This window comes from Martes martes, assembly GCF_963455335.1.
Source record: "Martes martes genome assembly, chromosome: 13".
Lineage (NCBI taxonomy): Eukaryota > Metazoa > Chordata > Mammalia > Carnivora > Mustelidae > Martes > Martes martes.
This window is the reverse complement of record NC_137901.1, coordinates 82,723,370-82,998,746: the sequence shown is the minus strand read 5'-3', so window position 1 is coordinate 82,998,746 and position 275,377 is coordinate 82,723,370. Positions and strand designations below refer to the sequence as shown.

The 275,377-nt window shown below is 53.3% G+C and overlaps 10 protein-coding genes across 18 annotated transcripts; 5 read left to right on the top strand and 5 right to left on the bottom strand.

Annotated features, from left to right (window-relative positions):
- Positions 1 to 8,546: 8,546 nt before the first annotated feature.
- On the top strand, positions 8,547 to 14,732 carry CFAP73 (cilia and flagella associated protein 73; the record flags this gene model as incomplete). The annotated part of the gene is made up of 7 exons (XM_080821593.1): positions 8,547 to 8,602; positions 9,986 to 10,091; positions 10,845 to 10,949; positions 11,737 to 11,937; positions 12,427 to 12,648; positions 12,957 to 13,115; positions 14,651 to 14,732. 7 exons carry the CDS (start codon positions 8,547 to 8,549, stop codon positions 14,723 to 14,725), a joined length of 924 nt encoding a protein of 307 aa, XP_080677719.1. The 3' UTR covers positions 14,726 to 14,732.
- Positions 14,733 to 15,440: 708 nt separating this feature from the next.
- Positions 15,441 to 33,828, bottom strand: DDX54 (DEAD-box helicase 54). The gene is made up of 20 exons (XM_080821514.1): positions 33,632 to 33,828; positions 31,114 to 31,243; positions 29,687 to 29,757; positions 28,937 to 29,125; positions 28,770 to 28,819; positions 27,685 to 27,726; positions 27,471 to 27,566; positions 26,642 to 26,763; positions 26,469 to 26,530; positions 26,261 to 26,392; positions 24,754 to 24,964; positions 22,196 to 22,330; positions 20,639 to 20,869; positions 20,473 to 20,546; positions 19,695 to 19,904; positions 18,847 to 18,989; positions 18,647 to 18,760; positions 17,919 to 18,023; positions 17,556 to 17,668; positions 15,441 to 16,053 (listed from the first exon to the last, which is right to left on the bottom strand). Exons 1-20 carry the CDS (start codon positions 33,803 to 33,805, stop codon positions 15,821 to 15,823), a joined length of 2,637 nt encoding a protein of 878 aa, XP_080677640.1. The 5' UTR covers positions 33,806 to 33,828; the 3' UTR covers positions 15,441 to 15,820.
- Positions 33,829 to 34,577: 749 nt separating this feature from the next.
- Positions 34,578 to 39,272, top strand: RITA1 (RBPJ interacting and tubulin associated 1). 3 transcript variants are annotated; one of them, XR_013967840.1, is made up of 4 exons: positions 34,578 to 34,703; positions 35,077 to 35,439; positions 38,184 to 38,775; positions 39,105 to 39,271. XR_013967840.1 is itself a non-coding variant. In XM_080821239.1 (3 exons), the coding sequence occupies exons 2-3, from the start codon at positions 35,132 to 35,134 to the stop codon at positions 38,689 to 38,691; spliced, it is 816 nt and encodes a 271-aa protein (XP_080677365.1). In that variant the 5' UTR covers positions 34,578 to 34,703; positions 35,077 to 35,131; the 3' UTR covers positions 38,692 to 39,272. The 3 variants fall into 3 exon arrangements, 2 of the variants coding, with proteins under 2 accessions (XP_080677365.1, XP_080677366.1); XM_080821239.1 differs by having other exon boundaries at positions 38,184 to 39,272; XM_080821240.1 differs by having other exon boundaries at positions 34,687 to 34,703; positions 35,047 to 35,439; positions 38,184 to 39,271.
- A 1,263-nt stretch (positions 39,273 to 40,535) lies between these two features.
- DRC10 (dynein regulatory complex subunit 10) lies at positions 40,536 to 47,938 on the bottom strand. The gene is made up of 4 exons (XM_080821003.1): positions 47,124 to 47,938; positions 44,332 to 44,565; positions 42,742 to 42,813; positions 40,536 to 41,013 (listed from the first exon to the last, which is right to left on the bottom strand). The coding sequence occupies exons 1-4, from the start codon at positions 47,850 to 47,852 to the stop codon at positions 40,711 to 40,713; spliced, it is 1,338 nt and encodes a 445-aa protein (XP_080677129.1). The 5' UTR covers positions 47,853 to 47,938; the 3' UTR covers positions 40,536 to 40,710.
- Positions 47,939 to 66,649: 18,711 nt separating this feature from the next.
- Positions 66,650 to 123,681, top strand: TPCN1 (two pore segment channel 1). Of its 3 annotated transcripts, XM_080821333.1 has the most exons (27): positions 66,650 to 66,807; positions 93,690 to 93,805; positions 99,389 to 99,565; positions 99,942 to 100,055; positions 100,845 to 100,975; positions 101,805 to 101,893; positions 103,495 to 103,529; positions 104,194 to 104,252; positions 104,486 to 104,585; positions 107,143 to 107,259; positions 107,491 to 107,615; positions 108,522 to 108,570; positions 109,106 to 109,169; positions 110,028 to 110,072; positions 112,051 to 112,107; positions 112,196 to 112,249; positions 112,398 to 112,470; positions 113,470 to 113,577; positions 114,515 to 114,586; positions 115,117 to 115,206; positions 116,474 to 116,589; positions 117,286 to 117,332; positions 117,924 to 117,992; positions 118,171 to 118,255; positions 119,116 to 119,255; positions 119,357 to 119,437; positions 121,153 to 123,681. In XM_080821333.1, exons 1-27 carry the CDS (start codon positions 66,696 to 66,698, stop codon positions 121,273 to 121,275), a joined length of 2,448 nt encoding a protein of 815 aa, XP_080677459.1. In that variant the 5' UTR covers positions 66,650 to 66,695; the 3' UTR covers positions 121,276 to 123,681. The 3 variants fall into 3 exon arrangements, with proteins under 3 accessions (XP_080677459.1, XP_080677460.1, XP_080677461.1); XM_080821334.1 differs by lacking the exons at positions 116,474 to 116,589; positions 117,286 to 117,332; positions 117,924 to 117,992; ... (2 more) ...; positions 119,357 to 119,437; positions 121,153 to 123,681 and adding an exon at positions 116,204 to 116,267; XM_080821335.1 differs by lacking the exons at positions 116,474 to 116,589; positions 117,286 to 117,332; positions 117,924 to 117,992; ... (2 more) ...; positions 119,357 to 119,437; positions 121,153 to 123,681 and adding an exon at positions 114,844 to 114,875 and having other exon boundaries at positions 115,117 to 115,195.
- A 181-nt stretch (positions 123,682 to 123,862) lies between these two features.
- Positions 123,863 to 145,272, bottom strand: SLC8B1 (solute carrier family 8 member B1). The gene is made up of 15 exons (XM_080821405.1): positions 145,066 to 145,272; positions 139,528 to 139,680; positions 139,365 to 139,417; positions 139,176 to 139,233; positions 138,923 to 139,028; positions 138,664 to 138,831; positions 137,646 to 137,753; positions 136,465 to 136,518; positions 136,079 to 136,209; positions 134,121 to 134,262; positions 131,243 to 131,364; positions 129,503 to 129,656; positions 128,645 to 128,725; positions 127,120 to 127,187; positions 123,863 to 124,995 (listed from the first exon to the last, which is right to left on the bottom strand). The coding sequence occupies exons 1-15, from the start codon at positions 145,234 to 145,236 to the stop codon at positions 124,798 to 124,800; spliced, it is 1,767 nt and encodes a 588-aa protein (XP_080677531.1). The 5' UTR covers positions 145,237 to 145,272; the 3' UTR covers positions 123,863 to 124,797.
- Positions 145,273 to 157,566: 12,294 nt separating this feature from the next.
- Positions 157,567 to 179,944, top strand: PLBD2 (phospholipase B domain containing 2). The gene is made up of 12 exons (XM_080821272.1): positions 157,567 to 157,900; positions 163,915 to 164,008; positions 166,885 to 167,043; positions 168,851 to 168,951; positions 169,171 to 169,385; positions 173,056 to 173,153; positions 175,311 to 175,471; positions 176,089 to 176,184; positions 176,445 to 176,516; positions 177,154 to 177,306; positions 177,834 to 177,996; positions 178,221 to 179,944. Exons 1-12 carry the CDS (start codon positions 157,611 to 157,613, stop codon positions 178,386 to 178,388), a joined length of 1,770 nt encoding a protein of 589 aa, XP_080677398.1. The 5' UTR covers positions 157,567 to 157,610; the 3' UTR covers positions 178,389 to 179,944.
- Positions 179,945 to 180,661: 717 nt separating this feature from the next.
- Positions 180,662 to 189,242, bottom strand: SDS (serine dehydratase). The gene is made up of 8 exons (XM_080820956.1): positions 189,090 to 189,242; positions 185,899 to 186,053; positions 185,461 to 185,500; positions 185,070 to 185,209; positions 184,879 to 184,970; positions 183,913 to 184,140; positions 182,150 to 182,274; positions 180,662 to 181,396 (listed from the first exon to the last, which is right to left on the bottom strand). Exons 2-8 carry the CDS (start codon positions 186,049 to 186,051, stop codon positions 181,188 to 181,190), a joined length of 987 nt encoding a protein of 328 aa, XP_080677082.1. The 5' UTR covers positions 186,052 to 186,053; positions 189,090 to 189,242; the 3' UTR covers positions 180,662 to 181,187.
- Positions 189,243 to 199,636: 10,394 nt separating this feature from the next.
- On the top strand, positions 199,637 to 224,063 carry SDSL (serine dehydratase like). 5 transcript variants are annotated; one of them, XM_080822097.1, is made up of 10 exons: positions 211,246 to 211,291; positions 212,274 to 212,345; positions 212,471 to 212,594; positions 212,702 to 212,895; positions 213,127 to 213,166; positions 213,833 to 213,972; positions 216,818 to 216,906; positions 217,587 to 217,814; positions 222,011 to 222,135; positions 223,200 to 224,063. In XM_080822097.1, the coding sequence occupies exons 4-10, from the start codon at positions 212,722 to 212,724 to the stop codon at positions 223,391 to 223,393; spliced, it is 990 nt and encodes a 329-aa protein (XP_080678223.1). In that variant the 5' UTR covers positions 211,246 to 211,291; positions 212,274 to 212,345; positions 212,471 to 212,594; positions 212,702 to 212,721; the 3' UTR covers positions 223,394 to 224,063. The 5 variants fall into 5 exon arrangements, 4 of the variants coding, with proteins under 4 accessions (XP_080678221.1, XP_080678224.1, XP_080678222.1 ...); XM_080822095.1 differs by lacking the exons at positions 211,246 to 211,291; positions 212,274 to 212,345; positions 212,471 to 212,594 and adding exons at positions 199,637 to 199,737; positions 207,989 to 208,170; XR_013967878.1 differs by lacking the exons at positions 211,246 to 211,291; positions 212,274 to 212,345; positions 212,471 to 212,594 and adding exons at positions 199,640 to 199,737; positions 207,989 to 208,170 and having other exon boundaries at positions 220,777 to 222,135; positions 223,200 to 223,573.
- A 16,564-nt stretch (positions 224,064 to 240,627) lies between these two features.
- Positions 240,628 to 249,102, bottom strand: LHX5 (LIM homeobox 5; the record flags this gene model as incomplete). The annotated part of the gene is made up of 5 exons (XM_080821002.1): positions 240,628 to 240,995; positions 244,736 to 244,901; positions 245,589 to 245,866; positions 246,587 to 246,810; positions 248,930 to 249,102. The coding sequence occupies 5 exons, from the start codon at positions 249,100 to 249,102 to the stop codon at positions 240,628 to 240,630; spliced, it is 1,209 nt and encodes a 402-aa protein (XP_080677128.1).
- Positions 249,103 to 275,377: the final 26,275 nt, after the last annotated feature.

Below are 275,377 nucleotides of genomic sequence, written 5' to 3'. Positions count from 1 at the left end.
ATAACTCAAACATCACATCACCTCTCCTAAGAAGGCTTCCAAGACACCCTTCCACCCCAGACAGAGGTTTCCTTCTCTTTTTTTCTGCTTCTCAGTTCCACGTTTGTCCATTTCTCAAGTGTCAAAACTTGGAGTTTGAAAAACACATCTGAAACAATGCAACAGGAAAAGCCTGTCCCAGGACAGATACTTACACATTTCTCCCCATGAATTTGTTGTTTACCCGCCTCAGAGTTCTTGGAAGAGCTGGCACCAAGCCTGACTCACTTCGGTCAGCCCAGGGTTGGGCACCAATGGGAAGGCCCCAGCTGAATGATTGCTGCAGCCGACGCCCAGACTGGAGGGACCAGGAGGGTCTGGAACGGCCCTGGGAGTAGCTAGTGATCTGCCACCCAAGCTCCCCCCTTGACTTCCCACCCAACACTCCAGCCAAGCTCGTAAGGGATTCCGATCCCTGAGTTCTCCCCCCAGCTGGCCGCTGTCTGCTGAGTCCCCAACTTCCAAAGACTGGGCCTCAGTTACCCCATCTGGGACATGGGTCTAGCAGGGCCGGCCCCAAGGCTTAGAAGTATTGCAGGGTACGAGAGGTGATCCAGAGTCGAATCCAGAACCTCGGTAGCCCCAAGGGAGTGTTAACCACCCACCTCCTCTGTGCGCCTTACTAGTCACCCCAGAGCCTTATCAGAGGAAAATGGTACTTGCTGTGCGCGTGCTGCTTCAAGACAGGCGCCCTGTCCCTTTCCCACCCCCACCTAGGTGAGAGCTTTTGCCTAACCCTTTTTCTTCTGAGCTCCTGCAGAGATCTCAGATAGGCTCTCTGACCCCTAGGGACCCCTGATGGAACCTGAGGGGCCCAGTCCTGGGGCCACCTGGGTTGCCAGCCAAACTGCCATCAGCCAAATCGGCCAGTCTTCCGGAGCTGAGCAAAACGTCGCATTCCCAGATGCCCCTCCCCAGGCCCCCAGGGAGGTTATGAAGTCTATGGAATGTGCAGGCCAGGCCTCCAGGGAGCCAGCTCTGTCACCTGTCCAATAACCAGCACTGGAGCCTGAAATGCGCCCGGGACTGTGGCCTCAGTCCTCAAACTTTCCGAATGGCTTGGCCACTTCCTGTTGTTCTGAGAAGTTTTGACTTGAAACTGGCAGAGGGTTTGAGGTCTCCTGGGGCAGCTCCCGTCAAGGGACCGAAGGGTGAAGGGGGCAGAGAGAAGGAGTGTCACCTGCTGGGGGCTACCTAGCTCAGAGAGTAGAGAGTGGGCTCGGGAAGCACCCAAGCCTGCGCTGTCACGTGGGAAAGCTCTCATCGTTCTCACGGGTTGTTGTGCAAGTTGATCCACGGGCAGTGTGAGGCAGCTGTCATCATTCCTGGCACCTAGTAGGTGCTCAAGAAATGCTTAGCCTCCTCCCTTTCCACTTCCTCTAAGCCCTTCAAGACAAACCCATGATCATCTTCCGGCCAGCTCTCTCCGTGGCCTAGCGCCCCCGGGATGCACACGAGTGCTGCCCTCAGTGGCAGGAGACACTGAGCTCGTGGGATAAGAGCAGAAGTTCCAGCATCCAGCCAACCCAACCTGGGACTGAATTGTGGCACCTACGCTATGAGCTGGGTGTTCTTGGGCACCTTCTGCGGGCTTCGGTTTCTTTATCTGTACATTGGGCATAATAACAGCACCCACCTCATCATCTGGGCGTGAGGATGGCATGAAGAAAAAGTCAGATGTTTAGCACAGCCTGGCATATAGCAAGGGCTCAGTAAGAGTCATGGCCATAGGAGGACATCCTGAACCCATGACTGTGCCTGACACCGAGCTCCCCCTAAGCGGAACACCAGGCCCCACCCTGAATTCCAGGGAGTGATGGAGCAACCACGCTTCAATAGCCAGTACAGCTCCAGGCTGCTGAGAAGGAAGAAGCTGGGGCTTTGCATCTCAGCAGAGAATCTGATCGATAGACTCCAAGATCAGGGATGGCTGTGCCCATGGATTTCCCACTTGATGTTCAGCAACGCCACAGTGGGAACGTGAAACCACCTGTGGCAGGAAAATTGACCCCCATGGAAACTGGCAAATGCTACAATGCGGGGGTTTGGGGGGTCAGTTCAACAGCACACCACTGGGCGCCAGATTCCTCGGCCACATAGCCTTCTAGGCACTGCTGAACTCAACACTCTTAAGATTTTGCTCCTATCCCCTCTCCCCTCACCCACAGTGCCTTCGCCCTACCGTACCTTCCGTCAGGAAAGCCCCTCCCCTCCTTTTCCTGTTCCCTTGCGGATCTCCCACCCAGACAACTGGATAAAAATGAGGAGGGGTGGGGCTAGCAAAGTAGAGACAATGTCGTGTCAATATCATGGACTATGACATGGTTGTTGAGAAAGATATGCTCATGGGGCGCCTGGGTGGCTCAGTGGGTTAAAGCCTCTGTCTTTGGCTCAGGTCATGATCCCAGGCTCCTGGGAACGAGGCCCCGCATCGGGTTCTCTGCTCAGCAGGGATCCTGCTTCCCTTCCTCTCTCTCTGCCTGCCTCCCTGACTATTTGTGATCTGTCTCTCAAATAAATAAATAAAATCTTTAAAAAAAATAAAAAAAGAAGGATATGCTCAAAGACTTGGAATGACAGGAAAAAAATGCTAAAAGAGAAACCAGAAGTCGTGGGGGAAACACAACTATCTCCACACCACCATCCTGATGCCACAAACGATTATATGTATATTCTTTGTATGAATATTCCTTTCATTCAGCAGATCTGCGTCGAGTGCCTACTGTGTCCCAGGCAGTGGGGATACAGCGAGGTTTAGGACCGCCCAGCCCTGCTCCCCTGGGGCTCTCAGGAGCGTGGGGAGCTGACAAAAGTCGCTTGCCACTGAAGAAGACACTCTCAGTAGGAAGTAGGAAGTGATACGCAGACGAGAAAGCAGACAAGGGAATCGGGCAGCAGCAGAGGGCTTCCCCAGACATAAAGACATGAGCTTCTTTTTATTCTCAGAAAATACGCCGTGCTGCCTCCTGTTCCTGAAATCTCGGCTGCCCCAGCTTTGTGGATGGCCTGCAGCCTCCAGGAAGGCGGCCACGACCCCTCCCCACCCCCCTCACCCCTGCCTGTTGGCAACATTCTGCGACCTTGGTCTCTCGTTCTCTTGTTTTGTGGTATTTTACACGCTCGTCTTATCTCTTAAATGTCAGGGACAATGTCTGATTCATGCCGTGCCTCCCACACCGCTTGGCACGTAAGAAAGACTCAAAACACACTCGCCGGGTTAAACAGAATTCTGTTCCCCTCCGGGTCTGGAATCTGGCCTCTCTTGTGGCGATAATAGTCGTATTATTTCTTACTTCCTTTCTGCCCACAGTGCCTAGGACAGCAGCTTCATCTCTGCCAACATACCGTCCCTCTGCTCCATGCCCACCCCCAAGCCAGGGGCAGACCCCTCCTCTGGCTCCACAGACCTGCCTGTCTCTAGACCTCAGTTCCCCCCCCTGGGAAGTGGCCCCATCCCTTCCAAAGCCAAGGTTGGGGCAAGGAAGACAAGCCCTGGCCCAGGTTGGGGGTAAGGAGCGTGTTCTTTGTCTCAGGAACACAAAGCGCCATTTGTGATCGCTGGGCACGATTCTGGGCCGGGAGCCACGTAGGACAGGAGGCTGCGGTGGGAGGAGTGGGCAGGATTTCCACAAACCCCTCCCGTGGGCTGGCTGCCGAGGAAGCAGTCAGTCCCGTCCTCCCACAGCCTGAAACAAGGTATCCGTCTGTCTGTCCGACCCCCCTGCTTCCTCCTTCCCCAGCCCTACTCCCCAAGGTGCACCCCTCCCCGCCCCCTGCCTTGGAATGGAGAAATAGGAAGGGGGAAACCACCCAAGCATGATACTTGGGGGTGGGGAGAGTGGCTATTTCCAGAGCTGTGTGCTGTGGCCAAGGGCAAGGCCAGCTGAGAAATTGTGTCCCGCTGTCACTCAGCAGTCCCACTCACCCTCTCTCCCAGGATGTGGGGACAGACACAGGTGGGGATTTGAGACCTCTGCCTTAGCGGCATGAGAGGGGAGCCCCAAGAGAGGCTGAAAGCAACACCTTATTTATTTTTTTAAAAAGATTTTATTTATTTATTTGATACAGAGAGAGAGATCACAAGTAGGCAGGCAGAGAGAGAGATGGGGAAGTAGGCTCCCTGCTGAGCAGAGAGCCCACCGCTGGGCTCGATCCCAGGACTGAAATCATGACCTGAGCCGAAGGCAGAGGCCCAACCCACTGAGCCACCCAGGTGCCTCGACACCTTGTTTAAAACAGAAATGCCGAGGCCTGGGTCATGTACCCACAGCCGCAGCCTTCTGAAGACGGGCTGCTTGTGTAGGGACCTTTTTCCTCTCCTTGAAGCTATGAGCAGTTTCAAGGTAGGGTTGGGTTATCTCTAAAAACAAAACCAAGGCCCATCACTTCTCAGCCTCTTGTCCTCAGACGGTCACTTAACTCCCCTGGGCCTCAGGTCCCTCATCTGTTATTGGTCACAGGTCTGGCCCCTCCTTGGCCCTCTCCAGTCAGTACCTATCCCATCATCCTTGAATTCTGCACACCAACCTACAGACCTTTGCTCTCTTTGTGAAGGGGGGGGGAGGGGGCACGTCCTCCTGCCTCAGGGCCTTTGCACATGCTGTTCCCCCGTACTTGGAATACTTTTCCTTTCTTCTTCTTACCCCCCCCACCCCATCCTTGAGGTCTCAGTTCACACATTACTGCCTCAAAAAAGCTTCCCTCCCTGCTCCTTACACCCTAGACTTCTCTCCCTAGTCAGAGTGGCTGTACCACTTGGAATTCCCACCAACAGCATAAGAATGATCCAGATTTTCTGCCTCCTCACGGTCATGACCGTGTTTGCCTTAGCCAGTCCGATAGGTGCACCATCAGCCTGTATGCCCCATGAGGGCAGTTTCTGCCTTATCCACTGCTGTATCTCCACACACTCTCTGGTACCGAGTAGGTGCTCAATAAACATTTGCCCGCCAAAAAACACCTCTAAAAGAACAGAAATTCAAAAGGGAGGATGCATACTAGCTTCACGACGATGACATCCTCTGAAGAGACAAGGAAGGGAATGAACCTGTAGAGGGAAAGATCCAAGGTGGGGCTCAACTATATCCAGACCATTGTGGTTAAGAGGGTGGGCTCCACACCCAGGTGGCCCGAGTTCAAATCCCACCTTAGACCTGACACGATCCATGAAGGAAAAAGTGGCAAATCAGGTCATCAAACTTTAAAACCTTGCTCTGCAAAAGACCATGCGAAGAGAATGAAAAGATCAGCTCTGCCTGGGAGAAAATATCCAAAAAAGGATTATCTGGAACATTGAGACCTGTATCTAGAATATATAAAGGCGTTCTCAAAACTCAACAGCTAAGAACAATTCATCAGAACACAGGCAACAGATATGAACAGATATTTTGCTGAAGGGGATGACAAAGAAGCACACAAAAAGATGTTCATCGTCATCACGGCCAGGAAAACCACAGTGAGACCTCACGGCACACCTACCGGACTGGCTAAGGCAAACACAGTAATGACCATGAGGAGGCAGAAAATCTGGATCACTGTTCGCTGTTGGTGGGAATTCCAAGTGGTACAGCCACTCTGGAAAAGACTCGAGCAGCTTCCTTAACAATTGTGTTCACAGGCATCTATTCTGGAGGGAGGAAAACTGACGCTCACACAAAAACCAGGACATGAATCTTCACAGTGGCTTTCTTCATGAGAGCCCCAAACGGCATCTAACCCAAACATCCTTCCACCCAAATGGTTCACCAAGCACGGCACATCCACCCCGTGGCATGCTACTCAGTGATCAGAAAGCGTAAACACTGATGCGTGTAGCTAGTAGGGTGGATCTCAAGAGAATGAAGCTGAGTGCAAAAGACAGTCTCACAGGTTGCATACTGTGCAATTCCACTTATAGAACATTCTTGAGGTAACAGAACTGTAGAGATGGAGAACAGATACATAGTTGCCAGGAGGCAACTATGAGGCAGGAGGGAGGGAGGCGGTCCTAGCTATCCGTAGCATGAAGGATCTCTGTGAGGAACGTTCTGTAGGTAGCTTGATTGTGGCGGTTATAGGAGTCTATGTGTGATAACCTTTTTTTTTTTTTTAAGATTTTCTTTGACAGGGGCGCCTGGGTGGCTCAGTGGGTTAAAAGCCTCTGCCTTCAGCTCAGGTCGTGATCCCAGGGTCCTGGGTTTGAGCCCCACATCGGGTTCTCTGCTCGGCGGAGAGCCTGCTTCCTCCCTCTCTCTCTGCCTGCCTCTCTGCCTACTTGTGATCTCTGTCTGTCAAATAAATAAATAAAATCTTAAGAAAAAAAAGATTTTATTTGACAGACAGTGATCACAAGTAGGCAGAGAGGCAGGCAGAGAGAGAGGGGGAAGCAAGCTCCCTGCTGAGCAGAGAGCCCGATGCGGGGCTCGATTCCAGGACCCTGGGATCATGACCTGAGCCGAAGGCAGAGGCTTTAACCTACTGAGCCATCCAGGCGCCCCCACGTGTGTTAACTTTGCACTGAACTAAATACACATGCGCACGCGCACACACACACACACACACACACACAGGAGCGCATGTAAAACCATGAGATCTGAATAAGGTTGGCGGATTGTCTCGATGCTAATTTCTTGCTGGTGATTGTGTCCTGCAGGTGCCCAGGGGGGAACAGGGTAAAGGGAAATGGGATCTTGCTGTGTTGCTTCTTCAACAGCGTGTGAATCGACAAGGGTCTCTAAATAAAAAAGTCTTCCAGGAGCTACTCGTCTATTAGAATGACGTTCAAGAAACCCACCAGTACCAACTGCTGGCAAGGCTACGGAGCGGCGATGAGACCGCTCATGCTTTGCTGGCGTGAATATAAAAATGGTACAGCCACTTGGAAAAAGTTTGCCGTTTTTTATACAATTAGACACAGACTTACCATATGACTCAGCAAGCTTACTCCTGTGTACTTACATGGAGCAGAATGAAAGCTTACGTTCACACAAAAAACTGTGCATGAACACAGGCTATATTTGTAATCGCCCAGAAGGAGAGATGACCCAGCAGGGGGCTGAGTAATGAAACCATGATGTAAAATCAAATACTACTCTGCAACGGAAAGGAATGAAATACGGGTACACATGTGGACGTGAATGAATCTCAGATGAACGCTTCTGGGTTACAGAAGTCAGACTCCAGCGGCCACAAGGCAGAGAATTCCATTTCTGATATTCTGGGAAAGGCACACCCACTGGGACAGAGAACGGGTCAGTGAGTGGTTGCCCGGGGCTGGGGTGGGAATGAGGGTTGATTATGGAGCATGGGGACGGCAGGGGGTGAGGGAAGCATTTTGTGTCTTGGCCGTGGTGGTGGTTACACGACTGCGCATTTATTAAACTCACAGAACCGTATGTGAAAGAAAATAGGAAGTTTATGGTATGTAAATTATACCTCAATGTTTTTAAGTAAGAAAATATTAGGTCATGTATCTTATAACTTCACATCGATTTATGTAGAAGGATGTATTTGCAATTTAATGCAATGTCCTCAAAGGGAAAATGTATATTATTTTAGCTCCTTTCTAAAAATATGCTCTAACAAAATGCTTAGGAGTTGTTTTAGCGATTTAGGGATTATAAGTATAGGTGTATTTTTTTTGCTAATAGTGTTCTTTTACAATAAGAAAATGTAATTCTTTACATGAAAAAATTATTTAAAACAGGAAACTAAAACGATAGAAAGCAAAGACGAGAAGATGCTAGCGTGTGTTATTTCTGGGTGGACGACCCAGGGGTATTACTCTGGGCATATTTCCCTAATACCGTTCCCTGGAGTGCTGTTTTAAGAATTAAATTGATATTCTATAGAGAGCGCTTAGTAACTGTTGTTGCCCAAAGTATGTCAGCTCCTCCCTCCCGTATCCTCCAGATCTGGATCATGGGTCCCTTCCAAGCCCGTCTCCGCTGGGTGGTGCTGAGCTCTCCCTAATCGATCAGGCTAGGGGGTTCCCTGAGACTTGGCCAGGGTAGTCCCATCCCCAGCAAAGGGAGTTGACCCTCAAAGAGCTGCAACATAGTAGGCCCTCAGCACCCTGCCCGGGACCTGGCAAACAGTAAGTACCCAATAATTATTCTTTTGAACAGACAACTGAGCACGCAGCCACGATAGAGGTGTCCTATCCCACCCAGCCAGGAAGAGGCTTGACCAGACACGGCACATTGAGGGACCCACCTCCTTCTCACTGCACCCCAGTTTAGATTGGGAGTTAAAGACCTCTCTGGAATGGGCAGAGCACGCTCCCTTCCCAGCTGCCCCCGCACCTCCCCCCCTCCCTCCCAGGATGGATGCCCCTGGCCTCGAGCAGGCAACAGAATGTTGTGTGGTTGGTTGCCCCAGCAACCAGGGCCTGCTAGGTGGCTGCCTTCTTGGAGTACAGAGCTCACGGCCACGGCCACGCTGCCCTCAACCCGAAACCCCCAGGGCCTTCTGAGCTAGCGCAAGACTCCTGCCTCGTGGAAAGGAAGCCCGGGACAATTGCAGGGAGAATGGCCGTGCCCTGGGAGGAATATTTCCAACTGGCCTTGCAAGAGAAAGTACCCGAGTGAGTGCTTCAGAATGGAACTGCGGGGGAAGGGTGGAAGGGGGGCAGAAGCAGGTGGGATGACCCATGCCTTCCCCTTGCCTGTAGCATGCAGCTTCCTTGGGGGGTTCCTGGTGGCGTATTACTGTCCCCGCTTCACAGTGGAAGCAACTGAGGCTCAGAGGAAAGTGGTCTCCGGGCCAGTTAGGGCAGAGCTAGCCGCCCAGGCCTCTCCTCTGTTCCTGATCCCCACCCCTGGCTGACATCCAGCTGAGATTAAATAGTTTGGACGGGGTGGGGGCAGGGGGAGGAATTCTGTGAACTCTTGCTCTGCTCTCTCTGTGAACTCTGCATTTACAAGGAGCGGAGGAAGCTTGTGAGGTACCTGCTTTGCGTTCCATAGCGGCTGAGAGTCCCAAGCTCAGGGCCAGAGTCAGGACCGGTGCCGGGACTGCCCTGCTGAACAGAATGTTCAAGCATCCCTTCCGCTGTCTACACAGCCACCGTGCAGGGACGTGCGCGACCCCTCCCATCGCCCAACACACACACCCCAGCAAGACTCCAGATCCCAGCCACCTCCTGGAGCCCTCGCAGGGAGGTCTAGGGGAGGTCTCACAGCCTTCCGGCCACAGCTAGGCCACAGCAAGGAGCTGATCTCCCCTGCACCCCACTCAGCCTTCCACCAACCCCTCCTTCCAGTTCACCTGGAATTCCCCTTTCTCTCCTTTCTCAGCCCCTTCCCGTCCCCCGTCACTGCATCAACTCTGCTCTCAAACTGAGCGTGACCGCCCTCCTCTCCTCTCCCCTACGACCACCTGACCAGACCCACACTGTCTCTGTGTTATCCCAGAACCCCTTCACCATCTCCTACAGCTGCCCTGCCTCTCCTATGGTTCTCGGCCCCCACAGCAGCCTCGAGAGCCTTGTACAATCCAAAGTCCTTCTCTTGAGGCCTTGGCATTGGCCGTTCCCTGCAGGTATCCACGTGTTGTCTTCGTCTTGCCCCACAGGTCTCTGCCCAGGTGACTTCAGGGTCTCCTCGGAGAGACTTTTTCGCCTCCCCATTGAAAGACTTCTTTTTGCCTGCTTAATATTTCATCTGAGCACCTGCCATGTCCTGGCCTTATTTATTATCTATTAGCTTTATTTCCTGTGCCCCCACCCCAGCAGAATGCCAGCTTCTGGAAGGTGGGGATTTTGTCTGCTTTGCTCACACCTGCACCGCCCCCCACCAGTGCCTAGAAAGGTGTCCGGCAGAGTAGTTGCTCTGTACGATATGTTGAATGAATGAACATCTCCACAACTAGTACATGGCTCATGGGGGCATTTCAAGCACTAGAGGGGAGTTTGGGGGCCCTGACTCTTGCCTCCTCCATCCCCACCTCCCCCTTGGAGCCCCTCCAGGAAGATCCCAGAGCACAATGTGGACCACCCCCCGCCGGTGCTGCGCCTCCTGGAGAAGAGGCAAGAGCTGATGGATGTGGACCGGGACCTGCAGGCCCAGAAGGAGGTGAGCCTCCACTGCAGTCCCTGAGACTTTTTTGGACCCTGGGCAAAAAAAAAAAAAGAAAAGAAAAAGGTTGTGAGCAGGGGTTGGGAAATAATACAGCCAACTTACTAGCTACAGGGTCTGAGACGGATCCTTCCACCACTCTGAGCTTGGGTTTCCTATCAATGATCAAGTGAGATCAGCTGATGCACATAAGTGCTCACTGAGCACCTACTGTGTGCACGATACGGCACTGGGATCTAGAAGTCTCACCACGGTCCCCTTCCGTGGGATTCACAGTCTAAAGGAGACACATGTCCAGGTGGGGACGCACTGACAAGGTTGTGGGAACCCAGAGGAAGACCCTATCTCCACCAAGGGTGGTCAGGGAGGGCTTCCTGAAGGAAGTAATGTCTAGGGATGGGCAAATGGCAAGTCAGCTAATCCCGCAGAAGGGGGGTTTGGATGAGGAGGGAGAAGCCGGCAGAGGGAAGGGCGCATACAAAGATTGGAAGACAAGGACAAAACACAGGAGGACAAGTGTCTAGAAGACAGTGTCAGAAGAATGGGGTAAAATGAGACCAGAAGGAAGGACAAGGACAGTGGCATGCAGGGGCGTTCAGGCTTCATCATGCATGGTAGGAGCATTAGGTGGATTTGAGCAGGGGTGTAGGGACTAGATCAGGGACTACAGATGACAGAAGTAGGAACCCAAAGGTGCTGTATAACTTGAACCCCCCCCCCCACAGAAACCCACCCCTCACCTCTCCCCAGGTGTTCCAGGCTATGACGGCAGCCCAGAAACAGCGCCGGGAACAGTTGGAACAGAAGGAGCGGGAGCTGAAGGCATCTTTTGTCCACTTTGACAAGTTCTTGCAGGTGGGTGAATATGGCTGGGGGAGGGGAGGCAGTTCATCGGGTCACAAAGTCACCATCCTGTCGGGGCCGGACCTGCATATGAATTTTTAAAGTGGGCTTACTGGGGGCCCCTGAGCAGCTCAGTTGGTTAAGTGTCTGCTCATGACCTGAGCCCAGGGTCCTGGGATCCAGCCCCACCTTGAGCCCCCACATCTGGCTCTCTGCTCAGCAGGGAGTCTGCTTCTCTCTCTCTCCCCCTGCCCCTCTCCCAACTCATGCTCTCTTTGACTCGCTTACTCTCTCTTAAATTAATAAACAATTTTTAAAAAAGTGGGCTTATTGGGGCGCCTCGGTGGCTCAGTGAGTTAAAGCCTCTGCCTCTGGCTCAGGTCATGATCCCAGGGCCCTGGGATCAAGCCCCACATCAGGCTCTCTGCTTGGCGGGGAGTATGCTTCCCCCCTCCCCTCTCTCTGCCTGCCTCTCTGCCTACTTGTGATTTCTGTCAAATAAATAAATAAAATCTTAAAAAAAAAAGCATCTTTTAAAAATAAATAAATAAAAAGTGGGCTTACTAATACAAGAGGGAGTAGTAGGAAATACGCACGCACTGCCGGAGGCATTTGAGTTTTTTAAAAAACATAGGGGTAAGTGAGGGACCAAAATCAGAGATCCTGGCTGAGTCTGCCCACGGGCCATCTGTGTGCTACCTCCCGCGCGGCGTGCGGGTGTTGGGGCGGGTAGAAGCGGTGAGCCCCGCGGGCTCCCCAGTCCTGAGGGCAGTCGCCTCCCTTCTGTCCGCCTCCCCAGGACATGGAGGCCCGGCGCAGCCGTGCGCTGCAGAGGGCCGCAGAGGAGCGGCTGCAGGCGAAACGCCAGGAGGCCGAGGCACAACGGCTTCGGGTCCAGCTGGAGGAGCTGCAGCGGGAGCGCGCGCGGTTGCAGCGCCGGCTGGAGCGCCTGGAGCCCTGCGCGCGCCTGCTGGGCCAAGTGTTGGAGCAGCTGCCGGAGGTGAGCGCCCTGCGGGAGGTTTTGGAGCTCGGCGCCACCGCGCAGCGTCGCGTAGCCTCTGGGACGGCTTTCCGGGTGTGCACTACTGGAGTGCTGACTCTATGCCAGGAATCACCACTTATTGAGCACTGGCTGTATGCCTGGGGACAAAGTTTGTTCTTGAATTCTCCCCAACGCCCGGTGAAGTGAGTCCTGCTCTTGTCTACCGCATTTTATAAATGGGGAAACCGAGGCTCACAATGGTAACTTGCACTCAGGGACACACAGGCGAAGGGGGAGGGGGTGTATCCAGGCACTCAATACCAGTTGAACCGAACAATCACGGGAGTGAGGCTGGGCTAGGCTTAATGCTGGAGTGAGGAGGGGTGGGACGAGCCCTCATTTCTGGGGTAGACGCTGTGTGATGCCCTCCTTCAGCACATGGGCTAACCGAGGAGGAAGCGCCGGAGGGCCAGGTGGCGTGGGGACCCCAACTTGACCCCACCCCAGTTCCAGGACGTCCCCGAGCTGGTGGCGCGCTTCGACGGCCTGGCCGATATGCAGGCAGCGCTGAGGCTCACGGAGCGCCAGCAGCAGGCGGAGCTGGAGGAGGCCCGCGCGCGGCTGCAGAGGCTGCGGGACGCGGGGCAGGACGAGCTGCTGGGGCAGAGCCAACGGCGAGCGCAGCTGCTGGAGCGTCTGGAGGCTGCGAGGGAGCGAACGCTGCGCGGGGTACGGCCCTGCGGGGAGGAGGCGCGTACCCGGGACCCCAGGCGCCCATCGCCCGAGACGAGTGCCAGGGTTCCTAAGATCAGAGGGACCGATGCTTACCCCGGACGGGCAGCGGCGCTAACGGGCAGGTGCAAGCATCAGAAAGCGCTTTAGGGCACCCGGGGCCTGGCCCAGCAGATCCTGACGCCCGCCCGGTCCCTGCGTTCCTCTCCTGGAGGCGCCCATGCGCCCCTGGAGGGAAGCGGACAGGCCCTGCCCTCCTCAGCAGACTCCAACCCTGATCTGGAAGGGGGCGGGGTGTTCTTCAGGAATCCAAGTGGATTCAGATCCAGAACACAGCTGCCGAGAAGACTCTTGTCCTGGGCCGCAGCAGAATGGCAGCGCTGAACCTGTTCCAGCTGGTGTGCCAGCACAAGGCGCAGCCCCCCGCCCTGGCCATCGAGGACACTGAGGGGCAGCTGGAGCAGGTGCGCTCCCTCTTCTGTCCCCTCCCACCCCCATACCCTCAGGAACCTCACCCACGCTGGACTAAGCAGGACCCTCTGTGAGCCGAGCTGCCGGTACTCCACAGGTGGGCTCGGTCGCCTCCTGGGACCCCTGCCTAGGAGGCCTGGGTTGGGTTTTGGCTCCGAAGGGCATCTGCTCTGTGGCCACAAGGAAGTCATGCTCCTCTCTGGGTCTCAGTGCTCTCACCTGTGCGCAGGGCTGGGGGTGTGTACTGACCACGCACAGGTTCATGACAAGAGTCTGTACTTTGTCCCAGGGTCAAACAGCACAAACAAGTGACAACATTGATGAGAAACCAGGTGGAGATTCACCTTTAATTAACCCCTGACCCTCTTGCTCCCTGCACGGACGGGCATCAGCTTCCCTAGGGAGGGAGAGGATGAGGCTGGGTCCTTGTCCTTCTTTCTGCAGAAGCACTTCACAAATGTCACCGTGCACCAGGTCATTCAGGTTTGCAAGGCTGCAGAACGTGTGACATGGTTTACAACGGCAAGGGGGTGGGGTGGTTCTGCCTTCAGATGCCTCCGTGGCTTCTAATGGGGCTCCAAAGCATGGTCCCTTTCAATGGAAGAAATATGAAAGGCACAGCTGCCCCTGCCGCTCCTGTCCTGCACCCCACACCCCGGATCCCAACCAGACACGGAGAACTCGGCCCTGGGAGCCTACCTTTGTGCCACGGGCCGAGTGGGACAGGTCTGTGGACACCACTGTTCTCTCAAGCGTGGCCTGGCTCCCTGAGCTACACGAGACGACTCCAGGAGGGACAGAGGCTCAGGAGGACGGAGCGGGCAAAAGCCTGTCCCTTTTCAACTGACCCTGATCCTACCAAGGAGAAAGGCTCAGCGTGGGGCGAGTGAGTGTGCCTTTAACCCCTGCAGGGCTCCCTGGGCCCGGGCCTCACGCCCCCTCCAGGCAACAGCGGAGTGCAAGTGTCAGCTGGGTTTCTTGTGCCTTGTGTTTTTCCACTGCCCCTCCGCTTGTGACAAGGGGTAACTTGATTCTGTTTTTGTTAGAAATGTTTTCCTTTTCAGGTGTGACAAAGGGGAAGGGAGAGCCCAAGGGTAAGCTGGCCTCCAGTTCCGGCTCTTGGCAGTGAACATTAAATTCATTATCAATAAATAAGTGACTTAAAAGGAAATATGGGAGTGTTGACCCATCGAGATGAGAGCAGGTCAAACACCAATGAATATGACTGATCCGATTCAAAGGGGGAAAAATGAATTAAGGAAGTGAAAATACTCGTTTAATTATAATGCAGGTGATAACCAGTAGGAAAACAGAGTGTCTGCTCACAGGCCATTCAGGAGGCTTGGACAGAGGCCCAAAGGACCCAGAACAGTCTAGGGCAGGTTGGCTGGCCCCTGGGAACCACTGCCATCACTTTTAATAGGGGTCTCCACCCCCAACCCGTGCTCTGCAGCATCCTGTGTTGGGGACATGGCGGAACTGGACACTCAGGGGCTGGGATGTGACTGGCTGTGTTGGGGACCCACAGGTGAAGCTGTTCATCCTGGACCTCTCCGCCATGCTGGCCAGTCTTCGTCAGGCCGAGCCCACACCTGCCTCATAGCTCTGACCCAGGTAAGCAGAGGGACAGGGTAGCCCCCCACCCTGAAAGGAGGTGCACATTTCCTGCGGGGTGTGTGCTAAGAGGTCCTCACCTGAGAGATGGGAGGGGGCTGTGTCCACTCAGACTGCTGTGGGGAGTACAGGACGGGCATACAGCAAGTACTAAATAAATGTGGGCCACGTGGGGGGCACCAATCTGTCATCCACCACATGGCCTGGGACCAGATCCTCCCTCCCAGGGCAATCAGGGCATTAAACAAGCTGATGTGTGTCAGGGGTTTGGAATGAAGCCTGATGCAAATTCTAGTAAATTCTAGATGAGTGTTTGGTAAGTAAAGTAAAATAGGACCAGCAAGGGGGCCACACAGCAAGCGCCCGCAAGTGGGGCGCCTGTCACAAGGCCTCCTCTGCTGTGGATCGGTGGCCTGAGAATCCAACTGCTGGAGGCTGTCCTTGACCTTCCCAGGACCCCACACTGGGGCTGGAGAGCACAGGGCTCAGAGGGTGGAGGCCAGGACAGGTTCTGACCTGTGGGTGTGGTGGGGGCCATGTTGAGCCCCTGCACAGCCAGAAGAGGAGCCGCTAAGCCCTGTGCCCCACACCCCACCTCCCACCCTGAGCCACTACTCTCTTGACTGGGCGGCCACACTAGCTGGGGCTTTCATAGCTGGGTCCGCCCCTTCCGGCTCCTTGGGTAATCTGCACTCCCAGTCCGCTCGAGATGCTTAATAAAGGTTTATTACATTAAAAATACATCACCGGGCCTTAGGCACTCAGGGCTTGGCCCCATGTGGCCACCACCTCTGGGCTCGTGAACCACCCAGAACACACGGACGCAGCAGCAGCTGAGCGGCCAACTTGGGTTTTGGCCACCCCGACCTGGCTGGCAATCCCCCGTGCATCCTTGAAGACCTGGCATGAATGGCTCTACCTCGGGCAGAGGTGGCCGCGGCCCCGGGTGGCCGGACAGCACCCCTCCCCTGCAGGGAGCTCCGCCAGCGGCCGGCCCAGGGCCAGGCACACGGTGGCACTCGGGAACATCTGCTGACGTCCACCCCTGCGGCACGCGAGGAGCCACGGGGCAGGGTCACCTGCCTTACATCCTCTTCCTCATCTTGCCCTTCTTGGTGTGGGTGCCCCGGCCGAAGGCGCCCCTCTGCAGCTCCTGGGCTCGGCGCCGGTTGCGGGCGGACAGCTGCTTCAGGCCCCCTCGCTGCAGGAAGCGCAACTTCTCCGCCCGGCGCCGCTGCTTCAGGATCTGCTGCTTGGTCTTGAGTTCTGAGCGCACACGGCCTGCAGGGGCGCCCGGGCTGCGGGGCTGGGACGCACCTGCCAGGAATTCAGGGAGCTCAGCCTTCCGGTCCATTCCCAGGGCCTCCTCTTCCCGGAAGCCTCCAGAACAGCCCCCCCCCCCCCGTTCTGGGTTCACTGCTGTGGCCCCAGGGTCTGGCTGGCTCATCGCAGATGCTCAATAATGTGTCCACAGTCTGCTGCCGCGGTCAACAGCATGGACCCTCGAGCCCACACCACCGGGGTCCACATCCCAGCCGTGACCTCTCAGACCCTGAGCAAGTCACTTAAGTTCTCTGAGCCTCCATTCCCCGCTGTGAATTATGGGACTCATGGGTCCCAACGAGGAGTCGGTTGAGGAGGAGGTGTGTACGGTGCTGGGAACGAGAGCCAGCCCACAGTAAGGGCCTCCCAAGTGCACTCTCATGATTACAGACCACTCGATGGAGATTTACTGAGCATGAGCCCTATGCTGGGCACCAGGGACCCAGCACTGACTGAGACAGACTCCAATCCCTATTTCCACAGACCGCATGCTCTCGGCCGTTAGCTTAACTTCCTTGGGCAGGAGAGAGGACAGGGAGGGGAAAGGCTGGGCCCAAGGTCACACAGCGGCAGCAGCAGACGTCATGGCCCCACCTCAGCCTGCTCTCCCAGGGATCCAGAAGGGCAACTCCCCCCACTCCCGCCTCCCTGGCTCCCCACTAAACCCTAGGCTCCCCTCCTCTACCATGTTCCCCCTCCCTGCCTGGCTCCTCCCCACCCGTAAGAGTGGCCTTTTCAGGGCTTCCACACAGATGATCATTATGGCGGCCCCAGATGTCTCCACGGGGGCCAGGGTGCCTGACAGGGACCCATCACCCCCAAGGAGGACAAAGCACAGAGGGAGAACGGCTGTTCCTTCCTGAAGCCCACAGGCAGACCCAGAGCAGTGGCTAACACCGGGAGCTGAGCCGTGAGGGGTGAGGGGTGAGAGGCCCAGGGGAGGCAGGGGCACGTCCACAGAGGCATAGAGAGATGGAGACAGACAGAGACACCAAGAGGGAAAAGAGAGGACAGAGAGACAGGGAAGGAGAGACCAAAGACAGAGATACATGTGTAAAGAGAGGGAGAGATATGATGACGGAGAGAGATGAAGACAGAAAGGGGAGAGAAAGACCAAGACAGAGGAAGAAAGGAAACAAAAATGACGAGGGAGACAGATGGAGACAGAAAGTCTGAGAGATGGGAAGAGAAGGAAACAAAGACAGAATGAGGAGAAAGCGGCCGAGAGGAGCAGGGACAGGGACGCACAATCAGAGAGAGGAAGAGAGGAACGGGGACCCAGCGAGGGAGCGCCTAGGGAGTGACTGGGAGGAAGCTTCTGAGAAAACTGGAGACAGAGACAGACGGAGGAAGAAATGTGAGAGACCTAACCAGAGAGGAGAGACGCTGAGGGGAGCGGACAGAGCCCGTTCACATCCCGCTGCAGCCTGACAGAGGGAACCAAGGCCGGGATGATCCAGTGGACACTTGCCAACCTGCTCTGAGGACCAGCCTACCTTGGCCTCTTCCGCGCTTCCCACCTCTTCGCTCTGGACCTCGCTGCTGGGACGTTCCTTCATCTTCTGAGTCCCGATCGTCGATTTTCTGTTTCTGTTTCCACTTCTGGTAGCTGGGGAGCTGAGTTAAGGAGGCTGCGTGCGGGACCATGATGCCCTAGATAGCCCTGGGCGGGGAGTAGGTCCAGCACCCCCTCAGGCAGATACAGGGACCACCTCTGGGGGCGGGGCAACAGGAGCTGCTCAGCCCCGCCCCCGCATCCAGAGTACCCAGTGAGAGAGGCTGCCCTGTCCCCTCCCCTCAACCCGTGCCCGCCTCTAGGGGCTGTTCGCCCCGCCCTCCGGCCCCGCCCCTCCGGATACAGGTCCCGTTTATAGGAGCTGCTGATATAGCGGCCGCTCTCCGTCTTGATCTTTTTCTTGTCCTCCTGTCCTGACTGTCCCACAAAGCGCTTCTTCTTCCGGTCCCTGCAGGAGATGGAGTTGGGAGGGTTGATGTGGAAGGAGGTGGCCTGGGGCAGCCCACTTTCCTTCGGCGCCTGTTTCTTCCCCACCCTCACAAGGGAGGCAGCTGGCCCATGTCCAGCATACAGCAAGTGCTCAATTAAGGCCCATTCCCTGCCCCTCCTCGCCTCCTCCTAGCAGCCCAGGTGTGGGGGTCACTGGGAATTGGGGGCCCTGGATCAGGGTTAGGGGCCCAGTGAGGGTACCAATCCTACTCTGCCACCTCCTGGTGTGGTGACCCTGGGTCGAGTCACGCCATTTCTTTCAAACCAGAGTCCAAATGGGAGAGATGGGTCATGAGCTCAGTCGAGAAAGACGAGCCAGCAGGAAGGACAGATGGATCCAGATCCCTGTTGTGTACGATCAAATCATGGGGACAGGCTGTGGTGGTGGTGGGGGGGTGATGGGGTCAGTGTCCTTGCTGTGGGCGATCACATGGGACGACACAGAAGGGCTCACAGTCCACGCTGCACATAATTGAATGTGCAGGGGTGATATTTCCTGCTCTAGGGGAGCAAATGGGAGTCAGGACAGACAGGGCCCACCTGCCTCCTGTGTGGGACCACAGGGAGCGTGTGCTCACTCACCACTTCAGCTGCTGCCGGCCTCTGGTCAGGTTCTGGGCTTCGTCCCCCATCAGGTCCAGGACAGCGCCAGCCACCTGCTGCTCGAATGCGCCCCCGTCTCCACCAATGCTCAGGCTGCAGGCAAAGGATGGGGACATGCCACAGGGTCAGTGGGGGGCCCATCCAGCCCCATCTGCCTGACCCCAGGACCAGCCACTCACCCCCGCTCACTATCGAAGTCCTTGGGCCGGTAGGGGATGTAGAACTCCTGGTCCCGATGCCGGGCCTCCTCCCTCCGCCTCTTGGCTCCCTGCTCAGGTACCGGCTGTGGCCGCTTCTGGCCCACGACCTCTGTGAAGACATCCTGGCAGATGGACACCCAGTGTCACACCTGCAGCCCCCCAGGGAAGCCACTGGCCTCGTTGCCCACCAGTCCGGCTAGAGTTAAGGGCCAGCGGCTTCCAGGACTTTAAAACTTTGATACTTCTGGGTGCCTGGGTGGCTCCGTCATTAAGCATCTGCCTTAGGCTTGGGTCGTGATCCCGGGTTCCTGGGATCTGAGCCCCCCATCCGGCTCCCTGCTCAGTGGGAAGCCTGCTTCTCCCTTTCCCTCTCCCACTCCCCCTGGTTGTGTTCCCTCTCTTGCTATGTCTCTCTGTCAAATAAATAAATAAAATCTTTAAAAGAAAACAAATAAATAAAAATAAAAGTTTGGTACTTCTATCTGTGCCCTCTGTTTCCTCGTCCGCACTGTGGGACGACCTCGGTACCAGAAGAGCCGGCCGGGTGCAAGAGGAGGAAGCCGGGGCCAACTGGGGCAGGACCCCTTTCCAGCTCCAGGCTGGTCCCTCAGGCTGTGTGACCAAGGCAAGGCCCTGCCCCTCTCTGGGCCTGGCCTTGCTCTGTACACTATGGACTAGTCCAGGAAGTTTCAACCTGTACTTTTTGGCTACTGAGCCCTCGGTGCAAATCAAATATGAGAGGAACATCCTGGTAGACCTTAGAGACTGGGCCTGGGGGTAGAGGCTGGGCCGGGGGCAGGGGGCGGTCACAGGTGGGGGGGCAGTACCTCCACACTCTCTCCTGTTGCCTCTTCCTCCTCCTCCTCCGGCTTCTCTTCCTGGGGTGCCGGGCAGCTAGGGGCTGGGCCAGCTGTGTCCTCCTGCCGCCCCTGCCGCCCCTGCTGGAAGCTGGCAATGGCCTTGCGGTCCTTTTGCCGCTTGGCACGCATCACCTGGCTGCTCGGGTCCCGGCTAGAGGCGTTGATCTCAAAGATGGTCTGCAGAGGGAACACACCGGTCCTTCCCCAACTGGCCTCTTTCCCAGCCCTGCCCTCAGCAGCCTGGTGGGCTCTCTGCGGCATTCCTCCCCAGGTCCTTCCAACTCTGTGAGGTTGGTACTCTGGTTACCTGCATTTCCCCGTTAGAAAGGAGGCCCAGAGAGGGCAAGTCACCAACCCGAGGTCACGCAGCTGGGACAAGTGAGAGTGGCATTTTGATCCTGGTTTACCTGGCACCCCGGTGGGGTGCCCAGTGCGAGTCAAGAGGGCATGAAAGGTGACTAAAAGCCAGCTCGAGGCCACTGACAGGCCCAACACATGTCATTACCCCTCTGGAAGTGGCAGCAAATGGCTACCACACAGGGTACCCGCTGCAGACTAGCAGGGACAGTTCCAGAACAAGGGGCACGTCTAGAGATGCTGAGGGGGCAGAGCCGCAAGCTCAGAGGAGAGAGGCTCAGACCCCCAGTGGGGGTCCTGCTTGGGGTCAGGAGCTCGGCCACAGTCCTGGCTCCACAGTAGCCTCCGGGACCCTGGCCCCTGCGGGCCCTCCCACCCCCTTACTCACGGCCCGTGAGCGGTAGTTCTTGATGCTGTCCACCAGCTTCAGCCGCTGCAGCTCCCTCTCCTCGAAGCGCGAGCCTGGTGGGGACGGGCAGGAGGCGTGAGGCTGGGGAGGCTCTGTGGGGCCCACCCGCAGCGCACTGTTCCAAACCCCCCACGCAGGGACTCACTGAATAGGGGGTGCAGGCCCAGCCCCGCGAGGTCCAGCTCCTTCGCCCTCTTGATGGACTCGGGTGAGGCCGCGGGCCGGGAGCGCACGTACTGCTGCTGGGCGTTGTCGGCCACCCGGCCCAGGCCCCACAGCTCCAGCGACGCCTCCAGGGTGCCCTGCAGGCCGCTCTCCTCATCGTCCACCACGCTCTGCGGCACCCGGCCCAGCACGCCGTCCACACTGCCCGCGCCTGCCAGCCACACACGGAGCCCGTTGGAGGCCTTGTGGCCTGGCCCCCCGCCTGCAGCCGTCCCTCCCTGCCCTGACCCCGAATCACAACATCGTCCCCAGGGACGGAGCCGAGGCTCTGGCCAGCCACCTGACAGAGCTCAACCACGTGCCCACAGTGACAGCCTGAGGGCCGCTGCCTGTTTTCGGGAAGAACCCCTCTAGCCGTGTTCTGTCTTTGTCGGACTCTGAGGAGCTGCTGTAGGTCGTACGACCTGCAGAACCCAAGCCATTCACCCGCTCGTTCTCCCACGAGACCGCTGGACAACCCCACGCTACAGAAGAGGACACGAGGCTCAGCAGAGGTTTAGTCCTGCCCAGTAGCGTGCCGCAGGGTGCTGTCCGGACTCGGCCCCCGCACTGGCTCAAGAGCCGGGCCACCCACCCTGGCTAGCTCTGGGGCAGGTGCAGGATGGCCGCCCCCAACAGATGACGACCCCGTGCCCGGCTTCTGCTGGGACACTGTTGTGGGGGCTCCTTCCCTCTCTCTGCCCCTCGCACCCCCACTGCTTGGTGTCGACCCAGGAGGTCTGCCAAGGGCTCCAGAATCTGCATTTGGACAAAGGGCTGAGCTGCAGGTGCTCCTGGCGCTCTGGAACCCGGACGCGGCACATGGGGTGCTCAGGGAAGGTGCAGGGTGCCCCATGCACGGGCTCCATTTATACCCGGCTTGCTGAATCTGGGCTCCCACCTCCCTGCAGAGTAACAAGCAACGTGGGACTAGTGGCTTGGCCTCACCTATAAAGCAACCCTCCTGTGTTCTCAGATAGACACAGGAGACAAGGTGCACCAAGGGCCTGACACACAGTAGGACCGCAGGAGGAGGCTACCATGATCGCCGTCGCCCGCCCCATGCAGTCCCACCCCAGAGAGTATGGGAAAGTTCTGGGAACTTCAGTCTCCCTCTGCCTGCCTGAGCTGTCCCGGAAACACAGTCAAGGGCAGGGTCTCAACCAGATGCCCACAGGGGCCAGGCAGACGAGGAGCAAGGGAGGTGGGCGTGTAGCGAGCCTGGGGGCCCTTCTATCCGGGGTGCACAGCCCAAATGGCCCGTACAACAACCTCAGGGAAAGGTAGACTCGGCAGTCAGACCCAGCTGCTTTCCAAGAGACATCAGAAATCTGGATTTTTATTTGAAATTCTGAGTTTAAAATATAGGGCTCTCGCCCTGGGGTCCAATCCAGGCCCGCCTCCTCCCAGAGCCAGGACAGCCTCTTCCCGCCTGCACCGTGGGCTCTGCAGCGGACCCCCAGGGACCTCCTGCCCCAATTCCCTGGCCTCCGCTCACCTGAGGACCCCTCGTGGGGGCGGGCAGGGGTAAGGGCGCGGCCGAGGAACAGGTGCAGGTCCAGCAGGTAGGGGACCTCGTCTGGGGCCACCAAGGAGTAGGCCGTGCCGCTTCGGCCAGCCCGGGCCACGCGGCCTGTGGGGGAAAAAAGGTCACGCTGAAGCAAAGACAAAGGGCCCTACAGCCCAGCATGAGTCCCGCTGGCCCAACTCCAAGGGCACGGGCCAGGCCAAGGCCACACCTCACTGAGCTGCTGTCCTCGACTGTGAGAAGGGGCAGCAATGGTCACCAGGGTTCCCTGCACATGCGTGTGAGCCCACACAGTGCTCTGGGAAGTCGGCAGAAATAAAGATGGGGCCACCCATGCTCATTATCAATATCAAAAGTCTTCGGCATCCCTGTTTTGGGATATTTTCCCCAAGGAAATAACCAAGGATATAACCAAGGATCCAAAGATGCGCATTCAAGAATGTTTACGGCAGCTCTGCCCGCAACAAGCCCAAGTTGGAAACCACTTCAAGACTTGACAGAGGGGTGCCTGGGTGGCTCAGGTGTTAAGCATCTGCCTTTGGCTCGGGTTGTGATCCCGGGGTCCTGGGATCGAGCCCCACATTGGGTTTCCTGCTCGCGGAAAGCCTGCTTCTCCTTCTCCTACTCCCCCTGCTTGTGTTCCCTCTCTCGCTGTGTCTCTATCAAATAAATAAATACAATCTTAAAAAAAAAAAAAAGACTTGACAGAGGCCGGGCTAAATGGCTTAGCTGATGATCACATGGTGCGAATTACACAGGTGAGGAAACAGGCCGGCAAACTGTGGCCAGTGACCAGAGCTGGCCCCCAACCTGTCTGTGTCAATAAAGTTTATAGGCACTCAGCCATGCTCCTTCATTTACATATTTTCTAAGACTGCTTTCAAGCTACAATGGCAGAGATCAGGGGGATTATATGCCTTTGAAGCTTAAAGCATTTACTGTTTGGCCCTTTACAAACAGATCTGCCAGCCCGTCAAAGAGTGATGTTTCATGGTGAACAGAAAACACGCATGACATACACTGACACAAGAAAAAAAATGACAGGAAAGAATGTCCGGCGTGATTCTAATTCTGTGTTAAGTGAATCCAAGTGTAATGTTGCCTTTGGCTTGTTTCTGCATCTCGCAAAAACAAAATGTCACCACGTTTGCAAGATTCATTTGGGGTGGTCTGACTTAACACTGCGGGTCACAGACCACATGAGAAACTCCCTTTGTGGGGGTTCTGTGCCCCTCAAGGAACCTGCAAGCCAGCTCTTCCCAGAGCCATGGACACAGCGAGGAGCAACCAACAGGGAGCCAAGGCCTCCAGACCTGCAGTCCGGGGCCCAGATGGAGGCCTCCCACATGCCCCGACTGAAGGTGGGAGCAATTCCCCCGGGGCCCAGCATGGGGAGCCCGAATTTACTTATTCAACGATGTTCAATCATACGGAAGCTGCCCGCCAGATTCTTTTCTCACGGACAGTGCATTTAACTTATTTGTGTTTACAAATGAAGCACACACAGTTCTGAGTTAAAAGAAAGCAAAGAGAATAGAATGGTGGTTCCCTGGGGCTGGGGAAGGGAGGACAGAGTATTAGTGTTAATGAGAACAGAGTTTCAGTTTGGAAAGACGAGAAGGTTCTGGAGGCGGTTAACGGTTGCACAACCGTATGAATGTACTTAATGTCTCTGAACGTACACCTGAGAATGATTAAAATGGTAACTGTGTGTTACGTATACTTTACCACGATGTTTCAAAAGGCAGCAGTGACAAGAGACGCACTAGAATGACAGCCGTGCCAGCTGTCAAGGAGGCAAGGAGGGACAATGGTGAAGACGGGGGGTTCCAACCCCAGCTGCCCCACTTTGCTATCTGTATGACCCCTGGCCAGTTATGAACCTCTCTGGCCTCAGTTTCTTCATCTGTAAAATGGGGCTGATGCTGCTGGCACCTGCTATCTAGGATGGTTGTGAAGATGGAAAGAGCCAGTAAAATGCTCACACCCTGGCCCGACAGGTGCGCTGGGCGGGCACCAATCTCTGTCACATCACCAGGGACAGGCATGTGGCTTACTGCCTTCTATGTGCTTTGCTTCATTTCCCACTTTTCCTCCTATGTGGTGGCCTTACTTTTATCCCCGAAAAATTATAGAGTACTTGGTCTGTGAGGGCAGAGAGGAAGGTGGGCCCCACGTGCTGACTCGAGAAAGTCAGGAGCTCCCTGCCATCTGCCCGGGTGAACAGGAGGCAGAGTTCAGCCTTGCAAAGGTTTAAAGGAGAGGAACTAAAATGACAGGGTTTCCGGGAGAGGACTGTGAGGAGGAGGGGGGCTGAGCGGCATGCCATCGGGCCCCAGGACAGGACAGGGAGAAAGAGCCCAGAATGGGGCCTCCAGAGCTGCTCCGAGCTGTGGGAATGCCTGGGCCACATCCCCGAGCCGCGAACTTAGGGGGCCCTTCCCCAGGCCTCCATGTCTCTGCCCGGAGCGCCAGGCCCTGCACGCTCAGCTCCCACCCTGGGCCAGGCCCAGCCCCGGGCTCCTCACCCACGCGGTGCAGGAAGAGCTTGCCCTTGGCAGGGAAGCTGTAGTTGATGACGTTGTCCAGCAGCGGGATGTCCAGGCCGCGGGCCGCCAGGTCCGTCACAATGAGGGTGGAGCACTTGCCGTGGGTGAACTTGGCCAGGTTGATCTTGCGGGCCGTCGGGTCCAGGGCGCTGTAGATGTGGGCGCAGCTCAGCCCCTGCGTCGTCAGCAGCTGCTCAGAGTGAAGACAAGAGGGAGGGAAACGGGTGAGAGGGCTTGCAGGAGGTGGGCGAGGGAGCTAAGCCCCGGCGGGGGTACGACGATGGGATGGGAAGACCGTGGGTTCCGGGGGACAGGAACCTCTGGTCGGAATCCCAGCTCTGAGGGACAGCTGCAGACACGGGCAGAGGTCTCCCGGAGGGAAGTGCCAGCCCAGGACACCAACCTCATCCCGCCTCCACCACTAACAAGCTGTATGACCTTGAGCAAGTTCCCTAACTTCTCCGTGCCTTCGCTTTCCTCATCTGTAGAATGGGGGAGACCAACAGTTCCTTCTTTGTGGCTTTGTGACAGAGATTAAATGAGTTAACACCCATACAGGGGCCGAGCACAGGACCTGGGACATAAGTACCGTGACAGTGTCAACTGCTCATTAAAAACTACTATTTTGGTTTTATTCATTAGTGATACCAGCAGCTGCACAAAGAAAGCACCGTTAAATGCACAACCACCATGTGAAACCCAGTGAACCGTGTCCTCAGATAACAGACCCAGGGGTGGCCGCCCCGGGGGAGTGGCAACGACTGGCAAGGGGCCCAGGCATCCTCTGGGGCACCCGGACTGCCCCATGCCAAGGGTCCCAGGTGCACAGATATGGAAAAACTCCACCATGCTGCTCCCAGAAGCTCAGGACACTTTACCCAGCTTCCAGTTTGCAGGGGACGCTTCCGTTTCAGAACGTCAACTACACAGGACACTGAAAATCTACAGAAAAAGGCAGGACTGGGGCGGGGAAGAGTCTTCAAAGTAACTTGGATGTAGGAGAGTGTCAGAGGAATCAAGACGAGGCATGAGTCGATCACTGAGTACTTGGGAGTTCGTGATGCTATTTGCTGAGGTTTATATGTGTTTGGAATTCTTTTTTTTTTTAAGGATTTTATTATTTATTTGAGAGGGAGAGAGTGCATACAAGAGAGAGTCAGACAGAGAGCAAGGGGACAGTCAGAGGGAGAGGGAGAAGCAGGCTCCTCGCTGAGCAGGGAGCCCACTGTGAGGCTCGAACCCAGGACCCTGGCATCATGACCTGAGCCAAAGGCAGATGCATAGCTGACTGAGCCACCCAGGCGCCCATGGAATTCTTTATGATAAAAAGTTAAAGAATAAAAGAGGACCAGCCCTGGCCAGGCCTGTGTCCTGCTCTGGTGCTGCCCTCTGGTGGCCTCACATGGAACTGCAGCTCCAAGCTGGCCACGGAGGAGGTGGTGGTCCCCAGGAGGGTGGCCCAGTGTTAGCTTCCCCAACCCCTTACCTCGCTGAGGTACTCGGCGTGGTGCTTCGTGGCCACAAACACCACCGTCTGGTCCTGGGGCCGCACCACGGTGCGCAGCAGGTGGAGCAGCACGGCAGCCTTGGTGTCCTCACGCACAAGGAAGAAGGAGGTCTGCGGGGAGAGGGGCCGAGGTGGGCTCACAGGGTCTGGGCTGCAGGCTCTGGAAGGGGCCTGGGTGGAGCCTCACCTTAAGCTGCTCGTTGAGTTTGGTGTCCACATCGAGCCGGATGAGCACGGGCTCCGTGAGGCCTGCGGGTGGCACAGGGAAGGTGTTAGGGGTGGGGGGGTGGGTAGTGACGGGAGGACGAGCCCCCAGGCCCCTGAGCAGTGGAGGCCCCAGCCCCACCCCGGCTCACTCACCCGCCCGGGCGAACTCCACCAGCAGTTTGGGCAGCGTGGCAGAGAACAGAACGGTCTGGTGGCCCCCGGGGAGGCGGCCGATGATTTCCTGCAGCTGCTCGGCAAAGCCCATCTCAAAGAGCCTGGGGGACAGAGGGCAGGGGTTGGGAGAGGGGCTCCCATTCCAGCGAGTTCCAAACCCGTCGCCCTTGCCCCCGGCGCTCTCTCTGCCACGAGCACTGGTGTGTGCCCCATATGACTCTTTACCTCACTTTCTAGCTCACGTTCTCTCTGCGTGACCACCTGTGACCACCTCATCCCTGGCAGTGACGACCTAAAAACCTTGTCTGTTCTCAGTTATGTGGCTCCAGAGTCACGCCGAGGCCAATGCTAGTGGCCCTCCCTCTGTGCCAGGCGCGGTTTGAACGCTTTCCAAGCTCGGACTCTCCTGGCACCTGCCAGTGTGGGCTGGTGGATCCCCTGTCCGGAGCCCACTGAGAGGCACCGACCCTCAGATCTGCCCAAGTTCAGAGCTGGGTTATGATCCCACTGTCTGGCTCTAGCCTGCTCCCAGTTCTGTGCTACTTTTTATTTCTGTGAAATCATGTGTTTGTTGTTTTACTGTTTGTTTCCTCCCGTAGGCCTAAAAGGAAATACAACATACAAACACAAAATAAAAATTTTGGGTGCAGGCAGCCGTCAGCCCCTGTGGTTCCTCGGGTCTGTGGCCCACGTTGGGGAGAAACACTGCTTTGAGCGCGGCCACGCCGGTCTCTTCTGGCCAAGCCCTTCCCCCGGGCCTCAGGGCCAACCCTGGCGCACATGTGTGGGGCAGTGCATGTGGCCTTACCTGTCTGCCTCATCGAACACCACATACTCTACGCTCTGCAGCTTCAAGTTCATCTCCACAGCCACGTGTACCAAGCGCCCTGGGGTAGCAATGATTCTGGAAGGGGGTGTGCAGGCCAGGTCAGCCGGGGCTCCCAGCAGACCCCTCCTCACACTCCCCAGAAGCTGGCTGTCAGGGAAGAGACCCCAGACCACCGTCCTCAACCCAAACTCACATGTCAGGATTTTCGTGCAGGGCGGCAAACTGGTCTTCCATCCTGGGGTAGGGGGGTGGGGAGAGGAGGTGTCAGTTTGACACAACGGCTGCTTTAAATCCCTCTCCCTCTCCAGGTGGCCATGGGAGGCCCACACCCGGCCCCAGGCTCTGAGGTAGGACAAGGCTATCACGGAGGTCCTGGGCAAAGGCGCCGACAAGACATGAGTTCAAACACACAGGACTGATACCATGAAGTTTCCCGAGGAGATGGGCTCTGCCCAGGTACTCCCTGCACCCCCTCTCTGGACCACCACAATCCTGCTTCTGCCTCCAGCGCCACGTACCAGCTGGCCCCGGAACCACCAGCTCCCCAAGATTCCAGGCGGCCTGGACCCCTGTCCTTGTTCACCCCCGGGTTCGCGGCCCTAACTCTGGCCCTTCTCTGGAACACTCGGGACACCCGAAGGAGCCAGAATTTTGAGTCTGGCCTCATCTAGGGAGGTATCTCGGATCATCGCGAGCTCCCCAGATAACTAAATACAATGCAGGCAAAGGAACACTTAAAAACCAAACATTCTTCTCAGAATCCAAAGTGACTGGTCACAGTGACATTCCCAGAGAAGAACAAGGAAGGGGCCGCCCTGTGAGGGAAACGCTGTGAGGCAGGGCAGGAGGCTAGTTCCGGGGCTCCGGGCCCATGACGTGCTGTCTGCTCATCTGGAGGACAGGTATGGCGTCTGCCACCCGCAAACACAGGACCAGCACATCAGGAAACCCTACGGTTCTCAAATCTGAGCGACTGCAAACACTCCCTGATTTCTGTGCAACAGCTCACTGTTAGGCGTATGTGTGAAAGTTGGTACAACTGAGCTGCCCGAGGGCAGACCCTGTGCACTGGCAGCTCCCCTGGGAACACCAAACCCCCGCCAGGAGTTGCGTGGGAAATTCTTGTGCTATTTTACTGCACGTTTCCCCTTCCTTTTGGGGTACGCAGAGAAGCTGCCATTGTTCCTAAGCCGCCCAGGCTCAGGGGATCGGGCACCCTGGAGACCCGGGCTACGCTTGCCGGCTGGGGCCCACCGCACGGGGCAAGGGGGCTCTTACTTGTCCCCGCCCAGGATCAGGGCGGTCCTGAGGCCTGTGAACTTGCCGAGCTATGGGGGGGGGAGGGGGAGAGAGAGAGAGAGAGAGAGAGAGAGAGAGATGAGACGGCCTGCGCCGGCCTCCCCAACCAGCCCCAGCTCAGCCCAGCGGCCTGGGCCCTAGCACACCTCTTTGGTGAACTTCATGGTCTGCAGGGCCAGCTCCCGGGTAGGCGAGAGAACGAGGGCGCGGGCCCCAGTCTGGGCGCTGTGGGTCTTGAGCCGCTCGAACATGGGGATGAGGAAACAGGCCGTCTTGCCACTGCCAGTCCGGGCCATGGCGACCACGTCCTTGCCATCCAGGATCACGGGGATGGTCTGGAGGGAAGCAGGTAGGGGGGTGGGGGCAGGGTCAGCTCCAGACCCCTGCACCAGATGATCCAGAGCACTGAGCCCCCAGGGAGTGGGCAAACTCGGGTCTGCTGCCCAGCCCTGAGCCCATTCCTGCCAAGCCTTCTGTGTATACTTCCAGGGACGAGCAGCTCACTACTCCCAACTCTTTCTACTGCTGGAATACACCCTTCTTTAGGTAAAGCCAGACTCTACCTCCCTGTCTTATCCTCTTCAGGACCCCAGAGAATCACTGTCCACCTCTTGGCTAAATGTCTGAGAGCAATGCTCATGACCCAGGAGTGATAATGGGGCACCTGCAAGCTGCCTCGCCATGGGCTCAGCAGCAGGCAACCTTGTGGAGACGCAAAGGGCAAAGATGCCAACTTTCTCTGCCTGGGAAATGGACTGGCTGTGTGGGGCTTCGGGCAGAGTCAGAAGGGACATAGACGTGACAGCCAGATAGGGGGTGGGTGTCGAGAGCCTGGACAGGAGGGCCAAGTCGGTCATCCCCTCCTCCCAAACCCCATCAACCGTCCCGTCTCGTACCTTCCTCTGGATGGGTGTTGGCACTTTGTAGCCCTTCTTCATGATGCCCTTGAACACCGGGTAGCTCAAGCCTGGGAGAGAGACAGGGATGGTCAGGGGGAGGGCAGCCCCTGCAGCGCACGACAGAAAGCCAACCAGGGCAGATGACCATGTCATCAACATCAACAGCAAGAAGAAAAGAAAGGCGACAGAACAAAACTCAGGACACACACCTACCCCCTGGGGGGGTGGTGCTCCTCAGTCGGATTCTGACTTGAACACACACTCAGCACCGTGAGACCACTGGGGTCTCGGCCATGCTGAGGATCTGTGCCTGCTGCAGGCATGGTAAGGTCACGTGGGAAGTATTCAGGGATACCAAGAGGGCATGTCTGCCATTCTCGTCAGGTTCCTCCAGCATGCTGGGGACAAGCGGGGAGGTGTGGAGGAAACAGGACAGACGATACTGGCGATGGACATGGGGAGACTCACTGTTTTCTATTTTTTTAATACGTTTGAAATTTTTTTTATAGCTAAGAGAGAAGAGTGGGAAGTGGCCAGGGCCTGTGATGGGCGTGGGTGTGGGTGCTGACCAATGAGGCACGTGGCCCCCCCTGGGGGAGGAGGTGGCCTTTTGAGACTGTCCCTGACTCAGCTTTGTGACAATGGGAGGGCAACGGGAGGCCTAGGGACGGGAAGCACTGTGACTGTAGCTGGTTTTTGGTCAACACTTCATCTTTATCATCCAGGAAGGCAAAAAGTAGCCACGTGTGGACGTTTCTATTTGCTTTTTCTCTAATCGTGGATAAAAGTTTAGCAGTTTTAATACATTAATTAGCCAACCAAATTCCTTTTGTGAGTTGACTGTTCATTTTCTTCACCCAATTTTCTATCAGGGTAGCTTTTTCTTATTGATTTGTAAAAGCTCCTTGTATATTAGAGATGTTAATCCTGTATCCATCCCCAAGGATGCAAGTATGTCCCGGATAGAGCATGTAATTTAACCTCGTTTGCAGCGGTTTTTTTGGCGAACATACATCTAACCGAAAAAAAGTCACATCAGACAATGTTCAGATCATACTTAGAAAGGGCTTCTTTTTAAAATCATAAAAACATTCACCTTGATATTTAAATCTTTGCACCATTTGTAAAGAGGAAGAAAGAGGGTTCGGCGTTATTTGCCGCTAGCCAGGTGCCCCGATACCACGTGCTGCTCCCCCTTTCCTCCCTTTCCCGTTCTGCAGTCAAACCCTGAACGGCCTCACCTGTTCTGGGGCCAGCGCTGCTCTGAGTCTGCGTTATCTGCTCTCTCACTGGGCCCGACCTCAGTCTACCCAACGCCTACCGCAGTGCTGCGCCGACATCAGTATCAGAGACCAGAGCACAGAGGGCAGCAGTGAGCCCCTGCTGCAACTCCCCCAAAGTCCCCGGACGCCTGGCTCACCCACCCATGGACTGGAAGCCTCCGGACTTCTTCTTCTTCTTGTTCTGGGCGCGTACCATCTCCCGCGTGTCCGGCTCCACGTCTGAGGCACATTCCGAGGTGGGGAAGGTGGGCAGGGGTCTGCCAGGTCCCAGCTGGGAGGGAGGATCAAAGAGGCAGCATCACGCCAGGCACAAGCAGACCACTGGGGGCAGGGAGAGGGGCTGTCTGGCTGTGGACACCCCTCCACTCAAGCTGAAGAGGCCTCTGCTGGATCACGTGACCTCTCTGCTAAAGGGGCTCCCCGATGACCGGGCCAGGGCAGGGCAGGCGGCAGAGAGTGGGCTGTGCAAACTGACTGCCTAGGTTTCAATCCCAACTCTGTCTCTCTGTCACTTACCCGTTGCGAGACCTTAGGGGAGACACTAAATCTCCCCGAGTCTGTTTCTGTATCTGGGAAACGGGGATGACAGACAAGAGCATGGGTCTCATGGGGCGTGTTAAGACTACACGGACAAGTGGAAGGCCTAAAACAGCGCCCAGCATATAAAAGGTGGTATCATCCTCACCCTCATCCTGATCTGTCATCCAAAGCCCTCAAAATTTAAACTCTAGAGGGCCAAGCAAAGCACGTACCACGTATGGGACTACACTCCTCCACGCTGCTGTGTCTCCCTCTCCTGAGCCCCCTTCTGACCCATCAGCCCTCCCAGCTCTGCTCTCTCCTGTGCAGGCCTCCTTCCTGCCTAGACAGGACCCACCTATCCTAGCACAGCCATATCCAACCCCGACCCCTCCCCTGGGGAGCCTTCTCAGACCACAGAGCTGTTCCCCCTTCCTCTCAGAAATAACATTTATGGAGCACTAATTCATACTAAGGTTAAAACTTCCGTGGCATTCACTCTAAGCCCGGTGACACTCTGAGCATGCGTATAAATTAGCCCACTTTTAATCCTCACGGCAACCCTGTGAAGTGAGCACTATTAATCTGTCCATTTTACGGAGAAGGAAACTGAGGCACAGGGCAATGAAGTGACTGCCCATGCTCACACAGCCAGCAGGGATTTGAACCCTGACTTCAGAGTCTATGTTCTTTCCTCTGTGACCCTCTGCGGGCCCCTACAACTGTCTGGGTCAGAGTTACAGCGTGTCTAATATGGTCTGTGAGCTAAAAATGGATTTCATACATTTAAAAGATTGTGAAAATATCAAACAAAGAAGACAATGACCTTATATGGCCCCATAAAGCCTAAAATATTTACCACCTGGTCCTTAACAGGAAAGTTTGCCAACTTCTGTTCTAGACACCTGAAAACGAAGTGCCTGGAACCCACTGGTGCCCCAGCAATATTTACTGAATAAGTAGAACGAGTGAACACTGTAATTTAATCCTTTCATGAGTCTTTGAGGCACATATAATCCTCTGTCTTGTACGCACGTGGAAACTTCTGCTTTCTGCAGATGTCGCACAGAGAGGTTAGGCAACCTCTCCAAAGTCCCACAGCGAGTACAAGGTCGGGCCACATTTGAACACAGGGCTGCACCAGGACAAAGCTCTTTGTCTGGACCACATCGGTGGGCTCTTCTTTGGCACCAACTACCTTGCCCTCCTGTGCTTTAGCAATTTCTCCACATTTCTAGAGCACTTACTGTATGCCCAGCACTGGTTCCACTGGGGGGGGAAACGTAGTAAGATCCAGTCTGGTCCCTGACCTAGAGGAACGTAGATCCCTCTCTTCATCTAAACACCCACTCTTTCATCTACTTACCCGAACCCCACTCTGTGCCACGCACGGGATGGGCACAGGGCTGTGGGAAATAATGTCCCCTTGGTGCTCACACCCGCCTTTTGCATATAGTTGGCACTCAGTAGTGGAAAAAGCACGGCCCCCCGGAACCAGGGGTTTGAATGCCGGCTCTTCCGCTCACAAGCTGTGTAGACTTGGTCAAGTTCCTTAACCTCTCTAGGCCTTAGGGTCCTCCTCTGGGAAACGGGGATGGCAGCACTTAGCTCCCGGAGCTGGTATGAGGATTAAATGATAAGGCTTGGAAAGTTCTTAGTGTGGAGCCTGGCACATACCAAGCGGTCAGCAAACGCGAATTTAATTTACTATTAGTTACCCAGGGGCTTAGGGGCGTCACTGAATCAGGCCACCGGGCCCGGCCTCCGCTCAATTCAACCTGGCAAGAATCCCCCAAACTCTTGAAGTCAGTGCCGCGGCACCCGCACTTTTCATTGGACCAAAGGGCGCTAGGACCCGCCCCATGGGCAGGAGGTAGCCAATGAGCGGCCGCGACCAAAAGCCGGCCAGGAAGGCCCGAAGGCCCGAGCCCCTGAACGCAGAGACTCTAAAGTCGGGAGCCGGGGCGTGACCCGCAAGGAGACACGTGCTCAGGCTGGCGGTCCTGTCCCCGACCCCCGGCAGCCGACCTCTCCCCACCCTCAGCCGTGCTCACTCCCCAGCTGGGGAAACTGAGGCCGCGGGGCGATGCGCGGAGCCGGGGCCCGGACTCCAAAGTGTACCCTGGCTCCGCGCTCCTACCTTCTGGGTCCGGGCATCATCTTCCGCCTGGATCTCAAACTCGCCGTCCTCCGAGTCGCTGCTGCGGGCCTGGGAGGCCGCGCCTCGGCGCTTCCGCAGCCCCTTCTTTTTCCTCCACTGGGCCATGGCAGTGCGGGACCGAGGTCCGGCCGCCGGGAGCCTGCCGGCCGCCATGCGGGCCCTGGTGCAGGGAACAGGGGAGGGGGCGGGGCCTGCGGGGACGTACCAACGGTGCGGCCGGGCGGGGGGGCACCGCGTCTATGCGGCCCCCCCACCCCGCCCACTGCCTCACCTGTAGACCCAGGAGGACTGGCGCGCATGCCCGGACACATCCATGACTGGCCTGAGCGGGCCCCCTCCGAGGCTTCGGGGAAACGCCGGGGGCGTCCGGAACGGGGTGCCCTCCCCCAGGTGCTGATGGTTGCGGCCGCGCCTCCCCGCCCCTCGCTGGTTGCCGTGTGCTGCGCGCGCGGAGCACACGTCTCTAAGACCTGGCCTGCGGCGTGAGTCCGGCCCTGCGGTTCCCGGGGCTGGGGCTGGGGCTGGGGCTGGGGCTGGGGCTGGGGCTGGGGTGAGGGGTGGGGCTGGGGTGAGGGGTGGGGGACGGCTCGAGGTGCCTGGGCTCCAGGGCTCCCGGACTCCGGGGTTTGGGCTGCAGATAAACTGGGATCTCGGAGACATCTGCCGAGGAGTCCAGACCTGGTGAGGAGGGGGCGCTGAGGTTGCTGCCGGCATCCTGGAGCGGAGACGCTCGGGTAGGAAGATAACTCAAGAATGTAGGGACCTCGGATATCAACCGGGCATTGACTTGGGCAGCGGGGAATACGGGGCAGTTGGAGGGATGGGTGTGACCCGCCAGTAGTAGAATGGTTAAGTGCATAAACTCTGCTCTCCTCTGTCAGGTTCTGATTTCTCTTCTACTGTTTTAGCTTTATTAGGTGCGACTTACAGGTATGACTTAGGCTTCTGAAGCCTCAGTTTTGTCATCTGTAGAATGGACATTACCGAAGCTACTTCAAAGGACTGTTTCGAGGATTAAATGAAACAATGCTTGTAAAGCTTTTTGCACAAGGTAGGCATGAGATAATGCTGGTTGTTCACCCCATAAACATATACAGGATATAAGGACCTGCCCTGTCTCCCCCATCCCACCATGCTGTTTTCTCGTTTGTGCCAAAATAGGTACAGGCCCCATCTCTTCATCCCCCTAGCGTTCAACATTGAGCACTGTATGCTAGGAGTGCATATATATTCATTAAATATTTGCCAGTAGTACCCCCTCTTCCTCTTGTTCTGACAGCCAAAAGACAGGTGAACACATTTCTGAAGTGTCCCCTGGGACTGGCAGCTCCCCTTTTGTCCTTGGGTTGGGAACTTAAGAGACAGCCTAATCTTCCTCTGCTGGGACTGACAAGGACGGGTGCCACTCTGACCCCCTTTCACAGGGAGCCCTGGAGACAGGACCTGGCAGGCAAAGCATGCCTGCTATCATGCAGAACCATGGGCAGCATGAAGACCCCCGTGGAGCTGGCTGTCAGTGGGATGCAGACCCTCCATCTTCAGCAGCGTTGCCGGGGCAGCCACCGGGTCAAGGCCAGGGCGTCATATGTGGATGAGTCTTTGTTTGGCAGCCCTGCGTTTACCCGGCCCACACCACCAGACTTTGACCCACCCTGGGTGGAGAAGACTAACAGAACCAGTGGAGTGGGCACAGGGACATCACGGGCCTCAGGGACCAATGGGAGCTGTGAGACCTCCTCCAGGGGCAGCACCCCAACCCTCACACCAAGGAAGAAGAACAAATACAGGTAACAGGATAGGGTGATACCCTCCTGTACCCATGAAGTCACCTGGGTTCCTATTAGAGCCTTGCTGTTGATATGCTGTGTGACTTTGGGCAAGTACCTTGACCTCTCTGAGCTGCAGTTTCCTGATGTGGAAAATGGGACCTAGTGGGATTATTGAGAGTAAATGAAGTGAGGTGTGTAGAGGGTTTGGCATAGTACCCTGACAGGAAGCTCTCAGTAAGTGATAATAACGATGGTTGAACATCCATTTCCAGATGCCACAGACCAAGCCAGTGAGGCCCACGTTGCGGGGGGGGGGGGGGGGTGTCAGGTGATCACAGAGCAAGATCACAAAGCAATTTGTGTAAGAAAACTAATATGGGGACGCCTGGGTGGCTCAGGTGGTTAAACAGCTGCCTTCAGTTCAGGTCATGATCCCAGCGTCCTGGGATCGAGTCCCACATCGGGCTCCTTGCTCAGCGGGGAGCCTGCTTCTCCCTCAGCCTCTGTCTGCCTGTGTTCTGCGTTCTCTCTCTCTCTGACAAATAAATAAAATCTTTAAAAAAAAAAAAAAAAAAAAAAAAAAAAAAAGAAAACTAATATGGTTGATCCATGAAATGACATAGACGTGGTGGGTCCCAGTCTCAGCAAGCTGTTTCGGAAATGGTTTTTGCCGCCTTTTCATGAACAAGCTAGAAAAACAAGAGTTGATGCTGATAGTTATTATTGTAAGTTAATGAATTAGGTTATTTGGATTATTTCAGGTTGATATCAGCCTGGAGGGATGTGCCTAGTGGTGGGCCACAGGGCTCTTTCTTGTTTATTTTTCTCAGTGGTTTGGACAAAACAGTGAAGATTAGAATATTAGTCATTTATAGCCGCCATAATAAAATACCATAGACTGAGGAGCTTAAACAATGGGAATTTGTTTTCTCACAGTTCTGGGAGCTAGAAGTCCAAGTTCAAGGTACTAGAAGGCTGAAGCCTCTCCTTGGCTTACAGAGTGTCACTTCCTCGCCCTGTTCTCATATGACCTTTTCTCTGTGAGCATGTACATCCCTGGTGTCTTCTCCCCTTCTTACAAGGACACCAGCCCTGTTGCTTTACAGCCAACCTATAGGACCTCGTTTAAGCCTAATTACATCTTTCAAATTCAGTGTGAATTTTGTGAGGACATAGTTCAGTCCGTAATAACTAGCCAATCCTATTTAAGGTCCATTCCAAGTCAGGAGGGACATGGATTGGCGGAACGAAGTACAATAGGAATGGTCCCTATTTAAGAAGATAAAATTCAGTGAGAGAAAAGCAAGACTCTATTATTATTATGCCAGCTTGAGTGCCATGCATTTGATGTAGGGGCTGTAAGGTAGGGTCAGGTTGATGTTAGCAGCACTGGCACCTGTAACGTAGCTGAAAACGCTGATGTAAGTGTGGGCCACATTAACAGAGGTATGGTGTCCACGACAAGGGAGGTCAACTCCATACTCTCCTGGAAGATGGAATTTTGTGCAGGATGCTGACAGGTAGAGAGTGTCAAGTGAGAAGGTGCGTAAGAGAGAGAGAGATGCTATTGAGTAAAACCTTTGGCGCTGGACAGACATAGGCAACAAGCTACTATGGTTTGAGGAATTAAATCAAGGGGCAAAAAGTAGACTTTTCAAAGACTTGCGATTTGAACACAGAAGCACTTTCAGCCCTGGCCAGAAGACATGGAGCTGACACCTCATTTGGTGTGCCGTGAATATTTGTGAGATTAATGGGAAAAAAATATTGCTGAGTGGATCTAATTAAAGGTGAAAAGCTTAGAAGTCCCTTATATCTGATTGACTGATCCCAGAGCTTGGGCCCTGGAGCCAGGCTGGATTTGAATCTTGTCTCCACCCTCCTTGCTGATGGAAAGGGGAGCTTCCCCTCCCTACACCTCCTTTTTCTGTTTGTAAGATGGGATTATCATATCTCCCTCCTGAGGACGTTTGTGAGAGATAATGAGATGATGCACGTGACATGCTGAGTTCTGGGTCTGCTCTTGAAGAGCCCTCAATAAATACTCAAAAATTTCCGAAAAGCTTCTCTAGTGATGAGGCAAGGTCAGCATTGTAACACAAGTTCCAAGTGAGCGCCCTCTCAAGGCCAGGCACCACCCTGTGTCATTTCAAATACAGTGACCACAGGGCTGCAGAGAGCTTGGCTGACAAGGCCACTAGGGAGAAGGAGAATTGGAGGTTAAAAAAAAAAAAAAAAATTAAGACTGTATAGATTGGGGTTATATTAACTGGGTCTCTGAGATACAAGTGACAGAAAACTTGCCCAAACTGGCTTCAGCAGAGAAAGGATGTTTCAGGCTTGTTTGTCAAGGGCTCAAATTGTTGTTGGAGGAGGCCGGCTTATCAGGGCCAGTTGGCAGACAAACATCTTTCTTAGTAGTTTCAACAAGGGTCCTAAGGCAGGCGCTCATTGGACAGGATGAGTCCTGTGGCCTTTCCCAAGCCAATCAGTGTGGCCAGGAAGATGGAATATGCAAATTAGCCAGGCCTGGACAGGCATGAGGGAAAGGGGGAGGTCAGGGTGCAGGAGACGGGCTCCTTGGCAGGGGAAAAACAACAGACATGGGGCTGTGGCCTCGCTGTGGATGCCAGGCTAGGAGACAGGGACTTTGGGATCTCTAGGCAGCCCTTTCTACTACTGCAGATGGCAGGGATGGGGGCTTAAGGTTTTTAGGGTTTGCTCACTCCCCCAGCTCACTGCATTTCTTTTCCCTTTGCCAGACTGATCAGCCACACTCCTTCTTACTGTGATGAGTCGCTGTTTGGCTCCCGACCGGAGGGCACCACCTGGGAAGGCCCGTGGATGACAAAGGGGGGTGCTGCCAAACTCCATGCCCTCTTCTGGACCCCCCCAGCCACCCCTAGGGGCAGCCACTCGCCCCGCCCCAGGGAGACTCCACTGCGAGCCATTCACCCAGCTGGTCCCTTGAAGACAGAGCCCACGGTGGCGGCAGACTCCCGGAAGCTGTGCAGGGATGGGTTAGACTCTCCACAGCCTCGGAGGCGGGAACGTTCTCATTCCCTCACACACCTGAATGTCCCCAGCACTGGTCGCCCACCCGCCGGTGCCCCCCACACCAGCGGACCTCGGGATCCCAGGCCTTCCCCGTCGGGGGTGACCTTCCAGAGCCCCCTAGTGACGCCCAGGGCTCGCTCGGTTCGTGTTTCAGTGCCAGCCGCCCCTCAGCAAGGTGGGGCCGCCCAGAAGCCAAAGCCCCCTTGGAAATGAGTTTCTTGGTCCTCTCATCAGGTTTGCCTGCGGGGTTACTGTGAGGGGCCCAGTTTCAGAGGAGGGCAGACCAGAGTCTCCTAGGTAACCATGAGGCACTGGAGATGTGCTCGAGGGCGGGGGGTGGGGGATGGGGGGCAGACATAGCGAGAGTGGGCAGTGCCTCCCTTTATGCTGACAACCGCCAGTTTCTTCCTATCTTTTACCCCCCCATGGGGATTCATGGCTGCCCCTTGAGATGTCTGTTCCACTCTTGCTAGAGCTACTGGCCGTATGAGTGCCAATCTAGGGTGCCCCTGGGAGGGGCCCACCACTCCCCCATCACTCCCCCATCACTCCCGCAACATCATCTTGCTGCCACGTGTGGGTAAGAGGCACGATCACCAACCTGGTGGGTCCCTTCTTCCTTCCAGCCAAGCTTCCTGCTCAAGATGCGTCTCCAGCTGAATCTGGAATTTTCCCAGGCACAGTGAATGGACCGTGGGGAACAGAGGATCTGGGTGACACGTGGGTGGACGTGTTTTTATTTTAATAATCATGTATTTATTTTCACATATTAAAAATGTATCAGTAGCTCATCAAAGACATGCCTTTACTAATGTTATTTTCCTTGGGGTAAAGGCCAATATAGGCCTGGGTTGAATTAAATAACAAAGTTAAAAAATACAATGAAGTGGCAGAAACTGTCACTGTGGTCAGTTGACATCTGAGGTTTGAGAACATGGGCCTCCTGCATTTCCCACATTTTCCAAAAAAACAGAGTGATGAGGACTCTGCCAAGTGGAGAAGTCTGAGAAGGCTGGAAAGTTACACATGGGATGTGGAGAGCACCCAGGACGGAGAGGCGTCAGCAGTCCGGGAGCGCCCTGCTCTCGGCTCTGGTGCTTGCTATCCGCACCACCCGGGGTCAGATTGCTTACTCCGCTCTGAGTTGCACCCAGAATCCCAGGATCCTGCTGGATTTGGGTGGGGGCTAGGCTTTGGCCTGTGTCCCCATTACCCTGCATTGCACCTCCAGGAAGCACTGGGATTCTAGAGAGCCCAGTTGCAAGCCACATCATTGGCTCATCACCTCCAAGGGGACGAGCAGACATGTGGAGGAGCAGTCTGGAAGGGACCGACAGTGGCCAGGACCAGGATCACATGCAGACACCTGCAGGGGTCAGGCGGGCTGTGAGCAAAGCAAACCAGCCACACTCTTGGCACACTTTGCAAACACGTAGGATGTTTGAACTCCTAGAATTTTCAGAGAATTAGTTTCCTCCTTGGTTTCACCGGAGACATCCAGCTCTCCAGCCTCTATTTCCTTGCTCTGTGTTAAGGTAGACAAACCAGACATGTCTCTCCGCCCAAGTACACTGAAGAGGGCGACAGCCCAAGTGCGATGAGACTGGGGCAACTGACAGAGGCCATGTGTGTGTGGAAGGCAGCTGGGAATGGTGGGGACTGGTGCAACCTGCGGTGTCTGCCATCTAAAAGGGGCTGCTGCTCGGCTCCAGGAGACAGGCGGACACCAGGGTATATGGATGAGATGTTTCCAGAAAAAACAGAAAGCTGGATTTATCTAGGACAGTCCCTGACCTGAGAACCTCATCCGCCTGGAGTTCCCTGGCCCCTACCCCTTACCCTCAACCTCCTGCAGGCAGCTGAGACCACAGCCCACTGCCCTGGTGGCTGGTACGTCCATTGCGGCCATGGCCCAGAGTTGGGCCAGAAAGGCTGCAGCCCAGGGTCTGGCTTCCCACTGAGGCTAAGGGAAGGAATAGCTCGGTGCTGATATTCTGGCCTCTGTGCTTTCCCCAGGGGAAGGGCATCAACATGAATGGACACACACACAGCCAACAGCCCTGGCAAAGTGAGGTTTATTTATAGAGGATGTGGTTTAAAATGGCTTTTAACTTCGGAAAACCGTTCAAGCCAGGAATGGCAAGCTTCCCCCCTCCTTGTGGCCTCTTGGCCTGCTCTCCGGGAAGTGAGCAGCGCGGTGGCACAGGCCGGGGGCGGGGCCCCAGGGGAGACTCATTTCTTGCCCTTGCCCTTGCCTTTCCCCTTCTTGACCCTCCCTTTGCTCTTGCTCCGCTTCTTCTTCCTGGACTTGAGCATGGAGCGGACCAGGTAGCCCTTCCACAAAGCCTGGATGAGCGTGGCGGCCCGCACCATGCGCAGCATCTCCTGCTCGGCCTCGATTCTCTTCTTGGCATTGACCTCCTGCTCGGCCCGGATCTGGGAGAACTCCTCCACGAGGACATTGTGCTTCTGCTTCAGCTCCTCCAGCTGGACCTTCTCCTCCTTGTGGATGATGTCAAGCTCCTCGTACTCTTCCTGGGATGAGGGTCAGGGGGTGGGGGTCACCAAGCATAGGGCGCTACCTGCCACCCTCCCCCGCAGGTATCCCCGCCCATCTGGAAGGGGCTTCTGCCCCAACAGCGCCACCTGCACTAAGCCTTTCTGCATCCAAGGCCCGGATGAGACCAGGAGAGGTGGTGGGGTCCATCCCCACTGTGGGGGGGGGGGGACCTGGCTGAAATCATCTCTGGAGAAAAGGAAGAACACAGCTGGTGGCGGGGGAGCAGACTGGTTTTCACATTCCAGCCTGGCTATGCCTTGTTGGGGCTTCATGTTGGAGCTTCATTTGTCCCCTGCAACACGGGGACAATTCCAAACCCAGGAAATGGGTGGGAGCTTTCTGCAGGATTAAAAGGTGGGGTGGACACCATATACCAATATGGTGCCAGGCACACAGTAGGGACATAAAAATGCAATTTCTGGGGCACCAGCATGGCTCAGTTGGTTAAGCATCCGACTTGATTTCAGCTCAGGTCATGATCTCAGGGTCATGAGATTGAGCCCCGCATCAGGCTCTGCGCTCAGTGGGGAGTCTGCTTGGGATTCTCTCTCTCCCTCTCCCTCTGCCCCTCCCCTCACTCATGTTCCCGCTCTTTCTCAAAAAATAATTTTTTTTTTTTAAAGCTACTCCTGCCACTAAAGCTGTGTTTCTCACAAAGATACCCAGAGTGGAACTTTCGCAGGTGACTGAGCCCCACAGTTCTTCCTTACGTCCAACCATTGCCTCCTGCTGCAATTTACATCTATCCTCACTCCCTTCCACTCACACTTACCAAGCATCTGCCAGAAGCAAAGAGCTGAGTACACTCGGTCTCTGCCGACAAGGAACCCAACGCCCTCACGGGGACCAGAGCACAGCCTCTGAGCTCCCTCCTCCCTGGAGCACTTGTGATCAGAGAGAGCAAGGAGAGCAAGGCCCTGACTTGCCCTTCTCCTGACTTGGGACCACTCAGAGACTGATGTCATCTCCAGTGCTTGCCAAACCTTCCTGACCCTGAAGCTGGGCCCATGGCCCCCAATGTTAGCACAAAGCTGTGGGGAGGGGTGTGATGGGTTTAAGGGCACCCTGTTTTCCACGCCACCATTCCCTAAGCACTTCCAGATCCCGTGCTGGGTACAAGCAATTGTGACGATGGTGCCTCACTGCTTTGCCATCCTGGTCCCAGCGTGGTCCTTACTGTCTCTGGTGATCACAGGCAGATCAGGCTCGGAAAGGTCAAGCCCCTTGCTTCAGGTCACCCCGCCGGTAAGTGGCACTAGAGTAGAGCCTCCAAGCTTAATGGGGACATTAAGTGCATCTTCCCTGCACTATCCCAGCAGGTGGCACATCTCAGGCCCACGGCGGAAACTTGCTGGGTGACCGAGTGATGTAGGGGAGGCAAGCTCATGCCTGAGTCGGCCGGGAAGGAGCCCCAGCTGCGAGGCTGCTGGCAGAAGCTGAGCGCAGAAGGGACAGAGAGTATGGGATGCGGACACTAGATGGAGCCAAGATCGTTGGGCCTAGTGACAAGCACTTAGTAGCAAGCAGCTTCTGGCTCTTTCTTTTCCATCTCTCGCCTCGCTGCCCCAGGCCAGACAAACCTCAGGCCTAAGCAAGGGGGCAGGGAAGACTGTCTGGGGAGGCCCAGAGCTTGGTACAGACAATGCACCGTTCCTACAGGATCATGGGCAATGCACTTGAGAAACTGATGGCAGCACAAATACCTGCTTTTCACCCATCTCCATATCATACTTCTGGATCCAGTTTTCGATTTCCGTCTCCACTTTATATTTCTTCTAAAAAAACACAACGAGTCAGTATTTGATGGATTGATATGAGTAGTAAACTGCACCGAGCTCGCTCTTCACCAGGATTAATGCCTTGCCCAGTGAATCTATTCAACATGGTAGTTTCTCCTCCATTGCTCAGATGACAAAACTGGGGATCCGATGTGCTGACTCACTTGCCCAAGATCACAGCGCTAACCAGTGGTAGAGCCTGGAACTGGAAGCCAGAGGTCAGGCTCCAGAACATTCTAGGCAAGGCAGTAGCAAGTGCAAAGGCACTGAGGTAAGAACAGGCTTATGGTTTTAAGAATAGACTTTGAGCCAGTGTGGCCTGAATGGAGTGACTAAGGAGGAGTGGGGTCCCAGGGAGGTCAGAGTGAGAAGCCGTGGAAGGAAGTGTCAGCAGGGAAAGGAGTTTAGATTCTAGTGTAACGGAGAGGGGAAGCAAGCTGGGTGTGTGTGCGCTGGGGCTCAGGGGAGATGATGGAGAGACAAAAGAAGAGATGACATTAACTAAACACTTACTATTGAATCTCATTCAATCCTCCTACCAACCCGTTAGCCTAAACTGATCACTTTTGCTTTCAAGATGGCAAAACTGACTTATTTCATTCAGCATAATCACCTCTAGTTCCATCCATGTCCATGCAAATGGTGGGTATTCATCCTTCTGATGGCTGAGTAATGTTCCACTATATATATAAACCACATCTTCTTTATTCCTGTCTGTTGAAGGACATCTGGGCTCCTTCTACAGTTTGGCTATTGTGGGCATTGCTGCTATGAACATTGGGGTGCACGTGCCCCTTCTTTTCATTACATCTGTATCTTTGGGGTAAATACCCCATAGTGCGATTGCTGGGTCGTAGGGTAGCTCTATTTTTAACTTTTTGAGGAACCTCCATACTGTTTTCCAAACCCCAGGAAACAAACTGAGGGTTTAAGAGGGGAGGGGTGTGGGGTGATGGGGGAGCTGCGTGACGGTATTAGGGAGGGCACGTGTTGTCATGAACACTGAGTGTTATAAGCAACTAATGAATCATTGAACATCGCCTCAAAAACTAATGATGTACTGTATGGTGGCTAACTGAACATCAATAAATAAATAACAAACAAACAAATAAATACATAAATAAGGCAAAACTGAGGCTAGAGGGGCTTACAAAATTTGTCTGAGGTGTCTGAGCTTCACGTCCTTTGCTCAAGGTGGGTATTATCAACCCCGGGGGGGGGGGGCTCAAAGTAGTTAAAGAACTTTCCCAAGGTCACACAGCTGGCCTGCTGCGGGACAGACCAGTCTCCCTGTCCCAGTCCCCAGGGCCTGTGTGCAGCACCCTCCCGCTCCCAGGGGACGCTGGCTCAGCCCTGGGCTTCCCCTGCCCCCCTGCCTTCCTCCTCAGGGGAGCTGTTCCTTGGGTGCCTGGAGCAGCCCTGCCTTGCCCTGCCCTCCCTCTGCCTCTCCTCGTGCCCTGCCCCCCTCCGTCTCCCTTGTCACCATGCCCCCCGCCCCTTGCTGTCCCCGGGCACCTTCCGCAGCGCCTGCTCTGCCTCCCGGTTTTCCGCCACCAGGTTGTGGTATTGGGACCTCAGGGTCAGTAACTCCTGCTGGATCTTGGCTACCCTGGCCTGCGAGGCCCGGAAGTCCGCCTTCTGCTGCTTCTCAGCCTCCTGCTTGGTGCGAAGGAGGCTGTTCTCCGAGAGCCTGAGCACCTGGTGCAGGTGGTTTTTCAGTTCTTGGATCACAAAGTTCTCTTTCTCCACCTGGGCGGGGAAGACCAGAGGCTCCATTACTCCCTCCCGGATGCCCAATAATCCCAGGAGAACCAGCATGACGGCTTGCTCCTGGCGGGCGGAACAGGCCACCTGCCTTACTACCTTGCAGATTCCTACCCCTCACGCCCCGGCGGGACAGAGACGGCCTGCTTACAGACAAGGAAGGGGGCCGGGTCATCTGTCTGGGGCTTACAGCTGAGCAGGGACTCGAGGCCAGGTCTGTCTGGTTCAGGGCCCATGTTCTTGGCCGCCCCCCCCCCCCACTTCCTGGCAGGAGTGATGGGCACAGGTGAGCCGGAGAGAGGCTGCCAGGCAGGTCGGGGCCAGTCACAGTGCTCCTGCCTGGGGCACAGAACCGGGAGTGCTCAGTCGGCAGAGACACTTGGTGTCATTCAGGAAAGTAGGCAGTACACATACTGTGGGTATTGCCACCTGCTGAAGCCTGAGGGCCTGACTTGTCCCCTGCCCTCAGCTGGTTCGAAAACAGGAATGGGGGTCAAGGATAGGGCCGTTTTGCAAATAAGCTCCACAGGCTGGTCCCAAGCCCCAGAGTCTCCCTCAGAGCACATCAGTGCTGTGGCAGGCTCAAGTCAGCCGCCTTGGGCTGGGCCCAGGGGTTCTGAGCTCGCTTCCTGCTCGCAGGGAGCCCCGAGGCAGGAGGGGCCTTTGGGGCAAGCCTAGCCTACGCAGAAGGCTTCCGGGTCTAGCTGGTGGGTTCTAGAGCAGGCGGTATTATCAGCAGTCAGAGCTTTTCCTGATTGGTGTCACTCCCTTATTTTACACTGAGATCCAAGGGACACGATAAGATTTGCCCACCTGGATAAATGAAATTTGACCCCAGATCTGTCCAACTTGGACGCCTGAGCTGTTTCCACCACTTGAACGGGACCCATAAAACCACCTGGGGCCCCCTCCCTGTCCGTCTCTGGCACCCTTTAACCTGCGAGTGAGCTCCCCTGACTGAGCACCCAAGAGCCTGTCATCTCTCCACTCAGAAAATAGTTTCCAGGGCGCCTGGGTGCCTCAGCCAGTGAAACGCTTGCCTTTGGCTCGGGTCATGATCCCGGGGTCCTGGGATTGAGCCCCGCATCGGGCTCCTGCTCAGCAGGGAGTCTGCTCTGCTCTCAATCTCTCTCTTGAATAAATAAACAAAATCTTAAAAAAAAAAAAAAAAGGAGAAAGAAAATTGTTTCCATGCCCTTCTTTTGTGCCAGGCTCACTGGGGACATGACAGTGGGCCAAAAGAGATAAGGTCCCTGTCCTTTTATGGGGATGTCAGACCCATACCAAATCATCAAAGAATCACATAAACATTTATCAACAAACACCAATGAATGCCTTAAAGGGCAAAAATCAGTGAGAACATAAGGTGGGGGAATGGCCTGAGCCAGCATGTCGGGGAGGGAGGGTGGCACGAGGTTCCGAGGGCCTCGAGCTCCGTGCATCACGGGTGATGAAGGGGCAAGTGTGCACAGCAGCACTGGTGGGCTGCCCCTCGGGACCCATTCTCCCTGGAAAGGCTGTGGAGCAGAACGTGCCCCCAGGGACAGTCCAGCTTTCCCAGCGTCGCTAGCCACTGGGTGTGGGTAAGAACTGTGCCACGCTACTTCCAGGTTGTATCCCTAACTGGCAAGGATCAGAGGGCCCTCCTCCCCTTTCTCCCACCTGCTGGCTGGACCAGTGACATGTGACATGATTGGGGGGGTGCTTCTGGGTCCACAGTTAGAAGTCCTGTGTGGGGCACAGCAGAAAGGCCAGACGGAAGGAGTTTGAACGCCTGACAATTTCATGAGGCAGAGTTTCCGTGTCTGCTCCAGCTCATTCACTAGAGAGAAACACATTTTTATCTTGACTAAACCATGTGATTTGGGGTCTCTGTTTCGGCAGCCAAACCTGTTCTCAGACACCACCTCACAGGGACTTTGTAAGGCTTTAGTGAGAAAACGTACATAAAACATAATACATAGTTATGTGTCCCAAGTGGTTCATGTTATCATTTCCCTTCTTAAAAAAGTCTTCTAGAGCTTCCACCTGTCCCATCTGGCCCTCGTCCTCAGGACAGAGATCCCATTCTTTGATCAGGCCTCAAAGGCACAATGTGACCTCCTGGCAAGGCCCAAAGTATTTACTTATCCAGCCCTTCGTAGGAAAAGTTTGCCTGCTGCCAGCCCGGCAGGTTCCTGCCTACCTCTCTTGCCTGCTACTCTCCCTTTCATTCTTCCTGGGTTGGCTTTGACGTCTCTGACACTTTGGGTCTAAGCTCAGTTCTCTTCTAACACCGTCTTCTAGCGCTCTATGCTTACCCTTCATTGTACTTCTCAAAACTGTAATTAAATCAGGTCTTTAAGATCCACCTCCCCGGAACTGCATGAGGCAGGGGCCATGTGGACTTAGGTATAAGACCTGGTACTTGGCAAGTGCTCACAATGACATTTGTCGAGTGAATGAATGATAGCAGGTGTTTCAGGGAAAAAACCCAGCTGCCCAAAGGTCTGGCTCCTCTTTGCGGCTCCTTCCATAACCTCACCAATACCACGGAGCCATACCTCTGCTTCCCTGTTCTGCATGATTGCCCCCAACTCATCTTCAAGAGTGTTGATGATTTCTTGGTTCCTCTTGTTCCGTCTGTCAATGTCCTGTATGAACTGACTTTTGTCTCTAGCTTCCACGGGGCTAGTGAGTAGCTTCTCGAACAGGAAACCCCGCAGTTCCATCAGGCAATCAATGAAATTCTGCGCTTCGACGCTTCTGCTCAGGATGTGCGTCTGCGAGAGCCTCGCAGCCTGTGGGTTATTGAGCAAGAGTCTCAGGATGTCCTTGGTGGATTCTTTGATCCGGTGCATCAAGGGCAGGAGGTGGGATTTCTGCAGCTCTATGGAGAAGAGGCGGTCTCTGAACCACCCTTCCTCCTCAGACTCTTCTTCCTCCTGCAGTCGCCTTTCTTTATCCTGCAGGTAAATGACACTGTCCAGGAGGCTGTGGCAGAGATCCTCGTGCTCTCTCACGGCCTTTATGATGTCCCCCCCAAGCATCCTCTCCAGAGTCTCATAATTGGTCCCCACATAGGACAGCAGGGTCACCAACTCCACCTTGTGGATGGTCTCATCCAGGACGGACATGATCCTCTTGGTCTCAATGGTGGTGAGTTTGGACTTAGAGGGGACCAAGGGTTTTAGCAGGGAGGCTGGATTCTGGGATGGCTCTGCCGTCAGCCTCATTCTGTTGATGTCAGGGCCCTGGTAGAGAGGGGCCACGCCGACGATATCTAGAGCCATTTTCTGAGCCGTCGCCTTGCCTCTGTGCGCCCCGGGAGATCGAGATGTTGCTAGGCTGCACGGGTCTCGGGCTGTTATTATCTCCAGCGACCCTGCGAAGGAAGGAGTGGGCGGTTAGTGGAGCTAGGCTGCTGGTGTGGCCGTGGCAGCCACACACAGTTGACACATGAGTTCGTCCCGGGTCCCCCACAGCAAGGACACAGAACCTCTCACCGAAAGCAGATTCTAGCTTTGTGACGGCATCGGGCTGCAAGGGTGAGGGGACCGAGTGGAGAGGTGTCAGGCAGGGAACACCATTCGGTTGAAGCGACTTAACTATGGAGAATATTAGATCCTTAACTATGGAGGATGAAATAGATTTGTTCAGCCATTTATAGTAATGAGCATTTAAATGCGACAGATAGCATTTCGGGTGACTTGACATGAATGAATAAAAGTCAGCACTAGTGGACTTTTTTTTTTTTTTTAAGTATCTAAATACAGAAAACGAGTTACACGGGTGATGGAAAGAGTTGTGAGGCTAACCAGGGAAGGGGAAAAGCCACCCAGCCAATGACAATGGCAGGAGGCCACCACAGAAGGAGGTGGTGGTGAGCTTGGGGACAAGGGCCCCCCGGGGGAAGCTGGAACCACAGCCATTTCCTGTCCAGGAGGAGCTATAGCCCCCAAGGAGCTGGGGCCACTGCTGGCAAGGCAGCCCAAAGCAGAGAGAGGAGGAAACACCAAGGTTTCTTCCTCCTCCCGCCCTCCAAGCCAACGCCAGTGCCTCCTAGTGGCCAAACCCAGCCGGGAAACCAGATGACAAGGGAGCGTGGGCACTACAGCCTGCAGGTGTCAGTGGCCTGAGACAGAGCAGCACAGGGACAGAGCAAACAATACAGCCAAGAGCAAAAGGGACTAGGAACAGCGCAGCACTTCCACACTGGTTTTTAAGTGTGGATTGCAAACATCAGGGTGGGGATGAACAATGGCTTTGAAACACAATTTTTTCTTAAAGATTTTATTTATTTATTTGACAGAGAAAGATCACAAGTAGGCAGAGAGGCAGAGAGGCAGGTAGAGAGAGAGGGGGAAGCAGGCTCCCCGCCAAGCAGAGAGCCCGATGTGGGGCTCGATCCCAGGACCCTGAGATCATGACCTGAGCTGAAGGCAGTGGCTTAACCCACTGAGTCACCCAGGCACCCTGAAATACAATTTTTAAAACTTGTTTCACTAAAGGCAATGTTGTGTCCTGGACTGGATCCTAGGGTGAAAAATGGACCCTAGGAGGGGAACGTAAAATCCAAACCAAGCTGATAGTGTAGTTGGCAGCATTGAACCAATGCTAATTTCTTGCTTTTGACAGACACCTCTGGCTATTTAAGATGTTAACGTTGTGGGAGCTGAATGAAGAGCTTTGGGAATCCTGAACTATCTTCGTGACTTTAATCTACAGGGTTTTTTTTTTAAGGTTTTATTTATTTATTTGCCAAAGAGAGAGAGAGAGAGAGCAAGAGAGTCAGCACAAGGAGGGAGAGCAGCAGGCAGAGGCAGAAGCAGGCTCTCTGCTGAGCAAGGAGCCCGATGTGGGACTTGATCCTAGGACCTGGGATCATGACGTGAGCAGAAGGCAGATGCTTAACTGACTGAGCCACCTGGGCATCCCTCAATCTACAATTATTAAAACATAAAAGATTTGTTTAAAATTAAAGATGCTCAGAAAAATGTATGGCAGCAATCAGAGACCAATAAAGTTGTATTCACAGAACAGGCTGAGGTCATGACCAGCCTTCAACCGCAGAGGGGGGACTTTGGAGTTGACCCTGTAGGAAATTGGGATCCATTTTGATTTCAGGAAACAAGTAACAGGATGAAGTCAGATTTTGGAAAAAGACTGGTCATAATGGATGATTTACAGGGAAAGGGTTGGTTATATATAGGGAAAAGGCAGGTGGGTTAAGTTGGGATATTTATAAACCTTCTACCTCAAGGCCTTTGCACATGCTGCTTTTTCTTCTTGAGATACTCTTCCCCCTCTCCTCCTTGCTAAGTTAATTCTTTGTACTTAGAGCTCAGTTCAGGTGTCCCTTCCTCACAGAAGCCATCCCTGGACTTCCAGATGGGGTCAAATTCTTGTAGTAGGTTCTTATAAGGCCACACTCCTTTTTTGCAGGCACCATCCCCATTCCAATCTCCTTCCCTCTAGCTCGTGCATACTGGAGTGGCTGGAAATATTCGATTCTCAACTTCTCAACCTCATTTTCAGTTAAGAGTGGCTATAGACACAGAGCCAATAAAATCGAGACGTTTCCTAGGGGCTTCTGGGAGACCTTATTCCTTCCCAATGCAAAAGAAAGACATTGTTGGTTTTACCTCCATTTCCTGAACTTGGGCTTTAATGCTGGAGCAACAGCAGCCACTTTGTGAATGAGAAGGAAAGGTTAAGAGAATTACAGGAATGCTGTCCCTCATGTCATTGAGCCACTGGACCTTCCGAGGGTCCATCTTCTCTTACCCAGATGACTGTGATAGCCTCTTCACCAGTCACTCTGCTTCTGTGCCCCTGCCCCTGTCTTGTCTCAGCATCACAGCCAGAGGGAGACTTTTAAAATGTCAGATCCTTCCACTCCTCTGCTCGAAATCCAGCTCCCCGGAGCTGATTGTTAAAATTTCAGGGTATTTGTGAGCTGGTTGTGAAGCCATGGGTAGCTTGAAGTCAGCCATGGTGGAAGTATTATACCAAGGAAATTGACAAATACTACAAATCAGCACCCCTTCCCTCCACTCGAACAGCTCCCCATCTCACTCAGGATAAAAGCCAAAGTCCTTACAGTCCCCAGGAAGGCCTTCCAACATCTGGACGCTATGACCACTTGCTCTTCTGTCCTCATACTGATCTTTTTGCTACTCCTTGAACATGTCAAATGTGCTCCAACCTCCGACAGGGCCTTTGCGCTTGCTGTCTGCACACCACTACGCCCAGCCGCCCAGCCCCAGGTCTGGAACATTCCTCTAAATAGCTATAAAGCTTGTTCCCTCACTCACTTCCTTCTCTACTCAACTCTCAGCGTAGTAGTGAGTGCTTTCCTGATTTTCTTCCTAAAATGTAAAACCTCACCTTCTCTCTGGCTTTATCCCCTTATCCTTTGGTAAAGGGTTTTTCCCAGTTAAGTATCAGTAAACGTGATGTTTCCAAATGGGCTGGTGTGTTTATTGTCTGTCTTCCCCTCCCCTAAAAAGTAAGCTCCAATGAAGGTAGGGGCTTCATCTCTTTTCATCACTGCTGCATACCCAGCCCTGAAAGGAACACCTCAGCCTCGTCTTGGGGAGAGGTGTGGGTCTGGCAAGGACAGGTATGTGTCGTTCTCACTGTCACACTCTGTGGAGGCAAGAAATCTTTTTTTTTTTTTTAAGATTTTATTTATTTGACAGAGATCACAAGTAGGCAGAGAGGCAGGCAGAGAGAGAGGGGGAAGCAGGCTCCCTGCTGAGCAGAGAGCCTGATGCGGGGCTCGATCCCAGGACCCTGAGATCATGACCTGAGCTGAAGGCAGAGGCTTTAACCCACTGAGCCACCCAGGCGCCCCAAGAAATCTTTTGAAGAAGGAGTCATCTGGACTTGATGAGTGAGACCGTTTGCATTTGGGGGCCTGGGAGAGAAAGATGGGGCCCTTGAGAAACAAGGAAAATTGGGGACAGAGGTTTGGAAGGGAGGACAAAGAGCTTGGTTTTAAAGTCATTTAGTTCTCGTGCCTGTCACTGGTGTAGACAGTGGACAAGAGTGTCTCCGCCTCCCCGTGACCCATGTCCTCTCTGTCAGGTGATAGTGCCCCGGTTTTCCATCGGGGAGTTGGTCCTCTCTCCCACTGTATGCAGTCCTGGTGGGACTGCCAATCAGCGAAGGCTGGGAACCCTGAAGAATCACACGTGGATGGTAGACGGTGGGAGCTGGGTCATGCCAAGTGGGGGGTTCCTAAAGATCCTGCACCAGGACTCCCAGAAACCTCCTTGGCTGCTGTCCTTTCTGGGACCCCTTATTCAGCTTTTCCTTCACCATGTGGCCTTAGCCACAGTGTCTGTGCCTTGCAATCCAAGAACCCTAGCTGAGAATACGCCAGGCATCTGACAATGAACGATCCAGATCCTGGGGGCTCCAGGGAGGCCTTGGGGATGGAGACATAAATGCAAGCGAAAAAGTTGCTGATATCTGAAGCCACAAGAGATGTTCAGTTCTCTAAACCAGAGTCAAAGGAGAGAAGAGCGGGAATCCGAGGAACATCTCAAGTGACTATGAGCCAGGAAGAAAGGCGGTCAGAGCAGATGCTAAGGATGCTTCTTGGTTCCTTGGCCAGGCAAAATGGGTCCCAAAGCCAGAAGCCTGTGGGAGCCGACAACTGAGTCAAGGGGGGTCATTATCTTGCATGTCTTTGTTTCCCGCCCACTTTCTGCTCCCTAGACAATCTTGTGAATTCTCTTAAGGTTTATCCCGAAGATAACCTTTGGGGACAGCCGGGAGCTTCCTCAGCTCCTCTCAGGGAGGACGAAGGATCTTCGCCCCGTGACCACAGGATGAACTTGAACAAAGTGTTTCACGAACGCACTTCTCCCCATTGTCCCCCAAAGCTCTCAGGCATAAATCAAAACGCCTGAATCCTTCAGAGATTGCGGCTGGAAGTGCAACGTTATATGAAATGTTTCCAATTTGCTTTCAGCCAAATTACCTCTTTTGCTTTAAAGGGCAAACTTGTTTTCTTTGATTATGATGACGCCCATCAGTTTTTGACAGCTCATTTGGGTGAACACGAAAAAGCCGTTGGAACGAGGATCGGGGGAAATGCATCTGACTCTGATGACAAAAATCACTGGAGAATCTCTTTTCCTTGAATCCTAATATGATCGTTTCATGTCCTTTTTAATGCCACCAACCTTAATATTTAAATCATTTCCAACTTAAGCCTCTCCTTTTAAAATCCCTGCCCTGAGAGTGAAGCAAGATTGTTAATGGATGGGGAACCTTAATTGGATCTTCCCTTTATTTGTCATTAATTCTGCTGATGAACTTTATAAATGGAAATATATCTTTATCATGCAAATTATACCTCAGCTTCATTCAAATGGGCTTGTTGGATATTTTATGACTTTCACTCTCAGAACATTTTGAAAAAAAAAAAAAAAGGTTTGAGCGAAATTATAATTTTTTTCCCTTGGGAGAAAAAGAAGAAGAAAACCCAACCCTCGAAAATACCACACAAATCCAACAATGGTCCGTGGAAAAGTCAGAGGGGGTTAAACAAAACCGGAGTGTGTGAGTGTTTGGGGGGGAACATCTCATTTTATTTCATTTTATTTTGGGGGGGGTGGAAATCTCATTTTAAAGAATGCCATTTTAATATTAGCTAACTCTTGAGAACTGCATACCAAATACTGTTTTAAATGCTTTGCGGGAATTAACTCCTTCATTCCTTACGGCAACCTTATAAGGTGGGTGTTTCCATTAGCTCTTTTATAGACAATGAAATGGCGCCGGGGGAGGTTAGATGCATTCGTGAGTTTGCAGCTCCTAAGGGGTTGAGATGGGGTCTCAGCCCAGGCAGCCTTTCTCGGGGGCCTGCCCCTTATATACTGATGTTCTGTCTGGTCTCACCATTTTTGGGTCAACTTCTATAGCAGACCAGGCACAGTGATTCTTTGCTGGTCCAGTTTCAATAAATTCTGTCAAGCAGAGACCCAGAGGACAGACGTGTTCAGGATTGAGTTCCTATGGCATTCAAACTACGTGGCGACCACAAATATGAATTCTCATTTTATATATATGCATACCTCCACCGGTAGTATTCCTGCTGGTGTCGTGCTTCTGCTGGGTAGACCTGGGATTAGACACAGTTTGCAACAAAAGAGCTGTCACCCCATCCCTCTCACCTAGCTCAAGAGAGCTTATCAGAATGCAAGTGAGTGAGTGGCTGAATTATTTTAGGGAGAGCCTTGAATCATCTCTCATTGACTTTTATGTTTTTGAGCCAATCATTTACATACTTTGGAGACTATTACAAACTAATTACCGAGACACACCTCATAACTGATCACGACACAGGGATCGTTGGGCACCATGAGGCTGCCATGTATGAGGCAGAACATGGGTTCCGGGTCAGGAAAGAAGCCTTCATGAGCATTAGGTCTAATTCAGGGTTGTCCAAATCTCTTTCACTAACATGCCACCTTTGGGATTTCTGCCAAGTCTATAGACCAAGCTATTCTATTATCAACTCTTTTTTTTTCCCTGAAGTATATGTTCATTCTTAAGGACTTTTTGTTAAAAAATATCTCCATTATAACCGGAAAAATCTATATCATTTTCCTTATATAGAAGGTAATAATGTCTACAGCCTGATAATTTACTCTAGGCCGGATGCTATTGCCCAGGGATGATGAGTGTGAGCCCAGATCGCTATTGTTGAAAAGCAAGATGAGTAAGTGGTAGAGAGACGTTATAGACATACTAACAAAAAGGGAGAAGAGATAAATGGCTAATGTCAAGAAAGAAAGAGGGGCCATCACTATTGAGCCCATGGATGTTAAAATGATAATAAAGGAATATAATGAACTACACTATGGCCATAAATTTGATAACTTGGATGAAATAGACCAATCCTTTGAAGATACAATCTACCAAAACTCTCACAAGGAGAAATAGATAATCTCAATGGGCCTTTATATATTAAAGAAATTGATTAATAATTAATAACTTCCCCAAACAGTAAACACCAGGTCTAGAAGATTTCACTGGTGAATTCTACTGGACATTTGAGGAAGAAATTATACCAATTTTCTAATATTTCTTCCAGAAAGTAGAGGCATAAGGAATATTTCCTAACATTACTCTAATACCAAAATAGGCAAGTACACTATAAGAAAGGAAAGCTACAGACCAATATTTCTCATAAACATAGATGCAAAAATCCTTGACATAATATTCACAAATTGAATCCAACAAGGTGTAAAAAGAATTACATCCCATGACCAAGTGGGATTTCTTCCATGTCTGCAAGGCTGGTTCAACATTCAAAAATCAATTAGTGTAATCCATCACATCAACAAAAAGAAAAATCATATCAACAGATGCAAAGAAGCATTTCACAAACTCCAACACTGTTCATGACTTAAACAACAACAACAAAAACAAACTTCTCAGCAAACGAGAAATAGAGTGAAATTACCTCAACTTGATAAAGAACATCTACAAAAACCCTACAGCTAGGATCATCCTTAATTGTGAGAAACTAGAAGTTTATTCCCTAAGATCAGGAACAAGACAAGAACGTACCCTCTTTCCTTCCTGTTCAACATCATATTGGAAGTCCTAGCTCACGCAACAAGACAAGAAAAGGAAGTAAAATGCAATACAGATTAGGAAGGGAGAGATAAAACTATCTTTATTCACAGATGACGTGATTGTTTATATAGAAAATCCCAAAGAATCAATATACACACTTCTGGAATTACATAATTATAGCAAAGTTGCAGGACGTAAGGCTAATATACGAAAGACCTATAAACACCAAACTGAGACTTTCTCACTGGCATAATTAGAATTCAAAGAGACCTGAAAGGGGACTTCGGCACAGGCTTCTCACCAGGAATCAGTGTAAATATCATGAGTGCCATGTGTGTATCTCTCTTCCTAAACCAGGTATTGTTGAAATAAAAAAGTGAACCAAACACATCCTCTCTGATACCAGCCTTCGTAGTACATGGATTCCTCGTCAAGTTCATAGTACAAGTTCGTAGTACATGGATTCCTAGTCAAGTTCATAGTACAAGTTCGTAGTACTGGATTCCTAGACAACTAACTATTTCCTCAGTGACTCTTAGCTTCAGTGGAGGTTTTTGTTTTTTGCCTTCCTAGCCCCAGTCTTGGTACTTCCCACGACTAGATTAAAAAAAGGCTGCTTGAAGCTTAGCTGTGAGAGAGCTAAGAAAGAGTGGGTTAGGGTGGGAACTATGGCTGGAGGTCGAGATGACAAAGAGAAGTTTTCAAAAGAGACGGAGTTCATGGTCTTTGTTTTTATTTTCTACCCTAGTGGAAAATTTGTAACTCTGGCATGATTGCAGATTGAATAACACCGTGTTGTGGGTTCCACAATTTGCATAACTGTTTCACGTACTTTGTCTGAGATATACAATTCCCACCCACCCCAGACCCTCTGGTCCTATCACTAACACAAACCTAACCTAACACTCCCTGCTTCACTCCCTGAGGTCCTGCTTAGGACTCGAGGAAGTCTTTGATGGCTAAGGGATTCCTGGTCACTTCGTTCTGACTTTACCACCTACCTGCTGGGTTATAGGCAGAGGTTTTGCCTTTGAAGTAGGAGGAATTTTCCTTTGAGCCTCGGAAGATCGCACTGGTCTGGGAACCATGCAACAGCTTTCTTCAGAACTCTGTATGCTTTATCAGAGGTTTCTAAGTCTAGAGTGGAGAGAGTGAGGGGTGGAAAAGGGTAGAAAATCCATGGCGGTGACTGTTACCCAAAAGCAGGATGGCATCAGAGAATCACTGTTGAATAAATGAAGAGATAGCAAATCCAGCTCTAACAATAGACCCATTTCCTCACACGAAGATGTTGGCCTAATAGGATAATGTTATCTCACAAAATACATTACGTCCTGAATTAGAACCTGAAAATAGTGTCATGTTTTAATAATGAAAATGATGCGCCAAGATTTGACCTATGATGGTTTCCCATCTCTGTACTCAGGGCTTGGAATTTTTAAACAAAAAGACTTAAATCTAATTTGTTTTTCTCTTTCATAGTCCCCCCCTCCCCCATTGCCACTTTTGATCTATTACCCAATCCTCTCTTGTCCTGTTTGAGAACCTGTGTTTTGTGGATGATATTTGGTTTGCAAAAGATTCCCAGGCGGGAGCTGTAGCATTGAACGCTAGAGGTATTAAGAGAAGGGATCTCATCTGTGGTGATGATTCCACGGCTGTGGGCTCCAGCGTGATCCTGTGCTTTGGAGATAGAGGACACTGAATAGTGACAGAGCCTGGGAGGGAATGTGCTCCTGGTTCTAACGAACACTCTCTGCCGGACACTGGTCATAGCTATAGCCCTGGGCAAATTCTCTTGACTTTCTGGGCCTTCATCGCCTCATCTCTGAAGCAGAAAAGAAAAACACAAGCCTACTGCAGCGTGATTAAGTTTGTGGCTTCTAGTGGCAGGCAAATGTGAAGTTTAATCTTTGCTGTGTGGCTTTAGGGAAGTCAATCAACCTCTCTAAGATCTGGCTTCCTTATCTATAAAATGGGGACAGGGATGGAGCCCATGCTCAAGAGAACTGTCATATGAAATAAAATTCTGGCTCAGAGATGCCTGGGTGGCTCAGTGGGTTAAGCCTCTGCCTTCGGCTCAGCTCATGATCTCAGGGTCCTGGGATCGAGCCCCTCATCGGGTTCTCTGCTCAGCAGGGAGCCTGTTTCCTCTTCTCTCTCTGCCTGCCTCTCTGCCTACTTGCTATCTCTGTCTGTCAAATAAATAAGTAAATAAAATCTTTAGAAAAAAAAATCCTGGGGGCACCTGAGTGGCTCAGTGGGTTGGGCCTCTGCTTTCGGCACAGGTCATGATCCCAGGGTCCTGGGATCAAGCCCCACATCGGGCTCTCTGCTCAGCGGGGAGCCTGCTTCCCCTCTTCTCTCTCTGCTTGCTGCTGCCTGCTTGTGATCTCTGTCTATCAGATAAATAAATTAAATCTTAAAAAAAAAAATCCTGGCTCAGTAATGTTTAACCTTTTTGACTTGTTATAACATCAAAAATAATATAATTTAGTATTAACATATGAACATTTACTTTTTAAAATAGAAGATGTATTTTTCCTCAATATATATGTGTGTATTTTTTGTGCAGAAGGGTTTATAAAGAGCCAAAATGGAACCACTTCGACTCTTTTTTAACTATTTGTTTTTAATTTGACTGCTTCGTACATTATTCTCATTTTTCTGCTGGTGATGGAGGAGACCTGGAGCCCCTTAAGTGTCTCTTTTCGGGCCTCCTCCTCCTCCTTACAAATTAAGTCACCATGATTTTTAATTCCTCCTTTGCTTACAATGTAGCTTTAGGAGTGTTTATGTCTGGTTATATCCAACTGTGGGTAGTATCCCTGTGGTTGTTTGAGACCGAAGGAAGAATTTCCTGGTGGTGCATTTACCGTCTTCTAAAATAAACTTCCCCCACTTAAGAAAAATATTTAAATCATTATCTTATCAAATGCAAAACACTGGCTTTTCCTGACTGCTTGATTACATTGAAGAAATGTCTTTTTTTAAACCAAGGACCGTGACCCTTTAGTGAATGGTGAAATCAATTTGCCTGTTGGGACTGGCATTCAAAATAAATGAAATACAATAGAAAATATTAGAGCGCATTGCATGTAGTAAGGAGTCAGGTGTAATTAAACACACGTGTGCTGGGTCGAGAAGGAAAATGTATTTCTTTGTCTGGTTTGCTGTTAAAAAAAAAAAAAAAGTCTGTGTTTGAAAGCCCCCACATTAAAGGCCATTTGATTGGTCATAGAGTATAAACTGGGGCTATGATTTGAAAGCTAAGGTCAAAAAGATACTTCTCCCCGACGCTCTGTGTTTCAAATGATCTTGATTTGCAATCACATTTGCTTTCAGCTCCATGAACTGGGGCCTGAAGGGAAAGGTAGGTGTGTGGGTGTGTGGGTGCGTGTGTGTGTGCACGTATTTTGCCTTGTATGAAAATATCAGTCCAGGGAGTCCTCGCCGGCTCCGTAGGAGGAGGACGCAACTCTTGATCTCAGGGTTGTGAGTTTGAGCCCCACGTTGGGTTAGAGATTACTTAAATAAATAAAACTTTAAAAAAAAGGGAGAAAAAGAAAATATCAGTCAGGACAGGGTTTCTCAAGCTCCACACTTCTGACATGTTAGGTCACATGATTCTTTGTCGTGGGGGCCCTAGGAGCATCCCTGGCTTCTACCCATTCGAAGGCAGTAGCGCATTTCTCCCAGCACCAGTTCTGACCGGTTGGAGACTAAACGTCCCCAGAGATGGGCAAGTGTTCCTGTGGGGTGGGGGTGGAGGGTTGGGGGATGCCCTTGGTGGAGAGTCACTGGTTTGGACCACAGTGGCCTTGGTCTTAAAACTCCTGCCTTCCCCACCCTAAGGCCAGTGCTCTATCCAGGTTCAAAGGAAGGCTTGTGCCTGGCTAGCTCAGCTCTGTCTGACAAGCTGAGCTCTGTGCGGTCTGAAGCGGCCATCAGTTACAGAGTCAAGATCAGGTTCACAAGCTGGGTGTTAGGAGACCCAGGGGCATGACTTTCCCCTGCTGGGGCTCTTGGAATAAGTCTGGGCAAGCCCCTTATCTCTCTGGTGTCTGGGGGATACGACACCTGTCCCAGCCACATCAAAATGTAGCTGGGTGGAGGAGGGTTGATTCACTAGATGGGAAAGCCCTTTTGCGAGTTAAAAGCCCTCTTCAAAGGGGAGTGATAATTATTATATGTGGAGGCATAAATCAGGTGGTGCCTCATTGTCCTGAGTGCTTGTCTCCCGGGGAAAAAGTGTGGGGGTGAATTTGGCCCTTAAGCAGAGAAGACTCCCCTTTCATTGAATTTTTCACCATAAACGGAGTGAAAATCCAAGCTAAAGCCATGGCATTCATGTCTGACCACGTATGCCTAGAATGTTCCTGAGGGATGCTTTGCTCAGGGCTGGGGCAGAGTTCTGTCTGGGATGCCCTGGGCAGCCTGTCGGGCCTAGAGGCAGGGAGGTTGATGCTAGAACTTTGTTGCCTCTGTTATCACTGCTTCCAATCTAAGGCTGTTTGGGGCTTTCTGGGTGGAGGGTGGAGTTTGGGAAAGGGAATGGTGGGGTGGATTCTTGCCTTCTAGGAACTGCTTGTGTATATTGAGGCGAGACATGAACAGTGACCTCAGACCTCACCCCTTCTCGTGCTTGCCCTTCCGGCCATTGTCACTACTTTGCCTTTTGTCCTGGCCTGGCCTGGCTATCTGGTTCTGATTCTATTCTCACTTCCTCTTGACCACATTACAGGGGGCTCAGGGAATAAGGAAGTCATCCTGATTTGATTGGTTAGGACATTCAGCCATGGGGCTCCTGGGTGGCTCAGTCAGTTAAGCGTCCAACTCTTGGTTTTAGTTTTACTCTTGAGGCTGTGATCTCAGGGTTGGGAGATCAAGCCCCGCTTTGGGCTCAGTGATTGTCCCGGAGTCGGCTTGAGATTCTTTCTCCCTCTCCTTCTGCCCCTCCTGCTCATACTCTCTTTCTCACAAACAAACAAACAAATCTGGCCTCGACAGCTTCCCTCATTGCTCAAGAGGAGGGATCAAAAGCTCGGGAGGGGCGTGGCGGGAGTTTTCAACAGGGAGTGACCGAGAAGACCAGACCTACAGCCTGGGAAATTGTGGTAGAAGGGCTGGCAGGTGCAACATGATGAGAGGATCAGGTTTGGAAGGCTGTCGCAGCGAACGGGGAACAGATAGGGGTGGCCTCAAGGACAGACAAAGCAGTGGCTCCAGAAACATCCAGACGACAGAATCAATGGGATTAGGGGAAGGACTGGACACGGGGGATGGGGGAGAAGGAAATGAGGGATGATGTCTAGTGTGCTGGTTTGGGTGTCTGGATGGATTGTTTTGGTGTTTAAGAGAAGCAGGGGTTGAGGAGTTGTGGTGTTTATTGCTATCTATGTGCCAAGCCTTGAAAACTGTGGGGCTATGTGGGCCGGGAAGGAGAACCTCTTCCTAATTCACACCAAGGCACTATGTATGGATAGACTAGCAGCCACCGGAGTGGGACATCTAGGAGATGTGCAGGAGTGGTTGGGTATCAGGAGTAGATTTCAAGAAAGATCCAGAAATGGGACAGCTGTCACTGCACAGATGGTGACTAAAGCCATGGTGGGGGTAGGGGACACAGAGAATGAGAAGGATGAAGCCCTTTCACTCTTTTGATGACATTCCTTCTCGTTGGCTTCAGCCTACCTGACCTTCTGCCCTCATTCTCTGTGCTGCAGCTGTACTGGTCTCTGAAGTGTTCGAAGCACCAGGATCTTCACCCACCATGTTCCTTTTGCCAGAAACCAATTGCCAAGCCCGGATTAGCTAATTCTCAATCTCCGAGTCTCAGCTCAATGGCAGCCTCTCCCCAGACAGGAAAAGAAAGTGTACCATAATCTCTGGAAACCCTTTCCACCTTTTCTGCATGGTACTGATCACAGGTGTAATTTTTCTTTTCTTTTTTTTTTTTTACAGCTCTATTGAGGTATAATTTACACACCATAAAATTTTCCCATCGTAACTGTACAACTCAAGGACTTTTTTGATAAACGCTCCAAGTTATGCCCCATGACCACAAAATTTCTGTCACTCCCCCAAATTCCCGTGAGTGGATTGGCAAACAATTTCCATTCCCAACTTTAATTTTTCTGGGTATATCATATAAATAAAATCATATAAATGGAATCATATCGTATGTAATCTTTTGCATCTGACTTTGTGCTTAGCACAGGAGTTTTTAAGCAGGGGTGACTCTGGCCACAAGAGACATTTGACAATAATTTGGAGATGTATTTGGTTGTCACAACTGGGAGGGGGTGTTACTGGTAGGTAGTGGGTAGAGGCTGGGGTTACAGTAAACATTTTGCTCTGAACAGCACGTTCCCCTACAACAAAGAATTATCCAATCCAAAAGGTGCCAAGGTTGAGAAACCCTGATTTAGCCTAGTATTTCTTTTCTTTTTCTTTTTTTTTAAAGATTTTATTTATTTATTTGACAGAGAGAGAGAGATCACAAGTAGGCAGAGAGGTAGGCAGAGAGAGAGGAAGGGAAGCAGTCTCCCCGCTGAGCGTAGAGCCTGATGAGGGGCTCGATCCCAGGACCCTGAGGTCATGACCTGAGCCGAAGGCAGAGTCTTTAATCCACTGAGCCACCCAGGTACCATTAGCCTAGTATTTCTGAGGTTCATCCATATTATAATGCGTATTGTCATTTTGTTTCATTATCCTACTTTCTGTCCCCATGAATTTGGCTATTCTAGATATCTTACATACGTGGAATCCTGCCTATTTGCCCTTTTGTGATTGGCTCACATTCACCTAGCATTATGTCTTTGTGGTCCATTCTTGTAGCATTTATCAGAATTTCATTCCTTTTAAAGGCTGAATCTAATTCCGTTGTGTGTAGACCACATTTTGTTTATCCATTTATCCACTGACGGACTCGAGTTGCTTTTTGGGAAAAGGGTTTGTTGACCTTCCTGCTGCATCATTCTGGAAATGGATCTCCGCAGGTGTAATTATACATGTATCCGTATTTTACTAGATTAATGACTATCTCCCACATTAGACAAGCTCCAAGAGTGGAAAAATGAGGGTTTTGTTGTTGTTGATCGCTTTACCCCAGCATCTGGTAGTAGCCACTCAGAGAACACTTGTTGAATATATGAATATTTAAGGTATGGAATGAGAAGACTTCCCCGATCCATTTTTTTTTTTTTTTTTTTTTTTTTTTTTTTTTTTTTTAAAGATTTTATTTATTTGACAGAGATCACAAGTAGGCAGAGAGGCAGACAGAGAGAGAGAGAGAGGGAAGCAGGCTCCCCGCTGAGCAGAGAGCCCGATGTGGGACTCGATCCCAGGACCCTGAGATCATGACCCGAGCCGAAGGCAGCGGCTTAACCCACTGAGCCACCCAGGCGCCCCATTCCCCGATCCATTTTAAGCAGGAAGAGTCAAGGACAAATGTGCTTTAGGAAGAAAAAAAAAAAAAAACATTGCTAATATTTACTGAGCTCAGCTCCCATGCCAAGATTTCCGTCACCCCATTTCATCCTTACAACAAAACTTTTGAATGTACAATGAAATCACATTTTTAAGGCCAAGAATGGGAGTTAGGTCTAAAGTTGCTAGCACAAAAGGCAAAAATTGGTACGATCAAAATGACCTAATCTGAACACTCACTCAAGCAAGATGCCTTTTGTTGCATGCCCACTTTGGAATGAATAGCGTTCGGTGGAATGGAAAGGAACTTATATCCCCATCACCTATGATTGACTTGAAATCACCTAACCCGGATGTGACTCCACTTGACTAGTTCCATCCACGCTTTAAGGACGAAGAAGCGGGGATGCGAAGTGGTAAGCAGAGGGGCAGAGTAAAGGCAGGGGCAGAGAAGGTGTCCAGGAGTCCCGGCAGGCAGTAGAGAGGGAGGTCTGGACTGAGGCAGGGGCTGGAGAGCACTGTTCTGAAGCAGGGACGGGACCGCGGTGAGGGCTGCTGATTCCTCGGGCAGCCAAAGGATAGCGGGCTGGACGCCATTCCACAACTCCCGCTCATTCCCCGCCCTTCCCCACCAGGTCAACTCACCTGCTCCGAGGGCCCCAGGTTTCTCTGCGTAGTTCCCTCCGCTGTGCCTGCGTTGCTAGGTTACCCGCCAATCACTGAAGGAGGGACTCGGCACCTGACTGACTTTCCTTTTCACCATTCAATTTCTTGTTCCGCTCAGTTCGCCCCACCTCCTGAGACCTGACCAATCAGAAGCACCGCCTCTCTGACCCTCCACCAATTGAAAGACCCGGGTCTCTCTCTGGGTTGGGCTGAACAAGTAAGGCGGGGAGGGTAGGCGGGGAAAGGGGCAGAGCTTATTTGTCCCGCCCCTTCCCAAGGAGGTGGGCAGGGAGTCCGGCATCAGCAGCGGGAGAGAACTGGGGAAGGACGTGAGGCTTGGCCAGTCAAGGCTCATCATGCAGCCTAGGTAGCCAATAGGTCGCGGCAAAGGGGAAATGGGGCGGGGCCGGCAGGGTTGAAGGGACGGTAGGCGGTGGATGGGAGAGCTGGCGCAGCTGCTGTGGTGGCAGCAGCTGAAGTGGCGGCGCTTGCGGTGGCTGCAACAGCTCCAGGCTCGGGGCTTTGGTGGCGGCGGCGCCCGCGGGCTGGGCTTCGCGGTGCGGACCCCGGCGCGCGGTCCGGGTTGCTGGGGCGGCGCGTGTAAGAATCCGAGGGGTGCGAGTGACGGCCTGACGGAGAGGGCAGGGGTCAGGGGTCAGAGGGCGCGGAGTGAGGGGTTGCGTTGTGCACTGGGCTGTGGGAGGCGGGCAGGGCGGTCCCAGACCCGCTGCGGGGAAGTCATCGCGGCGCTTTTCCTCCCTCCAGCCCGGGCCGGGGCTTGGCGCCCGCTCTCCTGCCTCCCGGCTTCCTGGGGCGACCCCCACGCGGGGGCCGGACCAGGGCTGCGAGCACGTGGAGCTGGAGCCCGCATTCCTTGTCCCCCACCCCACCCCGCCATCTGCTCAGCTCCCCCGCGTCCTGAGGCGCCCCACCCACAGAGACTCGTGCCCGGGTCAGGCATGGCTGCTGGCCCGCTTTCCTGGGACCTGTCCCCGCGGGTGACCCGTCCCTTCTGGGTCCTCCATAGAGGGAGAGGAAAAGTCCGGCGAAGGAGCCCTGGGCTAGGACTCAGGAGTCCTGCACTGGGTGACCTTGGGCAGGTCCCCTGTCCCCTCTGGGCCTCACTCTTTCCTTCTCTGCAAAATGATGGGCTTGACTTAAAACTGGGGGCCTGGTTCTGCCAGGAGGTAGAGGGAAATGGTTAAGTGGGCATTCAGACTGAGTTCAGACTGCCCTGGTGAGATCTGGGCTCTCAAGTTTCCTGCTTGTAAAAGGCGGATTAAGTTAACCCTTCTAAGCCCCAGTTTTCCTCATCTGTGAAGTGGGGATATTAGCTAAATAGTATTTCTCAACAGCAGTGCTGTTGACATTTGAGCCACATATTTCTGCATTGTGGTAGGTCTCGCCTGTGCCTTGTAGGATGGATGTTTAGGGGCATCCCTGCCCTCTGCCTAAGAGCACCCCTGCCCCCTAGTTATGATAATCAAAAATGTCTCTGTGTGTTGCTGGTGTCCCCTGGTGGGGGGCATAGTCACCCAAGTTGAGGTCCACAGAGCTAAGATACTGCATGCATTGCAAGCAAACAGTCGTGAATAAAACAGTAAAAGGAAAAACCTCTAGCCCTTACGATAACCACGATAAAAATTTAGAACCTTCTTCTTGATTAGATGAGAAGGTTGATTGACTCTCTCACCTGTAAAATAAAGACGGGTCTTGTTAATTGTCAAAGCTGAGTGTTGGATACAAGGAAGTTCCTTTACATATTCTGTTTTTGAGTGTTTGAAAATACCTGCGGTAAAAAGTTAAACAAAACAAATAAAACACATAGTTCTTAAGACAGCCGAATGGTAGCGTTTCATTTGGGATTTCCTCTTTTGTCTCTCCATTATTGGGATTGCAGAGTAAAATGAATCCTCAGACCTGGGGGAAACTTAAAAGAAGTCTTAACAGGAAGTTGGCTGGGCAGAGAGCAACGGGCTTAGCAAACAGAATGGGGCTCACTTTTGCTGTCTAGTTTTAAAAAGATATTGACGCACAGGAACTTAACTCTGATGATGTGTGAAAGATGCAAATTGCCAGGTTGCCATTTAGTGGGTGAGTTTGGAGGCAGACTTGACTGAGCCCAGAAGCCCTCAGCTTGAGGAAGGAACCTGCTGCTCGTTTCAAGTTCAAAGGTCTGCTGTCAGATCTGCTGAGTCTTTACTTTGCATTTGGTCCTACTCAGCGGAAATGGGAATGTGTATAAATAGGAACTGTAATAGGCTAGTTCTGAGTGCTTTAAACTTGGGAGTCCAGGATGAGCACTTTTGCTGTATGACTCTGGACGTCATTTTAAAAAATACTCTTCTTTTTCCTCCTAAAACACCAAAACCTAGGAGAATAATACCTATATAAGAATGAGCTGGGCACGTATAGGTGATCTGGCATGCTTAACTCTACAAATCATTGGAGTTAGGTGCTATGTAAATACCAAGGCTGGGTCTTGGAGAAATTATAGAGTGGTGGATGGGATAACAGATCTGGAACCAGACTGTGTCGTTCAAAGTTGGACTTTCTAACTGTGGGTTTTTGGGCAAGTTTCTTAAATCTCTCTGAGCCTAGAGTCTCCCACTCTGTAATGGGGGCTAGTAATCCTGTTTATTCTTACAAAGTTTCAATTAAGTTTACTTAAAATTGCTAGGAGAACCCCCAGGACATAGGAAGTGCTCATGGAGTATGAACTACTATTATTTTAATGGTTGTATTTTTTTTTAATCCTTAAAATCCTCACAAAACACATAAACAAGGGCAAAGAGGGATGGAGGTAGAACATACTAGCCATAATCTCATCTCCAGACATAATTACATGTAAATTTTCAGTATTTGTTTTTACAGAGTCTCCTCCCATATTTATTTATTTATTTATTTGACAGAGAGAGAGATCACAATAAGGCATAGAGGCAGGCGGCGGGGGGGGAGGGGGTGGGAGTGGGGTGGGGTGGGGAAGCAGGCTCCCCGCAGAGCAGAGAGCCCAATGCGGGGCTCGATCCCAGGACCCTGGGATCATGACCTGAGCCAAAGGCAGAGGCTTTAACCCACTGAGCCACCCAGGTGCTCCTCCTCCCATATTTTAATGCTGTTACTATAATACTCTTCATTAAGATATAATTCACATACCATAAAGAATCCACCATTTTAAAGGGTACAATTCAGTAGTTTTTGGTACATTTGCATGGTTATGCAACCGTTGCTACTCTCTAATTCCAGAACTTTGTCGTCTGTAGTGGTTGTATTTTGGTAATTGTTTTTCTCTTTTTATCTCCCAACCCCTAGAAGATGCCTCTGATGGAGGAGTTTCTGAAGAGCACCTCTGGGCCAGTGGCTTTGAAAGGAAGCTCAAAGCAGAGACTATTTAAAGCTCTGGACATTGCATCCTGAGGGCTGCCCGAGAGGAGAGCATGGCCGTGAGTTTAGATGACGACGTTCCCCTCATCTTGACCTTGGACGAGGGTGGCAGTGCCCCACTAGCTCCCTCCAACGGCCTGGGCCAAGAAGAGCTGCCTAGCAGAAGTAAGCCTGGGGGGTGCGCTGGGGACGGGGCACAGCTTTTCTGTTTCAGGGGGTGAGTTGTGGGCTTGGTGGTCTGGTAGTAGATGCGTGTATGCTAATGCCTGACCCCATGTCTGACCCCTGAGTTCTGACACACACTACTGGGAGACCATGGAGTCCTAATCTTGCATCCCTAGCTTAGGGATGCTTCCAGACACTGCGTAGGCTACCCTTCCCGGGGCTCTTGCCTCCCTCAGGGCCTTACCTCCCTTGTACTTGAAGTACCCTGGCTTTGTGGATGCTTGGTGGGGACCTCAGGCAAATCTGCTCTTTGGCTAGCTTCCCTGCCCCATTCCATGTTAAAAAAAGAAACAGATTTCAACACCAGCCTCCTCTGTCCAACCTGAAACTGTTGGCAGGAAAGCAGAGATGACTGCTTCTCCACGCTGAGCTCAGTCCCTGCATTGCCCAGGACAGGGCGGGAGGGGGGCAAGCATTGGTTGTGAGGCATTGATTTGAGGGTTTGGGGTTTTGCTTTGTCTTCCTCTTAAACCAGAGCCGAGCACAAAGTGACCCCGAGAGAGGTGAGCTTTAAATTTTTTACATTTTAATTGTGTTTCTGGCAGAATGAGAGACCTTAAAAAGCTTTCTGGTCCTTGTCCCGGAGCTACTGGGTCCAGGAGAGCTTAAAATAACTTTCATTTTGTGGAGGGTCCTAAGATGTCAGGGACTCACGCTTTAGGATCTTCTCACCAAATGGATGTTCCATCTGCTGGCGGTGCTCCTGAGCCAGCACAGAGGGGTACTGCTGTCCTCCAGTCCGCGAGCCTGGCTCTCCCGTCTCCTTTGTCCGGAGAGAACACTGCTGAGTCGCAGGGAACTCTGCAGCCTTCCCTTGGAAGTGTTGAAGAACAGCAGTGTTCCTGGGGGTGGGTGGTGTGCCGGCTCCCTATAAACTGGCCTCTCCTTGTTTCAGCATGTTCACCCCACTTAGAGTGGTCGAGCTGGGTGGTCCAGGGAGATTGGAATAGAAATCAGATTCTTCCCTAAGCGCCATTCAGGGCCGAGAAATCAGTGGCTCTGATTTCGGGCTCACGTCTTAAATGTCCTAGAGCTGGCAGGCTAAGTATGAGGCTCTTTCCTATCTGTTATCTTAACTAAGATCCTTTTACAGGGTAGGCAGTATTATCCCTGTTTGACAGAGGAGGAAACCATGAGTCAGAGAGGTAAAATGACATGCCCAAGGTCACACAGCCAAGCACATAGTTGAGCATCAATTTTGAACCCAGGACTGTTTGACACCCCTCCCCCTCCTCCCTTTTTTGCTCTCCTGCTCCTCCTCCTTGTTCCAGCAGGAGCCCTTAATAAATGCAAGCACTAGCCCTTAGCATTTATATATATCAATCTTGTCACAGAACCTCAAGATAAAATTACTGTTATTTCCCATATCACAGAGGAAGGAGCAGCCTCAGAAAGGTTGGGTAACATGTCCAAGGTCACACAGCTAGTAAGCAATAATGCCCCTCTGCCGTCCACCCCCACATCACTATGTAAGGTGCTTTGAAGAAAGTGATGTAAATGAATGTGACCTAGCCTTAGCTGCTGCTGCTGCTTCTTTTTTTTTTATGTTTTATGTTATCAGTTGGACGCTCAACCGACTGGGGCACCCAGGTTCTCCCCCCAACCCCGCCCAGTCTCAGCTTCAAAGTAGGATACTCCCTAGTGTGGAGGGTGGCCAGGTCCATGGCCAACAAAGGAATGGACTGCAGGGGTGGGCGGTTGACATACTAAGGGTGTGGGTCATTCTGGAAGTAGTCGGGCTCAAGATTCTAAATTGGAATCCTGGTCATTGTCTGGGTGCCTCTTTTAAGTCCTTCTACAGCACCAGAGCTGATGGCCCGGGTGTCTGGCTGTCCTGTGGATCAGAGTGGGAAGAGCAACCTAGTTCTGTGTCAAGATCAGATTTTGAACCACTGATGGTGCTTGAGTGGGAATTAGGCCAAGTAGACAATAAAACCGACCTTGGATGGGCCTCTAGTGAGGCTATTCTTATCTTGGTGAAGTTGGTGGCTTCTTTGGCTGTTAAAAACAACGAAAGGGGTGTCTGTGTCTCAGTTGGTTAAGGGACTGCCTTGGGCTGAGGTCATGATCCTGGAGTCCCAGGATCAAGTCCCACATCAGGCTCCCTGGTCAGCAGGGAGTCTGCTTCTCCCTTTGACCCTCCCCGTCTCATGCTCTCTCTCTCTCTCAAAAAAAAAAAAAAAAAAAAAAAAGGAAAGAAAAAAAGGACAAAAAGAACAATGACATATAAAACCGTCAAGGTCCGAAGAAACTGTGCTTTCTGCACGGTATGTTGGTGCCTCAGTTTCCCTTCTCACCCTCTTACTAGGTCATTTGCTCAGACCTCTGGGAACTAATGGTATAATCCACCAAGGCTTGTTGGCAAAACGGTGGGGCCTTTCTGAGGACAGTTTTGGCCTGTGTTATTTTGTGCTTGGATTTGGCATTGACCTTCTACCCAACATCCCCCAACCCTGCTGTCTGAGCAGCACGTCTAAAACACAAATTGGACCCAGTACTCTCCCCAGCTTGCAGCTCCCCAGGACCTCAATGTCCCCTGTGGGAAACAGGCCAAGCTCTTTAGCTGGTGTTCAAGGCCTTGCGTGTTCTGGCATCTTCTTGCCGGAGCAGTCTCATTTCCAGCCTTAGCCCCCAGTGTCATACTGCCTCCAGTTCTGCGAAACTACCGTGCCTTCTTAAACCTCTCTGCGTTGCGGGCGACTGTGTCTGGAAGGTCTTTCCCAGCCTCCTGTTTAGTGTTGTTGCTGGTTTCCAGTTCCATCTTGGGAATCCTGCTGATAATCCCATCTCTTTGAAGGCATCACCGAACCTCCCCTTCCTGACACCGCTAATTACTCACTGCCCTTTTCTGCTTCGGTATCTAGATGAGGCTTCCACGGTTACAAGTCGCTGACTGTGTGGTAATGACTTGTTTAACCATCTGATTACCTCCTGTGCCCCAAGTTCCATTCATTTTGGTATCCCCCAGCTCTGTGCCTACTGTATATTGGTCCTCAACAAATCATGGTGGAAATAAACCTCGTTGGGTTTCTGGAGCCTTGTAGCTGGCTCGTGCGTGTGGCTGTCAGGGCCCTGGTCAGAAGTGGGCGACATCTCCCCCTTTGTTTTCTCCTAACCAGTGCTTGGAGTCTCATTGCTCAAGGCCGGTTGCCCTGGAGGCTGCCCCTGTCGCCTCCAGGCTGTGGCTAACATGAATCCTTGCAGTATCAAGGAGTTGGCTGAATTCACACAGCAGAATTGGCAGCTACGTGGGCATGAGCCACTGAGACCCAAGCCAGCTTTCTAAGAGCGTGAGCCTTGCTCGAGCTTGGGCCCCTGCCCAACCCTGCAGCTGTCACGGAGGCCTTCTGGCGTCTCTGTACCTGTGTCCTCCTTTGTGGAGGACATGGCAGCTGGAGTGACCATGACAAATAGCAGAGTGGGGACTTAAGCCACCGAAGTTCATTTTCTCACAGTTTTGGAAGCTGGAAGTCCAAGCTCAGGGTATCAGCAGGCTTAGTTTTCTTTTCTGAGACCTCCCTGCTTTCCCTGAAGACAGCCGCCTTCCCACTGTGTCCTCACATGCTCGTCCCTTAGTCTGGGTGTCTGGGTCCTCATCCATTCTTACAAGGACACCAGTCAGATTGGATGAGGGCCCAGCCACAGGACCTCATTTTACCTTAATTACCTCTTTAAAATACAGCCACATTCTGAGGTCCTGGGGTTAGAACTTCAACATGGGAAGTTTAGGGGACACAGTTCAGCCTGTAACCTTCCTTGCCCCCTCCTCACATGCATGTGCGCAGGAACCTGGCAGTGCTGCCTATGACCTTTGACCCCACGCGGCGGCAGGAGGGGGGGGGTCCGTGCTGGGGTGTTATCTCCGCAGGACACTGGAGGGTTGGGATCATTTTTTCTTTTTTCCCTTTGTGGGCAAGAATGGATTTTATCCAAGACTCAGATGTCCCTGGGCTCTAAGAGCGGCTGCTGAAATGCTAATGAGTGACTCATCGGCAGAAGATGTCGACTTGATAAAGGAGGCAGGTAGAAGCAGAGGTATTTAAAGCCTGGAAATTAGGAATAACCTTGAAAACGGGCAGTGGAGCTGGCATTTGACAGCGTGGTTTCAAAATAGCTCACGGTGTGCACTGCGTACCCAGCAGTGGTCTAGACGGCTGCTACGCCACAGCGTCTGAGCGCTGGGGGCAGTACAAAGGATTTTCCAAGAGAGTTCTGGACACACTCACCTTTTGCCTTCTCATTGCCTTTTGGCCCAACAGTTGCCTAAGATAGGCCTGCGTTCTGTGCTTTTTCTGCGTATAAAAAGGATTGGGGTCGAGGGGAGTAGCTGAGATACTTCATATCATGGGGCTACTTTGGTGCCAGTGGTCCCTGGTTTCCAGGTGACAAGCCATGCAGGGATAATGCCTAAGGTAACAGGGGAGAGGAGTCCCCTCTTCCTCCTTCACCCTGATGCCTGGTATGCCGTTGGGAGTTACCTCACTCATTCCGCTATCTAGCAATGTAGAGGGCCACTGCCCCCTTGTAAGGGGCCAACATGTGATTCCTTTTCCAGAGTTTTCATGCAGCCAGAGCCAGTTGGCACCAGGCTCAGTCAAGGTGGGCCAGAGCTGTTGGCCTTGGGGCAGGTATAGCCAGGATGATCTGGGAAAGAGCATGGGGGCCGTCCACCCAACGACTAACCCCACAGGTGAACTCTCCATCACAGAAATCTGGGGCTGTAGTTCTTGCCCAATGTCCTTGCCAAAGAGTGAACTTTGCCCAAGGGACTCATGTAGCTTTTGTTCCTTGTGATAGCCTGGGTGGTGGACTGGTTCAACATGTGGGCTCTAGAGTCAAGCTCCAGGGTGCCAGTCCTAGCTACATAGGGATCTTTGCCTCTGTAAGCCTCAGCCTCCTCATCTGTAGAGTGGGGTCATGCTAGCATCTCCCAGGAGGGTTGTTGGGATGTAGTGAGATCATGTGCGTGGTCTCCCCATGAGACGTGCTCAGCCAGTCATGGGTGGTGTCGTCATGGCTGGAGACTGGGCTGCTGCTTTGGAACATCATGATACATGAGCAGGCCAGGATCTGAATCCTGTCTGCCTCACTCCTGGCCCACGGGTGGCCACAGGCGAGCCAGGAAGCAGCAGTAGCACGGCAGCTGGAAACCAAACAGCAATTAGATTTTCACAGCCTCCCAGGGAGCCTGGCATTTGGCTCCACAGAGTCATTCCCCAGGCTTGCTTTGGGCCTCACCAAGGCAGAACGCCGGGTGTCACCAGGCCCGCGGAGGCACCCATTAAAATGAGCAAGCACGTGGCCTGCTGGGCTCCAGCCTCCTAACCCAGACTTGAAGCCTTTCGCTTCCTCAGCCCTCCACATCTTCACAGAGGATACTGTCTGTTGCCTCGGGCCCCCCTGCCACGAAATGCCATTTCTCCCCTCCGCATGCAGAAAGTCGCCAAGGCGAAATGGCAGTCGTGGCAGCTGGGTGCGGGCTGGAGCGCCGGCTGCGCTGCTCTCTCCCCATTGCCTCGCATTTGCTCCGGAGTGCTCCAGGAACTAGAGCAGCCGGCTTCTCAGCTTCCAAGTCAGGGACGGAACCTGGGAGGGCTTTGATGGCTCATAGCAGTGTGTCTCTTGGGGCTCCTGATGGCCGCGTCTTCCCCGAGGCTGCCTCGAAGGGTGGCCCAGGAGAGAAACCCAGGCTCTTGAGGGGAAGCCCCAAGGCGGATGGTGGTCCCCAGACTGGTTGCATCCCACCTTGGTGTTCGGGAAGCCCGAGGGGTGGCTCTCTGTTCTTATCCCTTTGCTGGGGCAAATTCCCTGATTTGGACATTTCTTCACTCCTTCCCTTCTCTCCTGGTCAGTCCAAGCCGAGTAAGGTCTTACACGATAAAGATCACAGCTCTCAGGTGCGATGCCCCTACTGTGTGCCCAGCAGTGTTCAGAGGCTCTTTGCTCGTGCTGGCTCTCTCATTGGAAGCTCCCAGTGGATGTGTGTTGCTGGCACCTTCAGGATCCCTGTCCAACAGGCGAGGAAACTGATGCTCTGGGATGTTGGAAACTTCCCCAAGGTCACACAGCCAGGAAGTGCCATGGCATCGACTTATATCTTCTAACCCCAGACTCAGGCCCTTACCTCAAGTTCTACATGCCAAGAGATAAACTCTGTGGAAGAGGGAGAATTTTAGGCTCAATTTTCTTTTCTAAAAGGAAGTCGGTTTCCCTCTCTCTGTGTCTTTTTTTTTAACTTTTATTTCCTACGAGGCACATTATTCTAAATTGGAGTTCCATACCTAGAGCTCCTTTTCATAGTGTAAAAATATCCAAGCCGATGGGGTGTCATTGTACAAACTGTTGGATCCTCACAGAGGAACCAGGAGACATGGGCAAGTGAAAAACCAGAACACAAAGGACACCCGCGACTCCCCTCAGTAGAAAACTCCAGCTCTCTCCACCACACAAGCTCTTCCTCACCTCTTCCTTCACACAGGCATTGGGCTTAACTTTCCATCATGGTGGTGAGGCTGAAAATGAGAACTTGGAGGAGTCCAGATTGGGGAATAGAAAAGGACAAAGGAATACCGGCTTGGGAGTGTGGCATGAGGCTCAAAAGGCTGGCTGGGAGGGCGCCTGGGTGGCTCAGTGGGTTGGGCCTCTGCCTTCAGCTCAGGTCGTGATCTCAGGGTCCTGGGATCGAGCCCAGCGTTGGGCTCTCTGCTCGGCAGGGAGCCTGCTTCCTCTCTCTCTGCCTGCCTCTCTGCCTACTATGATCTCTGTCTGTCAAATAAATAAATAAAATCTTAAAAAAAAAAAAAAAAGAAGGCTGGCTGGGGTCCTGAGGAGGGTGACCCCCTGAGGTCAGTGGTTCCTGGGATAGGTGACCCCCACATCCAGGCCTTCCTGGAGGATGTCCTTGGACTGGATAATTGAGTCAGATTGTGGGTGTTTGGGCTGCCTTGGGCACTGAGGACCCCTTTGCCTTGTTTGTTCTTTGTGGGAGGGACTTATTTCGCTGGAAACATATGCACCTCCCTCTCTTCGAACCCCTTGAGAAGATCTGGTTCAGTAGAATTGAACCTGTAGCAGAGGTGCTGGGGCCTGGCGGGCCTGGGCCTTTGCTTCCTGGTGCTGCCCCTCCTGCTGCCCCTTCCTTCACTCTGGCACCTGCTGCTGTGTAGGCCCACAGGCTGGTTGTTACCAGATTTTCCACAGCATCAGGAGAAGTCAAAACCTACACTTTTAGGGACACTTGGGTGGCTCAGTGGGTTAAGCCACTGCTTTCGGCTCAGGTCATGATCCCAGGGTTCGGGAATCAACTCCCGCATCAGGCTCCTTGCTCAGTGGGGAGCCTGCTTCTCTCTCTGCCTCTGCCTGTTATTCTGCCTGCTTGTGCTCTCTCTCTGACAAATAAAGAAATAAATAAATTCTTAAAAAAAAAAACCTATACTTTTAATCAGAAGTCATCTGACTTTTAAGTATCGGTAACAGTTCTCGTTTCTTAAACACAGCCGGCCAGATAAAATCTGGTCAGTGGGCTGCTGCTTTATGACCGCTGAGCGAGAGCCCACCAAGTCAGCCTCGGCTTTCTGTTCAGAACCAGCCACCTCAAAATCAGAAAACAGTATACAACCGACCAACGAACTGTGGCCCATAAGATGTTCCTGACCTTTGGGTGGCATTCAGTGGGACTTGGAACTGGCCGGGAGGTTTTTCTCTCTGCTTCCACATGATTTGCCTAGAGGAAAACCAGATTTCATCCATCTGTGGACTGGAGGCCGGAGCTGGGGGGTAGGAGTGCCGTGGGCACGGAAGGGTGAGAGGACGCAACAGGCGGGCACATCTCCCACAAACGCCTTTGTCTTCCTTTTCTGTTTATCCTTTCCTCCCCCTGGGTTGCGATTCATGTGACTGCCGGAGGACCGATTTCCCATTCTTCTCATCTGCATTCTGTCCAACGTAAAGATTCTCCTCTTTGTTCTTAGCTATTTGAACCAAGCTGGCTGGGACTTTTTTTTTTTTTTTTTGGCTTTTACTTTGAGATGTAGAACATTCAAGCAGGTGTTAGAAATCAAAAAAGTAATTGTCTAATAGCTAGTATCCATTTCCTAATTCTTCTTATTTGAACAGTTACTGCCTTCTTGTCAACTGAAAAATGAAGCAGAGCTTTTCAGCTGGTGGGTGCCTTATTTCTAAAGAACTTAGAACAGCCACTATGGAGGTCAGAAGGAAAGAGTCAGATGTAGTTATGGCTTGTGAAGGACCGATGGTCTGGTTGGCCGCAAGGCAAATGAGTAGGAAGCGCGTTCCTTTTGCGGCATGTATGATAACTGTGGAAGCTATTTGGAGGTCGGGAGAAGAAGGAAGGCAGGGGAGGTGGGATACGGGGCAGGAGGAGTCGGGCTTTCTGATTCAGGGCTGGAGCAGCAGCAGCAGCAGCTCTAGAGAGACTGTGTTTGAGCGGGCGGAGTCTTTCAGGAGATGCGCAGGGAGTGAAGACTGTCCCAGAGGAAGGGATGGGGGCGGGGCAGAGGCCTGGAGGTGTCGAGTGGGTGGGTGTGGGGGGTGCTTGGGTTGGAGGATGGGGAGGAGAGACTGGCTCCTGATCTTGGAGGTTCCGTCGCCCTCTACCCTTGGGGCCAGGCCAAGGAGCTGGGACTTCATTCCGGGTGACGGTGAAGCCCGAAAGGGTGCTCTCAGCAGGAGAGTGACACGGTCATGTTTCCCGGGAGTGTCTGAGAATTCACGCAGGCCGCCCTGCGAGGAGTGTTTGGAGCTGGGTGTGGTGGCCCCGGGGACCTGGTGGACCTGTTTCGTTCGGCCCGAACAGTGTTTTCAGAAGCGGCTTCACTGAGCAGGCCCGACGCTTGATCACGGGATGAGCACGTAGCACCCGTGGTCTCACACACCCCAGCTTCCCCTGGTTCTTACCCGCTGGGGGCCCGTGGGCATTTGAGTTTGTTCCCTTTGGAGTAAATTCTGGTGGGGACAGTGCTGGCGGGGAATGGCACTGGCAGAGACGGTGCTGCTGGGACGGTACTGGGGGGATGGCGCTAGTGGGGACAGTGCTGGCAGGAATAGCACCGGGGTGGTTAAGAGTACGCGCTCGTGGGTCCAACCAGCTGAGTGCGAATCTGCTCTGCCATTTACTGTCGTGGGTTAAACAAGGTGGCATACCGCAGACCATCCGTACGGTGCCTGGTTTACACCAGAAGGAGCCCTTGGTGGATGCGAGCCATTATTAGGGACAGAGCAGGCAGACCTATTTTCTGGAGAGCCTAGAATGCCAATAGCAGGAGTTTGAACTTGGTCGAGGAGGGCATGGGAACTTCTGTGTCTGTTTGGGCCAGAAAGTGACGTGATGACAGAGCAGCATCTCTCCCAGGACCCCTGCCCACTCTGGCTGCCTTCCCCAGCCACCATGATGCTCTTCCTTAGAAACCCTGAGGTGGGCGAGCCCTGAATAGGAATGGCTTTTCGCCCTGGGCGTTGGGAGGTGGGTGGAGAGGAAACTCCTAGAGTGTCCTGTGGTGGCAGGAGCCAGGTTTGCTGTTTTTCTGTCTTTCCCGACCAGGCTCTGGCCCTCCCCAGGGCCAGGTCCTGCGCACAGCCTCGGAGCTCAGCTCCCCACCTGCCTTGTGCTGGGCCTTCAGGAAGCATCTGGGCCATACAGAACTGAGGAGTACTCGCACAGGCTCACCTGGCCTGGGGAGTAGGGGAGTGCCTCCTAGACACATCAGGGACTGCGTCCAACACGGGGAAAGGAGTCAGGAAAAGAAGAGCGAGGTTGGGATGAGTCTGTTCCGCTGTGCCCGGGCCCACCATGCCTTTCCTAGTCCCACCTCGCCAAGCCCTTCGGATCAGAAAGGACCTACTCTCCTGATTTAAAAAAGCATGGCCTCCGACTGCATCCGGCAGATAAGTTTCTGCTTTGTTCCTGCGCGCTGACACAGCGCCTGAACAATCCATTGTAATCGAGGGTTGATCAGGAAGTTCTCAGTCGGCTCAGCCGGGAAGCTAGATCTAACTTTGTCTGTCGTCCCAAACGATAAAGCTTTCGCGGGGTGCATTTCCCCTCTATGGGGAAAAGAGGAGTTGGAGTCTATCCTTGTAGCCGCCCTTCATGTACTGAGGAAGTGAATACAGCTGGGGTATTTGGATTGCATATTTGAAAAATAAATATATTTTAATATATTTATATTTGTTTAAATATATTTAAAGTATAATTAAAAAAATATACATATATCTGTTTGAGCTGTAAAAGCAAGCACAAAGCATAATATTGCAGCCCTAGTGTCTTTTCATTTTTATTTTAGTAGGCGTGATTTAGGGGTTTTGTATTTCCACGAAAGCCTCAGTTATGTTTGGGGATTCTCCTTGGTGAAGGCGCAGTGACTTCTGGGCTGACACATGCAGACACCTCCACGAGTGCTCTGTGGGCTCCACCCCTACTCCCAGGTCCGGCAGTGAATCCAGTAGCTGCCAATCAGTGCCCTTTATGCTGCCTTGAAGTCTGTCTTCCCCTGAGCTGCTGTCCTTACTCTCCTGTTAGCGGCGGCAAGCACTGTGATACTGGACTGCAGAAGGAAAAGCTGTGTGCAGTCATGTTTCAGTTGGTTTATGCTGGTGGGCCTTGTGCAGTAACAATGTGCATGCCCATTTTGCAGATGGGCAGTTGGAGGCGTGGAGAGTGAAGCTGAGTGGGGCCCGTTCGTTCTGTCCCTGATGGTGGGCGCTCAGGCAGGCTGGTGTGTGGCGAGCCCTAGTCCCAGACCCCGCCACCTCTGCTCTCAAGCCTTGCCTGGCAGGAGTGTATCTCTGCTCAGGCTCCAGCGACCTTGAAAGTTTCACTAACCTCAGAGTGTAGACAAGGAAACCATAAACTTCCACCCACTCCCATGGTGAAGATTAGGCCAAGTTCTCAGATCAAGTGTAAGATGAAGCCCTTTGAAACCAAGTACTCTGACCCACCTTCCCTGCCTTGCTCTGAGGCCCTGGCAGGGGTCCCAGCACTTTGCAGGCCATGAGAAATTTCTTCTCAGTTACACTCCGTGCTGACTGGCCTCCCTTCTTTTATTCCACCCCAGAAATCAGAATCCATAATCAGAAGTCTTAAAACGTGGCACCACTCACATAATCTCATTTGTTTTCTCATTTATTTTTTTAAGATTTTATTTATTTATTAAAATTTTATTTATTTATTTGACAGAGAGAGAAAGAGAGCACAAGTAGGCAGAGAGGCAGGCAGAGGGAGAGGGGGAAGCAGGTCCCCTGCTGAGCAGAGAGCCCAATGCAGGGCTCGATCCCAGGACCCTGAAACCATGACCTGAGCCGAAGGCAGAGGCTTTAACCCACTGAGCCACCCAGGCACCTCGAGATTTTATTTATTTATTTGAGGGAGAGAAAGGGTAAGAGAAAGCATGAGAGGGGAGAAGGTCAGAGGGACAAGCAGACTCCCCGTGGAGCTGGGAGCCTGATGTAGGACTCAATCCTGGGACTCTGGGATCATGACCTGAGCTGAAGGCAGTCGTTTAACCAACTGAGCCACCCAGGCGCCCTTGTTTTCTCATTTAAACCACTTTTCAGTACCAGTGTGGGCTTGGGCTGCTGTCACCTGCTTTTGATCTAGCCCTACTCCAACTTTCTCCAGCTAAAGACCTTTGTCCTTTTCTTCTACCCAGCCTTCCCCAGGCCTCCCAAACCAGTTAGGGTAGTGGCTACCCGTCCACACCCTCGCATTCTCTACTCTGTCTGTGCCTCCTTCTCTGCTCTCCAGTCACAGAGGCCCCTCCCCTCTCTAGTACCTGCGTGCAATAGATTTGATTGATGTCTTATGCACTGGATTGAGGTTTGCTTTGCACCGTGGTGGATTTCTAAAGGTTGTAAGAAAATGGAATTTTGGTGAGTTAGATAATTTAAAATACGAGCAAGAGGGCTGAGTTTGGCAAAGCATCTTCACAGTATGATTAATATGCCTGAGTTCATCTGGTGTCGAGTTGGGTTTTATAAACCAAGTTCCTTTCAATAAGGGTTCAACCTGTTTGTGGATGTTTTTCTAGTGTCTCTGTGATGCCCGTTCAGGGCGGCTGGGTTGGACAGGGCAGGAAGGCGCTGTGCCCCCCTCGGTGTAATGTCTGGGTAGGGTAGGCGCTGTTGTTTTGGGTGTTGATATGGGGGCACGGATGTACCTCTTTCTGGTGGTACAAGTTTTGCAAAGGCAGAGACCGTGACTTTTCTACTCATAGCTGGAGCACTTCATAAATAGATGAGAAGTAATGTGTCTGGGAGTGACTCACCGGGTTCACAGAATATCCGAGGCCCCAAGTGACTCTGTGGGTCACAGCGTAGCCAGCTCCAGCAGCCATCTGGGGTGACAAGAAGACTCATACACATGTGATGGGTCAGAAATAGTCCAGGCAGGGCCTGGTCCTTGCTGCCCCTGGGAAGAGCTGACTTTTTGGATGGTTCTAGCACTTTGCACTTCTCCGGGAGCCCACACGTGTCCCATAATTGCTGTGGCGGCCTGGGGTTCTCGGCTCCCACCTTCCCACCCCTCACCCTACCACCCTGCCATTGGTAGGCTGCCTTTTTTCTCCTGCTGTAATCTCTCTTTTTGTTGGATTGGGTATTTATTTTTAATTTTTTTTTTTTAATTCCTTTAGCTCTTGCTGAAAATCAGCTTGGGCAGAGCGGTGGTGCTCAGTGCTGGCTAATGGCTTGGAGCCCCTCCAAGCTGCCGGATGTGTTGGCTCTCAGTTGTGGGTGGTCGTCGACAAGCGTGATGTCTCCTCTCTGTGACTCCCGAGGGTGCCCTCTTCTTGCCAGTTCGGCTGTTCACACTTGGCTGGCTGGCCTTGTCGTCGGCAATCGCAGTTTTTACGGCGCACCCCGGGGCTGGTCTGGTTGCCTTGACAGGGCCCAGATTTGTTCAGTACGAGAGCCCATTCGGCCTCCGGGCCCTTTGGCCCGTGTGGTTATGTTGCAGGTTATTTTGTGCTGTTTTTGATGTGGAGCTCAGATGCCGGCCCAGTGTGCCTAGAGACTCCACATCTGGAGACTGGTGGCTTGGGAGAACCAGGTCGTTAGAGATGTGGGTGTGTGTTGTGTGGGTGATGTCGTCTGCTGGTTGTGTGGGTGATGTCGTCTGCTGGCACTCTCCAACATTCTGTCGCTTCTTCAAAGACTGTTAATCTACAGAGAAGGACGGGGTTGAAATTCCGGGGTCATTGGCTGGTAGCTGCATAAGCTCAGGTGAGGAGCTGAGCCTCAGTTTCTACATCTGTAAAATGGGGATAAGAATACCTCCATTCAGGGTTGACATAAAGATTAAGTGGGAAATTCCATATAACATGGCCTAGGACCAACTCAGTAAATAGTAACAAAGTGTCAGGGTTTCATTTTCAACAAAGTGGCGATGTTTCCCCTTCCTAAACCCCTAGTAGGCCATTTAAGGACTCTGGATAGAGGGCTTGAACATGCTCTTCCTCTTACTAAATTCCCTGACTTCCTCTTAAGGAATTGTTAGCTGGTTTTGATATTGTCTTAAATGGTAAATGGAAGAATAACACGTTCACTCCCTTGACCACCGTCCCGGGCGCACTACAGGGAGCATTTACTTCAAGCAGCTCTGTGTCTCCCCCACTTGTTAGGTTGGCTTCTTGGTTTCCATTGTGTTTGTCTCTATCCACGATGCCTCTTTTTGGCTGCCTGCCTCACTTGACAGGAAGGGAAACTGAGGAAAAAGGAAGGGGAGGCTGAGGGCAGTGCCTGGCCACTGACTGCACAGGCTGTCGACCCCGTTGGCTCCTGTAGAAGCAGCAGGTCTCGGACAAGGGGCATGCGTCAGCCCTCCAGCTCTCTGCAGGATGTCAGCCTCTGACCACTGTCACTTCCCCAAGAGGCCCTGGGCCTCCGGCCACCGCACTCCTTATTGCTGCTCCTCGGGCAGGGCTGCCAGCAGCCACGGAAGGTCCAGATGCTGGGGTGCGGCCAGTGTCTGTGCGAGCCCCGTGGAGGCAGCCCAGCAGGTGCTCCCAGGCAGGGGCTGGTGCGGACGCAGATCCATGCTGACGCCTCAGCTGACACCTCAGGGGCATTGTGGAGAATGAGTCTCATGGCCAGAAGTGTCTTCCAAATGCCACTTGTCTGCTGTGCTCTCATGGGGGCTCTGGAAGTGCCCACGTGTGGTGAAAAATGTCTCCTCTCCCAGGTCACCCTTCCACAGCTCCCGTCCCTGTCCCTGTGTGGTTCACAATTAGCATTTCTGATGCTTCCAAGTGAACACAGGACAGATGTTCGCACAGGTGCTGCACTCCTCACTGGGTAAACAGAGTGGGGCTTGCAGCCTGTGTGTGTGTGTGTGTGTGTGTGAGAAGCAGTTGAGGGGGTGGCTTCTGATGGGTGTGCAGACCTCACAAATGTCTTTTCAAGGCACCCAAAGCGTTTTGCACATGGTAGCTGCTCAGTAAATCCTTGGTGATGAGTGATCAGTCCCAGTTAAAGCCCTTTGTTTCCATAAACCCAGTGACGCAGGGGCAGGAAGCAGAATTGCAAGCCGAGTCTTGACTATCACGGATGAAGGAGGGAGAGATGCCATCCTGCCTGCGGGCATCCAGCAGCCGCTTGCTCCCTCTCCGCCCTGGCAGAAGGGGTGGGGGTCTGTGGGGGCACACAGTCATGGCCGGTGGCGAGTGGTGAGGAGGCTTAGGTAGCAGAGGTGAGCGTGGTGGCTCCCGGCGGGGCACCTGCCCTGCACAGGTGCACTCACGGTGCTGTCCTGGGAGACCGAACTTGAGGTTTTGCTGCATGCAGTGTCTGTAGATGGGGTTGTGAGGTTCACCAAGAGAGGCCACCTTGTCAGGTGCTTTCGATTGGCACACTTGCTCGGATTGCTTCTCTTTGGACCCAGTGGCTCAGGCCCTGTCTCCTTCAGCCGGTCTGCTCCTCCTGCCTTGTCTCTGCCTGGGTCAGCTTCAGGATCACTGAACCTTCTCTAGCTTCCCAGAAATGCCCTGCTGTTTGCTTCTTTGAGCTTTATGCATGACCTTCCCTGTTTCTGGAATGTTCTCCTCCCCTTCGCCTCCCCCCCCCGCCCCGCCCCAGTGCACTTGTGAATCGTCTTCATCCTTCATCCTTCATCCTTCAGAAGTGGCCCAGACATCACTCCTGAGTCTCCCTGCGCCTGCCCACGCACCCCCAGGGAGGGCAGTTCTCATACCCTTTTCTAGGCTGTTGTAACTAAGAAGTGACTTTAATGCACCAGAATCACATTCCTTCTCATGACTCCTGATGGTGAGCCCCATGAGGACAAAGTACATGGTTTGACTTTTTTCAAATCCAACACCTGGCACATGCCTGGTATTCAGTAGGTGCTTAATAAATGTCTTTAAATTAAACCGTATTTGTTTGTATCAGGAAGGCCAGCCTTGAAAAATTCCACCCTCCCTTGTTCTCCCCCAGATTACTGCATGATTTATGAAGCCTGCCCAGTGGCTCTCAAGGTCATGTTTGCAACCTTAGGGAGCAAGTGCTCTGAGTAGCCAGTTGGGGGTGGGCTTCTGGGGCAGTAACCACTACCCTTAATTACAAAGAAGCATGTCCCCAGCCCCTCCCAAGAGCCTCTGTTTACAGCTACTGCTCTCAACCGTCTAGCCATTTCCCTAACAGTTCAAGGCCCTTCTGTGGCTGACCTCGTGTACCTACAGAGAATCCCTCTGGATTTGGCCAGAAACGAAGTTGAGGGTGGCACAGGGCATTATCCTGGCTACTTCCAAACCAGGCTCCTCCTTCTAGAACAGTGGTTGACCCATAGTACTGGCCTAGTTGAGCCTTTTGTTTTTCCTTTCCTCCTCTGGCCTGAGCCTTTGGCAGAACGAGTTTTGGGCTTGAGGCCAGCGATTCAGCTATGTTGGCTCTGTGCCAGCCCTCCCCTTCCTGGAGGTCAGTATATCTGCCCAGGGCTCTGTCCGTGTTTGCTGTCTTTCCTAGCATGCACTGATAACATGGCCCTATGTCCTGTGCCATCTCGCAACCAGTCATCAGAAAGAGAGGCCTGAGCAGGAGGAAATGTGTGCCCTGCTTTCTTGCCTCAGAGTGTCTTTTGCCCGGTTTTTATCTGGGGGCCTTTGAAGAGCCAGCCAACAGCAGAAGCGGTGCCCGGAAAACTCATCAGTGTCACTCTGGTTTATTTTCCTCTGCTCTCGGAGTTTTTTTCCCATGGAGTGGGGCTCTCAGTGACAACTGGCGAACGGTTGGGCGGTGGCTCGTTGTCATTCTGGCGGGCACTGGTTTCCGGGGGGCTCCGGGTGCTTCGTGGGCATTCACATTTGTTTCTGTGCCGCCCGGAGCACAGCTGGCCCCAGTCTCAGTTAACGGGTGGAGAAACTGAGGCTCTGGGGATTCTGACGGCGAACCAGCGGGAGTGAAGGGGCCCAGTTGGGAGGGAGCCTTGAAGAGGATGTGCAGTGTGTGTGTGTTTGAGAATGGGTGAGGTCGTGCACATGTAAGAGGAGGAGAAGGAAGACTGGCAAGGATGGAATGGGACCAGAGAGCTCCAAATAGACCTGCCCAGCAGCAGTCCCGGTCTAGCATGCTTCCCCATCCGGGAGCTCATAGGCCTTTTATCCACAGCAGCCTCTGGTCCTAGGCCCCCGAGGAAGGTCTCAGTGGCTTCCCCAGCCCACGCAGACCCTGCCCTTGCTGGGTCTGGGGGTTGGATCCCAGAAGCCCTCCCCTCCTGCCCGTTCTTTCCGTTCTTTCCGGCTCCTCCCTAGTGCAGCTTTATGGCGGCATATGGAAACTGTTTCTATTTACCCAGCGCCACCAGGATGCTGCTGTGTGCTGTGCTCCAGCGAACGGAAACCTTGGATTCCCCGCAGGGTCATTTCAGAGGCTGCATGCAAAGCAGCCAGCTGTTTTGCAGGGAGCGTCTGGGCCCTGTTACATCAGCGCGGAGAAAGCGTTACCATCTGTGCAAACAGGTCATCCTGGTTTGGCGGCCTGGCGGCCTGTCGTCTGCATGGAGAACTTCTCTCCTACTTGGAGTCAGTTTTTTGTTACTGTTGTTTTGTATTCGAAGGCCTGCCCCCTTGGTCTTTCCTTTCAACTCCTTCCCCTCCTCCTGCGGGTGATTTTATGTTCACCTCCCTGGGCTGGCTGCCAGGATCCGGGGAGGGTAGTTAAGGAGTAGGTGTTGCGTAAATCTTTAGTGGCTGAGGTCTGCGGGCAGAGGAGGCCGAAGCCTGGTTTCCACTGGAGAGCTCTCTGCCCGGGGCAGCAGAGGAGCAAAACAAACTGTTTCTCTTTGGGAACTTTCCCCGGAGGCACAGAATGGGATCTTCTTGGTTGCCAAGAATGTTCCTGGTCCGCTTCCTCCGGCCCTTTTAAAACCTCCTGCGAGTGAGAGCCAGTGGAGAAGCTGGCTTGCTGGGAGGGCCTGGAAGCCTGCTCCTCCCACCCTCCTGTACCCGCTGTGTCTTTTTCCTTCTTCCCTCCTGCTCCCAGGCTGGCCGCCTCCCAGGAACACGGACATGCAGAGGCCAGGGCCGGCAGCCGTTTTCCTTCTGGAGGAGGTAGTGGAGGGCCAGCTCCCCAACAGCCCAGTGACGAGGTCATCCCGTCTCCACCAGATGGGCCCTTGCGGTATGCCTTGACCATGCCTTTCCAGCTCACCTGGAAGAGCCCCCCCCCCCCCCCGGCTCTGGGTGAGGACAGTGCCAAAGTCTGAGGTTGCCGTGTTGATTCTCATGAGGTCTCTAACAATCCCCGGTTGGGCCAGACCTGGAGAGCTGTGGTGAGAGCCCTCCTGACTGCTTCGTTGTCCAGGACTCTCCCCGCACAAGGAGCACCCATCATTCACCTGGAGACCTGGGGGCCGGTATTTCCCCCAGGAAGGGCAGAGTTAGCCAGGGTGGGCGGAGTAGGTGGGCAGGGCAGTTGGGAAGGGGGCTGCTTGCAACCCCCCCGGGGTCTGAGGCTCCCCAGACAGACAATCTGGAGCAGACCCAGTGGGCACAGGGCGTGGGCTGTCCCCAGGACATGGGGAACTTCATGCCCAGTAGTGACCAGTCAGGGGGCCTAGGAGTCCCAGCACCGCCTCTCACATCCTGCCTTGAGGGGGTCTTTGCTAAGGAAGCCCATTGGGATCTGTTCCCTGGCAGGCAGGGCCTTGTGCCCCCAGGCACCCCACCGTCTGAACCACGGGCCCACCGTCTGTGTCTTCCAGCTCGGCTGCCCACTTGACCCCCGGGCCCCTGACTTGCTCCCTGCTTCCCTGCCTTTCTCTTTTACGGGCTGTAATTGTCCTGTCCCTTTTGGGAGCTGCTGAGCCTTTGAACATGCCTTATACCACAGCAATAAAGCACTTGGGATTTGGAGCATTTCCATCACCTCTGTGGCCACTTTTCCAGCCTCGGAAGTGGGAAGCAGTGTTGGGGGCAGGGAATTAGGAGCCACGTGGTGCCCCAGGCGCCCCCATTTGCGGTGCACTGAAAGTGCTTCTGGACTTGGCTGCAGGGCTGCCCCCTCTGCGTGAGGGCTGCCTATAAAAGGAGCAGGGCAAGCCAGGGGCTCCCTGCCTTCCATTTGCGCCCTTTGTATAATCCCTAAATGTGCCTCCCAGCCGCTGGAGCCAGGTGTGAAGGGGGCTCTGTGTAGTCTCCCATGGCTTTCCTGAAAAGCCCTGCAGCCTTCCCACCGCTCCCTCCCACCCCTGGGCCTTTGAGCCCTCCCCAAATATAAGAGCCACAAACAAGCTATGGGGCTTTGCCTTCGGGGACCTAGTAAGCAAGCCAAGTTCTGTGTTCTGAGCAAGCATCAGGTTGAATGGTTCGAACAAAGTCTGCCCTGGAGGGGAGACTCCTCCATTCTTTCCTCTTGGCTCTGCCAGTCACATTTTTCCTTTTCTTTTTAAGGTTCTGCCCTGAGTTACCCTTATACAAAACAGTGCCTCTCCAGCAAATCCTTAAAAGAATGATCTTTTAGAAAGCACAGAGATCATGTCACAGCCCCTTAACACCCTCTGGCACTCCCACTGCGGTCCCAAGGGAGCCTACCTGCCTGGCTCTGTGCATAGTTCCTGGTCCCTGCCCTCCGGTCACTGGCCCAGGAGTGTGCTTCTGGAATCTTTGGGGAAGAGCTTCATTTCACTTCATTTCAGATGTTTGTGGAGCATTTGCCCATCATGCCCAGCGCTGTTCTGGGTCCTGGGGACTCCATAACAAGATGAAAGTCCCTGACCTCACAGAGCTGGCATTCTAGGTGGGGGAATGCACGAAACAGGCTGACAAGTGAATCAGTGCCCTTCTAGGTGGTGACATGACCCCAGGGAGAAGCACAGAGCAGCCCGAGGAGGACAGGGCGTGCCAGTGACTTCCAGAGATGGGAGAGATCGGGGGAGGGCAGAGGGAACACAAAGTGCACAGGGCCTGAGGCAGAACCTTCCAGGCCTGTCCCAGGACAGTGAGGAGGCCAGCATGTCTGGATCGAGAAGGTGGGTGGGACGAGACATCTCAGTCTCACAGGCCATTTTAATCCAGGGGAGGACTTGAGGGTTTTCCTGAGAGCGGGAGGCTGCAATCTGTTTGGAGCGGAGGAGTGATATCATCTGGCTTAGGTTTTTAAAGGATTATTGTTATACTGAATTACTAAGTTTACTTAAAACATGTACACACACACACACACACACACACACGCACGCAATAAAGGACTTCTCTGACTGGCCTAGAGACTAGACAGGCAGGGCGAGGTGCGGGGAGCCCAGTTGGCAGAAGGGGTTGTGCTTCCCCGGGGGAGAGGTGGGTTGGGCCACGGCACAGGGTCGGAGCGGGTAAGCCATAGGATCTTACCGGCTGGGCGCAGCCACTATCTGGGCATCATTCAGCATAGTGAATGAAGGGCATACCAGGGGCTGAGTCTCCTGACTCCCGAGGAACCCTCCTGCTCTGGGATTCCTATGGGTGTGGCTACTCTGCTCAACATTTTAGGTCGAGGGAAATATTTTCTCATAATACCTGCTCACCCCCCAGCTCCATACCTGCTGAGCACACGGGGTAGCCCTCCTCTGCGATTCAGCACGGTGCTTCTGAACACAGACCTGGTTCACTTTCTAAATGTGTGAGACCTGGGGCAAGTTCACACATTGCTCTGCTCTGCCATTGGCTCATTCGCAAAATGGGGACAGTCTCGGTCAGTTGGGAGGATGAAGTTCATGTGCATATGGAATGTGTAGGAAGTGCCTGGCACCGGGGATATGCGCCGTGTGTGCGGAAGTCCGTTATTTGGGCAGAAGCTGAGTTGCTGAGCTCTGGACTGCGTAGATCTGTGGGGCTGCGGTTAATCAAGGGAGGGAGAGGAATGAGTGTGCTAAGAGGTACCCTCACCCTCTCCGTGCAGCCAGGCGGTGTTTGTGGAAGGCTGTTGATAACTAGCAAGGTCTAGGCAGCTGGACCCTGCCCCAAGGAAGATCATGAATTTGAGTTGTTTTTAAGGCCATCTGCCCCAACCTGCCTGTCCCCTTGGAGTCTCTGTGTACCTGTAAATACAGAGATGCTGGGGATTGCAAGGGCAGCTGGTCCAACTCCCCACTCGCGGGGTGAACCTCCGTTCTGTTGAAACACCCCCATGGATGGCTGTGGAAACTCTTCTTGAGGCCCCGTGGTGATGGCGCCCTTGCTGTCTCCGCAGACACGTGCCCCTGCAGGGCCGGGGATGCTCTCCAGGTACCTCCAGTCCCTGCCCTGGGCACTGCCCTCCGCCCCTTGGACGCCCACCAAACAAATGAGTACACGAACAAGGCAATTGTTGGCTTAAAGCAATTTTGTTAATAATTACTTCCAATGTACAGATCATATTTAGAATAAAATAACAACTGTGTACCCAGCTGTAACAGGGCCTAGCATTTACTAACTTACTTTAGCAAAGCAAACACGACAGCTAAAGCCCCTTCTGCCCAGGGCGTTGTTGGTCAGCCCTGCAGCACGTCTGCTTTCGCATGCCAGCCAGCCCTGTGTGATCTGTGGCTTTGGAGCTCACGTTTTATCTCTGCGGTGCTCACTGTCATGTGGGGCCCCCCATGTCCTCAGCGCACCTTAGGAACCGGCTGCCCTCCGGAGCCCAGCCCATGAGCGCCAGGCCGACGAGCCACCCGTCTGTTAGAGCTTGGGAAGGACTGCGATTCTAAAGACACCTGCTTGCCAGGATGCATATAGCTCCTTGTAGGACGAAGTCTGAGTTTTTCCTGAGGGCAAGCCATTATGAGATTTTAAGCAACAGAGCACCTGAGGGCAAGCCATTATGAGATTTTAAGCAACAGAGCACGTTCCCTGTTGATGCTTTGCCGACCTCATCCTCCAACAAGATGCCTGGGGTCAGGAGGCCGGGAGAGGCTGGGGCAGCGAGAGCCGGTCTGGGGGCTGTTGCTGTCTTATAGGTGAAAGGCAGGGACCAGCGAAGGTGGGGAGTGGATTTGGGTCTCAGAGAGGAGACGCTGCCAGAGCTGGGGCCTCACTGGCCATGGAGAGAAAGGCGATGTCAAAGTTTTCCATCAAAGCCTGGAAGCCCGGTCCTGCTCCCCATCCCAGTGGTCCCTGTGGATTTCAGAAATGGAGGGAGCTGTTGTTTGTGGCTTAGAGGGGAAGATGCCATGGGGCACCTGGTCCTAGGCAAAACCCGCTGGTGTGAGTGTGAGCGAGGTGCGCGGGTGGCAAGGAGCGGCCTGCACTGGGCGATGCGATAGCCGCCCCCCACCGCCAACCCCATCACAGTGGTGTGCGCCGGAAGTGGTGAAGGCCAGAGGGGAGAAACCAGGAGGGCTGAGGGAGCTCCTGGGTGTGAGGAAGAAGCCAGATCCATCTGCTGAGAGCCCTGAGAGGAAGGAAGGGCCAAGAAAGTTCGCACAGAGGGTCTCCGAGGCAGAGGCTCACACAGATGCCAGCGTCCAGCACCGGCTGGGAGAGTGGCAGTAATGTCCGCTGCCATCTGTGCCAGCTCATCGCCGGCTACCCCACACCGGCCCCGTTATTTCTTCCACCTAGGACTGCTGCGGCGCAGGCGCAGGCTCCTGCCGTGGAGCGGGAAGGTCGTGGAGGACGGGCGCAGGCACGCGAGGGCACAGCGCCGTCCAGCTGCCTGCCGGCGGCTTCTCCTACCGGGGAGGCACGTTTTGGCTCCTGCTTCCCTGGTCCACAGCAGCATATCCGGGAAGGCGGTTCGACCTTCTGTCTGTGCCTAGGGCTTACTTCTTCCAGAAATGGAAACCGGGAGCGGAGTCGGGGAGCGTCGGCCTCGGGTAGAGAAGGACCGGAATGGTTGACAGCGAGCTGCAGCCAGATGGGCCACCTCCTGCTTGTAACTTCTTTGAGGGATGGAACTGCTGCTGTGTTTCATTCTTTTGGCACCACCCCGACACCCTTTCCAGGCTTCCATTTCCCGAGAAGAAACGGAAGAGGCATGTAGCCTGCTGATGAGGAACTAATCACCCAGTTAGGTATCCCAGCCCCGCTTCCTGCCCGCCGCTTGGCTTCAGGAAGGCACCTGGCCTTTCTGCGGGGTTGCCGGGAGCGTTACATAGGTCAGTGGGTATAAAGCACTTAGATGGGAGTCAGTTATCTATCGCTCTAGAGCAGAGCATCCGAAAACATAGTGCCTGAAGATAGCAGATGTTGCCTTGAGACATTTTGTGCAAAAGCCTACAGTTTGGGCAGGGCCCGGTGGAGGGGCTTATCTCCGTGCCACGCTGTGTCAGTTTGGACACTTGTCTGGGGTACAGGATCTGGTTTTGAGATGGTTCGTTCACCGGACTGGCAGGTTGCAGGCTGTTGGCTGGGGGCTCAGCTGATCTGTGGATGGGGGGCCTTGCTTCTTCTCCACAGGCCTCTCCGCCGCACAGCATGGTGGCTAGGTTGTAGGAGCAAGGTTCCCAGTAGAAAATGGGTGGGAGCGTTCTTATGACTTAGGCTCAGAAGTCATTAGCATTATGTCCTCCATCCTGCGTTGGTCAAGATAGGCACAGTCTCACCTGGTTTCAAGAGGGAGACACCCAGGCTCCACCCGTTTGTGGGGAAGTGGCAAGGTTCTAGAAGAGCACGTAGGATGAAAGATTGTGCCGTGGCTGAATTTGCAAAATACAGTCTGCCGCAGCCTAGGTTTTGGCATGTGGTAAGCCTCAATAAGTGTTTGTTACCATGGCTTTAAAGGCATCATCCGCTGTCCTTCTTTGCAGACTCCTCTCTCTTAGAGTTGGTCATGGAGCATAGGAGTTAAATGCATCTGTCCTGGAGCCAGGCTTCCCAGGGTCAAATCCTGGCTTGGCCCCTTAGAGCTGTGTGACCTTGGCTGAATTGCTTAACGTCCTTGTACAGTAGCGTTTATGACCGTACATACAGCTTGGGATTGTGAGCACAAAGCACAGAGCCCACGAGTAGTGTTAACTCTTTCCTGTTCTTATGTGCTTCGGCTGGTGCAGTGCCTTCTAGGAAGATTCTTGTGGTTAGACATCCTCGCAATGGAGATGAGGCATGTTCCGGGTTAGGTCTGTGAACTGGAAATCCCTGCGTTTCCAGAAGCCTGAAGTTTGGGAGGGGAGAGAGGGAAGTGTACCGTTAAACGGGTAAGGTTCTTATCCTATACATGAGGTGACACAGTATCGCTTGACCATAGACTGTGGTAAATTAAAAATGTGTACCATAAACCCTAAAGCAACCTCCAAAAAAGCATTGTAGCTGAGCCAGCAAAGGAGATAAAATGGAATCATAATAAATATTCAGTGACCCAGAAGAAGGCAGAAGAAGAGAACAAAGAACAGATGGGACAACCATAAAAAGATAGCAAGACGATATATTTAAACCTAACCCTGTCAATAATTACATTAAATGTGAGTAATCTAAAAACACCAATTAAAAGGCAGAGATTTTTCAGACTGGGGGAAGGCAGCAAAATCAAACTATATGTTGCCCCCAAGAAACACTGTTTATTTATTTATTTTTTAAAGATTTTATTTATTTATTTGACAGAGAGAGAGAGATCACAAGCAGGCAGAGAGGCAGGCAGAGAGAGAGGAAGAAGCAGGCTCCCTGCTGAGCAGAGAGCCCAATGCAGGGCTCGATCCCAGGACCCTGAGACCATGACCTGAGCCGAAGGCAGAGGCTTAACCCACTGAGCCACCCAGGCGCCCCAAGAAACACTGTTTAAATATAAAGACACTAAGAGATTACAAGTAAAAGAATGGAAAATGCCACACTAATCCCTAATTGAAAGAAATAATCAAAAGCTGAAATAAAGACTTCAGATAGATAAAGACTTGGGTCTATTTAGAGAATGCATATATGTATATGTATATGTATATGTATGTATGTATGTGTATATATAAATATATATTCAAAAATAAGAAAATTAACCCTAAAAAAGAAACAAGTAAAAGATTTGAAGATGCTTCAACTAAAACATACAAATGGCAAATAGGCCTGTGGAAAGGCCCTCAAGATTATTAGCCCAAATACATATTAAAAGCTTTAGAACAAGATTAAGAGTATGGAGCGTGTTTGGTATGGGTGAGAGTGTGGAGGAACTGGGTCTCCCCTGCCCTGCAGGTCATTTGGAAAACAGTCTGGCAGTTTCTTAAGTTAAGCGTATGATCTAGCAATTTCACCCGTAGGTATTTACTGGAAAGAATTGAAAGCACATGTCCATACAAAGCCACGTGCATGCGTGTTCATAGCAGCTTCGTCTGAAACAGCCCCAAATTGGGTGCAATCACCTGGGTGTCCACCAGGTGAGCGGATGAACTGTGGTATGTCCATGTACTATGGAATACTGCTCAGCCAAAACACCGGAATGAGCTCCCGATACACCGAACAGCGTGGATGAATTTCAGAGTAGTTACGCTGAGGGAACAAAGTCAAACCAGGAAAGCATACGTACTCCGTGATCCCGTCTGTGTAAAATTCTGAGATGCAGATTCATCTAATAGTGACAGAGAGCACAGAGCAGTAATTGCCTGGGCATGGAGGGCAGGGGTGGGCATGAAGGGGTGATGGATGTGTGATCTTGATCGTAGTGATGGTTTCACAAGCGTGTGCATATATCAGAACGTACCAGATTGTGCGTTTTACTGTGTGTCAGATACACCTACATGAACTTGTTTTTAGAAGTGGGTGGAGAAGAGCTTTGCAGGACCCGGCTGCCCTTGGCTGGCCGTTCAAGCTTAGAAGGACCAGGTAGGACTCTGCAGCCATAGGACCCTTGCCAGTTTCCTCCCCTTTCCTGTCGGGTGGTGAGCTTTACACATTTGCTTCCTGCCACCTCTGTGCATATCTCCTTATCCAAACATAACTTCATTCTTTATTTTTCTGGAGGAGGATCAATTTGAGTGTGAATTTTGGGCAGCTCGAGTCTCATTCAAGATGATGACAAAACTTCCCAATAAATTAACAAGTTTAAAGTCATCTCTTAGCGCCTTTGCTTACCATGTATCAGTGGACACACGTGAGGGTTGTGACAAACCCAATTCAGACAGGCTTAACTATAAAAGGATCTTTATAGGCTCAGATTTTGGAAATGCTAGGAGGTCCATATCGGGCACATCTCAGTCCCAGGGTGGAACTAATGTTATCTCTGTGATTCTTATGTTCCCCTTCTCAGGCAGGATTCCCTCACATGGCGGTGGCAGAGGCAGCCACCTGCCCCAACAGGGAGAGAGCCCCTCCTTCCTGAGTGCTCCAGGAAAAGGTCCAAGTTCAGGGGCGCCTGGGTGGCTCAGTGGGTTAAAGCCTCTGCCTTCGGCTCAGGTCATGATCCCAGGGTCCTGGGATCGAGCCCCGCATCGGGCTCTCTGCTCGGCAGGGAGCCTGCTTCCCTCTCTCTCTCTCCGCCTGCTTCTCTGCCTACTTGTTGTTTCTGTCAAATAAATAAATAAAATCTTAAAAAGGTCCAAGTTCAGTCCTCATTAGCTGGGTGGAGATAGAATACCACGCCCCCCAGCCTGAATCATTGCCTGTGCAGGGAAATGAAGTGCTTTTGTTGCACCTGCCAGGAGCCAGGGATGGAGTCGGCTGGAGACAAAGCATGGGTGCAGAGTAGGGAGGGAGAGGATGTTCTCCAAAGGCAGATGGGTTCAGTGTTACTGAAAGTAAAGAGGCCTGGGTATCAGCAGGGAAAAACAAAAACAAAAACAGATGACCCTGCACCAGGAAACAAATCCAGTTATTTTTGTTTTAACCATGTAGAATATTAACATGCTTCCAAAAGTAAAAAATGTACAAAAAAGGGGCGCCTGGGTGGCTCAGTTGGTTAAGCGCCTGACTCTTGATTTCAGCTCAGGTCATGATCTCAGGGTCGTGAGATTGAGGCCCACATCTGGCTCTGCACTCACTGTGGAGTCTGCTTGAGATCCTCTCTCTCTTCCTCTCCCTCTCCTGATCACTCATTTGCTCTCTCTAAAATAAATAAATAAATCTTTAAAAAAAAGTGTTCAGAAGGATCACTCCCTTCGAGTGATACTTCTATGCTGCCCCCCACACCCCTTGTAAGTAAATGTATCCTTGTTTCTTTTTGTAAAGATTGATATCTGTATGTTTTCTTGTTTCCTCTCCGCCTTTTTTTTTTTTACACAAAAGATAGCATTTTATATGTGTTCTTTTGCACTCGCTTCTTTCATTTAACGAGAGAATGAGAAGCATTTTTAATTAGCCGTGCTAATCCTTGCTATTATTCCAGGGATTCGAGCACTGACTTGTAGATAATGGGATATATGTGTGAGCAGACGAGCCTTTCCTTCTGGTGAATAGTGTCTTTATTCTCTTGAGCCTGGGTTGTAAGTGAATCCCTCTCCCCTTCCTATGCAGATGGAGGCAGCTATGCCGTCCACGACTCCCGGACCCCCAGTCTAGGCTCAGGGGGTGAGAGTCCCACCGGACACAACTGGGAGATCAATTATCAAGAGGCCGCAATCTACCTCCAGGTGAGTCTCTCCGATCGGGATGTCTGTTTCCGGTGCCTATTGGCCGAATCGTGCAGCCAGGGCTCTTTTACGGCTCCAGAGCTCTGGCTTTGGTTCTTGTCCCGGCTCCATGTGTGAGCTTCTCATCTGTAAGGTGGGGAGAGCCTACGCGATCATGCTCAGACAAGCAGGGCAATGTGTGCGGACTTTGTGACCCCCAGCATGTGGCCCTGCCTGCCCCCGAGTCTCCCTGAGTCTATCCACTTGGCCTTGGGGCACACTGGCAGCCAGTTCCCGAGGGGGGAGTTTCTTTCTTTCTTTCTTTCTTTTTTATTTATTTATTTTTTTAAGATTTTTATTTCTTTATTTGACAGACATAGATCACAAGTGGGCAGAGAGGCAGGCAGAGAGAGAGCGGGGAGGAAGCAGGCTCCCCGCTGAGCAGAGAGCCCAATGCGGGGCTCGATCCCAGGACCCTGGGATCATGACCTGAGCCAAAGGCAGAGGCTTTAACCCACTGAGCCACCCAGGTGCCCCGGGGGAGTTTCTTTAAATATGTTACACTGTAGCAGGGGTTTGTTGCCCATTATGGGAACTTACAGACCTTTATTCCTTTCCTGTTAATTTGCTGTTGCTTTCAGGTTTGCTGTTTCTTGCTTGGTACTGGTAGTTGTTGTTTTTTTTTCTCTTTCAAAAAAAAAAATACTTTCTTTGTAGAAATAACACACGCTCATTGTGGTAAGTTTAGGCACAAAGGGGCTGTGGAAAATACATCCACCTAAGTCACTGTCAGCATTATTGAAGATTAATACATAGGTTTTATGTGTTTTGTAAAGTTAATTTTAAAGTCATAGTTGTATAGTCTTTTTTTTCCCCATAGCGTATAACAGAAGCTTTTTACTTTTTTTTAAAAGATTTTATTTATTTATTTGACAGAGATCACAAGAAGGCGGAGCGGCAGGCAGAGAGAGAGGGGGAAGCAGGCTCCCCGCCAAGCAGAGAGCCTGATATGGGACTCGATTCCAGGACCCTGGGATCATGACCCGAGCTGAAGGCAGAGGCTTTAACCCACTGAGCCACCTAGGCACTCCTGGAAGCTTTTTTCTTCTGTTATTATAACTCCTATAACAAATTTTAATGACTTTTATAATTATATCTGGTAAATGTATCCTAATTTACCTAAACTATCCTGATAAGGCTGGGTATTTTCCCTTTTTATGGTTCCCTTATTATATATTACGCATTTCCCTATTACAAATTATAATCCGAGGACCATCTACACAAAGACCTGTTTCCCTCTTTAATGTCCAGGATCGTTTTATTAGGAAAGCCTCTAGGAAGTGGAATTACCAGACGGGAAGCATCAACATTTTTAGGGCCCTTGATGTACAGTTATCGAGTGTTCTCCAAAAGGGGTATTGCCTCTTAACTGCCCGTCTCACTGTCTGCGCCATTGCCATTTTCATCTTGCCATTCTTGTCACTGTGAGATCTCTGTTTCTTGTGTGCATGGAGTAAGAATCTAGGTGAGGAAATGGAATCTTTCTGAAATTCATTTTAATAATAATTTCCCCTAATCTTTTCTCTTTGAAGCAGCTCTCACACTGCAAGTATGTGTTTGGTTACTTCTTTTGGAAGATTGCATTACGTTTGGATATTTGTTTGGTGATCGTTCAGTTGTCTTTATGCTTCTCATGTCTTTTTTTTTTTTTAAGATTTTATTTACTTATTTGACAGAGAGATCACAAGTAGGCAGAGAGTCAGGCAGAGAGAGAGAGAGAGAGAGAGGAGGAAGCAGGCTTCCCGCTGAGCAGAGAGCCCAACGTGGGCCTCGATTCCAGGACCCTGGGATCATGACCTGAGCCCAAGGCAGAGGCTTTAACCCACCAAGCCACCCAGGCACCCCTGCTGCTCATGTCTTATGTGGGGTCACACGAGTCGTACCCCTCAGCTGGTGCATTCTGACCCAAGTTGAAGCAATAGTAATGTTTCAGAGACGTTTTGGCGAGCTCAGGCACACCTGTTGATGATCTCGCAGAGTCCCCCAGGGTCACCCGTGCACTGTCACCTTCTCCGAGGTTGACTAGATGCTGGAGAAGAGCATGGGGTGGGTCAAAACACAGAGGTAGGATGGCCTGGGGGACTTCAGAAATCTGGTAATTCCTTCTCTCCTTAAGCGGCTGAGAACATTAGTGATAAAAATATCTATTTTTACGTGAGCCCCATTCTAACAATTGCCCCCCAAAGTGCTTTGATCGTCTTCCATTTACAGACTAGCAGCTGACACTGAGGGGAGCTAAAGGAGTCCAAGGCCTTCCAGCTAGTAGGTTACGAGCGTGGATTTAAACCTTGTCCAGCTCACCTCCAAACGACGCTCTTTATTCTCCACATTGTTCCTCCAGTTCTATAACTGACCACGTGTAACCATTTAAAAGTGGGCCATGTGAAAAAGAGGCCATAGAACGGCAGGTAGAGTGTGATAATTTTTGTGTAATATTTATACACACATACACACACACACTTAGGTTCATACACATATATAGCAACATACACCTGTGTGTGCACACACACATGTGCACACGGATTCCCCCATTCACATCTGGAAAGTTGTTCATCTAAATATTAAAGGTGATTATCTTTGGCTGACGGAATTTTTACTGCCTTATAATCCTGTGCGTTATTTGAATTATCTTACCAACAATGCATCATTTTTTAAAAATAATAAAAATAAAAACCATACCTGGATGCCTGGGAACATTAGTCGCGGCCATTTCTGGGGGTGGGTGGGCGTAGCCGGTGTCAGATGGTCTTTCTCCTGCTCTTCGGCTGAGTGGGCAGTCGGTGTGCTTGAGTAATTGGCCCCTTGCCGCCTGGAGGGTACCTGGGGCCTGTTGACTCCCTCATCTTCAGGAACCATGTGCTCTGCTCTGCTCCGCAATCCTTGGGCCTCTGAGACAGGACTGGTTTCCTGGGTGGAATTTTTGCCCCAGGGAGCAAAGAGCAAAGCCAGAAGTCATACACAACTGGCCTGTCTTATTTCTCCTAATCTAATTCGTGATCAGTGGCAAGGAAACAAGGCCAGTGTTCTCATCGCTCTATCCTTGGTGCTGGAGATCTTATATTCTGTCTCTGCTGGCAATTCTCTCGCCCTAGAGGTGAAACCCAAGCCCCCCTGTCAGTGGTTTCTGCTAGCCAGACCTTCATTCCTGGCTATTTACTGGAAGACATTACCCGAGAACTGCATTTCCTGGTAATCCAAGCCAGAAGCTTCCCAGGCCCCTCTCCGTGTCCCCCCAGCCACAGCGGTGCTGGTACAAACCACAGCTCTGCACAGATCACAGGACCAAGAGCCAGGCTTGCCCAGCATGCCCGCTGTTTGACTGTTGGGATGTTTGTTCCCTTTGTCTGGCCTGCCCCTGTCGGGAATGTGGTTTGTCTTTAGTTTTTGGTGATGAGGGCAGTGATGTGTCTGGCTTCGGGGAAGTGACTCGCTCCAGGCTACCTCACAAACCACAGCCGAGGGCAGAGCTCCCCTTCCCGCAGCCACTGGGCAGTTCCCCAGCCGGGCTACGGCCTGGAGAAGTGATCTCTGGCGGGAGTGGTTCATCCTATCAAACAGCCATGAAACACCTACTGTGTGTCGCAGGCACCATGCTGGGTGAGACCTGACAACATCCCTTGACTGGCCAGACGGCTTTCCACGGCACAGTGGGCCCCTCTGGGCCCAGAGCCCTCCTTCTGCTAGCCTGCGGCTTCGGCAGGAATCGCTGTGGTGTGTGTTCGTCTCTCCTCCCTGGGATAAGGGTTGTGGGCATGTGGAGGGTAACCTTTATCTCAGAAGAGCCAAATAGCTGGAAGAGTTGAAGGTCTGACTCATTCCAGGACAGCTGGATTGCTGCCAGAGGGCTCTGGGTCAGGGGACCTGGGTGTCCTTTCTGGTTCCGCCACTTCCCTCTCCAGGAAATGAAGCTGTTGGGAAGAGTCTAGCGGAGAATTGGTGCTGGAAGTGATGAGCCAGGTGCACTCGTGACGTTTGCGGCTGGATAACTCGTCCCCCGCCCTGTGCATTTGAGGGTGTTGGGTGGCATCCCTGGGATTGGCACACTAGTTGCCAGCGGCACCCCAGGGGTGAGGAGCGGATGTCTCCAGGCTGGGCTGGGTGAGGGGGCCTGGGGGGGGGCAGCGTTGCCCCTAGTTCAGAAGTGCTAAAGCTAGGCGATGCATGCAGAGCTTTACCAAGTAATTTCCACTCCGCACTGGCTGCTGGCTGGGGTGCAGATGCGACGGGGCGGGTGGGGCGGGGCGACCCTCCTCCCTGCGACCACTAGTTCCAGGGAGACAGTGAAGACCTCCCCCCACCACCAACCACCACCACCAGAAGGCTGACCCGAACGGGGAGGTGGCCCTGGAATGTCATCTGCTCGTAGTCACAGGTGGACCACTCCTGAGGCTCTGTCACTTAGTCCCCGTGTCAGCAGCTGGAGGCTAATCACGGAGCCCGAGCGTAGGACCCAGACGGCCTGGCTCCAGAAGCTCAGGCGCTACTGAAGCTTCTGTGCCTCGATTTTCTCATCTGTCAGATGGGGTAATAAGAGCACCCACCTGAGAGGGCCATGGTCAGGAGTGAAGGAGGATCTAGGGCTCAGGCAAGGGGCTGAGCACGGTGCCTGGTCTGGTGGGCACTCAGTTGGGGTCGGCCCCTGTCCCATTATCACTGGAGCACAAGGCCTGTCATTGTGCGGAGGTTAGGAAAGGAGGTGAAATAGTCAAGAAAGTACGAAGCAGAACATAAATATTTTGTGTGTGTGTGTGTGTGTGTGTGTGTCTGTGTGTGTGTGTACCTAATATATGATATAAGGTATTTTCAGGCTCCGTTTCTTCTCAGTGTTAGCATCATAATCATAATAACAGGCGACATCTGCCGGGAGCCTGCCATACCTCACACCCCGTCCTAAGTGTCTTGGGGGAGCCTAATGCGTAAGTACACGTGTTAGCCCCTTGGCAGTTGAAGTAGGGGAAGGAACTTTCTGAGTGTTCTCCAGGGAGGAGTGGGGAAGCAGGACTCTGCCGTGGTTGCTCACCCCAACCTCCAGTTTGTTACGTTCCACGGACACTTCTGAGCGCGGAGGCTGGCCGCTGAGGGGCTCACGTGTGTCGCCACTGTCCGTTCTCTTGGGGACTGTTCTTTGATTCTTTCAGGTGGTTTTTGGGAAGGAGCCCCATCAGCAGACTTGACAGGGGTGCAGTTTGGTGAAAATAATGCTTTTTTTTTTAAAAAAAAAAACTTTTTGTATTTGAAAGAGCAAGAGTGCAAGCAGAGGGAGAGGCAGGCAGAGGGAGAGGGAGAAGCAGGCTCCCCACGGAGCAAGGAGCCCGACGTGGGACTCAATCCCAGGACCCTGCGATTGTGACCTGAGCCTAGGGCAGACGCTTACCGACTGAGCCACCCAAGTGCCCTAAAGATAACACTTTTGATCTCCCATCATCTTCCATTTCTGGCCCGACTCTGCTTGTCCGCCGGTGGCCTCCTTCTCCTCTCCGCCCATGGCACCCCGAGGTGTCTTATCCCGAGGTCCATTCGCCCACCCTGCTCTTGTTTCCTCAGGAAGGCGAGAATAATGACAAGTTCTTCACCCACCCCAAGAACGCCAAAGCGCTGGCGGCCTACCTCTTCGCACACAACCACCTCTTCTACCTGATGGAGCTGTCCGCGGCCCTGCTACTGCTGCTGCTCTCCCTGTGCGAGGCCCCCGCCGTCCCCGCGCTCCGGCTCGGCATTTACGTGAGTGTCCGTCTCCGTGGCATACCTGACAGGGAACGTTCTGGAAGGGCACATACTAGGAGCGGATGTAAAAGAGAGCGGCCCGGTGGGTGGGGAGGGGAGGTCATAGAGGCCTCAGGAGCCACAGTGGATCACCAGTCTTGCCTGGGGTCCCTGCTAAAATGAATGCACCCCCACCCCCGTGATTTGGTTCACTGGTAAATTCCAGGGAGGGGTGCCATCTGATTGCCTCACTTAGGACCATGGGCCACACCTTGGTTCCCAGTGAGCACTGCACCTGATGAGCCCTGCCACACACCATCTCCAGCCTCGGGCAGGGGAGAGGGAGCCAGGGGGGCTGGTGATGCGCCATCTCCCCCACACCCTTTGGTTGCAGGTCCACGCGACCCTGGAGCTGTTCGCCCTGATGGTGGTTGTGTTTGAACTCTGCATGAAGTTGCGGTGGCTGGGCCTCCACACCTTCATCCGGCATAGACGGACCATGGTCAAGGTGATGGGTCCATCTCTGTATGGCATTGTCTTCCACGTCCCCGTCTAGCCTGTGTCTCCAGTTCAGTTCCACACCTCCCACGGGCTGAGCCCTGCCCTCAGAAGTGTGGTCCCCGGGCCCGTCCTCGCCTTATGGAGCCTTGCTCTGGAGGTCATGGTGCTGCTAACAGGAGCCACTGGGATTTGGCATCTAGTGTGTGCCAGGCCCTGGCACGACAGCCTCTGCGGGAGACGTGTTACTCTTCCTAGTTCACACCTTGCCACCCAGATGAGAATGGGACCTAAACCCCAGAGGCTTGGGATTCAAACCCAGGTCTGTCTGGCCTCCAAGCCCACTCTGAGCAGGCCAGTAACCTACGGCTCTGTCTGTGCAGTGAGTGGGAACACGGCAGAGTGCGCTTTGCTGCGTAAAAAGCACGCACACTTGTCCAGGAGAATGTGCCCAAGGAACGCCAGATCAGGAAGCCCTGCAGGCCCCAGTGGTGTGGGGCGAGCTGAAGGCAGAGGGTGGGCAGACGTGGTTGGGCAGAGTGGCAGCCACTCTGCCCGTCAAGCTGCTGGGAGCTCTGCCTGTGGCTTCCTTCTCCTAGGGCCACATGTCTGTGTCAGCAGCCACCGGGCTTGTCTCCAGGGGCTGCTTGAAGTCGGGGGAGACCCAAGAGAGCTGAAGAGAAGGGAAGGGCCTCTCAGGGCCAGAGTTGGCAGGACCTGGCCGGCCCTCTGTTCTGGGTATTTGGGAGGGAGGCTGGGTCGGAGGGGCTGATGGTGCTCTGTGCCTGTCCACCCCCAGACCTCCGTGCTAGTGGTGCAGTTCGTCGAGGCCATCGTGGTGTTGGTACGGCAGACGTCCCACGTGCGTGTGACCCGGGCGCTGCGCTGCATTTTCCTGGTGGACTGTCGGTACTGCGGGGGCGTCCGGCGGTAAGGCCTGGGGAACGAGGCGGTTGCTATCCTGGCCTGGCCTGGACCCTCTGGGCATGTGGAGCGGGACCCAGTGAGTCAAGTAGTGATGAGATGAGTCCTGCACACTGGGAGAACATAGCATGCGCACTTTCCTCAGCTGCACAACCCACATGGGGCAGAAGGCGGGAATCTGCTCACATTTTGGTTTCCTGGCACTGGGTCTGGGGCTTTCCCCGGCTTACCTGCCGCCTCCTGGGGCTGGCTTCTCTCTCTGAGCACATCAGTTGCTTAAACACAGCAGCGGCGGCAGCCCAACTCCAACTTGGCAGGCTGACACCCCCACTGAGCCTGGGGGGCTGGACTCAGCCTGCCCACCAGCCTGGAGATAAGCATAGTTCTGAAGGATCCATCTGGAAAATCTCTTGGCTGGGACACCGTTGATGAGAGCAGACTAGCAGTTCATTCTTCAGGCCCATCCTCAAAGCTGGAAGCCAGTGTCCCAGGAGCAGGTGGCCCCGAAATGTCTCTGTGCATCCCACTTCCCGCTCAGGGAAGCTTTGTGGCCGAGGCCGTGCACTTGGCCTTCTGGCCTTCCCTCCATCCCTCACAGGGCATTGTCTTCTGGGGCTCCACGAGCAGGGGGTGGGGCTGCGTGTGCCGTACCTGCCCCGGTCTTCCCTGTCACCTCCCGAGTGCAAGTCCTTCGGGAAAACATGAAGCGTGATGTCACAGACCAGGGTGCAGTGGGACTTAGTGTGTGAATCAGGAGCCCCAGGTCCCCATCTCGCCCCTGGAATCCCAGACAGCACTCCCCGCTTCACCCCTTCCTGCCCCGCTCTCTCCGCAGCAACCTGCGCCAGATCTTCCAGTCCCTGCCGCCCTTCATGGACATCCTCCTGCTGCTCCTCTTCTTCATGGTCATTTTTGCCATCCTTGGTGAGTCCCCACACCCCAGGGCCCGGGCGGCCCCTGAACATCGAGTCCACGGTCGAAGGAGCATTGACTTTGACATTGTTAGAAGTCCAGAAAGGAAAAAACAAAACAAAACAAGAAGTCCAGAAAGGTCTCACAAGTGCTTCAACTTAGGAGATCCACTCTTAGGAATAAAACGGGAGCCACGCTGTATTTTTCCGCGAGGTCAGTTCCCTTTCCCGTCAGAGCTCCCGCCTGACCTAGGCTACCATCGCACCCATGTATCTCTATAGTTACACTTCCTGTTTCCTTAAACCACAAGTAAGTGCGATTGCTTTGCATACTGAAGCATCTTCCATAAGTGATCACGTAACGTGCGTGTGCGCTTCTGCGAAGTTTCTTCCGTTCTCACTATTACACATCACACTGCTGGGAATGCTCGCACATCTGTGAGAGTTTGTCTAGGACGTGTGCCTGGGGCGGGAGCATGTGCACATTTCAGCCTCCCCAGGTTCAAAAGCAAGATCATGGCCTTTCTAACCCTGAGGAAGCCTTGTCTCTTCAGATAAGGCCAAGTATTAATGTGACAGCCACATCCAGACACAGGGCTTAGACAGTGGAGACCTTGGGACATGGCTGGGAAGCCTGGAGTCTCTTCTCTGGTTCTGGGATGGTGAAGACAGGGGAACCAGAGAGCCCTGCCTCTAAGGCCCGTGCCTCAGGCCCTTCTGATTGCTGTGTCCTGAGCCATTTGGCTCCCGCGTCTCCTCCTGCCCTCCCCCCTACAAACCCCCGGTCTCTACAGAATTCCCTTTCTGCTCCAAGGGGGCTACTTCTCCTGAGGTCAGAGCTTCTCCCCTTTCCCCACTCAGAACTTCGAGGACTCAGGGAATAGCCTATTCCAAGAGGGAGGCTACTGGTGGTCCCACCCCGGAACCCTGGGCCATAGGAGAACAAGGGGATCCCTTCGGAATTGTTACTTGGCTGTCCTGTTCCCCAGACCAAAATGCAAACGGGCAGTCTGGTTTCCAAATCCAGCCTTGGTCTGAAGATGTTAAGCTAACATTTAAAAATTAGATTTCTTGCCTGAAAATATAGATTTCCAGCCTTGAGAATTTTTTTGATCTTTTTTTTAAATTAACAAATTGGAGATGGGATCGACATATAACATCATATTAGTTTTGGAGGCACAACATAACGACTTGATACTTGTGTATATCATGATCCCCACAGTAAGTCTTGTTAACAGCCGTCCCCATACAGTTACAATTTTTTTTCTTGTGATGAGAACTTTCAAACAGATGATATATGATCAACTCTCTGAGCAACTTCCAAATATATGATAGTGTTGTTAACTAGCCATCGTGCTGTACGTGTGGACTTTTCAAACAGTAGACTCAGTGGTTCTTGGGCCACATTTCCAAAGGGCAACATTTCTGCCATGTCCAAGCACACCTGCTCCTTTAGACAGAGCACGGAGTGTTTTCCAGAATGCCCCAGTCCCTACCACTCCCTGATGCTCTCCCTTTGTCCCCCTGCACTCATTTACATTTGTGCAATCCTTTGATGTCTGGGTTGGGGGTCCTCTGCTCTAACCTTTTTTTATGTTTTCTGCCACCTTCTAGGTTTCTACTTGTTCTCCCCTAATCCTTCAGACCCTGTAAGTAATCTCTGTATTTGTCTTTCTTTTTTTGTTGTTATTCTTTGTGTTTTTTAAAATTTTTTGTTTGATGTTATTTGTTTGTTTGCTTGTTTTTAGAGAGAGAGAGCACATGCATGCGTGGGAGGGGGGCAGAGGGAGAGAGAGAATCTTAAGCAGTTTCCACGCCAATGTGGGGCTTGATCCCACGACCCTGAGATCATGACCTGAGCTGAAATCAAGAGTCAGTTGCTTAACCGATCAAGCCATCCAGGCATCCCTATCTGTTTCCTTTTTTTATGTGGGGTCTTTCCCCTCAGGGGAATGTTTGACCATGGCCACATTAGGAAGGTCTCTCAGCATAATTTATGGTGCTGGAAAGCTCCTGTCACCCATGCTTGAGCTGCTCCCTTCTTTAAGCGCCAAGGGAATCCCCCTTCCTGCCCTTGAGACACGTTTCCAGGATCATAGTCCCAGTCAGTTGTCTGCTGCCAGAAGCACAGAGTTCAGGAAGGCAGAGGCGGCTGGACTCCACATTTGCTCCTTCCTCTGTCCTCCTCAGGATTCCTTGGGAGGAGGCAGAGTTGGTGGGGTGGGGAGGGGAGGAGCAGGCCAGGGCGCTCCAGGTGGCCCATGGCGGCCTGTTTCTGGTGCCAGTGCATTCTTCTGCCTTCTTTCCCTACAGTACTTCAGCACGCTGGAGAACAGCATTGTCAGTCTGTTTGTCCTTCTGACCACAGCCAAGTGAGTGTGGGCTCTGCTTGGGCCTGGGCCCTCTGCCGGTGCCCCAGGGTCTTCTTTTTTCAGCCAAGAATGTTCCACACCTGAGCGCAGACAGGTGCCCGGGGATGGGGGTGGCCCGATGAGCTCGAAGCCATGGACTGAGAGGAGGGAAGGCAGAAAAGAGAGATGTCCTCTGGGAGGATGGAGACAGGGAGAAACATGTGGGGCCCTGCGGTAATGCTCTGCATATCCAGTTTCCCAGACGTGATGATGCCCTCCTATTCCCGAAACCCCTGGTCCTGTGTCTTCTTCATCGTCTACCTCTCCATCGAGCTGTACTTCATCATGAACCTGGTGAGTGAGCACACGTCTCGCCCCCTCGGAGCTGCCATCCCAGCCGGCACAGCACTGGGCACCGAGGGGATGAAGTAGAGACCGCTCGTGGCCTCCTTTGGGGAGGGGTCCCAGGCCATGGTCAAGTGTGGCGTGGCGGCAGACGCCCTGTCGGGACCTGAGTTCCACTGCTTACAGGGGTGTGGCCTCCCCAGGGTGGTGCTGCTGAGCCGTTAGCCTGGAGCCAGCCCACTAGGTCAGGCCACCTGGGGCTCTTTGTTCTCTGGCAAACACGTGTCAGAATAACTATAAAAGCTGGTTGGGGCGCCTGGTGGCCCAGTCGGTTGAGTGACCACCTCTTGATTTCAGCTCAGGTCATGATCTAAGGGTTGTGAGATCCGCCCCCCCTTTCTCCCCTTCCTGCACACACATGTGTTCTCGCTCTCTTCCTCTAAATAAATAAACAAATAAAAGAACTATGAAAGCCGTGGCCAGGCACTGGGCAAAGTGCTTTATATATGAGGATTAAATGATTTATCACAAAACCCCCGGAGCTACTATTATGATTCTCAGCATACCGACGTGGAAACTGGGGGCCAGAGCAGCACAGTGACTTGCCCGCAGCTGCACAGCGCAGGGCGGCCCGGTGAGCTGGTCAGACCACAGAGCCCCGCTGCACCCATGTGTCTGTTTCCCCCCCATCCCCCACCGACCGGGAGCCATCAGAAAAGCCAACACAGGGCACCGTCTGCTCAGAAGAACATGATGCCCTGCGCACACTGGGAACTTTGGAGATGTTTGCCGAGGCCCACCTGGCCACCAGGAAGGTTCCTGCCATCAGCAGGTTGCCCCGAAGAGGAGGCCACCTGCTCAGGCCCACGTTGAGAGCACACGTCAGTGCCAGAATGATCGGAGAAGCTTTATCAAGTCTTGCGTTAATTTTTAAATTATTTTTAGTTTTTTTAAAGATTTTATTTATTTATTTGTCAGAGAGAGAGCTCCCGCCTGACCTAGGCTACCATCGCACACATGTATCTCTATAGTTACACTTCCTGTTTACACTTCCTGTTACACTTCCTGTTTCCTTAAACCACAAGTAAGTGCGATCGGGGAGTGGCAGGCAGAGGGAGAAGGGGACCTCCCCACTGAGCAGGGAGCCCGATACGGAACTCCATCCCAGGACCTTGAGATCATGACCCGAGCCGAAGGCAGATGCCTAACGGATTGAATCGCCCAGGCGGCCCCTGGGTTTATATTTTATTATTGTTTTTAAGATTTTATTTTTAAATAATCTGTACACCCGGTGTGGTGCTGGAACTCACAACCCTGAGATCAAGAATCATATGCTCTCCCAGCTGAGGCAGCCAGGTGGCCCAAGTCTTGTGATTATTTTTATACTTTCAAGAGCGTCCTTACCCTGCCTCCCACAGTCAGGCCCAGGGTAGAAATGGAAAGCACTTGCCCTGGGGTAGACTTGTGAAATGTCCTAAAAACTGGAAGTCTTAAAAAGGAAAATATTTTCCTTTTTTTAATTCTTTAAAACCAAAATGTTGGCTATCTATATACGTGTTATACTTCTTATGTACTGTTGTCAGTTTAGAATCATAAAAATATATTCTGTGTGACTGATTTGCTTCAATTTGTAACATATTTAGAGCTGCGAAAATCTAGGGCATGGGTCAGCAAACTACAGCCTCCTGGCCAAAGCCAACCCGCCGCCTGTTTCTATAAATAAAGTTTTATTGGCCCACCGCCATGTCCATTTGTTTATGCATCATCTGTGGCTGATTCCATGCTACAGCTGCAAGGTCGAGTAGTTTTAACAGGCACCATCTGGCCTTCAGAGCCTGAAATATTTGCTGTCTGTCCTGCTACAGAAAAAGTTTGCTGACCCTCCCTTGATCTAAAGGGGAATAATGGTGGGCCAGTTCAAAGGGATGGAAGAGACAAGAGAGTTTCCCTCAAAATATTTTCGAGAGAAAAAGAAAGTGTTTCCAAAAAAGCCTTCTTTCAATTCTGCCCCTGCCCTCCCGGTGCCCTTTGATAATGCAGACTGTATCATTAATATGCCAGCTCTGGAATTAGGCAGCCCGGGAATGTTGTGCCCTGGAGGGCAGACTGCCCCACTGCCCTGATTTCTGGGGCCATGCATGGAGCCGTGACTCACAGGGGACAAGGGGGGCTGGCGGGAAGAAGCGTCCTGTGCCACTGTGCTCCTTCCTGTTTGGAGGTTGGGATGGACACAGGCTCTCTGGCCATGATACTGGGCTGAACTGGGTGTAGAACCCAGTGTGTTCCTCTCGCCGCTTCCCCTTAGAACACTGCCCAGCCTGTCAGGAGCTTGGGCGGAGAGAAGCACTTGGGGGAAAGTAGAATAATGACTTCATGTATCCGAAGAGAAAAAACTTAGAAATAGCAGTGGATGGCCTTCCCCTGCTGATGCTTAGAGACAAACTTTCTATATAAGGGGCAGGTGGGAGGGTCTTCTCAAGCCCCCCCTTCTGGGGGGGCTGGAACTGCCCAACCCCTTGAGGCCCCACCCAGCAGGGGAGCCAGGTCCTGTGTTCTTTGCTCATAGCTTCTGGCCGTGGTGTTCGACACCTTCAACGACATTGAGAAACGCAAGTTCAAGTCCCTGCTGCTGCACAAGCGAACCGCCATCCAGCACGCCTACCGCCTGCTCATCAGCCAGCAGGTAGGGACGGCTGGGGTGGGCCTGGCAGGGGAGTGGTCCCTCCTGCCCCTCACTTGCCCTGAGCAGCCCCCGAAGCACGGCAGGGCCAGCAGCCAGGAGTTGTGGCCCTGGGAGAACAGGGAAGAGCCAGGTGCCCTGGGATCCCTTGTCCTTGGGCATCCCCCCAGGGAAGGGGCAGTCTGGGCTCTGCATCTTCCTGCGTTCACACGGCCATCTGCCCTGTCCCTGCAGAGGCCCGCCGGCATCTCCTACAGGCAGTTTGAAGGCCTGATGCGCTTCTACAGGCCCCGGATGAGTGCCAGGGAGCGTTACCTGACTTTCAAGGCCCTGAATCAGAGCAACACACCTCTGCTCAGGTAGGACTGGACCAGGTGAGGCGGGGTGGCCAAAGGCGCTCGTGAGGGGGAGCTGGAGCCGGCAAAGGCCCCAGCAGGTGGGGGGCAAAGACGCTTGTAGAGACGAGTTTTCCCCACAGAGATTCTTGTACGTGTAGATGGTATCGTGCATCAGGTTTCTTTTCACAAGTAACAGAAGTCCAGCCCAAACCCAGTTTAAGCTGGCTTGACAAAAAAGGAATGCATGGGCTCGTAAAATGGACTGGCCCCGCCACTCACTCTCAGCCCTGAGCGAGGTGGGGTAATGCCCTGCGAGCAGAGCCCCAGGGCCAGGTGGGCACACACGCACACGTGCACACACGCACACACATGCTCTCAGCCTTGAGCAAGGTGGGGTAATGCCGTGCGACAGAGCCCTGGGGCCCGGGTGGGCACACACACACACACACATGTGCACACACACACTCTCAGCCCTGGCAGAGCTGCCAGAACCAGCCCTGAGATCTGCATGGGCAGTCTTGGTGTTCCAGACTGCTGACGATCGGAACCCTTCTTTCTGGGCAAGGAAGCAGGCCAGCTTTAGAAACAGGAGTAGCCGAGCTCTGGGCTGAACTCAGTGCCCGGTGTTCCACGAAGTCCTCTGCTAGCAGAGGCTCTGTCTCTGTCCGTCTAAGAGTTACGGCCATCCGGCGGGGGATGAACGCTGTCTATGGTCAGTGTAGACGAAGTAGATTCAGTATGCATGACACCTGGAGGGAGGAGATGAAATGCCCCCAGGTAAGGGTCCCTGGGGCCCCAAGGTGCTGAAACTCGCAGATGTCCCCTCCTCCACGGAAAGGACCACAGGTGGACAAGGGAGACCTGAAGCTCAGTGGGAACAGGTTCTGATTTTTTTTTTTTTTAACCTTTTCATGTTGCTTACAACAGCCTAAAGGATTTTTATGACATCTATGAAGTCGCAGCCTTGAAGTGGAAGGTGAGCGCTCGTGCGTGCGGGACCAAAGACCAGAGAGCCAGAGAGGGAGGGGGGCCGGCTGCTGGGGGGTGGGGGGATGAGGCCCACGGCCCCGGAGGCCCAGCTCCTTCCCCGCCGGAGCAGCTCTCGGCTTGGCGCCCCACACTGCAGGATTATAGGAGGCCCCCCACATGCCCTGACAGTTGCCCTGTAGCTTCCTCGTTAGGAGCACTGAATCTTGGGTAGACCCCATTAGTCACGGACATTGGGCAAGTTACCGAACCTTCCCAAGGCTCGTCTGACCCGGGAAATGGCAGAACAATGATCCCTACGTACAGTTACGTTCAGGATTACATAAAAAGAAGGCATGTGCGTGGCTCCACTTATAGGCTCCGTGGACAGTGGCATCATGGTCCTTATTTCCATCCCTGAGTGTTTTCATCGTTCCCCAAGTTAGCCAGGGGCTCAGGGCAGGAAAGCAGCAGCCTGACCCCAGGGGCAAGGTTCTGCTCACCATACCTCACACCCCCTCTCCATGGCCCTGTCTTCTGGCCAGGCCAAGAGAAATCGAGAACACTGGTTTGATGAGCTTCCCAGAACAGCATTCCTCATCTTCAAAGGTAAGGTTGACCTGAGTATGACACCTGGGCAGCTGGGGACAGATGGAGGCTTCCAGAGACCATAGACAAGCATTCGAAGAGCCTGCTCCCAGGGTGTGTGTGTGTACACGTGTGTCTGAATGTGTGCGTACCAGAGGCAGACAGTGTGCTCACCCCAGCAGGCAGGTAAGTGCAGTTTTTAAAAGGTAATAGGACCGCATTATCGATTCTCTTCTCAAACCTGCTTTTGGGCCCAATAACAGATTCCAACCATCCTCCTGTGGCAGGATATATAGCGAGTGTAGACGGTCCCTGACATCATGCTTTCCCAGCATAAAATTCAAAGTTCTCAAATCCAAGTGTTGCCCTTTAATTGAATGCCAGTTCTGAAGTTATGTGGCAGGGCGTGGTTAGCTCGCAGGGGATTTTGCGTGCAAAAAGCCTGGAAGCCTGGGTGCGGGCCGTTGGGAACAAGAGTCAGGACGGTGTAGCCTATTCTGTGATTTCTTCCGCAGCTAGGGCTTTGGGCACTACTGTTAGCCTATAGTCTTTAGAGGGTTTTCCATTCCATGGAGTGATAGTTATTCAAGTGGATGAACGTCATCCCGGGTTGAGGCCAGCAACAAGTTAAGGTTAGCGGCGGCCAGCAAAGCTTCGCTCTGCTCCATTCTGGCCCCGAGCTGCCCGGGCTCTCCCCAGAGCAGCTGTTGGCTCTGTGCTCTTGCCCGAGCACAAGCCTGGGGTCGCTCTCAGAGCACGTCCTCCTTCCTCACCCCTGGGCATAAACACCCCGAATGCTCATGTGTGCAAGGTGTGTGGTAGGGGAAAGTGTCCTTGCAAATGGAGATTTCGATGTTAACATGTCTTCTCTTCAAATAGGAATTAATATCCTTGTGAAGTCCAAGGCTTTCCAGTATTTCATGTGTAAGTGTGAAATACCGCAGCTCCAGGCCCCATCCCGCCTGAGTCTTTCACATTCAGCATGTGTAAAAGTGGGGAGAGGATAATGAGCACCCGCATACCCATCACCCAGCTTCAGCGGCTGTCACCCCACGGCCGGTCTTTCTGTCTGTCTGTATCCACCTCGCTGGGGCTCATCATCCCCTCTCTAGACCTAGAGATTTTGGAAGCAGATTTCAGACCCACAAGAAGTGTTTGGTTGCTCTGTCACTTGAGTCGGTTTCAATCTGTAGGTTTCTCTTCCCTCCCTTTTCTCCATCTGGTGACACTGAGTTGAAGAAACGGGACTGTTGTACTTCAGTCTTGTTTTTGCATGTTCCTCCGTTATGTGTTCCCTGTCATTCCCATCACCCAGTGGTTACATCTAGAGCTGTGTTTTCCAGTGTGGTAGCAATTTGCCAGGTGTGGCTATTTAAATTTAAGCAACTAAAATGAAAAAAGTCACAGTAACTACATTTCAAGTGCTCAGTCACTGCATACAGCTAATGTCTACCAGTTGGGCAGCCCAGAGGAGGCAATTTCCGTTGTCAGAGGAAGTCCTTTTGGACAGTACTGATGGAGCATCCTGATAGCGTTCAGTCTTTCTAAGGAACTCTGGTTCCATTTAGTGGGAAATGGTGTTTAGACACCACAGTTTGAAATGCTAAAGGTGCTCATGGCTTGGAGTTGGTTATTATTTCTAGGCCTTTCCATGGACAGAGGTGGGATTTTGTTTTTAAAGATAAACCATATCAGGAGTTGATCCTGACTTTTCTAATTCAAATCCAGGACTATTGTGTTTTTACTGAACTTCCTCACTCTTTCATATCCAGATCCCACCCCTAGCCCCCCTCTGTCTTAAAATCCTGGTTCCCAATACCACTCACACTGTTACTCATTCGCTGTACCCCACAGTAGACTCATAACCACCTCCAGATGACGATCCCAACACAGTCCCAGCAACACAGCCACTAGAACACCCCTCCAGGGATATATGTTCATGTGACACATGTTAAGGTCACCTGTAGTAGTCCTTTCTCCACGTGGTGGTGTCACCACCTGGACACACATTTAGGTTTCTTTATTTCATTTTATTTTTGATTTTCAGGGATTGCTTTTTTTACATCTTTGTTTTATACTTATGTAAATTATCTACGTGGTTCCAAGTCAGATCTACAAAACAAATATATTTAAGGATATCTCATTTACATCCTGTCAAACTTCCTCCAATGGATAACTTTTATTTTGGTTTCTTCTTCCATTATTTAAAAACTATAAGTAGATGTATATAAATATTCCTATCCCCATGTCTTAACTCAACAATGGCATACTTCATATACACTCTTTCCCACTTTGCTTTTTTTCACTTAACTGCATATCCCAGAGACCACTCCCTCATTTCTTTTTAGAGTTGATACTTCATCATTTCACGAATGTGTCATAGTTGATCCAACCAGTCCATTGCTGATCATTTAGGGCACTTCTAGATTTTTGCTCTCACGAACAGTTCTCCAGCAAATGGCTTGCAGGACACGTTGTTTTGTGTTTTGCTGTTATCTCATGGGGGTGGATCACTAAGAAGTGGGGTTGGTATGTAAAAGGCCAAATGAATATGTCATTCTGCTAACTAGTTCATGCAGTCGTCTTAAAATCACCTGTCCCTAGGGAAGGGCAACCATTTTAATGTGCAAACGTCTTTTACACTGACGTAGAACGGCCTGTAGGATTTACTGAGATAGCTGGTATCCCTACGGTGACGTAGAGCATGCTTCCGGAAACCTGTGGCCGTTTTCTGAGTGAAACCACTGGTTGATGTAGCTCCTGTGAAAGCACTGATCTATCCCATGGGTGTGCGGAACATCTCCCAGGGGCTGCTGGGAAAGTCGCCGGGGGGCTATAGTGCTGAGCTCTAGGTTCATACATCTATCCGTGTTTTCTCTCTTACGGGCCTGTCTGTTTGCAGACCTGGTGGTGGCGGTCAACGGGGTCTGGATCCTCGTGGAGACCTTCATGCTGAAAGGTGAGCCCTGGCCGGGGGACCGGCCGGTCCTGTGGGCACACCTGCCGCCCCCCTTGCCCCGCCTGACTTCCTGCCTCTTGTCTCACAGGGGGGAACTTCTTCTCCAAGCACGTGCCCTGGAGTTACGTCATCTTTCTGACTAGTAGGTTTCTGAACGTGGCTTTGCTGAACTGCTTGTCTGAAACCCTAGCCTGGGTGGGGAAGCCTCAGAAGGGCCTCGGTTCCCGAGCAGGCCGGATGTGGGAGGGGCTGGGCTCGGGCCGCTACTAACTGCCTCCTCCTGCTCCCAGTCTACGGCGTGGAGCTGTTCCTGAAGGTGGCTGGCCTTGGCCCCGTGCAATACCTGTCCTCCGGGTGGAATCTGTGAGTGGACTGCGTGTTTCTTAACCATGGCCGAGACCGCGAGGGCTGCAGGTCGGCTCCCTACACACCCACAGCATGTGCGGTGGTCTGCAGTGGCAGGAGGAGGGAGCGAGGACAGAACAAGGCCTTTGTCTCCAGGAAGAGTTCTGCCTGTGGCTCTGGGACTTGCCAGCATCAGGCCCTTGTCCTACTCTCTCGGGCCCTCCTTGCGCATTCCTCCTAGACATGGCCTCTTGAGGGGCCTTAGGCTGGCTGGCTCTAACTAGTCATTTAGTCCCTGCGCCCGTCGCTGACAACTAAGCTCTTTGCTCCTCCGTAAAAACCGTGATTCCATCAGAAGGAAGCTCCCCCACCCGCTTCTGTCAGCCGCTAGCTGGGAGTGGTGAAGAGACCCGAGCAGCTCTCGTCCCCGTTCCACGGAGACCTCTGAGGCCACTTACCGTCCACTTAAGTGAACTCACCCACAAAATCGGGCTATACTCACGAGGCCTGGGTCTTGACAGATAGAGAAGAATCCAGGAAGAGCAGTGGGGGGCTGAGCACCGTGCTGCCTTTGGGGTCTGCGCGCATGTCTGCAGGGAGGGAAGGCCCCCTGTTTTGAGCAGGGCTGGCTGGCTGGCCTTGGGGGGAATCCAGCTGCCCATCCTGCCCCTTCCCTCAGGGACCTCATCGGGGTCAGAGGTCACCCATATAACACAACATCTGCCGTTAGACCAGTGCAAGACCTTCGGGCTTTGGAGGGGGTGGTATTTCCTGGGCATTTCTGATCCCCGCTGTATATGCTGTGCCTGGGGGTCCAGCCAAGCCGGCCTCGGAAACCCCAAGGCAGTAGGAAGCTGCTTCCTGAGCTGTGCAGCTGCAGGCTCTCGCTCTTAACTGGGGTCAGCACGTGGGTTCCCTGGAAGGGAGCACTGAGAACAGGGCTGGGGAGCAGGGAGCACGGGAGGGAGGCGGGCCCGGGCAGGCCGAATGGATCTTGCTTCTCCCTCTCCCTCCCAGGTTCGACTTCTCGGTCACAGTGTTCGCCTTCCTGGGACTGCTGGCTCTGGCCTTCGACATGGAGCCCTTTTATTTCATAGTGGTCCTGCGTCCCCTCCAGCTGCTGAGGTGACAGGGGCAGGGGCAGGGTGGGGAAAGCCTTGGGACTGGTCTGGGAAGTGGCAGGACGGTGCTGGAAGATTCACGAGCCCGGTGTCAGAGACGCACCCCACTGTGGAGGGACCCGGCCCCTGTCTACACGTGTGGGCGTGTGCAGCTTGCCCATCTTGCCACTTCACGGGTGAGACGGTTGCCTCTGACCGTGGAGGGGAAGCATGGCCCGCGATGCGGGTGAACTTGGCCTGCAGCCATAGAGACACATGTGCTCAGGGTCATATACCAGAAGGCCACAGCCTCTGAGGGTGCAAGGGGATTTTTGAGGGGCCCCCAGTGTTTTCTGGCACAGCATCTTGTCAAGAAAAACCCTCCCTAGGTCTCTGCTTTTCCGCAGAGACGGCTGTGGGGCACTAGTAAGGCACGGCTCCATGGAACCCCCTTCCCTCCTGGGGGTCGTGAGCTCTTGGTGTCTCCAGTGGATCGTGGTATCCAGCCACGATCCCATATGTTTCCTTCCTGGGAGGAGAGGTGGACGTGGGCATGGCGATTGGGGGCAGTGTTTCTATCTAGAAGAACCTGCAGCTGGGCCCCTGTGGTGGTGGCCAGGGGTGGGGGGATGTCCGCTTCCTCCCCACACACGGTGGCCCTTTCTTGGGCGCCAAGCCGCCGTGCCCCCAGTTCCTCTGCAGGCGTGGCTTCTGTTCCCTTCTTGCCTTCCTGTGCCGGGTGAGGCCTTACCTCTCTCGGAGCCTCCTGGTTCTGTTGCTGACCAGTGGCGAACAGCCACGGCTGCCTCTTCCATCAAAGAAGAGGCTGGGGAGATGCCCCCGGGCCAGCGGCAGGGAGGGCAGCAGGGCTCGGGTGGGCGAGAGGCCCAGGCCGTCCTCTCCCGTCCGTGCTGGGGAGCCGGCTGCGGCCACTCTGAACGCCACCCGCTCTCTTCCTTCAGGCTGTTTAAGTTGAAGAAACGCTACCGCAACGTGCTGGACACCATGTTTGAGCTGCTGCCCCGGATGGCCAGGTACCGCCTGCCTCTCAGCCCCCGGGGCCAGGCGCCGCGAGGCTTGCGCCCCCAGGGGGGCAGCTGGGTGGTAGTCGGGGAGAGGAGGTGGCCCGCAGAGGACTGACATCGAGGGTCTGACGGGTCTCCAAGGAGACTGAGCTGTTGACCACCACAGGTCTCCCTGGTACCACTTTCCTCCACTGACCTGTCTGAAATACTGAGTAGGGAGGGCAGGGAGCTGTCCACTCACTTACCACCTGTGTCTACATTCACAGGTAAGGGGTCACCTGTGAGTCTACCTTCACAGGTAAGGGGTGAATCTCCGGTAAGGGGCATCTGTTAATAGAGTCCTGGCTCGAGCCGTTTTTGACCCCAGACCTGAATCACGAGGCCCCTTGCCTGCAGGCACTTTCCAGTCGGTAAACCTGGCTAGGGGCATGCCTGTCCGTCAGTCAGCGCAATGGGTCTGAGGATGCGGGGCTGCCGGAGGCGCCGGTCTCTGGTGCCTGGCCCCCAGTCACCCTGTCCCTTCTGACCCTCCTCCCCAGCCTGGGCCTCACCCTGCTCATCTTTTACTACTCCTTCGCCATTGTGGGCATGGAATTCTTCTGTGGAATCCTCTACCCCAACTGCTGCAAGTGAGTACACGGTGGGCCCCCCACCCTGCCTGCCCCCAGGCAGCCCGTGTTTGCCGAGGACCCAAGCCAGGACCCGTGTGCTGCCCCCAGCCCCTCTAAGCGGGTCCCCCGCAGCCTTGGGGGCCGCAGGGACACGGCCTCTGAGCCACAGCATCCTTCAAAACCCCTGGAATCACTTTGCTTTGCTTTCCGGGGCCTTAGTTGAATACAGTAGCCACGTGAGGGACCTGGAATCAGAGGGCTGTCTCTGAAGTGAGGACATCTGAACAGGTTTCCTGTCCCCTTGCCCTTGCCCTTGGGGCTGAGGTCTGAAGGCAGCCCCTCAGCCGGGAGCGGCCTGAGGCCCGACTTCTTTGGCTTCCTCTCACTTCTCTGGGGGCGATGGGGACTCGCAGACATATCGGCTCGGGCCTCCTGGCAGCATTAGGCTGATGGACACCCACGGGAAGGCCTTTGGGGGCGGGGGTAGAGTGTGGAGAGCACAAGCTCCCATGACCTCTCCCTCCTCCACGCCACCACAATGAAAGCAGTGTGCTCGGACATTAATTCTCCAGTCAGTGTTCTCCAAGCTTGAGCCCATGAGGCCTCAAGCACAAACTCCTTCCAAAGACACTGGCAGCCGTTTTGAGTATCAGGCTGGGCTCAGAACCAGGCCGAGAACAGCGGCCCACAAACTCCACAGTGGGCCAGAGCCACCAGGGCAGCTGCCCACGGCCCGGGACTCTGCATTCTGAACAAGTTTCCTGGGGGCCCAAGGACCAGACACATGGAAACATCGGCGTGAATGTTAACAGAGCCGACAGAAAGGACTGGAAGGAAAGCTGCAAATAAGCTTTTAGAACAGGGGCAACCTTTTTGGAGCATCCCGACCTGGTGCTGGGGCGAGCCTGGCAAGGGGCTTTCTCAGGGTCAGCGGGGTCACTGTCCGGCACCCAGGCCCCAGAGCAGATCGCAGGTGGGGAGAACCAGGGGAGACACTGCCCTTCTCTCCCTCCAGTGACTGGGAGGGAGATGGCTTCTCTGGCGGCAGAGCAATGCCCAGTGGACGCAGATAAGCAGGGGGCAAGCCCAGGAGTCCCCAGCAACGCCCAGCCGGTGAGAGGAGCCGAGGGCCGCCCTTGAGCCAGGGACGTGGGCCGGAGAGCTGGGGGCTGGGCCAGGATGGCTGCTCCCGGGTCAGAGCTTGGTTCGCTTAAGCCTTTGTCCTCTGTCGAGGTGACCGATTTTCTTGTGACCTTCCCTTCTGCCCCTCTGTCTCCCTGGCCAGTACGAGCACTGTGGCCGATGCCTACCGCTGGCTCAATCACACCGTAGGCAATAGGACTGTCGTGGATGAAGGCTACTACTATCTCAATAACTTTGACAACATCCTGAACAGCTTCGGTGAGTGCAGAGGCCACAGGCGGGACAGTCTCCAGACCCACTGCCTTTGTCACCGCGGGCCCCAGATACGGCCTAGCAGAGCTGTCTGAGGCTTCCTGGGTCCTCTGGAGCCTCAGCAGGGCCTGTGGTTGGCCCCGCCACAGGGGTGGAGGCCGGGCCAGATCCCAGCACCCACTCACCACCAGTTTTCGTTCCTGGGAGCAGAGAGCTCATGCTTTGCTCAGAAGGGGACAGCCTGAGGCCAGGGGACCCACCCCCAGTCACAGCCCCACAGTTGCAGGGTGGGACTGCAACCTGCCACAGTGCCCTGCCCTGACCCCAGCTCAGGTCCCCACAGTGCTGCTCCCGTGTTCTATGGAGAGGCTGGGGCAGGGGCAAGGGCAGGGGTAGGATATGGCTCCTGCCCCTCACGGCATCCCAGAACCACAGCAAGTCAGGTCCGAGTGCTCTTTCCCCATCACCCGACCCCAGCCCTGGTTCGTCCCAGGCTGCTGAGGCAGCGGGCTCGCCCTTTGGGAGACAGGCCAAGCTGGCAGCACTGTGGGGTGGGCGCTCAGGGAGGGCCTTGGAATGTACAGCCCATGCTGGCAGATGAGGACACCATCATTTAGGTGCGTGGTACCCCGGGCACATGGAGAGAGGCCACTTGAAACAGACTTGGAAAAAGTAAGTCTCATTCTTCCTTCCCTTTGGCAGTGACCTTGTTCGAGCTCACGGTTGTCAACAACTGGTACATCATTATGGTAAGGACCTCGGTCAGCTCCTGGGGGGCATCCTCCCACCATCCTCTGAGGCCAGCTCTGGTCTTGCCTGGCCCCTGATGGGATGTATCACGCTTCTGCTCTCTGTCGGGGTTGGGGGCCTGGGTCACACTGGGTTGGGGTTCTGCCCAGAGCCCACAGTGCAGGCTGGGCCCCAGGAGCCACCCCTCTGCATTTATATCCCTGCCCCATGCGTGTCCCCTAGTGGCCTGGAGATGCTAGTTAGTGTGTGGGTCTCTGGCCTCCCACCACTGTCAAGGAGCAGTGTGGCAAGGGTTGTTAGGTTTTGTTTTCCATTCCTTAAATTCTTCCAAGTCTTCCACCCCTGTTTGGGACAAAGACTGCCCGTGTCAGTGCTGAACCCTGCCACCCTGGGGAGCGTCCAAGGCTCATACAGCACGGAAGAGTTTTTAGACCCTGGGAGTGAGGGCCCCCCCTGCTGTGTCTCCCACAACCCCAGGCAGATCGGGCAGGGTCTGTAAAGAGCATGTGGGGGACCGTGGAGTGGCCCAAGTCCACAGTGACCCGGCCCCGCCCGGCGCTCACTCACTGGGCACCTCCCCGTGTCCCCAGGAAGGCGTCACCTCTCAGACCTCACACTGGAGCCGCCTGTACTTCATGACTTTTTACATCGTGACCATGGTAGGTCCCTGGCCATGCTCTCTGCCCTTCAACACTCAGAGTCTCCAGCCGCCCCTGCCTGGTGGGCGGCCACCGAGGGACGAGGGGCCAGGACTGGGGTCAGCATCTGACCGAGCTCGGCCGGGTGCGGGTCCTGCAGCGGCTCACGCACCCCTTCCCGCCCTCTGCACCCCGCCAGGTGGTGATGACCATCATTGTCGCCTTCATCCTCGAGGCCTTCGTCTTCCGAATGAACTACAGCCGCAAGAACCAGGACTCGGAAGGTCTGTGCGAGCAGCCGTGGCCAGAGCCTTCCCAGACAAGCCTTCCCAGAGCCAGGCTTGTCTGCCTGGCTGCCCGGCTGTCTGGCTGTCCAGTCCCGCTGTCTAGCTGTCCAGCTGTCCATGCTTCTGGCAGTTCAGCGTTATCTGTCTGGTTTATCTGTTAAATCTCTCGTGTGCATTGATTTTTCAAATACTTTTTTTTTTTTTGATTTTCAAATACTTAATGATGGGAGGAGACTCTTGATATGTTCAAAATAAAAACAGCCCATGTCCGAGATTAGAAGAATCGCAGAGCAGAGACAGGCCCATTGTGAACACAACAGCCTTCTGGCTGTCCTTTCCGCTGTGACCTCTGCATCTCTAAATCACATGGTCACAGTGGGGTTCTAGATTGAAAGGGTGTGAATGCCGCACCAGTGGCTCATCCTCCTGCAGCTGGATGACCGCAGCTCCAGTAATGGCCTCACCTCTTCCAGGGTGCAGAGCTTTGAGCGTACCGATCCTTCCAGATTCTCCATCAGAGCCGCTACAGACCTGTTCGTTGTTTCCAAATCTGTCTTATCAGGCCATCTGACCATTTTGACTCAGAGACTCCCTGCCGAAACCCTCTGTCCCCTATAAGCTGCTGGCCCAGCCAGCGTCCCCCGCACCTGCAGCAAAGGGAGGGAAGGGATGTGCATGCCAGACAGTGAGGGTTTGGGCGGGGGAGCGCCATGATGATGCGGGTTTCCTCAGAGAAGGAATCTTAGGACACCTGCTGGGGCTGCAGGGAAGAGGGGCAAACCAGGCCAAGCCAGATCGGGGGGGGGGGGGGCTCTGAGCCCCAGGCTCCTTCACAGCCCTGGCCTCCCCTCCCACAGTTGACAGCGGCATCACCCTCGAGAAGGAAATCTCCAAAGATGAGCTGACGGCTGTCCTGGAGCTCTACCGGGAGGGGCGGGGAGCCACATCCGACATGGCCCGGCTGCTCAAGGTCCTCTCCCAGATGGAGAGGCACGAGGTGAGGAGCCGAGGGGCCGCCTCCGATGGAGGGGCAGGTTTCGGCTTAGTGGAGGGCCTGCCCTGCTTGGGCCCACCCCAAGCCTCTGCTCTTTTTTTTAGCAAAACACCGTGGTGTTTCTGGGACGGAGATCAAGGACCAAAAGTGACCTGAGCCTAAAGATGTACCAAGAGGAGATTCAGGTAGGAGCGCCCTGCCCCTGCTGCCTAGACCCTCCCAGCTCCTGCCTAGGGGTGGGCCTCCCTGCTGCTGAGTGGGGATACCCTCCTGTCCCTATCCTGAGTGTGCGGGGAGCAGGGGATGCTCCGGTGGGGATCGGGGCCATCCATTGGGACCGCGGCCAGTGGTGTCTCGGATGCAGTGTTGGGTGGAGCTCTGGCTCGGCCGTGAACCCTCGGCCCTTCCCCACCACGAGCAGCTCTCCCATATGGCCCTGCTGCTTGAGCATTCTCCAGAACCAACCCCGATTCTTACTCTGAGCCAGAGCCACAAGCGTGGCAGGCACAGCAGGAGACGTCGTGGCCAAGAGGGGCTGCAGGGACCTGGAGAGCTGGCAAGGGCAGGGCTCATTGGAGGGGGCGGCCTCTGCTTGGGGCCATCAGGTTCTCCGTTTGAGGTTTTTGTTGTTCTAATTTAAGAGAAGGGAGAAGTCACTTTTTTTTAAGTAGAATTTCCCCATCTTTCCACATCAGCAGCTAAGTGAGCGAGCTTGCGAAGCACCGCAGGGGCCGACGCCCCACGTCCCCGGCGGAACCCCACGGAGCGCAGGCTGCCAGTGCACAAGCTCTGCTTTGGCTCTTCCCTTCAGCGTCCGGGTCCCAGGGCTCAGGGGAGGGTCTCCCACACCACCCATCGTGACTCTGCAGTTTTGGGCATCCTCACAGCTAGAAATCCTGTTTCCATGGGGACAGTGATGACCACTGCCCACGCAGGGAGGCTGCAGCTCCCCCACACAGTCCTGAGAACACAAGGGGCACAGACACATAGTGGTTTGTGAACCTGGGGCCGCAGAGACACGAAGCTAACTTGAACGTCATGAAACCCGGGCTTCATTGCCGGCTCCGGGACCCCTCGCAGCTCCCGCAGTCTGTTCACGCCTGTGAAGGGGCCGGTCTCTGGCTCCCAGAGCAAGGAAGGTGCTCCACGTGGGCATGCACGCGGCTGCTGTCCTTTGTCCTCTGCCCATGTGTCCCTCCTGGCCTCAGTGTCCCCCTCTGTACAGTGAGGGGGCACAGAAAGGAGGCCATCTGAGTCTTGTTTCAGCTCCCAAGTTCTGTGGCTCAGATTTTTTGAACACGGAAGGCAGCTTTTCTGATTCCTTCATCCCCTGAACACCCGCCTCTGAAATTGTCAGACGACATAACAATATGGGTCTTAGGCGGGTTACATTTTTTTTTTGCAAAATGGTGTCACGGCCTTACTGGGGGGTACCCAAAGCAACATGGGAGTTCGGAGAGGCCCTCAACGTCTGCCAGCTTCATACAACTACGAAGCCTCGGTTTTCTCAGAGGTATCATGAGGACACGGTTCCTGCCGAGCTCAAAAGGGATAACACCTGGGAATCCCTTTGTGAAGGACAAAAGATTATGTTCACAGCCAAACGGAGGGTGATGGTGACTACCTGGGCTCTGCTTAAAGAGACGCTATGTGCCAAGGAGAATATTTATAAGGAGGCTTGCAAACCTCTAATCGATAAGGGAAAGCTTTCACAGTAATTTTTCTATCTGGGCCATATGCAGAATTCCCAGCAGGTCCGGGGGTGTCCTGAGTGAGGCTGGCTCCCACTGGCCACTGTGTACCCCGGGCAGCTGGGGGGGTGTTCTCCGGGCTGGGGCAAGTGCAGGGCGGGCGGGGAGGGGTGCAGGCCACTCAGTGCCCCGTCTGCGCTCTGCTGTAGGAGTGGTACGAGGAGCACGCCCGCAAGCAGGAGCAGCAGGAGGGACCGCTCGGCGGCAGCGGCCGGGGCCCCGCCACCCAGCAGCTCCCAGGCAGCCGCCAGCGCTCGCAGACCGTCACCTAACTCCAGCGCGCGACAGCCATCTCGTCTATGCAATAACGCAATAGTATTATTTTACTACGACGTATGGAAAAAATGCGTGTGTGTGTCTGTGTACATGCACACGCATTCATATATATGCACATATTTATATATAGGAAGAGAAAAAGACAAGATGGGGCTTGGTGTGTAACCACCCTGCCCTGTTTTTCTTAACCCCAGAGGTCACTTTGGTTTAGGGGGTCAGGCCGCCTGTGAGCTCTTCCTAATGTGGAAGGGTCCAGAAGACCTTTTCAGAAGAAGACCACTTGGATAGATCCTGCCGGTCTCTGCAGGGCTCGCCTTCAAAGTGGGTCAGCCCTCCCTAGGCCAGATCCAAACCGTCTTCCCCATGCTGCTCTCACACTCGCATCCCAGCTGACGGCTTCCCCACTAACTTTCCCTGCGGCCTGCGTCACGGGGTGTCTGTGGCCTGCATTAAGGACACAACCACTTAGGATGTGGGTTAGTATTTCTCTGTATATGATAATATATTAGAACATTCCTTCGGGGGACCAGTGCCTAGGACCTAACGGATAGCGTAATCAAGGAGTGTGATCATACCCACACGGTCGGATCTTGGCCAGTGCTGGGCAGCGCAAGAGTGTGCGTGATTGCACAAGATTGTGCAAATTTCACACCCCAGCTCTATAAGTCTTCCCTCCCATACTTTCTTTGGTTTAACTCTTGTGGCTGCAGATCCTTCTAAAATGGCCTCCTTTAGAATCTCAGGAGGAAAGCAAGCAGAAGGCCGGGCTGATGGCTTCCGGATGCATTCCTGAGATGGGCTTTCTCCACTCAATCCCTTTTCCTTGGGATTACCTTGTTCCAGCAGAGAGACATCCCAGTTACCACGGGATTCTGCTGAAGACAATGGCAGATCCTTCACACTGTGCATTAGGTTCTGCTGCTGGAAAGGGGTGCACAGAGCTGACGCTCACCCAGGGGGGTCCATGGTGGGCCTGCGCCTGAGCCCCTGCTGATCCACTGGGAAAGCTGCCCCCTGCCCCCACCTTAAGCAGTCCCCTCCGTGGACACGCCCCAGGATTTTTCACTGGCACAGCTAGCTTCAGGTGAGCCCTTGGTTAACCGAGACCCCCCCATATCTTGGGGGGGGCTCTCCTGAGGTCATCTTGGTTGGGTAGAACCGGTGCTTGAATCTAGAGCGGACGTTGGGGTTGGCAGCCCGGTGAGTGCTGTTGGCAGCAGCAGAAGCAGGGTCAGAGCAGAGGGAGTTCTGGTTCAGCTCCACTTGGCTGCAGACCTAGCACAGGGCAGGAGGCAGAGGCGCTGGGATGAAAGGGGCCGGCAGGGGGCAAGGGAAGCAGCCCCCACTGGGCATCCCGGTCTAACCCCAGCTTTCCAGATGCCTCCACTGCCTCCCAGGACTTAGGAAGGTGGGTGGGCAGAAGTCTCTCCCTGCCACACCCCCTTCCTAGCAGGGCACGGCCTGATCCCAGGGGTGCCATCCTCGCGGCCCCGGAGGTGCTGATACCCAGAGCCAGCACTGCAGAGCTGTGCCCCTCACCAAGGCAGGAGTGGCAGGCGTTTGTTTCTGTTTTTAAAGCACAGCCCTTTGGGGAAACAATGAACCAGGGAGATTCCCCATGGGGCATCAGGAGACTGGCATTGTCTTCTCTGGCTCTGGAGGGCCACCAGCCAGCACACGCAGCTCTGTACCGAGCCCCAGGCCAGAACCCCTTGCCCTCTCCAGAGAAGGAACTTTATTTATAATTTGCACAATTGGGTGCCTTTTAGCCTTTGTGTGTTGAAATGGGTATTTTGGAATCAGGAGTCAAGGGACAGCTTTCAAAGGAGGATAGGTCCTCTGTCCTGAGTGTTTGAGCTTCATTCTAGTCCCTTCCCCTGGTGAACCGGGGACGGGTGCCAGGGTAGTTGAGGCCCCTCGTGTGGGGGTGGTACCAGCCCCAGTCCTCTGAGAAAGGCCCTGATTTTAGCTAGATGGGATGAATGCAGCAGCAGTTGCGCTGCAGGCCAGACTCTGGCCAGTAGTGGGTGCTTGTCATTGAGGCTAAGGACAGCTGGCCCCCTTGGGCTCACCTAGGCCTGTGAGATCTGAGGGACCTGGGACATCATCCAGTTCAGATGCCCTCTCACCATCCATGTCCTAGCCGAATGAAACCAAGGTCAAACCAACCTGCCCTTGGCCATGATGGCAATATGCCCCTGCCCCGCTTTGGAGGGACACCACCTGGTCCCTCCTCCTCGCCCCCCTCCCCACACCCAGCCTTACTCCACACCATGTGACAATCATTTTGTATGGATAGCGGGAGCAACGCTGTAAGGTTTTGTACATTGGTGATTTGTTACCTAGAAAACCCACTGTGTCTCCAGATTTCTGGCATATTAATAAAAAAGCCTCTGCTTTGTAAATGTGGCTGCTGCCTCGTGACTTCCCCCGAGTGACGTTCTGCGGGTTCCGGTACCGTGGGGAAAGGTGCGAGGTCCCATCCATGGTTGTTCCCGACCCCACCTCAGGCCCAAGCCTTTGGCCTTGGAACCAACCACTCCTCCCCCGGCCCAGGTAAGGAAGAACCAATAAGAGATGGGTGTGCTGCTTTCTGGACACTTGAAATATTTAATAATTTTTTTACTGGAAAAAAGGACATTTGAATCACCTTGCTGCTGCTGGCAGAAGGCAGTCGGGCAAACTGGAGAGCTGCTTCTTGAAAAGGCAGGTCCGTAGCTGACAGCGGGAAGGCACTGGGGAGCACCCGCTCCGTCCTCCCTAGAGGGCGTTGGCACCCCGGCCCAGGGCTCCCCCTGAGGTAGGACAGGGCATGGTCCAACTGATGCCTGTTGCACAGCTGGGGAAACCCAAGGTTCAGGGCACAGAGGAGTCTGCCAGCAGCCAGCAGGCCGTTCTAGAGGTAGAGGCTCGAGCTGTGCCGTCCAAGCCAGTGGCCGTAATCGGGCTGGGGCCATAGGCTGACATTTTGGAGCCATTCACTAATGCATATAATATAGGACCTGTTTCTTTTGGCTTTTATTAACACAGCAAATAGAAATTTCAAAATTTGGTATGTGTCTCACGTTCTAGTTCTGTTGGACGGTGCAGCTCTCGGACTCAGCCTGGGATGGCCTGACGCTCCCTGTGTTCTGCCCACCCTCTGAGTTGCCCTGTCACCCTAATAAGCCCGGGCTTGGGAGCGGTTTGAGTGAGCCCTAAGGCGAGGATGCAGGAAGGCAGCAGGGCCCGGCGACAGGCCCTAGAACATTCCGCTGCCCTTCTGGCACCTGCCCGGAAGGCACTCAGCCTCCAAGAGGCTCCTCGGAGAAGCCAAGGAAGTCTACCTTCTGTCCGCAGCTTTGTCCACAGCACAGCCCCGTCTCCGATGTCCCAGAAACAAGGCTTCGCTGTTGTCCCTGCGCAGGGCGACAACCAGGAACCTCCGGCAGAGGCAGCAGCCCCTGCAGCCAGACGTCTTCTCGCCGCCTGCAGTGACACCTCCCGGCCGCCAGGCGGCCTCAGGTGCAAGGCGGCACTCAGACGCTTTTCAAGCGAATCACCCCAAATTCTGTCAGCAGGGCCACCACAAGGAAGCTCCCATAGAAGAGGAGCAGGCAGAAGCCGTAGACTCTGTTCAGCTGGAAGCACTGCAGTGGGACCGAGACCAGGGAGCAGACGAGGCTGAGGCCCAGGGCGCCCGCCAGGACCCACACCAACAGTCCATCTGGCTCCAGCTGTGGGGGGAAGGGGGCGGCAGAGGCTGGGTCACTGCAGCCACCAGTCGCCCGTCCCTCACTGGGGGCCACTGCAGGACTTCCGACCCCTCTGGCCACTCCCCACCTTGAAGTTTCCTGCTTCGAGCGCCCTAACTTGGGGTCATCTGTCATGCAGCCCTGGGACGCTAACACAGGCAGTGACATACACACAGATGTTGAAAATTCCTCAAGCCACACAGAAGAGTAAAAAGTGAAGTTGTCCTCTCCCCACTTCCCTTCCTTCCACGCTGGGGACTGTGCTGGGTGTGTTCCCTGCACCATCTACACTCTCATCTTCCCACCCGCCTGTGCGGGGAGCGCCATGACCCCCAGGACACACATGAGCAAACTAGTGAGTGAGGGACAGAGCCCAGATGGACGTCCAAGCTCTGAACGACACCGTCTCCTCCTCCCCACGCAGTGGCATGGCTGCACACACGTGAGCGGGGGCACACACACACACCCCGGACCGGCACGGCAATTTGGAAACCAGAAATGGAATTGCGCGCTGGGCAGTGTTTAAGAGCTGCCTGTGTTTTCCACCCAACACAACCCACGGCCACCCTCCCCGATGGCCTTCCTGGGTGCCTCGCACCTTACTTAACAGTGGGAGCATTTGGGACACTCAGTACAAAGGCAGTGGAACGCAGACACACACATGCATGCCCGCACACACCCCCCACAAAGAGCAAGAGGAGGAAGAAATAGAACCAGTGGAGTCAACCCTAAAGCCTCATTATCCGCAACTGCCTGGGGACTGATAATGAAAGGAGCAGAGACAAAATTCGCAGATGGTGTTCACCTTTTAGAAAAGCAAACTTTCCAGGGCACTTGGGTGACTCAGTCCGTGAGGCGCCGACTCTTGGCTCTGGATTTCAGCTCACGTCGAGATCTCAGGGTTGTGAGATCGAGCCCCTGCTTAAGATTCTCTCTCTCCTTCGGCCCCTCCCCCCCCAAGACTGTCTATTTAAAGAAAAGCAAACTTTCCGAGCAGTAAGTTTGTAGCTATTTGCTTGGGGACCTGGCCACTGCCAAAGGCTGGCCCCGTGTCAGCTAATTATAAGCCAGCCAAGAAGTCATCATCATTGTCACCGTCGAGAGCCGACAGAGTGGGTGACTGTTCCTGTTAATATCGCCATCTTTCGGCCTCACAGGACCGCAAGTGCGCTCGTGGGGTTGGGGCGGAGCCTGCCAGCTGTCTCCTGAGGCCACGCCCCCTCCCCATCCCCATCATCAACGCTCTCTTGTTTGGGTTCTGAATTCGGGTCCTTCTGAACAGAGATGCCCTGTGTGTGACCCAGTGCGATATCTGAGACCAGCAAAGTCCCCTAAGAATCCTGACTTCTCTAGAAAATCTGGAGTATCCGGCCACACAAGGCCCCCGTGTGAGTCACCTGCATGTTTCGGTTACCTCCCTGGCCCCGGCAAGTGTTGGAGGTTTCCACCTCTGTTAGAACAGGCGTTCTCAGGTGACCTACCCTCATCGGTCCCCAGGGAGCTTATTTTAAAATGCAGGTTTCCAGGCCCCCTCCCCGTGGAATGCCTGGGACTGGAGGTCTCACGCACCCCCAGGAAATTCTTGGGCATCGTGGGAATTGAGAACCTCCGCTGGATGGGTCTCAGAACCTTCTCCAAATCTGCCAAGCTCCTGCCCGCTGGGGCTCCCGCAGTCCCCCATGCTGGTCTGTTCTGCGAGCAGTGCTAAGACAAGGTGTTCGGCCTGGCCCTTACCTTGTGCGTGCTGCCCAGGAGGCTTGCTGGGGGGCCCCTCAACTCCACTTCAAAGGCAAGGAGGCTGAGGCCCAGAGATGTCCTAAACTCACCCACAGTCACACAGCAAAAGACTTAAGTGATGGGAACATTACCTAAATCCAGGGCCTTCCTGCCCGTTCCCCGAAGCTCCGTCCTAGTTACTCCTGAACTTACAAGGAATATGTATTTTCAACCCTCTATTCAAGAAATTTTTGAAACATTCTACAGATCAGGCTTGTCACAAACTCAGACAACGCCCCTCCCCAGCAAACATACACCGCTGAGATGTGAATGGTCTCAGGGTGGGACCCCATGAGAAGGGGCCCCTCGCAGGAGAGTCTGGTCACTCACCTTCACCTCCGCCGTGGGGTTCCTGGAGATCTGGAGCAGACAGCCCAGCCCCACTCCCACCAGCAGATCTGTGGCCTGGCTCAGGAAGTTTGCTGGAACAACAGCCCACCACCCCCCCACGCCAACTGCACGCCCGTCAGCTTTGCTTACGGTCTCTGCACCCCCAGCCCCAAAACTCCCTCTCTGAGGAGATCCCGCCCAGTGTTAGCCCTTTTAGGAAGGTAAGTGTCCACTGTGCATTCTGCACTCGATCTGTAAACAAGGAATGAGGTGACAGAAGGAAGCACTTGGCAAGTGGTAAGCACTCGGCTTCCCTGCAGCTAGGCGAGGTGACCACCCACCGTCCCCTGGGTGACGGAGCACAGGTCAAGGCCATCTCTAGGTATTGTTCAGGGGATCCTAGTCCAGGCAGAGCTCTTTCCTTCCCACCCCAGCCTGAAGGATTGGGGGAGGCCAGAGCCCGAAAGCCGGGAGCAGGTCCTAGTGGGGGCAAAGGGCCCCAGAAAGCCCCGTCCAGCCGGGGAGTTACACATGCCAGGAACACCTCCCAGGCCCTGCCCTTTTGAGCTGTGCTGTGAGGCCACCCTCTGACACTGGGCTCGGCCTGCATGCCCTTGCGTGCTGGCGCCTGGGCACAGCTGCACTCTAAGGGCTTTCAAACACTCTGACTTTATTTCACAACCAACATCATCTCCCATTTGTTGGGCACACAGCCTGGGCCAGGCACGGTCCTGGGTGCTGTGCCCCACCATCGATCATCATCCCAACCTGTTCTGAACACACAGAGATCGCCGAGGGGCAGAAAGCAGGATGTGTGCAAAGCCCCAAGGTCACACAGTGGGGACGTGGTGGCGCCGGACCTGGAACCCACGACCAGCTACTTTCAAATCCCTTTCTTCTCCCAGCCCCAGGCAGCTTGCTTGTGTTTGTCTTTTCTAGATAGAACAGGGGGCGGCAAGTTGCAGCCTGCAGCCCCTTCTGGTCTGTTGTCCACTTTTATAAATAAAATTTTATAAATAAAGTTTTATTGGGACATTTAATGAGTGGCCATGCCCACTCATTTCTGTATTGTCTATGGCTGTTTTCACACTACACAGCGGAGTCAAGTAGTCGCCAGAGAGGTTGGTATGGCCCACAAAGTCTAAAATATTTACTCTCTGGCCCTTTCAGAAAAAACTCGCCAAGCGCTAACATCTATAGACCATGACATCTATAAGGAAGAGGAAGAGAGTCTTCGTCAGGGCCCTCGGAAGCTCAGCATGGGGGCGTCTATGAAAAACACCTCTATCCACCGAGTGCTTGCCGCGCATTTCTGTCACCTCATACAGTCCATACAACAACCCAGCTGTGGTTGGTCCTCTCAACACCCCCATTTTACAGATGAGGAAGCTGAGGTCCCAGCAGCTGTGTCTCCTGCCCCAGGTGTTCCAGGAAGGAACACTCCCCAATCCCGGGATTGGGGCATGGAGCATAGCCATGGCCCTCGGAGCCCGCGCCGTGGGGAGGGCAGCCCCACAAAGGATACTCAAGATGATGCCGCCGAAACAGGCTGAGAATGCCATCCGCGGGTAACCCTGGCGGGCCAGCGTAAAATCTGAGAAGGCATCTGCAGGGAAACAGGAGACGGCTTCGAATGGGGAGTAGCTCCCTCTGAGAGACCGCTTCGAATGGGGAATAGCTCCCCCTGGCCCTCTTGGGTCATTCACTCCTTACTGTTACCCACAGTCATTCAGTCAACAAACACTGATGAGTACCCTTCTGGGGCCTGCAGTGGCTAGCTGGGTACTGCGGCCACAGCATCCCATGACACAATTCCCTCCTTGATTCTTTCTACCCCATTCTTTCCCACCAGGGGCAACTCTGGGATGTGACCTACCATTACTGCTAGCAAGCACAGCACATTATGTAAATTCAGAAAAGGTGCCCAAAAAGCTCAGTGGAAAGAAAGCTAGATTTCAGCCCCCCGACTCCTTGTCTGAATGCTCTTGTGCAGTACACGACTTAGCCAACCCTACCTGGCAGCTATAGTTAGAAAAGGGTCTACTGGTGTATGTGTGAATGCCTGTGTATGTCACACACCCATGTACACATTCAGCATGGTTGGCTGCAATAGGCTTCATGTCCTGCCTGAACCCTGGGAGGCACCTGTCCACACAGCAGAGAGTAGGGAAGAGGTTGGGGCCTCTCTATTCTCCTGGCCTGGGTACAATCCAGGCCACCTCAACCCAATGCCCAGTGATGGTCATTCCAAACAGCAGTGGGCCTGAGCTTGTGCTGAGGGCAGGTGCCCCAGATGGCCCTGCTCACGTGCACTCTGGCTAGGGGAGCAGAGAGCAGTGATGCGGATGCACCCGTCCCAGAACCCCAGCTGCCCCCGAGTCACCTCCAATGCTGTTCCCCCAGGCCAGCAGCGTGAGCCCCAGGACAGTGTTGCTCAGTCGGAAGACCACTCCCAGGGTCCGCAGGATGTTCACCACCTCCGTGGCCGCTGCGTTGATCCACAGGGCGCTGGTCAGGAAGCCCAGGAAAGCAAAGAGCTGGGGAGGGAATGGGTGCTGATGGGCCCAAGGCCAGTCCCCAACAGGGATACGGTCCCCCACGGGCACATGGCCTCAGTTCCTCCTCACTAAGACGGGATAATCACAGAACCCACCCCCTGAGATTCTCGTGAGCAGAAATGAGTTAACAGATTCAGAGCCGGCAGTGCTCGGCACATAGTAAGTGCTCCGTAGAATGTTCGCTCGGCGTTACTCTTCTGTCAGGGAAGAGTTCCAGAAGCTTCCCTCAGCTTCCAGGCTAGGGACCAAATGCTGTCCCATGACCACAAAAAGAAACTCCGTGCCCATATCAGCAGTGACTCCCCATCCCACCCAGCCTTCCTCCCGCCCTGGGCTTCCACTACTCTGCTTTCTGTCTGTACGGATTTGCCTGTTCTAGACACTTCATTACGCGGTCTCACGCCACACGTGGTCCTTCGCGGCAGGCCTCTCTCACTCAGTGCTGTGTCTTTGGGGGACATCCGTTGGGAGTGGGTGAAGTACTTCAAAACCCAGTAAAAACACTGGCTGAATACTATTTCCCTACATCATCAATTGCTCGAAATTTGACCTGCTTTGGGTTGACACACTCAAGAGTTTCTCAAAATAAAAGCTGTAATTTTTTTTATCAATACATAGCAAAAAAAAAAAAAATTAAACTTGTAAGTGAACTTTGAAGAGTACATTCTAAACAAACTGCCTAAAAAAATTCCTCAGCGTGCCGTAGGATGGAGAGAAGGGGGGAAAAAAAACCCACAAACACCGGACAATTCCATCCTTGGAACGTGGCTGTGAGACACGCGGGTGCGTCCCCAAGAGTGAGCAGGAGAGAGTCTGGTAATTGTTCAAAAAGTGAAACATAACGTCTGTCCCTGCAGCTTCACCCAGGAATGCACCCAAGAGGAATGAAAGCCTATTTCTAGACTCACGTGTTTACACAAATGTCACAGCAGCATTCCTCGTTAACAGCCCCAAAGTAGAAACAACTCATGTCCACCGCTGGTGAACAGATAAATGAAACGTGCTGTATCCGTACCATGGATCGTGTTCGGCCATGAAAAGGAGCGACTCCCTAATCCCTGGCTAGTGCACGGGACAACCCTGAAAACACGAGGCAAACTCACAAAGGACCACATATCGTATGATCCCATTTCCATGGGAAGTCCAGAACAGGCAAATCCATAGACACAGGGCACGGGTGGGCGGCGGCCGGGGGCTGGGGCAGGGGAGGGGGGGGGGGACTGACTGCTAACGGGTGTGGGTCTTGAAATGCTCTCAGATTGATAGTGGCGATCGTGGCAAAATTATGTGAATATAACAAAAACCACTGAATCCCACACTTTAAATAGGCAAATTATTTGTATGGTATGTGAATTATATCTCCATAAAATGAAGCTGTTACCAAAAAAAAAAAAAAAAAAAAAAGGATCTTGAAAAGGAACAAAACTATCATCCAAAGTGGCCTTAAAGACCTGTCATTATGGAAAGTGATTCTGGGCCTATCTGCCCCAGGGGCACAAACAGGACGCCCTCCTGGGAGACCCCACTGTCCTCTTGCCCCACCTTGGGATGCTGGGGATTCTTACCCAGTGAAGCCTGGGAGGCTCGCTGTTGGATGTGGCAAAAAAGGTCACCGCAGCCACGGCCGTGCCCGCAATCACCACGACGGCCCAGACGGGAAGGAGGCCACCTATCTCATAGACGCCATCTGCGGAAGGGCAAGAAAGGGCAGCTGGTACTCTCCACTGCTTCAGCTTGGCCCCTGCTCCTGGAGGGCACCCTCCTTCCCCAGAATGAGTGGGAGCGCCTGGGGGAGAGGCCCAGGGATAAAACTCATTTACATGCGATTGTTTGGACGTAAAATGTCCCCAGTGCTACCCTGGGCACTTGAGGGGGACAGAGAAATTAAAGACAGAGGGCTTGCCCTGAAGCTAGCCACACCAGAAAGAAGGCAGACAATGTGAAAGACAGACTCTCCCCAGACTTCTGCTAGGAGACCAGGATGGGAATGGCTAAGCCCACTCACCACCACTGTCCTCTCCCACGCCCATGGCAGACATCACTAATCAACCATCATGCCGATGCTTCTTCCAAGTGAGCTTCAAGGCAGCACCCTCCAGCCAGGCATTGCCAATGGATGGGCATCGCTCCACTAAATGAACCATGCAGTCAAACCCAACCCTTACCCACTGTTCCTGGAGCCCAGCACCTGCTCTCTTGATGAGTCCACTCCACAAACCAACCCATTCAAAGTTATGAAAGTTCCGGGGCCTCCTGGGGGGCTCAGTCGGTTGGTTAAGCATCCGACTCTTGATTTCAGCTCGGGTCATGATCTCGGGGTCAGGGGATTGAGTCCTTACATCGGGCTCCAAGCTCAGTGGGGGGTCTGCTTGAGATTCTCTGACTCCCCTTCCCTCTGTCCTTTGCCCCCTCCCTACCCCCAGTCTCTCTCTCTCTCTCTAAAATAATAAATAAATAAATCTTTAAAAAGAAAAATGTTATGAAAGTTCCAGGGGCTTCCCATCAAAACATGAAAAGGCGAAAACCTTACAGGCAGATGGATCACTCTAGAATTCTCCACACACAACCTTTTCCACCACCAGGGAGTTAGTACTGGTCTCAAAGGCAGTGGATGGTTTGGCTGCCCAGACACCTGCATCCAGACTTTCCTCTCCTTCCTCACCAGGGAGCTGATACACAGATTCGTGTCCACGATCCATTGTGTGTGGATCTCAGGAGGTCATTTTGACTGAACGTGGTTCTGACCGGGTAGTGGGGGCTTTGGAACCCAACACCTGAGCGAGGGGCCTTTTCTCTGAATTTGCCACACCTGTTCTGGGGGAGTTTCAGGAGGTGGCTGGGGTGCAGAGTGGTCGGGAAGGGCTTCTTCGAGTGCTGAGGATGTGTGATGACACATGAACAGAGAGAGGGTACAAGGGCCACAGGGGAAGAGGAGAGAGCTGGCGGGGAAGGAACCAAGCAGGTGGACGCCGGCAAGGACAGAGAGCAGGGAACGCAGCTGTCTTAAGAATGGCCGGGGCGGTATGGACTTGGACCAAGAGGTACTAGGGAGCCACGGAGGTCTTTGAGTGGAAGAGTGACCACAACCTTGGAAAAGCAGCACTTTCTAAAGTGCTCCCAGAGAGGGAGGAGGCTGGGAGGCTCTGCTGGCAGACCCAACACCCCCTCAGGCAGGGAGCCAAGTCCAGGGCTCAGCCCGGAAGGGGGTCATAAATGCTTTCGCCTGAACCAGTAATTCCCCAGTGGGGACCTGCTATCACCAGATGGTGCCAGTATGTGGGCAGGACACTACTGTGCTCATCCTAGGTGAGCGATTTCTCCTTTGTAGGAAATCTCCACGGGTGCGAATAGGTCTGCGGCATCTCTAACCCCTGCTGCACGCCCTACCGAACAGAGGCTCCGGGCTCAGACGCGTTATTTTTATTGTATTTATCTTTGCAGTTACCTTGAATTTACTGGCAACGAAGCCACTTTCCTATTGGTGCAGTTCAGTAACTTTAAAAACAGCGGATTCAAGAAAAACATCAACGGGAACAATCAATGATGTCAAGTGGCTGGGTCATGAACGACAGATGCTTGGGGTCCACTCTTTTAAGAAGCCCCAGAGGTGACAGTGAGTCCCTGGCTGTGGCCTGGCCTGGGAGGCTGGGTTCATCTGCTCGACAGGGAATGGAAGACTGAGGAGCCAGATAGCTGGCACCCCTAAAGGGCGCCCTTCTCAGCTCTGGGGTCACACTGGGTCCTGGTGGGCTCTCTCACAGTGTCCCCCTGCCATAAATCCAGGAGGGGACCCACAGAGAATTTGCTGACCCTGTTAGAGCCAAAAACGCCACGGCCAGCCATGCACTGGCCCCCAGCGCCCTACCTCCTCCACCTTCGGGTGATGCCCGGGGGACAGAGAGGAGTGGGCAGCGTGAAACACTAAAGGCACAGGAAGAAGCCCGAGCAGCGGGAGCCGGAAGGCGCCTGGCAACACTGGGCATTTCCTGAGCCAGAGCAGGTCAGAAAGGGTAAGGACAGCCTGGAGCAGACAGAGAAAACTGCAATTCCCCAGCCGGGTACCCCGAGAGGCGAGGGAGGGGACTGCCCTGCTGCGGACAGCGAGGGAGGGCCCCCCATATACCGGGGGCGCCCTTCTCAGCCCCAGTCAGTTCTGCCTTTGGGAACGCCGGACCCGGATTCTGATGTGAAATCTCCTAATATTTTAATGCAGGCAAATGACGGAGGGCGGGACCTGGTCCGAGGGCCACCAGTGTGCTGCCCCCATCTGCGGCTGGCAGCACCGGATCGGCTGAGCGTGGGACGCTGGTGCCCCTTTAGGCACAAGCATATGTTAAGTGTCTGGGATTCCACTGCAGGCCCAGGACCCCGTGGTGCCATTGAGAAGAAAACTCTGGAATGTGTGTGGGGGAGGTGGGCTGGCCTGGGGGAGGGGATACTCACAGGCCCCCGACTGCAGGGTCAGGACCAAGACCAGCGGGCTGGTGACCAGGTGCAGGCAGTTGAGGGGCCGTTTCCAGTTCCCATCCTCTTTGTCGGGGTCCACCACGGGGACGGTGAGCAGCAGCAGGAACTCCACGGGCAGCTGCCAAGGGGGCCAAGGCAGGAGGGTGTCACTAGGGAGGCCCGTGTCTGGGCCAGCCACCCCCTGGGCAAGGTTACCCAGGAATGCAGCCGGTGCGGCTAAGGCCCCGGCCTTGGGCAGGCCCAGGCCCAGTGCCGCTGGTGGTCTCCTGCTGCTGCTGGAGCCCCAGCCCAAAGCCAGTGCCTTCCAACAACACGAATCTATCCTCTCCCGGCTCTGGGGCACGGGGTCCTAAAATTGGGGTCTTGGCGAGGCCACGTGCACCCCTTGGCTTGTGGCCCTGGTCAGTCCCAGCTGTGCTTCTGGGATCACATCTCCTCCGACTCCGGCCCCCACCTCCCAGCCCCGCTCTTTTCCCGTGAGGACCTTTGTGATGACATCAGGCCCACCTGGATAACCCAGGAGACGCTCCGTCTCTCCAGACCCTTCATCACACCTGCACATCTCTTTTGCCAGGAAGGTAACAGAGTCACATTTCTGGGGATCGGGACCTGGAGATCTTTTGGGGGGTGCTGTGACTCAGGTGACCGTGGTACCTCGTCCACTAATCCTGACCTCGGCCCCGGGTGTAGGAACTATGCTTTTTCTCACCTTCCAGAAAAAAGGGACTGAGGCTCAGAGAGGTTAAGGAACTTCTCCAAAGACGCACAGAAGGGTATGTGAACTGGGATCCAGGGCCAGCTCCGACGGACTCCACACCCTGCACTTTCAGCCAATAACTAAATTAATAATCCCATGTACGGAGCGCTCACTACACGCCAACCGCAGAGACATCGCGGGTTCGGTTCCAAACCACCTCAGTAAATGCAGGTCACAAGACAGCAAGTCAAACGAATTTTTCGGTTTCTCAGCCCATAGGAAAGTGATGTTTACGCTACGCTGTCTATTAAGAGTGCTGCAGCATGGTGTCACCGAAAAAAAATCTACATTTCCTTAATTAAAAAAATATTTTATTACTAGAAAATGCCGTCAAGCAGCCAGGCTTCCAGCAAGCTGTCCTCACCATGCCCAGATCACCACAACCCCCAGAGCAGCGGGGGGAAAAGACTGAAATGTTGCAAGAGATTCCAGCCAGTGACACGGGGGCACAGAGTCAGGCAATGGTTTTGGAAAAGCTGTGTCCACATACCTACTAAGCACAGGGTCCCGCAGACCTGCAACCTGTAACAGACACAGTGTCTGAGAAGCTTGGGGAAGCCAAGTGCGATGAAATGAGGCGTACGCCTGTTTGGCACCATACTCAGCCCATCACGTAGTAGCTTTTATGAAATTGTCACAATTTAATCAAACCGTGATACGCCTGATACATTCACAATTCTTCAGTCCCTTCCTAGAACAGAATTAAGCGCCCATGTCCTTTGTCAAGTGATTAGAGGCTGCAGACTCTATTTTCCTGCCCCACTGACGTTGAACGTGGCCACGGGATGAGCTTCGGCCCATGGGTGGTTGGTGAATGTGACAGGAGTAGAGGCTTAAAATGTGCACGCACATAAAGTCTGTCTTGGCCTCTCGTGCGAAGACAAGAGCACACCCCCCGTCAAGTACCCAGTAGCCCCAGGATGCGATGCTGGGCAGACTGGAGGGGCTCCCTCCCCTCTCCCTCTGTCCCAGATGCAATCCTTCCTCCATGGGGGACAGGTCAGGCCATCAGGCAGACTATGACTCAGTTTCCCCATCACATGCCATGTAATCTATTTGGAAAGGGTCTCAGCAGACCCCAGCCCATCCCCTCTCACTGAGATAGAGAAGGCTGAGTGGCCACTGTCCTGTGTTGTCACGGAGCCATGAGTCTGGCTCCAGGGTCCCCCCTTCCTACCTTGAACACCTTGAGGGCCCTCCAAGACACCGACTTGCTCCTCCACTTCCTGTAATCCAGGGGGTTGAGGGCATGGGCCAGGATCTGAGCTGTGGTCTCCTGATAGAAGAGTAGCGGTCGGTACTCTTCACCTGGGTGTACGAGGGGGAGAGGGGCAGGTGTCCCCGGCTGGCTCAGCCTCCAGGAGACCCTCTCCCCGCCCCCTGGTCCTCCCAACCCTCAGGAAGAAGGAAATGCCCAGAGCCTGGCTTGGCTGTCGTGGAGTGAGAGATGGGGCTCTCATTGAAACCTCATTCCTGGGCCCTTGATGGCCCCCTCTCCCCACCTCTCTACCCCTAGCCCTGCCCTGATACCCCACCCCGGCTGGGCACAGAGTCCAGACTCACTGTAGTCATAGCTGTTGGAAGACACGGGCTCCTCCTCAGAATCTGAGAGCATTTCTGTAGGAGAGAGGGGAGTTTCACATGAGCCAGCTAGGGAGTCCAGACCCCACCCCCACCCCCTGCACCGTTCCCAGGTAGGACACCTCCAGGACAGGGCCATTTTCAGGGCACAAGTGTGTAGGTCCTCTGGACCTTGGAGTTCTCAGCACTCCCTAGGCATGCTAGAACTCTTACCGAGTGAGAAAGTCTAACTCAAAAAACACCTTCACATGTAATGCTCTAGCTATAAAGCCAACTTTAATAAGGGCATTTAAAGATATAACTCAAACATTAGCAGGCTTCAATTTTGTACTTTCCAGAATTTGGAACCCATCGCATTTTTCTTTTTCAGTCTGAAACTTTTCTTGGAAGTCCTCAGGAATGCTACAGCCTGAGCCCAGCAAAGAGGGGCCTTAAAAGGACTAATGTCTTCCTCATCACTATCCCTAGTCCTGCCTCTGTGTGACCTTAGGCCCTTCTCCAGGTCTCATTCCCCCTCTTCCTCCAGCCTGATGGGCTATGATGGGTCTAGAAGACGGCACAGGGCTGATGTGTGCTGAACTCGGAAGGTTCAGTAGACAGAGGGGAGGAGAGGAAAAATCACGGAAGACTTCCTGTGGGGGGAGTCACCGGCACCTGTGTGTTGGTTATGGGAATGTGTATATGTATATGTACCTGGGTGTGTTGTGTATGTATTTGTATATATATACATTTGTATGACTGCGTGTTGTGTAGGTGTGTGTGTACATGGATTTGTATATGTGTGTGCTACGTGTGTATGTCTGTTTGTGTGTGCACATATTGGTATGTGCATACGAATGCATATGCATACGGAAGCACTCGGGTTCGAAGCTGAGGGCAGTGGGGAGCATTACTGGATGTAAGCAGTGACAGATCTGAGACAGATGTTGCCCTGGAGAGAGCATGGAGGAGGAAGAGCCAGTGAAACCGGACACGCGGGTGACGGACACGCGGATGACGGCACAGCCAAAGTATGCAGGTGGGACCTTGGCACAGAACAACTAGGAAAAGTACGAAGAGACGATCGACGATGACCTTGGCCCCCAGAGATGAAAGGCAGTCGTGAAGGGTGCAGAGGGTGCCAGCCCCCACTGGCCTCGTGGGAGCTCAACTCGGACCCTTACCTGGAGTGCCTGGCATGGAGTAGACCAGGGACCTCCTCCGCTGCCATCGGTAGATCCAGGTGCAGAGAACCACAGTGACCACATAGAACACGTACAAGCCCAGGTAACCTGCAGACAAGGGTGCAGGCCGTCACCAAGTGGCATCCCGGCCACAGTCCCAGGCAGCAGGTGCTCCCCGTTCTCCTGCTGGTGCCTGCTGGTGGTGGTCTGTGTTAGCCCAGCCCAGCAGCAGCCGGGAAATGGCCATGTCTTGGAGCCCCCGCCCTACCGCCTGGCTTTTCCTCGGCCTCTCTTCCTTTCCTGCCCTCCAGAATTGGGCAAAGAGGTAATGCCGGGCACAGTCGCCTCCAGGACCCAATTCAAGTGCTAAGGGCTGGTGAAGTGCTCTAAGCCCTGAGAAGCTCGGCCCCACAGACCGCAGCCCCCGAGCTCTGGTGGCACTGGGTTTGGTGAGAAGGGGCCTGGGGACATCAGAAGTCAGCAAAGGAGAGTCCCTGGTGCTTTTTCAGGCCGCCTCCCTGGTGCAGTGCCCTGTCTCTGGCAGGACCTGCGATGCTCTGTGGCTGTTGCCTGCACTTGGTGACACCAGGTCCAGGCCTCCAGTCCTCGCTGGGCTCCAGCCACCATCCCCTCGCCTCTCAGGGGCTCCTATAGTTGCTGATCGCTGGATGTCCCTGCATCCCAGTGTCCCTTGTGGGTTTCCAGAACCCCGTGTGAACTGTGCCTCTGTCTACGTCACTTGAACCACGAGTGGAATGTGTGCACTACAGGGATGCTGGGGGCCACAGTCAGCAACCTGGCCAGAGTGCTTATTAAAATGGGACACTGAGAAAATCCAGAACATCACCCCAGGCTCCCCCCTGGCCCTCTTTGGTTATCTGATCGACAGGTTCCCTTTTTTGGGCTCAAGCCAAAGGAGGGGTTTCCCTCCTTCAGAACTGGAAATGACACTGTGCCCGGCTGGTCACCCGCTCGCGTCCCCTGGTGCCTCCCACCCGCCAGTCCCGCGGCTGCTCACCCAGGGCCCATGCCAGCGTGACCCTGCCGAGGTAGAGTGCGGTGAAGGTCAGGAACACAGCCACCATGTAGAAAATGATGTCTCTGAGAAAGGGCCTGGAGGCAGCTGTGAAGGGGCGCAGGATGGCGATGCCGCCGGCCACCACGGTGGTGACAAGCACACCTGCGCCTGGAGGAGAAGACGCGGAGCTCAGCCTGCCCTGCCCCCCGCCCCCGCTGCCCCCCGCCACCTATCCCTGCTGCCCCAGGCCCTCTCTTACCAAATAGCGCCCCAAAGGCCAGGCCGGCCGTGCGAGGATCTGAGAAAGCCACCAGGGCGCTGAAGATATCAGGTGCGCCGTTCCCGAATGCCAGGAAGGTGACGCCATGGGGGGAGCATGTCAAGGGAACACAAAGCAGGGGCCCCAGCCTGGCCAGACCTGTCCTGGGCCCTGAGACACCACCCAGTCTCCCAGACTCCCCTCCCACTGCCCTCCCACCCTCTGGGGTACAGGCCCGGGGACAAAAGGATACTGCCACATTGTGGGACAGCTTGAGCACGGTGGAGATGGCTGACAAGTTAGGGCAGAAACTATGGAGAGAAAGCAAACAGGGTGTGCCTTCACGGCCATCCTCTGCCTAAACATGGGGTCACCCTAGTGCCAACCTCCTAGGGACTCCATTCCCATCTATAAGCTGGATGGGAGCCCAGGCCACACTCACAACTTTGCCGCGGTGACTCCCAGAATCAGAAACAGGTAAAGCAGCCAGAAAGCCTGGGAGAGGGGTACGGGGTTGGGAGGGGACGGTGGGACGGTCAAGTCCAGTCTGGGCCCCCAGCCCCTCTCCCTCACACCCTCACCCCCACCCCGGGGCAGGGCCTCACATAGAGGGTGACAGCCAGAGGGAGGAGGTCAGGTGGGAAGTAGCAGAAGACGCCTTCGAGGTAGTTCAGGTAACCCCCTTCGCTGTGGCAGTCAGGGGTGGTCCGGATGAAGGGACAGCGGTTAGAGACGTTCAGGCCACACACATCACGACACTGCAGCAAGGGAGAAAGGGGGACATCAGGGGTCGACCCCCTGAGGGCACCTGGACCAGGACCGTCTAAGTAGCTAAAGATGACCTCCTTCAGCCCAACCCCTAAGCCCCCCATCCCTCCAAGTGCCAACTGTTTAAAATAGACTTGTTTATACAAGTCATTCATGAGTGTGTTTCTCTTCCCTACCCTCCATAATCCCACCTTTCTCCAAAGCTCCCACCACGATCAGTTTCCAGAGTCCCGTTATGGGCATAATGACCTTGCACACACATCCTGTTATATAGCTGGTTTTGTTTTACAGAAATGGATCCCTCTTAACTCTCTCGTTTCTACAATTTGCTTTTACCACTTCACATATATGCCACCCATTAAGATACTGGTACACGTAATGATGAAGAAGGGGATCAAAGTCGAAGCACGCTGAGTAATTTCCATATGCCAGACACAGGGCTAGGAGCTTAAAATGTATCTCAATTAAATTGTCCCACAGTCTTGCAAGGAAGTCACTATTATCATACCCCCTAGACAGAAAAGGAGACAAAACAGTGTCCTGGGGTCCACTCCGTGGTAGACAGGGTCAGAACTGAGGTTCTAAGGCTGGTTTGAGGTTCTAGAACCCTGTCTTAACCATCATACACCCTGTGGATACCCTATGGTCTTTTTAACATTACAGCAGTATGTCATACTCTGAATGATACGGGGGGCGGGGTAATATTTCCCCACCGGTGGGCATACAGGTGTGTCTGATTTTTTAGGAGAGCCAGCAATAAACATCCTTGCATGGGACTCTCTGAGTACATATGAGAATATTTTGAAAAGAGAGAATTCTAAGGGCGCCTGGGTGGCTCAGTGGGTTAAAGCCTCTGCCTTCAGCTCGGATCATGATCCCAGGGTTGTGGGATGGAGCCCCACGTCAGGCTCTCTGCCCGGCGGGGAGCCTGCTTCCTCCTCTCTCTCTGCCTGCCTCTCTGCCTACTTGTGATCTCTCTCTCTCAAATAAATAAATAAAATCTTAAAGAAAAAAAAAAACAAAGAAAAGAGAATTCTAGAAGTGCTGAGTCAGAGTGCATCAGAGTCTGGGTTCCTCCAGAAGCAACCCGAAGACAAGGATTTACGAGGGAGTAAGTATGTATTTGGGAAGTGTATGGAATGCAGTCCCCACAATGGGGCAGCAGGAGAAGGAGGGGAAAGAAACCAGAGAGGTCAGGCTGGGACTGTCCACGTTGGACTGGTAATCCCAGGGGCAAGGGAGCTGCGGTATTTATACACCAACTCCTACGAGACATCAGGAGAGGATGCTGGTGGGGGTCAGGGGTGGGGAGGTGCTAGTTCCCCAGCACTACCCACCTCCCGTGTTTATGGGCGGTTCTAGAAAAAGATGCTTGCCACTAGAAGTCAACAGAAGCCCTCCCAAGGGGTAGTGTGCGAAGGACACGGGCAGGGCCCTGACGGCACTTCTTGCACTTAGACACTTGATGGGTTTTGCCAAAATACGCTCCCCTAAGCCTTACTCACTGGCACCAGCCCCGGCAAATAGGATTCCACACCCGTGCCTGCCCCCCAAATCTTGTGCGGGCTGACGTGGCAGGAATCTTCTTGTCATTCATTTGCAAGTCCCTGATTATCTGTCAGTGCCCGTCTTGTGGTCATTTGTATTCCTTCTTCGAGTTGCCCCTTTTCTCAGCTGGAATGTTTGCTGCTTCTTATTGACTTGGAGACGCTCTCTATATAATGGATATTTGTCCTTTGTCATGTCACACTCGTGCTTAAGCACTGTTCTCCGCCTGGAATGTCCCTCCCCCTTTTCAAACTTTCTGTTAAAAGCTTTGTAAATACCAGCTCACACCCATTAGGATAGCTACCTTACAAAGCAAACAGCACTAGAAACTAGCAGGTATCGGCTGGGATAGGGAGGAATCGGAGCCCTCGTGCGCCGTTGGTAGGAATGTGAAACGGTGCAGAGCCTTGCCAAACAGCACGGTAGTTCCCGAAAAATCAAAAGAGAGTGTTAGTCACTAGGACAGGGAAGTAACGCACAGCACGGGGACCGGTGAGTGTGCTGCTGTCCAGTAAGTATGAAAGCCGTTAGACCATCACAAGGGAAAACACCATTTTTCCTTTCTTTTTTAAACCTGAGAGGCGGGATGTTAACTAGGCTTATTGTCATCATTTCCCAATAGATGTACGTTAATTCCTCATGCTGGACACCTTATACTTCTCACAGTGCGGGATGTCAACTCTATCTCAATAAAAGTGGGAAAACATAGAATTACCCTATGATCCAGTAAATCTGCTTCCGGGTTGAAACCAGAAAGAACAGAAAGCCAGGTCTCAGAGAGAAGACACGCAGACCCACGTTCACGGTGGCACTGTTCGCGACAGCCAGGAGGGCTAGAAGCAGCAAGTGCCCCCGATGGATGAATGGATGAACCAGAGGTGGCACATCCGCACAATGACCATCATTCAGCCTTCAGAGGGAAGGGAGTTCCGACACATGCTACAACATGGGAGAACCTTCTGGAAGCCATAACAGAGAACATTGTGCTTAGTGCAATAAGCGAGTCACCAAAAGACAAACACACACTAATTCTGTTTATGGGAGGGACCTGGACTAGTCCAATCCACAGAGACAGAAAGCAGAAAGCAGGGGATGGGGGAGGAGGAAATGGGGAGTTCTTATGTACTGGGGACAGAGCCTCGGTTTTGCCAGATGGGAAAGTTCTGGAGGTGGATGTCAGTGATGGTTACAACGGCGTGAAGGAGCTAATGCCACGGAACAGCACACTGAGAAATGGTTCACGAGGGAGAATTTCAGGTTATGTTGGTGAATTTAAGTCATGTATATTTCACCCTAATTTCAAAAGGAACTATTTGTCAGATGGTGGCTCTGTGATCCTTCAGCCTTCTCTGAACTCCCACCAACATCACGCGGGGGCTGAGATTTCTAGATTCTGAGCCCTCTGGCCATCGCCCCAACCCTGCTCTGTGGCTCTCTGCCAATGCAACACCAAGCCCGCTGTACTAAGGGCACCTGCCGTCACTTCGGCCCACTACCCCACTCCTTCTTTGTCCCCCTGAATCCACATTCATCCTCCAATCCTTAGTTCCCCAGATGCTTCCTCCAGGAAGCCTTCCCTAACTGCCTCCAGCCTAGGGCGGATCCCCCAGTTATAAACTCTCATCACTCCAGGTCCTCTCCTTCCAAGCACTTATGTGTTTTGAAATCCCCAGTTATTTGTAGGATCATAGACTTGTCCCGTGTCCACCTCTCCCACCAAAGTCTTGCACAGTGCTGGGCACATAGTAGGTCCTCATAACTGTTTTGCCACACTTTGTGCTGGGCATCTTCTCACTCAGTCTTCATGACAGACCCAGAAGGTTGGTATGATTCTGTCCACTTAACAGATTAGAAAAAGGAGGCACAGAGCGGCAAAGTGACTTGCCCAAGGGCACACAGCCCACCACTGCTAGGTGGTTTCAGACTCAGCTCTGCCTGAAAGTTACCAGCTGAAGCTCCTGGGGAAACAGCCAACTGGGCAGGGGTAGCCTCCTCCTCCTCCTGTCTGCCCTCCTTCCCAGCTCCCCGTCCTCAGGGTCGGCCAGGGAGGATCCAGGGAGACGCTCCCACCCCAGCTTGTCTCCATCTCCTTGACAGCAGAGTGAGCCAGCAAATCAGGTCCCCCAAATCAGCCCCATCCCAAGGGGGTCATGCCCTCCCCCCAAGGCCCACCAGCACCTGTTCGCAGCTCTCTGCCCTCGAGTGGCACAGTCATAGTGGTCCTGCTCTGCATCCGGGGTGGGTGACTTTTCACCTCTGCCCCATTTCCTTCTCATCCTCTTTCCAGAGTCACTAAGGACACCCGGGGAAATAGCTGACCCTCTCCTGGCTCTGGCCAGCTTCCTGTCCCTAAACCTTAGTACCCTCATCTCTAGTATGGAGATGTTTTTACCCATCTCGGGAGGTTTAGGAGAGAATTTGTTGAGCTTGACACAGGGCTGGCCTGAGTGCTCAGTAACTCAGAGGTTATCTGGCACAAACCACAGATTACCTCGGTTTTCCTACCCCCAGGGAGCATGACCCTCTTTGGAGAGGCACCAGTGAATTTAATAACCACAGTAACCATAAACCACTTTCCCTTCTGTAAAATGGGCATAATTACCCGTTCAGCTTCAGAAGGTGGGCATGAAGGTGCTCTGCAGCCCCATAAAGTTGGCTTGGGCACTAAACACTCTCAGCCTTTCAGTTTGAGGGAGGAGTTTGTTTTTCCGTTCTCCTGGGAATGGGGAAGGGCGGGAACTCCAGCCCCTGCACGTGGAATGGACCCCTGGGGGTCATTGTGAGCAGTCCCCTGCCTTCAGTCTTTAACTTGGGATCTGCTGTGACCTCTCCTCTCCTTACAGACATCAGGATGGCATGATTCAACTTCCTGCAGCCTGTCTCAATGGCCTATGGGAAGAAGACTTCCTGCCTCTCACCAAAGTGTCCCCATTTCTCCTCCCTCCAAACATCCAAGTCAACAGCACCCCTTTCTCCCCAGAAATCTCCTTTCTTCCACCACCATGCCCTTCCTTCTAATCTCTCAGTACATTCCACTCACTGTGCCCCCAACATTTATCTCAAATCCCTCCATTCCTTTCCTATCCCCCACAACCACCACCACTCTTCTAGATACATGCAAAAGCCCCCCACTGGTCTCCCTGGTGTCACCCTCACTCCTCTCAATCCATTCTTCCCAGAGAAGCCAGAGAGCTCCTTTGAAGACATAAATCAGCCTTTGACATCCTTCTGCTTAAAAGTCCCCATGGGCTCCCAACTACTGTAAACAAATATCATCTCCTAGCCTCAGCCTATAGGGCCTTTTGTAATCTGGCCACCACTACCTCTTCATCCTCATCTCTTAATATTCTCCCCCTCGCTCACCCTGTTCCAGCCATTCTGGCCTCCTCCATGCTCCAAGAACATACTAAGCTTGTCATTGCCTCAGGGCCTTTGCGCTTGCTGTTCTCTCCCTGGAATGTTCTTTTTCCAGATGCCTGTATAAGTGACTGACTTTTTCCATTCAGCGCTTGGCTCAGAGGTCACGTCCACACAGAAGCCACCTGTGACCGCCCACTCTGAAATATTTGGAAATATGCCCTTCCCGTCACAGTTCCCACCTGAAGAGGTTATTTGCAAACCACTTAACATCTTACCACCTGAAATTTACATGTTTGCTCTACTACCTGTCCTCTTAGAAAACTGTTAGCTCCACCAGGGCAGGAATTTTTGTCTATACTGTTCCCTGATACACCCCAGGGTTCAGCTCAGCACCTGGTACATAGTAGATGCTCAGTAAATATTTGCTGATTGGATGAATACACCCCTACCTGATGCCAGCTTCCTACCTGGATGCTCACGTCTTCCATGGGGGTCTGGTTCACACCTGAGGCTGAAAACTGGGGGCCGATGTGGGCCCCTATAAATGGGCCCCTGGTCCCAGACACCGTCTCCACCATCAGCAGCCCCACATAGAAGAAACTCAGCACTGGGTACAGATACAGCTGTCTGCCGGCCATCAGACCCGGCGGAGCCTGGCCCTCACTCTCTGCTTCCCCTTCTGCCGTGTTTCACTTCCAAATAGCCCGTCGCTCCAGTGGCCTGCAGAGAGTGAGGTGAGAAGGAGGGTCAGGGTCACCAAAGAGCCTAGGCCCTAACAGGAAGGGACTGAAGACTTTCTCGGTTGAGGAACTGCCCTCCCCGCTAACCCCACCAAAGGAAAGCCAAATGTAGAAACTCATTCTGGATGGAGGCTCTTCGGAGGGTCCCAGGGCCCCCGCTCATTCAGCATGCAGATTAGTTATGCCCTTCTTCCTAAGGACCCCCGATAGTGTCTCCATGGAGATGCAGGCCTCTCCCACCCACACCCCTACCCCGACGCTGGAATATCAGGGCTGGAACAAGGACTCCTGGGACTCTAGAAGAGACTTCAGCTCGGGGATCAGCTTCGGGAAATCAATCTAGGAAGTGGGCCTCGGTGGGGACTTGGCAAGCCCTCGGAACAACAGAAACCTACTTCTGGGGGTGGACGTGGCCTTTGGGCCACCCGTTTGAGACGACTAAGCAATGCTGTTCTGTGACTTCCAATGAACTAAGCACTTATCACAGATGACCTCATTTAATTCCCGCAACTGGCCAAAGGGAGGTACTATTATTATTTCCATTTTACAGATGAGCAAACCTGGGCACAGGGCCAGGTCTGTGTCCTCACTCAGCCGCTGTGCCTCACCTCTCTCATCCAGTCCTCAGGACAACTGTGGAGATGTCCTTGTCTCAGCCTGTCTTACAGAGGAGGGAGCTGGGCTCAGAGAAGTTCCCTAACGTGCCCAAAGTCACAAGGCAAGGAAGTCACAAAGTCAACAGCAGCTCCTCTGATGGGGGAGTCAAGGCCCAGGGGAAGTGAATTGCTCAAAATCACACAGCGTGTTAGCAGCAGAGCTGAGCTGGATTCTAGCATCTGCTTTCACCTCAACACCAGGGCAAAACCGGCTTCAGTCCTTCCAAAGAAATCAAACTGGGAAAAAAACCCACGTCCTTGGCACACCGACTTCCTTCTTTTGGCTCTGCTCCATGTCGTAGATGAGCATGTTTTATTTTGGCATCAACAGAAACAAAGTCCAGAAAACGTTATTTTTTTTGTCATTCTTTGCACAGTTATTTCTCAATGACCTGACAGGGCAGGGGTGGGGGAGGAGGCACCAGAGGAAGAGAAGAAAAGGAGGGGCAGAAAAGGCCCCGTTCCAGCTCTCTTTTCTCACCTGTTAACTTTCCCCTCCTGCTGTTTCCCGGAACTTGGCACCGATTTGGACCCAAACACTCCAGCTTTCCAGTTCAGTCACAGCCCAAATTAGGAGCTGTGCGGCCTCGGTGAGGTCACTTCACCTCTCTGAGCTTCTGGTTCCGCATCTGCAAAATGGAGACAAATGCTGGCCCATCGGGGCATACAGTAAGAGCCTAATAAATGCCTGCATCTGTGGCGTGCCTCCTCTCTACTGGCTGCCGACTTCTTGCACTTATTCACAAGGGAGCATTTATTGAGCGCTTCCTGTGCGCCCATCCCGAGCCGCCGCGCTCAGAAGACCTGCAGTCCTGATAGGAAGCGGTGGGCGCAGGAAGTTGGGGCTGCAACCCCATCTGCGGCCGCACTTTGTAGGTGCGAGACCCCGAGAACGTCAAAGTGCAGTTTCCCAATCCTTGACGGATGTTGAGAAGTTGAAGTCCGGGTGCCCGGCCCTCAGGCGGCGCCCTGGCGGACGAGGAGACTCCCCTTACCTCGGGCGGCGCCTCGGACCCGCCAACTCCGAACCTCGACCCCGCCGGGCCTCGAGGCCCTCCCGGTGCCCCGCCGCCGGCAGGCGTGGCCCGACCTTCCCCACTAGCCGTCGCCGCCGATCCGGGGGGCCCAGCCGGTGGCAGAGTCCCGGGCACTTTCCCGGCCGAGTCGGCCTGGGCGGGTCCCGCTCCGGCCCTGCCTTCACTGGCCCTGCCCAGTGACACACCCCCGACGGCTGGCCCCGCCCCCTCCCTTAAAGGCACAGACTCCCGCGAGGTCCCGGGACTATCCTCTTTCTTTCAGTCCGGCGCCTGTCGGTTCGGTTCGGTTCGTGCGGCTAAAACAGAAGCTGAGATAAAATCCTAACGGGTAGGGACGCCTGGGTGGCTCAGTTGGTTAAGCAGCTGCCTTCGGCTCAGGTCATGATCCCAGCAACCTGGGATCGAGTCCCACATCGGGCTTCTTGCTCGGCAGGGAGCCTGCTTCGCCCTCTGCCTCTGCCTGTGCTCGCTCGCTCTCTCTCTCTCTCTCTCTCTCTCTGACTAATAAATAACTAAAATCTTAAAAAAAAAAAAAAATCCTGACTGGTAAAGACGGCAGGAGGCCAGAGAGGGGACAGTTAGAGGATGAAACTAGGGGTTTTCTTCCCAGATGCTTTGGGAATCAGCGGTGATAAGGGACGCTTGGGAAAGTCCTAGGAGGGGGTAGGTCCTGCCTCACCCACAAATATTCCGGCGGTCCTGCCTGTAATGCCCCTGTTCGTGAGACCTCCTAATTAGGGTCAGCACTCCGCCCCGTAGCAACGCTTTTAGAAGAAAAATATGGTAAACAGATCAAGACAGGGGAGTCGGTGCTGCACTCGTATCCCCTCCCCGATTCCCAGACTCTGGGGAGGTTCGGGTTCCCGCCGTCTCCCAGTGCGCTGGGCGGTAGGGCGGGTGGGGGGCTGACGTGGTGGGGGGCTGACGTCCCCTCCGGGGCAGCCCCTCGGCCTGCCCCTGCTGCCGCAAATGCACCTCCGACGCCTCCGCCCAGCTCTGGGGCCGCCCCGCTTCCCCTTCACCTGCAGGCGGCGGCCCCACTCCAGCGGGCGTTGCCCCTCAGCGTCCAGCCCTCGCGCCCCTTTCGGACTTCATCTGGTATCCCCGCCGCCACCCCCCTCCCGCCCTGACCCGGGAAGGCTCCCCATTCCCCGAACACCCTGCTGCACACGTACGTGGGCTGCACCTCTGCTCCTTCTGAGCTCCCCGCCTGGGAGGCCACACTTCCTTTTTCCACTCGATAAACTCTTACTGGGGCGCCTGGCCCAGCTCAGACGCCGGTTCTCCACCCTCCCCGCTACCCTCCAACGCCTCCATCGCTCCCACGCTCCCGGGTTCCTTACCTTCAAAGAGAGCATAGCTCTGGTTCCCCACTCTGGGTCAGATGACACTGTGGTCTAAAGCATGTTCTGTTTGGAATCTCAGAGCATCTGGTTTCTGTGCAAGCTTTGGTAAACACACTCTTTGAGCCTCACTTTCCTTCCCTGAAAAATGGGGATAATAGCACCTACCACGTGGGGTCCCTGCAAGATGAAATCCAGCACTGCGTGTAAAGCCCTGGACCCCACGCTGGTGGCTGAGTAAACACTCCCTCCACGGAAGGCATGGTTGCAGTCATTATTCCATGCATCCTGCAATGTGGGAACCCGGCATGCCTGATCCCCCATCAGCGGGGAGCCCATCAGAGCAGGGCGAAAGCCAAGCTCACCTGCACGCATGTTCAGGTAGTGAGCACAGGGCGCCCGCAGCTGTGCACCGCAATGACTGAGCCCCCTCTGGGGTCAGCTGCTCCCCAGGCCGCCAGCTGCCTTGGGAAGTAGCTCCAAACTTGCTGAGTTTGGAGCCAAAGCCCTTCCCTGAGGGGCCCTGACTGGTACTCAGTGGCCCAGCCAGCGTAAGAACTCAATGTCACCATCCTAAGTCAGCTGGGCCAGTGGATCACTATCTCCTTGTGTCCTAGGGCAGTTGGGGGGTAGAGGGGGTGATGAACGTGTGTTGGGAGATCCCAGGAAAGAGTCAAGGGACAAAAAGAATCATGGGGACAGAGAGGGGAGACAAACGTTGCCTGGGACACAGCCCCCAACTCCCTGTGCTCTGGTGGGCCATGTTCTGGGTTATGGTCAATTTCCCAGTCTGGGAAAGGCCGTTTTGACATTACAGAGTCATCATAGGAAGACCTCAGAAGTCACTCAATCCAGGTTCAGATCCTAACTCTGCCACCTTCTGGCTACCTGACCTTGGAAAAGTCATTTAATTTTTTTGACCCTCAGTGTCCTCATCTGGGAAATGGGGTTAAGGACAGCACCTGCAGGGCACTCACAGGGCTGTAGTCAGGACGCACTGAGATCATACACACAAACCCCACAGCCCGCTGCCCGGTTCTTGCAAAAGCTAGGTACGCAGAAGCTACTGGTATTATTATCACCATTGTTATTACTGCCGAGGGTAGAAGGACCTGCCACACGGTCTGACACACAGTAGGTGGAAATGTTGGTTGTAAATAAAGGATTTCAGGCTTCCGCCAGTCAAGAATTCAGAAGGACTCTGCTGGGTGGTCCTGGAGCGGGTCTCTTACACGCTTGTAGTCCCGCAGTAGCTGGGCTGGGGCGACCAGGGGCTGCCTGGACGGATGTTCCTCTTTCTACATGGGGTCTTGGGGCATCTGCGTGGGGTTTCTCTGCATGAGCTGGTCTCTGGGCTTTCTTGGAACAGGGCGGCCGCAGGCAGCCGGACTTCCCAGATGGCACGGCCAGAGGCAGGGGCAGCTCAGGCTATGTGGGTGAAGTTCCAAGGGACGGGCCAGTGGCCACATTGCCTTTTAGGACTTGGTTGTGGAAGGGACACTGTGTCACACCATAGGCACAGGTCCACCCAGATTCAAGGACAGGAAACAGACCCCACCTCTCGGGGGAAATACGTCAAAGTCATGCCATAGGAAAAGTGTGTGATGTGTGAGCTCTCGATGTGACCATATCTGGAAAGTGCTATGTGCCAGCCTGCTTTACTCCACAGAGGTGACTAATGATGCATATGGAGGTGGCCAGCATAGCAGAAGAAGGGAGTTATACTTTGGAGGTAGGAGCGGAAAGGACCCTCAAATCCCACCGGGTGGACAACTGCCTACAGTATCACACACGGGCTGGTCCTGTCCTCAGCATCTTACGAAAAAACCCCAAACAAATAAAAATAAATAAGGACTGTTTATTGAAGACTTACATTTGTAGCGAGTGTTCACATGCTTGTCCCATCTAACAGCCCATGGGGTGAGGACTACAGTAATCCCCATTTCCAAGAGCAGGGAAATTGAGGTTCAGGAGATAAGGTGACCCGGCCCCAAGGCACCCACTGGGAAGTGGCAGAGACGGGATTTGCACCTACGTCTGTGTGACCTCAAGTGAGTACCCTTTATCACCCTGGACTTAACGTCCTGCACTACTCAAAGGTAAGGCCAGCTCTGCCCAACACCCAGCCCCCCAGAATAATGCAAGTTCCTCTGGAACGTGAGCGGAAGTGGTAAGGCTTGAAGGGGTACATCAGAGAGGAACCAGGGAACCAGAAATTTCAGTCTTAATCAAAGAGGCCCAGAAACTTGGAAAGTTCCTTCAGGATGCCTGAGTCTTACCTGCAAACAGCCCTAGTTCCCTTTTGAGCCTAGCTGCCCTAGGAGTGAGCAAATGGTCACATCATACCTACTTAACCTCCTCCCCCCAGGGACGGGGTGCTCACTACCTCTCACGGCAGCCCAATTTCCGGAGGAAGTGCCTTCATTGACATTGCCAGGGGGAGTCCCCCATTGGAATAATCCTTGTAGAAAGTGAGTTGGTAATTGATAGCTGTCCATCTTAGGAGCCACAAAAACACACGTGCCTTTGCTCCGGAGCTTTTCTGAAGTGAAGAAGAGAAGATGTGAGCCATGCCATACGCACAAGTGTTCAGGACAACCATCTCTACAGCTGTGCGACAGTTAGAAGCCCCCTAACAGTCCGACAACGGTGGTGTCAGCCAGCGTTCAACCAGTAGGACAACCAGGAGAAGATTGAAATTCAGAGATATACTGTAAGGTGTAGATTTATAAGATTGGTGGGGAGGGGGGCTGGTTGGGCAAGTCCGAAATCCAGAGGGCAGCCTGGCAGAAAAGTCTTGGGCATGAGCCATCACAAGTAAAATTTCTTCTTTGGGGAAGTGTCAGCTCTACTCTTAAAGCCCTTCAACAGATTGGTTCAGGACTACCCAGGTGATCCAGGATAGTCTCACTTGCTTGACATCAACAGATTATGGACTTTAATCACATCTACAAAACTCCTTCACGGCCACCAGTAGCTCAAATGCTTGATGGAACAACCAGGGACTATAGCCCAGTCAAGCTGACACACAGCTGTGACCTTCATAGGTGTAAACCGGGAAGTGGGATTGCTTGGGCCAGAGCAAGGAGCAAGGTGGGAAAGGAGTCATGGTGTGCGTTTTTTTTTTTTAAGATTTTATTTATTTATTTGACAGATAGAGATCACAAGTAGGTAGAGCAGCAGGCAGAGAGGGAAGGGGGAAGCAGGCTCCCCACTGAGCAGAGAGCCCGATGCGGGGCTTGATCCCAGGACCCTGAGATCATGACCTGAGCTGAAGGCAGGTGCCCCACGGTGTGCGTTTTTGCACATGATATCATTCTGTCTTTTCTTTCATTCCCGGAACAGCAGAAAGAATGGCTGTTGAAGTGTGATAGCCAATTCAGTAAATGATGAAGTTCATTCTGCCCTCCCAACACCTTTTAAGGACCCGACATCCCTCTACCCTGCCCCTGCCCTGCCCCAGACAGCCAGTTAGGAGCTGGTGTATGCAAATATATGCATATAGGTATCCCAATTTGGATTTCATTAAATTTTTATAAGGCAGACTCACGATGTGGAGGTTATTTTGTAGCTTGCATTTAAAAAAATTAATGACATTTTATGGATGTCCCTCATGCTGGGAGTCTAAAATCATTTTAAGTCTAAAATCATTTTTGTAATAGTTGCTTAACATTCTGTTGGACAAAGAAGGGCACTGTAACTTTGCAAACGCTCCTGCATTGGTGGGCCTCTGGGTTTTTGCCCCATATCAACAATGTCCCATAAACATCGTTGCAGACATTTCCTCTGATGCAGCTGCTTTTATTTCTGTCGGACAGAATCCCCAAAGCAGAGGCAGATCACCGGTATGGGTATTTTAAGTGTTAAAAGACTCCAGCAGATACTTTCTACAGTCCCACCAGCAATGTCAGGGGTCAGGGAATGTACCTTCCCTGCATGCTCACCAGCACTGATTTTTGACGATTTTGTTAACCCTTGCCAATCCAATGTGTGGAAAATTTACTTTCTCATCCTTGCTTTAATTTGTATTTTTTCCTCTGTGGGCAAGGCTGGCAAATTTTCAGAGGCTTGTTGCTACCTGCATTTTCTTTTCATGAACTGCTGGCTCACGTCTTCGGAATATTTCTCTGTGGGGCTCTTGCCCTTGTTACCAGTACAAAACGGCATTGTTCAATCCGTTTTGGGGGGACTCTGTGAGAGCTCGGCTCATTTTGGGATCCCCCAATATGTTGTGGATAAGAAGTACATCTTGAATCATCCAGACTCGGGTACCCTACTTACTCGAGTTTGTCCCTGGGGGAACTTACCTCTCCTCTGGGCCGCTGGGTCTCCACCTTTCAAATGGGGTTCAGGGGTCTTGGATCTCTTAGGCTTGTTGCCAAGATTGAAGGACTAGGTGAACATCAGACGCTTGGAATTCGCAAGCACTCAGCTGGGGGATGTCGGATGTTGTTATCAGGGGTCGAGTCTATAGGAACATGGAATTGCTCCGTGGTCACATGCCGCGCACCCGAGGTGACCAGCAGTAGTCACAGAGGGTCACATGACCCACGGGAAGGATCAAAGGCCAGGCTGGGACACCTCCGTCACAGCACAGGGTTTGCCTAACACGGACTGGGACATCACTGAGCCTGACTGGTGTCCTCTCTGGACGGGGAGCCCTGTGTTCTTGGCATGAATGGCTGCCTTGGATGGTGGGGACCTCGAAACTGGATATGCTAAGGCGAGCAATTGGATAGGGGCCAGGGTGTGGGGGGCAGGCCAGGATCCTGAGACATGAGGTCTGCCCCTTCTGGGTGACTCAAGGAGGTGGCATTAGGAAGTAGGACGGGAGAGGATCCTTCCAGGCTTTCGTAGTGCCCAGGATGACACACAAACTTCTGGACAAGCCGATATGACTATTATCCTCCTTTCAGTTGGGCTCAGAGAGGTCAGGTCACTTTCGCAAGATCACACAGCCAGCAAATGACAGAGCTGGGATTTGAACCCGAGTCTGTCTGAATCCCCAACACCATGCTCCTGACCATGACCACACACTGGACAATGAGAACACTATTGCCCTTGTTTCCAGTTGGTCTGTCCACAGTGGTCACCTGGACTAAATGTCCGCAGGAAGTGTCCCACAGAATTCTCAGTGGAGCAGATTTAGACAAGTACGGTATACTTAGAAGGCACCAGGGCTGAGCAGCAGCAGCGATGAGTGCCTCTAACTTTCAGCTCTTATTTAACCCTGGGAACCCTACTAGGTAGGTCCTGTTCTGGGATTTTTTTTAGAGCTGGCCAAACCGAGGCACAGAATGGTGATATCACTTTATCCAGGAACTGCCAACTGGTGAACGAAAGTTGGAGTGGGAACACAGGGCCCCACCTGTCTCCAGCCAGGGCCCTGGCACCAATATTTGAAGGGGAACGCAGGAAATGGTTGGTATCAAACCTGAACAGGTGGGGACTTGGTAAAGGGCACCCTCTGGTGGTGGGCACCATGGGGCAACGGCCACAGCGCCCCAGAGCTGAATTCAAATCCCTGTTGGGACATTTCCTAGTTGGTGACCTAGGCAAGTCATTTTCCCTGCTAGAATCTCAGTTTCTCCATTTGTAAAATGGGAATAGTAACAGTGGGGCGCCTGGGGGGCTCAGTGGGTTAAGTCTCTGCCTTCGGCTCAGGTCATGGTCTCAGGGTCCTGGGATCGAGCCCCGCATCGGGCTCTCTGCTCAGCCGGGAACCCGCTTTCCCCTCTCTCTCTGCCTGCCTCTCTGCCTACTTGTGATGTCTGTCTCTCTGTCAAATAAATAAATAAAAAGTCTTGGGGAAAAAAAAAGAATAGTAACAGTGGGGACTTCTCGGGTAGTTGTGAGGATTCGGTAACAGGAAGTGTTCACAGGTTACGATTAACACATGATAGTGATGACAGATAGTGCCAACGGAGTGATTCCTTCCTTTCCAAGGATGGGAAGGGAGCTGGAGTGCCCCCTCGGGTCCAACTCACCACAGGTAGGCAGAGTAGGGGAAGGGCACCCTGGAAGCTTTAGAAAGTTATTTTGGGGCAAATCAAGGACCATTCTGTGACCTTGTGCCACCTTCTCCCCTCCTCCACTGACCTCCTTCCTCTGCTGGCAAGGCCAGGAAGTCTCAGAGCAGCCTGCTTCCCACATCAGGACTGTGACCACTTACTACCTCCTGGCTAATCTCTCCCAAGCCTCTGCCTTCCTCACTGCCTTCACTCCCCAGCTCAAACACCATCCACGGCTCCCCATGGTCCCAAAGTTCACTGTCCACCAACCCACCTTCAACCGATCCTTTCAAACCCTCTCCCTGTCCAATCAAAACAAAGGAACCCTGTCAAAATACTAAATCAGATCACGTCTCATTCTGCTCCAAACTCCCCTGCGGAGAAAAGTTTTGCAAATCTTCTGTCTGATAAAGGACTTGGGTTTAGCGCCTGTACAAAAACTCCTACAACTCAATAATGAAAAGGCAAATAATGCATTAAAAACTAGGCAAGGGATCTGATGAACATTTCTTGGAATAGACATGTAAAGGGCCTAGATGCATATCATTTGTCATTAAGGAAGTGGGAATCAACACTCTGGGATACTTCTTCACACCCCGAAGGATGGCTATGGCTTCCAAAGACAGATAATAGCAAGTGCTGGAGAGGATGTGGAGAAAACAGAACCCTCCAGCAGTGGTGAGAATGTACAATAACGTCGCTGCTCTGGAAAACAGGTTGGCGATTCCTCAAAATGCTGCGTATAGAACTACCACGTGACTCAGTGTATTCGTCAACTTGGGCTGCCACATCACGGCTTATGGCTTATCCAACACACATTTGTAACTCGCAGTTTCGGAAGGCTGGGAAGACCAAGGTCAAGGTGCCAGTGTTCTTAGTTCGGCCTCATGGATTTTATCTAATTATATCACTATTATTTTGCTCCAATTGACCTGGTTTTAACCAATGGGAGCCTCGGCAAGCGGGCTCCTGCCCTTTGGATGTTACTCCAACCTTCTTTGAGTAGCTCCGTGGTTTTGGGCACAAGACGTTCCAGGCTGGTCTTATAATCTCCCTGGGTCAGCCCTGAAGTTAGCTTTTTCTCTGCGGAGTCCCCACTCCTTTTGGTGGATTTGGGCACGAGGGGTGCTCCTTATCACTGGGGTATCTCTGCCTCTGTGGCTTCTTAATTGGACAGAGCAAGGGACTGTGTATGTAGATTTCTCAGTCTAAATGTGAAAAACCACGAGTTCACCCTGATATTTCCAATACAGCCCATTGCCACAATAACCTTCCAAGGCTTCTAGCTCTCCAATATCTGTATTTATCTGAGGAACAAACCTGGATCCCAAATCATCATTACATTTATTAATTTGCTGAATCCCACACTACACAGAGAATAGCTTCAGAATACCACTTTGGAAAAACAAATTTATGACAAGGAGTTTAAGATTCGTTCAGTGTGGTTCTGTGATTTATTTGAAATAAGTCAAATTTGTTTGTCTCTGCTTGCATTCCTTTTTACGGATGTACCCATATGGTTGATTTGAAAATTTTTTAACTATTCAAAATATCAACACATTTCCAAAAGTCAAAACTATACAAAAAGAGAACACTGTAGTTAATGATACTGGAATTTAAAAAAAGGAAACTACAAAAAAATATCCTTATAGACATGTCACTCTCTCTCCTAACCCTCCCAGGACGTTCTCACCCACCACCTTGGGGAACTAATTTCATTGGTTTTGGCTTTATCCTACCTGTGTTTCCTTTGCAAAAATTAGAAGATTCAAGTACATTGTATCTCCCTTTCTTTTTTTACACAAAATAAAGTGTACTATGTATACTTTTTCGCACTTTGCTTTTTTCAGTGAACGCTATGTCTTAGTAATCACTCCAATCCAGTTTATAGAAAACTTCCTTTTTCTTTCTTTCTTTCTTCCTTTCTACAGCTGTACAGTACTCCATTGTGGGGTTGATCCACTTCCTCAATGAATTTCCTACATATGGGCATTTCGGTGTTTCCAATATTTCAAAATTACAAACAGTGCTGTGGTGAACAACGTTATGTGTAAATATTTAGGTGGGATTGCTAGATCAAAAGGTAAATGCATGTGAAGTTTTTAAAAGACACTACCTATTTCCCCTCCATTTAGCACCCCTACCAGCCATGTACCTATGTCCATTTCCCCCGGGACATCAAGAGAGTATGTTGTCAAGCTTCTTAATTTTTTCTAATCTGACGGGTGAGAAGTCATTTCTTTTAAGTTTTTCGAAAAGTAGTACACTTTCTGTGCAGTCTATCCAGCTTCTCCCAAAGATAACATCCCACGTAACCAAAATATAATGACCACAATCAGGACATTGACATTAACACCTCACTTTTAACTAAATTACAGACCTCATTCCAATCTCACCAGTTTTCACATACACTCAAAACTTCTGGTGTGCATTTCTATGAAATTTCATTCTCAATGTAACTATAATTCGCGTTTCTCTCATGGTCAACGAAGTGAGCATTTTCCCTAAGCTTAAGGATCATTTTTTGATCTTTTTTTCTTGAATTGTCTGTTCATATTTTTTGTCCATTTTTCTATCTGGTTTTCAATCTCCCCCCCAATTTAATGAATTCTTCATATATTAATGATATTAGCCTTTTATCTATGATATATGTTGTTAATATTTTCTCCTGGTTTGTCAGTTATATTTTGACTTTGCTTACATGTGTTTTCCACATGCAAAAGTTACAGAGGACTTTATATAGCCAATTGTATAAATCTTTTATTACATCTGAATTTTAAGTCATAGTTGGGGCCTTTTTCACATACAAGTTGTGGAGAATTCACCCGTATTTTCTCCCATATACGCAGTTCTGTTTTTTACATTTAGATGCCCATCATTCAGGAGTTTCTATTTGTGTATGGTGTGAAGAGTGGATCCTGGAGCAATTAAATAAGTGTAGCAAATTATTAGCAATTGATGGCAGGCACACGGGTATTTATCGCGGTTGCAACTTTTCTCAAAGTTTGACAATTTGAAAAATAAACGGCTCCGGGCAAAGCCTGTTAAGCAGCGTTTGCGGAGGCGCCGGGGGGCCCTTTAAGATAGGCCCCGCCCACCCCGGAAGGGCTCGTCCAAGCCCCGCCCTCCGCCTCTCCTCGCCCTCTCCCGGTCAGGTCTGGGCCCGCCCTCCACAGCGAAGTCAAGTCACGTGAGCCGGGCTGCGGCGCCCTGCTCCGCGCCGTCATGGTGGCCCCGATGTACGGCTCCCCCGGCGGCCGGCTGGCCCGGGCGCTGACGCGGGCCCTGGCGCTGGCCCTGGTGCTGGCCCTGCTGGTCGGGCTGTTCCTGAGCGGCCTGACGGGCGCGATCCCGATCTCGGGACGCCAGTGGGGGCCCAAGGGGCCGGTCCCTCCCGACTCCCGCAGCCGCTCGGTGCTCCTGGACGCCGAGACCGGCCAGCTCCGACTGGTGGATGGCCGCCATCCGGATGCCGTGGCCTGGGCCAACCTCACCAACGCCATCCGCGAGACGGGGTAAGGGTTGGCCTGACCTCGCGCGGGACCGGCTGGGGGAGGGGGTTGCACGGGCGCGGGGCCTCGCCTGCCCCTAGGGCAGTGCTCCTGGCTCCCTGGGGGTCAGTTTCCCCGCCTCTTAGGCTGCAGCACAGTCACCTGGACTAGGTCCCTGGTTGGGTCGGGGCTAATGCAGTATCCCTCAGCTCGTGGGGATCAGTCCCTCGCCTTCAGCTAAGGGTGACAGTACCTCGGTTACACTAGAGACTAGATCCCTGCCACCCAGGCCCCAGTGCCTCCATCTGGATCAGGTCCGCGGAGCACCGCCCCCGCACTCCCCGCCATCCCCACCCCGCCTCTGGGCCAGAAGGCTTGCGATAGCTCTTCAAGGGAGAAACTCTCACTTCCTTGACGGTGGCTTACCCCGTGGGTGCGTTCCTCTTGCCTCTGTTCCAGAACGAGGGCAGCAAGACTGAGCCTGGATTCTAGGCCAGTGTGAAAACCCAGGATCCTTAAATTCATGTAGACCCAGATAGTATTTTTGCTGGGGCTCTGCGCCTTCTTTCTCTCCGCCCTCCTGGTGCAGGGGAAAGTTGCTTTCCGAGATAGTTAGTACCAGCCAAGTGCTCCGTCCTTGGTAGTCATGATTAGCTGTTGTTCTAACCCCCTCCGTGCCTGTCTGGGCTCCCATTTCCTTGTCTGTGGCTCACATTTTGAGGATATCCTCTGGCAGGGAGGTTGGATGATACCCTTCTCAGGCCTGTACCAGGGCTTGTGCCCATTCATTCATTCATTCACTCACCTGATGTACTTGGCCTTGGGGACACAGAGCTGAGCAAGATGTGTCTTCATTCAGAGGGGGAGACAGAAAGTGCCAGAAGGGTAACCTGAGTCAGTGGTAGTGGGGAAAATCCGCCTTAAAGCCTTGTCAGCAGGGCTCAGGCCCTGATTAAGGCTATGCTGGGGATTTTAGTGTGCCCTAAGTTCCCCCTCTTCCACCCATCCATTTTGCTGGCATGCATTAATTCCTGCAGGTGTTGGAGAAATACAGGACACTGAGGACATCCCTATTTTGATGCTTTGTGGCCCTGGGGGGGGGGTATCAGATAGACAGAGGGAAGATTATGAAGAGGGGATTTGCGGCAGATGTAGGAGCTGGGTGGGGCTAATCTGGGAAGGCTCCTGGGAAGAGGAGGCCACGGAGTCTGCTAGTTACTATCCGTGGGGGGAGCTAGAGCTCTGTGGCTCTGTGGCTCTGAAATCTGGTGACCCATTCTCTGCTGACTCACACGTGTTTTGGGCCCTGCTTAGCAAAGCCAAGAGGGCATGACAAATCTCTGCGTCCACGCTAGCTAGGAAGGAGGCACGGAGGTGAGGCCCAGCTTGGGGAGGGGGCCTTGTCCTACTGGAGGCCCCTACTGGGCTGTGTTGCTCTGAATTATGGAAAACAGAAGTGGAAATAGGGCTTCCTTGATGACTGTGCTAGATGGAGATCTCTTTGTGGCCCAGCTCCCTTGCTGTGTGACCTTGGACAAATCATTTTGCCTCTCTGAACCTGTTTCCTCTCCTAAAAGTGAGGCTTGAAGGGAAATTCAGTGGGATCACAGAAAGCACCTGTGTTTGTTTACTGAAGGAAGGAATGAGTGAAAGAGAAAGGTGTCCTCTGCCCCCATTTTATAGTTAGGGACACTGAGGCCTGAGGCGAGAGCCCAGGTTTCTTCCACACTTCTCGCTCTCACGTCCCGTTTCCAGCATCCTTTCTGTCTAGTTGGCCCCTTTAGCCCTGGGGGCTGTGCTGTAGAGAGAACTGTATTAGAAACCCCTATTTTGGGGTGGCTCAGTGGGTTAAGCGTCTGCCTTCAGCTCAGGTCATGATCCCAGAGTCCTGGGATCAAGTGTCACATCGGGCTCCCTGCTCATTGGGGAGTCTGCGTCTCCCTCTGGCCCTCCCCTCTGCTCATGCTCGCTCTCTCACTCTCTCCCAAATAAATAAAATATTAGAGAAAAAAAAAAAAAGAAGCTCTCATATTGGAAGCAGGGAAACTGAGACCCTTAAGATCGACCTCTTAGAACTTAGGGATAAGACGAAAGAAAGACATCTGAGGGTTCCTGGCCCCCGATCAGCAGAACCTCTGCACTGTGGGTGACTGTCTCATTTTTCAAAGGATGAAGGCCAGGGATTTGACTCTTCTGTTTACCTGGATTTGGGATCTCTCCTCTTCCTGTCCCCCAGAATTCGCCACGGGGGATCCTGGGATTGTCAGGATAAATTCCATGTCCTCTTTCCCTCCATGGTCTGTCCTCTTTCATTTGTGCTGTATCTGACCTTGGACCAACACTCCCCATGAAGCCTGAAACACTGAGGATTTGGTGCTTGGCCATCAGAAGTGCGCCAGGAGGCAGGGCCTGCGTGTTTTTGCCTCCTGCCTTGGTGCTGGGGAGGCTGGACCCCTTCAGCCCTGATTCCCTAATTGACACAAATCACGAGTCACCCTGGAGTTGGGGAAGGAAGTGAGTGCCAATAAGAAGGAATTACCCTATTAAGAAGCAGGGAACCCGCTCAAATCCACTGGCTAACGAGCAGCAGCCCAGCCCAGTAAAGTTGGTAGATACCATCCAGCTGTTCTTGGAAGTCAGAAAAGGTGAACATATGCCGTAGAGTGAGGAGGAATGGTAGCCACAGATTAAGGTAGGTGAGGGTGTCCACGGTGCACTGTCCCCCGAAGCAGGGTGTGGGGACCGGGGGAGGTGTGTGACGCCCTGCTCAGCACACAGCAGTGGTCTGGTTTTCCTCAAATGTGGCCTCTTTAGACCGTGGAGTCATCAGGCATTAGGCCCCCGTGACATAAAATCACAGTGTGGTCTATAGACTCTCCAGAAAAAAAAAAAAAAAAAGATTGGAGAATGAGATCAGTGCTGCCAACATCTTATTTTTTTTGAGTGAGTGCATTAAAAACAAAACAGAACTGCATTTATTGACCTCTGTTAAATTTTCTCTCCTAAAAGATCAGCTATTTTAGAATCAAGTGCACAGAAAGGACATGTTCTTTAATAGAGAACAGTCTAATGGGTACATTCACTTTAGAAACACGCATCAGTGGTTTTCTTTTGACCGGGGATGGGGAGTTTTGCAAAGTTTTCAGTTGGCACAGCAGTGAGGGACTCTAGAGGCCGTTTGCCCAAGTTCGAGCCTCCCTGTTTTACAGATGGGGAGGTCAAGGCTGGAAGGGCCGGAAAGTATCGTATAGAGCAGAGTTTTAGAGTTACTCTCAGAGCGATCTAGGCTCATACCTTTGGCTGCCTCGTCTCTGTGAGGATGGTGAGAACCCTGCAGAGTTGCGGGGGTGGGAATGGGGGGGGTGAGGTGGTGAGGAATCATTTGCTTAGGCTTCAGGCGGAGGCAACAGAGGGATCCTAAAAGATCAGCCTCGGGGTCTGGCGCTGAAGTCTGGTGGCTTGAACAAAACCTCTTAAATGGGAACGTCCCCCACTCAAAGTGTTCTGGAAAGATGGGGGAAACCCATCTATCTAGGTTTTCTGAGGACTCAGGCAAAGTGATTAAAACCCATTTAAATGGAATCCCCCCCAGTTGCCCTCTGGAACAAGGCCCCACACAAGGAGATACAGGGGTGGGTGGTGATTGTTAGACAAATAATTAACCTTTTGTGGTTAAAAAAAAAAATCCCAGCAGTTTAGAAAAGTGAGACAGGATGTGTGAGGTAAGGCCTCCCATATATAACCACTGTTAGCTCTTTTCTTCCAGAATTTTCTATGCATAAATAGGCCTAAATGTGCATATGTATGTGTAAGCACAGGTATGCATGTGTGCTTGCATAAAATGCTGTCATACACAGTGTTGTCCTGAGTCTACCATTTATCCTTCTCTGATCCTTTTTTTCTTCTTTTTTTAATGTTGTCTCTGACATCTCGTCAGCACATGGTACCCCTTTCTCATCACAGCAGTTGCCCTGCTATGTCATTACCTGCTTACATGCCAGCCCCCCTCCCCTCAGCCACCCGTCACCTGCATTAGCCTTGGGAAGGCCAGGCCTGAATGTCATTCACTCTGGTGTGCCCTGCCCTCCATGTCTGGTACCTGGTAGGCTCTCAAAAGGGCTTGCTTGACGAAAGTATCAGGTGAGCGTGTTTTGATCGTCTTTTCCTCTCCAGAGTCCTCCCCAGGCCACAGCCGTTCTCGCCGTGGAGCTCTTGGGTGGTTGGCCGCCTGCCCACGAGACTGTCCTGGCAGATCGTGGCTCTGCTTTGGTTTGGAGCCTCTTCTTGGTGCCCCTGGTTTTCTTCGTGGAAATTGCTTTACCAAATGTTTGTCCCTAGTTACAGAAGCCACCTGGGCAAAGAGTTTTGTGTCTTAGGAGCAAGAATGAAATCCAGAACCATAAAGGAAAGGATAGATAGGTTTGGCCACGCAAAAAACCCCAAAAACCTCTATAGGGCAAAAACGAAAGCCAAAAAATCAATTAAGTCAATTAAAACACAAACATATTTTCAATATTAGTGACAAGCAAAGGGCTAATGTGTACATAGAGAACTTCACAAATCAATAAGAAAAGATAAACACAATGGAGAAAAGTGACTCAGGCACTTGAACCAAAGAACTATAAATGACCAATAAAAATTCAAAAGCAAGTGTAGGGGCGCCTGGGTGGCTCAGTCGGGTAAGTGTCCGACTCTTGATCTCAGCTCAGGTCTTAATCTCAGGGTTGTGAGTTCAAGCTCCGTGCTGGGTGTAGAGCCTACTTTCAAAATTAATTAATTAAATTTTAAAAATTAAAACAAGTATAATTGAAGTAATTAAAGGATTATAAGTAAAACAACACGATTGCGTTTTTCCACCATTGCCTTGGCAAAGATGAGAAAGATCGGTAGGAATCATTTCAAGCAAGGGAGTGGGCAGACAGGAGTGGGTACGTTATGGCGAGGTAGCCCACAGCCCAGCGTGGGAGCAGGCTGGTAGTGTTAGCCTCACCCGGCTGCTAGTTAGAAATCCAGGGTCTCGGGCCCTGCCCCAGATTCCGATCCGAGTCTGCTTCCGAACCAGGTCTTCAGGTGACACGGCTGCATGTCTGAGTGTGGAAAATGCCGCTTCCCAGAAGGAGCAGGAGCCTGGAATTGAACCCCGGCACTGCCCTTTGCTGGCTCTTTAAGCTTCGGCAAATGTATCAGCTCATGTAGGGCACCAGTGCCTTGGAACCAACCACCCGCCAAACCTGCTGGCTTCTCAAATAACCAAGGGTTGTTGATGGATCCGGGGGGCACCAGGGCAGCTCTGTTTCATGCCGTGGGTCTGCTCTGTGTTTCTCTCATGTCTCTGCGAGCAGCGGGCTGGCCGGGGCTTGTTCTCCTGGAGGTGGCAGAGGCACAGTAGGGCAAGCGGAAACAAAGGAGGCTTCTCAAAGGCTGGTCTTCTACCTGGCACACGGGCATTGCCCTCCATTGGCGAAAGCAAGCCGGATGACTGAGCCCAGATCAGTGGGGCGGGGAAGGACTTGGCCGTGGGTAGAAGGGACCGCAAGGCCACACGGCAGAGGGCCCGGCTAGGAGGAGGGCAGCAGCGTGGGCTTCCTCGGTTGCGAAGTCCTGTGCCTTCACCTCTTCCTCTTCTGTGCTGCGGGGAACAGCAGTGCCTGCCTGGTAGGATCATGAGGTTGTCGCGAGGATTGAATGAGTCTGGACAAGAAGTGACTAGAATGCCGTCTGGCCCAGAGGAAGCCCTCAGATGACCCTGGCTGGTGTGATGGGGGGGGCTGGGACGTGGATTAGTACAGCTCTGGGCTGGTGGCTGTTTGCCAGTGCTTATAAAGTTAAAAATACCTGTGCCCTTTGACCCAGCATCTCCCCTTTGAGGGATTTCGCCTGACATGTGCACAAAGGCAGACAGACGGCCATTCACGTGAATGGCCGTTCCTTACTGCGTCTTTTATGGTTTAACACTGGAGATGGCCGTGTGCCCAGCCTCGGGCTGACTGTGCGCGTGCCCCCCGGGCTGACCAGTGTCCGCTCCCCTCTCCGTCTAGGTGGGCCTTTCTGGAGCTGCGCACGAACGGCCGCTACAATGACAGCCTGCAGGCCTACGCCGCGGGCGTGGTGGAGGCCGCCGTGTCTGAGGAGGTAAGGGCCAGATGGGGGAGCCTGGGGCTCCTGCCTCCCACCCCACCTGGCGCGCGCCCCCGGAAGCTTGGAAGGGTCCTGAGATGAGGTCTCTGCGGTGGGGGGCGGGGGGCTACTCCCGCCCTCCATATCGTTGGGCAGCAAGAGCTCACGTGCATTCTCTAAAAACTTAGGCTAGGTACTGTTTGATGCATATGAAATCATGAAGCCCAGTAATGAAATGAACATCCGGACCGAAACATGCAATGTTACTGATCCCTCTGAGCCCCCCTTCCCGACCCCTGCCCCCAGAGGCACTGTCCCCCTAAATGTCTGTTCATTCGTTCATTCATTCATTTATATTGAGATATAATTCACATGCCATAAAACTATTTGAAAATGCACAATTCAGTGGTTTTTAGTGTATTCACAGGGTTGCGCAACCATCTCCAATACCCAATTCCAGAACATTCTCACGGCCCTAGAAAGAAACCCCATACCCATACCTCCCCTCTCTCCCTCACCCCAGCCCCTGGCAACCATTAACCTACCTTCCATCTCCATGGGTTTGCTGATTCTTGACATTCCATGTGAGTGGGTAGTCTTGTGTGTCTGGCTTCTTTTCCTCAACATTGTGTTTTCCAGCCTCATCCCCGTTCTGGACGATGTCAGTCCTTCACTCCTTTTTGGGGCCCAGTAATACTGTCTTGTATGCACGGACCACATTTCATTTATCCGCACATCCGTGGGCAGACTCTTGGATTATTTCCACTCTCTTACTTTCATTAAACTGGTTTTACCACGTGTGCCGAATCCTCAGGCAACGTACCATTCTGCTGTACTCGATCTGGGGCTTTAGAAAAGTGCGAGCCTCCATTTCAGGAGGTGGCCTGTATCAGAAGTGGGTGAGACGTCCCAGTGACAGCCAGTCCCCCGCAGTGTGGGTGGAGGTGTGACACCTACTTGGAAAGGTCGTTGGGCAGTGGTGGCCTTGAGCCCGCACGTGCCCTGGGGCCGCAGAGCACCACGTGATGGAGCTTTGGGAAAGAATCAGCAATGCAGACACCTCCCACAGGCTGGCTGCTGAGTGGGAAAGAGCAGGTGACAGATGACTGCACACAGGGGACACCCTGTGGTGAGACTCACACTTCTCATTCTGACAGCCAGCAGGGACCTGGACGTCCGCTTGGGACCTTGATGTCTGGGGAGCTGCTCAGGCGCTGGGCCCGGTGTGCTCGGGGTGTAGTGAATGAGGCAGGAGTCCGTCTCTCGAGGGGCCCCTAGCCTGCCAGGAACCGAGGCAAGGCCCCAGGGGCTCTGCTGTGAGGAATCCCAGACATACGAACCGGGAGCCTGGCCCCTGTTCTCTCCCTCAGCCCTCACACTGGCCTCCCCGCCCTACCAAGAGTGGCGTGACGAGCCCACTGAGGCCCAGAGAGCTGAAATTACTTACCCAGGGTCACACAACCAGTGAGCAGAGGGGCCAGCATTCAAACCCAGCTCTGTCTGACTAGAGTCTCTGTTTCTAAGCGTTTTCCTTGGCCGCCCCCTCCCCCTCTTCCCCCCCCACCCCGCCCGCCACACTGGCCTGGGATCTTCTCCTGAGTAGTGATTGTGTCCTGTCCCCAGCTGTGACCCGTGCACTCAGGCCAGAGCCTGATACAGGACAGGCATCTGGGAAATGCTCCTGAAAGTACTAGAAAGCTGCACGGAGGAGGTGGCATCTCTTTGAGGCCTTGAGGGCAGAGGAGAATTTGGATGTGTTTTGGGAAGATGGCAGTGGAGTAGGGGGTCCCCTAAGCGATCAGTCTTGGGGTACCGGGTGCTGCCACCATTCCCTCACTGGCCTGTGTGTCTTGGGAATATTTCCAGTGTGGTGAGGGGTGTGGCTGGAAGTTAACCCGCCAGCCTTGTCCCCGTGAGGTCTGTGCTTTGGGAAATTACAAATCCGCACATTTCCAGTGTTCAGATCTTGACTCTGATTTATTGTCTGGAGGACCTTGGGTAAGTTAGTCACCTGCCCGTGCCTCGATGTCTTCGGCTATAAAGTGGGGATGGTGGGGATAGCACTTTCCCTCCAGAGTTGCTGGAACCAGAGGTTTGCACGAGTGTGTTCATACAGAGTGCCATTCGTGTGAGCTCTGGGCATCGACCCCTTCCCTGTAGTGCCATAATATAGCGGATGCTCCCTCCCCCTGCTGGAATGCCATCTGGGTGGATTTGGGATTCTGGGCCAGGCCTGGCTGACCTCAGCCGGGCTCACCCAAGTTCTGTGGTCAGCTGTTTGGGGGGGAGGGGCAGCTGAGTGGCTTAGAATGGTCTCCTTCATGCGTCTGGGGCTTGGCTCTCTATCAGCCGGGGTGACGGGAGTGATGGGGCCGACGGGGCCGACGTGGTCTTGAACCTGCCAGCAGGCCAGCCCAGGCTTGTTCACGTGACATCAAGCCACTTGAGGGCTGGTTGAACCAGTCCGGCATTCACTTGTATGTGAGTCCGTTGTGAGTTCCCTGCCACGTCCTCAGGGCTTAGGACAGGACGTGGTAGGGGTGCGAAAGTCGTACTTTGTTGGCTGACCGAATACATCTGTAGCTTGGGGGTCTCCGGTAGCTGAGGAGGCCTGGTCTAGAACAGACTTGGAATACTAAAGTCTCTCAACAGAGGGGGACATCCAGAAGTTTTGGGCGCTGATGGGACAAGAGTGGGATGGGTGAGAGGGGCCCCGAGGGGAAGAGAACCCGCGTGAGCAAAGGCTCGGGCCTCACCAGGGCACTGTGGTTCTCAGAGGCTGGGGGTGAGGAGTCTGAGCCCGAGTGGGGAATCAGCGGGGGGGGTCCTTGGCAGGGCGGGCAGCCCGGCGCCCCCTGCACCTGCCCTCGCCCACCTTGCCTGCCCCACAGCTCATCTATATGCACTGGATGAACACGGTGGTGAATTACTGTGGCCCCTTCGAGTACGAAGTCGGTTACTGCGAGAGGCTCAAGAGCTTCCTGGAGACCAACCTGGAGTGGATGCAGGAGGAGATGGAGCTGAACCAGGGGTCCGCTTACTGGCATCAGGTGGGCGCGGCCCCCACACGCCGGGGGTCTGTTCTCGGCACCTGCCGCGGCTGCGGCTGCTGCTGGCCCGGCTGGCCGGCTGCCTGTCTCACACCCCTCTTCGCCAGCCCTTCCCCCTCCCCCTTCCCCTCTCCTTCAGCCATCTAGCCATCCATCCATCAGTCCTCCCTCCATTTGTCTGTCCAACCATCCAGTCTTCCCTCCCTTCCTTCTTCTCTCTCCCTCTGTCCCTCCCTCCCAACTATCCATCCATCCGTCTGTCCGTTCAGTCTTCCCTTCAGCCACACGTCCCTCCCTACCTTCTGTCTTCCCTTTCCCTCCGTCCTTCCCTCTCGCCCTCCCACCCACCCACCCATCCAACCGCCAGTCTTCCATTCATCCCCCCTCCCTCCCTGTCTACCCTTCCTTCCCACTCAGCCATCCACGGGGCTCGTCTGTCAGCACACACACAACCCACAGGCTTATCCATCTTCCTCTCTCTTCCTCTCACCCATCTGCCACCCTCTGCCCATCGTAGGCCAGCTCTGTTCTCCCACCAGCCACCGCCCCAGCCATTGACATACCCCCTTTGGTTGCCTGTCTAGCTTCCTGCCCACCGTCTACCCGTCTGTCCACTCCCCCACTACACTTCTTCCCATTCACTTGCCCAGTTGTCTGTCTGATACCCACCTTGTCTCCTTCATTCCCCACCTACCTCCTGGCGATCGGAGCACGTCCAGGTGTCAGTCTGTCCATCTGTAGCTCCACCACAGCCGCCTGCTGTCCCCACCTGGGGCCGTCTGGTTCCTTGGGGATGGTGCCCGCGCCCCTTTTGCACCCTGTCCATCCCTAGGCTCATCTCCTGCCGACCTCCTGTTCTGTGGTCCAGCCTCCCCGACCTCCTGGTTCCTTGAACAAGTTGTGTTTCCTCTTGCCTTGGGGCTGATGACCTGCTGCCCCTTCTGCCCAGAGCACGTCCTCCCCACCCACCTCTGTCCCGTCCCCACACCTCGCTGCGGCGCTGTAGTGAGGGACTCAGAGTCTGTCTTCAGCGAGACCCGAGCCCAGTGAGGACAAGGCAGGGATCACACCTGCTTTGTTCACCACAGGGGCCGAGGTGCCTAGCACATAGTAGGTGCTTTACATGTAAAGCTTGGTTGAATATTTATAGATGAAGGAATGGATCTGCCTCGTCCCGTCCGCCCATCCAAGCTCCGCACCCGAGTAGACAGCTGTCGTTCTGTCCACCCTGCCCTCCACCTGGACGATTGCTTCTCTGTCCTTGCCTCCCTTCTACCTAGCTTAGCAGCCACGCATCCATCTCTCAGTGCTGTCTGGCTGTCTGTCCATGTATCTTACCCTTTTGTCCGTCCGTCCATCCCTGTTACAGATGCTAACAAAGTGCCTGGTGTGTACCCAGAGCTGGCCACGGCCGCTCAGGGACCCTGTGATGATCTCCCTAGCTAGAGAATAGTGACGATGACAATGGGGACGAGTCAGCTAGTGAGACATATGCCCGGAGTGGCAGCGCAGCCAGGAGCTGAGCTCAGAATGAGGAGCAGTTGACAGTGGGTCAGGGTCAGCTGGGAGGCTTTTTGGAGGAGGGGGCTTTCAGCTGGGCTCTTAAGTGGGAGTAATTTAGGTTGGCAGAGGGCAGAAACATCTAGTTAGCTAAGCGATGGCAAGAGAGTGCTTGGCACGGAGGGCTGGGTGAGGGGGGATCAGGGCTGTCTAGATCCTGGAGGACGCGCCGGGGCCCCTCACATTGTAAGAGAAGGCGTGAGCCCTAGGGGGAGAGGCCTCACCCCGCCTGTGCCCCTCCCCCTAGGTGCGGCTGACCCTCCTGCAGCTGAAAGGCCTCGAGGACAGCTATGAAGGCAGTATGACCTTTCCAACTGGGAGGTTTACCATCAAACCCTTGGGGTTCCTGTAAGTGCCACTCCCGGAGCGGACAGGGTAGGGGAGAGGGCCATGCACCTTATTGTCAGACAGACCTGGGTTCCCGTATGGGTTCTGCCTCCTCCTGGCCCAGCCTCAGACCGCTCACCTAGCCTTCCAGAGCCTCAGCTTCCTCCTCTGTGAAAGGGGCCTGGAAACAGGCTGCCAGCAGGCCGGCGTGGTAACCTTCTAGCATCCTGCCCTCCTCAGCTTGTTGCAGCTCGCAGGGGACCTGGGAGACTTGGAGCCCGCCCTGAATAAGACCAAGACCAAGCACATTATGGGCTCTGGCTCTTGCTCTGCCCTCATTAAGCTGCTGCCTGGCCAGACGGACCTCCTGATCGCCCACAACACCTGGAGCTCCTACCAGAACATGCTGCGCATCATCAAGAAGTACTGGTTCCAGTTCCGGGAAGACCCCCTAGGTGGGTGGACGTGGGTGTGTCCGTGTGTGTGAGCGTGCGTGTGGGCACACAGTGCAGGGGGTGGGGGTTGCTGGGAGCTGTGGGCCTTGGCCCTGTGCACACCGTGGAGCCATTCTAGGCGTCCGCCTTATTGTTGACATCTTGGTTTCTTTTTAGTTCCTTTTCACAAGGCATATCAGTTACCTGCTGCTGCGTAACAAGTCACCCCAAATTTAAAACAACAAAAGCTTAAAACACAATCATTAATTTTTGCTCAACGTGTCTGTGGGTCAGCAGGATGGTTTTGTTATGCTGGGCCAGGGCCGGCTGATCTTGGCTGAGTCACTGATGGTTCTGCGGTCGGCGACTGAGGCTGGCCTCCTCCGCGTGTCTGGGGGTGGCTCTCTGCTGGGTGCGGCGGCAGCTGGGTGAGCTCAGGCTTAGTCAGGTGACATCTGGGCGGGGCAGTGTGGAAGGCCTCTTGAAGGCTGGTTGAAATGGGCACAACCCTCTGCTGCTCAAAGCAAGGCAAGTGGCCAGCTCTGATTTGAGAGGAGGGGAAAACAGAGCCCAGCATCTGATGTGAGGAGTCACAGGGTCCCACGGTGGACGGTAGGGACGCAAGCTTGGGAAGGCTCACAGCAGACACTCAGGGCAAACACTCAGCTACACAAGCAGTGCATGAAGACATGAATACACCCTTCCTGTCAAATGTGGAAACTTTGCAGCTAAGGCCCGAGTACCCCAGCGTGGCGATCCCCTGCAATCCCGGGCCCCAGTGTCCACCCCAGAGGTAGCCACTGCCAGATGTTTGCAGTACCTCCTTCTTGGCGAAACTTAAAATTAAATCCAATGTTGCCAGGAGGTGGCGAGTCCCTCTGCTAATGATGGCAGTACTGGTTAGCGCCGTGGCTTGGAGAAGAACCCCGCCGGTATCTGATAAAATTCAAAATCTGTCACTCCCGTGGTCCAGCAGTTCTTGGCTCAGATCTGTCCCCAGGGAGCCATTTTGCCTTCTGCACAGCGATGGTGTACAAGAATGTCAACTACAGTAATGGTTGGGAAACAACCTCATGTCCATTAACTTAAGTAGATTTCTGCATTGACACGTACACAGAGAAGCGTGCACATCACACAAGTACGGCTGCAAGTGTTGCTGCCTGTGTGTGCACCCAGACTGAGATACAGAACGTTCCCAGCCCCCCTGCAGCTGCTCTCCCGGCCCTTTCCCAGGCATGTATCCCCACCCCAGCGTGTAATCTCCATCTGCCTTCTTACAGCGTAGATGCGGTGTGCCTGACTTTGCGTGTTACGTGCACGGGCTCGCTTGGGTCTGACTCCTGTCACCTAGCGCAGTTGGCTGTGAACTTTATCCATGTTGTTGTTTGTAGCCACAGATCTGTCCGGTTCATTGCTCTGGATCCATGAACATTGTAGTCTCTTCCGACGAGAACCAATGTAAGGGGGCTCCTGGCTGGCTCAGTCTGCAGCATACACAACTCTTTGATCTCGGGGTTGTGAGTTTTGAGCCCTGTGTTGGGAGTAGAGATTATTTAAACTAAGAAACGAAAACCTACGGGAGTCATACACATAGGGTATAGGAAATTGGAAAATACACTAAAACGTTCATACACAATCAAAATCACTTGAACACCCCGTAACTCACAGGAGATAATTTCTGTGACTATCTGGTTCTGTTTTTTCCTCTAAACTGAAATGTACCTTATTTTCCCATTTGTTTTCGTTGATTTTTATTTTGCTAGTAATATGTGAATACATACTTGCTGACACAAGTTCCAGCAATGCAGATAAAGAAATATATCTCTTATGATACCCTTTTTCCAAATTCTAGACCCTTCCTAAGGGAATACTTGCTGCCATTTTGGTTTGGATCTGTCTAGACTTTTTGGATTTTTAGGATGCACTTCTATTGGTATAATGAACCATTTTTTTTTTTTTTTTAGTTAATAGGCTTTATTTGTTAGAAAAGCTAGAGGTTTACAGATAAATCAAGTAGATAATACACAGAGTTCCCGTATACCTCCCTGCTCCTCTCTCCTGTTATAAATGTGTTGCATTGGCGTGGTACGCTTGTTATAATTATCTGTCAATGTCAGTACGTTACTCTCAGTGGAAATCACAGTTGACATTCAAGTTCACTCTGAATAGTATGGTTGTACAGATTTTGGTCAACACACAATGATGGGTATCTACTTTTATGCTTCCATACAGCAGTTTTGCTGCCCTAAGCAGTTTGCTTTCTGGATTTTTTTTTTTAAACATAAATAAGACTGTACCATATGGATGGTTTGCAGCTTGTTCTCTTTGCTCAACAGCTGGCCTTGGAGAATTTTGGATATTGCCATGTTCAGTCCACCTTCTAACCGCTGATACTAAACTTTTAACTAGTTCTCAACTGAGGATTTGGGCCATGTCCGGGTGTTTGGTGTTTTCGGTTGGGGCTGCGGCAAGACAAGTGGGCCCCCAAGTGGAAACCCTGGGTTAAAAGATGGACATAAGTAGGGGCACCTGGGGGGCTCAGTTGCTTAAGCATCCAATTCTTGATTTCGGCTCAAGTTATGACCTCAGGGTTGTGAGACGGAGCCCCATGTCAGGCTGCGCTGAGCACAGCGTCTGCTTGTCCCTCTCCCTCTGCTCCTTCCCCCACTTGCTCTCTCTCTCAAATAAAATCTTAAAAGAAAAAAATAAGAAGATGGGCATAATTAGTGGTGCCTGGGTGGCTCAGCTGGTTAAGCGTCCAACTCTTGATTTCAGCCCAGGTCTTGATCTTGGGGTTGTGAGTTGAAGCCCAGCATTGGGCAACTTGCCTGGGTGTGGAGCCTACTTAAAAAAAAAAAAAAAAAAAGATGGATATAATTAAACATTTTAGTCTCTGGATACATACAGCCAAATTGCCCCCAAAAGTGGCTAGTCCAGTTTATACTTGTCCACGAGTCTATGAGCATGTCAGCTTTCCCCCAACTTTGCCAGCACTGGGTGTTATGTTCATTTCAGTTTTTTCATTCTGGTAGGTGATACATGACATCCTGGGCTGAGCTCCACCCCCCGGCCCCGTATTAACTTTACTGATGACTGGTTTAAACACACCTTTAGGACGTATATATTGGGGGGTCTGGACAAACACATGCAGTCCTGTGACCGCCCCTCAGTAGAGACGGAGAGCATTTCCATCCCTCCAGGCAGTTCCCTGTGCCCCTTTGTAGTTATTCTTCAGGTATCGACTCTTCTAGTTTCCTTCCCATTAGGTAGTTATGCCTATTCTAGAAGAGAAAAACAAACAAACAAACAAAACACCTGCATTACTTTTTTAAAAAATTTCTGGTAGTAAAAAAATAATAATTTAATTGAGGTGAAATTCACATGGCGTAAAGCGAACAATTCAGTGGCATTTAGAATATCTGCAGTGTGTGTGTCCATCACCCGCATCTTGTTCCCGGATACCTTCATCACCCTGGAAGGAAACCCCAGACCCCCTTTCCCACCAGCCGCTCATGGCCTGGTTTGCTAAAATATCAGAACGGACGGAGGCTCCCCCAAGACCAGCTGCTCTCCTACCTGGAGCCTCTGGCTCTTGGGTTGGGGTGCAGGGATCCCCAGATGGGTTTGTCTGACCTGTACCCCCACCCCCTGCTGGGCTCACTCTCCTCCCCCACCCCGCCGCCCCCCGCAGAGAACTCTCCCCTGGCTCCGGGCAACAAGGTGGTCTTCTCGTCCTACCCTGGCACACTCTTCTCCTGTGACGACTTCTACATCATGGGCAGCGGGCTGGTGAGTGTCCCTCCCATGTGGCCTTTCTCTCCCAGGGGTTTTGGGTCACTGGGCAGCTCTGGGCAGGTGGGTAGATGCAGCGCCCGCCCCCACCACCGCCACCGCCACCATCCCGCGCTGGGCCTCTTCTGCTCTGGTGCTTGGACCACTGGGGAGTGGCGGGTTGATTCTTACACATGGATTCCCAGTCCCTGTTGGTCAGGGCCGCCGGATCCGGCATTCTCCCTGGACTCTGCGTTCTGAGCCAGCTCCTCAGCCTTCGCTGCACTTGAGGGGCCCTTTTGCAAAATCTTTGACCTTGACCTCAGTGACCCTGTTTTGCTTGGCGGGCTTTAGCATAAGCCATCCCTCCCTCCACCATGCCCTGTTCTCATCCTGCCTCCCCTCCTGCCTTCCTCAAACTCCCTCTAACCCAGCCAGGTTTTCTGAATAAATGTTGTTTACAATGTGTTGTTTTTATCGGTTTTCCTGGCTGGGGTCCAGGCTCGTTTAGAAATCTGTTCCTGGCACCCCTCGCCGGGGCATTGAGCCCTGAGATTGCAACATGCGGAGGAGAGGAAAACATTGCCCTAAAAACACCCTCCAAGCAGAAGGTGCCAGTTTCCCTGCGGTTCGGCGACAAGGGGCTCTTTCCTTCTCTGCTGCCTTCTGAGAGCAGTGGGGGGCTTAGTCCCCTGAAATGAGGAAGGAGGCTTGAGAGGGCCAGGTGGTAGCTGAGGGGACCCCCTCGCTACGGTCTGGCTGGGGCGAGGAGGGGACCATCTGGGGAACAGCAGCTGAGAAGGTCTCACCCAGTGACCTGGGAGGGGTCCCGGCAGGAAATGTACCTCCCATCGGGGTCTTTAACTGTGGCTAAGCCACAGACCCCTTTGGCAGAATCTGGGGTGCTGAGAACCCTTTCTCAGAATAACATTCTCAGATGCAGAAACCAAAATATATGGGATCATAAAGGAAACCAGTGATATTAAAAGGTGTTTGGCAAAATATTACATAAATAACCTTTTAACATTATATACGCGCTGCTTTGTGAACTTACTAAATCACAAGCTCTCGGAGTAGATGTGCTAACTACCTTAATTTTGAAGGAACGGGGAGCATAAGTGATATTTTGAGATGGTGCAACCCTGTCGTATGGTGGGAACACATCTGATTTCTGTTGGTGACGGTCTCAGGTACCATTCGCGTCACGGTGGCAGGTCACCCGTGCTTACGGTGCAAGGAGATGCTGAGTGCAGTTTGGCGGCGGTGGGAAGGAAGAGGTTGTGTTTTCCCCTCTTAAGTCTGCAGCCTCCCTGAGTACAGCCCCAGGTTCAGAACTCCCCCATCCTGGGAGGGGAAACTGCCTCCCAGGGCTTTCTGGGCCACACTGATCTGAATCCCGGCAGTGGCTCTGGAGACTGAGAGTGGCTGGTTGAGGGACAAGGGAGGTACAGGCTGAAAGGAGTGGAAGAAGGTGTTCTCAGCTGGATATCGCTGTCAGGAGGCTTGCTTTCCAGATTCTTCCTTTAAACATCACATTTATGGCTCTTGCTATCTTTTAGCTGGTTTGGGGGCTTTGCATAAGAGAGAAGGAAGCATGCTAATATCCTGCTGTAGTGGAGAGGACATTGATTTAAGAGCTGGAAGTTTGCTGATGGAATCTTGGCCCGTCCACTGACCAGCCATGACATTTGGCACATTTCTTAGCTTCTTCAGGCCTCAGTTTACCTTTCAGTAAAAAGGAGCGTTGGTAGCCATGCTGTGTTTTTCCCAGGAGGGCTGGAAGAGGTCAGTGAGACTGTGATGGTCTGCCAGGCTAACAGCCTCGAGTCCCCTGATTTTCTCCGCAAAACTGCAAGGAAGGGGTAGAAATGGGACGCTGTCTCTCTGGGGAAAGAGTTGATTGACTTGGTTGGGGGACTGGGTCCATAGGTGCAGCGCCATGGGCTCTCCCAGGGGCTGTTTCCCAGGGCAAAGCTGGATGCGTGATCGTGACTCTCCCTTGGCGCTCAGCCAGGGAACCAGTGAGGACTGTGCACCCAAAGCAGCATGTGAGGTTTCAAAAAACTGTAATCAATGTACGGACCATGACTGATCAGCACTGCCACTTGGTGACAGCATGCCCTCATCCTAAGTGAGGGGGCCCTTCCGTGCAGCACCCCCTCGGCCCTCCCACAGGTGACTCTGGAGACCACCATCGGCAACAGGAACCCGGCCCTCTGGAAGTACGTGCAGCCCAAGGACTGTGTGCTGGAGTGGTTGCGTAATGTGGCGGCCAACCGCTTGGCCTTAGACGGGGATGCCTGGGCAGACATCTTCAAAAGGTTCAACAGTGGCACGTGAGTGGGCTCCTGGCACTGAGAAATGGACCAACTTCCCCACTGATAGAGCCCGAGGGACCTGATGTGGGACCGGGGCCACACCCCCCCCATACCCTCTGCAGAGCCCTCTCATGGTTCCTGCTGGAGGTAGAAGGTGTCTTAAAGTCTTCTCCCTTGTTTTATACTTAGGGAAACGGGGGCTTTGCCTCTCCCCTGCAGGCTCTTCCATCCAGGGAGAGGCCCTCAGAGGGAGGCCAGGAAGAGAACTTGGGATTTGAGGGCCCTGGAGGTGGGAGGGCCGTCTGAGCAAGTGGGCATGGTCAGTGGGGGCCCCCTGAGCCGGAGACATTGGAGCTGGATAGTGCAGGGACTTACAACGTCGGCTGAAACATTGACCTGTATTCCTATAAGCACTAGGGAGCCGTAGCCTTCTGTGGAGCAGACAGACTGCCTGATGGGAGCCGAGGACACCTGGTCAAGGTGCAGTGTCAGGGTGACAGTCAGATGTCAGGACCCCCCCCCCCCAAGTGCCACTTCTTTCTCTTGATTGCTGGTGCTGTGGAGCACTGGGGCTACAGGGAGGCTGGGGCAGTGGTCCCAAGGTGTGTTCATTCCTCCTTCCTTCGGTGTGGCAGGTACAACAACCAGTGGATGATTGTGGACTACAAGGCGTTTGTCCCTGGCGGGCCCAGCCCCGGGAATAGGGTGCTCACCATCCTGGAGCAGATCCCGTGAGTAGCCTGGGAAGGAAAGCAGGGGGTTCCGGGAGCCGCCTAGGCGAAGGTCTGGATGCACGCTGGAATGCGTGTGGGAAGGTGAACAGCCAAGGAAGGCCAGGTGGGAGGAGGAGGCAGCCTCAGACTGCGGTAGAAGATCCGGGACCTAATCCACCTCTGGGCAATGGGGAGCTGCTGGGGGTTCTTGAGCAGGGCAGTGCCCACAGGTGCCCCTTTTCTCACCAGTCTTGCCCCATCTCTCTTCTTGGTCCCAGGGGCATGGTGGTGGTGGCCGATAAGACCTCAGAACTCTACCAGAAGACCTACTGGGCCAGCTACAACCTACCGTATGTCCCCACCCCTGCCCCATACCTTCCTCACCCCTACTCAGTTCTCCATGCTGGTCAGGGGTTCTTTCCTGCATGATCTTTTCAACCCACAGAGCAAAGAAACCACCTTGGCCTTTCTTTGGCCAGGAAAGCCCAACCAGTTTGGGGGGCAGAGTAGTGGGACTTAGGTCTGCGCCCATGGGGGGAGGGTCGGGGGTGGCCAGGCTCAGGTGCCACCCCCAGTGTGGCTCCCCCATTGGGTCTGCTGTAACCAGGCTGCACGGCCATCACCTCCGGACACTCACTGTGCCCTACCAATGAGAGATTTGCTCCTTACAACCAGTGCACGGTCGCCATGGCCCCCGTTCCCATTTCACGGACGAGGAAACTGAGGCCTCCAGCAAATGCCTGACTTTCCCAGGGCGCATTCCCCAGCTGTTCAGCGGTGAAGTCAGCATCCGAATCTTGTCTCTTGGACTACAGAGCCCGAGCTTGGTCACCCCAGCGAGCCACCTCCCAGCATACACAGAAGACATGACTGTCACTGTCCTGTCATGGTTGTTAGTGATCTTGGTCTGGTGTGACCACTCCTCTGTCTCCCTGGGCACAGCCAGCGTGGGCAGGGGCAGTGAGTGACCGTCCTTGTCCCCCGTAGGTATTTTGAGAGTGTGTTCAACGCCAGCGGGCTGCAGGCCCTGGTGGCCCAGTATGGCGACTGGTTCTCCTATAATGGGAGCCCCCGGGCCCAGATCTTCCGACGGAACCAGTCGCTGGTGCACGACCTGGACTCCATGCTCCGGCTCATGAGGTGCGTGGGGGAGCGTGCGCCACGAGTCCCATAGAGCTTTACGCACGCTTCACTGGCCCCCGTGTGTAAGCCTCACTACGAGCCCAGGGGTCCCAGGGCAGCGGCCAGCCGGAAGCACATGTTACAGGTGCGGGTGCTGGCCCGCTGCTGAGTGGCCCCCGGTGCTGGGCACTGTGCTCAGAGCCAGAGGAATGGCTCAAAGCAGGGAGCCCCCGCTGTGGGAAATGTGAGATCCGTCAAGAACCCGTGGGGATGTGGGCACAGAATGAGAATGGACTGAGCCCCCAGCACTGCTGTGAGAGGCAGGATGGGGTATCTAGCCCAGATCAGGGGTGGGGGCCCCAGAGGGTCTCTGGAGGAAGGGCTGCCTCGGCGGATGTGAGGACAGGCGTGGAATGATGAGGTGAAGGGTGAGGGAAGCTGGGCACGTGAATGCAGGTGGCTTGTTTCCAGGGCTGCCACCAGTGGGAGCTTGGCCTCCCCTTCCCAGTACACCTGACGGATGCCCCCTCCCTTCCCACATCCAGGTACAATGACTTCCTGCACGACCCCCTGTCACTGTGCAAAGCCTGCAACCCCCAGGCCAACGCAGAGAACGCCATCTCGGCCCGATCTGACCTGAACCCCGCCAACGGCTCCTACCCTTTCCAGGCCCTGCACCAGCGCTCCCATGGGGGCATAGACGTAAAGGTGCTGCCCCACCCCGGGCCTGGGGGCAGGGGGTGGGCTGGGATGCTGTCATTGCTGCGGGGCACGGGGTGGTGGGGGTCAGAGCAGATGGCGGGCTGGGGGGCAGGGTTGGCATGGGGCTGTGGGTGGGGGCCAAGTTAGGGCTGGGGTCAGCACCCTCTGGATTGGGGCAGCTCAGAGCCCAGCCCAGGCTGGTGCTCAGTGACCTCTGCCCTGGTCCCCAGATGACCAGCATGGCGCTGGCCAGGGCCTTTCACATCGTCGCAGTCAGTGGGCCTACGTGGGACCAGCTGCCCCCGTTTCAGTGGAGCTCCTCGCCCTTCAGCGGCCTGCTGCACATGGGCCAGCCTGACCTCTGGAAGTTCTCGCCCGTCGAGGTCTGGTGGGACTGAGTCTCCTTCTCTGCCCTGCTAACAGCCACTGGGGCCGCCCGCCAGCCACCACCCTGACCTCCTGCCCGCCCCCTCCGTGGCCTTCGTCCCCTGCTGTGCCCAGATTGGGGGGCCTGGGTCTGCCAGGTTCACTGGCCTCCGGATCATCTCCTGGTTGGGATGCGGGGCCCGATGGGGCCCAGCACTGACTCGTTCGCTCCCCTTCAGTGAGGGAGTGCCTCCCCTGTCCCCTGCCTCTCTGCATCTCTCTCTCTCTCCTCTGTCTCCTTCTGTCTTTCTCCTATGCTGGAGCCCTGTCCTCATGCTGCCTCCTCTTGAGGGCTTGGGAGGGGTCCTCAGATGGGGTTTGGGGCCTCTGGTGGAGCAGGAGGGGACCTTTCCAGTTCCCGCCTCCCAGTGTCATTCCTGCCAGTGGCTCTGGGACTTGTGGGGTTTTGGCCCCAGACCTGGGCGTTGCCTCTAGTTGGCATCGGTCCTTCCGTCTCCCAGCCGCAGCTGCTCTGCTCCCTCGGGAAGCAGTCCCTTTGTTTCCCCTTCTGGACAGCTTCCCTGAGGACAGAAACTTGAAAACAAACAAAACCAAAGTTTCTGGTGACTTGAGGCTGGAGGGGCCTTCGGGGCAGAGAAGAGTGTCAGCCTCTATCCTGCAGCCTCGTGCCCCCTGCCCCCAGCTTGGGCCTGCCCCTGGCCTCAGGGCAGTGCCCACAGCTCCCCTGCTGTAGGAACCAAATTGCAGACTGTGCTGCCATTAAATGAGAGGCCGTGGCCCGTGTGCTGTGCTTTTTTAGATAGTGGGGGAGGCTGGGCTGGTGCCCTGTGTCCTCCCTGGTTTGGGTTCTACACCATCCACCCATGCATCTTCCTGTCCATTCTTCTGTCCATTCATCTGTGCGTTTATTCCTCTGCTGACCTGCCTACCCATTGTCTGCCTGCGGTCTTCCATTCATTCATCCATCTACTCATCTGTCCATCCATCCACGCAGCCACCCAGCCACCCGTCCATTCACCTACCTGTCCGTCCATCCATCCCTCCATCAGTCCATCCGTCCATCCATCCATCCCTCCATCATCCATTCCTCCATCAGTCCATCAACCTATCCATCCATCCATCCATCCATCCCTCCATCATCCATCCGTCCATCCGTCCGTCCATCCATCCGTCCATTCAGATGTTCTTGAGCACCTACTTTGTTCTGGCTACTATCCCAGGGCCTTGGTAACCAACAAGACTTTCCCAAGTTCCACTGTGGGATACAGGCCGACATGAAACAGAGTCTCTCCCCATCTGATCTTAGCCAGCTGATTGACCCCAGCCCTCTACGCCTCAGCTCTTCTAGTGGACAGAGGTGTAGACCTTGCCTCTTTGGGGGGTTTTGTGCTGACTCAAGTGGGACAGTCGAGGCTGGAAGCAACTCTGTTCTGGGCAGGCTTTCTTGAACTGAGCACCACTCTGTCCCCCAGGAAGAAATCTGGGGCCAAGGGACCGATGGTTTGCTGTCCCTGCCTGCCTGCCCTTGATGTCCCATCACCTATAAAATGTGTTTCTGTCCCTCCTGGCTGGAAGTCAGTGGATGAGCCTGTGTCCGGGGTGGGTTTGGGGTGGGTTTTACACTCTCCCCTGAATCTCCCAGTCCCTGCTGGTAGTCGGGGAGAGTAGGGGCTCTGCAGACCCGTGTGGAGCTGCATCGTGTCCTGAGGGACTGGAGGGGGTCTCAAGCTGCACTCTGAACTTGGGGACTCAGTGAATTGCCTGGTGCTGCTGGGGGTGGTGTGGTGGCACCCGTTCCCAGACCTTGAGGAGCCCCTGGCAGGCCCTCTTCTCTGTTTCCCTGTGCTGGCGTCAGCAGCGCTCTCCTGGGAAGAGGGTTTCATGTCTGAGAGGCTTTGCATGGCATTCATCTCAAGTCCTCTCCTTCTGAATCCCTGAGATGGGTGTCCGGTGTTAGTTTAAACCCCGCCCCCCAGACCGGGGGGGTTGGGGGGCTCACTGCTCTGCTCCCATTGGTTCTGTGATCAAGTCATTCTGATAGCAGGAAGGACTTCTTGGCAGAAGGAGGCCAGCCTCACCTGCCTCTTGGTTTGGGGGTTGGTTCTGGCTCTTGCTCACCTCCCTTCCTTCCTGCTTCCTGCCTCCCAGCATGCTAGCCCAGCTGGGAGCAGGATCCTGGCCCCCACAGCCATGGGGTGCCAAGTTTCCAGGGGGCAGGGGGTAGGCGGCAGAGCTATAAGCAGGCAGGTAGGGGGGAGAGGAGGGAGGGAGGCAGACAGTGATGAAGGAGAAACTTAAAGGATCTTCATTTCATAAATACATTTTTTTCTTTTTCAATGAAAAAGCTGCAATTAGAAAAATGCCTGGGGAGTGGGGCCAGGCTGGGCTTCCTGGGGGAGAGGACAGAGGGTTCTCAGTCCTGGACTACGGCCCTCTGCGCCTTCCAGGGAGGAGGCTCGTCCTGCTACGATCTCCCCCGTCCTGCGCCCCACCCCCCATGCTGGGGACCTGGTATGGGATACACGGGCGGCCGTCACTGAGCCACAGTGGCTAGGGACAGTCACAGAACCACCGCACAGTGGCCAGAGAGGTTCAGTTCATGGCCTCGCTGGCTGCCGACCTGGCTCCGCCTCGGAGCTGCGGCCCCTCGGCATAGTGGGCTCGTGGGACCGAGAAGGGAACCGGCTGGCCCGGGCCATGGCTCCTAGGCAGACACAAGAATATTTACAGCGAGGTGCTGGATAAAACTCCAGCTCCTCCAGGGGTCCCCCGGGGAGGGGAGGCAGACGGGGGTGGGGGGCGGCAGTCCCTCACTTGGGCAGCCCGTTCTTCATGCCCAGCTGTTCCTTGAGGGCCTGCAGCTGGCCCAGACTGATGTTGCTGCCACCACAGACAATGACCACGACGGAGGACAGCGGGGCCCGGAGCTTGCCCTCTCCTTGCAGCTTCTGAATCACGCGGCTGTACACGGCAGCCAGGGCTGCCCCACAGGCGGGCTCCACCAGGATCTTCTCGTCATCTGTGGAGGAGGGAGTGATGAGGATGGGACCTGGGGGCAGGGCGCAGGGGTGCTGTTGGGCCATAGGGAAAGCCTGAGGGTGTGAGCCGCTGGGCTCTCGGCCCTGGCCACAGACTCTGGTCCCAGGCCAAACCTCCCCTCACTGCCCCAGCTTGACCTTCCAAGTCTCGATCACAATGAGGTTTCATTATGAGTGCAGGCACTGATAAAATGATTGTAACTGCCTGAGCCCTATGTTGAGAAGGCTTGAGTCATCTGAGCAAGACTGCCATGGTTGATGCGCACACTGAGTGCTAATACAGATGAAGTGGCAGTGTAAGTGCTTACCACATGCGCGCGTGTGTGTGTGTGTGTGCGCTTGCACACATGTGCATGTGTCATCCCTGACCTACACTGAACCCTGAAGGAAACCAGTCTACTTAGACCCATTTCTGAAGCCAGGCCTGAGGCCCATACTTTCCCTTTTCACCTGGGCTACCAGGAAGCTCAAAGTTCGCATTTTAAAATATTTAATTGCTACTTCCTGCTGTCATGGTTATCAAGCTTACTTCTTCACTTGTGGCTTTGGCCTTTCTACTTCTACAACTGCATTGTATTACCTTTCATGAGTGGGACGTTCTGGGAAGGGGTGGGAGATTGGGGTGGGAGATAGGACTGTCAGGAAAATTTGCAGGGAATGGGAATGCAGGGAACGTGGATAGCCAGTTAGTTCCTGAGCTAGCAGCTCAGGTCTTGAAAGGACACAGCGCATACCCACGAACTTCTCAATGGCGGCCACAGCCTCCTGGTCCGAGATGACTTCAGAGAAGATGGGGTGTTCCTGAAATAGCTTCAGGGCCTGAGCCCCCACGGTCTTCACGCACAGGGCCTTGGCCACACTGGGAGAGGTGGAGATGGAGAAAAGGAGGGGAATGGGGGAAACAGGAGGGAGGAGGGAGGCAGAGATTGGGATGAGGAGGGATGGAAAGAGAAAGATGGATTTGAGAGGGAGGAGGGAAGCGGGGTCCGTGGGCAGACTCCCCGACAGTGAAGTCTTTTCTAATAAGGCACAGAGGCTTGACCGGGGGTAAAGAGCACATTGTGCTCCACACCCACTGAGGAACAAACGCCAGAGAGACTGCCCTGTGGTTCCCTGAAAGGGCTGCCTGCCCAGGTCTGGCCTTGTCCTTCAGGGCTCGGGATTAAGGCCACCTCCTCAAAGGGTCCTCCCCATGATGCAGGCATAGTGACAATTTCTTGCATGGGTATTAAGTGCCAAGGATTTTGCAGGCATTATTTAATTCTCACAACCATTTTTGCTGTTCATTGGTTCGATTTTAATGGGAGAGTTAATCAAGGCAGAGAGTGTGCAGGTCACTTGCCCGAAGTTATGTGCCCAGGCAGTGGTGGTGTGAGCACTTCAAGCAGGATCCTTGTAACTCCAGGACCTGCACTCATCATCAGTGCGTTCACTTTCTCCCTGCTCCCTGGAGTCATCACTTTCTATTCCCAGCTTGCCCAGGAGCACCTGGGGCCTGAACCACCTTAGTCCTAAGCCTGGCATAGCTCACAGTAGGCACTCGACAATTATTTCCTCAATCCCAGCAGTGCAGGATCAGAGCCCAACATGGTAGCTCCTGGTACCAGGCTCAGGAATCCAGAATTCTGGGCTCAGTCTTCCCTCTCTGTGGTAAGGACTTATCTACCCAGTATCTACTCTAGCAGCACACGTGGAGACCTGGTAAGAAGACATTTCCCAGCCTTGCAGTAGCTGTGGCCCTTGCAGTAGCTGTGGCCATGTGACTAAGTTCTGGTCAATGAGAGGTAAGTAGAAGTACTGTGTCTGTCTTTAAAGGGAAGGGGCATCACTTCTGCCCTCCCTTTCTCCTGCCAGATGGAGCGTGGGTGTGATAGTCGGCATTTAAGCAGCTATTTTGGGCCATAGGGCTACATGATAAGGATGATGGAGAACAAACTCAAGGGACCTGTGCCTTGGCTTCTTGGAGCCCCTGGACTGCCTACCTGTAGACACTTTTTTCATTTTATGTTAGAGATGAAGTAAAGTTCAATCTGGTTTAAGGCACTGTTATTTGGGGCTCCTATATAATGCGCCAAACCTAATCCTAATTAAATACCATCTGTGAAAGGTTGGGGGCTGGGATATGAACTTGGGAGCAGGGGCTGTGTTTATTCACCACTCTGGCCCAGGATCAGCAGTGCTTGCATATAGGAGGGGCCCAGTAAATGACTAGCAAATGAATGAGGTGTGTAAAACGCTGTCACAGGGCAATCAATACATGCTTAATATTGGACACTTCGTGTGAGAAAGCATGACGTTCACGGTAGTGAGTCATGCAGACTTGGGTCCAGTCCCAGCAGTACCACTTACTGGCTGTGTGACTTTGGGCAAGTGACCAAAGCCTCGGTTTCCTCATCTGTAAAATGGGACTGACATGGGGGGGGTCTACCTCACAGCCAGCCCGAGGTGGGCTCCCCAAGGCTCAAGAACAGCCGACGGAGGCAGCCCCGCTGCTCACCTGGTAACCTGGGGCAGGGAGACGAGCTTGCCGGCGGTGGTGGCAGCATGGAAGCTGTGGGCTCCGACCGTCTCCATGGCGATGACAGGCACGTCACCCCAGCCCACCTCCTGCAGCCCCTGGACCACTCCGCACAGCAGGCCCCCACCACCCACCGACAGCGCGATGGCCCCTGGCTTGGCGCTCAGCGTCTCCTTCAGCTCCCTCACGATGGAAGTGTGGCCTTCCCTGGAGGGTGGGGGGAGGGGGAGTTAAGGCTGGGCTCCCTGGAGACCCCACGCAGGGGCCCTAGAGATGCCCCTTGTCCTCATCCCAGGCAGCCAAGGGGCTTTGGGCTAGTCACCCCCTCCCCAACTCCTCCCCGATTTCCGGCTGCCAGCATCCCCATGTCCACCCAAAGCCTTCCTCTGGCTACTGGAGCTGCCTGCGAATGTAGGAGGAGATGACAGTCCTGGAGAGTGGCCCTCAGCCAATGCCTGTGGCCACCCAGAATGGTGGCAGTGGAGTATAAGCTCCCAGCACCCTCTCCCACAGCTGGATCGCTCTGGTTTGGATTCCACGCTGACTCCCAGGGCCCATCTGATGGACTAAGCTCGGGCCGTCCACCGAGGTCTGCCTGCCCCTGAGAGCCCTTTATCCGTTCTCTTGTGACCTTGGCTCCCTCCCCTCTTCTCTGTTGCGTCATCCCCCAGGTAAACTGCTTTCCCTGAAATCTTTGTCTTGGGGTCAGCTTTCTGGGGACCTGGCTGCAGGTACGTGTGCATCTGTGCTCATATGTGCACTCATGGCCGCAGGGAACGGGCACTGGCACCCGTGCATGTGCACCCGCTCTCGTGCCCGATGGCATGCCCACGCACGTACAGCTGCTGTGCCTGGTGGGGCGATGACATGCATTGTGGCAGATGCCCACCCAGGGGTGTGGGGGATGGACCCCACCTGCGCCAGGGGACTCTGGGCTCCACATACCAGATGAGGGGGTCGTCAAAGGGAGGAATGTAGACCCAGCCTGGGTTGTTCCTTGCCAGGGCCTTGGCCAGCTCGAAGGCCTCGTCCAACATCTGCAAGACCACGGCAGAGGTCGGAGGAGGTGAGGGGCTGGGGGACCCTGCCCTGCCACCAGACACCCTCCGCGGCCCCTGCCCCAGGTTGGTACTCACCTCACCTACCACCTTGACTATGGCACCCTCATTCTTGAGCCGCTCGATGGTGAGGGCAGGTGTGGTGCTGGGCACCACGATGGTGGCAGGGATCCCCAGCTTCCTGGCAGCATAGGCGGCTGCCATGCCCGCATTGCCCGCTGCCAGGGACGGGGGTGGAGAGTGTGTCAGGGCAGGAGGGCCTGGGAGCCCGACTGGGACCGCTCATCTCCAACCTTGGGACTCTGAACACCTCCCTGAGGGACTGCTTGCCTCCCCCTGGAATTCCAAACTGGGGCTACTGCAGATGTTTGTCCTGGCTCGTCGCTCAGGAAACCAGGGCCCAGAGAGGTAGAGCGCCTGGCCCGGGGACACACAGCAGTGCACAGGAGGAGGCAGGCAGACCACTTACCCGAGGAGCAGACGAAATGTTCACAGCCTTGCTCAGCCCACTGTAGAGACAAGGTGGGGAGGGTGAGGCCCTCCTCCCAGTCTTCCCCCAGGCTCTCCCCGCCACACCTGGAGTGCTTCCTAGTGATTCCAGTATACACGGGCCTCTCCTTCCTTCACACCGATTTTGCGCTGTCCTAGCCTCTCAGATGACATCGCTTCTCCCAAAGAGACTGGCTCAGGGGAGTGTTGGGGGGGTGGGCAGTGGGGGAAGCAGGCAAATGACAGCTCTGGGATCAGTCCACGAGGAGACCCTCCGGGGTGGGCACTCCTTCTCTAGAGGGAGTGCTACTAGCAGATACTGGAGCATTGTGGGAGTCAGCACACCACGCTGGCCCGGCCCCGCTGAGGAAAAAGGACCAGCCACCCCCGCTCCAAAGATGCAGAGCCCTGCCCGTACATTCTTGCACAGGTGTCCAATGCCACGGATCTTGAAGGAGCCTGAAGGTTGGGCACTGTCCATCTTGAGGTAGACACTGGTGCCTGCCACTTTGGACAGGGACATGCTGTCACGGATGGGGGTCTTGACGTGCAGGGGCTCTCCAGATGTCATCGCTGGGAGGAAGGAAGGACACCCAGATGGTCAGGAGAGCTGGCCATGGTGCTGGCCGCTGCCATGTAGCCCTCAGCATGCCTGCGAGTGACCCCTCCCCTCGCTTCCCATGAGGCCGAGGGAAGAGCCCAGAGGAGGAGCATCCTGGAGACCTGAATTCAAATCCCAGCTCAGCTGCCTACTCACCAGGTGACATCATGCAAGCAATCCCGCCTCAGCCTCAGCTGCCTCATCTGTAAAATGGGGACAAGGACACCCCCGCCCACACACACACACAACGTGCTGGGAAGCTGTGAACTTCAGAAATAACACTCAGACCTTGCACATTTCAAGGGACATGAGATGAGGATGGATTTGTAGGTGCTGAGTCAGAGTGAGTTTCAAAGATGGTTCAGTGCTAAAAAGGGGCAGGACAGCAGGTGTAGTCTATTTGTGCAAAAACATGCGGACACACACATGCACATAAAAGCTTTTGTGTGCATATAACATCTTGGGAAATATGCAAGAAACTCGTGAGGGTGAGGGGCTCCTGGGGAGAGGGCTGGCACTCAGCATCCCTTTTGTGCTTTTTGAATGTTTTATTGTGCATAGGAAATATCTATTTAAATGCATGTATTTTTTTCATACTGACCTTCGGAAAGCCCCGTCCCCAGTTAGAGTAGACTTTTTATAATAATTATTTTAGGGGCGCCTGGGCGGCTCAGTGGCTCAGGTCCTGATCTCAGGGTACTGGGATCGAGCCCCACATCGGGCTCTCTGCTCAGCAGGGAGCCTGCTTCCTCCTCTCTCTCTGCCTGCCTCTCTGCCTACTTGTGATCTCTGTCTGTCAAATAAATAAATAAATAAATAAATAAATAATAAATAATAAATAAATAAATAAATAAAATCTTTAAAAAAATTATTTTATTATGTAATAATCATTTCTAAAGTGATTACCATGTGCCACACACTGTTTTAAGCTTTATAGATGTTAATGCATTTAATCCTTATAACAATCCCAGGAGGTGCATTATTAGTCCATTCTCCTGATGAGGAACAAGGCTCAGATTGTGTTTCCCAGAATGACCACTGCAAAGCTCTTCCCATCCCACACACATCTCTTACAATGTGACACAGATGCTTTTCCCAGTGAGAGGAGGGGGTCTGTGCTTCCTGCTCGGTGACCCTGAAGGAGCAGGTGGCCTGTGGCTGTAGGTGGAAGGGACACTCTGTGGCCTCCAAGCATCGCAGTGTGGGTGAATATTTAACAACATATTCCGCAAAGAAAAACCAAGCCCTGATTTGCTGTGTGTGCACTTCTGTGCTGTATATGACCTTCCCCAAGGCCACTTTCAAGCTACCAACATGACGTCACTGAGCATGGAGCTGGGAAGAGATGGCACGGTCTGCTCTCTGGAGCCTGAGTGAGCCGGCTCCACTCCAGCCCCGCTCCCAAGGCGAGGTCATAGAAGGGGACACAGCCTCCGCCTGGCTGTCTCTCTCCGGCAGCTCCGTCTCCAACCCCAGCTGCCGTGATGGGAGTAAGACCAGGCCTCACGCAGAGGGCACATGTAGATGGTCTACCTGACAGTGGATGGCCAGTGTCTCCTGCCATACATGGGAGGTGACCTTGAGACATCAACTACCATCACACGTCACATGGCAGAGGTCTGAGAGACCCCAGTGAGATCTGCCTGCTGAGCCCAGTTAAGCCCCAGAGCAACCACAGACAGCAATACAATGATTGCTATTGTTTTAGGTCTCTACACCTTGGGGCAGTTTGTCCCTCTGGCCACAGGGACTAGAATATTAATGTGACTTGCCCAAGGCCACACAGCTTGGGGGACGGGGGAGGCAGGATTTGAATTCAGACAGTCTAGCGCACGAGCTAGGTTCTCTCCAGGACCATGGGTGTGCCTCAGACCTCCTGGTCTGACCAGCTCCGGGTGATGGAGAATCTGATGTGGCCCAGAGTCTGGCCAAAGATGTGCAGCCCTTTTTCCTCCTCTTCTCCTGGATTCTCCCCAACTTGGGCTGAGCCAGAATTTGATCAGCAGGTGGTTGGGTGAGTAGCCTATCTGGTCCCCACCCCCCAACGTCCTCCCTCATGCTAGAAGGCCAAGCAAGGATGGCTGTCTCTCTCCACGCACCCCCCCCCCCATTTCCAATGACACCACCTGGGACAGCCCTAGGCTTGGCCACCAGCCCTTCCAGACTGAGCTAGATACACCTGGGTAGAAGACAAGTGAGGGATGGGGTTCCTGACCACCCCACTAGCCTTAGCACCCCCAGACAGGGATAGCTCATGTCTGTCTGAATTAACTAACATTCAGGGTCTGGGAGGGGGTGCTCTCCCCTAGATCTCTTGAACCAAAGCCAGGAACTAGAGGCACTCCTTTACAGGAACATCCCATATCTTTTTAAATTAACTTCAATTTGCCTCCTGGAGGTTCTCCCCGAAACAATGGCACCCCCGTTTTGACTCAGTGGACCTTGTGCACCTTGCCAGGTCCTGGCCTCAGGGAGCTCTCCTGGTTGGAGTGGGAAGCATTCCCCACAAGACCCCTTTCAGGTAGATTTGGGAAGTCTTCTCCCCCACCTGTGTCTGGCTGCCTTCAGGTGAGGGGCAGGGACCCCCTATGGGCATCACTCCTTCTAGCACAACATCTTGAAATTGTGCGGAACATGGAGGACGGCAGGCGCTGGAGGCTGCAGTCTGCCTTCGTGTCCCCTCTAGGTCAGAACTCACTCCCCTCTCACCCGGCTCAAAGCAAGAGTTCAATAAAAACGGACTATTATTATATCTGACTGGACATTTTAAGTGCATGCTCTCATTTCATCTTTACAACACCTTACGAGGAAGGGTCTGTTATTATTCCCATTTTAGAGATGAGAACAACTGAGGCCCAGCGCTAGATGCCAACGCAGCCAGTCTGGCTTCAAAGCATGGGTTTTTAGGCTCCAATGACTCCACCTCCTCCTCTTTCCCCAGAACCTCTTCTCCCTGCCCCTGGCCCCAGGCACTCCAGATTGCAGGAGGGGGAGGCGCAGGTACTTACCTGCTCTAGGTGGTGGAGCTGGGCGGCCGGGAGGGAGGGAGCAGACCGGGAACGGATGGGCTGGAGACGGTCTAGATGGATAGACTGGGTAGAGAGTCCTCAGAGAGATGGAGGGTAGATGGACAGGTAGAGAGTCTCCGGAATTGTCCCAGGGGCTACGGATCTGGGGCTTTGGTCCGGGGCTTTATTCCCAGGGCGCCTCCGGGCAGCCAATGGGGGCCCAGGGATGGCCACGCCCCCCGCCAAGCCCCGCCCCTGGCCCGCTGCCCTGGGGCTTCCAGGAGGCGAGGGGGAAGCTGGCTGAGCTTCTGCTGGCAGCTTCCTCCCGGCTCTCCCCCATTCACCCCTCCCCTTCCCATCCCCAGCTTCTTCAGTCGCTAGTGGGAACAACACCTGCTTCCCAAGACTGTTCCCAAGGGCTTGCAGGAGGATGGCCTGAGATCGTGCACTTCCCAGCCCTAGCATATGCTTGGCACATAGTAGGCATCCAGGAAACACACCACGGGAGGAAGTGGGTACTCTTATCATCCTCATTTTCAAGAAAGACAGGCTGAGACCCAGAGAGTAAGAGAGATGAGCTGGCATTTGAACCCAGTCTGCCTGCTATAGTGTAAATGGCCTTTCCCTGTCATCCTTTATGACTCTTGTCTTGAAGGGGCAGATGACGTTAGGGGTATGACCCAGGAGCTCAGGGTTCAAATCCTGGCTCTGCCATTTACCAGCCGTGTGGCCCGGGGCAGGTCAGTTTGCTTCCCTGAGCCTCCCTTTGCCCATCTGTAAAATGGGGATGAAAATGGAGCGTCCCTCCTCAGATGAGATGACATAACTATGTATGTGTAAGTATGGGGCCTGGACCTGAGTGTTCATTGTTAGCAGCTGCCATCTTCACCTTCATCATCACATGCACCTGAACTCACTCCCTGCCCCATGCCGAGCCTCCTGCCTGTCCCTGGCTGTGTGCAGGGGTCTGTCTGGATGTCCACAGGGGTGGTGTGCCCAAACACGTCCGGCCGGATCTTTTCCTGGTCCCCTCAACAAAGCTCTCTTGTCCCGCCGGCCAAGACGAGAATAGCAATGAGACAGAGGGCAGCGAGGGCACCAGCAGCCCGCACAACGGTCCCTCTCTGTGGGACAAGCTAACCTTCCTCAGGGACTCCCAAGCCCTCTTCTCAGCAGGACGTCCACGCACATGCGCAGGAGATACAGGGCGGCCACACTGAGGCCACGTGGGCGTCGTGGAGGTCCCATGCAGACACAGCGTCCCTGGGTGCCTCTGAGTGTATACAGTCGGCCCTCACGTTGCCAGAGCTTCTGCTTGTGCCTGATCCCCAGCCAAGTGTTGCTACGTGGGGTTTCACTGAACTCTCGAAGCACCGGGTGAGTGGGCATTTTGAGTCCCGTGTCCCAGGTGAGGGGACAGGCTCAGGAATTCTGAGCCCTTTGCAGACATGAGGCTGATGAGAGGGGGCAGGTGGAGGCCAGCGGGGGCATCTGGCCCAGCGGTGTCGCATTCACAGGACCCGGATGTAGGCTTTGGGTGCTGTGTCCATGTGAGGTTATCCACGCAGCCAGGGGTGACAACTGTCTCATCATGTTGGATTCGTCTCCTCTCCCCCTCAGCAGCATTGGGACTGGGGGAGGGCAGGGAGCCGCAAGGGGTGGAAAGAGACGATCCTGTCCTTCCTGGGTCCTCTGCACATTGCTCCATTGGTTTCAACAAGAATGCGTCATGTCCTGAGTGCATTCTTTTTTAAAAACAACAACTCTTTTGAGCTACAATTCACATACCATATACTTCACCCATTTAAGAAGCATCAGTTTTAGAACATTTTATCACCCCAAAGAAAAACCCCATACCTGTTCCCAGTGGCTCCCCTTCCCCCCTCCCTGCAGCCCCCAGCAATCACCGGTCTGCTTTCTGTCTCTGTGGATTCTCCTGTTCTGGACATTTCCTATCAGTGGAATCATAGGGCGTGTGGCCTTTTGTGTCTGGCTTCTTTCCCTCCGCACTGTGTTTTCTTTTTTTTTAAAGATTTTTCATTTATTTATTTGACAGACAGAGATCACAAGTAGGCAGAGAGGCAGGCAGAGAGAGAGGAAGGGAAGCAGGCTCACTGCTGAGCAGAGAGCCCAACGCAGGGCTCAATCCCAGGACCCTGAGACCATGACCCGAGCCGAAGGCAGAGGCTTTAATCCACTGAGCCACCCAGGTGCCCACGCACCGTGTTTTCAAGATACAGCACGTGCTTTGGTTCCTTTTCATGGCTGAATAATATTCCATCATAGAGATGGGCCATGTTCTTATTATCCCGTCAGCAGTGGATACACATTTCCTGTCTGGGTATAGGTTCATTTTTAAATATATATGAAATATGTAGGGTGCCTGGGTGGTTCAGTTGGTTAAGCATCTGCCTTCAGCTCAGGTCATGGTCCCCGGGTCCTGGGATTGAGTCCCGCATTGGGCTCCTTGCTCAGCGGGAAGCCTGCTTCTCCATCCACTTGCCTCTCCCTCTGCCTGCTGCTCCCCGCTGCTTGTGCTCTCTCTCTCTCTCTGACAAATAATTAAATAATTAAGAAAATAATTTAAAATAACTTAAAATAAAAAAAAAGAAGAAATATGTAGGGATGACTTTAGCTCAGGTCATGATCCTGGGGTTCTGGGATCGAGCCCCGCATTGGGCTCGCTGTTCAGCTGGGAATCTGCTTCTCTCTCTCCCTCTGCCTCTGCCCCCAACTTGTGCATGCACACTCTCTCTCTCTCAACTAAATAAACAAAATCTTAAAAAATACATATACATACATGTGTGGACGCATGTGTGCCTCTATATCCTACCATGTGGGTGGGAACCCAAGACCCTAGGAGGGCAGGGGATTCACCCAAGAGAAGAGAATGGAGCCGATGCAGGAAGAGTGGCCGTGTGATGGGGACATTCTGACCAGGCAGCTGCTGGAGAGTCCTGGGGGAAGGCTGGCAGCTGTCAGTGTGCAGCCATCAGGGGCATCTGTTCGGGCCGGTGACTACAGCATCCCAACGTGTGTCAGTTTTCATACAGCAAGTGAGTGACTGTTCTGACAGGCCCAAGTTTTAATCCAACTTCTGTCATCAATTTGCTGCGTGACCTTGGATGAGTTACTTAACCTCTCTGTGCCTCAGTTTCTTTAACTGATAGTAGTGTCCAACTCTTAGATTTGTTATGAGGATTTAAACCTAATCGTGAAGTGTGAAGTTATAAGGATAGTGTGCAGTGACTTGTGGGCACTTACTAGGTGACGGTCATCTTTATTTTCTGGTGCTCAAGAGGGCATTTGAGTCCCTAGCTCTGGGCGATGGGGCACGAGGAACTTCCCCTCCCATCTAGTTCTCCTTTAAAATATCTTCAGAAGTAGGGGAGGAAAGTGAAAATCACCTTCTCCCATTTAGCAGATGGGCAAACTGAGGTCTGGATTTATCCAATGCAGAAAGGTGAGGGCAGAGCCCATAGTCCCAGGAGGAGGGGCGGGAGTCTGGCTGGGGGACCTTGGGCAAGTTTCCACCCTCACCTCCACCTGCTGGCTCTATTACATCACACCCTCCCCAGAAGTGTCCCCGAGGATGGCCAGATCGGTATGTCCTTGACTGTGGGAGGTGGGGATACTGATTGTTTTCACAGCTTCGAGAGGAACGGGCAGCTCTCATCTGTTTGTCCACTGTGGCTGGAACAGCCAACCCTGGAGTCTGCTGATTGGTTAAGGTCTCAGGCTCCTGAGTCCATCACACCTGGGTTGAAACTGACACCCAGCTGTGACCTCAGAGAACTCACTTAACTTCCCTTAACCTTGATTTCTGGCCACCAAAAATGGGGACGAATCAGCCTGGTGCCAGGTGTGGAATAAGGGCTCAAAGAATATAGCTGCTGTTATGATTATCTTTGGTTTTGTTATTATAATCCAGAACCTTCCCAAACCTTCTGGTCTCTTTTCCCTGAGTCTTCCCTCCTCCTTCATGTTTCCTCCTCGTCAAGTCTGGGTTGGTACCTCTTTGGGATTCTGCAGCCTGGCAGCCCCTGGAGTCTCTTCCCAGGGGCTCATGAGCAGACTTAGGACAGGTCTGCACTGACCCCTTCCCTGCTGGACTCCCCACTCCTGCCTCCATCCACTCAACATCTTATGGGGCACAGGACAGCTCCCTCTACCTTCTGCCAAAGGATTATCTGGCCCCAATTGTCAGTAGTGTTAAGGTTGAGAGACTCTGCCTAAGAGTAATATGGAATGAGTCTAATATCTCCCTCATTCTATCTTCTCTACTTCTATTAATATGACCAGGAGAAATTAACTAATCCCATGAGGGTGAAATGTGCTTAATCTTAAAAGCCTTTTGTTCTATATCCAAGTGCTACTCAATTGACCTCCAGAGAAGTTAAAAGATTTATTTTCTTGGTGAAATTAACCCAATCAGATCAGGTCTATCTTGTTTTGATGTACTTAATCTCTGTGGCTTCCACCGTAGGACTTGGCATCCAGCCCTCTTCGTGCTCGTTCACCTGGCCTCAGTCCATCATTTGATTTGATTGAGACTTTGTGACCCTTTCTTGGGTCAATCGACAACGCCGTCTGTAGTGATGCTTCCCCGCTTTGCGTCATCCAAAAATGTGGCAAACAGTCTCTTGGTGGACCCTTATGGCTAAAACTGGCCACGGCCAAGGTCAGAATCCTATGGCCACACTGGGCCTCCCCCTTGGGCTTATCATCATCCATCCATCAACATGTGATGGGTGGAGTTGGCCAGGTCCAGAGGGCCCGTGAGGGATTTTGTCCAAAGTTCATAGAAAAATCAAGATATTTGCAGTAGGATTAACTCTCAGACCACAAACTCCATGTGCAACAAATGGAGACTTCTTTGTTTTCCCTTAATTTGGCTTAATTTTTATTTCAAGAAGAAAATTCATTGGAGGCAATGAGGGGTTTCCCCTTCTCATTAGAGACGGCAGGGACATTCAGGGGTGCTGAATGGTTCTGTTGTCTGCCCCCTGACCCAGCTTGCCTGAGAGCCCCTTCCTCAGCCCCAGCCACGTGGGTCCTTGTCCTATAGTCTGGGGCTTGTGGCAACCATTCCAGAGAATGGTTGGCAACTCAAGGTGGCTTCCCCCTGAGTTGTGGCCATTGTCCTAAAGTCTTTCTCTTATTTTGCTATTACTTTCATTTCCAGAGGCAGAAAGCTCTCCCTGCTTGTAGGATGCCTGCCTTCCCCATCCCCCAGCAGTGGAGCTCGGGACTAGACTCCTACCAACTGTTAACTTTGCAGGATGTTTTGGAGCCAGTGGTTAAAGCTTTCGTTGCTTGGAACTGTCCACAGTGGGAGTGTTGACACCATGGAAATCAGCAAATGCTACAAATCAGGACTCTTTTTTGCTAGCTTGCTTGCTTTCTGTCTCTGTATTTTTCTCTCTGTCTCTCTCTCCTTTCTGGGGGCAGGGGGTGGGGAGTAAGGGGGAGGGAGTGATACATTAGTATTCTCAGAAGATTATTTCTCCCTCACACATGCCCCGTTGCATGCATTTTCCTGATTGTGCAGACAAATAACTGACAAAGGGGAAAAAAAAAAAAAAGACGCTGATCGTGGGATAGCTCTCACTCATTGCCCCTTCTTTATCTAATGGTTGCAACCGATGTCTTTTCCAGTTTTTTCTCTGTCCTCCACTAGCTTCTCGACATCTCTGTCCAAGGGTTGGGTTTGTCAATAAAGCTCTATTTTAATGACAACAAAACCAGCCTCATTATTTGTGTCCTCTCTGAGGAGAAGCTTTCTGCAAAGAATTCGCTTTTAAGGGGTGTCCCTATTTCCCACTACTTTTGCAGGTTTGGGTGTAGGGACTTAAAAGAACCCTCTTTTTATTTCGGAGAAGGAAATCTAAAACTGTGTAGACAATATTCTACACCGTATTCCCGGCTCCCAATTTCCCCTGTTATTAACAACAGTACCCTTAATGTGGTACGTTTGTCACAATTATTGATCCAATATCAATGCACCAGTATTCATTGAAGTCCATACTCTATGCGGACTCCCTTAGTTTCCCCTAATGTCCTTTCTCTGCTCCAAAGTCCCATCCAGGATCGTGCACTGTATTTTATCATTATGTCTCCTTAAGCTCCTCTCGGCTATGACCGTTCCCTAAACTTCCCTAGTTTTCTATGACCTTGACAGTCTCGAATAGTACTGGTCGTGGATTTTGTAATTTTTTTTTTTTCCTCATGAGTAGAATGGGTTATAGGATCTGGGGAGAAAGACCATGGAGGTAAAGTGCTATTCTCAACACATGACACGAAGGCTGTATCAACGACCAACATGACTTACCTGGGATCGAGCCCCGCATCGGGCTCTCTGCTCAGTGGGGAGCCTGCTTCTCTTCCTCTCTCTCTCTGCCTGCCTCTCTGCCTACTTGTGATCTCTGTGTGTCAAATAAATAAATAAAATCTTAAAAAAAAATAAAGTTGTGTCCACCTGAACGCCACAGGGAACCAGCGATGTTTATATGGGGCCCTTACTGTCCTGTTTGGTAATTATCCTTCGTCTGCAGGTCCCACAGATCTGTCTGTCTTGGGATGGGGGCATCATTACACAAAGCTGAAGGATTTATTAATGCCCCACGCTTCCCTGGTGACAATGACCTGTCTCATGTTGGGTCCACACCGTCTCCTAGACGGATTCTTTAGACCTGTGCTGGTCTGGTCTGGTCACTGCTGGCTGCTTGCAATATTTGAACTTAGTAAAAATTAAGCAAAATTTGCAATTCAGTTCTTCAAATGCACAAACACATTTCAAGGCGTCAGTGGCCACAGGTGATGAATGGCTAGTATATTGGACAGGGCAGATGATGGGACATTTCTATCCACAATTTCATTATTGGCCCCCTGCCCCCTTCCCCCTCTCCTCCTCCTCCCCACTTCCCCAGTCGCCCTGGGACAACCAACGTGATCAACATGATTCTCCTCAAGCCTGCAGATCTTTACATGACTGGTATTTTAGGCACTTTGGGTCACTGTTCTTTGTTAAAAAAGAAAAGTTCTTACCCACTGTACATATATATTTTTTCATTTTCTCACTTACAATGCACCGTGAATATCTCTATAGGTCAATAAATTTAGATCTAATTTATTCTTTGCGATAGCTGCCCGAAATTGCATGCTGAAGGTGTATGATGACTTACTCAACCATTTCCCAATTCAAGGGCATCCACGCTTTCAGTTTTCTGTTTGTTTATTTGTTTGTTACTGTGAAGATGATCCTAATAAACATTCTCATACTCTTATCCCTGCCTTCTGGCACTTTTAATTTTAGAGAATAAATCTCGTAGATTAAGATTTCTTGGTCAAAGGAATGGCTATTTATCAGTTGTAATCAATATTGACAGATCTATTTTCCATAAGGCTGCAGCAATTTCTGATCCCACCAGCAATGTTGGAAGGTGCCCATTTTCCCTCATACTCACCAGCACTGGTTGTTATTGCTTTTATGCCTTTTAAAATTTTTTTGCCAACCCAATAGTTTGTTGTTGTTGTTGTTGTTGTTTTTGAAGGGCAGTTATTGTCGCTCTGATTTGCATTTTCCTGTTGCTGTGTCTATAACACTTCATGTACCTGTTTACTGACATGTTGACTATAAGCCAGGAGGGCCAGGAGTATCTGTCTTCATCTCTCTCTTCCTAGGGGTCTAGATTTTGGTTGTTTGCAGTAATGTTTGATGAATGCATAAATGAACAGCTTAATTCAGAAAGCCAGCTGGGATGTGGACCCGGGTCTTCTGACATTCAACACAACACAGCATCTCAGCTGAGGTCTCGGACTTTTTGAGCCTTGCTAAGATAAGTATTTCAAACTCAGAGAGGGTCTCAAACTAGGGGGCCACTGGCTTACTCACCAGCGAGATTGCCTGCTTCACTGCCCCAGGCCCATTTCTTTCACCTGGTTTGTGCAACTGGGCCTCTGTGGCCTGGAAAGTGCACGACACAGAGTCCAAATGCGATTCGGGAGGACTCATCTCCCGTGTCTGGGGCTCCATCCCTCCTCCCCATGCTGTTCCCTCACCCTGGGGACATCTGGAGGTGAGGATGGTGAAATGAAGTTTAATGAATAACCCAGGGGACTGGCCTGGGTGAGTGTTTGGTGGCCCTAGGTGTCAGGGACAGGGGCTGGCTGACGAACGTAGCTCTGGGCTCTGGGACAGGAAGGGTCAGTGACCTGGTCCACCTCTCCAGTCTTATCTGCTCTCTGATGCAGCCATCCTGGCATTCCCACCTTATGCTCTTCCAAGCCAAGTGCTCTGGAGCCAGGCCCCTCTGCTTCTGAACACTGGCTCTGCCACCGCTGTGTGACCTTGGGAAAGTGACTTGGCCTTTCTGAGCTAAGTCTGATTCCACAATAGAGGCTTTGTTACAACATACAAAGGTCATTCCTGACCTTTGAACATTCATTGCCACCTTTGGCATTTCTGCCATATCTCTGTGCCACCTCTTATAATAATACTAATACCAACAATAGCGTCAAACACAGAAAGCACTTTCTACTGTTCTTTTTCTATCTTCAATTTATTTATTTGACAGAGAGAGAGGGATCACAAGTAGGCAGAGAGGCAAGCAGAGAGAGAGAGGGGGAAGCAGCCTCCCTGCTGAGTAGAGAGCCCATTGCGGGGCTCGATCCCAGGACCCCGAGACCATGACCTTAGCTGAAGGCAGAGGCTCAACCCACTGAGCCACCAGGTGCCCCACTTTCTACTGTTCTAAATAGTTTACATATATTAACTCGTTTGATTCTCACATTAACTCTACCAGAGACTCCCTCAAAACCTAATTCCCAAAAGCCCATTGTTGGCCAGAAACCTTACCAATAAAAGAAATTTGGTTAACATGCATTTTGTGGGCTATATGTACCTTTTTTTAAAAGATTTTATTTATTTATTTGATAGAGATCACAAGTAGGCAGAGAGGCAGGCAGAGAGAGAGAGGAGGAAGCAGGCTTCCCGCTGAGCAGAGAGCCCTATGTGGGGCTCGATCCCAGGACCCTGGGATCACAACCTGAGCCAAAGGCAGAGGCTCAACACACGGAGCCACCCAGGCACCCGGCTATATGCACTTTATAATGTTCTTACAATAAAGTAAGCTGGAGAAAAGAAAATATTATTAAGAAAATCGTAAGGAAGAGAAAATAGGCTTACAGTCCTGTGCTGGAAAAAGTCCACATATAAATGGACCAGTGCCGTTCAAAGCCATGTTGTTCAAGGGCTGTTGTGTTTCTCGTCCAAGTCTGAGTTGTGTGCCAAGGCCCCACTCTTCCATGAAGCCCGCCCTCATTTCATGCAGACTCAGCCGCCCTGTGAGGACCTTCTGTTCTCTGTCTTCCTGGAGGTGGTAAAATTGTCACTGAACTGGATGGCTTCCTCTCCCCTCTAGTCCAGAGGCCACCTCAGGATACAGATTGGGTTTTGCCATGGGTCTGTCCCCAGTCCAGGAGGACACCAGACAAGGATGAGTATATGTTTAATGGGAAGATGACAATGAAGCTGCCAAAGTCCTCATCAAGGGTCGTGGCCCAGCAGCTCAACTTTACCCCAAGCAGTCAGAAGTTAATCATGAAGCCTGGGGAGGTCACACTCAGTCCTAGAAGGGCAAAGAATATCTTGCCTGCCAGGTCCCTCCTGGAGCTCACCTCCCATTTTTTATATAAGGAAACTGAGGCTCCGAGATGGATACGACTAGCTCAGTTTCACCCAGTGAGATGGAGACGATGTAAATCTGACCATGTTATTCCTCTGCCTCCAGCCTTTGATGGCTCCCTAGTATTCCTGGGTGAGGTCCAGACTCTGGAATGGCACAGACATCCCTGTGGACTCTGGCCCTTGCCCACATCTCTAGCCCCAAACCTGCTTTCCTCCAAGAGGCTTTCCCAGCCCTCTGGGGCCAGGTAAGGTCCCCACTCTGACTGTCCAGAGCCCTGCCCCACCCCTGCCTGACCGCATCTGGGACCACTATTGCAACTGCTCTCTGGTGGCCCACTGGGACTTCAAGAGAGGAGGGGACATGCTGCATTGTCGGAGGCTAAAGTCTCCAGGGCTTGACACATAGTAGGTGTTCAGTAAATATTTGTTGAGCAAATGAGTGGCCAGAGGCATTCATCTGACTGTTGAATTCCTTTGTTGGGTGTAAAATATTAGAGGTGAGAAGATGCTTCAGAAAAAATGATGCTTTCTCAAGTGGCAGGTAACCATTGTTTCTTTGGGCTTTTGCCCTAAGCTGACCCTGACAGTGGTCAGGGGTGATGGCTTGACTCTCAGGGCAAGCCCTGGCCCCGGAGTAGGAAGATCTGGGCATGTCTGTGTCACGGAAGAGGTGGTCCAGGGTGGCTCTCGCTGGCTGGGTGGCCTTGGCCAAGTGAGTCTCCCTCTCTGAGCCTGGTTCTTCGTCGGTCAAATGGGACCATGGACGGCGCACAGGGAGCCAGCGAAAGTTGACTTTGTCCCCTTTCACAGTGGGACAGTGTGGAGCTGTCCCTTTAACGCGGGAGGAGGGGCCAAGACCACAGGAAGTTGGGGGAAGCTGGGAAGAGCTGGGAAGAACCGGGCAGGCTGGTGGGCTGCCGGCTGGAGCCAAGCTGGGTCTGGGGACTGCTAGGCAGTCAGGTAAGAGGGCCTGGGACCAAATGGTGCCTCTAGGGATCTGTGTGCATGTGTGAATGTGAGTGTAGGGCCGTCTGGAAGCTTCTGGGTCAAGGTTCAGGATGAGCGGACAGAAAGTGAAGGGTATGGGTGCAAAACCTTCCCAGGAACAGTGATTTAACTCAGGGTGCTCTGTGGTCTGTGCCCTGGAGAAGAAGGCTGGGTGCCATGGACTCTGATGGCGGGGCAGCCGGTCCCACTTGCCAGAGGGGCAGGACTGGGCACTCTGCTGTTGTGCCCAAGTTTTCGTGTCCGAGAGACCACCAAGGAGCCAACACCGATGCAATCACACGAGGGTTTACTTGGACCCCGAACCAGATTACAGTCAGAGTTTTTAGAGGCAAAGTAGGGGTGGACTCGGCAGTAGGTGAGGACAAAGGGGATTAGGGATGATGTTAGTCTCTAAGGAATTTTGGAAGCAAGGTCTCCAGGACCTTGAGGGGCTAGCTATTGTTGGGAGAAAGGTTATTACCAGTAATAAAAATCTTCTCGTGAGACCCTTTAGATGTATATCAGTGGGTCATATGGTTGGGAATGATTGTTGACACTATCTTGGAGGTTTAGAGATAAAGTTTCGTAAAGGAATTATTAAAGTAGACTTACAGGATCCTGGTTGGACCTGTTGGAGTAGGGGGTCGGTCAGGCCAGGATTGTCCCTAGCAAAACCTCAAGGTGAGGGCAGTTGAGTCCCCAGGGGAGAGCCACTCTGTCTGTTTCAAGGGCTTGTCCATAGGTAAGGAATTTTAATGATTTCCTTCTGCCTCTGTTCCCCACATCATTCCCCCCTGAACAATTGTGACCCTTAAATCTTTAAGGTTGTTGAAGGTAGAAGGTCTCATCTTCTGTAACTTCTTCCTGCTGAATAGGGGCGTAGAGTTGTCCCTACCTCCTCGGGTCAACACTGGTCAGTTGGGGAGTGTGTAGGGGAGTTACGAAAGACGGAGGCAGCTGAGTCCAGGGGAGACTGCTCAGGTGATCTTCCCAAGTGGAAAGGATCATCTGTGGAAGTTATGACGGCGGAGGAGTTGAAGTCAGGTGAGGTGACATGGGAGAAAACCACAAAACATGGTTAGTGTAACAAAAAGAAAATGAAGCTCCAGTAAGTTTTTTTGCTATTTGACAAAACACCCTTTTCCAGTCCAGGAGTTTAAATCAATCATTAAAGGAGAGAGGGACGGTTTAAAATGCTAACTTGAGTAGGTCAGAACCCAAGAAATATTTTGTGATAATCTGGAACGTCAAGATGGCTGCACTTATGTCAGGGCTGGACTCGAGGTGGGTATAGCCTTGTTTTTCTTGGCCGCCACATTTCCCCCTCTCAGAGGAACCTAAGGTAGGACCCAATCATGGGTCCAAGGTGGCCTCAGTAACAAAGCCCAGTGGTTGGTATTGCTGTCTGAGTACCATGAGCTGAACTGCACCGACTCTGTCTTTGACAAAAGTAACTTATCTATTGATAATGCACGGCCCGAAGGTAAGGAGGAGAAGGAGGATAATGAGGGGTCCGGTTAGGGTGGACAGCGAGGTGGTTAACCGTGGTTAACCATGGTTAACCATGGGGAACCATGGTTCAAACCAACCTTGATGCTGTTCTTGTTCCCGTTCGCGTCCAGCCAAACCTTCTCTGACTTTTGCCATAGATTCTCGGACTATTCCTGAGTGGTCAGTGAAGAAGCAACATTCCTCGTTTAAGGCAGCACATAACCCCCCTTGTTGTAAGAAGATTAAATCTAGTCCTCTCCTGTTTTGAAGGACAACCTCAGACAAAGATGTTGGGGAGTCTTGGAGGTGGGAAATAGAGGTCTCTATCCGTTCTATGTCCCGATCGATGGCTGCCCTGAGACTGTTACAGTGGGAGTTCTGGACGGCTAGTGGAGCTATACCTGTCCCCGCACCTGCTAACCCAATTCCCAACAGCATGGCGATGGTGATAGCTGAGATGGGCTCTCTTTTATCCCGTCTGTGGGTACCTGCATCGAACCACTAAAGTACCTGCTCATCTGAGCGGTAGATAATTTTAGGAAGTAGCTGAACTAACACACAGAAACCCTTTGTCTGATTTAGAATCTGACCCTGAAAACAGGCGGTAAGGCCTGCAGAACATGCCCACCAACCGTCTTGGGGAGGTAGGTGGTAGCCTAAGTTAGATATAGGTCTTGTCTCATTACATAGGGACTGGTGTTGGGGTGAAGGGGTGCCTCTACAGAGTCCCTGACCTGACACTGATTGTAAAGTGAGTCCTTGAGTCTTTTGATGTCATCTACAGGCATTAGGGTCGGAGGTTATGTTGTAATGACCCAACATCATGATTCCCTCCCTAGAAGGGAGGCTGGATGTCATAGCAGAGCCAGCAAGATCGGGTAACATTGGACTTGGTTGCATTGAGGAACCTGTAAGCTTGGAACATCAGATCCCAAAGTGGGTGCTGAGAGGGGCTGAGGAAGGGAGGATCTTATGGGAAGGAGGCTGGGACAGGAGTGATTGTGTCTGCCTCAGGGGTGTTATTGGATGCAGACGGCATGGTAGGTACAGGGGAGGGCGGTGGGGAGATAGGGGTTGTCTGAGGTTTGGGCAGAGGAGGTGCTAGCACGGGGTTTGGGCCTAGGTTAACCTGATTATTCTGGGCCGAGAGTCTCAAGATGAATAGTGTACCCGGGTCCTGGTAACCGAGTCTTACTACGTCATAGATTCTTAAGCCCCAAGTAAGTCCTACCTGCCATCTTGTATCCAGTTTGCCGGCCTCTGTGAATTTTAGGGTGATCAGATTACCGGTTTCAGAGCTCTGCGATGTGCAGTTTCTTTTAAGAGTAATTAAATCATCTTTGTAGGGGGCCGTCCACCAAATTTCACCAGTGGAGACACCGCTCCAGCTGGCACAGTAAAAGTGGGGGGGCCCCCACACTGCCTTGCCCGGTTTCCTGTAAGGTGTCCCGGGCAAACATAAAAATGTCGTTTGTATAGTTGGCTTCTTAATCTGTGGAGATGGGTGTCCCCAGGTAGTTTTTTTAGATCAAGAGTAACATCAGGGAACCAAGCCTGTTGTGGGGCAGTTTTCAAGAGGGAATATACAACCTCTGCATTAGAAACACTTATTACCTGCCATGTTAGGTTAAGTGGTTGGTGGGGATTGGCCCTGGTGTGAGGGGGACATGGCATAAGCAACATTAGTGGGGTAAGGGAGGACGGCGCAGCCTTAGCTTTAAGGGATTGTCCTTGTCGGGCTGACATTTCCATTCTGGAACAAAGTCCTTGAGAACGGCCTGTGGGTTAGCTGGCCGGACGTGGGTGTAGTGGACCCGGGGAGTAATCCCGTCGACCTTGAGAGCGGTGGGAGTGGTCAGGATCACGATGTAGGGTCCCTTCCAGCGCGGTTGGAGTGTCTAGTGTTGGTGTCTCCGAACGTACACCCAGTCACCCGGTCGATATCGATGGGGGTCTGGGGGTGGCCCGGTCTCGTAGAGGGCCCTCAGCTTAGGCCACACCTGTTCATGGGTTCGTTGTAACATTTGGAGGGAGAAAAGGAGTCGGTGATCATCAAACTCAGCAAGCATCTGAGGTTTTAAATTGGGAATATCGGGGGGGCCCGAACATGATCTCGTAGGGGGTAAGTCCCATCTTATATGGGGAGTTTCGTACTCTATATAGGGCGAAGGGGAGGAGAGTCACCCAATCCCTGCCAGTCTCTAGGGCTAATTTAGTTAAGGTCTCCTTTAATGTTCTGTCCATCCTCTCTACCTATCCTGAGCTTTGGGGCCTAGAGGCACAATGTAACTTCCAATCTGCCCCAAGTACTAGTGCCACTCCCCGTGTTACCTTAGAGACGAATCCTGGTCCATTGTCTGATCCAATCTTAACAGGAAAACCACACCTTGGTAAGATGTCTTCCAGCAGTTTCTTGGTCACGGTCTGTGCTGTTTCATGTCTGGTGGGAAATGCCTCTGTCCATCCTGAAAAAGTATCTACAAACACTAGCAAATACCTGTACCCATATTTTCCAGGTTTTACCTCAGTGAAGTCCACTTCCCAGTAGGCTCCTGAGCGGTCCCCCCGGAGCCGGGTGCCCGGGTTAGATCCATGGGCGGTGGCATTAGTTAATTGTCATGCGTGGCAGCTTGCCACAATCTGTTCGATCTTTGATCGGGAGCCTTTGATGGTGATCTTTGCATGTCGCACCAAGTCTTTCATTTTTTTTGTTCCCACGTGGGTGCTCCTATGCATTTTGGATAGGACTCGCCGTCCCAGTTCCTCTGGTAGGATTATGCTGGAATCTGCAGCTCTCCACCAGCCATGTAAGCATTGTGTCCCGGGCAGACGCCTAATCCATTGTAAGTCTGCGTCAGTGTCGTTGGGGCTGTCTGGCAAGCTCGGTGCTCCCGGATCAGGCAGTGTGGTCACTAAGACACGGTCCACGGAAAGAGCTGCCTCTTTTGCCTTCAAGTTGGCCAGCCTGTTTCCCCCGGCCACTGGTATGTCTGCTTTTTGGTGTCCCGGACAATGGATAATGGCCAGTGTAGGCAACCAGAGGCTCGAGGATTTCTGCCTTGTTTTTAATAGTCTTTCCTTCTGCTGTTAAGAGCCCTCTTTCTCTATAAATGGCTCCGTGGACGTGGGCCGTGGCAAAGGCGTACCTGCTATCTGTATAGATGTTTATCCGCTTGCCTGCTCCCATGGTTAGCGCCTTGGTTAGCGCAAACAGTTCTGCACACTGGGCAGATGTACCAGCTGCTAACGGTTCCGCCCGGACAGTCTCTGTCTCTGTGGTCACAGCTGCCCCCGCATACCTGATGCCTTCCCCGACAAAGCTACTGCCGTCTGTATACCAGGTGTCATCTGCATTCAGCAGTGGTCGGTCCTGGAGATCGGCTCTGACTCCGTGCACCTGAGCCAGGATTTCTTGGTAGTCATATGGGGGGGGTGGTTCCCAGTCAGGGTTAGGGAGCAGTGTCGCTGGGTTTAAGGCTGTTGGCGCCTGGAACAAGATTCTGGTAGGGCTCAAAAGCAAGCCCTGGTGATGGGTCAAGCGGGCATTGCTGATCCGTCCGCCCGGGGGTGGTTTGTTCAATGGCATGTGGGGTGGTGACCCATAGCCAGCTTATCTGCATCTTTAACCGTGGGGGCCACTGCAGCAATAATTTTTAAGCGTGGAGGCCATCCAGCGGCCACGGCATCTAATTTCTTTGAGAGGTAGGCCACCGGCCTCTTCCAGGGGCCCATGTACTGAATTTGGACTCCCTTCGCCACCCCTCTTCATTTTCATCCACGTAAAGGTGGAAGGGCTTAGTCGCATCAGGCAGCCCGAGTGCCGGGGCCGAAAGCAAGGTTTGCTTAAGGTCATTGAAGGTTTTGTTCATGGCCCCAGTCCATACAAAGCCCTGTCTTTGCATTGTGGCCTCGTAGAGGGGCCTGGCTATGTCCACGAAACCAGGGATCCCCAACCGGCAGAGCCCAGCCGACCCCAAGAATTCACGCACCTGGCGGATGTTTCGAGGCTGCGGGATCCTCATGACGGTCTCCTTCCGTGCATCTGTTAACCACCTTTGTCCATCTCTCAGTTTGTACCCCAGGTCGCTCACCTCCGTTTGGCAGATCTGGGCCTTTTTAGTTGAAGCCCAGTATCCCAGAGATGCTATCATTTGGAGCAAATCCTTGGTGCCTTGTAGGCATGTTTCCTGGTCTTCTGCTGCCAACAGGGTATCATCTACATATTGTAATAGAGTCAGATTAGGGTGCTTGGCACGGAACTCACCTAAGTCCTCATGTAGTGCCTCGTCGAAGATGGTGGGCGAATTTTTGAATCCTTGCGGTAGTCGAGTCCAGGTGAGTTGGCCACTGATGCCCTTCTCCGGGTCCGCCCATTCAAAAGCAAAGAGGTCTTGGCTCTTTGGGGCCAAGGGCAAGCTGAAAAAGGCATCCTTTAGGTCTAGCACTGTGTACCAAGTCTTGTCCGGGGGCAAGGTGGAGAGGAGAGTGTAGGGGTTTGGCACCACAGGGTGTGTGTCCATCACCCATCGGTCAACTTCCCTCAAGTCCTGGACCGGTCTATAATCTTTGGAGTGTGGCTTTCGCACCGGCAGCAGGGGAGTGTCCCATGCCAGCTGACACGGCCGCAGTGTGCCCGAGTCTAGTAGTCGCCGGATGTGTGGGGTGATGCCCGTCCGTGCTGTGAGAGGCATCGGTACTGGCAGACCCTGACTGGCTCTGCCCCTGGCTTTAGTTCAGTGTGTATCACTGGCCGATGTTGGGCCAGTCCCATTTCCCCGGTTTCTGCCCGCGCTTGGGGAACCTCCTGCAACCAGTGGTCAATGTCCGTCATTGGTGCCGGAGGCATTTGGTGAAGACGATATTCGTCCTCGAGGTTCATGACAAGCACCTGGATCGGGTGCCCCTCTTTATCCAGAACCTTTGTCCCTTTAGGGTGGAAACTAATTTGGGCTCCGATCTTGGGGAGTAGGTCCCGGCCTAACAAGGGGTAGGGGCACTCAGGGATGACCATGAAGGAGTACGATACCTGGCCCATGCCGAGGTCCACTGTTCTTCGGTTAGTCCATGAATATTGTTTAGTGCCTGTGGCCCCCTGTACCCATGAGGTCTTAATTGTCAATTTCCCTTGAGGTTGTAGCAAGACAGAGTGCTGTGCCCCGGTGTCTACTAGGAATTTAATCGTTTGCCCCTCCACTTTAAGGGTTACCCTGGGCTAGGGGAGGAGTGCCAAACCCCGACCCCCCTAGTGGTCTAAATCTTCGACCTCCAGGATAGTAGCAAAGCCTTTGTTTTTTTGTTGGGGCAATCTTTTACCCAGTGGCCTCCTTCCTTACAATAAGCACACTGGTTTTTATTCAGTTTGGGGCGTTCTCGACGGGGGCCGTCCTCCTTACCTGCTCCTGAAACCACCTTCTTGAGACGTCTCTGTTTTTCATGTGGGTCATCTGTGGTTGCGGCCAGTAGGATCTTAGCCAGGTTCCGGGTCTGGCGGTCACTTATCTTAGCCTGTTGTTCCTCCAGGCTCTCTGTTATTGTAGACTCTTTCTGCCGCCACTATCAGATCCTGTAGGCTCTTTTCTCCTAGTCTTTCTACCCTCTGCAATTTCCTTTTAATGTCCGGAGCGGCTTAGTTAACAAAAGCCATGACAATGGCAGCTCTGGTTTCTGGGGCCTCTGGATTCATAGGGGTGCACTGTCTGAACGCCTCTATGATCCTTTCTAGGAATGCCACCGGACTCTCATCTTTACCCTGTCTTACATCATATACCTTGGCCAAATTGGTAGGCTTGTGTGCTGCAGCCTTGAGACCTGCCATTAGAGTCTGGCGCTAGACCCGGAGTCTCTCCTTACCTTCTGCCGAGTTGTAGTCCCAAGCGGGGCGAGACAAGGGGAAAGCTACATTTATGAGATCGGGGTTCTGAGTTGGCTGTCTGTCGTCACCCAGGATGGACTTCTGGGCTTCCACCTGGATTCACTCTCTTTCCTCAGTGGTAAAGAGAACCCGTAAGAGCTGCTGACCGTCATCCCAGGTGGCTGGTGGGTGAAAAGAATCAGATCTTTTGGGTTATCGGAGAACTTTGCATGTTGGGTTCTCCAGTTGTGTAAATCAGTAGAAGAGAATGTAACATCGGCTATCCCCCCATTTCATCCGGGGGGGGGGTCCCATGGTGCGGAGGGGAAGGACAGTGGAATCGGCCGGTCCCAGGTTTGGGGCTGGGGCTGCCTGATGGGTCCGTCCATGTGTCCCTGCTGCCGGCCCGCGCATGGGGGCCCCTCCATCTGGGAGGGGGAGCGGCACTCCCTCGGCAGCCCCGATGCTTCTGCTAGAGGGGCAGAAGGGATGGGGGGAGACCTGGTAGGGCGGTGGAAAAATCAGTTCCTCCGTGGGAGTGCCCTGAAGGACTGGGGAAAGCGGAGTCTTGGGTTTGGACTCCGTTTTCTTGTCAGACTTAGGAGTTGGGTTCCGCAGGGCTGGGATCTCAGATGTAGGTCCTGCTTTGGGAGGGAGAAAAGGTTTAAGCCAGGAGGGAGGATTCTCGATCATGTCCTGCCAGACCAGGATATAAGGTACTTGGTCAGGGTGGCCGTGTGGTTTTTCTCTGAAGATGACGGCCTTAACCTGTAAGATAATGGGCAGTTGAAAAGTTCCTTTCCGGGGCCATCCGACATTAAAAGCTGGCCACTCAGACATGCGGAAGGTCTGAAACTTTTCCTTTCGTACATCTGTGCTCAGGTTATGAGCTCTCTGTCTGACGTCCGAGAAGTGGTCAATCATCAGAGACAGAGGGGTTGTCTGTGTCTGTCCCATCACGCCCTCAGTCCACAGCAAGACAAATACACTTACGACAATTAACAAGAACACACTCACACAGACCAACGAGCCGGCGCGCCCGCGAAGACAAAACTGAAAGTAAGGTAAGGGAGGATCCGACCCCAATGACAGCCGACTCTCCCCACAGATGAGGATCTTGTCCTCCAGGCGGGGGCAAGGGACGTCTCCCAAGACCCCCAGTTGACGGCCCGCCAGCGTGTCATCTTAAGCCAATGTTGACCCAGATACTGCTTGGAATTCCTACAGGTGAAAATGCAGATTGGAGCTCCCAGAAAGTATGCGCGCAAACAGGAAAACGAGTGCACTCACCAGCCGGCGCAGGACCCTCCGGGTTGGGGTCCTGGGGGTCTCTGAAATCTCGGTGGGACCTCCAAATGTTGTGCCCAAGTTTTCGTGTCCGAGAGACCACCAAGGAGCCAACACTGATGCAATCACACGAGGGTTTATTCGACAAGCTTAAGCTTGGGCCCAAGTATACCCGACACAGCGGAATAGGGACATGGACCCCGACCCAGATTACAGTCAGAGTTTTTAGAGGCAGAGTAGGGGTGGACTCGGCAGTGGGTGAGGACAGAGGGAATTAGGGATGATGTAAGTCTCTAAGGAATTTTGGAGGCAAGGTCTCCAGGACCTTGAGGGGCTAGCTATTGTTGGGAGAAAGGTTATTTATTACCAGTAATAAAAATCTTCTCGTGAGACCCTTTAGATGTATATCAGTGGGTCATCTGGTTGGGAATGATTGTTGACACTATCTTGGAGGTTTAGAGATAAAGTTTCGTAAAGGAATTATTAAAGTAGACTTACAGGATCCTGGTTGGACCTGTTGGAGTAGGGGGTCGGTCAGGCCAGGATTGTCCCTAGCAAAACCTCAAGGTGAGGGCAGTTGAGTCCCCAGGGGAGAGCCACTCTGTCTGTTTCAAGGGCTTGTCCGTAGGTAAGGAATTTTAATGATTTCCTTCTGCCTCTGTTCCCCACATCACCGCCAGCCCTGGCATCAGGGATTTGGCTGAGAGTGTCACCCAGGTGGCCTCTGGAAAAGCCTGAGGGACAAAGAGGCAGAAACAGTAGATGGTCCTTGAGCCCAATTCATAGAGGCAGCAGGAGAGGCCCAGTGAGGAAAGGTAACGTGGCCAAGGTCATGCTTGCTGGGACCTGAACCCAAGCCCCAGGCTTCCCACTGTACTGCTCCACAAGAGGGAGGGCCCAGGGCTCCCACCTCAGCCCCAGCGGTGGCCACATGCTGTCCCTAGGCCACAGTCTCACCTCGGCCCTTCACCCTAGTCTGTAAGGCCTGGGCCCTTATGGGCATCTGGGCTTGATGAGGCTGTAGGAAGTTTTGGGGCTTGCTCATTTGACAAGCCTGCTGTTTTCCTGTGGGCCTTTAGTGTAACCCAGAGGGCTGGGAGAACCTGGGGGGCCGAGCCAGGGGCATTTGGCTCCTAAGGACGACTGGCAATTAAGAGGAAATGCTCATACCTTTAACCACCGCTACCATCACCATCACTAGCAGCAGCAGCAGTTTGTAGATAAAATGTGGCATGGTGTTAAGAGCACAGATGCCAAAGTGCCCTGCCTAAGTTTGAATCCTGGCTGTGCCATTTCCAGCTGTGTGACCTTGGACAGGTTACTTAATCCCTCTGGGCCTCAGCATCATTATCTATAAAATGGAGCTAATAAGTGAACCTATCTCCAGGTTGTTGTAATGATTATACAAGATGGTATACGAGGTCCTTGGCACCGTGTCTGGCTGGCAGTAGGTCCCACACAACTATTAGCTATTGTTACAGGTCAGGCATGGAGTCGATGCCTTCACTGTATGGCCTCACGGTGTCCGCATGGTGATTCCGTGACGCCCAAACTCTTCTCCTAGTTTGTTGTATGATTAATTCATTCTCATTTTTCAGGTCTCAGTTTTAATGGTCATTTCCTGCCTTTCCTGTTCTATCCGCAACAAGTGTCCCAGTTCTCCTCTTTAAGACTCCCTGCATGTGTGCTTTCCTTAGTAGTTTTCACCATTTTTGATTATGTTGTTTGTCTATACAGTTATTTGTCGAATGCTGATCTCCCCATCAGCTCCAAGAGGAGATGTCTGTCTTGCTCACCTTGGTATCCCCAGTTCCTAGGTCAGGGCCTACACCTCGCGGGTGCCCTATAGACATGTGGGAGAAAGGGTAAGCATGCCTGCATGGCTAGAAGGCCCCAAAGAGATGGTGCCTCTAGAGGACTCCGCTGATGTCTGACATAGAATAGAGCAGAAGGGACGATGGCACAGAGAAGTTGAGACTCTTATTTGGGTCACACAGCTAGAAATACGGAGCTGGTTTCTAACTTTGGTCCCTGATTGACCCCCTAAGCCCAGAGCCGAGGTGAGGCCCAGGCTGAGGTGTGCTGACTTTGAGGGACCCTCTGGTGTCTCTCCCTCAGTGCCATGTCCAGTGCCCCGATGCAACTGGGTGGGGGTGGCTTAGACTCTGCCGGGCCTGGGGAACCTCAGGGCCATCCCAACCAGGGCCCTGGAGTCCAATCCAGAGGCAGGAGATCTGGAACCCTCTCGTGGGGCGGCGGGCATAGCCAGGACTAAGAAAAGGAGAGCAAGCAGCTTGGGCCCTGGAGGGTCGGGGAGGCTGCAGCGCTCCTCCTACTGGCCAGTAGTGGAACTGCAGGGCGTGGCTCCATGCTTTTTCCGCCCCCCAAAGATGGGTTGCATTTGCTCCTTAAAAAACCCCCTCTATTCCCCCCACTTACCGTTTCCTCCCTTTTTGTTTCTTGATTTTTCCCACGGGGTCATTCACTCACTGTGCCTTTGCTTCAAACCTCCCGACGGTTTCCCCTTGCAGGCGTAATTAGAATAACATCCCAGCTCCTGACCGCTAGAAGGTTCCCCAAGGGCCTGCCCACCTCTCCTTGCTCGCCTCCTGTGCCCCATCACTTCTCCCTGCACTGGCAATAGCCCGAGTTCACTTCTCCCTCAAGGTGCTTCCAACTGCTCTTCCCTCTGGAGGAATGCTTTTCCCTGGGCTCCCTGCTGTCACTCCTCTCGAACATTCCCCTTGGAGAACTTGCAGATGAAAAGAGAATTCAAAGCCCTCTCAGCCAACCCGATACTCTCAGATCCGATTTGCATCCTGATCCAAATTGTTAGAAACCCCAAACACTGACTGCAAGACCAACCATGTGTCCCATTTAGTGAGACGATCCGGAAAGGTGAGCGATTACCAGATATTTGATGATATTGAGAGATGATTATTAATATTTTTAGATGTGATCATGATATTGTGATGACATTATTTTTAAAAAAAGAATTAGCACCACTGAGATACGATTTCTATAAAATAAAATTAGCCCAGGATGCCTGGGTGGCTCAGTAGGTTAAGTATCTGATTCTTGATTTCAGCTCAGGTCATGATCTCAGGGTGGCGAGATGGAGATCCCCGTTGGGCTCCACACTGGGTGTGGTTCCTGCTTAAGATTCTCTCTCTCTCTCCCTCTTCCTCCACCCCTCCCCCCTGCTCACTCTTACTCTCTTAAAAAAAAATAGTTCACTTTGAATAAGAGTTCAATGAGTTTACACAAATGTATACAGTTGTGAAACCATATGGTTATATTGTTTAAAAAGTTCTTTGCTTTGGGGGCGCCTTGGTGGCTCAGTGGGTTAAGTCTCTGCCTTCGGCTCCAGTCGTGGTCTCAGGGTTCTGGGATCGAGTCCCGCATCAGGCTCTCTGCTCAGCAGGGAGCCTGCTTCCCCCTCTCTCTCTGCCTGCCTCTCTGCCTACTTGTGATTTCTCTCTCTGTCAAATAAATAAACAAAATCTTTAAAAAAAAATAAAATAAAAAGTTCTTTGCTTTTAGAGATCCATGCAGAAGTATTTACAGATGAAGTAGTATAGGAAGAAAATATAATAAGAAGAATAAAGGAGGGAAAAAGCATAGTACAGGGAGGGAGGTGGGCACAGGTGGGGATGGAACAAAGCAGGCCACGAGCTCTTGCCTGAGCTGAGTGATGAGGGTTACACCAGAGGTTCCTTAGAGAGTTCTCGATATTTTGCTATGTTTAAATTCTCTATAATTCAAGTTTTTAAAAAGTTTTTCTCTCTTGAGAGACCCTTTCTGACCATGTTTGCTAATACACTGCCTCCCACCCCCATCACCCCTGTTTGAAATTGTGTGATTCTGTCTCCCCAACTAGAATGTGAGCTCTGGCAAAGCAGGGGCTGCCTCCGACTTGTGCGCCCCAAAACATGGAACCACCTGGCACATAGTAGGTGCTCAGTAAAAGGTTTTTTTTTTTTTGCATGCATGCATGCATGAATGAAGAATGAATGAATGAATTTTCCCACGCTTATTCATTCATCACCAAGTATTGGCCATGTTCTACACCCCCAGCCCTGTGGGCAGCCACAGTTACAGAATGAAAGAGTCCCTAGTCCAAACCTTTTTGTCCAGATGGGGAAACTGAGGCCTGGGGAGTTGCAGATACTTTCCTGGAGTCTCACAGCTTGGTAGCCAGGTGAGGCTAAGGAGCCCAGCTGAGGCTCTTCTCCTTATCCCCCGTACCCTGGGGAAGGGGACTCTTGCCAGAGCTGCCCAGGCTATCGCCTTTGTGCTCTCCTGTAGGCCTCCCAGTGGTTGCTGGAATGGAGAGCTCTCTGACAGGCTGCACTAACCCTGAGCACTTCCACACAGTCACTCCTCTGCTGGAGAGCTGGGCGCTTTCCCAGGTGGCAGGCACGACTGTCTTCCTCAAGTGTGAGAATGTGCAGCCGTCTGGCTCCTTCAAGATCCGGGGCATTGGGCATTTCTGCCAGGAGGTAAGGTGTTGGCAGGAGGGGAGGAGCGAGATGGTTCGGGAAGGAGGAGCGGGGAGATGGATGCTGGCTGGCTAGGGGTGAGGGCAGGAGGGGAGAAGTAAACTTGTACAAATGGGTGGGGCTGGATAAGGGGCGAGGAGTGTCGGGGTGGGCTGGGAAGGGACTAACTAACACACAGGCTCTATGACATCTCCCTGGGTCAGTCCCCAACCCCATTCCTTCTCTTCCCAGGTGGCCAAGAAGGGATGCAGACACCTGGTGTGCTCCTCAGGTGACCCTCAGGGCGGGGTCCTCAGGGCTGCATTGGGGGGAGGAAGAGCTGACTGGAGCTGCAGTAAATGTCCAGGTTTCAACCCCCTCAAGATGACCACTTCATGTATCTTCTTTTAGCCCTCTTCCCACATTCAGGACTCATAGCCGAAGTGACAAAAACCCATTTCATACAGGTTTAAGCTACAGGCCCCAAGAACTGAAAGTTCTTGGGATAAGTGGCTTTCAGGTATAGCTGGATCCAGGAGCTCTCCTTTGTATCTCTCTTCCCTTGACTTGTCTTTTTTTCTATACTAGCTTTATTTTCACACAGACTTCATAGCAGCAAGATGGCCATCGGGAATTCTAGGCCTGCCTCCTATCATCCTGTCAGCCCTAGTGAATAGGAAGCAATCCCTTCTTGTTGGTTTGTCCTCAATCCATGATTTGGTCTTTTTCACCTAGCTTGGCTCATGTACTCATCCCTGAACCAATTATGGGTTAAGGGCTTTAGTTCTCTGATTAAGTCTATCTAGATCACATATCCACCTCTGAGACCAGAAGGAGAACTCAAAGGTGGGGCATATGAGTACTGGGAAGGAGTGACCCACGAAAGGAAATGGAGGGGGAAAGAAGATGGTGTGTTAACAGGCTAAAACAATGGCACCCCCTTCTGTTGCGTCCACAGGGGGCAACGCAGGCATTGCGGCTGCTTATGCTGCTCGGAAGCTGGGCATCCCTGCCACCATTGTGCTCCCCGAGGGCACCTCCCTGCAGGTGGTGAGGAGGCTGCAGGGTGAGGGGGCTGAGGTGCAGCTGACTGGAAAGGTAAGGACCCCAGGAAGGAGAAGCCAGCTGGGGTGGGCTCTTCCCTTTACCCCCACCTCAACCCTAGGAGAGGGTAGCTCCCTGCTTTTCTCTTTCCTTTTTTAATGAACAATGCCCGGAGCCCAGTCTTCTGGCTGAGCTGAGACGTGGGAGTGAGGCATGTTGTACATGGAGGCCTGGGAACCTCCTGCCTCTACCTACCTTGAGAAGACTTCCCCTGCATGAACCCAGGAGAAACAGGAAACTCAGGGACCAGGAGTGTGTTCGTCTCCTTATAGCCTCATTAACACTTGGTATTATTCATTTAAAAATGTTTGCCATTTGATGAGACAAAAAGTATAAAGAAAGGTGATGGTGGCATCATTTCTCATTCTGAGACCACCCCAATAATGAAAGGTGCCCACCACCAGGGATAGTGTTGATTCATCTTGTTGCCAAAGAAACAGAGATGCAAACATGTAATCCTTCTACCTTCCTAGAAGGAAGAAAAAATTTTCCCTGGAAAAGAGATTTTTTTTAAACCATTAAAATTAAAACTAAAAAGCCATACCATGGTACTGGGAAGCTGGTCTGCAAATACTTAGTGTCCAGCTTCCTTCCTTGCTTTCTCCTTTCTTTCTTCTCTTTCTTCATCTATTCGACTGTCCTCCCATCGATCACCCTCTCTCCCTTCCTCTCTCCCATTCATCTGTCCATCTGTCCATCCATCCATTCACCCATTTATCCACTCGTCCATCCTTCTGTCCATCTATCCATCCATCCGTCCATCCATCTGTCCAACCATCTGTCTAACATCTATCCATCCATCCATCCATCCCCCCAACACCTTTCTCCCTCCTTCCCTTCCTTTCTTTCTCCCCTCCTTCCTTCCAACTCATACTATATGTCTGTACTAGGTTAGAGCTAGGGATATAGAGATAGTAAGACATGGTCTCTACTCTCATGAAGCTCAAGTGTTGTTGGGGAGACACACAGATAACCAGATGGTGATAAGAGATTGCAGTAACTGTTGTGATGGGAAGAACACGGCCCTGACGAAGAACAGAGAAAACATATTGCTTTAATCAGCTATTGCTGCTAGATTGTGCTGCGTAACAAACAGCCCCCAGATATCAGCGGCTTATGAGAAACCCAATCTCTCTTGTTCGTGGGCTTGTGAGTGGGCCAGGGTGGCTCTGTGCCAGGCTGCAGGCAGGATTAAGTTCTGCATACATGTCCCCCACATCCCTCTGGACTGGTGGCCACCTGGGACGTATTCTTCTCCAAAGTCCCATGGCTGGGACCTACATCAGTGTAGGTGAGGAAGTGGACTTTGGCCCCTGGTAGGAAGAACAGCGGTCGCCTGACAAAAGGCGAGGACATGTGATTCTAATGGAGGGAGTGGGGAGAGAACTGAGCAGTGGTCCTGTGCCTCAGACCTGGGGAGATGATCCAGGAAAGGCTCCCCAAGAAGGGTCCCCTGTGTTATCTTGAAAGGGAAATACAAGTCCTCCCATTGGGGAGAGGGTCATGGGCAGAGGAAGGAGCCTGGAAAGGCCTGGAATGGGAGTGAGCCTGGTGCATTCCATTTGCTGTGGTCTGGCCCCTGGGGGAAGGGGTGACAGGTGAGGCCGGAGAGGGGGACAGTCCCCTCGGCGGACAGGGCGGCTTGTAGGTGAAGCTGGCATAGGGCAATGGGGAGCCATGGCAGGAGTCTGAGCAGGAGAGGGGCACGGTGGGCCCTCACTCTGGCTGCTCTCAGGCCGTGGACGGGAGGCAGGAAGCCGATGAGTGGCGCTAACAATAACTCCAGAGAATGAGGCCCGTCTCTTCATTTCGACGGGCGATTCCTCGTGGACAGAGACTATCTCTTTGTCCTCTCCATGTTCCCTGGCACAGGCTGGGCCCAGAGAGGGTGTTGCTGGGGGCCAGAGGATAGGCAAAGGCGACCTCCGGCCCCCTTGTCACCCTCTGTCCCTTGGAGGAGTGGCTGTTATTTGTTACTTAGCTTCTGCTGGGATTGGCCAGGGCGGGGGTCCCTCTGAAATCCTGTCTTAGTTTGGGTTCCCCAGAAGCAGACCCTAAGACAAGGAATGGGGTGCATGTAGTTTATTTGAGAGGTGATTACAGAGATTGTGAGGACATAGAAATGAGACAGGGAAGGGAAGAAAGCTCACAGTGGTGTGTCTGGGAGTCATCTCTGTGGGCAACTGGGGTTCAGTCCGCACTCGGGACTCCTGTGGAGGACACACACAGGGAGGGTCAGAGGGCCTGCCCCTTGGCAATGAAGTTTACCTTGCCCACTGCCCCGCAGATTCCCCTGGCCAGAAAATACCCTGCAAGTGACCTCTGTGCTGGGCTGTGGGGACGTGGACTTCTGCCACAGATGCCAAGCCCATGAGACAAGTGCACCCACCTTTGATGTGGTCCACGTAGGTCTGTTAAGACCCGGGCTGCCTCTGGCTGCTTGAACTCAACTGGCAGGTCATCCACTGGGTGATCGCTGGTTTTCATGGACACCATCTGTAGTGGCCAAGTTGCTATTTGGGGCTCTCATTTGAGGGGACTTCTCCCCTATTGGCTGGCTAGAAGCAGAAAAACTGCTTAGCTGGCCTTGGAGCTCACCCTCCCCTAACACTGCAGCCAGCCTGTTGGGATTGTGGAAAAGCACATGACATCTACTTACCCGACCAGAAGCCTCCGCCTTTGACCCAGGAGGCTGCCGGGCCCACCCCAGCTCTGGTCCCGCCCTTAGGGTTCTCCCCAGCCCATCAGAGCCTAGGGCCATGCAGGAGACCTCAGGCTCTGCTCCAGCCTCCAGAGCGGTCTGATTCCTGGGGCTCCTGAGGCCCTCGTTTCTCTTTAGGTCTGGGACGAGGCCAGTCTGAAGGCGCAAGAGTTGGCCAAGAGGGATGGTTGGGTGAACGTCCCTCCGTTTGACCACCCCCTGATCTGGTAAGGTTGTTGCCCCTCCCCCATGGAGCTCAGGGCCCAGACCTTCCTTGAGTTGGGGTCCTTCCATTGGATAGAAGGGGAAACTGAGGCCTAGAGAGGAGAAGAGGCTCGGAAGGCAGGCACACTGGGGTTCAGACCCTGCTTCTGTCACTTGCGAGTTGTGACTCTACAAAGTATCTCTCCTCCCCATGCCTCAGTTTCCACATGTGTACAGTGGAAATGGCCATAGTCAGTCCTACTTATTCAGTGTCCTTTGGGACGCATTTCTCCCTTTAATCCTCCCCAGAGCCCTCGAGGTGGGAGTTTGATGTCCATTCCACAGGCACAGAGGGCTCAAGGAACTTGCCTGAGATCACACAGCTGGTCCCAGGCCCAGAACTTGCTGGATGCCAATTGACATGCTCATCTCCTCTTAAGCACACACACTAACGCTGCCTCTTTCCAAGACTGTGGAGGGGATTAAATGGGATAATGTCTGAGAACATGGCTGGGAGGTGGATGGAAGGGAAAGAAAGAGTGAATGAATACACTGAATGGATGAACGCTGAGCGAGCTAAGGGTTGCAGGGTTTCTTCTCCCCTTGCTGTGGATGGGGAATGGGGTGGTGATGAGGAAAGTTTATGTACACGTCAACCTTTGGGAATGGGGGCCTTCCTCACCCTGCTTTCTCCTTCCCCCAGGGAGGGCCACTCCAGCCTGGTGCAAGAGCTGAAAGCAGCCCTGGGAACCCCACCGGGGGCCCTGGTCCTGGCAGTAGGGGGTGGAGGGCTCCTGGCTGGGGTGTCAGCTGGCCTGGTAGAAGTGGGCTGGCAGCATGTGCCCATCATCGCTGTGGAGACCCAAGGGGCGCACTGTTTCAATGCAGCCATCAAGGCAGGCAGGCTAGTCACACTGCCAGAGATCACCAGGTAGGTGTGGGCTGGGGGCACGTGTGGGGGCTGGGGGTGGGAGTGTTGCTGTCCTACCAGTGGAGGTAGGGAGTACCCAAGAGACTCAACTTCACCCTAGGACTCCAACCACAGTAATGTCAGAAGGCAATGCCAAAAATGTAGATGAAGGATATGATTCATTTAAGTTTCAGTAACGGTGTGTATCATTACAAAGGCAGTTTAAGTGTTTTGCAGGTAAGTTAGAAAATGCAGGCAAGCCATACGCAACAGAAAACAAAATGGCGCCTTCAATTCCACCATCCAAAGATGAACAATGGGTTACATTTTCCCAATCTTTGTTTTCCCCTTATGCATGCATAGTTACATACAAGTGAAACGAGCCTGGCACATAGTAGGTGCTCAACAGATGTTTGTGGAATGAATGAATGAATTGATCATATATTTTTAAGTTGGGATCGTACCCTTCCTAAATTCTATTTTTCTAGTTCATATGATCTATCATGAACATGGTTTCATTTTTTTTTTCTGCAATATCATTAGAGAACTTTTTCCTTGTTACTTTAGGTAACCAATTTTAATTCAACTGAGGAAAAGTTCTTATGAACCACCTAACTAACTAATAGAGAGTGGCCAGCCTCCAGACCCTGCGTCATCTTAACATCCTTCATCATCATCACCCCAACCATCCTCACGGATGCTGTGTTAGTTTCCTAAGGCTGCCATAAAGATGACCACAAACTAGGTGGCTTAAAAGAACAGAAATGCATTCTTTCATAGCTCTGGAAGCTAAAAGGGTGGCATCAAGGAGCTAGCGGGGCCACACTCCCTCAGGTCTCTTTCAGCTTCTGCCTCTGTCTTCATGTGACCTTCTTCTCTGTGTGTCTGTCCTCTTCTTGTAAGGGCACCAGTCATTGAGTTTAGGGTCCAGTTTAATCCAGTGTGACGTTATCTTCTAATTCCATCTGCAAAGAACCTAGTTCCAAATTAGATCGTATTCTGAGGTTCTGTATGGTCGTGGATTTGAAGGGAGACACGATTCAACCCTCTACCATTACCAGCTCTGCCCCTATTTTATTAAACGGTTAAGTGCTGGAACTTAACCGTATCATGGTGTATGACAGCAAGGTGGCTGAAATCAGAACAGCTTATTAAGTCATCTCTATTAAGCACCTATTGTATACAAGGTTCTGGCTGGCCAGTTAAAGAAACAGTCTTTGCTTCAAGGACAGTTCTGTCTGGACATACGAGTCTCTTTAATGTCTTTCTGGTACCATTTCCACTCCTATCTGACGCCACTCACCCTCCAGTGTCTCTGTGCTGCGTTTCCCTGAAAATTATTTGTGCCTCTAACTTCGGGGACTTTCCTGTCCCTCGCACCTGAAATACCAGTCCCTCCTACATTGATGAAATCCTCCAGGGCTCAGCTGGGCAGTTGCTTCTCATATGCAAAGGCCCCAAAGACATTCTGCATCACTCTTCAGCTGTGAAAGAGCTTGTGGATGGGCTGGTTTGGGCCCCTAGTTGGGAAGGAGGGGCTTGAGGATGGGGACTGGCTGTTCAGCTCTGAGTCCCTCGTACGTCCCTCAGAGCCCGGCACAGTGGAGCACTAAGGGAGGTTCGTGGATTGACCATTTTTGTAAATGACATCACTCTCCAGCCTGGGGCTCTGACCGGATCCCCCTGACAGTCACCTTGCTGGGAATTCTGTCCACCCTCTCACTGGACTCCAGCTCCTGTCCAGCCCTTGTCCCCACCCGGGGGCAGCAGTGCTCCCCTGGATGGCTGTCACAGCGCTCCTCCATCCCCTGGCTCTGCTTGGAGCTTTATTGAGATAGACTTCATGTTTCATGTAATCCGTCCTCTTAGAGGGTAGAGTTCAGTGATTTTAAGTATATTCAGAGTTGTGCCTCCGTCACCAAAATCCCTTTTAGAACATTTTCCTTTTTTTTTTTTTAAGATTTTATTTATTCATTTGACACAGAGAGAGATCACAAGCAGGCAGAGAGAGAGGGGGAAGCAGGATCCCCGCTGAGCAGAGAGCCCGATGTGGGGCTCGATCCCAGGACCCTGAGATCGTGACCCGAGCCGAAGGCAGAGGCTTAACCCACTGAGCCACCCAGGCGCCCCCCTTTTAGAACATTTCCATCACCCGTCCCCAAGTCCCTTCTCCCTCCAGCCCCTGGCGATTACTGCCCCACTGCCTGTCCCTATGGACTCACCTTCTGGAGACATTTCATTTGGATAAAGTCATATGATACGTGGCCTTTTGTGTCCGGCTTCTCTCACTCAGCCTCATGTCTCTTGGCTTCATCTGTGTTGTCGTCTTCACTTCATTCCATTTTATGGCCAAATACTACTCCCCGTGTGGCCGGACCCCATCTTGCCTATCCCTCCCTCAGTGGCTGCACTGTCTGGGTTTCGGGCTATGGGGAGTTGTGCTGCTGCTTGTAGGGACCTTTGCGTGTGGATGACGTGTCCGTTTCTCTGGGCTGCGTCCCTACACGTGGTATTGCTGAGCGTCCTCGTTGCCCCGAGTCCTTTGTCTCCCGGCAGGTCAGGGCGTCCTTCCTCTGCTGCTGACCTACGGGACCCTTCACCCCCCACCCCCTGCTTGCATAAGGGGTGCCTTCCCCAGGCTCTCAGGCCCAGATCCATACTCCCCCTCAGCCCCACTCCAGCCGCTGGCCTGTCTTCCCGCCCCTTGGCTGGGTCACGTCTTTCCTGCCACCAACCTCTGCTCATGCTGCTTCCTCTGCCCAGAATGTTCCTGCCCCTCCCCTTCCCTCCTCTCGGCCGGGATCTCTCACCCCAGGGAGATTGGCCCCACGCCTCTGTTTCAGGGAGGGTGCCCTCCCAACAGTCTCCCTCTGTTTATCTGCTTAATTCTCTTTCCCCTCCCAGACTTTGTTCTTACGTATTTATTTACAATCGACTATTTCCAGTCAACCTAAAACATCATATTCATTTTGGTCATTACCAGGTGGCGATCCGGGAAGCCTCCGCATCCTGCTGTCTCACCAGCAGGAGTGGAGTCGCCAGCTGTCACCACACGAAGTGACGACCGTGTTATTGACTCTGTCCTGGGCTGGACGTTCCATCCCTGTGGCTTATTAATTTTATAACTGGAAGTTTGTTCCTCTTCATCCTCTTTATCTGTTTTGCCCAGACCTGCCCCCCTTCCCTGCCCCCCGCCGCCCCAGCCCTCTCCCTTCCGGTGACCACTAATGACGGGTCTGTAGTTGGGCCCGTTTCTCCCTGGCCGTTGTTGTTGACTTTGTTCTTGGTAACAGCGCTGGTAATAGCCACCACCAGCCCTTCCAAAGGACTTACTATGCACCAGGCTCTCTTCTATGCACTCCAAACATTGGAACTCCACCCCCATGGCAATCTCGTGAACAAGGGACGGTCGTCACCTCCGTTTTCAGACTTGGGAAGCTGATGATTGGGGAGGTGCCGTGACCTTCACGAGGTCCCCCTGCTAGCGCGGGGCTCATGTTTGAAATCAGGCAGCCTGGCTCCTGAGTTCTGGGCTCTCGGCCCCTCGGGGCTCAGGGCCGGTTCTGATGGGCTCTCCAAAGGCTCTGCCGGGCCTGAAACACTGCCCGGCTTGGGAAGGAACCGGCAGGTGGGCCATCCCATGCACAGAGATAAACAGCCTGGACGCTGGAACAAGACTGCCTGGATTTCAATCCACATTGCTACACTCAGACTCGCTGTGTGTCCTTGAGCTACTTCCTTAACCTCCCTGAGCCTCTCAGTTTCCTCCCTTAGAAAACGGAGCTCATACATTTCTAACTCCAAGGGGGGATTACGAGAATTAAGAGAGGAAACACATGCATCTATCACCTGGTAGATAGTCAATAAATATTAGTTATCGTATAGACATGATAAGTAGCTATGAATGAATAAGACACAACCCAGTCCGTTTCCATGCTTGGCTTTCTGGGGTCTGTGCAAGGACGGCCACCGTCGCGGTTACAGAGTTGGAGGGAGTGGTATGCCTTTGTTGGTCCCTCATGGGGCGCCCAATTTTGGGGCCACTGCCTCTGTGCCAGTGGTGTGCTGGGCTTTTGTGAGGCTGAGCCCCCGTCCGTTGTAGGACGGGAAGGGGGCCTGAGGCTTAGAGGGCTGGGTCTGTGAGGGCGGAGGCCCAAGGAGTCCCCAGCTCTGCCCCACACCCCGACCCTCCCTGCCCCGCCTGCCCTCTCCCACAGCGTGGCCAAGAGCCTGGGTGCCAAGACCGTGGCTGCGAGGGCCCTGGCGTGCACGCAGGAGCTAGACATCGTCTCCGAGGTGGTGGAGGATAGCCAAGCTGTGAGTGCTGTGCAGCAGTTCCTAGGTGAGTGAGCCTTGCCCTCCCTCCCCAGGCTCGGGGACCTCTGAAGACCCTGGGTCTCTGGGTGTTCTGTCTTGTCTGTATGCTCAGTGCCTACCGCAGGGCTGGGTGTGCACCAGTTATGCGACAAGTACATGCTGAGCCTGTGGAAGGGTGGGGCCGGAAGCCACCGTGCTGCCTCTAGCCTCCGGACATTTGTATGTGCTCTGCTTCCTGCTGGCCACGCCCCCCCACCCCCACCCCAGGCCATGTTTCCTGCCGACTTCACGTGACTTGGGGCTACTCAGACAAAATGGCGCCTCCTCCGATCTTCCACTGTCATCCCTCATGGGCTGGAGACTCCCCATGGCCTCTGTTCATAGCTGCCTGGTTGTTATTCATCTACCGTGCTAGATGCAAGCCCCGTGGGGGCGAGGGCTTGCGTGTCCTCTTTACTGCGGTAACCCCAGGGCCTTCCTAGCATAGGGCCTGGCAGAGAGTGGGTGCTCCATAAATATTTGTCGAATGAATGGGTGAATGTATGAGTGAATGGAAAGGTAGATAATGGGTGGATGGATGGATGGATGGATGGGTGTATGGACGGACACAGTGATTAATGGACACATTGATGGATGGACAGACAGACAGTCAAGTGATGGATAGGGGATGGATGGATGAATGCATGGATGGATGGATGGACGGATGGATGGATGGATGGATGAACTGATTGATGGATACATTAATGGATGGACAGACAGACAGTCAAATGATGGATAGGGGATGATGGATGAATGGATGGATAGATAGATGGATACATTGATTGATGGATACACTGATGGGTGGACAGACAGACAGCCAAATGATGGATAAAGGAATGGATGGATGGATAGATAGATGAAAGGTGGATGGATGGAGGGATGGGTGGTCAGATTGATGGATGGAGAGAGGGTCAGGCAGATGATGGATTGTGAGCTGGCTGGCTGGCTGGCTGGCTTTGTGGATTTGTGGTACCCAGAGCCTACCGAGCACTAAATGCTTCTTCTTCCCTTTCTCTCTTCTCATGCACTCCGTTCCCCTGCTCCGGGCAGATGACGAGCGCATGTTGGTGGAACCTGCCTGCGGGGCCCCTCTGGCTGTCATCTACTCAGGCCTCCTGGGGAGGCTCCAGGCCGAGGGCCGCCTGCACCCGTCCCTGGCCTCAGTCGTGGTCATTGTGTGTGGAGGCAACAACATTGATAGTGGAGCACTGCAGGCTCTGAAAGCCCAGCTGGGTCAGAGCTGACGGCTCCTCGTCTGGGATGGACACCCCCGTAGCTGGCTGAGGGGCCTCTGTGCTCATGGATGGCCATGGAAGCTGCTCCGTGCTTCTGTGCCAGCTGCCTCCTGCAGGAAGCCCTCCTGAAATGCTTCCCTTGGCTCCCCCGCAGACCTAGTCAATAAACGCTCCGAGATGAAGCTGTGACTCCAGCTGGTCCCATCTCTCCGGCTCCGCAAGCTCACAGAAGGCCCCCAGCAACCTTGAGGCTGGCCCTGCGTGAAGGGACTCTCCATCACACAGCTGGGACCAGAGAGCCAAGGATTCAAACCTTGGAGCTCTGAGACAGTCCTGTCGTGCTGAACTCCAGGCAGGGCTTCCCTCACCTGGGGTACCTGCCCAGGAGGAGGAGGGGGCATTCTGCACAGCTGTACTCAGACCTGGGTGGGCAAGGACAGTAACACCTGCTTTCTCTAGCGCTTTGTACGTGCCGGAAACTCTTCTAAGACCTTTCCACTCATCGCCTTCTTTAATGTTCTGAAAGGCACCATGAAGCAGAAACCATTATATCATCCCTGTTCTAAAGATGGGGAAACTGAGGCACAGGACGGTGACCAAACCCACTGGATGTCCTGGCGGGCACGTGGCCCAGCCTGGCTCAAACCCTGTGATTTTCAATATGGCTCTATTTCTCGGACCTCAGCCTTCTTCGTGTGCTGGCTAGTGGTGATGGACCCTGGGGTAGGAAGCGGGACTGACAGATGGGTTTGGACTCACCTGTGGGTCGCAAGGAGGGTGGGTGCCGGTCCTGGAATTGGGTACCTCTCCCCCATGGGAAGAATCTCTTAGAAAACAGAGGGGAAATTAGAATCTTTTGGAGCCACCAGGGGGCAGCAAAGTGTCTCTGATGGGGAAGCCTGGCTCAGGGCAGGGGAGGCCCAGCCCTGCCCCTCCAGCCTCCCTTGGCTCTTTCTCTGGAGGGGGCCGGCCCTTACCCCACCTCGGGGCGTGCTGAGGTCCCAGAGATGGCTAGGACCCACGAGAGCTTGGCACTGGGGAGCCCTATCCAACCCTCACTGCCTTGCTGGAAACAAGGCTCAGAGTGTGGAGTCTACCAGGCATCACAGCCCCTGGTAGATAGCGAGGCCTTCCCCCGGGGCCCCCTTTCCTGCCTCCTGCAGGCTGTGTGTGCGTGGGCAAGGGCTCTCCCTTCTCTGGGCCTCAGGCTGCACCTCTGTGCTGGAGGGGGCCCACTTGGAGCTTCCCACCTCCTTTCCTCTCCCCAGGCTGTTGCCCGTGCCAGGCACCACCTCCCTCTCTCAAGAGGAGAACTTGAGGGCGGCAGTGACGTCCCTTTGCCTCTGTCCCCTTCTCTCCTGGACCCCAGACACTGCCCTCCATTCTCAGCTTTGTGCCTCCCGAAGCCACCGGGCCCAGCAATATTTCCTTGGAGTCTTACAGCGTGAGCTCCCCAGAATAGAGGGGGCGCAGAGAGCCCCAGCAGAGGACTCAGCCAGAATCGGGCCCGACGCCGTTCCTCCTCACCAGCCTTGAGCAAGCGAAGCTCTGCTTCAGAGCCTCAGTGTGCTGATCTCTGAAATGGGTGGTTTGCAGGTTCTTGCTACGGTCCTGGCATATGTCAGTCAAGGTTGGTTCTTAACTATGTCCTGAGCGCTTCTCCCCAGCCACGAGGGGTGGGGAAGAGCCAGAATGTATTCACGGCTGGAGTACCTGCCACGTGCAAATGGGCCTTATCAACCGCAATTACCCACGTGGTTGATCCTGTTAACGTTCATTTTTGCAAGTGAGGAAACTAAGGCACAGAGCAGCTGAGTGCTCCCTGCAGGTGGTGGCAGAGCTCACCTCAGTCCCAGGTGTTCTGTCTCCCAGTCAGAGCCCTGCCCTCGGCCGCACTCCCGGGAGACTCGTCAGCTGCTGTTTGTGCCCTTCCTGGTCCCAGCCGGCCAGAGATAAGAAGCCGAGGGACCTGTTGACCCCATTCAGATAACACCCGCCAATGACCTTACTGTAGCCCTCCCTGGCTGACACCCCAGGAATGCCAAGGGCCGGGCGGGGGCGCAGGGAGAGGGCAAGGACACGGGTGGTGGAAGCCGAGGCCGTGGATGCCATGCAAAGATGGCATGGCCTGGTCTCGCAGATCGGGGTACGGGCACAGGGACCCTCACTTTCTGTCTCTGCCCTCTCACACCGCTCCGTGGGGGTATCGGGGAGCCCAGCCAGGGGTCTTGGGAGGAGGAGCGTCTCTGTGTTTGTCCAGGGCTGTGCGGAGAGCTTGGCAGCCTGGGCCGCCAGGTGTGTGTGACTTGTCTGGACACGCCCAGCCTCCCCCTCTCCCTGCTGGGGCCCCTGTCCTGGGTCCTGGCTTTCCTCTGTCCCCTCAGCAAGCTGATTCCAGCACCCTGCCTCCCGAGACCTCTCCTCCATCTAGTCCTTTATTCCAGCCTCAAGCCTGGGAATCCAGACAAGGTGGGATGGGAGGAGGGGGCCCAGGGTCATACCACGACTGCTCTCCCTTCCCCACTTGGGCAGGACCCGTACAAGGCAGGACATGGAGCTCCGTACCTGTGGAGTGGCAGGTTGTTGGGGACCCTCTCGTTGGGGACATGACAACTGAGGCTTCGTGTGCCCAGTCGTCTGTGTGTGGTTGTGTGTGCACCCGTGTGCTCATGACCCTGCATGCACGCATGTTTGTTCCACGTGTGTGCCTGTGGGAGAGTGCACACACTCGTGTATTTATGAGGGAATAGTGCCATTAAGTGAGGGTTATCTGATTTCCCTCCAAGTGTGTAATGCTTCCCATTTTTGCATTTGGGACTTAACATCTCATCACTAGCCCCATATCAAACTTAGGTGTCTGCAGAGAGGCAGGGAAGGAGCTAGACTTTGGGGAATGGTGGGGATTGGAGCAAACTGAGAGCTTCTGCTCTATGGAAAGGAGGCAGCCACTGCTCGAGCCCAGTGTAACAGATCTCCCGATTGCTTAGCTCAGAATCAAAGCAATTTGTGCTCTTTTCCCACATATTCATATAAAGTCTCTGACAAGTCCTGCAAGAAAGTGACTGCTCTGAATCGGGAGGAGGAGCGTGTGACCCCAGCCTGACCTAGTGTGAGGGTCCTATCTCCCTGGGCCACAGCGATTGGTTCAAGGGTGGGACCAGGGGCCACACTGTTCAGACTGTCAGGACTTCCAGAGGGAATTGGGAGACACCCATGGACTGTTTATTGATGCAAGCCGGGGCCTTCTCCTTTATGCTTCAGCCCACAATTTCTATCTCTTGTGACAGGAAGCACCCTGCAGGATGGCCCACAAGGTTCATACAGGTCTCCCGAATTGTATTCACTTGCTTTGAGCTGTCTAGGTTTGAGCCCAATATGGGCTTGGCCCGTGGCAAAAATGAGGCCATCCTGGGCAGTTTACTTTTCATTCTCTGCCTGTTGGGGTGCACTTTTCCTTCTTGGCCACAGGCACAAGGGTTCATGCTGCTTGCCTTATGGGGAGAACAAAGCATAACCCAATGTGATATTAATGATTGGGGGGGGCAGAGTTTTATGAAGCTGGGAAGGTGTTTCAAATCAGTGCGTAGGAGCCGCTTTTGGAAGTAGCTGGTGTGAGCGGAGGTTGGGGTGGGTGGAAGTCAGAGAAGACAGTTGCCTAATTTTCCATGCACCCTCGGGGCCTGGGGCCAGCGTTGCTCTGACTCAGAGCCTCATGCCCATCTTCCCTGTGAGGGCTGACAGGACTGTTAGCTGCCGGTGAGGAAGTGGATGAGGCTTAGAAAGGGGCAGCTATTCATGCCACGATACCGGGGGTGAGGGCCCAAGGCTCTTCGCGGTGGCCTGGTCCCTGTGCTCTCACGAGGGTGTAAAGCCCACTTATTCCTAATCTCTACGTCCAGCCCCTCCAGGGTTTTCTGGGGGGCAGTCTGGCCTCTCGTGGCCCACGCAGAGGGGTACAGAGGATCCATCCCAGACCTGCACACCCAGTTCCATTATTTTGTGTTGATGCTTTGTTTCAGAATGAACTAAAGCATGTGAGTATATCAGGATTAGGTTTAGCTTTGTAACTCAGAAAAGACAAAATAAGTGGCTTAAGCCAAAATAGAGGTTTATTTTTCTTTCACTTAAAAGCCTGTAGTTAGGTTGCCTAGGGCTGTTGTAGTGGTGTCTCCTTGATACCAAAGGCCCAGTTTGATTTTGGTTGCTCAGTTGTGAATGAATTCCATTCCCAAAGTCACCTCATAGTCCCAAATGGGTGCTGGGAGGCCAGTCATTATATCCTCACTCCAGGCAGCAGAAAGGAGGGAAGGATGAAGAAAGGCACATTTCTTCTTTTTAAGGACACTCCCTATAATTAATACACGCTATTTCCACTCATAGCTCATTGGTCACAACTTAGTCACATGCCATAGCTAGCTGCAAGGGAGGCTGGGAAATGTAGTCTTCATAACAGGCAGCCAAATGCCCAGCTAAAACCAGAGGTTCTCCTACAGGAAAAGAAGAATAAATGAAGTCTTCGGCATACAGAATAAATGCGTAAGCATACAGGTTAAGTTGCCATAATGAAAAGACCCCCAAACTGGAACGCTTGTTCCGAGAAGGTAGGCAGTTCTGTTCCACTGGGTTTTACAGGGACCCAGGTTCGTTCTATCCTATTGTTCCGCCATCCCCCCAAATACTGTCCTCATCCACATGGTCGAAATTGGTCCATAATAACCAAGGCTGCAGTGGGGGAAGAAGAAAGTAGAGGGCAAGAAGTTTCCTGTCTAAGGGCATCACCTGGGTGTGGCACGCTTTGCATCTGCTCACAGCCCACTGGCCCAAACTTAATCACATGGCTCACCTTGCTGCAGAGGAGTATGGGAAATGTAGTCTGTAGCCCAGGAGGCGCTCAGCCTACTGAAGCTCAGGGTTCAGTTTCTAAAAGAGGAGAATTGGGACCAGAGGGCAATTAGCAGTCTTCACTAGGATGAGGAATGAAGGGGTGGGTAATTGAGCAGCCGGGATGAGGGGGTGGGAGGGACCCTGGCTAGACTGAAGTCTGTCTGCCCTGGGGTTAGATGCTCAGATGCCAAACTCCAGACTCACCTCTGCTTGGCTGGGTGATGCTGGGCAAGACCCTGGAGGCTTTGACCATCTGGTCTGACCATGTGGTTTGCTTTGGAGAAGAGGTGAGGAGTCTGGAGAAATATTGAGAAAGTGGAATCAACACAACCTGGTGACTGATTTAGTGGTGAGCGGGCCTCCAGGGTTGGTGACCGTCTGGGAGCATGGTTGAGAAGGGAGATCCAAAAGGAGGGAGCGTGTGAGAAGAGCCAGTGGTCTCATCCATCCATCCATCCAATAATTCATTTAGCAAATATTTATTAAGCACCTACTCTGTGTTGGACATTTTCGTAGGTGCTGAGAATATAGCAAACATCCTGGCCTCAGGGGCTTACATTCTGGCAGAGAGGGACAGACAATAACAAATCCCCAATTAAAAATATGACCTGTCAGATGCTGACAGTATCTGTCAGGAAGGATGGGGCAGGATACAGGGAGACAGAATGCCTGGGAAGAGGTGGGAGGCTATTTTGTTTCGTTGAAGTATGCAAAAAAAAAGTATGCCCAGGCATCATGTAGTCTTACTCATAAAGTCTGTCAGTATGGTCCCTCACAGATGAGGAAAAAAAATTTTTAATGTAAACATCACTCCATTACCGCATCAATCACAATGAACGAATAACTCCTTAGTGTTCTCCACTACTCAGGCTGTATTCAGCTTTTCCCAGATGGTCTTGAAAATGTCTTGTTGGTTTGTTGGAATCAGGGTCCAGAGGGTTCACATTGCATTTGGTTGTGAAACGGGTCTCGTGGGTCTCTTAATCTATTGGTAGGCTGAGGTAGGATGGTCCAAGTAGGCCTCTTAGAAAAGGTGAAATCTGAGGTGAGGTCTGAAGGAAATGAAGAAACAAGCCACGTGGGGCAGAGGGGACAGCATGTGCAAAGGTCCTGAGGTAGGAAAATGTGAGGAGGCCAGCATGACTGCAGGGGAATGGGTAAGGGAGAGAATGGCAGGAGATGGTAGAAGACAGAGAGGTAAAGTGTGTGTGTGTGTGTGTGTGTGTGTGTGTGTGGAAGGGAACAGGACATTGGATCATGGAGGGTCTTGTAGGCTGTGGTTAGGACTATGGTTTTTACTCTGAGCATGAGGAGAGCCCTGGGACAGTGGAGCATGAGACCCATGCCCCTGCCTGTATCCCTTAGCCCTGTCTGCAGCTTAGAGTTCCATCTCCTGTCCAGACACACCTTTGTCTCTGCAATGGACGCTACTGGTGCCCCAACCCCTCACTCAAACCCCTTTATCAGGTGGGCTCCCCAGCTGCTGGGGGTGTGGCTGTTAGCAGCCCGTAGCTGTTCCCACCCCTCTCCAGAGAATAGCCCATGGGAACGGCTGTGTCCGGAGATGCGTGAGAGGTCATGCCTTCCTGGGATAGTCCATAACCGATGGACCGAGGGATGGAGGGATAGAAAAGGCAGACCCCCTTGCAAGCTCCGAGGGGAGCACTTCGGCCAGTGGTACCATCCATGGAGTAGGGATCCCAGCTGGTGGTGGTTGGGATCAGGCTGAGGCCAGACTCCCCCCAGAGTCCTCTCCTCCCTCTGTCCACTCCCACTGCCCTCCCACCAGGAGTCAGGCCCCAGGAATCCCTGGCTCAGGCTCTGGCTTGTGAAGAACCCACCCTCAACGGACCCTCCCTCCCTCCCTCTCCCGGTCCCATCGGCCTCTCCCTTCCCCAGTGTTTGTGCTTTTTAAACTCCACCAAAAATGTCATGGGCTGGTTTCTCTCATTGCTTCCAAACTCCCTGATAAATTCCACTGGCCAGGCAACCCCAGGAGAGGTTTTCTGGAGCAAGGAACCCCATAAATCACCTCGCTGCCACTCCAGCGTGGGCAATATCTTATGTAAAAAGGTGTTTCCTGGGAGCGCCACAGGCAGGAGAATCCTATTACAAGCCGCCCCATTAATTATAAAGAGTCAAGCCGACCCTTTGCTGCGATTTTTTATCTTAAGTCCGAAAACTGATTACCTTCACCAATCCTTCCTCTTCCCCCCACCCCCTCCCCCCAAAAAAAGAAAGAAAGAAAAAAAAACACCCCAAGGAATAAAATAAATGTTTGAAGAACAAATACCAAAGTTTCTCCATTTAGGAAGGACCAGCAGAGAGAGAAGTGGGTAGGAAAAGGCCTTTTATCTTCCTCTTAACGTAGGAGGTAGCAAGGGCTCTAGCCTGGGCTTGGCTTATGTACTTTCCTTGCCTCGTCACGCCTAGGAAGTGGGAATTACAATCCGTCCCACGTTACAGATGAGGGAAACTGAGGCTCATTTGAGGTTACGGGATGTAGTCCTTTCTTCTGTAAGGTGAGCAGACCGTGGCGCAGGCTGAGTCTTGGGAGACCCAGGTTCGAACTCCACCTCGGCTTCTTACTAGGTGGGACCCTGAGCAGGTGAATTCGCCTCTCTGAGCCTCAGTTTCCCCTCCTGCAAAACAAGGAATAAAAGACGCCAGTGGTCCGCCTGCCCGGTCTTGAGGCTGCCCTCCCCCGCCCGCCACGCTGATCTGTTTGGTCTTGAACAAGCCTAAGTCAGATCTTTGGCCTTCCCTCACCCTGTTTAAATCCTATGTCCCCGATGCATTTAGGATAGAGGGCCCATCCCTCACCTTGGCCTACAGAACCCTGTATCATCTGACCTCTGCTGACCTTTCAGACCCCAGCTCCCGCCTTGTCCCAGCCCCTCCTCTTCTCACTCCTCCAACGGCAGCCATGCCGGCCTCCTCCTCTTCCTGGAATTCACCAAGATTGACCTTGCCTCAGGGCCATTGTCAGTGCTGTTCCCTCTGCCTGTCACACTCTTCCCCCAGATCACAGTTAAGTGAGCACTTCTCCTCATGCAGGTCTTACGTCAGAGGGGCCCTCCCGGCTCACAGCCTGGCCTTGCAGGGCTGAATCTAGGTTTAGGCAAGCAAGGCACTCACCTGGGGAGCCAAAAGCAAGGGGTGCTCCAAACTCAGCAATCGAGATAAATTATATTATAATAAAACATTTTTCCAATTAAAATTTATGTGAAAGAAATCTGTGATGAATAAAATAGTGACATTTTAAATAAAGATGGGATCTCATTTGGTCTTGGGTGTCTCACTGCACCGAATCCCAGGCCTGTCAGATCCTGTCTTGATTGAAAAGGTTGCCGTTTTGCTCATTATGAGCTATTGTGCATTAATTTTGACTTTTCAAAATATTATATGAAAACATGACTTACCTTGATAACTGAGTTTTTGGTACGCATCTCTCCTGTCCCACCACTTACATTTTGCACACAAGGCAGTACCCCTCTTGCCTGACCTTGGCCTGGCCAGGCGCTTCTTGATCTCATTCCCTTCTCTTTCTTTTTTCTTTCTTTCTTTCTTTTTTTTTTTAAGATTTTTATTTATTTATTTGACAGAGAGATCACAAGTAGGCAGAGAGTCAGGCAGAGAGAGGGGGGAGCAGGCTCCCCACTGAGCAGAGAGCCCGATGCGGGGTTCGATCCCAGGACCCTGGGATCATGACCTGAGCTGAAGACAGAGGCTTAACCCACTGAGCCACCCAGGCACCCCTGCCTTCTCTTTCTACTGCTATTTGCAATGATGACTCTTCTCCCTTGGCTCTTGTCTCTCCCAGTAGAATATGAGTTCCATGAGGACTGGGATGGAACCTGTTGTATTCACATCTGGAACCCGGAGCTCAGAAGAATGCCCGGTGCACATTAGGCATTCAACAGATATTTGCAGAAAGAAGGAAGGAAGGAAAGAAAGAAAGAAAGAAAGAAAGAAAGGAAGGAAGGAAGGAAGGAAGGAAAGTTAGTTCAAGAAGTCAGGCGGATGTCTGTCTGTACAACTTCGTTTTATAGGCTCTTTGGTCCACCTCCCAGGCCCATTTTCCCAATGAGGAGGCCGAGGCCCAGAGAGGGTGAGTTACCTAGTCAGCCCCACACAGGAGAATCCCATGGGGCTACACATTGACCACAGAGAAGTCTCTGGTGACCTGGAGTGGGCCAGGTCGGGGCCAGCTCTCCTGGCTTGCGCACATTCCAGAAACACGGTCCCTGAGCTCCTGTTACCAACTCAGGCTGTTCGGATCCATGCATCATCTTTACTGTTAGGCAGTTCATACGTTTCTTGAAACCTTAAATGCCTTTTAGAAAGAAAATGTTATCACCGCTCTAAGTGGAGAAACGGTATCACTTCCCAGAATTAGGTAATAAACATAGCAATAAATAAAAGCAGAAACAAAACGATGCCTGGGCGTTGTCGCTGGCTTCTGCTGGGCCAAGTCTCCGAGCCTGTCTGCAGTGCCAGCTGGAGACGGGCATTTGAGACCCACTAGCACCCGACAGAGACCGGCCCTAAGACAGTCAGAGGAGCGGAAAAGGCGCCCCAAAGAGTGACTTCCTGCTGTGTATCAGGCTCCTGTGAAAATGCCCCATTCCTCCAGATGTCCCTGGATGTCGATCTGATTTCAGGGCCCCCCCCAAAAATGCATGAAGCAAACTCCCTCCAGCAAGGTCCGCCAGGAGGGGCTGGAGCCCGGGCTCCCCCGGCTGCCTCCCACAGAGGTTTCAAAGACTCCTCATGCAGCAGCGGAGAATGGACTTTTTTGTGCGGCTTGGGTGTCCTGGAGGTCCCAAACATAATGAAACTGCATTTCTTTTTTTTTTTTCATTTTTAAAAAACAGGGTGAAACACAACGTAAAATTAATCGCGTGAACGTTAACAATGCAGAGGCGTTTAGGGCATTCATAACGTGGCTTAACCTCCTTCTTTATCCTGTTGCAAGACATTTCCGTCACCCGAAAAGGAAATTCTGGGCCCATTAAGCAGCCACTCCTCGTCCCCATCCCCCCTCCACCCCCAACCTGTTTTCTGTCTCTATGGGTGTGCCTGTTCTGGACGTTTCATATAGATAGAGAAGATCGGACAATATATGGGTTTTTTTAAAGTATTTTATTTATTTATTTATTTATTTATTTTATTATTTTATTTTTATTATTGATTTTTAAGTATTTTTATTTATTTATTTATTTTACTTTTTAAAGTATTTTTATTTTATTTATTTAGTTATTTTTTTATTTTATTTTATTTATTATTTATTTTAAAGTATTTTATTTATTTATTTATTTTTGAAGGGTGGGGGCAGTGGGGGCAGAGAGAGAAGCAGGCTCCCCGGAATACATAGTTTTCTTGTGCCTGGCTTCTTTCCCTCAGTGTCATGTTTTTGGGGTTCCCCTGTGTCTTAGCAGGTGTCAGTCCTTCCTTCCTTTTTATGGCTGAGTAAAAATACCCCGCCGAATGGACCTACCACATCTTGTTTATCCTTTCATTGTGGAGAGTGCGTTTCCCTTTAAACAGATTGCCGAATTATTCCTGATTAAGCCTTGACCTCCTACTACGCGCCAGACACATTCTTATCTTCGCAGCCCCTATCATTTTCCAGCTGGTGGAAACGTGAATATCTTTAAGTACATTCTGGAAAGTAATACATTGCGTCTCTGTCCACGTAGGCTGTGAAGTTAGTCCTTGTTTTAAAAAAAATGTAGGAGGTCGTTGTTACTCTAACTATACCACGATTATGTCAAACAGGGTCTGACAATGAACCCGCGCGGTTAGATCTGATTGTAGCCCTTGTGTTCACAGCGAACCTCAGAGAGGTTGAGTGCCCAATGTCAAGTCACACAGTCCCTGGTTTCAAGTTGCTCACAGCCTGGGGATGGGGACAGAGACACCGCGTGGGTTGGGATGTTCCATGGAGGGAGATGTGGACACAGCCTCGGCTGGTGGCTTCATCCTTCCTTAGCCAGCTTGACTGTGGAATTGGGGACCCTGCTGCTTCTGAGGAAAGAAGACTAAGCACGGTGAGGTTTTCCTGCAGCGAGAAAGGGATCGATCGCTCAGGATCTGGGTGTGTTCTAAGCCAGTACTTCTGAAACCGACCGTGCCCTCCGAGCCCCTGGGGGTCGGACGCATTCTGGATCTGAAGTTCCAGGATGGAGCCCGAGGGTCTGCCTTTCTACCTGGCTCCCGGGTCCTGCTGCCGAGGACCACATTTGGAGTATCCCCGGGGATCTGAATTTGGTTCCCAGCTCTGGTGTGAACACTCTGTGGGCGCTTAGGCCAGTCTCTTGCACTCTCTGAGTCTCAGTTTATTTCCCTGATCAATGGGGGCATTGTCCTCCATCTGATACATTCTCTGAAGGATAAAAAAAAAAGTGGTGTTGGAACTAGAAAGCCGTAGGCACCTGCTGGGGTGAGGGTTTCCTCCCAGAGCCCCCAGGAGCCCATCAGCAGATGCGAGGGGGACGTGGGGGGCAGTCCCGAGCCCTGGCACAAAATGCAGAAAGAGGAGGCGAGGGGCAGCGAGGCCCCAGAGAAGTGGCGGGAGAGGTTTCCGTTCATCACAGAAATGGCCCATTTGCAATGATCGGTTGCCCAGGTGTTAATAACGCTAATGGCATAGGAAGGGTAAACTCGGTCACTTGGCTGAACAGAAGAAATATGCAGAGAAGTGTTCAGGTTTCCATAAATCAGCCGTGTGCGGCACTACGAGGGAGACAGGACTTAAAATTCCGGTCAGGAGATGGGTATTCTCATAATCCGAGCTGGAGAGGTAATTTATTCTGTTTATATCTTTTTACTGCACGACAAGGCTTGGGAGCAGGAGCCCTCCACAGCCATTCTGCATTTTAAATATTAGTCCTAAGCACAGTGGGTCAGCTTTCGTGCTCTGTGGGGTGTTCATTTCAGGGCCGGAGCACGGGGCTGGGGCCGGGGGAGAGCCTGATGCTGGGGGCTGGAAGACATGTGGTTTCACTGGCCAATGTAGCCGGAATGACAGCCTGGGGGCCGCCAGGGACAGGCGAGGGACCCCTTTTGCCCCGAGCTGGAGGGCACAGCCGGGGGCCGGCTAGCCTCCTTACCTGCACGGCTCAGAGTATTTTTTTTCCTCTCTCGGAAATCTTTTATTTTTAAATGATAATAAATACAGGTGATGAAGAGATGAAAGAGAGGAACAGATACATTAAGGGAGGTGGAAGGGGGTGGGGGGGGCAAGGAGGGTGAGTGGAGAACCAAGGGTAAAATGGAGAAGCCCAAAGTCCTTGTGCCTTTTGACCTTGGCAGTTTTTATTATGCCCTTTGCCCTCTGGCTGGTTCTGTTAGAAACCACCACCCCAACCACCACCCCACCCCCGCCCGCCCTCCCTTTTCATGGCAGCTGAAATGCACGGATTCATTCACGTAGTTGTTCTGCAGAGAACACAGAGAACGAGACCTTAACCTGGGCCAGGCTCTGTCCTGGGTCCTGGACCATGGTGAGCTCTGGAGGCAGGAGGTCTGGATTCAAAGCCTGGGTCTGTTGTCACTCCCTGGCGGCGTGACCCCAGGCAGCTCACTTCACCTCTAGGGGCTCAGTCTTCTCATCTGCAAAGTGGGGTTAACGGCACTCGTGCTGAAGGGCGCCTGAGGGTCTGCGGCGACTCCAGATGGACAAGACTTCGTTGGGCGGTGCTCCTGCAAAGTTGGGGGACATCGGAATCAGCTTGGGAGCTTGAACATGTGGAGTATACGGGACCCCATGCCTGGGAGCAATGCCGGCAATGGGCCAGGAGGCCTGGGGAGACAGGTCCTTCTAACAAGCAATGACCTCCGATCACACTTTGGGAAAATGGTTGGGGTGTCCAGGGACCAGCAGTCCTCCAGCTCTCCCCCTTCCCTGTCCAGACCCCCTGAGGAACCGCCTCCCTAACTTAGTACACCCAGTGCCACGACTGTGGGCCCCTCAGGGACACTGTGATGGGGTGGGTGAGGCTGGGGTTTCTCCTCTTAGAGTCCCTGGGTCCAGTAGGCTCTTGGAGAGGTGAGAGAAGCTGATTTGGCAAGCTCCCCGCTCCCCTCCCCAACTAGTCCTTCTCCAACGAAGCTGGTGGGGGCAGGGAGATGGGAGCGGGGATTGAATCTGGGACCTAGATTTCCAGAACCTTGGCCACAAGTTGAATGACATCCCTCCAATGTGGATGAAATGCCCTTGTGAGCCCGTTTTGCAGTGGGGCAAACCAAGGCTCAGAAAAGTGACAGAGTGACCAGAGAGACTCCCGGACCCCAGGGCCTTGGCTCTGTTCTGCCCCCATCCTCTTCCCAGGTGACCGCTGCTCCCATCCCGCCTCGCTCAAGAACACTGGGAGCGGGGTGCCTGGGTGGTTCAGTGGGTTAAGCCTCTGTCTTCGGCTCAGGTCATGATCTCAGGGTCCTGGGATCAAGCCCCGTGTCGGGCTCTCTGCTCAGTGGGGAGCCTGCTTCCCCTGCTCTCTCTCTGACTGCTCTCTGCCTACTTGAGATCTCTCTCTCTCTCTCTCTGCCAGATAAATAAATAATCTTAAAAAAAAAAAAAAGAACATTTGGAGGAAGGGTCCCAAATACTGACCTGGACCCCACAGATGCTGCCCTCTCCTGGAATCTGGCATCTGGAACAGCGTCAGAGTCTTGATGGGACCATCCCAGGGTTATTCAAGTCCTTCCTGGTGCATGGGTGGGCTCCTGCCCCTCCCCGTTCTCCCAGATGGAAACTGTGGGCCTGTGAAGGGCAGGTATATGCTGTGTACATGTGTGAGCACACACGTGCACAAGGACGTGAGGTTCAGGTCTGTGTGTGTCCATGGGGGTTGGGCATGTGGGTTCAAAGCAAGTATGCAGGGGCGCGTGGGTGGCTCAGTCAGTGAAGCATCTGCCTTTGGCTCCGGTCATGATCCCAGGGTCCTGGGATCGAGTCCCACATCAGGCTCCTTGCTCAACAGGGAGCCTGCTTCTCCCTCTGCCTGCTACTCCCCCCGCTTATGCGCTCTCTCTCACTCACTCTCTCTCTCAAATAAATAAATAAATAAAATCTTAAAAAAAAAAAAGCAGGTATGTGTAGAGATGCATGTGTGTGCTTGCGTGCATTTCCGTATCTGTGCAAAGATGTGTGGCACACTCATGTGGGGAGGCATGCACATTAACGTGCACATGTTTGCATGTAGCTGCATGAGCACGAGCCTGTGGAGTGTGTGCCTGCCGTCTAGCATGTGCCTGGGTGTACAGCTCAGGAATGTGTCCATGTGTCTCGTGTGTGTGTCCATGTGCCTGTGCCCCTGTCTGTATGTGTGGCTGTTTCTGTTTCGGCACATGTTTTTGTGTGTGTGACTGTGCAATTGTATGAGCATCTACCTGTTTGGTGTGTGTGTGTGTGTGTGTGTGTGTGTGTGTGTGTAGCTGGATGGGGGGGAAGGGAAGGATGCTGCCACAGTGAATTCTCACCCCACGGGTCCACTCAGCTGTCCCCGTGATGGGGTTCCCTGACAGCTCTGGCTCAAGCTTTCCACCTGGGTAGATGGCTGGGGGTCTGAGCGTACCCACAAGAGGGAGTCCTCCCACCTCTTGCAAATCCCCTGCTTCCTGGCTCCTCCCTGCCTCTGCCACCCGGTCACAAACCTGTCTACAGGGAGCCAAGTTCTCTTTGTGGTGAAAGTTCTTAGGGAGCCCTTCTCCAAAAATTCACATGTTTCCAGAAAATGTTTGGGGGCCCTGACAGAGATAGGGCCTAGAATCATGCAAATTCTCTCTTGGGTTCTATGACTCATTAGAGTCAGGACACTGTTGTGCAGTAGAAGCACAACCCAATACGTACACGGGCTCGAATCCCTGCTCTGCCACTCCCCAGCTATGTGACCTTGGGCAAGTCCCTTGACCTATGTTAGCATCCTAATGGGGCACGTAATACCTACTCTGATACAAGTCCAAAGATTTAGCTAGGAGGATATTTATTCCAGCGTGGTTTAAAGTGGTAAAAAAAAAAAAATTGGATGGACCCAAATGTCCAACAACAGAACTGGTTAAAAAGAAAACAAAACCCAAAAAAGGATGAGTCACCCGTCACCAGCAGGTTTCAGCCTATCACTACCAAGAATGATCTAACTCTGACCATGATCAATTTATTAATCTGGGCGATATTGCTGAGTGAACGAGCACCGGTAACCGCATGGCGCGTAGAGAATGATCTCTAGTTTCAAAACGAAGAAATAAAGAAAAATCTGGAAGGAAGGACATCCAATACATTACCGAGGAGTTTGAGATTCTGGGTGATTACATTTCCTTCCCTTTGTTTATCTGAAATTTTGAAATTTTCCTCAATGAGCAAGGGGCATTCATCTGAGAAAGACAAACACATATAAAGGAAAGGAAAAGCCAAGCCAGCCGCCTTGCGGTATTCTCATGAGGTCCATATCCAAGAGGGACAGGTGCGCTGGACTCTTAGAGTATGCCTATGGCTTGGTGGGCCACTCCTCTGCTCCCTCGCCCCCCTCCCCTCTGGCCTGCACCCCCTCCCCCTCCCCAGCTTGGATGAAAAGGGACTCAAGGCAGGACATGCTCACATATATTTTCATCTCCCTCATCTGCTTTTCTATCCCTACAGTGTCCGGGTTGGAAGGGAAGGTAGGAAGCCCTTCCTCCCATCTCTACTTTTGCAAGTAAGGAAACAGGCCTTGCATTCAGGGAGTGGCTCAGGCCTCCCAGATCTCATCTAGCGCTCTCTCCATCACGCTGATTTACCCAATGGTGCCAGCATTCCTTCCATCGGAGTTGCAGATCACATCAGCTTGGCTCTCCCTGGGCTCCTTCTGCCCTGATACAGCCTTGCCGGTAACTAGAGTCAGCTTACCAGCCTGCCCGAATTACACGAGGCCTCATTAGGAGGGAAGCTAGAGTTCTTCTGACATCCCAGGGGCAAACAAATCACACAACCATTCATTTGCCAAGTATCTCGAAGGCCTACTATGCGCTGGGCAGGCTTGTGTTAGATGGTGGGTGGTCTTTATATAAAGCACGGGGCTTCACCGCGTTGGGCACCGTGTAGGCAGCCACTTTCATTACCTAGTGGTTCTCAAACGCACGCCCCTCCAGGTGGCCTTATACCCATCAAGTCTGTTTTACCTGGGACACACGAACTAGAGAGAAGGAGGACTCTGTTCCCTTGGAAGGACTCTGGGGGCAGGCACACACACACACACACACACACACGAAAGAAAACCACACAGCACTGAGGGAAAAAAAGAATTTTTTTTTATTAATCTTTCTTTTTAAAAAAAGTTGATTTTTTGTTTTTTTGCGGTTTTTTTTAGGTAAACCTCTTTCTGTCTCCCCTCCCTCACTCTGCCCACCCTCCTCTTAAAAATATAAAAATGTCCAACCCCAGATAACTAGAGTACAATAAATAAACAGTAAACACAAAAACATACTTTATTTGTTTCTTCTTTATACAAAATAAGGAAACTAGAAGCGTTCGACTTCCAAAAAAGTATAATACTGTACATCCTGACGACCCCTCCTCCAGGCCCCGGGCAGGGAGGGTGGTCTATGGGCCGGAGCCCGAAATCTTGGCGCCTTGCCCAGGGGGAGAGCGGGGTGGGCGAGCGTTCCAGTCTGGCCTGGACCCCCGGGCTCACAATAATAGTCAAAGGAAGGAAAGGTTGGTGGGGGTGGGGGGTGCCTGGCCCCCCGGGCTGGGAGGTCCGGACCGCCCCCTTCCTAGAAAGCTGACCTTGATCCTCAAGTGTGGCCACCAGGGGGCGCCCGCGCGCAGGCGGCTCCGTCCTCCCGCCGGCGACACCCCCGCTGGAGCGCGCGGCTCTCCCGCTCCCGCTCCGTCTTCTCGCGCCCTCTCCGGCTGGCGCTCGCTCCGTCTTCTCTCTTCCTCATTTTGCTCCCTTCCCTCGCTCTCCCTTCACTCTCTCCCTTTTTCTTATCATCTTGTTTTAAAGACGGGGAAAGCAGAGTGAGAAATAAGGTCACCAAAATGCCACTCGGATGGCAGAGAGGGGGAACGACCAGCTCCGGCCCTCGGCCTCAACCCTCTGTTGGTCCAAAGAGGTGGTGGTAGGGGTCGGGGGTGGGGTCTAGAGCGTGCTGGAAATCTGTCGACCCTCCGCGGTATTGACTTTGGTCCCGAGCACCGCTCGCGCCGCCCGAAGGGCCCTGGCAGCGGGCCGGGGTGGGGGTGGGGGGCCCGGGGGCGCCCCGCCGCGCGTCCCGCCGAGGAGCCTCGGCCGCTGCGTGCGGACCCGGGAGGGAACCCCTGAGGGCGGCGTTTCGGTTCGGGCGGCTGCGTCCGGGGCCGGCCCGGCCCGGCGGCCTTACCACACGGCGGCCTCGTTGAGCTCGGGGTTGGGGTGCGACAGGGGTCCGCTGTAGCCGCTGGCGCCGCTCATGGGGAAGGGCGGGCTGGGCCCGCCGCTGAACACCTCGCCGGGCAGGGGGTGCAGCGCGCCGGGCAGGCCCGGCTCGGGGCTCGGCGTGTCCGGGTGCGAGATCATGTCAGTGAACCTGGGGTTGTCGGCGGCGTGCGGGCCGGCCAGCGGCGGCTCCAGCGCTCCCAGCGGCGTCGAGCCGGGCCCCGACGCGGCCAGGAAGCTCGAGTCGGCCGGGGACTGTGCCTGCGACGGCGGGCCGTGGGCGAAGAAGTCGTAGTTGCCTCCGGGCGCATAGTAGTCGCCTTGATAGTCTGCAGGCGGGTATGGGGAGGAGACAGGGAGAGGTCAGCGGCGGCCAGGCCTGGAAGGGGACCCGCGTGGACGGAGGACCAGACCCAGCGGGAACCGCGAGACACTGATGCGGGTTGGCGAGCCCCGCGGAGACCGAGAGAGAGCGCGGCTGGCCGAGGAGGGTCCGCGGGGGAGGACGCAGCAGACCCAGAGCCAGTGTCGGGGAGAAAGACCGTCAGAGGTGCCCAAAGGCCCAGACACATACCCTGAGAGACCCGCGGACCAGAGGGAGGGACTCAGAGACAGAAACACAGAGAGAAAGATGTTGTGACTTCAAAGTCAGAGGTTCCCCACAGACAGAAAGGGAGAAAGACAGTGAGTGGCAGGGGAGACACAGACAGTGACCCATCCTAGACCGTGTCTTAGGACTGAGGAGAGATCCACAGAGAGCCAGAGAGAGAGACACAGAAACAGCCAGAGACAGGGTCAGTGAAAGATCGGCAGAAAACAGAGTGACAGGGGAGTAAAGAGGGGACACAGCAGGGAGCCCCCGGACTCCGGTCAGAAAAGAGACCCAGAGGCGCCAAGACCAAGGCAGAGACAGAGACCAGGACGACGGTCTAGGACAAGCACAGAGAAAGAGATGAGAACAGCCGTGTGGTTAGAGACACACTGGTAAAAACCTGCAAGAGACCCAGGGGCGAGAAGAAAGGTCAGGAGAGACAGAGGCACCCACAGATCCGCCAGATGAGTCAGAGACATCAGAGATGCCTGGAGTAGAGCTGGGCAGCGAGGATGGGGTGGACAGAGACCAGCATCAAATGGTTGAGGGGGGCGGCCACCTGGCGGGGAAGAAGCCAGACCTGGACCCCACACCCCAGCAGCGGAGAGGGACTGTGAGTTGGGCTGGGACGTGGCCAACAGCACTCCGATCCCACAAGGCAGCTGAGTGCCGTCTCCTTCCCCGCAAGTACCCCGTGGACCTGGCCCACCCTTCACCCCTTCTAGTCCAGCCCTGTGACCTTCTGGGTGAATGTGGGAGTCTGGCCATTCGCGCCACCTCCCTAGGCCTGACAAGGGAGGGAGGGCATTGGCCTGATCACCCACATCCAACATTTCACCAGCGCTTAAACGTGCATTTGCCATGACACCCAGTTTCTGAAATATTTGGGGACAGAATCCTTTTGAGAATCTGCTGATAGCTATGGGCTCTCTCCAGAAAAATGCACAAATCGCATTTTTGCCCCCAAAATCAGGGGGCATAAGGGCTCCAGGTTACAAACCCAGACATTTTCAATAAATGGTTTCTGCATCAACTTGTCTGACCTCTTCCCAGGGTCCCCTCCCCGGGGACCTCCTCCAGGTCCACCTCCTGAGGGTTTGGGGTGTGGGACCCCATGAAAGGAGCCCCTTGTTGCCAGCACCCGTGACAATAACCCGCTTTGTGCGGTGGGAAAACCAGCGCACCCCCAAGCCGGGTTTCCTCTGCAACACCCCCCCCCCACCCCGCGCTGGGTCTTCGGGTCTCAGTCACCAGGGTGACTTCTGGATGTCCCCTGCCGCCCGGCCCCCCTTCTTTCTCCAAACCCTTAAATCAGTCCAAATGGGGGTGCCCTAAGGCCCGGCCTGAGACGGTTTAAGCAACAGCTAAAACGGTCGCCTATTACTTTTTAAAAACCACTCATTCCATTCACCCCGAAAGTGATGGGAAAGGTTGGAAGCGGCGAATTGGGGCCCCTAAGGGACGGGGATGGGGAACGGCTGCGGCTCGCAGCGAGCCGGCAAGCCAGCGAGGGCCGCGGCCCCCGCGCGGAGCGCGCCGCCTCCGCCCATATGGCGGCCGGGCCGGAGGTAATTGGAACAAACGCCGTCTGAAAAGGGCACAAAAGCCGCAGCTGGGGCTTTGTCCGCGCTCCCACGGGGAGCCGCCGGCCCCGCCGCCCAGCCCCTTTCTCGCCCGCTGCCGGCCGCCGCCGCCCGGATCTCCCAGCGCGGACTAGGCGGGGCTGCCTCCCTGGGGCTGGGGGGTCCTGCCCCCCATTCCGGAGAAAGAGGGGCCCGCGTGTCCTGGCCCCCACCGCATCCAGCAGACGCGCGGGTAGAGGAGGCGGCGGGACTGGTGGGGGCACACCAGTCCTCGGGGAAACCTTGTTTAATTACCCAGGCGGGGAGAAATTCCGGACTGCACCGTCCCACCACCGCCCCGCGCCGGGCGGAGATGTTGTGCGGAATAACAAGCAAAGATAGGGAGAATTCGTGGCTGAAGACAGCAGGACGCGTCCACCATCCGAGCTGCCCTGGGCGTCCGCAGCCCCAAACCCCGGCAATGACATCGCAGTCTCTCCCCCAGAAGTATTGCCGCGCAATTTGCCCACAATTTCACAGTGGGGTGGGCCTGGCCAGACCTGAAGATCTAACCTCCTAGGAGGACCATGTGCTGAAGCCTTCCTTCCTGGGTCTGCCTGGGTGCGGCAGGGCCTACCCTACACGTTGGCCCTGGCATTGCCTCCAAATCCATGTGTCTAAGAAAAGTCACCTCTCCCCAAACTGGGCCACTAGCCTCCCCGCTCCCCAGGCCTGTGGCACTGAATGATTCAGCAGAGATCTGTCTCAAGCACAGGCACTCTGAGGGCTCTCCAAATTCAGAGGCTCAGAAACACAAGGGGGAGGTGTTTTCCTTGAGCCCAAAGGTTGGGGAAGTGAAGGACCATGAATGGATTTCCTAGAGCACCTGGGGTCTCAAAAAGCCAGTGAGGGAGCTGGGACGGTCGTGGGGGGTCGGAATGGGTCATCACTGCCGGTAGGAAGGAAATGGAGGGGTGAGGGGACAAGGCAGGAAGGAAAAGAGGAGGGAAGGAAGAAAGGGAGCAGCGGAGCCCCAAAACACCAGCAGCAGAATGCCTCTGCGAACTCCAGCTCCTTGCAGAGTGGGTAACTGGGTGGGCCCATCTCTTACACTTTCAACCCCAGTGAACACTGGTGGGCTTGGAGCTGGACAATGGGCGAGAGTCCTGCCCAGAGCAACTGCCCGCGTCCTGGCTAACAGTGCCAGATGCTGAGCGCATAGTCCCCGAGGCGGAGCAGGAGGTTTGGACTCCCAAGCTAGCTAGCAGGTGGCCCCGGATGGATTCGGACCCCTCCATCCCTACTGCCTGCGCTGCCCTCCAGTGCCTATGTTCCTGCTGGTGCCAAGTGCACCACACCGCCAAGGGCAAGGGCAGCAGGAAGGCTGGGTGTCAGGTGGGGCAGGGTGCATGTCGATTTGCAGTGCTCTCCTTGGTATGATGCTTGGAGTGTGGGAGCCTGTGAATCTCTTTGGGTGTGTTTGTCCGTGAGTGAATCTGGGGGAGTGGCGTGCACCTGTGTGTGTTGTTGTATGTGATCACGTGCCTAGATTTGTATCCCCGAGGTCTCTGAATTCCAATGCGTGCGCGCAAGGGAGTGGCACCCGTGTAGCTTGCGTGAGTGCGTGTTTATCTGCGTGTATCACTGTATGCGTGCGTAGACCCATGCATCTGATTTTGTGTCCAGGAGGTATCTATGGGTGAGCGGCCGCCCGTCTGTTGCTGCGTGTCTGTTAAGGGGTGTTCATGATTGTGTATGTTCCGCGTGCATAGAAGGGAGGGAGGGATCCCTGGCAGCCAACAGTGCCCGCATCCGGCCCTGCCTCCTCCGGTCCCAGCGTTCTCAGTTCCCAAAACCGCCGGGGCCTGGTTGTAGGTCAGCGCGTTCCAGGGTGGGCGGGGGCGGGGGTCCTTACCTCCGTAGTAGGTGTACGGAGTGGACCCCAACATCTCAGACTCGTCCAAGCGGCCGCCCAGCGGACGCATGCGCCGCGGACTCCGGAAGAAGGCGTGTCTCCGGGCGCCCAGTGCGCTCAGCTGTTTCATCCTGCGTTCTTTGGACCTTCGGTTCTGGAACCACACCTGGGACAGGGCGGGAATTGTGAGCTCGGGTCCGGGGTGCCGACGACTCCCCTGCCCAGGCCTCCCCTTCTGGGTCCTATAGCCTCCTCCGCAACAAGACTGCCCAGAGGCGGGGGCCGGGCGGATTAGGCCGGGAGAGGTGGAGAGGGGCTTCGGAGAACCAGCCAAGGGTGAAGGATTTCGCGGACCCGTGGGGCGACTCATAAAGACTTGGGCTTCCTGGTCCTCGGCCCGCCCTCGGCCTGACGGCTTTATAAAGGCCTCCCGCCCTGCACGGCTCTAGTCCCGGCCCCTCGGCTCCCCAGCCTCCCCAGCCGGGTTCTGGCGGTTTGTCTGTCTGCCCGCGCACCCGCACAGGGAGCGGGGCACGTGAAAAACCTTGCCCCTTTCTCTGCTCCGAAAGGTGGGAGGAGAGGAGGGATACCCCAGTGAGGCTTAAAAGCCTCCTTGAACGGGGAGCGGGCGGGATTCCGAGGGGTGAGTGACCCGCCCAAGGCTGCACCGTCGGGAGCACAGCAGGACTATGCGCGATCTTTTGGTTAGAAGTTCGACCGGCTAGCCCTGACGTCGGGCACACAGTCTGCGCTTCGGCACACCCGAACAAGGCCCCCTCTCAGCCGAGGGGGCTGGGTGGGAGGCTCCTGGACTCAGCTAGCCTGGGAAAGGGTGACCGGGGGCCGGCCGCACCTGGATCACGCGCATGTTGAGGCCCGTCTCCTGCGCCAACTGTTCGCGGATGTGGCGCGTGGGCTTGGGCGTGGCGGCAAAGGCGGCCTTGAGGGTCTCCAGCTGCTTGGCTTTGATGGTGGTGCGCGGGCCGCGCCGCTTCGTGCCGGAGTTCTGCTCCTCGTTCTCGTTGTTGGCTGTCTCCTTGTCCGACGACGTCGAGTTGTCCGTCTCCTTGGGGTCGTCCTGGAGTGGGTCCTGGAGGTCCGGGGACAAACTGCGGTCCGTACAGGATGACACTGCGGCGGACGGAACGGGAAGAGGACAGCGGCGTCAGCGGCGGCCCAAGGTCTCTCCAATCGGGTAGCCGGTTCCCGCCGATCCAGGCCCCCGCCATCCGCGCCTGGTTCCGCTCGGAGCTACGCGACAGCCCCTCCCCCCAGGGGTCCGGCGCCCGCCCACTCTCTCCAGGTGGGGCCGGGCCTTAGAAGGGACCCTTCACAAGCCCTCGGGGCACTTTTGGGCTACTGCTTGGGTAAGGGGGAGGCGCGCCCTCTGGGGGAGCGCAGCCTCGGTGGAGAGGGGAAGGGAGGAGGCTACAGATGCCCTCTGGGCTTCAGATCTTCCTCCCCATTTCTCCTTCCTCCGGACCCCAATTGCCGTCCTCCCAGTGCAGCCTGATATTACCAGGAGCTGAAAAGACTCCGAAAAAGGGGGAATTGTGTGTCTCCAAATTGGGGGAGGAGGGCAACTTGGAAAAGGCCCCTCAGTGGAAGGAGGTGGGGAGGGGAGCTGGTAGTCCTCTCCTGTAGGACAGACTCCAAATGCTATCCCCCTTTCCCAGCGCCCCCCCCCCCCACGCCTCTCTCCGGGCCCTTTCATTTGCCCCAGAAATGCCTGATGGGAGTGGAGAGTTCTGAGCCGGGCAAAGAATGCGCACAAGGGCCCAAGTAGAAAGCGCCAGGCTGGCCGGAGGGTCTTTTAGGGCCCGAGGCTGGGGAGGGGAGGAGATCGCCTACCTGAGTTGAGGCTGCCCTCCTTGAGGCTGGAGGAGCTCAGGTAGTCGTCCTTGCACACGAACTTGTTCTCGTCGATGACGTAGAGCTCCTCGCCCGTGGACAGCTGCTTGTTGCACACCATGCAGGTGAAGCAGTTCAGGTGGAAGACCTTACTGCGGGCCTTGCGCACCAGGTCGCTGGGCGAGATGCCTTGCGCACAGCCCGCACACTTTGTGCCAAAGCGCCTGCACACACAACATGGCCCGTCACCTTGGAGCAGCCCGGGGGCCCGTCCTCTTGAGCCCCTGACCGCTTCCCACCCACCCTAGGCTTTGAGAGGTCCCCATTTCCACATCTGTCAAACGAGAGCCCCCGTCCTGTACTCTCTGGCTAGTGCGAGAGAGGGGAGACAAATGTCCTGGGCCATTCTTGGGGCTGGGACTGTCACGCCCTGTTCAGGTTTATTCGTCCTCCCCAAGGTTTAGAGCAGTGGGTGCAGCCTTCAGCCAAGCACAGACCCAGAGCACCCCAAGATGCTCTCCGCATCCCTGCCAGATCTGCCTGGGCTGCTTGAGGCAAACTTGGCCATCCAAGTTATTTAAATTTTAAGCCAGGCCAGCCAGGTTTGGGCCACTCCTTGGCTTTGCCTCCTGGATCCTGTCCAGTCTGCTGCGGCCCAGGTAAGGCCAGTTGGCCTGGCTGGCAGGTCCAAGCCATGGGGTGAGGAGCCCCTCTCTTGAGCTGGATCTGAGCAAGCAGGAAGGAACCAATTGCTGATTCCCAGTGCCAGCAGCTCCCAAGGCCTTCCATCCCCGCTCTGGGACCCGCGGGAGCTAGTTGGCCTTGTGGACAGCAGAGCCTTGGAACAGTGGACTGTGGAAGGTAGGGATTGAGTTCCCCAACCCCCCAAAATCTCCGGCCCTGGCAGGCACTGGGAGAATGTGACCAGAAGGCAATGCTAAGCCTGCATGGCCAGTACGGATCTCTCAAATTCCCTCTTTCCCACGTTCCCGTTCCCGTTCTAAATCCCCTTCTTTCTTTCTTGAGCGCTTGGAGAAGGCCAGCCTCCCCCAAGTGGGTGGCGGCGGCCAGCCCTGGGAGGGGTGAGGTGCAGGTAGAGAGGGAGAACGAGGGCCCAGGACCCTGGGGCCCCACATCTACTCATACCCATGTCTCTAAACAGGGCGAATTTGGGTGACGTTGATGTAGTGAGGGCATTAGAAGCCATAAGTCACTTTTGGCCTTATCCGGCAGCGTAATTGGCCATATGCACCTTATCAAAAATCATTAGGCACTTTGCAAGCACCCCACATTAGGGGCCTCAGGCCTCCAGAGCCAGGGAGTTTACACGTGTAAAGCCGTGGCTGACATTTTCTCCTATTCAAATTCCCTAGTGCTGAGCCGCTGGGGCCGGTGAGCAGCCTTTCTCCACGGTGTTAATCACGCCCCCCTTCCCTCGGTGCCCGGAATTCACAGGCACAAAGCCGGCTGCGGGCGCCTGGTAGAAGCAGGCAGGGCTGAGCTGCCGGAAAACCCACAGCCTTCCAGGCCATCCCTTGGCGTTTCCCAGGTGGGGAAACTGAGGCCCAGAAAAGTGCTCTGCCCTGGCTCACCTGAGGGCCCCTATGGGCAGCAAGGGAAGGTGACACATCGCAGACTGGACCCTGAAGGTCCTGATTCTCAGCTTCAATTTCGTTTGTACATTTGAAGAGGGAAGGAAATGTGTAAGGAGTTGGCGGAGGGGTGGGGGCAAGGAGAAGGTTCCCTCCCTCCCTCATCAGAAGAGATCTTCCGGGCTGAGCCCCCTCGGAGTTGGGGAAGTTTCTGTTTGTCCAGGAGGGCTCTGGGGCCCTGGCCTGCTGGGAGGTCAGCCCCCTGGGCTCCTGCACTCTGCCCGGTGGGAGAAGCCTCCAGCAGCCCCTAACTTAGGCAGAAATTCTTCCTCTCTGAGAACCGGGTTTGAACTTCCACCCTGGAAGGGATTGAGGTCCCTGGGGTCGCAGCTGCAGGAAAGGGGCAGAGACGCGCGGGGAGCAAGTTTGTCAGGGCTTCTTCGCCCTGCCCCACCGCCGCTCCAAGCCGGCCTGGAGGAGCGACCTAGCGCCAGCGAAGCAGCGTTCTTCTTACTCCACCCGGGCTCGGCGCTTTCCCGGACCAAGGACAGGACGAGAGCAGCGGGCTGCCCCGGTTCCCGTATAAGCTTGTGAGCCCAGGAGGCAGGTTGCGCGGTCTCCCCATCCCGGGCGCCCCAACGGAGCGCGCGCAGGGCGGGCGCGCGGGGCGGGCGCGCAGGCGGCTGGGCGGCAGGCGGCAGGGTGGCGGGGCGGCGGGGCGGCGGGGCGGCGGGGCGGCGCGGCCTCTTACCTGAAGAAGTCATTTTTGCAGTAGAGCTTGCCCTCGCGCGAGAAGCACTTCTCCGAGAGGTTGGTCTTACACTCGCAGCACTGAACGCATTTGATGTGCCACGCGCGGTCCAGCACGTTCAGCAGGAAGCGGTCTAGGATGGGCCGCTCGCAGCCGGCACAGTGCACCATCATAGCGCCCCGGCGGCTCGGGCCGCCCTGCCCTCCCTTTGGGCCCCCGGCCCTCGGGCCCCCGGGCCCCGCTGCTGCACTCCGCCTCTTATCTCGGCCGCCGCCGGGCGAGTCCAGTCCGGACCAAGACTCAGCCGGTCAAGTCCTTGGGTGATCGCTGGCCTGGCGCTGGGCTGCCCGGGGTGGGGTGAGGAGGGGTGGCTTTCACAGCCTCATGCCCGGGGCCGCGCGTCCCAGTGCTTGTTCCGGGCTCCCCCAGGTGTCTTGGGTGGCTAATGGCCTCGGCGCTGCGGAGCGGCTTTCCCCGGTGGCGGAGGCGCCGGCACTTTCCCCCACTTTCAAGCGGTCCCGATCCTCATCTTTGTCTGGCCGCCGCCTAATTCGCGCATCCTTATTCAGATTTGGTGACGTGGCGCGGCACGTAGGGGGCCCGGCGGCCAATGGGCGCGCGGTGGCCATGGCAACCTCTTAAATTTATAGCATATCTAAATTGGCTACAGCGTTGCGGTCCGGACAGAGCAAAAAAAACAAGGCATCAGTATTGTTGAGTATTAGCTTGTACCTGGTTCGGAGGCTAAGTAAGTATTTACCTTCCAGTTTGGGGCTGGGGGCGGGGGGCCGCGCGATCTGAAAACTGCATCTCCCTTCCTCTCTCTTCTCACAAATATCTGGGGGCCAGGATTCCAGGGCCTGATGGGAGAGGGACCCCTGCCCCGTTCGCTATCCCCGGAACTTGCAGAAGTTGCCCGAGGCCCGGAGCGCGCTCTACGTCCGCGTCCTCTTCGCGAGTCCAGCCCGCCCAAATTAGACTCCCTCATCCTCGCGTCCCTGGGGTCTGCGCCCTGGAGCTGCGACAGCGCGGTTAACGGGGTTCCCAGAGCCGGGCCCAGCTTCTTTTGTCATACACCGAGCTGGGGCCCAGGCCGGCCTTTCTCATGGACACAGAGAAAGAGCGAGAGCGAGAGAGCGAGAGCAAGCGAGCATGAGCGCGAGCCGCGCCCTTTGGGTATCTTTCCCCTCGCAGGCCCAGGCCCAAGTTGGGGGAGGGTGTCATCTGGCCTGGTCCGGGACCCCGGAGTTTCAGGCCTGAGCGCGGGGCCCACGGGGCTCAGGGCGAGATTTGGGGAGGAGGCGGTCAGGGGAGGCGGGTCTTTCTGAAGCCTGATCGGAGGTGGAGGTCACCACGTCTCTCCTTTCCTCGGCGCACCTTCCAGACCCCGGGCCAGCCAGTTAGGGCGCCGGGATGAGTGGGTCGCACTGCCCAGGCGGGAACGTTAGAGATTGCATGGGCGCTGCTTGCACACGCGGTGCGCGGGCTGTATGTGCAAGTTCCAATCTCTGTAGGACGCAGGAAGAGTGGCCCGTTGTTAGGGAGCTGAGGGTCTGGGGAGTGTGGGGCGGGCGGGGGAGTGCTTGCAGGTGTGTGTGAAGAGGGAGATGGAGGTCTGGGGGATAGAGGAAGAAGCCAGGCCTCCTTTCCCAAGGGGCCAACCTGGCCGCGGGGCACTCCAAGTTTGGGAGGCCGGGAAGGCTCCGCAGGATTTTTCCATCCTGCTCCGGGAAAGTCTTGGCAGCCCGCTGACTGGGGAGGTGGGCCCTGGGCAGGAGGGAGCCAGAGAAGTGTGTTTGTGGCAAGCCTTGGCTGTGAATGTGTGTTTGGGTGCATTTACTGAGTTTGCTAGGGTGTATTTGCTGTTTGAGAATTGCATTTTTGTCTGTTTCTAGACCATAATCCATCATGTGAGTACGTTTGGGTATGTGTCTTTTTTGTGCGAATTTGTGTGTTTGTATTTGTGCATATTTCTGCTGTGTGTTTGTCTGTGGACTCTTATTTTCGTTGGTCTGTGTATAGGTATGTCTGCTTACTTTTGGACGCTCGGATGTTGAGGGTGTTTGCATATGCATCTGTGTACAACTACTGTGTGTGTGTACTAGCATTGGTGTGTATGTCAGTGGACTTAAAAAAATCTGAATGTGTGTGTTTGTGTGTGGGTGACCGTGTGCGTGCTTGAGATCTTGGGTGGATGTGACTGGGTGTGTTTGTGAATGCAGAATTTTGTGGATTTTTGTTTGTGCACCATTCACAACGTGTGTGTCTGCATGGGATAGCAGTGTTTTTGTTTATGTGACTCCTGGAGGTTTTTTTTGGGGGGGGTTGTGGGTTGTGTGTGTCCTCCTAGCATTGCCTTTGTGGGTTTGGCGGGGACAGGATTTCTGGATGCCTGTGTGGGGCCGTTTGGTGGAGGCACAGAGATGCTGACTTCTCTCTCTGTTCCTGTCTAGGCCTAGCTCTGTCCCCCACAGTCTCTAGGGGAGGTGATCTGGCTGGGGACAGGAAATTGACAGATGCTGGTCACCAGGTGGGACACTGACCCACAGCTGGGCCTCTGAAAAGAAGTCCCCAAATCGGGTAGCTGCTGCCTGATGGTGCTGTTACTCCATCCTCCGGCTTGTCCAGGGACAGGTGTCTACACCACGTAGTGTAGCAGCGTGGCTGGTTAGAGCCTGGCTCTGCCAGGCACAAGTAGACTGCATCTCGCCTGGTCCCCCAGGCCCAGCTGGGAGAGGTCCAAGAGCCCCAGATGAAATCACAGTTAATGGAAGCACCTGGCCCTGCCCTCCTGGGGCACGAGGAGCCCTGAGACCCAGAGAGGCAGGGCCTGAGAGAACCAAGAACACAGCAAGAGAGAGGTACCAGGCTGGAAGTGGAGGCCAGTCGGGTTGCCTACTCGCCCTTTGTTTCACGGGGGTTTCTCTCTCTCACGTTCTCTGCACGTCTGTTTTCCTTTCTGTCTCCTTTTCTTTCTGATATCCAGCCTCTGTTCTCTTTCTGTTTCCCTTTCCCTCTGTTTCTCCATCACTTTCCTTCTTGATTTCACTGTTTTTATTTCCTTCCCTCTGCCTCTCTACTGGGCGTCCAAATCCAGCCCCCGACTCAACGCTGCAATGAACAGTTCTCATCGTGCACCGCACAGCTGTTGGGTTGCTGGAAAACTCACATACAGTCATTAAAAGCCCCCATCTGACAGCCTCTGCCCTGCTCTGGACTAGGCGCCCCAAACCTGCCCTCCTTTAACGCCCCCCCACCCACCCCGGTCGTCCCTGAGAGCCGGGGTGCTGCGTCTTCCCAGCCCTGGCTTTGCCAACACTGCCCGGCTGCTGGGGCCTGTGTACCGGGCTGCACGTGGGACAAATCCACCCACCCCCACCTCCTGGGTGTGCTTAAATGCCAATGCACAGCTAGGCCCCAGGCTGTGGGAGGTAGCAGGAGTTGGGGACAGTCTCAGAGAGCAGCTCCGGTTCCTCCGGAGCCTGGATGTTGTGTGGGGGCTGAATGCCGGAATTTGCAGGAGATGAGGGCTCTACTTCCAGAATCCCTGGTCTGGTCTTCTGCCTCCCATCCCTGAGTTTGCCTGTCCTCTCCAAGTCACAGACCCTCTGAAGTTGCCCTGGGAGCCTCAGCCCAGCCCAGCCCCAGTTCAAAACCTCCGTGCCCCAGTCCCGCTGCAGGAAAGCCGGCTTGGCCTTTGCCAGCCCTCCACCTTCCAGGGAGCACGGCATCGGAAAAACACCAGCAGACCAACTATTAGACGAATTATCCCGCCCTAACAGCACTAACAGATGGCGACCAGGCAGCAAAATCCCCTCCTATATGTAACTAATAAACCGCTTGTGTCTTAACAGGGTAATGCATGGAGACGCAATGTCACTTATACAAGATGTTGATGAAATTTACTATATAAAAATCTTCCTCCTAGACTAAAGAGTATCAACATTACAACTCGACAGACGGCGGCGGGATAAGTAAAACAGACAAAAGACAAACAAGATAATAATCTGTTTCCAATCACTTAAGCCCTGTAGAGTTAGTAATATGCGGTTTGCATATTCCCCCTTGAGTTCGGTAATTAATTACCGGCGAAGAGGCACACACCCGCCTGGGGTGGGAGTTTTTAAGATCGCTGAGCTGGGGCTTGGTTGCGGGGGCGGGGGGGGGGCGGGGGGGCGGCTTTCCTGTCTTCTCCAGCCGGGGACGCAGGGCAGCGGCCGGAATGGGAACTCTTCAGGGCATCTGGAGCTGACCTACCCCTCAGGCTAAAGAGAATTTTCAGTTGCACCCCCCTACTCTTCACTGGAAACTCTCTTGCGTGGGGTGCTGGGGGAGGGACGTGGCGGTGGTTCAGCAGCACAGAAGGAACGTGGGGACTTTTCTGGCGGCCGGAGGATCTCCCTTCGCCCCTCTGAAGGCATCCACTCCCTTTGAATGGGCCGGAGTGGCTTGCTTTCTTGGGGAACGCGCGCTCTGAGGAAACCCGAGGGGTGCGCCCCTCGTCCTCTCCTCCGCGTGGTATCTTGGGCGGCGCAGCGGGTCCTCTCCCGACTTCGATCATTACTTCCCCCCAACCCCCCAGCCAAACGCCTTCTCCTCACTACCCCCCCCCCCCAAGAGCCGGCGCGGCTTTAACATTAAACAAACGCAGCGAGCGTCTCAGAGCTGCGCTCTCGGCCGGGTCTGCGCGGCGGCGGCGGCGTTACAAATTGTAAATTTAAATTGCTCGCCGGATTCATTACCTCCCCTCTTTGATTTCAGCCAGCCGTGAAAAATTATACTGGTGTACCACTGAGAAACTGTTTTGCCGCAAAGAGCCCGCGCCTAATCACTGGCTTTCTCCCTCCGACAAAAGTGTAATTATTTTGTTTGGGGTGTAAATATAGGCCGCGCCGCGCACACACACTCAGCGTCCCGCCGCGCCGCCGCGCACTGCCCGCCGCCGCGCGGCATCGGCCCCGAGTAGGAGCGAGCGGGGAGGCCGGGCCCTGCTGCCCCGAGGCCTGAGAGGAGCGGTTGCTTTGGCGCTCCGGCGAGACCCCGAGAGCCGAGCTGGCAGGCCAGGTCCCCAGCCCCTGTCCTCAGGAGTTCGAGTTCGCCCGAGGACGCCCAGAACGTGTGCGCCCTGGCTGGCCTGCGCGGACGCGGGTGGGGCGTGATGCGAGGGTCAGGGCTCGCGCTCTGGCCTAGGTATCCGCGCAGGGTTGCGGAAGGAATGTGGGGTGGATCAGCCTCCCGGGAGCTCCGAGGGGGCGGCCACCGGGGGGCAGCCCTGAGTCCAGGCTGGAAAAGTATCTGGGCTTGGGCGTCCCCAAGAGCACCGGGGCGTAGGCGGAACCCTGGAAGACAGGGGCGATAAGGCCGGTGTGCCCCTTGCGCTCTGCCTTGGATTGCTTGGTTTCCAGAACATCTCCGCGGGGTGCAGGGCCTTCCTGTCAGCTAAATTGCGCACGGCTTAATTAACGGTCTCGTTAACTGGGCAGGCCCGACCTGGAACGTTTAATCAAAAAGGCAGGGAATCCCTCCGCTTGTTTCCTTCCTTCCTTCCTTCCTCCCTCCCTCCCTCCCTCCCTGCCCTTCGCTGGCTGACCGACCCACGCACCTTTCCTTCCTTCTTTCCTTCCTCCTTCCTTTCTTCCTTCTTCCTTCCTTCTTCTATTTATCTATTCAGCAATGGCACTCCTCCCCATTCTCCCGCCCTCCGGAGTCCCCTTCCCAGTGCTGGGAAGGGGGAGGGCTCTTGAGTCTGAACTTAACCCCTGCCCAATATCTGGACTGGGACTCAAAGGGGCCTGTAGGGTGCAAGCCTGCAGGGGTTGGGCAACAGTGTCGTGTTGGGTGGCTTTGGGACAGGCACCGGTGCCAGAAGGCTGTGTCGGCTTCAGGGGAGCCAGGAGTCCGGCCATGATGGAGGTTGGCTGGGCAGACTTACCAGGCACCTGGCATCTCTGAGAGGGAGCAGGTGGGGAGGACAGTGGCTGAACAGGACTTTGGGTTGTGGGAGATCCAGTCCCAAAGTGAGTGCGTGTGCTTGGTAACGCTGGCGAGCTTAGAGACCCAGAGGCTTCTGTGGCCAAGGCCAGGTGTGGTGGCCCCTCTCTCCTTCCTGCAAGCCCTGCGCCTGGAAGGCACCCCCTACCCCAGTGGCCCTACCCTCCTGGTTGCCCGGCCAGCTTATGCGCTATATCCCTGAGGTTGTGGGCTGCAACGCATCGCCAAACTCACACTCCAGTCGCCAGGAGGGCACAGGCTGGGGCTGGTTTCTGGGGGCCAGAGGGGATCTAAGGAGGACAGAAAGAAAGGTACAAGCCAGTCCCCCAACTTGTGAGGAAAACACTGAGGCTTTTGTTCAGAGAGGGAAAACCCCGGCCCTTGGTGCTGAGCTGTGCGCTGTCCCAAGGACTGCCCGCTGGAGCGCGTATCCCAGGCGGCCTGATAAGCCGAAGCTCTGAGCTGAGAACCGCTGGGATCCTCCTCCTCCTTGCCTCGCCTGTTAGGCCTGGAGGCCGGCCCCAGCTGTTTGGCGTGGGAGGGCAGGCAGCTCTGGGAGCTCGGGGCTGTGGTCGCGGCTTCTCTGGCCCCATTGAGCGTATCTGAAGGTGGAGACCATCCGCCCGCGGAGGAAGCTGTTTCCAAGAAGATGCCTGCAACCCTGCTCCATCTCCGGAACACGAATGGGGAGAGCTTTCCAGGGACGTTAACCTTCAAATTAAGGGTCCCCTAGACTTTCTAATTACCGGCCAGTGAGCGTTTGAGTCTGTATCTTGCGGCCCCTTTCTTTCCTCTAGGTCTTTTTCACGGTCTCGATAACATTGCCCCCCTTCTCCTCTCCTCATTCTAGCCCACCTCCTCTCCCCGCCCCCTCCGTATTCCACCTCCTTTTTGTTAGCCTAATACGGGTTCCTTTATAATTCGCCCGACTTTGGCAGCCCGCGCGTTGTGTGTGTGTGTGTGTGTGTGTGTGTGCGCGCGCGCGCGCGCGCGCGCGCGCGCGTTTATTTCTCGGCTGCTAATGATTGTGTGTTGATAGAGTAAAGCAGTGGCCTCATTAGCCTTTGTTTAGAAGGTGTTAAAAGGGAAATCTGCATCGGAAAGCGGCGGTTTACACCGCAGCCGGGCTGAACAGCGAGCCGGAGCGGGCTGGGTGGGGGGCGTCCCTCCCCCACCTCCACACCTCCAAGCGCCCACCGCCGCGGACCCCGGGAGAGGGGAGGGGCCCAGGGAAAGCGACCCCCAGCTCCTTCCTCCCAAGGCGAGTATGTTTATCCCGCTGAGCGCCCTTCTGCGCCACGGGGACCTCAGCGGGGATCGCGCTTTCTCTAAAACTCCTTTGAGCTGCCCAACAGTGTGCAGTGGCCTTTCTCCTCCAGGTTTCTTGGGGGAGGAGGAGGGGATGGACAGAATGCTGTTTGGGGGAAATTCCAGGGATTTTTTTTTTTCTTTTCTTTTCCCTGAAGGGGATGGTGAAGCATCTTATTTGGGAGGCGGATACCAATCCATCCACAGTGTCTGGACTGGGCTCCGGGTCTTCTGGCTGGTTGGCTTGCTGCGATATCTCTGTGCTCCAGACGTTGGTGTGGGGGCCCTAAGCTTTAGATCCGCAAGAGTCCTCTTTCTTTCCTCTTAACATATTTGCAGATGGCCACAGGAAGTCTTCTTGTACAGGAGGCTCGTTCTTAAACTTTCCTTGTCTATACCCCGCCCTAAGGCTCCACTTGGGGAACAAATTGTGTGAGAACAAATCGTAGTTTCGCTGGCCCACTTCTCTGAAGCTTGGCGAAAGCGCAGAACTTTACTGACCCTGGCTGCATTGTTTTCTCTCTCTCTCTCTCTCTCTCTCTCTCTGTTTATGTATGTTGAGTGTAAGATTTGGAGAATGAGCTTTACACACAGGGCATTTCTCACTCCCTCGGGGAAGCAAGGTTTTAGGCAAACGAGAACATGAGAAGAGATTCTTTGTGTCCTGGATCCTACGAAAGGGTCCAGGAAAAAAAAAAATCTTTTGAGCAGCCTCTGTAGGTGAGGCTTGTTGAACTCAGAATCAGATGCTTTCTCTGGTGAAAGGGAGAGAAATGAAGCTGAATTCGTGTGCTGGGATGTATGGTTTTTGAACATAACATAATCCATTGCTTTTTGCCAGGCTTAGGTTGAATTGGAAGAAACCCTTTCTCATCTTCCTGGCTTCTGTCTCCCAGGGGTGGTTTTTCCTTTCCTGGGTTTGATGCTGTGGGTCTTGGGCCAAGCTCAGCTGGTCTGGGCGTCCTTGTGTGTCCACAGCCCGGAATGCGCACCAGAGAACTGATCGACACGGCCGGAATTTTTTTTCTTTTCTTTTCTTTCTTTATTTTTTTCGGTCGGAGGGTAGGCCTTGTCTGGGGACAGATGTGGGAGGCTGGGGCCTGGGACAGTGACAGTGAAACGAATTTCAAACTCAATCTGCACTCGCCACGGCGACACCCCAGCCCCCAACACCATGTAGGCGGAAGCGGGATTCCGGGTGAAGCCAAGTTAAAATCGGCAGCCGCGATGTGGTGGGATGAAATCAAAGCCGAGTTCGGAGGATGCGGGGAGAGGATGGGAAGATCTCTCTCTCTCTCTCTCTCTCTCTCTCTGCTACGCGCGCCCTCTCTCTCCGAGGCAGGTTTGGTGGAGAAAGCAACGGGCGCGCCAGCCGAGGCCGTCGGGCTGAGCGCGGGCGCTGGAGTTTGGACCAAGACAAAGACGGGAGCTGTCCGCGGTGCTGACCCTGCCGCGCCGCCGAGGGGGCAAACGGGCTCCTGTAACCTGCCCTCTCTTCCATTACCCCCTCCTTTTGTCTTTGTTTTACTCTGTGATTTTTGCTCTCTCCTATGCTTATTTCCCCCCTTTTGTCTTTCCTTAGAACCCGCGCCCTGTACACAGGTATATATATCAAAGAACAAAACAATTGACTGAAAACGGTGTCTTCTCCTTTCTTCCCAAATAAATGATGTAAGAAAGGCTTATTTTAAATGTACTCTAAAACAGTTACAAGTAGCTATCTCTAACCCCAAAGAAACGAAAATTCATGCTTAAAACAATAGAATTGTGCAATAGCGAATGCCATGAATCTGCCCTTTGATTTGTTCTGAAGAAGAGGCTAGGGGTTTAGGCATTTTGGTTTCAGGAAAATCATATCCTTGGCATCTTAACTTCATGGGTTCAAAAATATAAGAGCTGGGGAGGATTGTTGGTCAAATATGAAGGTGAACAGAATAAGGCACTTGCCTACAAGTCGATAGATGGCTTGTGAGGGTCAAAGCATGGACATTAAGTTGACTTAACCCTTTGAGGCTGAGATGAGATCTGAAAGGATAACAATCTTCAGGATTATTAAGATGGAAATGATTCCTTTTGAAAGTTTGGGTACAGAAGGGTTAATCTGGTGTTTCATTTTCTAAATGTGCACCGTGTTATCTAGTCGCCTGGCATGGTGTATAACCAAGCATCGATTCCTCTGCTCAAATTTGTATGCAGCACTTGTCTAAAGAAGTTTGTGCAGGGGAGAAAAAAAATCACATATTCTCTCTCTGGAGGGGGGGCTCCCACCCATTTTAGTGCACACAGATCTGTACACATTCCTTCTGGCATCTCATAGATACACTGCTTTCCAGAGAGCCCAGATACCCTGAGGCCACTTTTTCATGTGGTCTTCTCTGAACCCTCCAAACCTCCCCACCACAGGGGTGTCAGCTAAGCCCAGTTGTTAGCATTGTCAATACATCTGGAGAGAGGTCCCTGTGAATTCAATGGGATAGATTCATTCTGGCTCCCCACCTGGGCATTCTAGAGCTAATTTGCCCATAAAGGCAGAGGAACCAGAATTCTCAAATGGGGATAATTTGTAATAGGAGGTTGAATCTTTGGGTTGGGATAATGAGCCCCAGTTCCTCCAACCCCTGTCTGTTAAAATTACTGGAGATGTTTCATTAAGGCCAAAGCAGTCATCCCTCTGGATCATATACCTTTCAACCTCTTAGAATGCAGAACCTCATAGTGCCAGGAGAGAAACCTTGACCTTGAGTGAGTAGAGGAGAAGGGGAGGGGAGGAAGCAGTCATTTACTGAGTGACTGTTATGTGCATTTGATTTCTAATCTTCACTGAGATTCTGAAAAGTGGTAGATATTTATCATGGCTCCATATTACAGATGAGGAAATTGAGGCTCAGAGGTATTCATTAAGTTTCTTATGGTTACACGGTGAATTCTAATCTAACTCACATTGGTTCTGGAGCCTGTACTTGCTCTCATACCCCATCTTTTCTGGGGCCACACCAATGGTTATACTGGTGGTTCTATCAGTGGTCACTCTGCCACAGTCCCTTTGGATTCCCCAGACATCATGGCCTTTAGTCTGGATTTGGAAGTTGGTTTAAACTCTAAATCTGGAAGCAAGAAAAAAGAATGGAGAGGACAGAGGAACCCTCCATTCATGTGGATTAGGTGGGTTTTCACAAAATGTGAAAAAAGTCCTGGTCCGTCTTGTAGGAGTCACACCTCATAGTCATCCTTACCTCCCCCATTCTCTCCTGCCTCATATCCAATCCATCAACAAGTTCAGTTAGCTCTGCCTCCAAAATATATTCCAACCCATCTACTTCTCATCTTCTTCTCCATTATCAGCCTAGTCTAAGCCACCATCATCTCATCTGTTTTCTAACAGTAGCCTCCTGACTGGTCTCCCTGTTTCTTCTATCCTTGCTTTCCTCTGCAATCCATTCTCTACACGATAACTAAAGTTACATTTTAAAATCATAAATCAGATCTTGTCATTCTTCTGCTTTAGCCCTCCAACGACTCCCCAGTGCACTTGGAATAAAATCCACACTCCTCACCCTGCTCTGCAGTGGCCTTTGTCATTAGCTCCCACCCATCTCTGTAACATGCTCCCCCTTCATTGGCCCCCCTGCTATGCCTCACACACTTCTCATTTTTCTCACCTCCAGACCTTTGCACTTGGCTTTCCCCTCTGCCCTCCAATCCCTATGATATTGGCTCCCTCTTGTCACTTAGGTCTCAGCTCAAATGTCAACTCCTCAGAGAAGTCTTTACTGACCACCTTAGCTAAGCACCCTATCCTCAGTCACCACTCCCTCCCTAGTCTACCTCTCTGTCAATTTTCTTTGTATCCTTTACCAATATCTAGAATTATCCTATTTATATGTTGAAGTGCACATTGTCTGTCTTTCTTCATAAAGTATCAGTTCTTTAAGGGCAGAGACTGTGTTCATCTTGTTCACTGTTGAATCCCCGGTGCCTAGCCCAGGACCTGGAATATAGCTGTTCAATACATATGTGTCGACTGAATGAATAATAAATGAATATATAGATGGCCCACATGGTTCGGAAGTGAATGGAGATGGATGTGCAAAGCTGAGGAGGGGCTGAACTTCATTTGCCTATCTTCTGGGCTCTACAAATGGAGCAGCTGGCTGGGTAGGTTCCCAGGATGGAAAGGGGAAGAAAGAAGTTTGCCCAAAGACCCCAAGAGGGTAGAGTCTTTAGGTGGATTCTGAAGACCAGATACGGGATCAAATTGGGGTGGAGAATCAAGTTTATGCCTTGGAGAGTGATTTTTATTTGTTCTTTTGGGTCTGAAACCTTCTCTTGGTTACAGACCAAAGGGTGATAATGGAAAAGCAACGGCAAATCACAAGATAGCTAAATTACAAAATCTTTTTTGAAATCTAGCCGGTACTACTTGTGAAAAAGGCAACACAGTATGGTGTTAACAGTTTCAACTCTGGAGCCCAATTCTCCTGGGCTGGAATCTGGCTCCATTGCTGACCAGCTGTGTGATGTGGGGCAAGTCATTTAGCCTCTCTGTTTCTCAGTGCCCTCATCTGTGAAACAGAGATAAAAGTAGCATACCTGTCTCCTAGTGGCCTTGAGGGTTGGCTCTAGTCTGTTTTATTTGTATTGGAGTTTGGTATAGGAGAGGAAAAAGGGGGAGCATAGTACGTTCGGGGATGCGAGTGGGGAAGATGATGGTACAAACAGACTGAATGCAAAGGGGAAAAGATGAGACTCATCTTTTCAGACCTCATTTTCTCCTTCAAGAACTCTTCTCTTATCTGTCAAGGTAGACGAGGGCTCTGAAGCTAGACGGCCTGGCTTAGAGTCTTAGCTGATTGCTGACCGGCTCAGTCATGGCAGGAAGAAACGCTCAGCCTCTTTGAGCCTAAGTCTTCTCATCTGTAAAATGGGTACTAATTGTGCCTGGTTCAGAGGGTTGCCTGGAGCATTTGGGGGGACGATGTTTGGGAACCTGGATAACACCCAGCTTTCCAGTAGTTAGCGGCTATTACTGGGTCTAAGTTGGAGCCTATTTTCTTTACAAAGAGAAGTGTCTCTTTGAGCAGGTGAAAGTGAGTGAGACCAATTTGTTGGGCCCTGGGATAGACAGAGTAGGAAGTAGAGAGTTGCCTTCTCAGAGGAAGGTATAAATAACTACGTATCTGGAGTCATTAAAGTGTCTTTAATGTCTCCGGTGCTGTGCTGGGGCTGGCCCGGTTTCAGATGGAGCTGGTTCCCAGAGGCCACCGTGGTCACTTTCACCCTTCAGGGGAAACATCCTTTACACAACAGAGATGTTGTACAAAGACATGTCTCCATCCCACGATGGTCAACGTTACCAGGTATTAAATGCATTACGGAAATGTGACATTAAGATAATTCTCCTGCTAAAGCGTTTTGTTAAGTTAATGATCACTCCCTAATCTGTACGCATTAAAAAAAGTCACCGAGTCTTCTCAGGTGCCTGACGTTGTGCTATGCATTGCAATGATCCGTGGAAAACTTGTCATCTTGTTGCATGCTCAAAACAGCACTAGGAGGCAGGCCCCATTTTACAGATGGAGAAACTAAGAGAGGGGAAGTGACACAACTGGTAAGTGTCAGAACCCACCACCCAGATTTATACCTGGATCTGAAGACTCAGTCTAAATTTCTGGCCACAGTAATGACGTGCCTCTCTCTCTCTTTCTTGGTAAAATTTTAAAGAAAAAAATTCACAATATAATATAATATATATCTTATATAATTTATATATAATATATAATTTATATATAATATAGTATAATATATAATATATAATATAATAGGGGCTTCCATGAAAATTTTCCGTGAATTGGTGCCCAGGGTTAGTTGTGAACAGAGCAGGTATTTCTCCCAGTGTGGTACCCCCTGCTGGTGCATCTCATTGACACATAGTCCAAAAGATCCCCTGATGAAATCGAAGTGGGGTGAAGTCTCCCTTTCTCTGAGTAACTCCAAGGAGATTTCCTCCTTCCTCTTTTTGGGTTCCTCTCTCTCTTTGGCTGACTCCAGAAGCCACCCATTTCCTACCCAGCACTCTGGTGTTGTTCGTATTTACCAGATAGTGCAGGAGCTGCTAAGCTTGGCAGAGGGGGGCTGAGCTGTATTCGTCTGTTTCTTCCTTCCCCACCCCTTCTTACAGTTCTCTTATATCAGACTTTTTTTTTTTTAAAGATTTTTATTTATTTATTTGTTTGACACAGAGAGAGAGAGAGAGAGAGAGAGAGAGAGAAGAGATCACAAGTAGGCAGAGAGGCAGGCAAAGGGGGAGGGGGAAGCAGGCTCCCTGCTGAGCAGAGAGCCCGATGTGGGGCTCTATCCCAGGACCCTGAGACCATGACCTGAGCTGAAAGCAGAGGCTTAACACACTGAGCCACCCAGGCGCCCCATATCAGACGGTTTTGACACAGGTGTTTGAATGAGTGAATGAACAACCAGGTGACCCTGCAGTGTCTTGCCCCTAAATATCTCTAACAATCCTTGATTATGTTTCATCTGCCGATAGGTCCACCTAGAGCAGGCTTTATTATAATAGACCAGGCACTATTAACATTCTGGGCTGGACAGTTCTTTGTTGTGGGAGGCCGTCCTGTGCGTAGAAGGCACCCTCTGCCTCCCCTCCCACTGGCCAGCAGCAGCACCTCCTCCCACTTGGGACCACTGCAAGCATCTCTAGATGTGGCCACATGTCCCCTGGGGTATAAAGCCACCCCCGCTTAAGAAGTACTGATCTAGAGCCAGATCTGCCAGACTATCTCCAGTCCTAGGACGCCTAAGGATTCCAGAACCTGCCCTGAATTCTTTGAACAATGTGTAATAATACTGAGATTCTACTGTGGGATAGAGCCTGTGCCGGGACTGGGGCGTGGTGTTTATGGAGGAAGATGCCTCCTTTCACTGGCTCACTGCGTAAGCCTGTATTGTCTCCTACTGTGTGTCAAGCTGAGGCCGCAGTTAGCTCCGAGAATGAGGGGCACCCTTCCCCCAGCCCCCACATGGCTCACGGCTTGGCTGGGGAGACCCACCATCAACTTGAATTTCCCTTCGATGTCTACTGCATTACTTGGAACATCAAAGGAGGGAGAGCTGCAGAGTTGCTGGGCTGTTCATTCCTTCCTTCCTTCCTTCCTTCCCCGGAAGCCATCAAGCCCGGTGCTTTTTGCTTTCCTTAATGGCTCACTGTCCTCATTTGCAAACCAGGAAAAATATAATAATGATAAAAGAAATGAATAAGCTCATGGAGTTGTGAGGATTAAATGAGATGATAAATGTAAAGGGCTTCGTACAGTGCCTGGCACAAGGTAAATGCCCAATTAATGACGGCTGCTGTTAATTATTAGTGATGAAATACACGGTAGTAATAAGGACGACACAGATTTGTTGAATAATTGTTTGGACTGCATACATGGAAGTGCCTTGTCTACAAAAAGGAATCAATAAATATTTACATACTAGAATCATATCCGTATTAAGGAAAATAAGAAGGAGTGATCCCTCAGAATAAAGGAGGGGGGTGTAAGCTCTCTTTCCTGGACCAGGTCCCCCAGGGTCCTACAATGCACAGGACCATTTCCTCCAACCCCAGAATTACTCACAGTCTCAGTAGGTGTAGAGGCTGAGAAACTCCGCCTTACATTCTATGGTTGGTAGGAAGCCCTCCTTCCATTGTCTGGGATTAAGGCCTTGATACCCAAGCCCTACTGCAGTGTGTGTGTGTGTGTGTGTGTGTGTGTGTGTGTGTTGGTGTGTTCACACTCAGCCGGGCCTGGCCCACTCCTTCCTGAGCCTATCAGTAGCCCCAGCCAGTCCTAATCCTAGGGCCAGCCGCTACATGGGCTTCTCCAGAGGGTCGTCCTGGCAGGCAAGTGTTGTGAAAACCTCTCGGGGCCTCTTTGCCTTTTCTGCTTCTCCCTGGGAGGCTTCAGGGTTTTTGAGACCTCATGAAACCAGACCCGAGAAGTTCTTTGTTTGGTATTGTTTTAAGATTTTATTTATTTATTCCAGAGAGAGAGAGAGGAAGAGAAAGCAGGGGGCAGGGGCAGAGGGAGAAGGAGAGAGAATCTCAAGCAGACTCTGCTCTGAGCACGGAGCCCGACACAGGGCTCGATCTCACCACTGTGAGGTCATCCCGAGCTGAAGCCAAGAGTCTGACACTTCACCGACTGTACCACACAGGCACCCCAAGAAGGTCTTTGTTTTCAAAGATGCCACTGGGTCTCTCTCTGGAAGGAGGTGATCCCACCGTTGCACACAGGTCTCCACTGGGCCGTGTCCTTGTGGAATCTGCAGGTGGGGTTGGGGCACGCAGGTGACCAGGAGGTTTGGGACCAGATTTGTGGGAGCTCTGAGGGGTACCAGAAGTTCTGTGGTCTATAAGGTCTCCCAGCCTTCTCTGTTTCAGTGCAAGTCATTTCTACCAATAGCAGGACCTCTCAGGGGGGTCTTTGGAAAAGTAAACAGTAGCCTCAAAGACGTGGGCCTCGTTGAGGTCGGGGCTAGTATTCTACCTGCCGCATAGATAAGGAAACTGTGATGCAGAGAGGCTGAGCAACTCTTCCTGCATTTTACAGCCTCCAGCTTGCAAAGCCAAGAGGGCATCTGGGGCTATCTGATGCTAGCTCAGCAGCATGCTCTCCCGACAGGGAGGCTTTGGTCTGAGGGACCTCGTGTTGCCAAACTCTGCCACTCTCTCGCTGTGCGAGCTTGGGGGAATCACTCCACCTCTCTGGGCATCAGTCTGTGGAGTGGGGCTGGTGGATCCGCTACCCCAACCCTGCATGGTCTTGGTGTGTGTGTTCGAACTGATTATTTCCCACCGAGGATAGCGGTGGACCTTTCCCGGACTCTGATCTCAAGGAAGTTTGAGAGCAGAGAGCAGAAAGTAGCAGGGCGCCCCACCCCCTTATTTCATGAGAGAAGTGATTCTTTTCATGTGAATTCTGATTGCCTAGACCTCAAGTCCTTCCTTCTATCATTACTACCACTTCACAGACATCTGAGGCCCGGAGCAGATGGCTCCCTTGGTATTTCCCACGTGGTCAGAAAAAGGGTCCAGATAGAAATCCAGATTTCCGGAGGGCAGTCCGGGGCCGTGAACATTATTCAGTCAATGGCTTGTTTCCCCCCTCCTCCAACGATTTCTCCTTTCCACCTCATCAAGGGGTCAAAATGAGTCAGCAGACTCTTACGGAGCCTCCTTCGTGATCAAGGCGCTTGGCGAGGGGCTGGGGAGCAGGAAGATGAATCAGACTCAGTTCCTGCCCCAGGAGTTCGGTTGGAGAAGATTAAATACGAAACCAGGAAAAGATACGAAATGCCCCCAGGAAGGAAGAGTTGGCCGTGACCGAGCTCATCAGTGTAGATAAACAGAGTGACTGCTGACTGTCCGTGGTCCCTGGAGAAACCCAGGAGTGGGGGAGAGGAGGAAGTCTAGCTTCTGCTCCCAGGAGAAAGCACCCTTCCCCTTCCTAGCTGTGAGGCTGTAGGCGAGTCACTTTACCCCTCCTCACTATTCATGGCTTTTCTAATCTGAGACCCTCAGGGTCCTCAGAGGCTGACTTTTGGAGAGCGTAGGGAGGGAAGATGAGCCAGTGTTGGGGACAAGACACCCTCAGCATTGGGAGGCCTGGTTCCACTTTCGGATTTGCTGTGTGGCCTTGGGAAGGCTCCTGAACCTCTCGGTTGCATCTCCCAGTCTTTGAATTGAGAATTATGTGTCCCCAGCCTTGTTGACATTGGCCAGAGCTCGCCGGAGAACAATGTTGGAGAAATCTGAGATATAATGATTCATATTTGTCAGACACAGAGTTCTGTTTCCTTCTGAGAGCGAACTGATCATGGAGAAGGGAGGCCAACCAGAGACCTATTCTTCTCCAGGAACGGGGAGCCTACGTGGGAGTCCTGGGAGAACTTGGTGGAGTTGCCCCATGGGAATTTAGGGTTCCTCTCCACACCCTGTTCTCATCCGGGGCTTGGACTGAAGAGAGATGGAAACCTCTCCAACAAACAAGTAGACGTCCCTTGAGACTGAGTGTATTAGTACAAATCTGGAGAGAGAAATCAGCAATGGGTCAATCAACAAACATGTGTTAGGAGGAAAGCATGTGTCAGGCCTTGTGTGCAGTTTGCTGTGGGTTCAGAGACGGATCTCATAACTTCTTCAAGGACCTCGAAGCTTAAGGAGAAGATTCGAGATCTGGCTCCTGGATGTCAGGTTCATCTACCCGGCTACCCACTGAACAGACTCCCGGGGGGGCCTAAGGACCCCTCAAACTCAGTGTGATCAGGGCTAACTTGTCATCTTCTTCCTCCCATACCAGCTGCCCCTCCGGCCTCCGTCATCCACCCAGCGGCCCAAGCCAGAAACCACACTGGATCCTTCTCTCTCGCTCCCCACAACCTCTCCCAAATCCTGCCCGGTCTCTCACCTGCCTGTGGTCACACCCTAGTTCAGGCCAGGCCACCTCTTATCAGGACACCTAGGGTCCCGCCGGAGCGATTTTGCCGTAGAACAAAACTGGCGAGGGGACTTCCATGCTTAAAACCTTCCAGGAGCTTCCCTGTTGCTGCCAGGACAAAACGCGATGCCTTAGTTGGTTTCCAAGCCCCTGCCCCTACCAACCCTCCTTCCCTCCTCCTTCCCTCCAGTCCGACTGTGTTGAGCTTTGACTGGATTCACCACCAACACGCTCCGCCCCTTCTGAGTCTGTTGTTAATTTCATCTTAACTAGTCTTTGTCCCCGACTTCCACTCGCTTCTCTTGCTTTCCAGGTTGGCTCTTAGACCTATTTCCTCCAGGAAGCCCTCATACTCCCCCTGACCCTTTCTCCCTTCCCCCTCTGGGCTCACCAAGGGCTGGGACTAGTCCTAGCATCCTGCCCAGGGTGTGGCCCAGAGTAGATGCTCAGTACATAATTGCTGGATGCATGGAGACAGAACACAGACAACCAGGGATCAGGCGTTATTAGGAAGTAGGGAATATAAAGATTTGGGGGGGGGGATTTTGTTTTGGTCTAGCTTTATTTAAATACAATGGATGTATAATAAACTGCGTGTATTTAAAGCGTATGATTTGATGCGTTTCGACATACGTATATGCCTGTATAAACCATCACCACAATCAAGATAGCGAACATTGCCATCGGCCTTCAAAGTCGCCTCATGTCCTTTCGCATCTCCTTACCCCTCCTCCCACCCAACCCCATCCCCAGGCAACCAGGGCTCTGCTTTCTGTCACTACGGATGAGTTTGCATTTTCCAAAATTTTATATAAACGGAGTCATAGAGTATGTATTGTTGTGTTTCTTTTATTCAGCATACAGGGGAGCAGAATCTGAGCTGGGCTGGGAGGGTTGGAGTATGACTCAGAGAGGAAGCAGAGGGCATGTTAGGGGAAAAGACTGGTGCGAACAAAAATCCAGAGGCAGAAAAATGCAAGGTAACCAGACTAGGCTGCGTCAAGGCTCACTCACTCACACAGTACGTCGAACATCTGTTTGGCCTCCAGCTTTACGCCGGGCGCTGTGCTAAGACTGGGGCTAGAATGGCATGTGGGGTCTTCTGTTTGATGCTCTAGGTTCAGTGTCCAGCCTTCCTCCCCCGTTCTGTGTTCTGGGAGGCTGACCTGTATGGAGTACAGGTTCTCTTCCTTCTGACTTCTGCTTGGCTTTGGCCAACGGGGATAGTGGTGGGAGATCAGAGGGGGGTTGGGCAGTTCGTCCTCTGGCCCCTTCCTTGGAGCCACAGCTCCTGCTGAGAGAACGTCTCTACTGCCCGACAAGCCATCATTCCAGGTGCTTCTCTGGGCATGTGGACCAAAGCCCATGCTCAGTGCGAAAAAGCACCAGAAAATGGCCTGGTGAGGGGACAGGCTGTTTTCTGGAGTCCTTTCCCATTGCCATCCTTGGATGACACTAGAGGCTCAGGGCCTCTCCCCGCCCCCACCTCCACCAGCCCCAGGGAGGAGCTCTGTGCAAAACCTTCAAACCTGACTCACTCCAAGGTCTTTGGACAGAGAAGCTGAGTCTTCAGGGTTTCTGGGAACTGAGGTCCTGGCCCCAGCTGAAAGAACAATTTTTAAGTGATCAGAAAGAGATTTTTGAATTTATACCTGGTCCCGTTGTGATCAGTATGCTTCTCCCAACAACACAGCCAGGACTCACGCGGTGCTGAAAATCCCTAAAATGAAAGTCTGTACATGGAAAGTTCTACCTTTTGCAGGAGGGCGGGTCTGATTGTTTGGGCTGGTCCGAGGTTTGTCACGAAGTCAGTGCTACAGGGCCTGTGACCTCCCCCCACCCCCACGTGGACCCCATGAAACAGGACAAGACATTTGCTTTTCACCTTTGGAACTAAACGACAAAGCACCGTGAAAAAAGGTTTCTGCGTTTTCGGTCACTCCTGCTCCTCATTACCGAATATCTTTCTAGACCACAAAGACCCTTGTTTTTATTTGGTGGGGAGGCGGTGCGGGAGGAGGGACTGTTGCTTTGAGTAGTGTTACTTCTTAAATACTCTTTTCTCTGATTATGGAAGGAATCCAAGTTGATGGTGGAACATTTTGGAGATGAAGCCGGATGTCAAACATAATAAATAGGGGGTATCTAATCCAGAACAAGGATTTACTTTAATTAAATCCTGCTCCTCCCCTAGGAGGAGAGAAAGCAAGAAATGGGACTTATTAAAGGGCTTGGGGAGGTATAGCCTGAAGACCTGAGGCTTTTTGGTGGGCTACGGTTTGATGGGGGAATTAGGTCTGTTCAGAGGGGCTTTGTGAGTCAAATAAGGGTCAGTGAGTAGAAGATATGGGGGGGCAGATTCAGCATCTGTAGAAGGTCAGTCTTGCCAACCCTTAGGGCTATTGCAAAAGGGGATGAGCCTCCCCATCACTGGAGGTGTGCAAGAGAAGGCTGGTGGGATGTAGAGGGCATTCCAATAATGACCCAACTAGGTCATCCATTCCCAGACACCTGCAAATCACCCAGGCCCTTGTAGAAAACACAGACTCATTCATTCGCATACGCACCTGATGTTTACTGAGCACCTACTATGCGCCTGGCCCTGGGTGTGGCAGCAAGGCCATCACAGCCACAGGACAGATGAGGTCCTGGTGACCATGTAGCTCATGTCCTGGTCAGGGAGACAGACAACGAAATGTCCATATGTAAGGTATTTTTATGTGGTGATCAGAGCTGCAGAGTTAACCAACTCAGGTCATTAATAGACAGGGACAGGGCCTGGGGACCCGCTTTGGCTGTGGGCCTCAGGATGTGACGTCTAAGCAGAGCCTTGGGAAGGTCCAGGAAGAGTGTGTTCCTGATAGAAGAAACAGGAAGGGGGGTTGGCAGAAGAGAAGAGTGTGGGCCAGCCAGATGGCATGGGGTTCTGCGGCGACCCGGATTTTATCTACCTGCACAGGAATCATCAGAAACCCTGGGAATGGTGGGTCCAGACAGTCCACTTTTCCAATCCGTTTTCCGGGCGAGCTCGACGTGCAGCCAGCCAGCTTCGAGAGTCTCCAGACAAGAGGGCCTCCTCCTGCCAGCTGTCTTTCTCGTCCTCACTAGTCCTGTCCCTAGGGCAGCCCACGGTCTCTGGAACGAGGAGGGGAGAAAGCTAGGGGGAATTTGCGTACTTTCTGAGTTCTCTTCTTGTCCCCCCCATCCCCTTTGCTAGTCCCTAGAGGGAAGACATTTAAAATAGGAGGAGGGTCATGAAAGTCATGATGAAGCGGACCGGTGACCTCGTGGGTGCAGCCCCTTCCTGCTGGGAGTTCTAGAAACACTTTCCCGCAAACCCGAAAGGGGCAAAGTGGTTCTCTGGGTGGGGCAGGGTCTGGACAAGGGAGTGGCAGGAGCCAAGCTGCGAAATGAAAATGAGGGCCCTTCACAGTGATTAGGAATTTTTAAAGAATTTTAAGACGGTGATAGCAGAGCATTTAAGCAAGTGGGGAGTCCCGTGGGACTCCACGGTGTGGAGAGAAGGGAGGGAGGAGGAGGAAATGGGAAAAGAGGGAAATGGGAAAAGTGAGGGGGAAAGGAGCCGTGAGCAAAAAGGAGCAGGGAGGGGGCGCCTGGGTGGCTCAGTGGGTTAAGCCTCTGCCTTCAGCTCAGGTCATGGTCTCAGGGTCCTGGGATCGAGCCCCACATCGGGCTCTCTGCTCAGCAGGGAGCCTGCTTCCCCCTCTCTCTCTGCGTGCCTCTCTGCCTACTTGCGATCTCTCTCTCTGTCAAATAAATAAATAAAATCTTTAAAAAAAAAAAAAAGGAGCAGGGAGGAACCCCGGGGCTGGGAATCCATGGCCTCCCGCATCGGCTTTCTGCTTCACATACCTGTGCCAATGAATCCTTCTGACAACCCTGGGGGTGGGGGTGGGGTAGGTGCTATTATGACTCTGGCTCAGCAGATGAGGAAACGGGCCCAGAGAGTTGAAGTCACCAACCCAAGGTCATACAGGTGGGAGGGCAGACCTGGAACCCGAACTCTCAGGTATGAGTCTACCCTGCAGCCCCCAAGGCCGGACGTGTCTGCCACAGGGAAGGGTGTGGAGGCGGCAGTCCTGGGTTTGAGTCCCAGCATTAACAGTGCCACAGGACGCCTTGGGTAAAGGGCTCTGGCCACTATGGTCTCTCGCCTGGACAAAGGCAGTGGCCATCCCACTGGTCTCCCCGCTGCCGTCCCTGCCCTTCTGTGGTGTTTTTTTTTTTTTTTCCTTTTACTGTGACAAAATAAATCTAATGTAAAACTCGCCATGGTAGCCGTTTTCGGCATATGATTCAGTGTCCTCGGGGACATTCACAGCATCTGCAAATGTCTCGTTGTCTAATCCTGCAACACCTTCACCCCAGACCCTGCCTCTGAAGAAACAAAGCCCCCCTTCCCCTGTCCCAGCTCCTGGGGCTCCCAGTCCACTTTCTGTCCCTTTGGAGTTGACTCTTTTAGGTACTTCGTGGTTGGGGGCAGGGCACGCAACAGGTGTCCTTTTGTGCTGGCTTCTCTCACTCGGCGTCGTGTTCCCGAGGCTCCGCTGCGTGGTGGCAGGTGTCCGTGCTTCACTCCTCTTCGTGACCAGACAGGATTCCGTTGTCTGGATCAGTCACGTCTATTTATCCGTGGGTGCTGGACATTTGGGTGCTCTCTGCCTTCTGGCTGCTGTGAGTAGTGCCTCAGCGAACATGTGCGTTCCAGTGTCTGCCAGAGTCCCGGTTTCCAATTCTTTTGAGCATCTACCCAGGAAGCAGTGATTTTTTTTTGCTGTTCTTGTTGTTTTTTAAAGATTTTATTTATTTGTTTTGAGAGTGAGAGAGAGTGCATGAGCAGGGGGGAAGGGCAGAGGAAGAGGGAAAAGCAGGCTCCCTGCTGAGCAGAGAGCCCAATGCGGGGATCTATCCCAGGACACTGGGATCATGACCTGAGCCAAACGCAGATGCTTAACCCACTGAGCCACCCAGGTGCCTAGAAGCAGTGATGTTTTTCACGTAAGTCAGATCATATCACTTCTTTGCTGTAAGTTCTCGGTAATGTTGACTCCCCCTACAGCTGAATAAAACCTAGGCTGCCCCCATGACTGGCTCCTCCCAGCCCCACTGCCCTCCTTTCCCAACCCTATCTCACTCCTCCTGCCCCAGGTTCCCCTGCCTTCCTGCTGACCTTTGAACCCCACCACACTCCCTGCCCCAGGGCCTTTGCACTGGCCACTCTCTTTGCTGAGGAATGGGGCTCTGCTCCTCAATTCCCTCAGGCCCCGGCTCAGATGTCAACTTCCCAGAGAGGTGGTCCCTGACACCCTGTCTAGAGCAGCCCTCGCCCCACTCCCATGACACCTCATCCCCCTGCCTGGTGCTCTTGGCTTCAGAGCACTTCCTACCACCTACAAGTTTGTCATCCACGCCTTCCTTCCCTTCCCTGAGTACCCTCTGTCTTGCCTCCTAGAACTCAACTTCAAGTCATTCCCTGTGTCTCCAGGGCTCGCTCAGTGACCAGCACGAGGGACCCGCTCATTAAATATTAGGATGAACCATTGGAATTTGCTGACATTTGACTGTTTTGACCTTTCAAAAATGGCCATTCCAAAAGGGTCAACCTAATCCTGAATGAATGAATGAATGAATGAATGAATGAAATGAAAGCATGCCTCCTCTCTGAATCTCTGCCTTCTCTCTGAATCTCTGCCTTCTCTCTGAATCTCAACCCTTCTAGGTTGGGGCAGTCATGGCTGAGCAGGGGCAGGGATTGGGAGGCAAGTCCTCCCTCCCCGGGAGTAGCTGTGGCTGCCCCTCCATGTGGGAGGGGCTGGCGGAGGGACATCCGCGGGAGGCCCTGCGGCTGGAGATACGGGGTGATGAATGGTTCGCGAAATAGGTCCTAGGAGGAGACGGAAAGGATGGGCATGACACTATTTAGCTGAGGAATGACCTCCTGACACTCTTCAAATAAATGCAGGCTTGTTATAGAGAGGGGGAGGTAGCTGCCGTGGTGGCCGCTGCCTCTGAGCCTGGCTGGCGGGAGAGAACAGAACGGACCCGCGGTGCGCGCGCGTGTGTGTGCATGTGCGCGCGCGTGCGAGTCAGTCCCTCTGTGTGCGCATGTGTGCATCCGAGTGTGTCTCTGTGTGTCTGTCTTCTTTGTGTGTCTGTGTGCCTGTCTCCATTGGTGTGCGTCTGACCATGTCTGTTGATGACTGCGTATTTGATGGCGTCTGTCTGTCTGGACGGGTTTCTGTCTGCTTTTGTGTTTCTGTGTGTCTGAATGTGTCCTTCTTGCCCTGCGTCTGTCTGTGTGTGTGTCTGGCTTTGTGTGCGTGTGAATGTGAGAGCTGCCCGGACATATCAAAGGAGCTTCTCTGCATCCCTCGAGCTGGTCACTGCCCATTTTAATTCAATATCCACCTTCTGCCTTCCAGGCGCTGTGCTGGGTGACCCCAGAGTAAAACCTAAACCATAACCCCTGGGGGGTGGGGTTGGGGCGGAAAGCTCTCGGCACCCCTTGGATTCCCACCAGCAGGCGAAGGGTGTTGTATTAACCACACCCACAGTGATCGACCACTAACTGGGTGTGTCTACTACTTCCTATGGATGTCTTAAAATCTGGTTTCTACTCCTATGATGAGAGTACTGTGATTATGCCCACTTGGCTTATGGGGAAGCTGAGTACAGAGAGGGGAATCCCTTGCCCAGTGTCACCCAGCAAGGTGGTGGTGAGATGCGGGAGTTGGTCAAACCCAGGAAGCCCGATTCTAGAATTCATGTTCTTTTTTATCCACACTCAAGATCTTTATGGATTGACAGTAAGAGCCACCACTTGGGAGAATTTTTCCCCCCCCAAGTTTCCAAATATCTCTTGGTTTGGAAGGCGAGTTAAAAAAAAAAAAATAACCTTGCGGCGCCTGGGTGGCTCAGTAGGTTAAGCTTCTGTCTTTGGCTCAGGTCATGGTCTCAGTGTCCTGGGATCGAGCCCCACATCGGGCTCTCTGCTCAGCAGGGAGCCTGCTCCCCCCCCCACCTGCCTCTCTGCCTACTTGTGATCTCTCTCTCTGTGTCAAATAAATTTAAAAAATCTTAATAAAAAAAGTTTAAAAAAATAACCTTGAATCAGCCCCTAAAGTCACACACAACTGCCCCAAGGGCTGCATGGGTGCCCGCTGCCCACAGACAGAAGATCCCCCCTTCTGTGGGCAGCTGTGGGCAGCTGTGGGACTGGAACATCCAGGGAAAGGACCCCCACTTACCATGGTCCAGGCAGCATCCCGGCGGGGAACGCTAGGGAAGAGCACCAGGTGGGAGAAGTCAAGGTGGCCTTTGGGGGGGGGGGGCAGTCCTGAGCAGGTGCTTAGGCCAGGTGGGTCTAATCAGGTGGAGGCAGAAGGGAATTTCAACTCACAAGACTGGCAGCAAAGGGCCTGCCTCACAGCGTGGTCTGAGGGTGACCTGTATGCAGTTTCCTGAGATACTGGTTGAAGATACAGATTCCTGGGCCCACCGAGCCCTGCAGAAACAGACTCTCTGAAGGGGTGGGGGCAGGAATCTGTATTTTAACAAGGGCTCCCGGTGATGTTTATACTCCCTTATATTTCAGAACCACAGGCATTTGGGGTGCTTGGGGTGCTGAGAAAACCTGGGGGAGGTTAGGTAGTGTCAGATCACAGATGGTCTTAATGTTATGCTATGTTTAGATTTTGTCCTGAGAGCCAAAGGGAGCCATCCAAAGTGTCTGAACAAGGGAGGGACCTGGCTTATTTCTCTGGTGGTGCAGGGAAGGCTGGTTGGAAGGAAATAAGGCAGCAGGCAGGGAGAACCACTGTAGGACAAGGGTGCAGCAATTCATGGGAGAAGTAATAGGGCCTGAACTTGGATAGAAAAGTCTAGAGAGGAGGCAGAAAGTCATTGTGCGGTGCATCTGTGGCACTGCAGAAATTGCAAATGGTTCTACCTTATATGGATGTCAGGGATGGGGGACACATAGTCTTGATCTTTCCACGCAGGCCCTTCTTCCAAGTTTAGATCCATACATTGAATTTCACCCAACCAGAGAAGGCTTCCTGGAGGCGGTGATGCTATCCCCAGATCTCAGCGAGGGATAAACCCAAAGAGGAAAGAAAAGGGATTTCAGGAGAAAGGGTCCAGTGTCCAAAGCCACTCCCTCCCAAGGAGCTTCTTGCATCCAACACATTGGGAACTTCTCCACCGAGTTTCAGAGACCCCTCCTGGGTGTGTGTCTTCCATCAAGACATGGGGAAAGTTGATTAGTGTGGGCGTCAGCAAGGACTGGCGTTTCTAATTAACACGCAGGCAGGGAGAATGCCTCTTCTTCCAGAGTCTGTATTCAGCTGATTGAATATCAGGGCTCGGGCTAAACTATGAATCGTGTGTCAAAAATAAAGCCTGCGCTCTCTTCTTGTTAAAGGAGCAGAGTCCTCATTTCCAGCCCCCTGCCTCCCTGTCAGCTGGCGTGCTGCTTAGAGCCTGGTGTGGGGATTGGGGGCTCCAGGTAGGGATGAGGAAGGAGAGGACTTGGGGGGTCGGGGACAGCGGGCTCGGAGTGGGAAAACACCGAAGGAAGGTGGAGAGGAGCCCCAGGTGGGTTTTTGGGGGCTGCCAGGTTCAGGAGGAGAAGGGA

Bases quoted from the DNA above. Each gene is read 5' to 3' on its own strand.
- DDX54 (XM_080821514.1), bottom strand. From the start codon at position 33,805: ATGGCGGCCGGCAGGCTCCCGGCGGCCGGACCTCGGTCCCGCACTGCC. The intron at 20,870-22,195 runs GTGAGCGGAGGC...TGTGGCTGGCAG, and splicing joins CCCCCACGAGGGGTCCTCAG to GCGCGGGCAGTGTGGACGGC. The intron at 18,761-18,846 runs GTGAGTGGCTGG...CTTTGCCTGCAG, and splicing joins GACTTCGATAGTGAGCGGGG to CCTGAGCATTGGTGGAGACG.
- RITA1 (XM_080821239.1), top strand. From the start codon at position 35,132: ATGGGCAGCATGAAGACCCCCGTGGAGCTGGCTGTCAGTGGGATGCAG. The intron at 35,440-38,183 runs GTAACAGGATAG...TCCCTTTGCCAG, and splicing joins AGGAAGAAGAACAAATACAG to ACTGATCAGCCACACTCCTT.
- DRC10 (XM_080821003.1), bottom strand. From the start codon at position 47,852: ATGGCTCTAGATATCGTCGGCGTGGCCCCTCTCTACCAGGGCCCTGAC. The intron at 42,814-44,331 runs GTGCCCGGGGAC...GTGTTTTTTTAG, and splicing joins CAGAGCAGGCGCTGCGGAAG to AAGAAATATAAAGTGGAGAC. The intron at 41,014-42,741 runs GTATTTGTGCTG...CCCTCATCCCAG, and splicing joins TGGAGATGGGTGAAAAGCAG to GAAGAGTACGAGGAGCTTGA.
- TPCN1 (XM_080821333.1), top strand. From the start codon at position 66,696: ATGGCCGTGAGTTTAGATGACGACGTTCCCCTCATCTTGACCTTGGAC. The intron at 107,260-107,490 runs GTAGGGACGGCT...CTGTCCCTGCAG, and splicing joins GCCTGCTCATCAGCCAGCAG to AGGCCCGCCGGCATCTCCTA. The intron at 108,571-109,105 runs GTGAGCGCTCGT...TCTTCTGGCCAG, and splicing joins TCGCAGCCTTGAAGTGGAAG to GCCAAGAGAAATCGAGAACA.
- SLC8B1 (XM_080821405.1), bottom strand. From the start codon at position 145,236: ATGGCCGGCAGACAGCTGTATCTGTACCCAGTGCTGAGTTTCTTCTAT. The intron at 137,754-138,663 runs GTGAGCAGCCGC...CCTTGTCTGCAG, and splicing joins CACGCTGGCATGGGCCCTGG to GTTACCTGGGCTTGTACGTG. The intron at 129,657-131,242 runs GTAAGAATCCCC...TTCCCTCCCCAG, and splicing joins AGCCTCCCAGGCTTCACTGG to CTCTTTGCTTTCCTGGGCTT.
- PLBD2 (XM_080821272.1), top strand. From the start codon at position 157,611: ATGGTGGCCCCGATGTACGGCTCCCCCGGCGGCCGGCTGGCCCGGGCG. The intron at 157,901-163,914 runs GTAAGGGTTGGC...CTCTCCGTCTAG, and splicing joins AACGCCATCCGCGAGACGGG to GTGGGCCTTTCTGGAGCTGC. The intron at 168,952-169,170 runs GTAAGTGCCACT...TGCCCTCCTCAG, and splicing joins ATCAAACCCTTGGGGTTCCT to CTTGTTGCAGCTCGCAGGGG.
- SDS (XM_080820956.1), bottom strand. From the start codon at position 186,051: ATGACATCTGGAGAGCCCCTGCACGTCAAGACCCCCATCCGTGACAGC. The intron at 185,210-185,460 runs GTAAGTGGTCTG...CGTCCCTGGCAG, and splicing joins ACATTTCGTCTGCTCCTCGG to CGGGCAATGCGGGCATGGCA. The intron at 181,397-182,149 runs GTATGCGCTGTG...CCTCCTCCACAG, and splicing joins CGCCATTGAGAAGTTCGTGG to ATGACGAGAAGATCCTGGTG.
- SDSL (XM_080822095.1), top strand. From the start codon at position 212,722: ATGGAGAGCTCTCTGACAGGCTGCACTAACCCTGAGCACTTCCACACA. The intron at 217,815-222,010 runs GTAGGTGTGGGC...CCTCTCCCACAG, and splicing joins ACACTGCCAGAGATCACCAG to CGTGGCCAAGAGCCTGGGTG. The intron at 222,136-223,199 runs GTGAGTGAGCCT...TGCTCCGGGCAG, and splicing joins TGCTGTGCAGCAGTTCCTAG to ATGACGAGCGCATGTTGGTG.